The sequence below is a fragment of the Ascidiella aspersa genome, chromosome 5 (assembly GCF_963924565.1).
Source record: "Ascidiella aspersa chromosome 5, kaAscAspe10.2, whole genome shotgun sequence".
Taxonomy (NCBI): Eukaryota; Metazoa; Chordata; class Ascidiacea; order Phlebobranchia; family Ascidiidae; genus Ascidiella; species Ascidiella aspersa.
Window position 1 is genome coordinate 18,343,511 of NC_139451.1, and position 254,806 is coordinate 18,598,316.

The following is a 254,806-nucleotide window of genomic DNA, read 5'->3' on the forward strand; positions in this document are numbered from 1 at the left end:
TACATAATAACAATGGATTGTGATTGTCTAAATCTAAAAAGTACATTGTAGCCTATAGAAATGTGGTAGGTTGCTTTAGCAATCAAGTAAACTTTCGGCTTGACGTGAGGACTGGCTTTTTTGTGTCAGTACAGACAAAATGCTAAATCAGCCCGGAGGCTATGGAAAACACAATGTTACTACAAAAAAAATTGCTAGATGCATTACAGTAAATCATTCAATGAATAATTTTGTTACAAGCATAACTCCGCCAAGTGAACCAAACTTAACTACCAGGCACGGTCAGAATTATGCGTTTCATGCTGCCATGCATCACGATTCCTTTTAAACTTTAAAAGGTGTATAACTGGTGCGCTCTGACGCGAAAAAATTGACAAAGCTTGCATTAAATAAGGATGGTTAACTTGCCAATTTTGACCTAATAAACGCATATTTTTGCGCTTCGCGCGATTAAGCTACGTTTTGAGCATACAAAAATAGCTGTTTTTCAAGTTTTTATTTTATTTTATAACATTATTTCTGAAACCTTGGATTTCACCCCCTGGGTCCTGGATCTGTCCCTGATCTTTAATAGCGTGCTTATTTTTTGGTCTAAGCAGATGGTAACCCTGTCTATAGGCCCAATTAGAGTTTTAAAAACAACTCCACTTTTTTTCATTGAGTTGAAAATAAAAACTTTCATTGTGTCTATTTTATGTTTAACTATTATAGGTAAATCGATGGTAATTCCTAATTTTTTGCGACACAGTAAATAAAACAAATATTTGCATTAAACTTTTTACCAAAACAACAACTTACAACTTTGCCTGTAAAACATGACAAATTGACAATGCAGTAGGTTTATGTCTTAATAGTATTAGATTTTGTACCCGGTCCGTCAGAAATTAGTGCAGTTCAAAGTAAAAAGGTGTACGACAATTACGGCATCAAACCGTCGAAAAAGTCTGACATTTAGACCTTAAGGTTGTGACAGTTAACGTATTATGCAGACCTTTTTTTAAGAACTGCACATTTCTGGTGGGCTAGTTCACTTAAAAGTTTCTCGAGGCCCTTTACGTACTGTACCGCGACACACAGTTGAGAATCACTGATGTGAACTTGACATCATCTAAAACTAATAAATATGCTGGTTAGATCTTAAAAAATTGACTGAAAGTACGGAGATATCGTTTTGAAGACCGAAAACAAAAATACATAAAACAGTAGGCTAATAGATTAAACTTTTAGGACGCACCTTTATTTTGCCTTCTAAGTCAGCGGTCTGCAACAATCGGGGCGTATAGCCTCTCTTACGAACTGCAGGAGGCCATTCACCATATTTTTTTGGTTATTTCTATTACGCAAATGCGAAACATTTTTGAGCTTTCCGCAAATCTAGTTCCTACACCTAGAGTAGGTTTGCATTTTGAGAACATTTTTTCAGCCTAAAATGCGTCATGCCTACCCTGGATAGGAACTATCAACATTGGAAGTTTTCCAACACATATCTAGATGCGTTTTGATGCGCTTCACACGATTGTGTCTTTTTAATATGAGCATGACACCGAGGTTTAAATGCTCAATTAACTCAAATGGCAACATAAATTAGATTAACGCGTTTCTATAAAGTATTTTTACTTCGAGCAAAACGCTTTGCTACCTTCTTTCTGAATGAATTTAAACCTATTTTATCAATTGCGAAAACTTGAGAAAAAAAAATATATGTATGTATGTTTCTATCTTTTTAGTATAAATCTATCATTTTTTTTAATAATTTACACTAATTTATATTTTTTCTTTAATCTTTATGCGATAAATCATGAAGTAAAGTGGGTTTGCAGTGAATGCATGTAACGCAGCAGTACTTAAACTGTTATATAATTACCACTAATGGTTTGCCAAAAGATTTTAGGTGATATGCAGGCAAATTATAGGTAGTTAGTGAAGTTCAGGTAAATTTTCTTTAAATTTACTTATGATAAGACCTTTGATGATAAACTTTGGTTTGAAACAGGGTGGTAGCAACATAAATTAGATTAACGCGTTTCTATAAAGTATTTTTACTTCGAGCAAAACGCTTTGCTACCTTCTTCCTGAATGAATTTAAACCTATTTTATCAATTGCGAAAACTTGAGAAATCCCCTGATTAGCAGTCGCGTTACAGTTGTTTTAATGGAATGCTAAAATCTGCGCAATTTAACAACATATTTGTCAGTTAAAACTATAACGACCCGCAGAAACTATCTATTTTTTTCTGTTCACCAATGGTGAAAGAAGGTAGTTAAGGGTTGTGGCTCGGTTCTTCCCATTGGCCAATAAAAAGGCTGGGAATTTCTGAGCAAGTCAGTAACGGTCTGAGCCCAGTACTCGACAACCTGTCTCCACTAGGGAGGAGGTGCCACCACGGAGGTATAGGGCCCGAGATCTATCATGTGTCGGCCAGTCGTACGTACTTTTTCATAATTTTATTTAAAGTTTTTCTCTGACGTAACTATATGTTGTCTTGTAAGTATACGTACCTTTATGACTTGTAGCGGCAATACAAGCTTCATTTAGAATTGAACTTCTGATAAATTTTCTTTACTTGTTTTTGGAAGGTCGTTCCGTGATTAAATTTTAGTTCTAAACCTGTACGTAGAGCAAAAAGGTTGCCGATATGTTGTAGTGTTGAATATTAAACTTTGTGACTTGTGCCGCGTTGGCTGTATTGCTTAATTGCGACACTTAATCTAACGGTTTAAATTATTGCCCGATGAAAAAAAACGACAACGATATTATTTTTTTGATTGAGAGGCATAACAGGTCTGTGACACTTGACACATAATATAAAAGCAAATTGGCCCAGGATCAATGTAGGCCTACCGTACTATGTTTAACGAATTAAGTTTCTCTTTTGTATAGTACAGTTCGGCAAAATTATTGTATTTAGTCGTTGGTTTACTGAAAAGTATTATAGCTAGATAACTTACATGGCTGTGCTAACGTGAACGAAAAATTTGTTGATAATTGATTTCTATGACGTCATTTTATGCCTTTATCATGACGTCACATTAATCGAGATGTGTAGTAAATTACCGACATTTAGCTATAGGTCGCAGAAACTGGCGAATTTGTCTACTGATCATACTGTGTATGTATGGCGTCGGAATTGTTATCGAACAGATTTTAGTTGGCCAATATGAAGTATTTGTGTCTCTCATAGTTATGACGTCATTTTATGCCATTATCATGACGTCACACCAATCAAGTGATTTAGCAAATCTCCCACATTTGGATGACTGGTATACGTGCGTTCGCATAATGTCACATATACGGGCGAATTTATCTCACTATATATTATAAGAGATCAATGGTTTCAGATTGGCGCTGGCCTACATGTTAGTTGACCAATACATAGTATTTGTGTTGCCTGACAGTTTTAACGTCGTTATGATGTCTTCGTCCACTTATCCAAGAATAAATTATGGCAAATGTGGTATCGTTGGAAAGGTGCGATAAATGTCTTTACGATAAATAGGTCCCTACTGGGCTGCTGGTACATGGCATTTTCCATTATCGAATCATTCTGGCCGGAAGTTGCTGAAAAATCACGATATTACGCCTGTATGTACTTATGAATATGAGTTTTCAATTTTTTTTTCAAAATTTCTTTTTTTGTCAAGATAAACTAGACTAGACAAAAGCCTCGTGTAAAAATCTAGTACGATTCCAAACTGAGCCGTTCAAAAATTGCCGCGATTGGGATTAGGATCGGCTGTCTGGAGCAGTATCAAGATTGATTCGATTGGTTATGAATATTAATATAGGTTATTATCGACGCTTATAATCCCTTCACCCCGAATTTGTTTGTTAAAATCTTAGATCTAGCATTTTTTATTATTTTATTGCAAAACTTTGGATATTGTATTTTTTATATTTCTTAGTATTTTGGTATTTATATGTTTATTTTGTGCTAACATGTGCTGTGCAGCTTCTAGTTGTATATTGCTGGCAACTAAAAATATAAAGCAGTTTAGCTGTTTAACTTACTTGTTTTATTCCATTGGTTGTACATTTAATGGTGTTTTTTATACCTTTGAAATATGAAATTAGCCTGACTTGTTCTTTACTTTTTGTGTATGATGACCTGTCTCCACTAATTAAAGGTATTTCAAAAATACTTTAAAGTCCTGTAGCCAAGCAAAACTAAATAAAAACAATTATGTATGCCTGAATGCAAATATGTTGAACTGGACTTACACTAAAAACAGTTGTATATTCCAATTGTCAATTACTAAATGTATGTTCCTGTTGTTCAGATTAAATTGCTTACCTAATTATTAAAAAATGGCCAATACACCTGTTTTACAACGCGTACTTGCTGCTTCGGTCCAGATCGCCAACAAATCTGCTGAACTTGTGAGGCAAATTATGACTTCTGGTGATTTGGGTGTCATAGATAAGGTTTGTTTAAATTCTACTTAAAATAATATAACTATTCTATAAATATTTTTAATATCATTGCAAGCTTGTTGTCTGTTTAAAACAGTGGTACACAACCTTTATGGTTGACTACCAAAATCTTAATACACACAATTTTACATTTAATATAAATGCATATATCGCACACAAAACTGTAATTACAGGTTTCCACAAAATCAACATGATTATTATGTTGATTGAAACCTTCAGACTAACTGCGATATAGAACTACCTACCAATCTTTAAGCCTGTTGGATCTGTGTTTTTCTCCATTACTACAAGAGACTGTAATTACAGTAAATAACCTTTCGAATGCCACAAGGCTAAGTAAGAAATACAGGGAATATTTATTTTTGGTCATATCTAGTTTTAAAATTGGAGTCTGGTATTTTGTTAACTAGAAATCCTAATAGTTTGTAACATTTTCATTTATTTTAACAGGGTGGCCAAAAAAACCTACAAACTCGAGCTGACAGGAGTGTAGAAAAGCTGATTCGTGCATCACTTTTCTCTAAATTTCCTGATCTGAATGTAATAGGAGAAGAAGATGAAGGCCTTGATGAGAGCGCTGATGCAAAAGTTGAATTGGATCCAGAAGTGTTGAAAATGGAATGCCCGGCAGCTTACAAAAACATTACAGAAAAACAGGTATGTATGTGTATCAATGATTATTTTGTTGGAAATAATGTCTATTAACACACTTAATATAATTTAGCTTTAACATTTTATAACTTGCCCCACAATTCAAAAATATGTATGTATGTTTCTATCTTTTTAGTATAAATCTATCATTTTTTTAATAATTTACACTAATTTATATTTTTTCTTTAATCTTTATGCGATAAATCATGAAGTAAAGTGGGTTTGCAGTGAATGCATGTAACGCAGCAGTACTTAAGCTGTTATATATTTACCACTAATGGTTTGCCAAAAGATTTTAGGTGGTATGCAAGCAAATTATAGGTAGTTAGTGAAGTTCAGGTAAATTTTGAGTCTTTAAATTTACTTATGATATGACCTTTGATGATAAACTTTGGTTTGAAACAGGGTGGTAGCAACGTAGCAACAAATATTACTAGATGATACACAACCAGAAAAGGACCACAGAAGTAAAAAACGTCCCAGATCTATATTGATCAGAAATATTTTCTTATGATATACAGGAAAATATTGTCATCTACAAGTTAAACCTTTTAACTATACCAGATCTGCCCAAGAATAACAAGAATTTGTATATCCCATACCGGAGTGTTTAAAGCAGGGGTGGGCAATTACCGCAAACGCGGGATGTTTTTTTTTCACCTTTCGTTATTCGTTCAGGTTGGCTGATTAGCAAAAATGTATTCGACCATTGACCACTCTAAGTTAAGCCTTTTTTGCTTTTTTTCTCGCTAAAAACGTCGAGTTAGGGTACTGTTTCACACTATTCGCTGTCTGCGATAGTATCCGATGTTGGTATAATAACGGAATTTTTGTAACTAACGCAATTCCCTTGAAAAGGTGGTCTAACTGTGTCTGTTTAAGGTCGCCTTTTTTATGTAATGATAGTTGTCGCAAAATTATTTTCATATCCAAAGACCACGTGTTTGGTGTGCAATAGACACAACTTATTTTCTCTAAACCGCAGCTTGTATTTTAGCTAGCTTGACACACTGCTCGGCGCAGATGAAGCGAAAATCGTGGCATAATTCAACCCGGAAAAACAATATTCGTTTTGCAGGTGGCGAAAGACGTGCTTGTAATTTAGCGGGTCCCTTACATGAAACTTGGGAAACTGCACTGCTGAAAGTCGAACTATGATTCTTCCAAAATCAATCACACATATATTCACCGTCTTGGTTTAGTTTCTCGCTTGAAGTAAACGATTGCACACTGAGCGGTTTCAAAGCACGAGTTCGCTTTACGTCTTAAAGGTTCGCTTTTGCTGGACGTTTATTGGCTGTGTCTGGTTGTATTTTTTATAACGTCATTCTCTTTACTATTTTATAACGTCATACCCGTCACTATTTTATGACGTCAATGCTAATTAAGCAGACGAAAATTAGGGGAATTCCCTAAGTTGAAATTTTGCAACTCCCCTTTTCAAAGACTGTTTCAAAAAACGCCCTGGGATTTCGAAAGTTCGGCGCCTATGAATATATCTATATATATATATACTGACGGTCCGGATCCGGCCCGCGGGCCGTATGTTGCCCAGTTCTGGTTTAAAGTCATTGATCACTAGTTAACTTTTTCTAATTATAATGTATAGACCTGTCAATTTGGACTCGGTTTAAATTGTTTAGAAGCTATTTAATTCCATCTTACTTTATTTAGATTGTTGTTTGGGTTGATCCATTGGATGGAACTGCAGAATTCACAGAGGGTAAGCTTAGATAGATTAGTGCAGATTACCATGATGTAGAAAACTCTTTTATTATAGCTTTTAGTACATCAGTGGTGCAATGTCGCCTGCTGTGTTTGCAAAGCTCCAAAACTGTTTATTCTAGATCCCTTAAAATTTTACCAATAAGCCTTAATAATAAACACCATCATTATTTTTAACTTATGTGTTAAATATTCAATTTCTAAAATTGCATAATAAAATGCCAAAAAATGAATATGACTTATCATTAACACATTGTCGTTGTCCTGGTAGAATGGGGTATACTGACGTGTTAAAGTACATTGGCTATCCATAACATAAGCAAATTATATTATTTTATATTTTAAAGATTTTATTTTTTAACCTTTTTGTTATGGTAATTGGTATTGTTTGACATCCCTATTTTGTTTGTCTTTTATTGGTTTTTACTCTTGTGGTAGTAATCAGTTCTAAACGTGAAAATTTGTAAAAAAAAAACTTTCAGGGTTATTGGATCATGTTACCATTTTGATTGGGCTGGCTGTGGATGGAAAAGCAGTTGCTGGGGTTGTAAATCAGCCTTTCTACAACTATCAAGCTGGTTCGCAGGTAGTTGTTTCATACCAAGGACATTAGTTAAAAATTAACAGATTGCCGGAAAAGCAAACAAAAAGAGTCAGTTAAGTTAGCCACCTCTACATGATGTATGTCTCTCAATGATAATGTTTGCTATGACATAATGTTTCGGGGCACCTTTATTTTACTAATGATTTATCAACTTTCTAAAATTGCCTCTTCACCCAATCCTTATAGACAAAAAGTATGTTTCACCTTGAGTAACCGCTGCGCAAATTTCATTCCATGTTGAACCAATTTGATAAGGAATGAAAGACATCATGTAAGTAGGGCATGTCTGCACAATATAAGGGTTGTCAAGATCGCAACCAGGCGAGGATCTACAATTTTTTTTTGGGGGGTGAGGGGGGCCATGAAATTTTCAAAGATGATGTCACAAAGTTACATCATTACGGGACGTCATATTGAAGTAATCTTAAGAACACTAAACAGTTCATATTTTGTAAAGTTTTAGGTGGAAAGGTGTTACTTTCAATACAAACCCTATTTTACAAATAAGTTATCGATTCAAACAAAACAAAAAATCGCCTTTATATTGTTCAAAACTAAAATTACCACGAGCGATCAAAATGGCCGTTTGTCCAATAAAGGAAAAAGCAGAATAATTCAGCTGTATTTCATTCTGTAAATTTCTTTTAACTATTAAGAGACTTGAATCTTAGTATGTGTGAGATTAATACGTTGTAGGCTCGATTATTATATCATGTACTTGAATATAGTTCATATGCCATATCTGAAGGCGAATTTAATCGTGGAGGAATTAGAAGTTGATTTATGATAAAAAGTAACGTTGTTACGCAGTCTGGCTGTAAGGAAAAGGAAACTACAAAATTTTAGATTGCATTGGGCGCCAAATTTGTAAGCTTTAATGACTTCTTATTTCTATAAAGTGTACCCCACGGTAATAAAATTTAATTTTTATGTAAAAAAAAAGAACACCAGGTTGCATTGAGCAAAATTAACTTTGATAGATGAAGCATACCAAACGGTTTAAATAAGTGCCGCGCTTTCCGACTTCTGTTTGTAGTATGATAGAATTAGTAGTTCTCAGTTTATTGAAACATTAAATTTACCACATGTTTTTGTTCTCTAATTTTCGAGGCAGGATATTTCAAGTGGCCATTAAATCTAATAAACTTTTAGGAAAGGTATAAATGACATCCTGTACTTTATGCTACGAATGAATGTTGTAAACATTTATCAAATATCACGTCAATGCCTGTATTATAATTTCCAGTTCGATTATTATTTAATATAGGATTGTATGTAGCTCAAGCTTTTTGTGTAAATCTACAACTAGAGGCAATTTTTTTTTCAACTTTCCTGTGATACTTTTACTAAACTCGAACGAAAGCCCGCTCTCTTGAGGGAAATCTCTACCAAACAATCGTGTTTTGAGTACAAATATTTGAGTACAAATATTCTAGTATATAATCCCAAGATTACTTAACTTTAGGACAGTAATTAAGCCCTTGTGTTCTCATTATATTGGCTGAGGTAGCAGGCCATTATTTAAATAGTGAATTGGGAAAAAGCATTTTTTACGTTTCTAAAGACAGTACACAAGTAGGGTTTGGGGTTTGCAATGAAACATTCTTACAAAATTAATCCCTAAAATTATCGAAAAAAATCACCACTCCTGTGTTTAAGAATATGTTGGTCTGCTGCAGCTTGATTCAAAGCTACTTACCTGAATATCAAAAGTTAAACTCCGATTTTTAAACCAATGCTATGTTGTTATTTAGTTATCATATTATCAGCACAGTTAAACCGAGCAGACATTTCGTTGTATAGAAGCAATGTTTTTCGGTTTAGTTTAATTTACCGGCCAAATACAGTTTAAAATTGACTTTTCCAGCTCGGCTTTGCTTTTCACAAACGAATTGCATTTTTTTCTAGGCAACTTTGGGGCGATCATTGTGGGGCTTGGTTGGCCTGGGAGCATTTAACTGGACCCGAGTGGAACCCCCCGTCGGCCGAAGAATCCTCATTACAACAAGGTCTCATTCCAACAAGCTTGTGAACAGTTGTCTTGAGAGTATGGCGCCAACTGCAGTCGAACGGCAGGGCGGTGCTGGTAACAAGGTACTGTTTTTGGATATTTTGTTTAAGTAACAGTAACAGATGATCTAAGACTATTTATAAAAACAGGTGAAAACAAAAATCTTTCTTTTACATTTTATTGTCTGTGGGAGATTCCTTACTTCCTAAAGTGTTTCAGCAACAGTAACAGTGTATTTCTGAATTTTGTTTCATGTACAAAATTAGCCTTCTGCTTCACCCTTCTCATACCGTGCTACCCACAATATTACGCATTTGTTGTCGGCAAGAGTCTAAGTTCGGCGTCCCTCTGAATATGTTTATAGTTATTACGAGCCAGAACCTTTAAAACATAACCCTTGTTTGGTATAATCATAAATTTTGCTTGTTTATTCACAATACAGACGTTACTAAAAATCGGATTGGTCGACTGTAGTTTTTTGCATAAAATACCAGGTATCACACGAGTACAGGAGTGTCGAACATCCCTGTCATTATTTCGACCCAATTCTTACTGGATCGATCCAGCTCTGCGTGTTTAGAAATATTTTTGTATCAATATTGAGTTAAATAAATAAATAAAGTGTATGCTTGTAAACTTATTAAATAAATACTCTTCTTTGTAGGTTATTCGGGTTATTGAAGGCGAAGCAGACGCATATGTGTTTGCGTCTCCCGGTTGCAAGAAATGGGACACTTGCGCTCCTGAAGCTATTTTGTGCGCTCTCGACGGAGAACTTACTGACGTGCATGGTAAGGAGTTTTCTTCATAAATTCGTGCTTCTAATTTCAAAATTGTTTCAATGTTATTTTGGGCAAGTTATGCTTTAGGCCTTTCGCCTAATTCTGGGCGTAAATGATCATACCACATTGGATAACGGCATATTTTGTTCGTATCGCTAAACTTACCTAACTTGATGACGGTATTTTTTATCTCATATACCTAATTTATTAATGTAGTATTTTTAGCATTTTCTCAATCTAGAGTCTATCTAGAGCTTAGACTGTGCCGTATTCCTTTTCTATTCCACCAACTTAGCCATTAAAATACATAAGACCTTGCTTTTGTTTGAACAAAATGGTTCTCGCCACCTAAAATACGTCAACGTAAAAATTTTTACCGTTACACACGTCAACTGTACACGCATTTTTTTACATTTCGATTCAACAAACTATAGGTTGCAAAATCCAGTATCATAAAGACGTGAAATTTCCGAACACTGGTGGCGTAATCGCAACTTTTCGTGGGCATGACGACATCATCAAGATGGTTCCACAAGAAGTGAGGGATGCACTAAAGGCCTGACTATGACTTTCAGCTAATTTGGTTAAAGAATTTCTAGCCAACTGTATTACCTTACATCAAATAGGGTGTTCTTTGTGGCTGAAAGTTGCAGTAGTAAAAATGATCTATATATGTTTTAAAAGAGCGCCATGTTATCAATATTAATTTGACAATCGTGATTATTAGGTCATTTTAAAAAAATATTTTTTCGCTTTTTTTTTCGAAAAAAGGTATTATAATTGGGATTTATTTTTTCTTTATATTGTTACCGCAATAGTTGCAATAATTATTCGTTTTTTTGTCAAACTGTTAGCTGGTAAGAATTGGTACAAAACGTTAAACATAGTGCAGCCTTATTGTCACTAATTAAAGAGGCCTTTTCTGTTTTGTCACAAACACCAGATCTTTCTGGCGTCCAATCGACAGATTTTTAAAAACAATTTGAGAGCATTTGCGATAAAGTCTTTCTTCATTCATTTTTTCCGCCAAGCTATGAAAATGCCGAATTTGTAACGTTACAAAAGTATACTTCCTTGTTGGCTTTGTCATCTGCCTAACCTTCGTAAATTTATAAAGTGCGCTTTTCTTGGACGTATGCAAACTTGTATGAAAACAAATGATAAACAATTGTGCTGTGTTCTCCCTTGTTGCCTCAGTTTGCATTATGCCACGCCTAATTGTTGAGTGTTTACTTGTTTGTTAAACAACTCAGTCTATATTGTTATTAATTATTTGGTTTATGCAAAAATAATTGTTTGTCAGCTAATTTAGTTGTGTCCTAATTTGACTGCAAGTGTGTTTTTCATTTTTCATTTTTCATCAGGTAACTTGTTTCCATGTTTGCGCCAAATGTAGAACATTTACAAATAGTAGTCTGTACGTTTTATAATTTCGAATTTCTATTCAGTGTACCACTTTATAAACCTATACAATTTAAAACAAAATTAAAACCAAAACTACAATTGAAACGTTTGAACGCGACATCATTGTAACGTTGTCGGTTATTTCAATTTTTTGATTCGCTCGCTTGCAATAAAATAAGTTAATCAAGTGATCAATAGGGCGATTATTTTTTGACTTTGCAAAAACAATCAAAATTTTCATTTAGGTCACAGATTGTCAAGATTGGTTTAAGTCAAAATCGTTTACAATATTACAAAAAAAAACTGTGGTGAGCTTTTTTCAATTGTTTTTTACTTTATTTTATATAAAAATTTAGTTTTGAATTACATCAAACAACATTTTAACGGTATTTCTATTTGTTCAATTCGGCATTTTGTACCTTTTATTTCAACCAAAGTGTTTACTTGACAATTTTCTAAAATAACCAGCGTCTCTGTTTTTCGTTGGCATGCTTTGTTAACTTTAAACAAATGTTTGAAAAATAATCTTTCTGGTAGGCCTTCCCTGGAGTTGAATGATTATTACTTAGAGAGTGTACTGTACATTCTTAAAGAATTTTGGATTTTTCTTGCAGTTTCGAGTTAATTTGGAGTTGTTCGACAGTGGCCTACTAAGTTTTAAAAAATATGATCCCGGTAGTCAAATATTACAGCGTTAATATTGGTTTCCATAAAAAGATTGGTTTATGCGGTGTTTCTCAAACTTTTTTTAGTCGTACGTGTCCCACTTGTTTGTTTTTTAATATAACCTACGCTGCGTACGCCCTACAGCCTGGCTCATGAATGATTTATTTTACTTGAATGCACCGGGATTTATTAGTTACGGTATTAATTATTATTATTATTATTAACTTATTACCGTTATCAGTAGGCATAACACCAATAAATGAAAATAAAACACTATTTAATGTGATAAATGAAACTGTTTTTCTGCACAATTATTTTTTGACTATTAGCTTGTCTATCCGGGATACAACATTACGAACACCACATCGAAAATCATGTTCAGGCTCACTTAGACGATTACGGCGCTTTGACTTAATGGCAATCAAGGTCGACAACTCTTGCTCTCCAATATCGAGGGGAAACTAGTAAGCTAGCTGAGGAACAAAATTTTGAGACAATGTTGGGTAAGCTGAACAGATGGTTAGCCAAAAAATCTATGGAAGAGTACTCCTTTATGCTTTGCTTTGGTGTCTCGTCAATTTGAATATCAATATTCTCTTCTTGTTCTACGGTAGAATAACTGGATCGATGCACAAAGGTTTGACAGCGTAGGTACAGATCACGAAATCAGCAGTTTCTTACGATAATTTATTGCTGAGGTCCGCTGGAAGAGCGGTTTAGCAATTTCGTTTTGTTTGTTTTCCACGCATATAATCGAGATATTTAGTTTGCGAATCAATGCTTCCAGCTTTATATAAAACTGTGATTTTGCTGTTTTATTATCCTTTGAACGAAAGATTTAGGCTACAAAGTTTAGAGCCTGGAAAGTATCCGGCATGTAGGTCAGTCGTGAGATAAACTAATCATTCTCCAAATCATATCTTTTCGTGTTTTGCTTCTTGAAAAATGACAGTAATTCATGTCGAAGTACAAAGACCCTCATTTTCACTTTCCGCGGGAAAACCAGCAGACCTAAAAAACGCATCAAGACACTTATGATCAGAATAGACGTCTTCACACAGCCCTGCAAATAGCCGAGTATTCAGAGCTGATTTTTTATGAAATTGACAAATTTAATGATTTTGTTCAAGCATGATTATATCATAAGTAGGGCGAATATTTTTTGACCAACAAAATAGGAAATTTTGACCTGAAAAATTAAAATTTTGACCTGTTAAAAATACATTGATTTAAATAACCTAGGAGTCGTTAATCACGCGTTTTTTATACTGTATATTGCTCTAATAAAGATATAATATGGATAAAATGACTTTGAACTTATATCAAAACTATTTTTTTTTTTTGATCAAATGAAAGATAAATTTCAAAAATAACCGAACGACCAATTTCAAAAACCTGAATTTAGTTTTTTTTTTTAATTTTGTAAGCGATTTATGTGCAATTTTATTCGAATTCGACTTAAAAAAAATTTTGACTTAACGTGTAAATTTTGACTTTTTTCCAAGTCAAAAAATATTCTCCCTAATCATAAGGAAGCACTATTGGCGTTAAGTGAAATCTTTATTTTCGCCCGAGTATTGCTTAAGCACCTTCTGTCCCGCATCCAACTAAATTTTTCTAATGCACTTTATTCTTAGTATACCGAAAGCCATTGCAGACTCTTCATCGAATCTGTCGATCAATGATGCAAGCAGGGCAGACTAGAAAAACAACTAGCCTGCAGTGAGGTTCGACACACGTATGTGTGTTCAGGTTTAATTGCACTTTATTATTTTTAGGAAATTGGCCAAAACGTTGAACACATAATTCCCTTTCGTTTTAGTGGCCAGCTACTGACCCAACAATCTGACTCTGTTTTCACTGTGTCGTTTTGTATAAAGCGGACATAGACTTACTTGACATCTCGACTTGTGAAGTTGAATGACAAATCCATACATTAAATATTTGACTACAGCTATAACTTGTTCATAAATGTCAACAGACATATTTTTAATACGGCGTTTTACAGTGTCATTAAAAGGCCGGGGACACACTATTAAGTTCAGCCGTTTCCTCTTCTCCGGTCAGGGTCTTGACTAGTATTTTTGCTGCGGGCAAAACAAGGGACTCTGCATCCTATGAGCAGCTTTCATATTCTGAGCTACCAAAAGAAGGACTTCATAGGATGATTTTACTATCCCTCCTTTCTTTTGGTCTGTCTTTTATGTTTTCGCCATGTAGACCAAATAGAATTATAACCCGCCAAGCTCTTCGCGTAACACGAGTTGAGAACCACTGCTTACCGTACCGACCTTTGTCGTTGCAAACGCGAAACAAAGGATCAAGTTGAATATACAAATAAAATTTTGCCCCTCGTGGAAAAAACAGGTTGACATTCTCTTTACTTTTGTCATTGCGGCAAAGTCTATTTTTGCGTTTTTCAGGCCTTTTTTTTAAATACGTTTACCACAGAAATCACCATTTTTCTATTTTCTTATCCCTATTGTAGAATTAACTAAAAAATGAATGACATTATTTTCCAAAACATGTATTTTAAATAACCACCCGATCCGTTAAAAGAGTATGATTTATTATTAGGTGCACGTCTAGGGGGATGGACGCGCTTGCTGGTGTAATGTAAGTCAACCATTCGTGACTGTTTTAGAGTAGGAAATGTTTTACCGTTACGACTGGGCTTTGTGACATTTTTGTGGTCACTAAACAAAATTTAGGGGTCGCGTAAGATTGCGCTTTGTTGCGTCACTGTCACACCATTTTTTATACGTGCGTCGTTTTATAGACATTTTCGTCATCGCAAAGTTGCTATAACTCCTAGACCTATACAGTCGACAATAATCCTTTTAGAACATAGCTGTCCATCAAAGACATTAAAACAAAAATAGTTGCGGTATAGTATACAAACACAATACACGGGTTAAATTTTAATTTAAAATATTATAAGAGCTAAAGGTACCGTAAATGTTTTTATACCAAGTAAAGTATTTTTATACTTTTTAAAATAATGGTGATTGAGAGCAAACTGCAGCACGTATGATATTAAGGAGACAGCAGCAAATTGCTCATTGAATAGAAGTTTCCATTTCTTTTTTGCTTTTAAGTTGCATACTTTTTTCATATTTGCACTTTGAGTTGATTTTGATTTTTGAAGGTCCACCGGTCCGCAAAATTTGTTTTGAAATTTTACCGGTCCGTAAGATAAAAAGGTTGAGAACCACTGGGCTACACAACAAATAGGCCTACGCTCCACTGCTGATCTGCACTAAACTGTATTATTAAAGATAAACGTTTGTTACACTGTACCGACAATAAGGAGACAATATTGCAATAATGGTAGGCGTATTAGGTCGTGCAGATAAACTTAATTAGCTTACTGCGTTACTTCGCGTACCGGTATTTAGCGATTTAGCCTTTGACAAAGTTATGTGTTAGAAAAAGGTACGTATAGGTAGACAAAAGTCAACTATAGGTGCGGCTGCTAAGACTTGCAATTCTACAATTTTCAGCTAATTTTGCAACAGCCTACGAGTATTTTTGTACGCTGGCGTTATTTTCCAGTAAAGCCATTCTCGTCCTTAATTATTTTGTTTGCAAAACCGTGAATAGCTTGGAGTCTCTTTGGGTAGAGCAAAGTGATAGTTAGAGACCAAATTTATTTAGATGCTAGATATTTATATTTGCATTTATTTAGTTTTTTTAACAAAGGTGCTAGAAAGGAGATGTTTGTGGTAAACAGGTTAAAAAAATTCTCAAAACGCTATAAAATATTTCACCGAAATGATGACTGGTGTTGTTGCATTAGTTTTGCAATAGCACAGCTTTTAGTGCAGATGGGTTGGGAGATCTGTAGCCTTATTAGAAAATTTGCTAATATACGTGCAGTTTTGGTCTGTTAAAAGACTTTTGATATATTGTTACACAGTGACATTACCCTTCCCTAGAGCTACATCATAACAAACCAAACTAGCTGCCACTTGCCGGTGTATATTGTGTGACAGGTGCACACCCGAGGTTGTTTTAAAGCAATAAAGGTTGAATTGTAGGATTTCGGACCTCCTATTAACCTCAAAATTTGCTCTGCACCCCTGAGATTTCGGCATAGGGTTCTGTGAAATGCCACATTGGAAACTTTGAATATTGCGCAGGAGATCTGTTTATGCTGCTTAAATATGTGTGGCTGAAGTAAAAAAATTGCTAAAATTTGCAGGACTGGTATAACATTATTTTTAAAATTTGCACATCTGAAAATAAAGTATAAAAAAAAAAAAAAAAAAAAAAAAATAAAGTAAGCCTTTCTTAACCTGGGATAAATTTACCCCTTGGTGTAAATTTCCTCGTTTTAGGGGTTAAATTAGCTTTCAATCAAAATATCCATTTTACGCTGGCGGGATATAAAAATTGTGCCTGCTGTAGGTATTGGTAGCCTACTTTTCTAGTTCAGATTAACTGCTTATTTGAGCCGAGCCTAGTAACCTATTGATTGTATTATCGTCTAGTGTCGGTAATTTGCTTTGCTAGTTGATATTTTTTTTTTTTACTTTATTGACAACATCCTTATCTCTTAGCTACTTTATTGTTACTTCATTTTCTGCTTGAATTTATTAGCTTCTTCGGCAGTCACGGGCCACGGCATAGATTTAGGAACATGTCTGCGAGCAGACAGTGTGTTTTAAGTTTATTTTTTGTGTGAAATGCTTTAAGGTCACATGTAGGGTTCCTCTTTTTCCCGGATTTTTTCACTCCAGGGAAACGGGATTGAAAAATGAAACTTCCCGGGAATCCCAGGATCCCGACAAAAAAAGTATATATAAAATCACGTCATTTTGAGGTTGGATTGTTTTATTTTAGCTTCAAACATTTAATTAAGCTCATTTATGGGCGTTCTTTCACTTATGTACGTGGAAAGTTATACAAAAAAACGAAAGAAAGAAATTCTGCATATATTTAATTAGGTTTTTTCGCTGGTAAGCGCAAATAAAACAACTCCGGCAACGACGTTAACAAGATTGGTACTATTTTTTTTCTTTATATTAGTCAAAAACGGCAATATTTTTAAAGTTTTGCTAGGTTGCCGAATACCCGGGATTATAAAAAAAAATTCCTGGGATTCGGGATTGTTAATTCCCGGGAAATCCCGGGAATTTCCCTTCAAAACATTCCCGGAGAGGAACCCTAGTCACATGTCAGCCACCCTTTAAAAATGTAAACTACTAACCTGTATAATTAGTGCTTGTTTCATTTGTTTTATTATTCTAATAATTTGACTTTCAATAAAGAGACACCACTTTTTAACATTTGACATACAGTGTTGGCTCCTTATTCTGTATTATTAGACATCTTTAGTTTTGATTTATGTTGATATAAATTACCAAATAACATGTTTTCATTAGGCGTAGAATGTTAAAACAGTGATAAACAACCACATAATCTGCAAGCGCTTACTTAATATGGATGAGCCCTCTGGAAAAAGTTCACCTGGGACTTCAAAGTCTGTCAGTAATGGCCAAAACAGTGCTGCCAATGCTGTAAAAGTCATTAAAGCTCTTAATGTAAAGAATACTAAACTGCAAAGTGAAAATAAAAGTTTAAGAGAGAAACTATCTGCATTACAACAAAAGTAAGCAAGATTTTTTATACTATGAATACAAAAAAACTTAGTTAAAAAAGTATCATGTTAAAAACTATTTGAAAGCTATGATAAGATAACCTATATTGCTGCATACGTAAAACACCTAAAATATATAGTTGTTTAAATTTGAACAAAAGTGACCCAATTGTTTCGTGAAACTTACTTGTCACATGTAGTGAAGAAAAAAAAAACTTATTGTTTAAGCCAGGGGTCGGAAACAGTATCTGGCCCGCCGCCCTTTTGACAAACTATAGACACGAGTCCATTTCAAAGACTTCTCAACTATTTTAAATACGTGAGTGCAAAACATTTTCGCGCTTCGCGCGAATGATCTTTCTACTTTTGTATACGTTTTGATGCTGTGTTTTCACCTAGATCAGCGCTTGTTTACCTTTGCGCCGTAAAAGGCTGCCAAGTGCGTCGCGGACAAACAAAAACGTATTAAAAATATTAGACATATATTTTTTAACATATTTTTGTTTTAGGGAAAATAATATTTTACAATTTTAAAGAAATGCCTGTATACCAAAAAAATTCACGCTCGCTTCGCTCGCCAGGTGTGCCCTGACTTTAAAAGGTTAACAAAAAATGAACTAGATTAATCAAAGACACACATTTCATTGTGAAGTTGCTTGTACTAACAAAATGTAGCGAGCATTGGCGTATGGTTCTTTCTCGACTCGCTCCTCTTTGAGCCACAGCAGGCTAGTTTTTCAGGCCGGCCCTGTCTGTATCATTGATTGACAGATTCTGCGATGGCTTTTCGATGTACTGAACTAGATTAACTATTAAAGTTATCGCGTTTCTTTAAAGTAGTTTTATTACCGGTACACTTTTTATTTGTAGTATGGATGACGACGTGTGGACCCAAATTTTAAACCAAACAAACGCTGTTTTGCGCTTAAATGTAATTAAACACGTTTTTAAGTGCAAAAAATATCCGAGGCCCGCCTAATTCACAGTTGTTCTAACATTTTAATAACACAATTCTTAGTTAGCATTTTGTGCGGCCTGCAGAGACCTTTTTAAGTTTTATTTTGGCCCGTGACTAGAAAAATTTTGCCGACCCCTGGTTTAAGCTGTGTATGGCTATTGGCTATGTGTAAGATCTTGTTTTTTGGGTTATTTTTTAGCTCATGTAATATTAGTCACTGACTAAAGTTTGTATATGTATAGCTTGTAAACAAAAATATAAAATAAGTCTTACGTAAACAAAATAATAACTACATAAATATATATTTATAAATATATATTTGTGTTCATGGCGCCTAAACGTGGGTGGGCTAAGTGTTTTTAGTTGTTTTTGATTTCTGGCAGAATTTCTTTTCCTGTCTAAATGAAATTATCACAACGTGTATATTTCTGTGACATGCAACAACTTCTAGATTATATACATAAATATGTAACATTCATTACTGACTGCAGATGTAATTATATGGTGAATGGTGAATGTTCTACCTCATCAAATGGGCCAGTACCACCTCCAAACACAGTCAATCAGGAAATTGCTAGTCTGACTAATCAGAACAACTTTCTCAAAGAACAATTTGAAAAAAGCGGAAGAAGCAATGCAGATGATGTTCTGGTAAATATTTCAATTTCTACTTCTCTGGGGCTGTTTTTTTAACACGAATTTGACATATCTGGGTTGAGAGTCTAAATACTAATTATTTATTAGTTGTATTTTTCATAGAATAAAATAAATTTAAGGTTTTCTGTTTTTTAATCAGTTTTAATTAAAAGTATATCTAGATCAGGAAACACCAAACTTTTTGCACTAATGATCAGATAAGGACTGGCGACCACGTCCAACTAAAAAAATACCTTGTGTTATACATATTTGACTTCATTTTTCTAAAAAAACAAAGAAAAGACAAAAAAAATGCATTATTTTACTAAGCTTTTTATAATTGTTTTAAACTTTAAACCGAAGTTATCATATTTTTGCATCTAAAACTATTTTCCCCAATAAAGTATTGATTACTAACTGCATTTTAGGATAGTTTGGGAAGTATGCCTGGGGCTTGGAAGAATCAAACCGGATGTAGTTGGGTTACTGCTGATCTACATATAACAAATAAAAAGTTCTATCCCTACAAGATTGTAGGCACTTTATTTTTGCACAGTTGAAGTAATAAAACATGTTTTTTTAGGCTTAGAACAAAATTTCAGTTTTATAACAAAAAATACATCAATCCAGTGTTGCAATGCATAAGTAAATGACTTCATTTCACTCTATCATTCCTGGAAATATGTCTGGACTTCACTTCTGTTTTACACTGAAATTTAAGTTCTGCAATTAAATTCATTTATCTATAAAATAGGTAATTTACTTCAATTAATAAAATCTTAGCTTGCTACTTGTTACATTTTTATGTTTGCTAAGCAAAAAAAGAAAGTGTTATAATGACTTGACTTGGATTGATTGTTTTGGTTAAAGCTTGACTTCGGTAACTTATGACTCGGACGTAGACTTTACTTGCTATTTGTTGAAAATGAACTGACTTGGACATTTTTTAAATAAATTATGTCTAACATTTTAGGAAAAACAAGAGTTCGAAATTGTTGTGGCAGAATACCGTAAGTTGATGATTAAAAAAGATGAAGAAATTGCAGCATTGAGAGAAGGGGCAGAACATGGCAAACTGACAGAAAAGGTGGGTTACTAAAGTTAAATAAGGCAAACAACAGACCACCAAGCCTGTTTAGCCAAATCATAAAATCCTAATTTCAAAACAGGAAGTCTTTATTAAGTGGCCTTCAATCTTGTTCAGTTGAAGCCAGAAAATATTTATGGTTTACTTTATTGAATAAAACTGTTAGAATTTTATTTAAAATTATCATCTCTTAATCTGACAATTAAAAAAAATCATTTAACAGTGTAAATAAAAAAAAAAAAAAATTTAAATTTCTTAATTTTAGACTGCACATGAATAACAATGCTTGATTTTTTTTATGCTGTAACACAGTGGTCGGCAAATTGTGGGCAGCAGCCCAAATGTGGGCTGCGGAGCCATTTTTAGTGGGCCGTGAGCGTTTTTCTAATAGTTTAGTTTAATTATGTAATTGTGGACTGCAAGGTATTTTTTTAAAGTTTAGTTTAATCAGGTCATTATGGGCCGCGTGATTGTTTGAATTTCAAATGTTGGTGTGGTTAAAAGTTGTTAATTTGCATCATTGTTGCATCACAGTTTAATTGTAGTCTAACAATACTGGTATGCGAGGCAGGCTTATCTTCAATCATTCGTTTTCAAGCGAGGCTCTTTAGAGATTGAAAAAGGGTAACGTTGGTCACTGCAGTTTGGCAAAACGTTCTTTAGATTACTTCTAAAGACAAATCATGTCTGTTTCGGAAAAGAAAAGAAGTAAATCGAAAATGGAATAAAGAATGGGATAAGAAATACTTTTTCATTGATGGAAAAAGTAATGATTCTCAATGTGTTATTTGTTATCAGGTTGTATCAGAACAAAAAGAAGGAAAATTGGAGCACCATTTTTTTAGACAGCGCAAAAATTATAATGAAAAATATCCTGTAGGGTCACAGTCGCAGACTGAAAGGTTTAATTCTTTACAAAAAGATATGGCGCAACAGCAGGTAATGTTCAAAGTGCAAAAAAAGAAAGTAGAGTCCTTAACTGTAGCTTCAAATATTGTGTCATGGGAGATTGTTAGGCATATGAAGCCTTTCACCGATGGCGAATTTATTAAAGATTCTATGATTCAAACTGCCGCTGAGTTGTTTCCAGATAAGCCTGATATACAAAGGACTTTTAATGATATTAAACTTTCTACAAGGACAGTTGCACGACTAGTAGATATCCTGTCGGCAACGTTCAAAATCAGCTAGATAAGGACATAGCAATATCGCAGTTCGTAAGTTTGGCTTTGGAGGAATCTACTGATATTACAGGAAATGCGCAGCTGTGCATTTTTATTAGATACGTTTTTCAAAATTTGATAATGAAAGAAGAGTTGCTTGACTTGGTATGGCTACCGAATATGGCATTGGCCAGGATATTAGTGACACGTTGATGGAAGTGTTAAAGAAACACATGTGCCATTAAAAAAAAGATCCTCAATTGCTACAGATGGTGCACCTGCGATGGTTGGAAAATACAAAGGAGCAATTGCATTACTACGGAAAACCAGCCTATTGTCTGTTTTTAAAGCATACCACTGTTTAATACACCAACAACCTCTTTGCGCCAAACACATTACAGTATTATATATTCGTTCACAGCCACTGTAGTATATTCGTTCACAGCCACTTCACCGTCGTCAATTTCGTGTTTTGCTGGATGAATATAACAATAAGTATGGTATTCTTTTGTTTTATACTGAGGTTTGATGGTTATCCAGGTGGTATGTATTGAAAAGATCTAGTGAATGCCTCAAATAATCAACTTTCTGTCCGAAAAAAGTAAGAATTTTCTGCAATAAATAACTTGCTCATCTTTAAATACAGACTGGGCTACTTGACAGATATCACGTCAAAATTTAACAAATTTACTGTTAATTTGAAAGGTAAGGGTCTTTTGTTATGTGACATGATGCAGAATATTAATTTTATGAAAAGAAAGTTAATTCTCTTTAAACGACAGTTGCAAAACGGAGATCCTCCTCATTTTCCAAACTTGCATGCAACTGAGGAAAATGAACAATTTTGTAAAGAAGAATTGAAGGCATTTGCACAAAATATAAATCACGTTTATGAAGAAATGGAGAAAAGGTTTTCTGAATTTACCGACCTAGGTGTCTCTGAGAAATTAATTCGTAATCCGTTTGATAATGATGCTAGCGACTTCAGGTAAAATGAAGATCAAGTAAGGGCTAAATTTCAACTGGAGCTATTGCAACTTCAGTGTGACGAAAGTCTCAAGCGAAGTCCCTAAAAGCGATACCAATGGTAATTATAGTTCATCTGTCTTGAAGTTTTGGTAGGAGCTTCATCACGAGCAATTTCTACACTTGAAAAAAGAAGCGAACCAAATTATATTAATGTTCAGCACTATGTATATGTGCGAGCAATCTTTCTTAGCAATGAAACAAAAAAAATCAGCTCCCAGAAACCGCTTGCAGGATACAAGCCTGAAAAACTTGCTTGTTGCGACAACAAACTTCTTTCTAGATTTTGCTAAGCAAATACAAACAGTTTCACTTGCCGCATTGAATGGTTAAAAAATAAGAAAATACTGCTACTTTCTTAGCTAGCTCCGCTGAACCTGACAGATTAAAATGTTGTGTGCCAGTAATATTGGTATTTTGTCCATATAGTGTTAAATTTTACATATCGATTTTCTTTGACTTCCAACGGAGGAAACTGACATTACGATTTTGCTCTTTTGTTTTGCTATCGTTGTTTAGTTTTCTTGTGACTAGGGATGTTCAAAGTAGAATATTGAATCCTTGGATTCGAATCCAATTCTGCCGTTTATTCTGGGTAATTGGAACCGATGTAATTTAATGTTTTGTCGCCGATTGTTGCGCCTAATTGTAACGCTTGTGGTAAGTTGGCCTGTCGCTGCGGCGACCAATTTGTAGTGCTTACTTTAAATGTAACCTGGTAGTGCAGTGTCAGCGTTTTTTCGGGCGACCAATTACCCCGTCTCGCAATAACGTTGATCTAATAATTAAGTGTCAATCAAGCAATGTTGGGCGAGCGACTAACGTGTTATGCCAGATGCGGAGTTCGCAATTTCCCTTAATGCAGTAAGTTGCAAAAGTAATATTGCTGGCCGTCTACAAAATGTGCTATAGGGTTATTTAAGGTCAACTTTAGGCCAATATTCAGCGAGGTTATGCATTTTTGTACAGCGTAATTGTCAAGAATTCGTTACGTCAACAGTAACTTTGTATTCTTTGCAGTACATTATTTAACTGCATAACAGATCATGTTAGTAAAAAAAAGCACTAAAACCCAACAAGGCTTTAAAAAACAGGACCGAATTGCTTAAGACTTCTGTGTTCAGTGTTTCATTGTACTCACTATTTGGCAAAAAAAAAAGTTTTGGCAACAACCTGGACAGTTGACATATTACAGTTTACAGAACTGCTTCAAATGACAGTTGTTAAGAATGTGAGATTTTTTTATTATAATATACACATGTTAGCAAATTGGTTGGGCGATTTATTGCTGTGATTGTTGGCCCTGTGGGGTAGATTAAGATTAATCCCTTCCCCAAACAAAACCAAGATTAAATAATTTAATAAAAATATACTAGGATTCGCTATTCTGGATTCGTTATTCTAGATTCGTTATTCTAGATTCCAAACCTATTATTCTAGAATAACTTGGGTTCTACTTTAAACATCCCTACTTGTGACCTAAAATTCCTTTTAAAAACGCAATTTGTTGTTTTTGGTTGTCTGATAACTGAGAATGTACTAGTACCAATATGATTATCTAACAAGCTATTGCGTTGTACAAGCGATTAATCTTTGGGTTTAACATTTATTGGTTTTGTTGTAGTGGTTTGATTTAGTGGGCCTTCAACAGATTTTGAAAAAGAATATTGGGCCGCGACAAAAAAGTTTGCTGACCACTGCTGTAACACAACAAAGTTTTTGACTTTGTTTTATGTTCAGCAGTTATTCAGTTTGTGTGGCATATATAGTATGCCTAAAAAAATAAATACTTTAAGCTTTGCAACCTTGTGCTTCCATTAATCTTTCCTGACCTCTTTGTATTGTGAAAGCACCGTTGCCATAATCAAGGAATGGATATCCGGTTTTTAATCAGGGCTGCGGAGTGCGCACTTGGACTCGACGGAGTCGGTTTGTTTTGTCGGACTCGGGACTCGGTAAGACCATGTAAAACTACCCGAGTCCGACGTGCGCAGGGGCAGTATCAAATTTTAAAACTGTTAAGGCGGCAAAATGTAAGTTGTAAAACTGTAATAGCAAATTGTAAAATTGATTTTAAACCATGTAATGAGGGTGGATCAATTATGACATCAATATGAGTAGATTGCAAAAAATCCACCTTAATTTAGTTGCGTAAATGGGTAAAATACAGGCTGTAGAGTAGCTTCGAAATCAATACGTCCTTTTCTGAAACACGGATACTTCTGGCGTAGCTCATCAGTAAACAGTTTTCCTTTTCAGCATTATAATGTAGAGCTTATATTTTGCTTTATTGTTGTCTAAATTTAAAGAAAGCGTCTGCTGAGAACCACCTGATGCCATAGACAAGTGGTTCTTAATATTTTTCAGCCGTGTCCCCCTTGCTAATTTTCCCATACCTTGCCCCCCCCCCCCCCCCCCCCAGCCTTCTCTACGAAAAGCTCTCAAGCATTTAGCATTTTTAATTAAATATCACTGAGACAATTTGAAAATAGTGAAGTTTTTCGTTGGTTGTGCGAAGCGCGAAAAAAAATGGGTTTATTTGACTTTGCGCTGAAAAAGTTAACAAAAAGTAGAAAAGATTCGGGCGGAGCGCGAAAATGTTTTGCCGTTTTAATATTAAAGTTGGCAAAAACAGAGTTTGTACAGCGCTGTAGAAGTGGTGTACAACACAGCGAAACCATTGGAATCATTGCAAAAATTAAATATTAACTTAGAGCTAGCGCAAAAAAAAAGTATGAGCAACTAACTCGAAATGCGAAAAAAGTGAACATTTGGACATTTTTGAGCGTCCTCGGAGGACCATTCAGTTTTCTTGAGAAAAGAGGACATATGGTAGGCCTACTGTAGAGTCAGAGCTCGGGACTCGAAAAAATCTCACATTTGGCCGGAGTCGGACTCTGGTTTATTTTTTTAGCCGGAGTCGGACTTGTTTTTTCTAACCGACTCCGCAGCCCTGTTTTTAAGACACAGTATGCACAGTCCTATAAAATACCAAAACCATAATTTATGATAGGCTGCTGTAATGTACCCTTTCAACCCAACTAAAATTTAATAATTGACAGGTTACCAAACTTAATATGATGTTGGATAGAGCCAGGGCTGCAAATCGTGTTTTTTCTGAGGAAATCGAATTGCTACAGCAACAAATTAATGATTCATCAACACAGAATTCACCATCAGCTAACGGTAATATGGTAGATTTTGATGAATGTATCCAAGCAATCAATATGCTAAACAAAACTTTTAACTTAGTTCACATAGGTACGATAATCAATATAAATTTCCCCTGTGGTGTTGTTAGAATTCCTCAAACCCTTTGCTGGAGTTGTGGTAATATAATACCAATTAAACTCTCTTCAGCTGTGTTTTGTAATCCAATACAGTGTTTTACCTGGGTTAGTAAGTTTAACAAATATATACCAATAAAAATTCTTACTTTTATTGAAGCAAATTATGGCTCAACACCTGGGACTACAATGTCTTCTCATTTGCTTACTGAGAGAACCATGGCATTGAATTAACAATATTTAAGAAGTAAAAAATTAATAAAACCAATTCAAAAAACAATTTAACATTTGTTTTTTATTTACTCATTTTACAGTTCATGCCCCTTCTGATGATGTTCATGGGGCGTGCACTCCTGCCCTGAATCTGCAAGAGCTAACAGTAATACTTACTTAAAAATCAATTATAGTTATAATTGCCTTTATACCATGCAGTTTGTTACAAATTTACTGTTTGGTTCAATTACCTTTCATTTTTTTTTTTTTTTTAATAAAACTCAAAATGAATGTACTAATTTAAAAAGAAAACTGTTATTTAAACATTTAAATATTTTAAGAGTTTTCTTTTATAATAAACTCTATTAATATGTTATTTAGGCATGCCATGATCAGGTAGAGAGTTATAGAGCTCTTAATATCAAGATGCAGAGTGAGCTCAATGCTGCAGTCACTGAGCAAGAGGTAGGTTGGTTGTGATAGCAAGCTGCAAAACGGTAGAATTTTCCTAAACATTCCAAACTCTTTCTCAAGCCACTTTACCATGTAATAATATGAACTACAAAAATGTACAATATTTTAAAATCAATACTATTAAACTTATTTCCCTCTGTCTAAGTTTTGTGTTTTTTTTTCATTTTTTAATGATCAATATAACCTACGAAATTCTTGAAAACCAAATTCCAAATGCCTCAAATTTATTTAGCTTGATTTTTGGCAAATATTTACTTTTCTAGGTGTTTTTTGTGTTATGTCTAGGTTCTTCACTTGCAAACATAACCTCTTTGGTATTTTTATTTTGTCAGTTATTTTGCTGCACATATGCTTAATCATTTTGGTTGAAAATAAAATATCACTGTATAATCAGGTTTCATATATATATAGAGAGAGAGAGAACTTTTGTAATTTTTATATTTATACTAATCTTTTGTTTTTCTGCATTACATTTTGATAGTAATAAATACTAGGGTTTTGTTTAGCTTTAGTAAAACTTTATTTCAGGTTTGTAGGAACCAACATATATTATCTTTACAGAACTATGCTATCAAATTACAAGCAGCAGAAAAGCAAAATGGTGATCTACAAAGTAAACTCCAAGAGTTACAGGATGTAGTACAGTCACTTCAAGCACAGCCACAAAATCAAGAAGGTAGATTTTGAATTTTATATCTACTATAAGTTATGCCCAAAAGTTACATTTGAGAATGCCAAGTTATTGCTTTTTGTGCCAGCATTTGTCTAAAATATTTTGTTTTGGCATGCCGCACTTGTATTTCAAATCACATTTTAAAGTCCTTTAATATTTGATCTCGAAAAAACATAAGCACCATCAAAATGACACATTGGGCTGCTATATGATGTTCTTCAGCATTCAACAGCATTGTAAAAAGATTTTGGAATAAAATTGGAGAACATACAACAAGACTACAAAGCACCAATATTTATAATAAAACCCGAAATTTAAACTTTTTTTCCATTTTCCAGTGATAGAAATTTTCCCATTTTCCAGTGATGTTAATAAATAGTGACGTCATAATAATATAGTGTTTGTAATGACGTCATAGATAGGAAAAAATAAAGAGAAACAGCCAATTAACGTCCAACGAAAGCAAATTCGTGCGTCGTCAACACTCCTGCCAGGCGCCAGCTGCGAAACTTCTTAATGTACAATCGTTAACTTCAGGCGAAAAAAACTAAACCAAGACTGTAAAATATGTGTGATTGATTTGGGTAGAATCAGCAGCGCAGTTACCCAAGTTCCTGGTACTGTACTACGCTAAATTACAAACACGTATTATACCTTCTGCAATACTGAACGAAGATCGTTTTTTCCAGTTGTTATTATGCCACGACTAGCGCAGCATCTGCGCGGACTGTGTGCCAAGTCAGCTAAAATACAAGGTGTGGTTGAGGGAAAATAAGTTGCGTCAATTGCACACAAAACACTTGGTCTTGAATATGCATATCAAGAATAATTTTGCCTTAACTATTATTACATAAAAATGGCGACTTTAAAACGTACACGACAGTCACAATTAGACCACCTTTTTTTGAAATTTGCGCGGAAAAATATGACGACAGCGAACAGCGAGGAACATTAGCTGCGCCGAACTCGACGTTTTTAGCAAGAAAAAAAGGAAACTGGACAGGCGAAAGAGAAAAAACATCCTGCGTTTAGGTCGACACTTGTACAAATAAAACGAAAAACTGCGTTTTACCTTTGATTTTGGTTGCATTGGTTTAAGACAAATGAAATTTCATTAAAAACAAACCCTGACAAAACGAATGTCTAGGGTTCATACTAATATGCTTGTTTTTAATAAATGATTGAACTGTGAACAACATATTGAGAGGAATACTATTGCATAATAGGAATATTAATATTCATGGTCACTCTGGATCAGTGGTTCTTAACCGTTTTTCTACCGCGCCCCTTTGGTAATTGTCCTGTGTCCGCCATCAGATATCACAAAAGTATCATACTAAAATAAAGTCGGTATTTTTTTATTACAAATCAGTGCGACTACATAAAAATACCAAAGTTAACCCTCAATCAAAAAGTTGCGTTTATTTGGTTTGAAATAACCAAACTTTAATCTAGAAGACATGCTCGTGATCCTTATATTGGTTTTCATTGAGCTGATTTTAACAAACATGTTGTTAAGGTATTGACTGACTCCACAGTTGTAAGGCTGCACAGAAACAAAATGTCGCCCTAAGCGCAAAAACATTGTGTTAATCGTGTTTTAAAAGGTGTGATGACTGATGAGTGATGACACATAATGCAAAGGCTATAATATGGACCCTACTGCAAATAACATTAATTCGTGCAAAAAAAATCTGGGTTTCCTCCATTTTGTGATGTATGGAAGACAGCACGAAACGTAAAAAAAATTTGCCGTTTTGTTCTTAAAATTGGCAAAAACGCAGATTGTGGAGAGGTTGATATGGTGCCCAACCCCGTTTGCACAACTCAGTTCTCCGTCAACCATTTCATACTGTTCTGACCAAACACAACCCAAATCGCCTGTAATATGCAGCAAATATTGTTTAACAATGAGAAACTATTAACACATAGTAGCCGAAAAAATCGCAAAATCGCAAAATTATTTCTTCAGTTATATATCTACACATTTTTTCTTTAGTTACTTATCTACATGTGTAATTTTGATCTAAATTCTAAAGCACAGGACAGCATATAAGCAAAATTACCAACAAACGCAACATGAAACCAGTAAAATCAATATAAAAAGTTAACTATTGGAGTAGAGCTTCCGCTCCCCTAAAAATATGTTTGGCGCCCCTAGGGGGCACAACCCCCGGTTAAGAACTACTGGTCTAGATAGACCCTTGAATATGCATGTTGCCTGTGATTAAAAATTATTAGACAATTAAACTCACGTTAATAGCATTTTGCCTGATTTAAACAAATAAAAGTGAGACTGCAACTTTAGCCATCTAGCAAGACCCTTTCGCAAGTTACTAGGTGTGAGCATAATTCTCTCCATGCTTATTGACTTTTTGAGAACCACTTTAGTAGCAATACATTATGGCTGGAGTTTTTCCATGTCTGCACTAAGATCTATAAGATGTTAACAATAAAAAACGTCAAATTTAAAATTTCTAATTTGGCTAACCTTTTTTACTAAAATATATTCAAATCTGTGCGTTGACAGATAATCCACTAGTCCATTCTCAAATGAAGGCTTTTATGGAGGATTTCAATATGGAAAGACAGGAAAAACAAGCTCTTCTGGAGGAAAAGGGCAGAATTGCTGGAGAAAATAGCAAGTTAAAAAAACAATTAAGCCAGTAAGTTTAAATTTAAAACTGTCCATGTTTTAAGCAGATAGCATAATATAGGGGCGTATCCAGAAGGCTAAAAGGGATGGGTAATTTTCATGGGGTTTTTGATTTTCATGGGAGATGATTTCAGTCCCGAATTTTCTACTAAAGGAATTCCCCCATTTTCCGTCTGACGGTAATGATGAATGACGTCATAAAATAGGGATGGTAATGTCGGTGAGTTTAACCCTGTGAAAAACGACCCCCCTGGATACGCCACTGGCCCACCGGTATAATATCGTTAGTGTTTGGAGATAGTTTAACTGTAAAGAAATTACACACGCAAGATAAAACTGTTAAAAATTACGCAAAAATCCAAAGAGAATTAATAATTTAGCTAATCGATTACAACAATAATACAACAATTAATTTTTACTTTTTAGGTTGAACACCTTTTTAGCTTCCAACAACCCACCTGGTCACCAACAGCAGCCCCAGTATCCTAAAAGTTCTTACCCACCACAAACCCCAGTTTACCCAAATCATCAGGAACTGGAGGGTATCCAATCACAATATACGCCTAGTTCTTTTGGCGGTAAGTGTCACTCATGGGTATTTTTTCTTGCTTTTAGCTGTATATATCTATATTCTATATATTACCTGTGACATTACTTAGTAGCTTGGATTTGCAAACACCCCACTTTTAAATGTGTTGCATGAATAAAGGCAGTATACACGCAATTTCCTCCTACATGCAAAATGACGTCACATGATAGTAGAAATGTCTAGATCAGTGCTTTATCAATTTTTTTTAACTTGCAAACCTAGTGAGTTTATTGAAGTTTTAACAGTTACAAGTTTGAGTATAATAAAAATGTCAAGTCATCCGCTATGCGCACATTTGTCGAATATACGTGCAACTTAGCAGCCGACATTTGCATATCGAAAGTAAGTACAATATACATTATACGGGAAGACACAATAAGACCTAAAAAGCAACAATACCTAAAGCAGAAAAATCTGTAAAACCATAGTATTAAGACCAACGACATAATACAGCCAAATACGCAGTAATGTCCAGAACAGCATAAGATCAAAATCGTCTGAATAAGACCATTCGATTTAGACGGTACTAATACCTTTTGGTATTAGTCCTACTTTGGCCTTGTTTTGAATTGTGATTTATTCTGACGTTGGTGTTGTTCTTATCTCGGTCTTATGGCTGGAGTCCAATTATACATAGATCCAACAATTTTTTTCTTGTAATCAAAACCCTTAAAATTCTTTATAGCGTCCAACCCACATCTTGGTCCACGTCCGACCAGCCCCCCTGTATACAGCAGACAGCCCACATTTGGTCCAGTCACTCCTTCTGTTGTTGACCCTATTCCACAGCAACAACCAGTCCCGCAGCAACCACGGCGCATCGGTTTTACGAGGGTAGAAAGAGAAATAATCTTTTCAAAATGTTTTTACGATGTTTAACCTATAAGGCAGTTGTTCCAAACCTTGGGCTCGCGACCCTTAAGGGAGTCGCAAAAGGTTGTCTGGGCGGTAACCGTGTACAAGTTGTTAAACAATAAAAGCAACCAATATAAAAGCAAAAAGCAACCGCTGCGTTAAAACCAGGTCGTGCTTGTAATTGTTGTGACATAAAGAAACAACATTTTTTTTTAATAAGGGTTGTTATGACGCAAATAAACCCTAAACCAGGGGTTCCCCACCGGGGCTGAATTTGAACATCAATGGGTAAGAAGATCCTTGTCCTTGGGCCACAGAGCAGCTTTTCAAACATATTTCACAGTACAGTTATATTTTGGAATTGTAAATGATATTATGCCATTATAGTCTTTGCTTTAAAAAACAACAATCTACAAATATTGGTTGTTATTTAGTAAGAAACCTCCTTGTCTTATAACAATACGTTTTTTATCAATGAAGCAGCAACAAATACTCCTCTAAGTGGCAAAATAACTGACATTTAATTTCTTTCTGATTTTTGCATTTTTTAGTGAAATACCGGTCGAACTTTTAGTCGAGCTATAAAAGCAATATAACTTAGCAATATATATTTGAAAAATTCCATCAGATTTTTTTGGTGGGTACCAAGAACGTTTTTACCTGACAAAGGGGTACGAGCAGCAAAAAAGGTTGGGAACCCCTGCCCTAAACCGTAACTTTAGTTTGCATGCTTCTAGCGTAAGCTAAATCCGGACATTCTTGCCAAGTTTTTATCCAATTTGTCTAAAAATGTAAACATTCTGCCAAATTGTATGTGATTGTAATCTGATTTATGTGTAACTCACTGAAAGGGGGTCGCGACGACAAAAAGGTTACAAACCACTGCTATAAGGCCTTGGTTTTGTGTATGTTTCCAATGTTGATGTAACAATTTAAATTACATTCGATTAATATTTGGTCTCATAATGCTTTTATAGCTTAAAATAATTTATAAGCCAAAGCAAAAAAAGGATTTTTATATTTTAAGTGAAAAAGAAATATTTTAAGGTTTCAATGGCTAATACTAATACACAAATGATATAATTAATAATAAAAATACAGTTTATGTTCTCGAGTTTTTTATACCAGCTACTGACCTTTGTTTTTTCACCTAAGAAATATTTTCTTGTACTTTTTTATAAATGTTAAATTTAGACTCCTCGCAGCAAAGTGGACTATGATGTACTTTCCTCTTTTTAAGGATCAACGCCAGCCTCCGCCACAGCAGAGTATGAATTATCCACCTAATACCCCACCCGTGGCTGTTCAATATCACAACCCTAACACAGGACCTGATTTTGCCCCGAGGCCACGAAATGCAATTCAGATGCAACCCACTTACTCGGTAATAAAATAATAGCATTTGTCCTGTTTAATAGCTCCACAGGTTTTTATGTGGTAAAAGTTTACATCACATTTTGAATACATCTTAAAACTATCATCAGATAACAGCATAGTAAATAAGGTGATTAGAAGACTTTTTTATTATCGCAATAACTAAATTTTGAAAATGTCTTTGCCTTTGGTATATATTAGTAGGTCTACGTCCAGTACCAAATTATAAAACTGTGGTTTGCAGGTGAGTGGGATTCCTTCAGAGTTTCCGAACCAGGATGCCTACCATCACGATATTCAAGAACCGAGGTATGCGTAGCAATACTCCTAGCGGTTTGGGGTTTGGGGCTATTTATTATGACGTGTTTAGTTATTTAGTTTTCCTTATAGTTAATTTTTTCTTTATTTTTTAATTTCACGCATATTTTTGTTCTAAAAATAGCTTTGACGACTGTGTTGTACTATTAACAGTTTAAAACTTTACATTTGATGTTGAATCCTTTTTAACAGGGATACAATGAAACCTGAACAAAAATGACGTATGGATCAACCCACTATGACCAAGTTTGCCTCCACAATCTACAGGATTTTTGCCTGGCTAAAAAAAAACTAGTTTTCAAAATATAAATTTCTTACACATTACGTCGCATTCAAATGCAATTAGTCGCAGCTTTTTTATATTATTAACTCGTTTGTTTTGTTCTTGTTGTGCAACTATACTGGTCGATGAAAATTCGAACTCCACACTCTAAAAAGATGCCTTTTTATATAAATGTAGGTGGGAGGGAGTATATCATATTGACAGGATTCAACAAGGGCTTAAAACTCGCTTCATTTTGACATTTCCCAACAACCTTAACGCAAAAGCTGTAACGCCCGACACTGTACGTTTGTTTTCGTGTTAAGCGTCCATTAACTAGACCTCGCAGCCAATGTTGGAAAAACACGTTAAATTGACTTTTCTAGGTTATAGATAAGAGCATTTTTGCTGAAACCATGGTCTAAACTAGTAGGTTGGAATTTATTTGCCAGCAGTTTTTTTTTTGTTACGTGACCACCCTCTTAGAAAATTAATTGTAACTCGGGCATTAAACATCGTATTCGTGTTGCATGGCCGTTTTGTGCCTTCAGCCCCTTCAGATATTTTCGGAGACCACTTGTTTATTTGCGCTTTAATTTATAGTAATTTTAAATGTCTCGCACTTACAGCCAAATAAAGCAAGTTCCAGTTTTCCATTTTGTGTCACTTTTAATAGTTTTTGACGTGTATTGTAATTCCTATTAAAAGTCTTTTTAGATTGTTTTATCGTTTGCTTGAACTTAAAATTTACTTTCTGTTTTACAACTTGTTTTTGCTTGCCCCTAAAGGTAACATAACAAACACATCTGTAAAAGTTTGTAACATGGTTAAACTGTGTGTTTTATTAATGAACGCTACTAGAGAGGACATGAGAATGATTAATCTAGCAAATGACCGTGTATTCTTTACCAATGAGAAAACAATTGACATACAACAATTATTTCTACGTTTTGCAAAATAATCATTTGCAAAACAACGTTTATTATGACGTTTGCGCAGGTAAAGTAATAATCGTGCTTTTCAACATGGAACGGTAGCTAAACTACTTCTTCTTTTGTTTACAAGATTTCGTTCTCTTTAAAAAAAAATTGGGTCGCCGGGCCAATAAAATGTTGGGTGTCCTAGTTCATTATTCATATTTGTACGAAATCATGTTCTGACCTACCATTATGCAACATTCGAAAAAAAAAAAAACACGTTGTCGTGCTTGTGTACTGTTATTTATGTAAGTCTTTATGGATGCTGTTTTGTTTAGTGCGACTATCTGCCATTTTAAACCTTTGTTATTTTCTGTAAATGTTCCGCTTTTGTTTAACTTTTATTCTGTGTCCTGTCCACTGTTGGATATTTTGTTCACCCTGAGTTTGGTAAAATACAGCAATTGCGAAATACAGCAAAATAAAAAATTACTGTGTTTGGCAAGTGGCAAAAGGTTTTATAATGTGCATGCAAAAACTTTAAGTATTTGATATACACGATATTCAGATATCATAGAGACATCGCAAATTTTCCAAGAGGACAATCGTCCAAAAAAATTAACATGGATCTAATGCTTATTTTGTTTTTTTTTGACTGATTTTCACCGGTAAATAACGCCAGAATCCTGGTTAAGTATCTTGCTGGAGGTCAACCCTTAATTTATATATACTCTTTCCCCCTGGTAAAAAGAATTAACCAACCAAACAAAGAAAATGCATTGTTTTGTGCTTTTTATTTGCTTGAAAATAAATATTAATAATATATATATTATAATTAATATTAGCAATAAATAATGATTAGTGTTATCAGTAATTAGTGATAATAAACATGCCAGATTCGGGAATACAGTGTCCAAATCTGGCATGTTTATTATCATTAATTAGGTACTAATAACACTAAAACCATCAACATGGCGATAATAAGAATTTTGTTCCTTTACCCGGATAAAATAAAGAGTGTTTTAGCAAAGGCTAGAAATTAATATCAAAATTAATGCAGTTTTATGTTTCTCCGTTTATAGAATTCTTTTTCGAAAAATAAACTTTTTAAAAGATTGATGGTCATACTTCGTCAACTGCCAGAGAAATGCTCTCTGGATGTATGTGTTGTTCAGTATTACCAGGGATTGGCGAAGGTTTTAAAGAAGCAAGAAATTTCTGAAAAAGAAATTCTACGTTAGATTACAGGCCAGATAGGTTCGAAGGAGTAAGCTCTAATATTTAACACATATGTCTATATTATATTCATAGTAATATGTGCGCCTTGTAACCTTTTTTTAAAACAAATTATTGGAAATTTAGTCGCTGGTTATTATCAGAAACTAACTTACAAAAATTTTATACAGTAGGCCCTAAATTAATTTGTCAGGAATCATGCTACAGAGAAATGGTTCTTAACCTTTGGCGCTCCCTTGAGGGCGTTGTTTTAGAAGGGCAAAAATACTCAGGGGCGCTATATTCAGAAGGTGTAACAATATTTCTCACTGCAAACTTGTTGTAGTAGTTCTCTTAGATTAGGATCAATGTATATTCGTAGTCTGTGTAGGCCTAATACCCTATATCAGTACTTTTCAAACCTAAAAAGAACCGTTCGCACTTTTTTATTTCAGAAAATTTTCATTCGCTCGAAACAAGCACAGTAAGTTTGCAACCTTTAGTTTTTCCTATTTGTGAAATAACAATGGAAGGGTTTGTGTATTGAAACCATGCGCCTTAATCGATAAAAAATAGACAGCTTGAGCTGCAATGAACCACTGACAGACTATATTACTGTACCTGTAACGCATAAGTGGGGGCACCAGCCAGTGTTCCCTCGAAGAAAATTTTACTGGGCAAATTTTTTTTGTAGTGCGCAAGAATGTTTTAAGGCTGCGTTAGCAGAGGCCTGCGGCAGATCAATGTTTTTTGTATTGGGGCGAGGAGTGAAAATTTTAAGGATGACGTCACGTGCTGTGTTCGGCACTCTTCTAAACTCGATTTTTTTTTCTTGAAGCTTGATATTCCTGACATTTAATTCTACGTGAGATAAAAAAACCACACACCTTGGATGATAAAAATCGATTAGACAAAGTAATTTATTACGTCACAATCGTCAATGCGGATTTGATTTGTTTACTTGCTTTTAGCTACAAACATCAACAAAAAATGACCAATGATAAATTCTTAAACAGTTGTGACTAAAACTGAAGATATTTTAGTTTTAATTTGAGAATGATGTGCGCAAAAGCAAATTTTACTGCGCAATTTGTCTGGTGTGGCTGCGCAATTGCGCAGTTGCGCACCTTAGAGGGAACACTGGCACCAGCTAATTTAATTACTGTATTACACAAATGCATCATAATCACCCGCACAATGTTTGCAGTGGTGGGATTCAGCCGGTTCTATAAAATAGTCTCGCGGAATTTTATATGATCAGCGAACCGGTTGGCATTACTGGTTACTGTCAATGGATTTTTACATCTCATTCCTTACATTGATTTTTGAGATCGAAGTAGCTCACGTGTTTTTTTTTTTAAATGTACAATGGTTAAGGTCGCACGTAACAGTCATACATTGTGTAATTTTTTATAATTGTAGTAATTTTCCTTTTGTGACTGTTTGTCTGAAAATGTAATTGTTGCGTCATAAGTACAAGTCATGAGACCAAGGTTGCCAGTTTGGATTTTTTAAAGCCAAATTTGAAAATTTAGGCTTTTTTTGAACCTCTTGGGATTTTTTATTTTAAAAAAACAATCCAAATGAAATTTGTCTTTTTTAAGCTTTTTTTGTTTCATTCCAAAATTTCATGAGTTTTATGTTAAGAAGAGATCAAACTATCACAAAAAGAGAAAAATTGCCCCGAAAAATGTACTAAACGAGACAAAATACCAATAAAATTTTACAAAAAGCGACAAAAAATTGAGAAAAATTGCCACAAAAAGAGAAATTCAATGTACAAGCATGATCATTTATTACTTAGAGCTAGCCAACCTACAAAATTTCGCCCTATCTCATCCTACAATTTCAAAGGCAAAATAAACATATTTATTCAGCCTCTAGAAAAATTTTACAACCACACTAATACAGGTCTATATTTTAGGAATATCAAAAAAAAAAAAATAAATAAATAAAAAAAAAAAAAAAAAAAAAAAAAAAAATATTGAATATTAATATTCGCCGAATATTAAAATATAAAAACATTTGCCAACCGTTTAACCAACAAATTGGGGTAGACCTTGATCACACCTTTCCAACGATACTACACATGATGCCAAAGATATGGGGGATAAGGGTTTAAATCGACGATAACCGGTTACTTTGGAAAAACAACTAAAGACGAATAAAATGTCAAAGAAAGACCTTAACAGCGAAGTTCGATCGCTTAAGCATTTTTTTGCGCAAAATTCTCATGCATTTAATGAAAATCAAGGTGAGGAGAGTGTGACAGGTGTTGACTGTGCTGGTGACTATGTGTCGGGCGAGAAAAGTTGTGTTAGTAGTAGTAGCGGTGTTGAAATTAGTGAGGATGAGTGTTGTGCAGAGCCCATGTTGTGTGAGAGCAATTCGTCGTTTAGTAACACATCTGACCACGGGTCGTCATTTGTCGAATACGATACCGCCGTCGTTTAAAATAACAGCTGCGAGTTTTGGACACCTAATATAAAAATAGCAGAACAGCAAACATTTGAACTCACCGAATCCGAGTGGATTCCATTAAAATCATCCGTATTTGGCCGAAGTTTTACGAATAAAGATTGGTGTGATGTGTTTCATCAAGCACTTAAAAAACATAACCCTTTCTGTAGTTTTGGTTTTACAAGGCATTTTGGGAATTAAAAAAACGATAAAACCCGTTCTTTTAATTGTATAGGTATTGTACATTTGAATTTTGCACTTGTAAATTTAGTATCGACTTGCTAAATGAATATCGGTTATCGTCGATTTAAACCCTTATCCCCCATATCAGTGGCATCATGTGTAGTATCGTTGGAAAGGTGTGATCAAGGTCTACCCCAATTTGTTGGTTAAACGGTTGGCAAGTGAAAATGTCTCTTCATTTTGAGGGGATGCTACTGGGAGCAAAAATGGCGATTATATCGCATGGTTAATTATGAATATAAATATCGGTTATCGTCGATTTAAACCCTTATCCCCCATATCAGTGGCATCATGTGTGGTATTGTTGGAAAGGTGTGTTCAAGGTCGTCTACCGCAATTTTGGTTAAACGGTTGGCAAATGTTTTTACTTTTTAATATTCGGCGAATATTAATATTCAATATTAATATTTTTTTTAATTTTTAATTTTTTTTTTGATATTTCTAAAATATAGACCTGTATTAGTGTGGTTGTAAAATATTTTTTTTCTAGATGCTAAATAAATATGTTTATTTTGCCTTTGAAATTGTAGGATGAGATAGGGCGAGATTTTGTAGGTTGGCTAGCTCTTGGTTCATTTATTGTATTTTTATTAATTTAAGGAAAAACATAGGCTTGTTAGAGTTTGTAGTAGATTTGGCTTTTTTTGGCTTTTTTTTTAGGTGAGTTTGGCTTTTTTTATTTTTTCCATCTGGCAACCCTGCATGAAACGACTGCTGCTTTTTAGTTTAGATTGGCTGTTAGCAGTGATGTAATTCAGCCGGTTCGCAGTTCGCAACATTCGCTTGAACCTGGGTTTGGCGGGTTGCATCCTGTTCTTGTAACTACTTTAATTATTTCCCAGATAATATGACTTTTTGTAACAGAACCGGCTGAAATATATGACTTTTGTGATATAACCGGCTGACAGAAAATTTGAATCCCACCACTGGATGTTTGTCATCCGCATTTTAATTCTTTTCATCCGCACAAGTGTACTATCCAATGGGTTGAAACGCACTGCCTTTTAGTGACTGCATAGAGCTAGCTGGTAAATCTGGAACAGCGGTGTACAATTATATAACTTTATTGTCTCAGTCTCCAAATGTAACTGGTTGGAGAAACAAAAATAACAATGAACAGGTTTATAATACATTTAAAACCGGACAGATCTGCCAGGCCTGTTAAACGGGGACAATTTTATAACCCGATTTAAGAGAATAGGCTAACAAATTATTAATACAACGTTGCGAATTTGACTACCGACAACCCCAATCAGGAGTCGAAAATTACTTGTATTTGCAAAACTTTTTTAGAAGACCAATGAATGATAATATTATAACGACTTTTGCATTTGATTTGATTATAATTATCGCAATGTTAGCTATTTGTGCAAATCCATAACGTCTTTGCTACCAGGCCATTACATCACGAGTACCACCTATCCAAATTCTAAAACAAGGTAATCAATTGATTTATGAAAAACTTTTATGTGATTGCGGTGCACCCATTTAATTGTGCAGTCAATATAGTGTCAATCTTTTCCTGTGGCTAATGCGTCAAGTCTTAAGATTATTATATAACATTTGGGGTTTGGCCCACAGACATGTAGTTAAGAACTGAGAAAAATACACTGCTTTTATTCTTAAGGTAAAAATAAACGTGAAAGCACTTCTTTAAGTAAATTCACCACTTGTCAGAATTTAAGTTCAAATTTTCGAATTGCACAACACTACAAAGCAGAATCTGCTAGTTCATCCCATATTATGGTCGGCGCCATACTATGGAAGTCTTTGGAAACGGGCGCTGGGAAAAAAAGGTTTAAGAACCACTGTTATAGAGCATGTTATTAGGCCTAATCTTCATAAATACTCTTTTCCAAACTTTATTACCACGTTTGCGTAGATTTACTGTGAGTAGATTAATACGTTACACGCTACAACAGCCTACCTGAATGACCGAACCAGGATTTTTGCACATCTGCAGAATAAAAAATGTTGGCACACAAAGCATAGAACTAAGTGAAAGCAACATTCCAACGGCGTTTGCCCAGGGCGGGTATACATATGTGTCCAACACCAAGGGTCGATACTTTATACAGTAAAAGATGAAAATATACTAAAAACAAAAGAGAATATATGACTTTAGTAGTAAGTAGGGGTTTATTTACAGCCAATATTACAAAAGCTAACAACTTAGTAAAATGCAATGTCAACTTTTAGTTTTCCGTCCATGGTTAGGCTTTACAACTATATAATATAACAAATATCTACATAATAAAAGAGAAAGTTTGTGAGATGTGTGCGTGTGTGTGCGGCAACATGTTCGCCCAGTCATTTTACAATATATTTGTGTTACATCACACTTGAAATTTTACGTCACACTCAATGTGATTTACAACATGGTACAATGTAAAGCCCGATTCCCACTGGCGTCGTAAGCTCGTCGTTAGGGCCTTCTGATCCGACAACGACGAACGTTAACGACGGCCTATGCCCACTGCGTCAGAGCATACGCAGAGCGGCTGTTTTTAGCGATGCTTACGACGCGTTAAGACGAGCTAACGACGCTACGACAAAGTAGAAACTGTTTCTACTTTGTCGGGCCTACGTAAGGACGTCGGGAGTGAAGTAGGCTAGTCAAATCATGGTCTGACTTGTATTTAGTTTTAACCAAGCATAATAATAGCACAGGACAAACAAACAGGGTAAAAGTATTTACAACTTGTATTGTCAACAACTGATTAATAGTCATACATTTATAAAAAAGTAAACACACCTTTAGTTTGCATCATTTTACATAAAAAATGTCTTTATCCTATCAATGGCAAATGCAATTATTGCGTGAAAAAGTTGTGTTGGTTCAACTAGAAGCAGCTTGTTTGTATAGTCTCTTGAAAACAAACGAAGCCAGGTATGTTGAGTAAATAAAGTTTATCGTTTTTCACAAAAAAACAGTTTTTTTGTAAGCAGAGAATTCTGGGCCGATGAGATTTTCATGGAAAGAGATAGTCAATCAGAATTTCTTCTTGTGGACAAACTACTTGCAAAAAAAAATCCAGAAAAATTTAGGCAATATATGCGAATGAACCCTGATCAATTTAATTATATTTTGGAATTGCTATCGCCTCATATAGCAAAAATTACAACAAACTTTCGAAAACCAATAACTCCCAAACAGAGGCTTGTATTGACTATCAGGTATGACATCAATATATTAAGTATAACATAAAACAATTAAAAACTAAATAATATAAATTCATCAGGTATCTGGCAACGGGATCTTCCCAAAAGCAGTTGTCATACTCTTTTAGAGTAGGTCATTCAACTATTGGGAAAATCCTTAGAGAAACCCTTTTAGCAATTTGGAATGTCCTTGGCAGACAAGTTTTAAAACCACCAAACCAGGAAGAATGGATCAAAATTGCTTCTGAATTTGAAACTCTTTGGAACTTTCCAAATTGTATTGGTGCAATTGATGGAAAGCATATTCGAATAAAAAGTCCACCACATAGTGGATCAGAGTATTTTAATTATAAGGGTTATTTTTCAATTGTCTTGTTGGCTGTGTGTGATGCACACTACAGATTTATTTTGGTTGACATTGGGGACTCTGGTCGTCATAGCGATGGAGGTATTCTTTTCAATTCTGAAATAGGACGAAGACTTGAGAGCAATCTCCTGGGTATTCCAGCTCCATCCAAATTAAAGCAATCCAGTATAACAGTTCCATACATGCTAGTTGGTGATGATGCCTTTCCGTTAAAAAAGTATCTGATGAAGCCATATCCTGGAAGATTTCTAACAAAGGAAAAAAATATATTCAATTATAGACTAAGTAGGGCCCGCAGAGTAGTGGAAAATGCGTTTGGTATTTTAGCTGTAAGATGGCAGATTTTTTACAATTTAATAAATTGTAAACCTGAGCTTGCAGAAATGGCAGTCCAAGCAAGTATTGCACTTCATAATTATTTGCAGTCACCATCCAGTAATTTTGGTGACATCCCAGATGAGTCTGGAGAGTGCATTCCCGGATCCTGGAGAAGTTCGATTCCCACCTCAGTCAACCTTAGCAGGGTCACAAATATCGGATCGAACTTCTATGCTAGAGAAGCAAGATTTATTAGGGATGAACTGTGTCAGCACTTTAACACAGTTGGTGCTGTGCCATGGCAGTGGACCATAGGAGACCATAATTAGACCTTACACTTATAAAGGCAATGTTATAAATGAATAACCACCGAGACAGTGTACTTTTTTCAGTCTTTAACATTATTGCAGTTTCAGACAGTGTAATAATTGAAAACAGCAATGTTATAAAAGTGAACAGCAGATGTTTTATTTCTTTGTGGAGAATATTTACTATAAAACATATTTGACATATTGTAAAATTGTTTTTGGTTTTCACAGCATAATAATTAATTAAGTACTGTATAATGGAGGAAGAGACTTGGAATCGGAAGCTGATTGACATTGTGTCAAGCCTACCTATTATATACAATCAATTTCACCCTGACAAAAAAAATAAAAACAAAAATGAAAGTACCTGGAAAGAAGTCGCTGCCAAAATGAATTCATCTGGTACTTTTGTTTTCAAAACTTTTCATTTAATATTATATTACTGTTATACACTATCTACTGCTCAAATCAGTTTACTGATATTCTTAAGTTAAAGCAATGCTTACCACTATTTGTTTCACAATACGCAGTACAGTTCTGCCAGATGCGATGGGGAAATTTGAGAAGCACCTATGCACGAAAGCATAAAAAGGTATCTGGTGCTTTAAGTGGATCTGGTGTGCAGGCTCCGGAAGCCTGGCCATACTTTTCACAGCTCTCTTTCTTGGAAAGTTATATAAAACACAGAAGGTGTGACTTGTTTGTACTCCCAGAAAAACTTCAAGGAAGAGTTATTAGAATGCCTTTAAAATCAGTGTTAATAGCATGTTTCAAATACTATACAGATTTGTTGGAAATTCATGCATTGATATTCATACAGATTTTGTTCCTTAAAAAATTTCAAATTGTAAGTTCTATTCCAGCACCAAATTCAGCCATAAAAGATAGGTAGCAACATTAAACCATATAAATATGCAGAGCTTTAGACAGATTTTTTTTCATTGTTTTCATTTGACAAACAACAAATATTTCTGCATCATTTTTCTAGCACAAAGGACAACTTTTTCTCCCAAGAAGTCACAGAAACTGAGGAAATGGTTACAGTTTCTGAAAATTTTGGTAAAAACACTACTTTATTGAACCTCTATCACTTTATGACAATAGTATGTAATATGTATATATTCAGATGATGTATAAACATTTTATTTCTCGAGTCTGAGGAGTGAGAATCGGTAGTAATTTTCGGACAAAGGAGTAGCATTAAAATGAAAAAAGGAGTTCTAAGTTACACAAATATTTAAAGCACAAATAGTAAATGTATGACTATTTATCAGAGTTATAATTGAAGGTTTCAGGCACAAGGTTTTAAATCAACTCCACAGCTCTGGTTGTAATGTAAATAGTTTTCTTCCTTTATATTTCAATGAATTTGCTTTTATATACTGCAAGTACAATACAGATTGTAGTGCCTTTTCAAATGGAGAATTGGAGGGACAGTTAAACAACAGTGACACTCCAACATGCAGTGAGACAGTTTATGATGCAAACGGCAGCAAGAAGAGGAAGACAGTAAAAGAAAGTGATCAAAGAGAATTCCAGGTAAATACATTGTTACTAATTACCATGTAGTCTTTTTTGCAGTTTAGTATGTAAAGAAAATGTTAGGTGTTTGGTCTATTGCAATATTACCATGCTAGTATTTTTTTGCAGAGAAAAATGCTCAATGTTTTAGAAACGTCACACTCAAGGTTGGCAAGTTTAAGTGAGCCCAGGCAGAATGATAGGTTTGACAATTTTGGTGCTTTTATAGCATCAGAGTTGAGAGCCAAGTCCCCACAGCATGTAACTCTATACATGCAACACATGACGCAAGTACTTTATGCTGATATATCTTCTGATTTTTGATACCATTTTGTATTTTCCTTGATGATTGCTTTCTGTTGCTCCTCTTTTTCTTTTGTGTAAAAAAATCAAAATGAAAAATGAAACTGAGTCTTATTTTCTGAGGTATATGATTATATCCAAAGCGTGAAGTAAGCCACGTGCACTGAGAAACCCTGCTTGAATAAGATATAACAGCTCTTTTATTTTAGTTAGACCTTGTTTTTTTGCATAATACCCTTTTATGCTGATCCTACGATCATAGTATATTAAAATTAGGTATGGTGTTGTTTTAAAACATTTTTATAGATACAGCTTAACATACTATAGCACCGTTATAAGTATTGAAATAAATCATTTTTTACTTGGTTACAAGTCTTTGTCAAACTGAAAATTTATTTACATGTAGGGCTTGTAGGCGTACGATATATTAGAATAAGGTCGTTTCACAATCGTAGCAGTGGGCATCGACCGTACGTAACCAACATCGCTGTCGGATCAGTCGTGTTTTTCAAAATCGGAGGAAGCATGGGGATTCCCCGATCGTAGTCGTATCGTTAACCAGTGGGAATCCCGCTTAACCAAGATTGTGTTTAAGCATGTATCCCAAGCCCCAGCGTTAGTTAATTGAATATAGGTATATTTAGAAGTTTTTGTGGACCACCGGTTGAGAAACACTGTTATGAACTATGCTAACAAACGTGTGCAACGTTCCAAGTAAAGACTAAAGTTTAACAAGCCAAATTTAGGCAGAGTTCGCAAAATATCGCGTTTGTTGTCGCAGTAAGTAATAAAAGATAGTTCAAGTTTAATTTACCTGCCGGGAAATAAAAAAATAAAAATTTAGGCAGATTTCGCAAAACATCGCGTCTGTTGTCGCCGTAAGTAAAATATAGTCCAAGTTTAATTTACCTGTCGGGAAATAAAAAAATAAAACTAAGTACATTTCCTTCATAAAGTAAAATTTTAATGTTTCCAACTAAGACTATTATGTTTAGAAACTTATTGATGCCTGTTTACGCGTAAAATTTAGGTAGAGTTTGCAAATTTACGAAGAATTGAATTTTTATTTTTAAGCCGTTTGTTAGCGATAGTGATAGAGGCCAAAGCCTATAATGACTTCTTACAATGTGTTTACCCACGCAATACTTAGCAGAGTTCGCGAAATATTGCGTTTATTGCAGTAGTTAACAGTAAGCATTTGTTTTTTTAATGAGGATTTTTCTCACGTTTGACGCAGTTTAGCACCGGGATTACGTATTTGCTTAAACATGACGCTATCAATCAAGTCTAAGCAATTGGTGCTGCAACTTAAAGTTTTACGTTTGGGAGTTATTCTCAATTGACAAACGTCACGGATTTTCGTTACTTAAATGATGTATTGCAAGTTTAGCCAAGTGTTGTGCGCTATAGTTAACCGACTTCACATCACATGATTTGAAATTTCTATTTAGTGACACTTAGTTCAAACCTTTAGGCATAAGCAAATTTGTCATGACATTTAAAAAAATATGTTTGCATTATTTATGTCATTTACGAAGATCTTACGAATACACGTTAAATATTCTTTTTAACCTGGGCAACGCCGGGTGTTTCGTCTAATAGTCTATATATGTTGTTCAACCAACCCTCCCGCCATTCTTACCCCGGCAAATCCAGGCGTGAAATACTTGTAGCAGTACTTGAAGAAAGGGTTCGGGTAATATCCTATCATGGACTTGACGTTATCGTAAAGTCGATTCGAGTCGTACATCCAACCGATGGCCACCGCCTCAAAAAAGACGATGAATAAAAGCGAGATGCCACTTGCTGCGTACATGTTCAGCAGCTCAAAGAGGTACACGCCACCCTTCGAAAGAAATGTTTTAAAAAACAGTGTCCTAAAGTGCATAGAAAGCTAAGATGCTAATGGAAGGCATTACGTGTTACGACCCATTAAGCCAGTGGTCGGCAAACTCTTTTTATCGCGGCCCAAAGTACTCTTTTAAGAGCTATTGAAGGCCCACTGCGTAAACCAGCGTTTCTCAACCGGTGCGCCGCCGCGCACTGGTGCGCCATGGAAGGCTGCCAGGTGCGCCGCGAGCAAAATGAAAAAATAACGTAGGTCCTATTGTATAAAACATATATTTTTTACTTTCCTATTAGCTCATTGATTCCACAAGCCTTTCAAGTAGAAAACGCAATAAGACCTACAAAGCAACAATATCTAAATCAGATAATTAATCTATAATAGGCTACCATAGTAGGCCTATTAAGACCAGCGACATAATAACGCCAAATTCGCATCAATGACCACGACAGAATAATATTTAAAATAGTCTAGATAAGACCTAAACATGTCATAACAAGTCCAAAATTAATCGGCATAAGTCTTAAATAGACAAAATATAGTTTTTAGTCTTAAAGGCTGAAGTCCCTTTAAAAATATGCAACTATAAAACCCATCTATATAAAAAAAAATTGCAAGCCATTTAAGAGAAATACCGGTACACCTAAAAAATTTCGCTCTCGCTTCGCTCGCAAGGTGCGCCGCCATGTCTTTATACGTCTCTAGGTGCGCCCCCGAGTAAAAAAGGTTAAGAAACACTGGCGTAAACTAATACGAAAAGTGGCGGATTCAGGATATTTATTTTAAGGTGAAATATGACACGGCGCCTTGATGCCCAAACACTGCAATATCATAATGTAAAACATACTATAAAACGAAGAACATACGCGCGAAGCGCGCAAAATTTTTCCATTACCTTCAGTTTAAGTTAGCAAACAATATAGTTCGACAGGCTTCCAGGACATTTGGTACGTGGGCCTTTTAAAGCTAAAAATCCAATTTAAAAATTCTATGCCACCAACTTTAAAATAAAGTTGCAATGAATGTTCAACTATCACGCGGCCCACAACTACATGATAAAACTAAGCTATTCAAAAGTAACTCGCGGCCCACCAAAAATGGCTCTGCGGCCCACATTTGGGCCGCGGCCCACAGTTTGCCGACCACTGCATTAAGCGGTCCAATACAACCATTGTACCATAAACATTTTACTTAGAAATCTGTAAGCAATTTAAAAATAAAAATACTACAATGAGCTAAACTTAAATAATTGTGACCAGCAAACAGGATTATGGTTGTGCATACTATTGGCTTAAATCTAGAAATTTTAGCGAGATGAATAAGTAAACCTTCTCCAGTTTACATAAGATCCTAATTGACTCTGGTTTGTGCATCATACACCAAAATTGGGAGGGTTGTGTAAGTTTTTGTCTGAGATGTCGAGAACAAAAAGTTGGGAACCACTAAGGTCAAAAATTTGATATTTCGTTAAAATCCTAAAATACTTGTTATCGATTATTATTATTTTAATATATTTTTTTACATTCGTCAGAAGAGGTAATCCACAAATAAGAAGAACCAGAGAAACGATTCCAGTGAATACTTCCTTTTTGGGTATACATCTTTTCAATCGAGGGAAGGTGTCGGAAAGGGTCGTCACAGTAGCCTCGACGCTAGCAAACTGCAAACAAAAACAAATCACCTACTTCTAAAATTACTATTTTTTCTGTACTACTAGCCAGAGGGCTGTATTATTTGCCTATTTTAACCAAAGAAATGCAAAAAAAGATAAAACCTTAAATGTTCCTTGTTATTTTGCGTTAGATTGGTTATTGTTGCTTACTCACCTGTGTGTCGATTCCGACCAAAAATAGAGTGGCAAAGAATATGGCCGACCATACATGCGGGAACGGTAGGAGAGACAGGCCGACGGGGTAGACCATGAATACAAGACCAGGTCCTGCGGTTGTAGTTTTATTGGTGTTTAGTTTACATAACTTATACAAGGTAATGTTTGGTTTAATATATATTCTCTGTTGTAAACAAAGATACAACCTAATGCGCATGTGGATAAGTAAGTAGGTAGCTTCCATAAGGCATGCAAACTCAGTTACGACATGTTTTACCTGAAGTAGCAACGTCAGAGATGTTTTTCTCCTGAACAAAAGCCATATGTCCAAGTAGACCAAAAATCACAAGGGAGGCCAAAACTGACGTCAGACTACATGTGCAGGCCAACGCTAAGCATTGTCTAGAGCAGAAACAACACAGGTCACCAGAAAAAAAATTGGGTGTTTTAAAGTTTCTGACCAAGCTTAATATTACAGCTGACAAATCTACACATTTTATGAAGGTTTAGCGTTAATAAAACCAAAATTTGTTTTGTAACTTCAGGTTAGATTTTGGGCAGTTGGCTTATCTCGAGTGCTAATTTTGTGAATAATCCAGGAAAACATTAACTAAACGTTAAAAACAGAGTAGATTTGAAATTAATGAACAAAATAAAATTTTTATGTGTTACAAATAGTGTAGTTTAAGTAAACATATTTTTTTAGTAGGATTAGTTAAATGATGAATTTAAAAATAATAATCACTCTGAAAAAGTATCTTAATACTGCTTACTTGTAACAGTTATTATTAAATGTGTTAAAGCTACCGAATGTGATCAGGACGGTAAAACAAATTCCTAAGGAGAAAAATATCTGTCCTCCGGAGTCAATCCACACCTTCAAAAAAGTATCGTTACAACAAGAGTGAGATAGATTTGTCTCAGCCTTTTCTTTAACTGCCAAATTTTCCAATGTGTTATAGTTATAGGATATTTTTACTAATGTGTAGGACCTCTGTAATTAAGATATTTACATACTTAATAAAAATACGCCGTTGATTGTTACAAAAGAGTGTACGTTAATACAAAATTGAATTTTACCAACACAATACCCTACCATCTCAAATGATATAAAATCCTTGTTTTTTATTGAGAACATATTTTCGTATTTACTGGAGTCAGTTGCCCCGTGTGTAAGTGTAACCGAGCAAGTTAAAAGATAGTTGCGAACAAATCAAAAAAGTTAGATGAATGTCACATCTACTAAATATCATCTAAAAAGTTGTCAGGGAACCGACACGTGTTCTTTTTTTTAAATAGTTGAGAACCACTGTTGTAAATACATAACGACAGATTTAGAATATTATAACTTTTAATACTTGTTTTGTTTAACACTTGTCCTTAAGGAACTCTTACTTGGGGTTCGTACAGCTTTGTAAAGTTGGGCTTGAGAAGGTACTTGATACCTTCGCCAGCACCTTCTAATGTTACCCCTCTCATAAATAAAGCAAGCAGGAAAATATAAGGAAGAGTGACAGTAACGTATACCACCTGAAAATAGGGTTACCTATATAACTTCCATCGTATGTAATATTTAACTTCGGCAGTATGTTTTCAGCGACCAATCTTTCCTAAGCTTAAATATTAGAAATAAGATTTTAGTAATTGGCTTCTCCTGCTGTTTGAGTTGTATGGTCAACAAAGGGGGAATTTTGAACTTTTTTTAATATAGGACTAAATTACGTTTTTTTTCAAAAAAGACAAAAGTTACATTTTTTTTAACTTGTTCGTAATGTCCACCTATAAAAAGTGGCTAAACACAAAATAGCCTACGCCCTCCACGAAATACTTAAAGGAGCGCAACAAATAAGTAACACGTTCGGCTACATTTTTTCGGTTTACGTCCGCAAAAGTTAGATATGAATACTGTATCAAAGAGAACAGTAAATTATATACCGTAGGCCTATTGATATAGTTTTGTCTTCCTCTGTAAAAAAAACACCAAAAACAAACGGAATGCGTATGTGTTAAATTTACAGAGGTGCTGATTAATATTTCTTGATAAAAGCCAACATTTTAGTTACTAAAACCAATTTCAAGTATTGTCCACCTTCAAGCAAAATTTTACGAATTGATTTCATTCCATCACAATTAACATTCTTTCGGCTTGCTTAAAATAAGAATTGATCTGAATTTTCATAATGCACATCTTATCCAGCTTGGATGTTTAAAGTAAAATAGATTGACAAAAACTTTAGTTCATGTTAAGGTTAAGCAGACATAACTCAGGCTAACCTTTCCGCTCCAGCTCACGCCCTTAAAAATGCACAAATAAATAACCATCCAGGATACAAGAAAACACCCAACCAGAATCCAATTGGTAATTGTACCCATGTCGTCGAGGCCTGACGATTGTTGCAAGAGGTTGTGTCTTAAAATAAATTTTAACTGGCAAAGCACAAGATTGTATACAACTTAGTCATTTGCGACAAATATTAAGCCAAGTTCGTGACAAATTTATTATCATACCAAGTTAAGCCATTGGTATCAAAACTCAATATCAAAATATATATTGAAATATTAAAATGAAAAATAAAGCCCTTACTAAACGGTTTTGTGTGCGGATAGCCAAAATGTTTGACAAAGCTTTTTTAAGTTTAATTAGCACGAGTGTTCAAGTGGAGTATTTGTCTAAGTCAGTGTTTCCCAAACTGTGGTACGCGTACCACTAGTGGTACGCGAGAGCCTTCCAGGTGGTACGCGAGCTACTCACTGAAGTTGCAAAGAGTTAAGGCAATATAACGTATTTGTTGCGTGTATTAGCCTATACTTTCTTCATGGAGTCATACGTAAGCTATTCTAACGGGAATGTTACTAAGTTGTAATGTACAATACAACGCTAGTTGTTGCAGATTCGGGTTAAGCTACGTATTATGCATTATTATGTCATAATTGTTTTTATTTGGCTTTCACACGTCAGCAGAAACGCCAATTGTATGTTAGGCATATGAAGTAGGTAGGCATGTCAGCTGTAGCCTAGACCTTCTGCTGATAGTAGGTTTTGTAGCCTAACTATTTATCGATCTTCCATTTATGTTCAACTAATTTTTATATTGTTAGGAACTGTTGTAGTGTTACAGCTTAATTGTATTTAGTTTAATATTTACAAGCTTTTTCTAACATGTCGAAGCGAAAGTATAGTCCAACTTACATAAAGTATGGGTTGATAGCTATCGAACATAGGGGAGAGTCTCTGCCGCAATGTGTAGTTTGCATGAAGACCCTTGCTAATTCGGCTATGAAACCCAGTCTCCTCAAGCGTCACCTTGACACAAACCATTCTAACGAGAAAGACCGAGATGAGAGTTACTTTCAGCGACTTGGGGAGAACGCAAAGCGGCAGCGCCTGGACAAGGGTGGCACAATATATCAGAGAAAGAAGGCTGTTGTTAAAGCATCCTATGAAGTCGCTCTCCTGGTCGCTAAAAACATGAAGGCACATACCATTGGTGAGTCTCTCGTAATGCCAGCAGCAAAGATCTTGGTTAAACACGTGATTGGAGAGGAGGCGGCTGCAAAGCTAGAAAGTGTATCCCTTTCTAACAACACTGTCAAAAATCGAATAGAGGAGATGTCCATTGATATTGCCGACCAAGTTATTGTGGGTTTGAAAAACTCAAAGTTTGGGTTTTCAATTCAGCTGGACGAATCGACGGACATAACAAACAATGCTCAGTTACTTGTGTACGCTCGCTACACGCAAGACGATTCTGTGAAAACTGAGTTGCTGATGAGCAAGGAACTTTCCAGTACAACAAAAGGAAAAGATGTTTTTTGAAATGTTGGACAATTTTTTCAAACAGAATGAACTGGACTGGAAAAAGTTGATTGGCTGTACAACAGACGGGGCTCCCTCCATGCTGGGGCGTAAATCAGGCTTTGCGTCTCATCTGAAAGTTGTTTCACCAAACGCAACCATTGTTCATTGCTTCATACATAGATTTGCCCTCTGCGCAAAGGTGCTTCCTGAGAATATGTTACTCTGCCTGAACCGAGTTATCAAACTGGTAAATTTTGTTAAAACATCCGCCCTAAATACCCGATTGTTCAAGCGACTTTGTGAAGATTTTGGCTCCAACCACACCGGTCTTCTCTATTACACGGAAGTGCGCTGGCTCTCTCGCGGTAATGCGACAAGGAGACTGTTTGAACTGCGGGATGAGCTACTGCAATTTTTCAGGGAGAAAAATCACGCTTTTCAAACAGATCTAGAGAGTAAGGATTTTGTTACAAGATTGGCCTATTTATCCGACATCTTCGAAGTCCTAAACAACTTCAACCTGTCATTCCAAGGTCCCAACAGAAGTTTACCTGAGTTTATCTCGAAGCTGGAAGCGTTTGTACGTAAACTGGCCCTCTGGACAGAGAACGTGAAGAATAAAAGCTACGGAATGTTCAAATGCCTCACCTCTGTTGAGAACGAACCTAATCATGAACTTTCAAAAGAAATTGCCTGTCATCTTTCGCAACTAAAGACGGAGTTGATGCATTACTTTCCTGACGTTGCATCTTGTGCTTACTCCACCAACCCATTCTTCGTTGACCCGGCCGATCTACCTGTAGGGACTGGGGAACAAGAAGAACTAATCGACATTCAAACTGACATGACGGCAAAGATTAAGCATAAGGAAGGCTGTCCTATAAATTTTTGGTTGAGCATGGCGCCATCGTACCCAAACCTAGCCAATCACGCTGTTCCTCACTTGTTGATATTTCCATCTACGTGGGAGTGCGAGCAGGGGTTTTCGGCTTTGATGGCCATCAAATCGAAAAGCCGGAACCGTCTTGCTGCACCTGGGCATGATTTTCGCTGCGCTGTCAGCAATGCTATTCCTCGTATTGACCAGCTGGTCGAGAACAAACAATTACATCCATCTCATTAAACATATTTGTTGTGTTTTTGTTCATTTTTTAATTTGTCTTTCAAATCTGGGCTGATATTAGTTAGTACAAAAAATTGTTATTGTAGTTTTTGAGTTTTTCAAATTTTCTGGGTGTAGGTGGTACGCGAAGACAGTACGAAACCTCTGAATGGTACGCCAGTAGAATAAGTTTGGGAATCACTGGTCTAAGTTGACGCTGGTTAAAAGAAATGTCTTAGCCAAAGACTTTTGAGTCAAAACGCCTGTTAGACCTTATGATTTGGATTTATTTAGGTAAAATGAATGAATCGTTACAAACCTTAAACCTATTAAAATTTCGGACCAAAGAATTATATGTTATCTTCTGCTCGTTTCGATAAGTCTGGGCATGGTAGACACAGTCTGAAAGGGTTTTGGAAGCCCTGATCTATCCACTTACCAGACCTTATACGACAAATTTGTTTAGGATGAATTTCAATAAAAAAAAATATTTGTTATTGTATAAGAAAAAACGTAACTGATTCTTATAAAGAATGTTGTCCTTTTGAGTTTGTCGTATAAACGGTTTAAGTTTAGCACGTTTTCGTTTTTTTTTTTCAGCAACAACATTTAGGCCCACTTCAACAAATATCCAATCTAATGTAGAAATTCAGAACAAAGCCTTACCGCCAAAACTCTGTCTCTGAGGATATTCTAAGGGACTTTGTCGCATTGGCAAACGACAAGTTGGAATACATCACGTTTAAAGCGCTGGTGTTGGAAAGACTGTTATTGGAAATTCCTAAACCTTTTATTTCGGCCCAGGTGATGCAGTTTGGAGTATTCCACCAGTTATCTGCAAGATCACTTTTTACGAAAACAAGAAACAAGTGGATGCCTCTTTGTGACAAATATATCCATTACGCTGTTACATTCATAAGAGAAACCTATTTATTGCTCACCACAAGACGTCCAAGACAGAGAACCCGGCATCAAAGAGTAGACGAAATAATAAAGCGTCCAAGCCATGACCACCGTGTTGTATACACAGAATATGAAATTGACCCAAGCACAACCGAACCCAATGCCCTGTAAAGGTAAAAGATAATTATTCAGTTAAGGAAAACTAGTTTTTTAGTTTAAGCAGCACATTAATCCCGAATTTACATTGGACGGCCTGGTCCATGAAAATAATCACGTGTTGGGGTTCGATGACATATTACTTCAAAAGATAATAAGATGTAAAAGATTAAGTGTAATGATATGCGTTTAGTTAAAAAAAGATTTGTGAGTCAGGTGACGCGCAAAATACTCGATATGGTGACGGACTTAGTGGTGTGCATCCATGTGTATCGAAGCGTGCGTATAGTCTTTTTCGTTACTTGCCGTTTATTTTATTCGCGTTGTTTGTTTGGTGTTGCCCAAAACAAGAGTTTCTCAGCGCTGGCCTCGGCCACTGTCGGCGGAACTAAAACATGTTATTTTATTCGTAATCCAGTTGAACTGAAATTTTGTGGTTTTCATTATGACTTCAAAGACCTTTCTTGTAACGTTCCGTGACGCATTTTTGAAGCAAGGAATGGCACAATGTGTTATGAGGTTCTCGAAGGGTAGGGTAGTTTAAATTTTGAAAAAAAAATTGAAATGTATAATCCAAAATCATTACAAATTTATAGGCAATTCTCTCCTAACATCACTGGGCACTGTAATTTATCATTAAAGTGTTAAATTAAAATAGAATTAAAATTAATTTAATGTTTGGCTTTGTGTTTTGATGCCAGCCATTTAGTTTGAAGCCCTTAATACCCTGTGATCCTAATGTCCTCTTAACTTTATCATCTTTCACAAGCACGTTTTTCTAACTTTGCCAAACCTGTATAATATGTTTAATCGCCCGAAGTTTTAAAATAAATTTAGACAAACTCAACTTCAAGATGATATTTTTTTTTGACAAGCTGGTTAGAGTAGCAATACGTGAGCATACGATTTAGGTCAGTGTTTCCCAACCTTTTTCACACTAGTGCCCATTTAAGCTCAATATTATTTCATATCGCTCCCCTCATCTTGCTCTACAGCAAAGTATCATATTAATCGTTGTCTAACATCATATTGTCTTCACTTTCGTTTCGATAAACTGTCAATCATATTTTAGGTTGTCTAACATACATTAACTATGGGAATTTATAGATACATTATTTCACCAGGTTATATCATTACCAGGAAAATTTAAATCAGGGAGGGGTCGGCAACGTTTTCTAGTCGCCAACCAAACTCAGAAAGGTCTCCGTTGGCCGCATTTTTTCATCCATACTACTAATGAAAAGTGTAATAAAGCTACTTTTAGGAAACGCGTTAACCTTAATAGATAGTGCAGTGTTTGTTAATCTTTTTAAGTCCGGGCGCACCTGGCGAGAGAAGCGAGCGCGAATTTGGGAGGGTATACCGGCATTTCTCTTAAATTTCCTGCTAGTTTTTGTTATTACATTACCAAAAAAGTGTTAAAAATATATGTGTAATATTTTTTAATACGTTTTCCGTTTTTCCGTGACGCACTTGGTAGCCTTCCACGGCGCAACGGTAAAGAAGCGCTGATCTAGTCCAGAAACAGCTTCAAAATGTGTAAACAAACTGGACGTAGAAAGATCATTGAAAATTTTTCTACCGTACTAAAGGTAAAATAGTCAAAAAGTATTTGAAATGAATTCATGTCTAGTTGTCAAAGAGGCGCGGCTGGCCGAATCCGGCGGCGACCCCTGCTTTAAATATACAAACATTTTGCCGCGTATAAAACGGTGAAACGCAACAAACAACTAAACATAAGAAAGCCAATTATTACGTAACAATGGTCGGGAAACTACTACAAGTTCGCAGTACGGAAGTTGCCATAAGGCTAAAAGTTACCTACAATGCTGTTTGTTACAATTTTTATATGAACCTTTTACAAAATTTTGCCATCGGTACTTTCATGTAACGCCCCCTTATGTGCGTTCAGCGCCCCCCAAATTACAAAAAGACCCAAAACGCCCCCTTGTAAGTCGCCAACGCCCACAAGGGGGCGGTACCGCCCACGTTGGGAACCTCTGATCTAGGTTATTCAATAAAACATTATTATTTAAAACAAAAACAAACTATAAAGGCTTATTTTTGCCTAAAACAGTTTTATTGAAATGAGCCGCGCACCGGATTATCATGCTTAGCGATGTGGGCTACGGACAGTAGTTTGCCTAGGTCTGTTGTTTAGCTTTCCAAAGACTTATCCAGAAGACTAATCCATATGCCACAAAAAATAGTACAAATATAGGGGATTATTCTCTTCATCCCCCTTTCGCACTTAAATTATCGATTTTGTTGTTGTTTAGATAGACTTTAGAGCAGTTGTTCTTAACCTTTGGTAACCTGTCGAACCCCTATTCCTGTGTTATTCTGCAAGCGTTCGTCGAATCCCAAATTTTCGCCAGTATTCGTTTCTTCCTCCTAAGAGCTGAAACTGGGCATAATCAAATTATAAACTTGCATTTATATAGGTTAAATTGGCCAAACTTTCAATTTATAACGTTACATGACACCTTGGCACATAAAAGACGCCGAACCCCTGAAACAGCTGCGTCGAACTTCAAGAGTTCGATCGAACCCTGGTTAAGAATCACTGCTTTAGAGTATTATGGTCTCGAAAGACAAATTAATCATCTTGCTGTAAGTACAAAATTGTATTTTAGTATTGTTTTAGCATTATTTAAATGAAACCCTCAATGTCTAGTTTGACACATTTTTCTTGTAAATTTGTCGTCTGTTTTACTGTAGGTTTGTTCTTTTGTCAGCAGGGTACATCGAAGTAAAAACTGTTCTTATTTTGCGTTCGATTTGCAGCGAGACCTTATCATGACGCGTATTTTAAACGGGAGCAACCACTTTAACGTGATTGGTTTTATCAAGATTATTTCGGCAAATTAATTGTGGGGGCCATTGAAACCACAGTTGCACAGAAACTGCGTAAAAAGTTTGCGCGAAGCGCCAAACTCATATACCGTACAACGTGCGTTCATCATGTTTTTCGTTGGATACGTTTTACTTAAGTTACATAGCGTATTACAAAGAAGTTAAGGATTCACCAAGCGCAAAATCTCAATAGCTTAATTGCATTTTTGAGAGAGTTTGAGATATTTTTCCTCATCGCTTAACAAATTTAGTATTCAGTTAAATTTTTAAAGTCCACAGAAGCCTATACATACAGGTTTAAGCCATTCGCGGTGTAATTATAATTGCGTCATTTTGGTTCTGTCCATGTAAGCTTACCATCATTGAAGGAAGATTCTCCCAAACTTTGATAGCACTAAGCTTCGTGTATTGCCCCAACGCCACCTCCAGGAAAAGCATGGGAATACCACAGAAGAGAAACATCAGCGAGTAAGCCAAAAGAAAAGCACCTAAACGACATTAGTTATTAAATATTATCTCTTAAATTTTTGTTTATTGCTAAAACGAATCTATATAACACCTATATTGTTTATTTATTAAGGAAACTAGACTAAAATATATTATTGAACTGGACTAAAATATAATATTTATTAAAGCAAAATATTAGTTAGTAAAAAATACAAACTTGCCGTCGTTTACCGCATTGCTACATCTTTTTTAACGTTTTGTTGAAATTGTATTTGGTCGCTGTAGTTTGCTTCGTTTTTTTATCAATTAATTTTTTTATACAACCACAATCTCCGTGACACAGACTCGTAACATAATATCAAGTAGCTGTATTGTTTTCATTTATTTATTGAATATAAGTAGTGGGCATTCATTATTTAATATAATTCATTTTACATACCTAAAACATGTTATCATGCCCTGTATTATCAAGTTACAAACTATTATTGTAGGATTTTACTAACATGGCCACTTCTAACTGCCTACGATAAACTGCATTTTTACGTCATTCATAGCAGTAGGTTATTCATTAGGAACACTGTCACAAAATTTGTTATCGCATTCATTTTGCGACGAAAAAAGACAGCAAAAATGTTTTTACCTATTAGCAAGAGCGCTAGTAAAGCGAGAAAAACGTTCGCGTACGTAAAGCCTTCTGCGCACCGCTGCGAGGTTACAAAACTTTTGTTTTAAAATCTCCTGTTCTAGAGTTAGAAAATCAAGAGATGTCATCTGCATTTTAATAAAGGAAAAAAAGTCTCTTTGATTATAGTCAAATCATAATACCTGTGAAGCATTATAATGACAATGTACGATAGCCAAACTACTGCTAATAAGCATTAAAATACGATGGAAATATTTTGGTGAAAACATGAATAAATATTTTCTACGTTTTTTTAAGCATATAAAGCAAATTGGTAAATTAATTTGTCGTGTATTTAATATTTGCAGATTGTCATTTACGAACAACGATCGTATTATTTGTTTACTTTTAAAAATAATAAATGTTTAACCAATTATTTGTAGTAAGGTACTAATGTTAACATATATAACTTAATTGGTCCCTATTATTTGTGATTTACGTAACTGAATTTAAATCGTCTAAATAAACTTAATTACTAGCAAAGTATGCCATTATTTGCAGATAAGATGCAGCAGGAAGTTTAGTAGTATATTACCGTGTAAATATGCTGTTGCTACCAGGCATATAGTATAGGCATATAGTAACTGAAAATAAGTTTTTCTGGTATGACCTATCCAGGATGTCTTTATCAGGTAATGTAACAACACATAAAATGTTTGTCGTCTCTGGCCTGGATTATAATTATGGCCCCAATTTTTCTTGTTTATATGTGAAGTGGATTAGTTAGGCAATGGATCCCTTATTTTTCAGAGATTAATCCATTTAACATTTGTTAATTAATTACAAACCAGAAAAGTCTATCTGTATACGCTAGGCTGCGCTGTAAACAAGGTGACGTGGCAAGCTTTTGAAAACGAGAATTAAAAGTCTATTAATATAACGAAGGTGCAACCACGCCGTTTTAACTGCCTATGTAAGTAGTACATTAACAACTTTAATATATATCGTTCTCATCAGCGCACCATATGAATGGAATTTTAACATTTGGTAATATCCAGTAACTCACCTCCTCCATTGCGATAACAAAGATAAGGAAAACGCCACACATTTCCTAAACCCACCGAGTATCCCACCATAGCAAATATGAAATCAATTTGCTTGCTCCAGGTTTCTCTGTGAACAAAATTGTTAATTTCTTTCAATTTTTGTAACAAACCAAGCTGTTTCCTGTTGGCATTATGGAATGCGGCAATACCTGGAAAACTACAAGCAAGCCGGGAAAAAAGGAATGCATTTCATTTTTTTCTATTATTTTTAGCGTTTATCAGAATATTTTTCTGGTCTAAATGCTAAAACCCAGAAACAAATAACAAAGGTATGAGTATAGTCTTCACAACAACGAAAAAGACTATGGTTCGAGTATACGAATGTGGCGTGAGCGGTGGAAAAGTTTTATGATATATTTATTATAACACTACAAAATATACCTTACAACTTCTTTTTTCATATTTTTGCTTGGCCTTTTGTTGAGAATTGCATCTTTTGGCTCAGGGTTGTCCATAGTCAGTTTTCGTTAGCATTAACTGTCTAACAAAGCGAGCGATAGTATTAAACTTTGTATTTACCAGGGGTTGTATTGATCGTGTTATACAAGAGAGTGTCAATGAATGGTGCAACGGGACGTGCGGCCAACATGTTAAAGATGGCTCTCTGTACAAGTTCTGTTTTGCTTATAGATATAAATATAACAGAAATAGTGTCGAAATTACTTGATTTTATATTAAGGCTGTGAAAAAGAATACTTTTTTTTATAATAAACAAGACTTTGAAAAAAAGAGAAAAAAATACAAACGTTCTAATGTAATTAGAAAATAATAAGCGAGCCCAGCCCTCAATTCTCGTTTTCAAAAGGCACGTCGCCTTGTTCACATATAACTAGCCTACATAGGCAGGGTTGCCATACCGTCCTTATTTATAAGAAATGTCCTTATTTTCGACTTGCGTCCTTATTTTGTCTTATTTTCAACAACTAAAGAACTTCAATCGTTTCCTGTGGTAACCGGTTTGAATATTATTCTAAAATTATGCTTTTGCGCCGAGATTTTATGACATCACAAATAAAAAAGTACTTCTAAGTGGTGAGATAAGTAGGGCAGTGGTACAGTTTTGGTGCTCTACCAGGATACAGCAACCGACGACATGGGTGCAGTAAACAGCCGAACAAGGTTACTGCTGCGTAGGCTACAGCAGATTAGCGGCACGGGTAGCGTTTATTGCGAAGTGGTTGGCAATGGGGAAATGGGTGCATTGCAGTCAACACTTCGATTAAATTAGTAAAGCTATAAGCTGCGGTGACCAACACTTCAATCGCGATCCACTTTTTCATCGCCACATTTCGCCGCGTTATGTGTCGGACTTTTAAAATAGCGTTCTAGCAACATAAACAGGATTAGACGAAAAAACAAACCACAAACCTTGATAAACTGCTGGAGCAAATTGTTTCTGCCAAAAGTATGGAATGTGATACACGGCTCGTATAAATACAATGCATGTCCAAAAAAGTTAAAAGTTTTTAAATGCTAATCTAATTTTTCGGTTGTCCTTATTTTTGGGTCCATGTCGATGGCAACCCTGTATATAGGCAATATAAAGTGTTATATTTTTACGTAGGAAAGTGTAATAACATTTATATTTTACTTGCATATACAAAATGTCGTATTTTTTATGTTTTGTTAATAGGTTAGGAAGGAAGTTTCGATTTTTGCGAAATAGTCCAAACGAATATTATTGTTCTTTACGTACGAAAACATAAAGCAATTTATATTTTAGTTGCATATACATAATGTCGTATTTATTTTTCCATTAATATAGTTCACAAGGAATTTTCTTGAAAAGGACCAAGCGAATATATTCTTTTTAACACGAAAAAACATAAAGCAATTGATATTTTGTTGCGTGTTCAGTTGATATTGTATCAATTTGATTGATATTCAGGAATAAAGTATTACACGTTGCAAGAAAGTTCCTAAAAATTAGGTTATGTTTTATGCATAGAAAAAAAAAAACTTGAAACTTGAAACTTGAAACTTGAACTTGAAACTTGCATAGCTTTGTACACAACCTTTTAGCTATTAACGGACGCATAAACAGTCTGTATTTTTTTATGGGCTCCAGAAGAGATGCTCGACAATAGCAGATCTAAAGCGATACCCGAAGTGCACGTATCGGTATTGGTCCGATACTAGGGTAGTATCGGCGCCGATAAAAACAAAATTGATTCCTATGTAGTGATTTCTTCTTTAAAACGGTTATTCAACAAAAATCGCCTCATCCTGGTCAAGTTTGGTTAGTAAATTTAGTTACTCAAGTTACGAAACAATAAAGCGATTTTGGCATAGTAACCTATAGAAACTTACCTTTTGATCGTATAGTGCTGCGTATACTATCATAAAAGTTAACGAAAACAATTCCAAATTGTAAAGCAACAATCCCTCAAAAGGTATACTTGTAAGTCCACAAGGTATGCCAAACCTACATTTTTGATAAAAACTATTACGCCTTTAAAAACTTGCATACGTGCGCTCGGACTAACGATTCTGCCTAAATTGTTACGAAACTCGTCGTATAGCTATAAGGCCGGACATTATATCTTTATAAGCGCAATGGTTTTACAATACACATGGTCAACAAAACACTTAAACCATGGTTTGTAGGCCTAACTAAGACTACAAAAGTTGTCAAAAGGTATTACCCATATTTTAAAGACTCAAACATGCTTATGAAATGAAACGCACACGAATAACTCAAATACACACTCGATCATCGCAAAAATATGTTGGCCGAATCAAACCCGCCCATATTAACCCGGAAGCGTGCGAACAATTAGGAAATATCTCACGATTGGTACTAGCGTAACAGTTCGACAACCACTGGATAAAATAAACAACTTTTTTAAATAAAAAATATTGCCACTTACCCACCTGTACCTGACTAAACTATATGAAATAGTAATATCAAAGAGAGCTAGACTAAAACTAAAAAGTTTGAAGCATTTTTTTATAATTATCACCTATAATTATTTTTATAATTATTCATGAGAGTAATCAACCGTTGCTGACTGCAGAAAATGTACGGGTACCGTTTTAATCAAGCGAAACAGCGCATTTATTTCCCAAACCTAGCAATTGTATTATTATGTGTTAGTCGGCGTAGAACGACATGGTAGGGGCCTACTCACCGACACATTGTTTTTTAGAGGTAAGGTTGTCAGAATCCATTTGGCCAGCTCAAGTTACGACTAAATATGATCGCCCCGTCAAAGATCAGGTAACTGTTTGTAGCATACAGCCAATAGATTTTAGAAGCTTCGACAGTGGATTGCATTTATTGAACGATCTCCGGTGTCCACCATATTCGCTTTAATGTAACCTATACACAATATTTTAGTGTGTATTATTTTCAAATAAATCAAGCGGAAGTATAAGTAGGGGTTTTACATCGCCCGATACCTTATGTGGAACGCCGAGGCGAGTAACACCTCAATAGGCGGGGTTGCGGTCCTTGTATATTTTATCGAGGGGTATTTTTCAGGGCCTTATTTTTAATGGTGGTTTGTCAAAGTAGTTCGGTCATTTAAAATTGAGTTATTTACCAGGTTATTTCTCCTGGAATTATATATATTACACTTTGGTTTGTTGGTTTTTGGGTATATATTAAGTTGTACTTTACCTTGACCTGTTTGTGCAAACACAAATAGAAATGGGCCGAAAATGTCCTGGCCTTCACCTTTGACTTTACAGATGCAAAGGGGAAAGTTAGCTAAGAGATATATTTTCTGTTATGTTTTATTTTGTAAAGACTATGCAAAACTCATTCGTTTTAGTCTTACCAACCCGCCCTCTAAAAAGCTTCTTTTTTAAGTAATAGTTTCTGCGCTTATTGGAATACAGACCAACTTCACTACTACCAAATGCCAGAACAAGTCCTGTTTATTAAATATTGATAACTCTCGATAGGGGTATAGAGCTTAAAGCGCTTATACGTTGACACCAGACTTATTTACGATTTTTGTTCCCTAATTCAAGGTCCCTAAAGGGAACGAGAGGTATAGAGTATAAGCAGAGTTAGCGCAGAACAATTAGAGTTAAATGATGAAGAGTAAGAGGAAAACAGTAAAAATAAGATGCATCAAATTGTGCCCGCATTACCTATTTAAAAATGTGCGCACATTTTCATTTAAAAATGTGCGCACATTTATTTGCACATGTTCGCGTGCATATTTTAGCACAATTTGTACAAAAAACGTTTGCATCCCCGTCTCCTACATTAGGTATACTTTAAGCGAGTTTGCAGCAAATCGTAAATGCATTCCTGTCTTAGCTGAACTAAATTTTATTACAGAATCAACATACAGGCGGTTTAGGGCTGGCTAATATGGATCTTGTCTTCCACAGATAATTTCCTCATTTTCTTATTTTTTTCTGCCAGAGTCGAGCGAGAGGGAAATATATCACACAAGAACCTAATGTAGCGTCATCTAGAGCAGTGGTCGGCAACCGCCGGTCCGCGAGGATTTTTTACCGGTCCGTAGCAGGATTGCCAGGTTGAAATTTTGATTTTGACCCAGACTTTCATTTAAATATACTCCATGGTTGATTCAAACAACGTGTGCTGTGGCCACAAGTTATGTTCACTAAATCCAAAAATGCATATTTTAATTGGAAAAGCTACTTTTCACGTACAATATATCGAAAAAAAGGCTTAAATATCATGTGTTTTTTTATATTTAAGCACGATAGGTTTCGAAAAAAATATATAAAATTTATTAAGTTTTAGCAAGCCTCTATAAAAGTGTTTCTGACATTACCCGAAAAAAAATATTTTTTTCAATTTGGTGTCAAAAAATCTGGCAAAGCTTATATGAATGTCTATCTATTCTAGACTTTTCAGGTGTCAGTCTGTGTTTCATACTTTTGATATTGCCATTTTTTTAGCTTTTATATTACGTTAGCTTTTATATAGAAAGTGCCGTGTGTAGAGCCTAGTCAAAAAAGCGATCTGAAATATATTATTATACATAATACAAGGAATAGTTTAATTATTATCCTTGTATTGACAAGCTGGTAAGAGTACGGATAGGTGATAATGGTATAGCCTACAAGTGTATCTTGTTTATTAAAATCCAAGCAAAACCACAAATGTTATAAAAAGATCCAAAACAACTTTATCCAAGAAGAGCAGAATACGACATAGTTACGCAAAAAGCATCAGTTCTGCTAAGATTCTTAATTCGAATGAACTCAGATTAACAACTATAAATGTCAGAACAGTCTTAGATCCCGGAATAAACAAAAAACAAAACTTATTAAATAAATTAATTAATATAAAAAAATCCAAGAAAAACCGTAAAGGCCTAAAAAAGCGGCTTGAAATGAGCCGCGGACTGGGTTTAATTGCTTGGCTGTCCAGATGCCGCCCGTGGGCCGTGGGTTCCATTGAGTTCAATAATTCCTAGATGGGAACATCTTGTTGCGGCAAAACAAGCTTAAAGTTCGCATTGAAAAGGTAACTTTTCTTTACTGAACATTTGTATTTTTTTTTACAAAATCTAAGTTTAAATCGGTCCGCATTGCAAAAAAGGTTGCCGACCCCTGATCTGAATAACGTCAGACTGATTTAAGGTAACACATAAACCTCAACCGATTCAATCATTGCGTCTACTGAACAGGTTGGGTTGTGTTTGGCTGTCGCACAATAATCCGGGTAATGTTAACTATCGATTTGCGCACGAAATAACATTTGCATACCGTCTGCGAATTTTCGTAATACCAATTGTTTTTCGCCAATGATTAAACCTGCCTTTCTATTTCTTACCGTTTACATAGTTATTGTACGAAACTCATAACGTTCGAACTTAAAAGTTTGCAAATAAAGTTTTTTCTGTTTAAAAATAACTAGAAAATATTTCGTGCCAGTTAAATTAAAGAACAGAAATTGTTTCTGTTTAGAGTTTAGACAAACTTTGCAAATAAATAATAAAGAGAAACAAAACTCATTCTACAGCAAACTACATTCGGTATATTTAAACTGAGTTTTTAGCAAATCTTAAATATTTTTCCTGTCATACCTGAAAGTGCGAAACTCATTTAACGTATAATTAATAAACATACAGGCGAGTTATGGCTGACAAATATGAAGTTTGTCTTCCACAGAACAGTTTCTCATTTTATTCTCTGCAGGAGCGAACAAATCCGATCGTAGAGCGAGGGTAAAAGATGTTCGCCAAACAAAACCTCTTGGGGTTCTTTTTATCACAGTAAAGTTTACGTTCGGCTGTGCTTGGCTGCTACACACCAACTCAACCGCATTACACCATCAGGCGAACTCGTTGGCTTGTTAATAAAAAAAGTCTCAAAGTTTTTGAATGAATGCAACTCGCAAAACTGCTATAACTGCTGAAGTTTCTCTAGCAGTTTTAATAAGTTGAATAAATAATTTGTGACTAAAAAATACTTCTAATTAACATATTATTAATTTTTGTTTTGTGCGAAACTTTTATATAGAAAATACGTCGTAAAGTAAAATCTAAATAGATGCTTTCTTAAAAACTTCCCAAGATCACAACATCGTCTATCATTATTCACCGCATCGAGACTATCTTGAATGTGCACTACGGGCCGGCGAAACGCTGCAGCTTACGTAAAGCGAACTGGAATCGCTACAGCACCCTTACAATGAAGTTATTAAAGCACTACTGCCTCCCACCAGCTTGACATGGTCTACCAAGTTTTATGCAATGCCGTCATATCCTCAGCCAAACAAACCATTTCTTGCAGATGTCGAAATGGTTATACGTCGAAGGCAAGAGCGCTGGCCGACTTCGCAACTTTATCCCTCACGCTGTATCTCTCTCTTATATATATATATTGTTTTTAAGAGTTTGTCTTTTATTCTCTGAACAACATCATTTACGAAACAATGCGCGCAGAAAATAAGATGGCAAGAGCATCGGCGATGATTTCTACTTCTTTCCGGCCCCAACCTTTTGCCTCGGTACCACTAAGTTTTAGCTGCCTGATCTTTCTTTCAAGAATAAGCTTTGTAATGACTAACTAAATTTAAAATGACTTATTTTTTGTTTAAGTAAGTGCATTTATTCGTTAATTAATGACTGTATTGGTTATTAACGTGAAGAAGTAAAACACGCGAAAAGACGTTAAACACAACGCTAGGCTTTTTATAAGCAGGGGGGCCACAAGGGTCGAGAGCCTTTCAAAGGGGGCCACGAAGCATAGAAATTCGAAAACCACTGGGTTAGTAGGACTCTAATTTCTTCCATAATATGTGCAGGCTGTTTAAAATTTGTATACTCATGATCCTAACCTCTATAAGTTCATTTCGCTGCATAATATTTGTTGTTTATTTTTTCCGACCTTATGCAAAAATATGTAGTGCTTAAAAAGTCACGAGAAGTTACATTAATATTAACGTATTATTCTTGACTCGAATATGTATTATATTAATATTTAAGAATGCGGCTTATAATGAAACAAAACGCAGTGAAAGACACAGGCGAAATCAAAATTATGACAACTGCCACAATAATATGCTGACATTATATTAACGATAGAAAATGTACACAGAATATTGATGTACTGTGTATTATTTTTCAGGTTCACAAGTTGAAATATATACTTTATTGAAAAAATAAGGAAAAAAATCAGTCGATTTTGTAAACATTTTGAAAGTAAACAAATAAATTTCGCGAAAAAAATGTATTTTTTTTCTTTATTCTATACGGCTAGAGTATAGGCAAAACAAACTAAAGCAAAATTGCTATATAGTGCGAAAGCGATGGAAAAGAAAAAATCGCACGGTTTCCCCCTTCAATCAATTTTCGGTAAAACTTTCTTTTTCGAATGTCCTTCTGAAATAAAGAAAAGTCATAAATATTTGGTTTTAGCGAGAGAGCAGTTAAATACTAATAAAACATGTGTTAATTTTACGGCTTTCTAGTGAATAGAAAAAAAATAGTTTTGATGTTTTTAAAATCATACTTGAAATATTCAATATAAAATACAAAATTATCTTGACAAAATACAAAAACGCACAACTTGTTGATTTTACCAGTCCAAAAACCGTGAATTCAGAGATTTTGAAAAATATGCATTTAGGTAAAACATTAACTTATGCTTTGGAAGTTATTTTTTTCATTAGTGCGTAAAAATATTAACGTCCAATATCATGGATATAATAGGCATACAGTGCTACTTTTACTTGAGAAAAAATATTTGTTTTATAATTAACATAAAACTATTATAGGATCACGATTAAATAACTGAAAATATTTAACATTTCTTTTAAATACGATACATCCATCGAGATATTTTGAAACAAAATTGTTGTGTGCGATTTCGTTGTGCCTCCTTCTTTAGTAGAGTGTAATGGTGCGGTTAAATCACAACGATTGCTATCAGAGGAAAGATATAAGATTGGCATATTTCGTAAACGTATACATAAATATATTTGAAAATGTTGCCTTTATACAAAAATAAATTTAGAATGTTGCAAATGTAATTTGTTTTTCCTTTAAGTCTCATCTCCTAAACCATATATAACCCTAAATGGTTTAAAACTTCAAATCCGTAAAATCGAGTAATTTTGCAACCGTTACCATTTCTGTTTTGAAACCAGTCCATGCTGTCGACCACCAAGCATTTCGTCCACTCTTTTTCCGTAAGCTTTTTGTTTTTATCCGAATCGCATATTCTGCGACAAAACAGTAACTTGTTGGGACAATTCAGACCGAAAGCAAAAAAATTAAATTGAAGACAAAAATATAACATTCGACAAAAAAGATGCACCTATACGCTTTATGACAGTGATTCTCAAACGGCTTGCTGTGGCCCACCAATGTGCATCAAAATTTCTGAAGGACGCAACTTTATTTTTATTTTACTAAATGACATGTTTGTGTATACATTCAAACAAGGATTCAAGACGTGAATGCACACTATCAATGGGTAAATACAAGAACAAACCTGTGCACCGGTACAGTGGGATTCGAGGGTGGGGAAACCCAAATTGTTAGATTAATTGTTTATTAAATTTTAAAACATTATTTAATTTTAAAACCAAAGTAAGTTTATAATTATTGTTTTTGAAACCATACGTTTAAGTATTTTGTGCAGCATTTTCGTTTGCCATGCCATTTTTTTATCTTAGCCTACGAGTGCCACGGTTCAAACTCTTTTGTAGTTCTTTAGGTGCGGTAAATGTTTTGCCTATGCCTGTTACCGAAACAAGACAGGAATAGCCGTTTTGGCATTTTTCACTGAAATTATTTTGTAAGATAATTACTTCCTTTGTTTTCACAAGTAGAACAACAACTTTTTTCAGCCCTAAGTGTCCTGCTTTAACTATTACAATTATTTATACAAAGTGCTTTATAGTTAGCTTATGTCTTAAACTGGTAGTAAAAAAACATCAGTCAATACATATATTTACGAATATAGTCTGTTTTAACCAATCCACATACTTGAAAAACGCCTTTGCGCAATGCTCGAGGGGCATCAGAGCATACCGGAAACGCTTCAATTCTTTTTTGGAAAGTTTCTTATCGTGGTTTTTGTCGAGCTTGCCAAATTTCCACTAAAAATCAAACAAAACCATTTATTAGGAAAACAGTGCAGATCACTTTTTCATAAAACTTATCAATCATATAATGCCATACCCAGCGAATTTACTTACACCTGTAGAAAAAATTTGCTAATCAGTAATATAGAGTGTTCGTATTTTTGTTTATCGCAAACACTTACCAACTAAAACATAGATCTTTTGATTAAAACAGCTCTCTGGTAATTCTAATGAAATTACAATTACCAGAGGAGCTGTTTTGATTAATATTACCATGCCTGGTAGAAACAGTTTATATATTAAAATATAGAGATGATGCTTTGATATCTTGAAAACACTTGATGTCCTATTAGTTTCATTTAATATTATTGCGTAAAAATAGTCAATAAGAATAAACACACAATGTTAAATAAGTGTTAAAAACCCTTCCTCTTGCGTTCAATTTGAATGGTGCGAACAACACACATATACTTTGTGTTCAACCATTAAGCACAAACAGCCTAAACTGAAACGCGAGAAGACAGGATAAATCCATTAATGTTCATCAGATTAAAAATAAGACACATCCGAAACACGTAAACATTGTTGAACCAAGCCCAAAAAAGCATATCCCAAATAAGCCATTCTATTCTTAAGCCGCAGACAGGACAAAACCGCGAGTTCGCATTTCATCTCACCGATGCCTTGGAGGCACTTTTCGGCTTTTTTACAAAGTTACTATAAATAGTCATAAAGTTTTGTAGACAGTGTTTTAAATACGCCACTATCTTTGTTCAAGCACAGGTGCAATGTATCAACCCTTCTTTTTTACTATTTAATTTCTCGATTAAAAACATTTCTTCACATAATAAAATTTAAAACTATATTAGGAATCTTTCGTACTAGTGTCGAGGTACTGACAGATAAAATATAAAAACTTTTTGTTAGTCACATTCGGACAAGATCACTTAGCAAGTATATCGACATTGAATCATGTAAGTTTGCATTTATAACATAGAGTTTCCAGAGAAGCAAAATTGACGAGTTTCTGTATCGACTATATTATTAAAGTATCTACTTTAATAATTCTATACGGAAGCGTTTACTGCATGCAAGAGACACATTTTCTCGAGTTTCTATTTTAGCTCTTCCCACCTGTGCAACCGCCTCCCTCTCCTCGACGGTGATACTTGAAAAAGACTTGGACATGTCAACTCTCCCGAACTCGCTGGTGTCCCTCAGGTGAACGAACCAGTCCAGCAGTCGGAAAGGAAACTGACTCAGTTCTGCTTTCTTGCATTTTGATTGAGAAGCTGTCAAAGCGAGAGTTAAGTGTTTTAATCGTGTCTGTGAAAAAAATTGGAGGGTTTCACCAATCTATTAGGAGGGTTTCACCAATCTATTGGAGGTTTCACCAATCTATTATTTAGCGTTTGATTTGCCGCAGTTAAGTAAGGTGTTAGCTTTAGAACGAGATTCCTTGTATATATATAAGTCCAAAGGGTCAGGTAGCTAAAATTACCTGTCCTTATGTAGGAACTAAAGAATGATTTAAATAAATGTTTAACGTTTAAAAAATCGTTACGAAACAATGTTTTTGTTTGATCATATAGGAAAATCACAGTGAGAAGCCCAAACAATGGTATGTTTTAGATCAGTGCTCTTCAACCATTTTTAGTTTGGTGAACCTTTTAATTAAGCTTTGTGGCGAACTCGTGCACCCTGTTTACTTAAAAGGTAAACTGAGATAAAAAGCAATATGAAAAATCAATATGTATATATCAATATCATTGTGTCAATTAAACCAAGCGGATCTGCCGAACTTTTACACACTGTCGGTGAGAGTTCGATTATAACTGGGTGCGATTATAACTGGCGAGTACTATTGCATGTCATAAAACAGCATTCAGGAAAACTTGAGAAAATAGCAAAGAGACTATTTAATGACTGTTTTATCAATAAAAATGTGAGTATTAATGGTTCATTAAAAGTTTGTGATGCACCCTTGTATACCTTTTCGTACGGGTGCAACCCATGTATATTTTGGTGCACCCTAGGGTGCACCGTTAGGGATGTTCAGATTTAACTTTTTTTGGAAAATTTATGCTTCCTGCTTGATTTCCCATTATGTGTCACATAAAAATCAGTTTCACAAGTTTTCAAAACAATTGGACAACATTTAGGGGCTCCGCAGGCACCCCAAAGTTATCACACTAAAATTGCTAAAATCCGGGACTTCCCCTAACACGCTACTGTACATTTTTCTTTAAAAACAAAGAAAACCCCGTAATTTTTATATTAAACAATGGCAAGAAAGCATCACTAATCTATTTTCCAGTTTTATGTAACTTAAAATGTATTCTTAAAGCCCCCAAAGCCCTACTTTACCCCATTTTTAGAGTTGTCATTCGATTTATCACATATATTCAATAAAATGCATTTTATTGAATTATTTAAAACCTGTTTATGATCGTCTGTAATCTTCAATAGCCTGTAGCAACTTGCACGTTGCTGAGGATTGTCATTTAACATAGCAACATAATCAGTGATTAATATTTTTAACAAACACATGGTCAGCATGATCATGGAACTTGTCCATAATCGCAGCTTTGTTTTAAGACAAACAACGGCTCCATCAAAGCAGGTTATGACGCCTTAGAAACGGCATGCATCAGGGATCAGTTCTGGCTCCTTTGCTGTTTAATGTTTATTACAGTGATCTGCCCGCCACAGTCTCCAAGCATACGCTGATGACTTGGCGATCTTGCATGCTGAAGGGAATTGGCGCAGTGTTGAGAGGACTCTTAGTCCACCTCAATAACAAGGAAATTAAACGTGTGTTGTCCGTCAATACCAATGGAAGAACTTTGAATTTCTATGTCTACATACCTCGCATTGCATCTGGACAGGACACTCACATTCCTACCCTGGCAGGCATCTAGCCCGCTGAGCTTCGCCCCAGAGGAGCCACAATACCAAAGGCTACTATCCTCGAGACGCTCCTTTGTACCAGCTGCACTCAAATCACTGCAGAAATGTGAAAGCTCTGGTGTAGGTGAATGGATGGCCACCAACAAGGAGCAAGATTACCCCTCTCCACCACTATTGCCCCACCACCTCCAATAAGCCTTAGGGTTTTGGCCTGTCTATTCGAGCCTAGACTCGCCTTAACAGGCTGAGAACAGGGGTCGGACGTGCTAGGTCTTCCATTAATAAATGGGGCTTCTGTGACTGTGGTTTGGAGGAACAGACTGCAGATCACATAGTCTCACCGTGCCGATATATCGCCAACCAAGTGGGACAAATGGTCTGACACTCTTGGTCGATGAGACTATCCGCTAGTATCTCGACTTCTGCACGGACATTTGAACTGGAATAATAAGATCGTCCATACGAAAGAAGAAGACGATCAAGCAGGTGCAAAACACAGTACAAAGTGGATGGGACAAGTTTTCTATGGCCAAAAATGTTCATGTAGTCTGAACAGATGGGTAATGATGCTATTTTTCTAGACAAACTTGTCACATTTTCCTTGTTTAGTAATCACCCACAAATGACCAAGGACACAAAGGCAGCAATTGCCCGAAAACTTCTTGCAACTGCAAAACCTGAAGATTTTCACCAAAGCATTCAAGTTTTGCATCATAAAATCAAAAGTTATACCACTTTAGAGGATTTGATTGGCACAGATTCCTGGTTTATTTTACGCTACTCAATCAGATATGTGATTGGCCGACGCATTCTCCCGATTCATGGTGCTCATAATGGGTACACCGAGTTAAAGTCTTCATGTACTGTTAAAGTTGTGAATGATGCCGCAGAAAGAGGGGTTAAAAGTAAACACAGATTGTGCTGCTATATTAACGGACAATCCACAGCAACAAACAACTTGCTACAAGCTGTTGAAGATCACAGGCAATCATACCCAGATTTTCTAAAAAAAAACCTTGGCTAAAAAATAATAAAAGCTATTCATTGATGTTCCTTTTTACATTTTTTAACTATTACATTGGTATACTTTTGCTATATTCCTTCTTTATTCACTGTTGATTAAAATACTTTGCTTTTCATAATATACAATTTGTTAAAATATATTTTATTGTACATATGTGATAAATTAAATGACAGCTCCAAAAATGGGGTAAAGTGGGAATTTGGGGGCTTTAAGAATACATTTTCAGCTACGTAAAACTGGAAAATAGATTAGTGATGCTTTCTTGCCATTGTTTAATACAAAAATTACAAGGTTTCTGTGTTTTTTAAGAAAAACGTACAGTATCGTGTTAGGGGAAGTCCCAGATTTTAGCAATTTCAGTGTGATAACTTTGGGGTGTCTGCGGAGCCCCTAAATGTTGTCCAATTGTTTTGAAAACTTACGAAACTCATTTTTATGTGACACTTAATGGGAAATCAAGCAGGAAGCATAAATTTTCAAAAAAAAGTTAAATCTGAACAACCCTAGTGCACCGTGCACGCCGGTTTAAGAACACTGGTCCAGATAATACTTCAAGGCGGTACGATTCTTACCAATACAAGCGCCTTCATAAGCAATCTTGATGTGCTTTCTTTTCTTACAGGCTTCCACGTGCATCGCGCACTTGCTCCTGTATTGTCGTCCGAAAACGCTGCATACAGGAGAATCGTCCCTGCGAAAGGCCGCAGGTTATTTCACAAGATTCGCTGTCCGAAATACTTTTTTCATTTCGCTCCGAATATTTTTGGTTTATATTGGCAAGTGACTTCTAAATTATACCACTACGTTCGAAGCAAAAGGGTACCGTAACTGTTTTTATTAAAGGGCAGCTAAAATATTGAACTATTTTAACACTCCCGAAACGCATGCCCTGACGACATTTCGTTGATCTGAAGGATGTACATGTTCCGTTGTCAATTACTGAAACGCCAAAGTTGCTAAAAGTCTTTAAGGGATACGTTTCCCGTCAAACCAGTCTTTTAATTGTGAATGACCACAGCTTATTGTTTTAGCGTTGGTGAACAAGAATAAGCTAAATAAATTGTTAAAACGTTTGCTATAAGTTTTAACAACGGTGATCATCCAATAATTATAGCCTGTTGAGCAACGGAGAATTAACACTCAAAGCTTTATAACCTAGGCACCTAAGAATGTTTTTTTTTTATATATGGAGTGATACAATTTGTGTACACAGAGCGAATGTTTAATTTCAAATAAAGGTACCACAGCAAAGCACGTTCTAACCCAGGTAGGTCCAATCCAACCCGCGGCCCGCGCATTGTTGATGTTTACGTGCGGCCCATTATTCTCACTTTTAATAGCCTTTATTTGTTTTATTTTAATTGTTTCGGCTATTATCAAAACGTGTACAACGCGCAGTTTTTGATGTAGGCCTAATCTTATATTTTTTTTCTAAAACTATAATCGAGTCTAATATCGCATTTCAACATCCATCGAACACTTGTGCATTATCATTGTTAAGCAAAATTTGTGTTTTTTGCGTTTTATCATCCCAAAGGTATCGTACCATGGCTGATACAGCATTTATAAACTTACATTTTCGCGCTTCAAACGATAAGTCCGAGATTTATACTTGCATATTTGCACACAAGTTCAATCTCGAAGAGCGGATGTTTATAAGTTAAGTTGTTTTATGACGTCACGATATGACGTCACCCCAATAATTTAATAAGTTTTGCGGCCCATTAAAGTTTTTTGCGGCCCTTTTAGCTGAAAGTGGCAATGCGGCCTTTTAAGCGAAAAGGTTGGTCATCCCTGTCTAACCACTCACCGGGAATCACATGAGGTCGGACAAACGCAAGTTGGGGTCCTTCTTCCCGCATCGTTGACAACCACCTTGCACCAGGAACCTTTTGGTCTCTTGCCACATCGTTTTCTCAGACACAGTCCTGTGAAAACAAAATGCGAATTTATTCAGCAATTTTTTATTACATTCTGTAAGAGTGTACAAATATATGTTTAAACGCTTCGGTCCTTTTGGGGTTACGGTGGGTTTATGTGCGTATTCAAGAAGCTTGGTTATAAAAGTGTTCGTCAGCGGGTTAGATAGGGTTAGTTTGGTAAAACAAATTAACGAAAATCCCTCAAATTAATTTAAATATCACTAATTAAACCACATTTATCTTCTGCGCCATAGACCCTCATTTAAGCCCTCTTGAACATTTCAAAATTTTTTTAGGATTGGACATAATCACTTACTCCCTAAGCAGCAATACCAAAGGTCGCTTTTTCAGTGTTTTCTTTGAAACGTAGGCTTGATATTCACTACGTTACAAATAAATTCGCGGTGTTCTTGTACCAACAGTTTATTGGAACCCTTTATCTTTGGATTTAGAACACACATGACACAATCATTTAAAAATCATCATGGCTTATGTCTTGTTTTTACTAAAACTATATAGTCTATAATATCATACAAACCTCTCGACAATATGTAAGTTATAACGTAGAAAGGGGCGGACGATTCTAATTTTTTTTTTTTTTTTCTAATTTTTTGCGACTAAAACTCCAATCACGTGATAGTAGCCCCGGGTTACTAAGTTGATCGGATAGACACGCTTTTCCCCATCAATTATTTATAAGGCAAATATTTATTGTTCAACCATAACTGGTCAAACGACTACGTTCTCTAACGTTTCACAAAAATCGTTATCTGCTTCACGGAAAAGTCCAGCGGGTTTGCATGTGGGCTATCGTCTTTTTGGTGTTAAAAGTGATTTGATAATAAAAGGAATAAAACCTTTCCAATTAGATAGCCGCAATTAAGAGGCTTTCGCCTTTTCATGCGACCGACTTTAATCACAAAGACAAAAGTGCCTTAGTCGTGTTTTGGTTTCCGTTAATTCATCCTGCCGGTCAGATATTACGGGATTTGTTGACGCAATAAGATTGGAATATAATGGGAAGGGCGCAGATCAAATGGTCGGCCCGAAGTTTGTTTTTGTCCGAACGGAAAGCGTACCTTTGATGTAGGCGTGCTGGACTTTGTAATAGGAAACCTGCGTGGGAAAGGGACAGCATCTATCCTGCTGAGTATCACGGGTTATTCTCTGGGTCTATCTTTATACTTTTTTTATGAACCGATATTGTCTGTTCGGAAAAAATGCGACATCCCGTAATATGGCTGACAATGGTATGTGCGAAATCATAAAGAATATCTATTGCCTTAAATAACGATCTTTGTATGTCTGACACATTAAAATACAATATTCCGAGTTCATAACAAATCTGTTATGAACTGACAGCTCACTACATGGTTTTATTATTACCGGAACACCACCTTTTAAAAAATTCTTACTGTCTTATATCGTCAATTTGAAAAGTGTGACTGAGCACGTCAAACGCATTTTTGCGTTAGCTTGAGCTAAATGGTTGAATTGTGCCTTAAGTGAAAAACAAATATCCGCATTTCCAGGTCACAAAAAACCTAAATAAATATCCTTTTAAAGCCACTTAAGCTCGCGTGTGGTCTGAATAGTCCTGAATATACCCTTACCTAATGGTTATAATGGTTATAAGCGGTATCGCATTTTATCACGCTCGATGATGCAATCATCGTACAATAAAGCATTTAAACAACTTTTTCCCTAAAAATATACCTAAAATAATTTGAACTACTAAAGTTTGTTTAAGAAACTGTGATCCATGTGAATGAAACTTTAGCGGTAAACTTCCTTTTTCCGATTAAAAACATTGGGCAAGCCCAAAGAGACACAACGTGATGGTCTTTCATGGTTGGCGCACAAACAGCCTGCGAGCCGCGACCGCTGCCCATCAATTGTAAAATGTGATTTATCGTATATCTATACTCTTTTTTATTCGTCATATGTAAAACAATTAAATAAACACGACTTTTCAATTTACAGAACAAATTTCAGCTATGCTTTTTGAACATTTTTTTAATCTAAAAACACGAAATAAAAATATATTTTTTTGTAGAATATATCAAAAAACATACACAATAAATAATATATATACCATTTCGCTGAAAACGATATCATTTAATAAAATAATGTTTAAAAAAATATGTTAGCTTACATAGCAATTCCGACCCATCATCAATTACACTTAATACGAAGTTGGTGCGCTTTGTTGCAAATTATAGAGCACTTAAGGATAAAGCGTTCAATATCAATAGCTTAAACTTTAGATGTGAACGCTAATCTGTCGGAGACGTTTTTAAAGTGGTTTTCTTTTCGAGTTAAATAAGTGGTGGGCGGTCGATCGGCACCACATTTTAAAGAGAATGAGTGCATTAAAACATTAATAGTTTCAGATTTATGGATGTCTTCTTGGTATCGTCAATCATCTTTAATTTTGTTGTTGGCTTGTATGTAAAACTTTGCTACATAGTTTATGATATTTCTTTCAAAAAACACACCCATAAAATTCTTTGAGAAATCTATTAAATTTGGTTCATTTTTATTAAACCAAAAAGCTTTAAAAAGTTTGGGTTTACATTTAACCTGAAACTGGCTGTTAACCCGCTTTAGTATGAAAGGCAGACAAAGCAAGCTAAGCTATTTATACAGCTAACACGGGTGGCATGTATACTTTTTGCCAGCGTCTGTGATATGCCCTTGGTAGACGTACGTGACAACCAGTTTAAAAGTCAAAGCGAAGTGGACTCATGAATTATACACAAGCCATACAGTTGCTTTGCGTTTGCGATTGCCGTTAAGCACCCCCACCGGGAATCATTCAACCGTAAACGCAAAACTGAAGGCAACATACAAATGCCATGCCCATAGCGATAAGAAAGTATTGCAGTATAAGTAGATGTTAAGTCAGCCATATTATTCAGGCGCGCTCGACAAATTTTAACCAACGAGAGATTTTGCGATATAGTTATTTTATGTCTCGTTTTGGGTTTTCATTGATCAGAACAAACCAAATACATTGCGATTACAAACACAGCTAATCCTTAGCCCCCAGCTGTCCCCAAATACAGACAGGAGACGAGGCCCACACGCACACAGACGACTTGCCCACACCCACCTTGTATACAAACTTGTTAAGGCCGCTCACGGGTCATTTCTCAAAGTGTGACAGATCTGCCCGTAAATGGTAGTGACCTCGTGTTGCGCGTTACTATATACCAGACGCGCCAATATCAGATGGCTTTTGCTAGACTAGGACATTTTGGTGGCCTGCGATAGGTAGGAGCGACAATGTTGTATTACTATATTTCTAATAAAGGAGTTTGATCATTTGACAGCATTATGCGATAAAACACATTACAGTTGTATGGGCCCACTGCGCACAGCTGAACCTAGTAGAAAACTTGATAAGTGTCTTACCCAGAATATAGCAGCATTTCTAAAACCAATAAAAATATTGTTTTTATCACCCAAATGATCTAAGAACCAACTTTTATGGCATAATTGCGCTAAGACACTGTAAAGAATGTTTCGAAACCCTTTGGTTAAAGACGCCATTAAGTTGTTGGCAAGCAAATCATGTTTTAGTACTTTAAAAATTTCTAAGCGAGGCGGGTTTATGCGTTTTAAACCACTTTCTGAGAAATATGTTTTGCGAGGGAAACCAAAGTGAATATAAATTTTGATTCTCACGTCAAACATTTTTTTTTTAAAGGAACTGTTTGCTTTAGACTTTAGGGGATTCAAATACTACAAAGTCAAAGTTTTGCGTACTGAATTACTACGGGTCGGAATTGTGCTTGAGAATGACACGCAACAAATCTCAAATAAAGTTTCGTCGACTTACGTTCGTCCGACATCAAATCGAAATCCAGCTTGGTGTAGGATCGTTTTCGTTTACCCTGAAAATATCAACGAAGTTATAAACTTCCGCTTAAAACACGTGTGTAAAATCAATTATTATGGCTCAGTTAAAGTGGCTCTAAAACTATTTCAGTGGAATGTTGTGTTGTATACAATGCGTTACATAATATTACAACAGTCCGTTTTGTGGCCGCATTCGTTAAGGACAAAAGAGTAAAAATAGCGAATTAATATATATATAAAATGCGTTAAAAGCATGTATTTCGATTGACACCCTTATATTCTTACGGTTCGATGGCACATTGCAATATTTTCAGCGTTATAATCTTAGACAGTAGAGCTATTGTTTTCCGCTCAGTTTATCACCGCGTAAAAACGCGACGACCACAGCAGACATAACTCGTGCCTTGAAGCGGCCACGACCGCACTTTCATTCGTGCCTTTAAAATTTATATAGTATCACGTGCAGACAAGATGATTTACAGATTTAAATCCTGAAGAGTTCTTTGCCATTTTAAAGGTTGTTGTTAAAATACGTACGTCGGGTAACCCGATATAATAATGAATGTAAAAAAACAAGTTGTAAGGATGCAATACTGCATGCAAAATAACTAAGGAGATTTTCGCGCTTGAGGGTAAACACCAAAGAAAACAAATACAGTAAATAATAAAACAAGACAACATAAAATGCAAAAACTATCAGCGATCAAAGAATAAACTTATATATTCATGGCCGATTTTTTTGACAGTCGCGCCATGAGAGATGAATTGTGCTAATAGCCTAATACGTAATCAAACCAAATATAGCTATACTGTTTCCTGAGTGTACTAGCATCCGAGATTCGACCACCTTGCTAGTCTAATTGCCGGGCAGGACGACCGTATGACGTATGCGAAATCCCAACCAGAACAGGAAAGTACAAGGAAATGTAACCCAAAAACCTCACATCCTTTGCTAATTGGGCCTTGATTTGTGGCGTTATAATTACACAGGCCACAAGCCTGTCCACTTATGCTGAGCCCTGTAGTCTGACGCCGGAGTGGTAAAACCATTTCCATGTAAAGGGGCAATTAGATCAATAGGGCTTGTTCTGCGCTTTCTAGGACTTGACAAAGCTTTCTCAGGCCAAAATTTCCTCGAATGCCCAGTACGTTTTATATCAACCTACACCAATTAAGAGCGAGTCCAATTAACAAAATGAATGTCATAAACGTGTTAATAAACGCCACATGGATTCAAATAAATACACAGTTCATTAAATGTTATAAACCCTGAAGCAACGTTCTGTCACGTTGTAATATTCTGGTAAAAGAAGTGAACTACACAAAAGCTCACGAATCATAGTTTAAAGAGATAAGCTAAATGGTCATTTTTTTACTTTATTTCACCCACCTGAACTTGTTGCAGAAATCCTGCCAAAAAGCACACCAAGGCCAATCCATAGACAAATCTCATTTTGCCTTTTTACGCAACAAAGTTTCCCCCAAAAAAGTTTTAGCAATAGCAAATAACCTGTTAATAAATGTGTCCATGAAGAGCAAGGTTTAATACAGTCATTGCTAAAAGGATATACGCCAATAAAGCTTTAATAAAAAACAGCTATCTGTTGTAATCTGCTTTGCTATTTTGGTTCTTTATTCAATGTGATTAAATTTTTTGCCGCCTTTAAATGCGATGCCTATTTTAACTCAACACAATTATTTAAAAGTCACCATCCTTCTGTACTGTGGATTCAGCATTAAAAAAAACTAATGAATGACAAATAATATACGAATTCAACCTGTATAGACGGGTCTGCGTCCACATATATATTTGCTGACCTATAGTGTGCAACCATAGGCGCATAATTAAAACATATTGGATTAAACCACGCCATGGCACTTATCCGATTACTCGAAAAATAAATGAACTCTCATTAATGTCCTACATCTGTGGAAAACGGTAACTGGTGAAGACAAATGTTCTGTAGGGCAAATAGTTATCTTTTCTCCTCGTGGTTGCGGTGTAATGTACACTTTATCGATTAAATCAATCTGTACGAATGACCCGGCAAAATCTCATCAGTTCTGTGGTAAACAGCTAACGCCCATATCAATCGATGTATAGTAACATCTGTGCATTTACACCAGCTATAGGATGTGTTGAAAGGTGGACATACAAGTAACAAGCCTTCCGATGGGCCTTTCACGGGTAATATCTATCCAAAGTGAGATAAAACGCTATGTTCCGCGAAACACCACATACCGTTTTCTCCTATAGAGCGATATAGTCGACCAGCCGCTCACACGCATTGGTATTAACACATCTCGGTTAGGTCTTGGTATAATTTGAATCTTTCAATTCTAAATTTAAAGCATCTTCACTTGTAAAGTAATCGAACAAATACAATAACCAAACTCAAGCAAAGGTTTAAACAAAAAAGGGTCGTAGATACAATGAGACATCGGCAACCTGTGTCTCTTTCTAGTTTCGCCTTCAAACTACTTTCCGAAATTAAGCGCCCAATGTTTTTTGGTACGTAATATATCGCTGTCTAATAGGCTACTATGATGTCGTCAAACACACCAATATGTCAGTAATCCTCACCAGGGTTTCTCTTTATTACTAGGCCAAACCATAACACGTTCATAATGCTTCGCTCGCGATTCACAACTCAAACCTCAGACAACATTCTGGACTCTCATAAGCGCCTCACGCGCCCACACGTCTGCCTTCTTTCCTCGCTACGTATGTTGACTTAAAAAGGTTAGGTATGAGAGCCTTTCAGGTCGGCGACGTACAAGTCGTACAAGCTTGGTAAATTATTAACGCAATACTTTTCTGCTCGAAATCGTTGTCGTGTTTCAGGTAAAACAGATTTGGCACCTGGCTTCTGAAATGTGCTATACGTAATCTGACACACACGCATTTCTTGCTGGTATCTATAGGCCAACTTTTAAGCGGACCTGGCACAATCAGAGACTAAAAAGGGCCGAATTTAAGATTTAAATCAACTTAAAATCAAAAATTCCTATTTCTTGTTCACATTTGGTGACATAAGTGTTTGTGGAATATAAAATATAGAAAAAGTAAATGAGTTGTTAGGACACTAGAACAGTTTAAAAAGCAACTGCGATTTATAAGGACAATACACCATAACCCGCCTTAGGTTTATTATATGTTTTTACACTTTTCTTTTTGCTGATATATCTGCGTCTCATAGCTGAAAGAGGTAACCTAAAAATCAACCCACCAAACTAATCGTTATCGCTAAAAAAATAAACAAATTTATAACTAATTTTTAAATGGTAAAATTCGCTTTGTTAAATTTGTCTATTACCTACCATTTACAGTTTTACCTTAACCGAAGTACATGCAACACCGGGTTTCGTTTTTTGATATTCGATATTAAAAACCTTGATAAACATTTTGATTTACATTAATGAGTCTAACGGCAAAATCTTGCGATTTGACTTAAAAATAGTCCTCAACCCACAATACCGGGAACACACAATAAGACCTATGCGACAACAATATATAAAGTAGAATAATGTTTAATACCATAGTATTAGGACCAACGACATGATAAAGTCAAATAGTAATATCGAAAACAGAATAAGATGTAAATCTTGTGAAAAAGACCTAAACATGTTGGAATACGTCCAAATCCATCGTAATATAAATGCCTAAAAAGTCCTAAATGGACAAAATAACGCTGGGAATCTGCAAAACTTAACAGATGGATATAACGCAGGGGTCTGAACTAAAATTGCTCTGGGGGGCAAATGAAACCATGTAGATTAATACGCCGCAGATCAATTAATCAGGGTGGTCCAATATTGTTATCACCTTGGACCACATTATTATTATTTGCTTATATCAGTGGTTCCCAAACTTTTTCGGCTCGCGACACACTATAAAAAAGTATTGTTTCGCGGCACACTTTTAACAACAACAATGAAGTAATTTTACAATCGCCCTTAACACATGACAAACTATATGAAAATGTCTTAAAATTATTAATTTGTAATGAAAAGTGCTTATTTAAGTATGAAATGCTTGCGTGTAAGCCTATTAGTAATGGAAATCTCTCTTTTTCTTAATTACAAAAAGTTTCGCGGCACATTTGACAATCTCTCGAGTCACACAGTTTGGGAATCTCTGGCCTATATTCTTTGCAGAAGAAACTGAATAAGTTAATAATGGTTTATTTGTTACGTCATTACGCGATGTTATAAAACAACTGAAAATAAGTGGCCTTGTCGACAAATTGTATTTACTGTTGACGAGCTTTCGCACTGCGGTGTTTTATCAGGTCAGAGTAAGAAAAAAAAGTGAAACAGGGAACGTATGGCGTTGTTTTGCACAATGTGCGCAAAAATGTGCACGGAACGCGAAAATGTGCAAAAATTGTGCGCAAATTTAAAAATGCTTTAAATAATTTAAAATGATTTTTGGAGTTAGAGTTAGAGTTGTGCACGCATTACCTATCTCAAAATGTGATTGTGCACAAAAATTTTTGCATCCCCGCCTCGCGAGGAAGGCTATAAAAAAAACAAAAATCGCGATTGTGTCTTACGTCATTTGTTGCCGTTCATACGTTTTCTTATCCTTGTCCAGATTCACCAAAGTCTTTTGTATTGGGGCATTTGACACAGCTAAAGGAATACATACACTACGTTGGTTGTGTTGCAGTTGTCTTTATATGGGCCGAAAATTTATTTTCGGGGCATATCCAGTTTTTCCTCGTATTTATATGGGCTGAAAATTTATTTTCGGGACATATCTTGTTTTTGCCGTTAAATATTTCGTCCGAAGCTTTACAAAAAAAACTGTACATCGTAGAATTCTCTCATTTTCAGACAAGACGTAGAGTGTTATGTAGGTGTGCATAAGAGGTTTATGGGTCTGCAACCCCAGGGGCCTTTGTTTGGGGGACGAACAACCTAACGTCATCGTCTTAGTTCTCTGTAGCTATCGACTCCCATCTAGTGGTAGAAAAACGTCAGTAAAGAACCTGGTCATGTCGGCTTGTTTTGATCAGCTCACGAAGCGACTAGACGCCTGCTGCGCTTTAATGACCCGGGGTGCGCTTTTAATTTTGCGCAGTGGTTCGTCTTATTAATTTATTGGAAAAAGTATAGTATACCATAGGGCTAGACCAGGGGTGGGCAATTATTTTTTAACGCGGGCCGCAAGAGAAACTTAAAATGCTGGGGCGGGCCAGGTCAAAAATAAGATCCCAAATCCATGCAATATGACGTCATATACTCTGACGGGATAAAACAAATAAGCTAACGAATTTTTTATTATGTTTATAGTTGTGCTAAAATTTGCAATTTATGTCTAATTTAAAGAAGACGTCGCGCAAAGCGCGAAATAATTGCGACTATATTTGTTTTAAAATGCCAACTTTAATTTAGATTTATAGGGGTAGCCTACGTGACGCATTGAGTACAGATAAAAATATAGACCACATATCTTGTCGATATGTTGACATTTATCAAGATGTGGGGCGCATTTATTCATATTTTTTTTTGCCTTTTGAGGCTTTAAGTTTGCCAATGTGTTACTTGCGGTATAACGGCCGTATTGCAAAGACTGTATAAATCGGGTTCAATGTTGCACTGAATATGTGAATAATAGAAATCACCTTGACCCTTGCAAGATAAATGTCGACCTTAATTCCTGATCATTAACAGCAAAATAATCTAGCAAAGCTAGCAATTCAGGTCAGACACATTAACCAGATCTTAAAAAGATATATATATATTTCGCCAACTAAGGCATCGTCAGTATATCTTATTCAAATAGAATTATACTGACGATGCCTTAGTTGGCGAAATATATATATATCTTTTTAAGATCTGGTTAATGTGTCTGACCTGAATTGCTAGCTTTGCTAGATTATTTTGCTGTAAATCGGGTTCATTAACTAAATTAGGTTGACAACATGTAAATCGGTATTTTTCAGAGTTTAGAAAACCGCTGGTATTTAGTTCATAATTTAAAGACGGAATACATTCGACCGAAGCGCAAAAAATAAATTAATTAATATTAGGATAAGTTTGTTAAACTTTTGTTGGGGAGAGCACCATAATGCAGAGGACGCTTTTTTCTGTAAAGAGGCCAAAAAATCGCGTGGAATATATACGAGAAAGACAGAAGGGATGCGCGCGAAGCGCGAAAATAATTTCCCTTTTAGTAAATAAAATAGGCTAATGAGTTTTGCGGAAAAGAGTCTGCAAAGAGTGTTCAAGATACCGTACAACCAAACGTGTAGAAAATCGCCCTTGTTTTTTTCTTATATGCATATAGCAAAATTAGCCGCGGGCCGGATTACATCGCTTGGCGGGCCGGATCCGGCCCGCGGGCCGTATGTTGCCCAGGTCTGGGTTAGACGTTAAACCATCTTAAGAGAATGATTACATTTACTTTTTAAGCATGTTCACCTGGACCAAATTTAATAACATGGCCGTACAATACATACACATCTACAATTATATTAATTTATCTCATATCTTTTTCGATCATTTACCAAATACCTAGTTGTACTTGAATTTATTGAAGCGGTTATACATGAAAAGGCAAGGCCATGTAATGAAGTTTCACACTTTGTAGAACGCAGAAAAGCATTGCTAGAAGCTTTATTTGTATGAACTTCGTGAACTATGTCGTAAGATTGGACCATAATTCAAAAAAAGCTTGAAAGTTTTCTTGTAGGTAGAGTTTTTAGGCGTCAACTGCCAGTTTGTCATTGTCTCTGGAAATGTGATTTTTGTCGTGAAGCGGCAAAAATATATTTTTTGGTTGCTATGGTTTGCTTGGTATGTTTTAGACCGATTTTTGTCGTAAGCGTTATAGAAGAAGCAGACAACGTAGAACAAGGGTCTCAAACACGCGGCCCGCGAGAACATTTTGTGCGGCCCTCGTTGAAATATTGGATTTCCAAGTACTTGAGAATATTGAAGTGTCACATATCTTTTTTTCAAATTTGAGAAGGTAAAATTCACTCTAAAAACCTGAAACTACTCATCAAACTTCACTATCACATCTCCTTCAAACGCTACCATTTATGCGGTAAAATATCTACAAATACGCCACATTGCTTATTCACATCTGAACAGTTGTCACAATACCATTGTAAGTTGCGCCAGTCAGGTGTCAGTGGAATTGGTCATTGTTCAATTTGATTGTCCAGGTGTGGGCTAGCCTTGTATTGAATAAATTGCTATAGTTTCAAAAGCCAAATTAGACATGTCTTCTGCTTCGAAAAAGAGAAAAATTACAGACGAAAGGAGAGTTTTTCAAGATAAGTGGGAGGAGTTATATTTTGTCACCGCGGTCAGAGATATTTGTCATTGCCTTATTTGCCAGCAAAAGATAGCTGTTATGAAGGAGTATAATATGCGTCGGCACTTCGATACAATGCACCGCGATAAATATGCTGCTTACCAGGGAAAAGTAAAATAAGAAAAAGTAAAACATCTGAAGTCAGCATTTTGTAAAAAAAGAAGTTTCTTTGCAAATATTAATCAGTCCAACGAAGATTCTGTAAAAGCGAGTTTTGTTATCAGTGAAATGATAGCAAAGTCATCACGGCCCTTTGCGGAGGGTTTGTTCATAAAATAATGCCTTGTGAAAGCAAGTGACATTTTATGTCCAGGTAAAAAAACTGTTTGAATGTATAAGCTTATCCCCAAATACAGTTGCAAGTAGGGTCACAGATTTAGCTGCAAATGTGGAGAAACAGTTAGTTGCGACCGTAAAGGACTTCGAAGCATTTTCGATTGCCCTTGATGAGAGCACAGATGTGTCAGACACCGCACAATGTGCTGTGTTTATCTGGGGTATAGACTGCATTCTAAATCTGACGGAAGAGTTTCTGGAATTAATACCATTGAAGGGTACTGCAACTGGACGAGATATATTTCAAGCCTTAGAAAAGTGCTTCGAGAAACATGGCTTGCCATGGGATAGGCTTGTATGTTTGGCCACAGACGGTGCACCGGCAATGCGTTATAGCAATGTGGGTGTAGTTGGATTTGTGAAAAACAAACTAAACAGTCTTGAAACCGAAAGAATCAACTTAGCTAGTGTACACTGCATTTTACACCAAGAAGCCCTTTGTAGTAAAAGTCTACAAATGAAGGAGGTCATGGATGTTGTTGTTAAAACAGTCAACTTTATACGATCTCGGGGGTTGAACCACAGGCAGTTTAAATCATTTCTTGCAGATATGGACTCTGAGTACGGTGAACTACTTTATCATACTGAGGTCAGGTGGCTGAGTCGTGGAAATTTTTTGAAGCGTTTCTTTGCACTCAGAAATGAAATCGCTTCATTTATGAAAATGAAAAACAGGGCAGTTCCTTTGTTGGCTGATGCTACTTTTTAATGCAATCTTGCTTTTCTAACCGATATTACACATCATTTGAATGAACTAAACTTGAAGCTTCAAGGTAAAAAACAAATTATTGCACAGATGTATGACCATGTGGGATCGTTCAAAGTCAAACTACGTTTATGGTTGAAGCAGTTGGGTGAGGGGAATTTGGCTCATTTCTCAACTCTGAAGGAAAAGTTGAGGTTGAATTCATGAGAGAATATACAGATTTGTTGTCTTATTCAATTCAGCAATTTGACGTGCGCTTTGCAGAATTTGAAGTATTAGAGCCGCAGTTTCGACTTTTTTCAACGCCATTTGCTATAGAACTTGACAATGTAGCCGAGGAATTGCAAATGGAGTTGGTGGAACTTCAATGTGATACTATCCTGAAGCAAAAGTATGCAGAGGTAGAAATTCAAGAATTTTATAGATTTCTTTCACGAGAAAGGTTCCCGAAGTTACTCTCTGCTGCAGCAAGAATTATTGCAGTGTTTGGAAACACATATGTATGTGAGCAATTTTTTTCATCGATGAAGATCAACAAGACTGTGCTAAGGTCACGTATCACTCATGAACATCTGCAAGCAACTCTGCGATTGGTTTCTGCTCACAAGTTGAAGCCCAATATCAAGGTCCTTGTTCATGAAAAACGCTGCCAGTTAAATAGCCAGAACAAAAAACAACTATAGACTAACTCATCAACCTACTTATCTTTTATTGTGTTTTTATTTGTGTTATCGTTTTATTGTGACATTTCATCGTGAATTGCGGCCCTTGGGTATTTTACACGTTCCCATTTGGCCCTCAGAACATTTTGAGTTTGAGACCCTTGACGTAGAACTTCCAAATATTCAGACATTGCGTAGAATGGTATGTAGGTTTGTGTTTGAGGTTTAAGAGTGCGCACTCCAAGATGCATTTAATTGGGGCCAAAAATCAAAAGTGTAACGTCATCGTTTAAGTTCTTTTTAGCTATCTAGTCCTATCTAGCGGCAGAAAAATTTGAATACAGAATGCGTTCATTACGCTTGCTATATTCATCTCGCAAAGCGACAATAGCGGCTGCTGGCATCCTGCTGCGCTTTTAAAAAAAAGATTGATTGGGTTGTAATTTGCATGCGCCTACAAACAGATTGCCAAATGCAATTAGGAATGTACGATAATGCTGATTTCATTCCGCTACCTATAAATTTTGAGCATATAGTTTACTGGAAGACATGGCCCGGTGTCCAAACATGTGCAAAAATCTCTATCAACTGTATTACATTGTTTTGACTACAAAAACAACCCAAATCGGCTAAAAATATAAATAAAAGAGGACCAAAAATCCAGATACTATGAAAAGTAGAGTGTCAAAAAGAAGTGCGAATCGCAAAATAACGAATCAAATTTTCAGTTACTTAACTAACATGTGTAACATGATATAAAGAATATTCGACAGCATAAAATAATAGTTAGGCTACCGATAAGCGTGAGATAGATTCTTATTACCATCACTATATGAACAGTTAATTTTTTTTTTTTATTAATAAAATCAATAGCGAAAAAAACGAACAAGAAAAACAAATCCAAATAGTAAAGCTCTCAAGCAGCTAACGACCATTTACTTTTGTGTTTTTTATTACTTTTTATTTGTCATACTTCCTCTTTTTAAAGTCGAATATCGCTCGAAAGTTCCCCCAGAAGATAACATCATAAGAAAGCGTAACATAGTCGGGTCAGCTTCGGCATATTTACGTTGATAAATAACATATACATATCGCGCGCATAAAAGGACACAATTCATAAATGTTTTGCACGGTTCATTTTTGTGCAGTCCAAAGAGTAATTGCTCGCGGGAAAAAAACACACGGTATTCGTAGTTTAGTACTTAACCACGCACTCACGTTTTTCCAGTATAGACACGTAACAGGACACAAATAAAACAAGTGGTACAGGGTAAACAGTTAAATGTTGTAGTAGAGCCAGCCTAAAAATTGGTTGGCGCCTCCTAGCGGGGACTCTCTAAACCGTATAACAACCTCTGGTCCAAACAGTTCAGCGCGCCAAATTCCACTAGTTTGCACTTTAAAGGTCAACTGGTTTGTTTAGGTTGGCCACAGCTTTCAAATAAAATTCTTTTTTTTCGGGTAACACAAAGAGATAAAAACGGGTGACGAATTAGTTTAAAACCATGAAAAGTGTGCCGTGATTTTGCTGATTTTCTTTACTTTGCTTTCCGAAGGTACTTTCTATAATAGTCAGTAGGATTTCCACGAGAACAAGTCAAAGTCTTTGTTCTACCTTATTTCATTTTATCGGAAAACCTTATGAACTGTTATATTTATACATATTTAAAAAAAGAGTTAAACATTGAATTTAGTCAATTTGCTTTACAAGGAACACCATGTATTGTGTAGTGGAAAATTACGCTTTATTTCAATGAGTTCGGGTGTTTATTTTTATGGCTGTTAGCTACGGAACAGGCCGCACTAGATAAAAAGTAACCATAGTAATGACATAGCCTAATTGACACAGACCAATAAATATAATAATATTTTTTAAATATAATTTTATATTTTTATTGTCGGGCGGCATGGCATTTCTGCCTATTTATTTTGTTTTTCTTACGCTAATTACGGCGTCCGTTAGCATTACTTTTTCGCCTGGCAGGAATAGGAAGTGCTCTATAGATTCGGTAGATATGGAAAATAAATCGAACATGCTGGCCACGGCGGTTTGTCAATTGGCCTGTGTCAGTTTGCTCTTGGTGCACTGGGCAACCTTGGAGTCCTACTTTGCAGCAATTGCGTTTCAGTTCGTGCGTCCCGACTTGCTTAAGATCAGCATACCATCGCTAATGAACCTCGTGTTCGTGCCGCTGTTAACCTCCGTATTCCATTATCTGGTTGTCGGCATGATCTGGTGCGCGAGCGAAATGCGCAAAGCCGTGGGTGGATATCAGAGCCAACAGCAGCAGCAACAAGTAACTCCAACAAACTGTTGACGGACAATTGCAGCGCGATCGCCCGAAAGCTGTGCTTTGTGACCCTGAGCAGCTTGATCTTGCCGCTCTGCAACTTGCCCCATCTAGACGACCACGGAATGCTGCCTTGCCATCTACTCGATCGGAATTATTGTGGCGCCCATTCACATGCGCTACGCTTGCGAAAACGTAAGTTAGTTGATAACGTGCCTCTTGGTATGTTTGTAGTTTTAATCAGCTTTTAATCGGGCATTTGTATTCGGAAATACACATATTTCCATTCAAAAATGCGTCAAAAATCTTAAGGAATAACTTTATATGTTTATTATGACTGTATGAATACGTGTACAATGACTGATTGTTAGAAACTTTACGTCGATTTTTCTCATTCAAGACTTTTTATAGCATAACAAATTAATAAAGAGTAAGTTTTTTTGAAACAAGGTATAACTAAGTTCCTGGGTACCTCTGGTGCAATGTTCGCTTTCGGTTTGTACACTGCAGTAGTGCAGTCGTAATCCCAATTCGTGTTTGCTTGACACGTATGGTCTACTGCAGGGGTTCTTGAACTGAGGTCCATGGACCCCTTGAGGGTCTGTGAACTAGCTTAAGGGGTCATGAAGGCCTAATTGAAGTATTATTTTTTTGTATTATTTAAAAAAAGTACGAATTTTTCAAAGAACCGAATTTAATCTAAACAAAAAAGTTTTTTTGCACTGATTGTATTTAGATTCCATTTCAGTTATTTTAGTTTTATATTTTTGACCGGAAACAGCAGACTTCTGAAATGTCATTATATTATGCAAAAAAAATGTCATGCCGACCATGATTTACGTTGAGCAATTTTCTTTTAGGAGTCGGTGATAAAAAAGTTTAAATATTATAACAGTTCATTAAGTTTTCCAAAGATAATAAAATAAGGTAAAATAATAGCTTTGATTTGTTCTCTAGGTAAACCCACTGACTGTTATAGCAGTAAAGAATACAAAACATCATTTTTATCCACTTTATGTTGGTGACTAATTTAAAAAATATGACAATTTAGTTTGTTGTAAACAAACATAAAACTTTTTAAATCGTTCAAGGGGATGCTGGAAATACCTGAGACTGACGTGATACGGCGGTGCTGCTCAGGTGCACAGGCCCTGAATAGTAACTTTTTGACACACCATAAAACGTTGCAAAAATAGTTCTAGTGAACGTATTTTTTTCCAAGCGGTACGTTTTTGGTATTATTAGTACAAAAAAAATTGTTAGGTGGCACGCCTGGCAAGGTCTCGCGACACACCGGTTGCCAAGAACTGATTACAGGTTAACCACTTCGGGCCACCGACGATTCGTCACCGTCGTGTTATATATCTGTTTGGGTGGACAGATCTTCGGAAATTGCATCCGGCCGCAATGTTGGCAAGGTGCTGCAAAGTTGAGTTAACGTGCGCATGCTTATCAATGGAAATTAGGACTGCCTGATAACTTCAAAAACTCTAAACGTGTTTTATGCGATTCGTATTGTATCGTTCTAACCAGGCGGTTCGAGCGTGTTAAGTTTAGCTTCTGCACTATAACTGTTTGTTTTACGAATGACCCATGTGAGCAACGCAATATTTGTTTGATCGTTCGTTAGATGAGAGAAAGGTGCATTTTCAGTCAAAGTGGGAAAATTTAGTGCATTGAAACAAAAGGTTGGCGAACCCAGCTCTACACTATTTTAAACGTTCGGTTTTAAGCGATTTTATTTACTACTAGACGAAATACCAGGCGTTGCCCAGGTGAAGTAGAGTATTTAATTGCATGTAGAATATGAAGCTTTTTACAATAAACGCGATTAAGTACATTAGTACAATGCCCCGATTTTGCGTAGTAAAAAATGTATGAAGCCATCAAGCTGTTAATTGTTGATCACCACCGCATATTATGGCGTACCATCTCACTCCAAAATATTTATTATAAGAACATTCAAAGCGTAAAAAAGAATGTAGTCGCAAACTATATACGGATATTTTAAAGGTGTAATTTCCTTCGAAAGAAGGAATCTTTTCGAATTCGACTTGCCGAAATTTGACTTGCCTAATAATAGGTTTCTAAAGCGATCGTGCCTCATGTTTTTACAGAGTTTGTAAAACATTTGCTTAGACCGATTCAGCGAGAAATCATAACGATTTCGGAACAAACTTTGTTCCTGCGAAACAAAATCGGGAACAATAATGAGAACACAAAGCAAATTTTCATACGAGATCATATCCAAAGAATCTCCTGTAGGCTTTTGGTTGACAAATGTTTCGATAAGCCATCAACAGAATACAGTCGATTTGTTGTCCGCGTCCAATCAATGATTTAAATTGAAAACGTAAAGATTTTCATGTTAAGCGGAGAACAGGCAAGCTCAGATATGCCGGGAAACTTGAAACTGGAATAAACATTTAGATTTGTGTTCAAGGTCACGACACGGTTGCGTTTCACGTTGTATAAATTCTTCAAACGTTGACATGCATCTGCGAACGAAAAAGTTTAACGTGCTGGTTCAATATTAAAGGTGCAAACGGGATTTAGGCGTTTTTCAATTAAAATTTCCTAAACTAGGAAAAATATAAAATTATTAATTACAAACAGAAAAAAATTTGAACAGTGTTTTTGACAATGATCTTTAACCACAAAGAAAATCGACCAGTCAAATATCCCAAATATACTGTAATAGCGATCGCCAAAATTGAATTTTTTTCACCTATAGGCGTCTCGACTGAATCAGTTTGTGGTTCGGGTTAACCAACTTAGCTTTCAGCGTCGTCAGCGACTACCAATTTTTCTCGATACAGTTTTAGCAGATTGTAAGAAGGTAAACCCTTTCTGACTGCAAAAAACAAACAAACAAGCGCGTTAGCTCGACTGGTGGTGAAATGTTCTATGACAGGGATGACGAACCACTGACCCGCCATCACAGATTTTTTATGACCTACTTAAATGTTATCAATCATTTTAAGGAAAGACTAAATGTAAAAAAAAACAATTTTTCGAAAACCCTGGTTAAACCATGCCGAAAAGCTTTTTGCTGAATTCCTGTAATCCCATAAAAAATGCTGCATTATTTGTTAACTATCTAGGTTTTTGATATTCGTGGGAATTAGAATTTGGAAATTATCCAAAAATCTTGAATTACAAACCCAGACAATCACACTTAAAACGACGCAGCAGAAGAGTTTCGCATAAAATTAGCAGATATTTAAATATATATGACCCACTTGTGCATTTTGTAAGAATTAAGGTCGTATTTGTGACCAGCGCGATGAAAAAGTTCGCCATCCCTGTTCTATGAAAACATTACATTTTTCAGAAAATACTAAATCTAAAAAAATTATTTAAGGAAATCGTTTAACGGTTATCGTTTACAGAACAGTTACAACGCAAAGGGTTTTACAAGCTTTCCTAGGCCGTGGCGTATTTGTAGCCTATATGCTTACCCAAGTATGTATGATATTCAAGAAGCCACGAAAGGTAACCAATTACACCCAAGAGCGAAGCAATCTTGAATCCAAAAATAATCTGCACAGCGAGGCGGCCGCTAACCCTCCTACAGTAGAAATCTAAAAAAAGAATCTTTATAACGCTGTGAAATAAGCTATATTTATAACACTGTCTTTGTAAACGCGTTGCAAGAGCAAAATAACAAAGCTCTTGATTTTATTCAGAAATATTGATCCACTTTAATAAAGGTCATCTTTAATCAAGAAACACAGTTTTGCTCTATAGATTCTCACTCGATGCTAGTTTGTTGTCTTCTAGTTTTTACGTTGATCGTGCTGTCAAACAATTCTTTGATGTCGCCGTTTGTATTGAAGTGCGGACACAGTTCACATCGACTTTTTCCGAAAGTCAGTGTTCGAAACTTTAATCTTTCCTCGACATTACTGGTTGACATTACTGGATACCAAATAACAAAATGTTGCGCATAGCAAAGCAGCGGCGTCGATGAGAATCAGCGGTTATTGCTTTGGCTATAATATTGGCTGTAGGTCATCGACTTGCGATTCGGGTGTTGGAGCCGCGGATAAGTTAAAACGAGAGAGTTCCTCTTGCTGTCTTCCTTGAATGTAGGTGCAGGTCATTTTTGCTGCGGTTCTTTGCCTTTGTCATCTCGTTTTGTATCAAGTCTTTCGGTATTGCATTTCTTCAAAAGTCATGCAAGCTTCTTTAGTTGTGTTGTGTATGCTGTTGTCGCCAGAATTCGACCAAAATTAAACGTAGTGTAGTGTTTGACTGTAATATTGACTGGAAAATATGATGCGAAAACTATGTAGGTGTAAAGGGTTTCCACTGTCTGTTGGTTTGTGGTAAATCGTACTTTTAATGGATCCTCCCACCATGGACACGGCAGTTTCCAGGAAGTTGACTATGCTCGTAAGTACGGTAATCTATGTTCATTTGATATGTTGATTTGCCAAATTAAAGTCGGAAGAACAATTGCAGTTGTTGCGCCCCGTGCATTTGAAACTAGAAAAATGTCGCCAATGTATCGTAAATATAACCTTGGTTGTAGTTGTTGACTAACAAAGAAAGAGTCTTCCAGTTGAGCCATGGAAATATTGGCATACTGTGGGGGCATTCTAGTATCCAATGCCGTACCTTTCAATTGCAAAAAGTGCTGGTTGCCAAACATAAAATGGTTATGTTCCAAAATAAACTTTGCCAGTTTACCTATAGCGACGATGTGAGGTGAACCAGGTATAGTCGTTTAAAGATTGCGTCGATGCCGTCCAACGACTCAACGTCCATTGCTACCATATTTAGTCTATTGGAAAGTCATTTAAGTGTTTGATTTGACTGGTAAAGTCTGTTATGTCGAAGATAAAGCTGTTTTCCGATTGTGCATAAGGCTTTAGAATAGGTTCTAGATAACCTGGAACGTTTTCTACCAATGTCCCATTGCAGGAGACGTTCGGTCAGCCCGGATTTCCTGCTTTGTGTATTTTAGAAAGTAGGTTCCCTAGTCCTCATCCGCATCCGAAAGCAGCTAATATACACGTCTAGATTTTCGTTTCTGCTTTCTTGGATAGTTCAGTGGCTGCGATGTTTTGTTGTTATGGGAACGTATCTCTCACCCACGTGCTTTTGACCACAGACAATGGTGTTGCTGGTCACATGCGGCTGACGGGCCTGGGTTTGAACCAACCTGCACTAAGATTCTTAAACATTTTGGTCAATAAGCAAGTAAATCAAACACCTCAATACGACATATAGTTAAAGTTCACGAGTGTCGAGTAAGTTATCCTGCGAAATTTGAATATATATGATGATTTGGCTCATTAATTGTTCCAGTTAATTTTGCAAAAAACTGTTCACGTTGGATTACGTTGAGGATAAATGTTTTTGACTGGTTTCCGGTTAGCTATATGCCTGTTATTTTGTCAATAATAATTACTAATTCGTGTGTATCAATTAGCTGTTTTTTGATAGACGATTCGGTGCTCGTTTTAGTGAATAAAATTTAAAGTAACTTCATTACAGGAACAATAAAAAATATTTTAAGGCTACTGTTTTTGATTAGTCACGTTTTTTGTATAGCTAATTGTTGCATCATACACCCATAAATATGCAATTGGCAAACAGATGAAAATGATTGTTTTATTGGCAACAATGGAATCCTCCGGTAGGTGCTTGTTATTTTACAGATGTAGGCTAAAAGGCAAACAAGTTACGATGTATGTTTGTAGACCAAAAATGAAAATAATGTTGGGTTTAAAGTTTAAACCAAAACAATTATACCCATATCTTTTGCCAGTAAAAAACAGTGTAGGCCTACGTATAGATTTTTTTTTATTTCAAATGTGTGGCAGAGTTTTTGAATTGTTATTTCTGTATATATTTGTCATTTTTAGTTCGACGCCCAGAAATTTGCTAAGGCAGGCTGCATAATTAAACTGAACGTTAAAATAATTTTATTATATTGCACTTTTCTGTTTTCGTTGCATTTGATATTATTTAAAGTAAACAAAACCTCGTTAAAACTTTGGCAGCGCCATGGATTTTTCCACTTTCGGACACCAAAGGCCTTGTTGATTACCGAAAATCGTTTGACCACGTAATTCCAGGGGAAATAAATCAACCACCTTATTGCTCAATTGAGGAGGTAATACAATTCTACAAAACAGATTTTTATTAATTATTTGAGTACAAAATGGTTCAAAAATTGTTTAAAAAATGCTCGTATGTGTTTGAAATAAATGGCATAACTATAGGCTTCATGACTGTCTCCAGTTGTGAAGTACTGTAGCAATACTAGATTAGTACCGGTACATATTGGATAATTTTTTTTAAATAGGATAGTTTAGTGTGTCACAAAAGTCAGCATACAAATCGAGGTTTTCCTGGTCACATCTGTAGGAACCAACAGTATTGCATTTTTAAGTGTTGCATGCAGTACACTTCGTAGTCCAAACCTAATTAATTGATTAGTGATTATAGACTTAACGACCCTTGTTGGCATTACTGCATGCAATGCAGGGCTTCATAACTCGTTTTCGTCTTGAAACATCATCCATGTGTCCACATTAAAAAGAACTTGTTTTCGACATAAGGCTTAAAATCATTCAACGTAAAACTCTTTGTATTGTATTTTTTGTCACACTTTTTTTTTCGGCAAAATTATCACATTTCTGGGTGATGAAATTATAGTAGGCTATTTGGATCATGTCTATTTGGAAAAGTATGTGGACCCCATAATAGTACAAAAAGCTAGTAGATAATTACTTTTGGGCTAAGAGCAAAAAGGATATCTAACACTCACTTGCAAACGGAAGCAGCCGTGAAAGAACGTCGCAAAGTTTAAAAAATAAGTAGCCTAAGGTAATTGGTCGATGTAATGCACACATAATTTAACCTAAAATTCCCAAAAACGTCGATTTAAAGGGTTGTAGCATATGATGAAGACCTTTATTCGCGACCTCTTGCTAGAGTTTGAATAACTCTGACCTATAAATGAACCAATAGCATATTTTGTCAAACGAGTAGCCTATATTTTACTAAGTTGATTTAAATTGGCTGGTTTATTGCCAGTTTTGCACTTCATATGTATTAAATATGTTATATGGCCTACATCTTTCAATTCTGTATGAAGCTATTTATGACAAAACACGAGTTTATTACTTAACACTGCTATGTACACTTCAGGTAAAAGAGCGTGTCACAAAGCTTCATTTAAGGATGGAAAAGAATCTTGTCGAGCAAAAGAAATCCAAGAACTACGTTTATGGCGTATTAGGCCGTGTGATGAAAATGGGTAGTAAATATTCCCTCTTGGAGGTAAAAACAAAAAGTACTTCTGATACAAAACATCCAGAAAACACGACTAATATAACACTATAATTTATTTTCTAATTTTTTTTAATTTAACAAGGAAACTCGTAGAGTGATTGTCGACAACTTGCAATACAAAATCGAAGAACAACCGTTTCTCCCAAATAACGATGTTTATGATGATGTATCCGCTGTATTACAGCACTCGGTTGACTGTGTTTGTTCAACAACTGAAAAAACGTCCACCAACAAAGAAAATTTAGATTCCGGAGACTATAAAACCGCTGAAAAACCTCTTCCTGGTTGACATACCGCTTACATCAAGATGTTTAAGTTATAATATGCTTAAACCAATATAATACAATTTCTTCCTAATCACGTGTCTAGTAAAAAGATGAACAGCAAACTTTAATTAACCCAGAGAAATAATATAATTTTATTTAATGCATTGTTAACGTTATGAAAAATAACGACAAATGCAAAGAAACTGTGGTAAGGAGTATTAAAACAAAAAACAAATTAAAAAAAGATACGTCGATCATGCAACTAAATATTGACCAGTCGGCATGAAAGCTTTGCAAAGGTTTCAAATATCTAACAAGACATGTAAAGCAATAATCGCAGTAGTTCACAGCCGATATTAAAATTTCCAATTTAGAAGGCAAAAAGCAAACACCTTTACAATGCAATAGTTTCGAAGCTGCTACTTCTATCAAACAACGAATTTGGAATCATTTGATGATTTACACAGTTGTTAGGCAAGTAGGTTTTCCTACATGGACCACAAATAATTACAACGACAGTATTCAGTTAGTGTTTCACAATTAACAATATTGTATTGCACGATTCTATCTCGCAACAGCAAAAATAGAATGGAGTCGGCCAAGTTATTGAAACTTGGGAAATTATTACACCGTGCGATAATACCGTGACATATTCTTAACCGGTCAAGGTAAAAATAATGACGCCACGTGGACGCCACTCAGCAATTACTAAAACATGTTAAAAGCGAGGGCTAAATGACACGAGAGAACCGATTGGATCTTCATTTGTTTCCGTACAATGAGAAAATAAATGGTAATGAATCGGTGAAATGCGGAACTAGATCCTTGGCGCAATCGACATAACAATGATTAAACACGTGATTGAAACTGTTGACAGTAAATATAAGTAAAAAGAAAAAAATACGTAAAATGTGCTCACAATGTTTGACAAGTGGAAAGGAGTTTGAAACTACAGTATAATAAAAGCAGTTAACTCAAAAAGGGAAAGTGGTTTCTATATTGTTTTCTCATAAAACTAACATCAATGATCAACAACGCATCATGAAAGTGTTTGCAATATTAAGCAGAGTTGAGGCGAATCACAAGCTTCAGAAAACATAGGTGGGCATACGATGATTACGGCAATAAAATTATTACAAACTTAACGTCAGTACATTCAACGTTATGATTGAGATTATTAAAATGTAAAAAAAGTTAATTATACGTAACACACTGGATCAGTTTAATTAGTCTATTGGGTATACACCTGGAGTATACATACAAAAATCACTTTTAACAAACAACAAATATGGGTCGTAACAATGCCTGCACATGACTGGCAAAATCTCCGAACGAACTCATAGGGTTCAAATAGTAAGTTTCTGAGCGTGGCGCTTGGGTCGAAAATTAGACAACTGCAAGCGCCGCGCTTTGGTTAAGCCTGTTCTGTTCCAATGGTTAAGAAAATGGCAATTATTAGGTAAAATGACCTTACCAAACACAAATATGAGGAAATTGGCTGGAGACAAAACGAAACTTTCATTAGTATGACCTTGTCGGAAAACGCTTGCGTTTGGCCGCCTCTACTGCTAAACGGACACTGGGAGAAACAGTTACGTGATTATCGTCTTGGTCCTCCTCACGTGACGCGATCACGCCCACTTTAATAAGCTTGTCCATGATTTCCGGCTGCAACGAGGCAAGATAGACGCGCAGGTTGTTGGCCTTGAAGTCCTTGCAGATCTGAAACATGGGAATTGTGGATGCCAATGCGAAGTATTTATTTAGAACTGTTGCGCAATTGGATGTTTACCTACTATACAGAATATACTCAGATTTTCACATTTTTATAACAAGCCTTAATCTTAATACTCAGAAAATCCACATACTGTTTAAACAATGTTTAAATGATAACACTGAACGAATTGTACTACTCTTGTGGCATTGAATTCCTATTCGTCATTTTCATGGCAAACCACAACAGACAGGGTGACGCAACTACTAGCAAATCGACCCGTTAAAATATTTTCCCAATATTTGGGTGTTACGTATCATCGGAGATGAGTACTGATGACATATATAAGCGACATGCAGCAAAGTAACGCTACATCGGCAAAGTAACGTTATATGTTAATAAACGTAATTTAGGCGTATTCTTTACATTGTAGTGCGGTACGTGCAGTCGTGCAGCAATATATATCACGGCAAAATACGCAGCAGTTTACTTTTCTACAAAACACGGGTCCAACTCTCACCTGACTGACTGTTTCCATTCCCATTAAGTCGATGAAAGTCCACCCTGAGCAATCGAAGATTATCGTGTGGAAGTAATGCTTCGGGTTGAAACTCAAACGCTCCGGGCTGCCGCGCTTCAGCAAGCTTTTCCCGGCGCTGTTCGTGCCGCTGAAGTGTACGTCACGCGTCTGCATGTCCATCACGATCGCCGAATCGTTCTCGCCGTCACGTGAGCATCCGGGAGCGGTCGTGAGTGAGTTCGTGGTGTCGCTTTCGTGATCTTTCGCGGATTCGTCAGCAATGACGGCGACTGGCGTGTTTGCCTCGTCATCGTGACGAAAGGAGCTTGACGACGGGACGCTTTCCTCTTTGGTGTCGTCACTTGCCGATTCCGTGACGTCAGGTCTGAGGTGGGGCTTTCTCTTGATGACGTCAACAGTCAGTAAACCATCGTCTTGGTCAGACGGCTCGGTCATCGAATCATCGTCATCGCGGTCGGTGTGATGTAACAAAGACAGAAGATGTTCCTCTAGAAAATCAAAATCAAAATCAAACTTAAAACCTTTTTTTTCATTTTTGGAATTAAGTAAGAAAATTTTGATTGGGTGACGTACAGCCAGTATTTTTAATGTAAAAAAAATTAATTGTAGAATTTAAAAGCCTGGTAAAATAGATTAAAAACATTCAATGATTTTAAGGCTATACAGAACGACCCTCCAACGAGATAACAGGCATTCAATTTAGTGACTACACATATAAGATAACTACCAGAATTCTGATGTGACTCGCAAGTTTTCTTCACAAACATAGCTTCATTGCTAAGGGCTTGCAAGGCGTTGACGTTTCCGAAGAAAGGAGATTGTGGAAAACGGACAATCTTTATTCCAGGTACTTCTTGGGCCTAGCGACAAGAAAACAGGGGAGGTTACAAAATCATAAAGGGATTATCAATATCAATGTATTAAAATGACTAAACTGCCGGTAAAGTACAATAGAAAACAATACAAAAAAACAACAACAAAAAACAGGAAAAGGAGGTAATGTTACAGGCAGTTAGGACTTGGTGAATAAACATGTCACAGTGAATAGGTTATATCAATTAGCTCTGATTAAAAATGTTATTTTTACGCTTCGGTTGTTGACCTATATCTAAAACATACAGTACACCTGTAGTCCGGTAGGTATATGTGCTCCAAGAACTTGAAATTTAACTTAAAAGTCAACGTGATATAGGCGGAATATTTATGATTTCCAAAATATTATTTTTTTACTGACACAAACAGAAAAGAGAATAAAAGGATTAGTGAACACTGTCAGAAGCGTTAATAGGAAGTTTCACAGAAGGCCGGTTCCTGCCACGCGACGAACAAACGACGAAACGTAATGAAGCAACTAACCTTGCCGAACTTCTCGATGTCTCTGTAGATTTCAGTTTTGCCTAGGCCCCCTCGAACAGTGATTTTTGGCTTGTAGACGCTCAACACGACGGTGACGAGCAGCCCCAGGACACCCACAGCCAGTCCCAGGTCAACACCCAGCAGGGTGACCGCGGTAAAGGTGACCAGCCACACAACCTAATGCAAGAAATATCAAGGGTGTAAAGACTAGGATTTATATAAAATTTTATATATTATGGCTCAATTGGAAGTGATTAATATGTTTTGTATGCAATAAAAAAACAGTCGGTATATTTAGGAAACGTTTAACATATTGAGGTTACGTTTAGGCGTCCATCTTGTTCGGGGCCTTGCCATTTTCGCCTTTTGTCAATAATAATAAAAAAGCAAGGATATTTTGTAAAATAAACAGTGAGTGTGTCCTGGGCTCCTGGTACATGTTTACCCTATTAAACAAAAAACATGTAGAGAACAGGGGTAAGAAGTGATAATTTCTTTTGCTTACGTTTTGTAGACTTTTTCAACTTTCAACGTTGAAATTTGTACAAAATTGCAAATAATCATGATAAGTCAGCAAAACAGATTTGGCCAGTGCAAAAAAATTGTCACGTCTTAACAAAGTTGCAAGTGTAGTAAGAGTCGCGTCTATACGAAGGAAGTAGTAAGTTATTTATCTGAGTAGTTCGAATGACATTCACTTCCATCCGTATCAAATTATACTTCCATCCGCATAAAATATCCATATTAATTACACGAAACACTATGACTAAAGATTTATGTGATACAAAGGCGATTGCAACAACAAGTTTTATAAATATTAAACGCATTTAAAAATCCGACCATAATAAAAATAACTATCGATTTTTATTGAACAGCTGCTCGAAAATTTAGAACCAAATTACGAAAAATATTTGCAAAAATAAAAATTAAAAATACAGGAATGCTCATTAACCTGATGTAAGTTTCACCACAGTACGAACAACATCGCTTGGCAAAACGGAGTGACTTCCGTTTACCACGTTATTCGACACGTGTAGAATAAGTAAGGAAGTTGTTTAAGGTTTACTGCGTTGGGACCGGGAAAAATGGCACAATCTCTTAGTCCATAAAATCACAATAACGACACCATAAAAAAGTGGAAGCCTGTAACTTTCTGTACAAATTTTAGACAATGGTCATTTAAATGTCATTAAAAAACCTTAAATTGGGACAAAGCTGCTTTACAAAACCGTTAATGATAAGAATATTATTCGCCTTTGCGATTGCACAACGTCGATAAAAAAGCAAAATTAATATACAAATCAGCTAATGATAAATCATTAGATTACATTTATTAAACTTGTTTATTGCGCAGCCATTTTAAAAGGCTACATAGCTTATTGTGTACATTCGAAACACATTTATACTCACAAAATCGGGTTTGGACAACGACCAAAGACGCGGAAGCAACAAAAATTGCTTCATAAGACTCCTGATGTTGATTGCGATGATAGCCGAGAGGCAAGCCTTGGGCAGCGCGTACAGATATTGACCAATCAGGAGCAGTACCAACAGGATGACGATGGACGATACCACGTCAGAAAACTGCGCCAAAACACGTTGCGTATTACAAATGCTATTTCGATGACGTATTTCATTTAATAGGTTGTTCAGTTTAAACAAACATATTCGAGCCGGCGCAATACTGCATCTCTCAACCTATTTAGGGCCGAGTAACGAGCAACTTTGTCTAGCCAAGTGGTTCCTAAACTTTTTAAATAAGCATTGCGGCCCCTTGTTAATTGTTCAGTGATTCATGGGATTATAAAGTTATCATCCCTATTATAAAAAAATGAAATAGAAATAGGAATAAAGAGTAAACATTACTACAAAAATAATCAGGTTGAATTAATAAAAAAAAACGTTGTATAAAACCTTCTACAGGCTCGCTCACTTGCTTTGGCTCAATCAAGTATCTGTTTTGGGTTAAGTTTTAAGGCAATGAACTTTTTTTTGTCGGGCTTACTAAAACTACTTTACGGATCTTTTATGAAAAAAAGACAACATTTTTAAAAGTAGGTCCTAAACTATATCGTGGCGCCTAAACTCACACACATTTTTGTCATTATTGTCGTAAACTTCCAGTAAGAGGCATACAATATTGCAATTTAAACAGTGGAATAATCTTGTCCGAAAAATGATCACGAGTTCACCACAATACATATAATACGGAATTTACATTGTGTTATCAATAGGTTTGATTCGTGTTGAAAGACAGAGCACAGTTAAAGTACTTACAATATGATATTAGTCTAACAGTAAAACAACACAAATGGTGACGTCACGATGTACTATACATCACATGCATCATGTCTACCATTTGTTTATCGTCACTATGTAAAAACGTGCCTTAATTTCCGTCATTTAACTCGCAATAGAACAGGCACATGCGTGAAATAAAAAGAGAATAGTAAGCAAAAGTTTCATTAATCAACACTTAAGTTTGCAGTATAATATGGTATAGATGCAATAAGCCATTATAATTTAAACGATATTGAATCGTAAATAGTTTGCACAACAAAAGATTGCATCTTATTAAAAACAAACTGATAGGACATTCTAAAATTAATTTGAAGGGCACCAACCGCTAAATACCACATGCAAATTCGACGAAAGCATGATACGGCTATTTATTATAGTCGATTCGCCATTGTTGTATATTTAAATGTTGCGACAAAGCTTAGGTAAACTTATAAACTTAGCAAAACGAACCAAACTACCAACCTGAGTTTTCGTCCCGCTGCTCTCTTTAACAGTGCTGCGCGCAAGTGCAGCTGAACAGGCGTGGCCTTGGAACATCCCACAGGTCAGCTGCGATACCCCAAGTGCAAATAGCTCCTGCAAAAAACGGAAAACTTACAAAATGTTGTGGTTCTGTATACATCGGGGTCATCTTAGAGCCGCGCGCTAACGCAAAGTAACAACCGTGCTTAGTGGATCGTTGTCTATACACAGATATTATTTACATTACAGCACTACTGACAGCAAAAGCACAGTCTAGTTTCTATTTGAAACTAAATGATTAAAAAAACGCTTCCATGACACTATTTAACTGGTAAACACTCGTAGAAAAGTTGTTACTGTATTTCATTGGAACTTTTAAAATGTTACATAAATACATCTTGACATTCATTCCAATGCAGTTTTAGACGAATTAAAAAAAAGAAAGGAGTCAAATCGAATAGCAGTTTATAACACCGTGACACTGCTAAGCTGGACGGACGTCTTTCGATACGTAACGACAGTTTATAAACAAAAAAAAGCGGATAGCATGGGCGATTAGACTCTTACAGAGATTAATCATAAAATAAATGAGTTGATAAGATCGCGATCGGACTCTTGTGAACTTATTACTTCGCCTTAAGTTGCAAGTAGCTAGATTCGCGCTAGCTGATGCGCCCGACGGCTGTTATTTTACCTGATTGGGCTTGACCTTGTAACCGTGCTTTTTGGCGAAAAGCTTTCCGATTGACACCGAAATGGCGAATGACACGATGGCGATTGAAAAGGCGTCAGTGACCAAGTCGCCCCACAGCGAAGGGTTCGGTATCATCGGAGCGGGAAGGCTAAAAATATCATAAGAATTATTCGGTCTGAGATAAATATTTTTAAAATAATACATGGTCATATGTCAATTAGAGGTTACAAAATGCCCGTTAAAAAAACAATATATGTTTTTTAAATTATTATGCAGGGCTAGTTCCTAATCATGTATGCAACATATCAATGCAAGCGGTATTCGCGACTTACCCAGAAGGAATAGTTCCGACTATATCAATCCCGTACTTGCCATTAAGGTCCACGGATGCCGACACAGCCGTTCCAATCACAACCACCACGAGTTCGATGGGAATCGGGATGCTGTGCAGTTTCTCCTTGTATATTCTGGAGAAAAATGTGCAAAAATATTGAATTTTGCTCGGTCGATTAATTTGCAGAAACACCTACTTTAATAATAACGGTCTAGTCCGATCGCGAATAAATTTAAGCAACATGCTTTTGCATTCAGTGCCAATGTTTTTAGTGACAAATAACAAGAAAATGCCAAGTAAAAAAAATACTTAACAGCGGTATATTCAAAAGTTATACTGTTACAAGGTAGACTGAAGGTTTATGACAGAGTACACCTGCCGTTCTTTTTGCGCGGGTTAATCCGGGCTCAATGCTAAGATTGGAGGTTACTCAAGTTCACAAAAAAATAACAATTTTCGTATCAATCAAACGGAATGACGCATTCGGTCAAGAGGACAAAAATCACGCTGTGTTTTGAGGACAAACATTATGAAAACGAACCTCCATCAACCTAAAGTTGTCCCCTGGCGTTTTAAGAGGCGGTGAATTAAAAAGAATACAATATTGCCATTTTCAGAAACCTTTTACTTAGTAGCTTAGAAGGCATCAAAGTTAAATTTTGATCAACTGGCATTCATATTGAAATATAAGGACATTACATATAGTTTGTCTTTGTATTTTTGACTATGCGGTCACCACTGAGGTTTTATGCAACAAGTAAAAGATCTGGATGATATTCACACTTCTATTACGATGCGTTTTAGCAAATACATAAGCCATATTAAGTAAAATAAAGCTTGGTGTTGTTTTTAACCAGATTAGATATTCGTTGACTTTACTATATATAAATTGAAATTATCTATATGTTTTTAAAAATTTAATTTGAAATACGTTTTTCAACAGAATGAATTATAATGATCATTAAAAAACAAGCTATTGTTGTTTATTATAACTCTAAATTAAATAGGGGAATTGAGTCATTATAAGTTTTTCACATAAAAAAATTCAGTTTGTTAAAAAAGACAGTATTATTGTCAAAAAAGAGCTTTGGATTCTATAATGGGCAACAAGAAAATAATTTTGTGAACTATAAAGTTAAAAAGTTAAATAAAAGTCTTACTCATTGATCAATTTAACAGGATAAAGTATGACAAGACTAATAACAGACAAAACCACTTCAGCTACATTTGTTTCTTCTATTCGCTTGAACAGTTCAATGTATGTCTGTAAAAAAACAATTTTTTTAGAGCTGTTTATTTAAATCAATTAATACCAAGACAATAAACAGAAAGAGTAAATCAAATGTGGTGTGATTTTAAAAGTTTTAAGCGAAAATTACATTGCACACTCGAATGAAATAAAATGCTAGCATTACTACAAATAAAAATATACCTTGAAAAGTGCAAATGGTGCTGCTTGTCTTGGTAATTGAATGCCAAAAAAATACTTGACCTGTGCTGTAAGCACAAACAGAGCTGCACCAGTTGTGAAGCCTGATATAAGGGGTTCGGACAGAAAAACAGTGACGAAACCAAGTTTACAAATACCCATGCCAATCTAGAAAAATAAAAACAATATGGTGTTTTAATATAAAACTACAAATGATTTTATTTAAACCTGGAGTGGTAAAAAAGAAAGCAAAAGGTCGCACATAAAAAATAATTAACAACAGAAAACATTACCGTGTAAAACCAAAACATATAAAAAAGATTTATTTATCAAATGTTAATTAGATTTCTTAAATAAAAAAATAAATAAATATAGATATACATGTATGAATATGTAAACTATGACATAATAACAACGAAAATATTTTAAGTTAAACCTACTTTAGCAATTTAGACAATGTTAATCATGATCTTGTGACAAGAATAACAAGAAATATTAAAAATATATGGTTCAACATGTTTAAAACACAATCCAATTATATAAATATTTTAATTTGTTTATACAAGAATAGTAAAACAACACTCCTATAATGCCACCAGTTTTTATTGAAATTCTATTATTAATAAAACAATATTATCATATCTAATGTGGAGAAAATATTCACGCCTGACGCACTCCTATTGCAATTGTTGGTTTACATCAACCGCAGAATTACAAGGTATGGTCCTTGACAGCAAAATGCCAACAGCAAGTATGTTGGGACATCCCCTTAGCAACAGCTATGAGGATTTCGTAATTGGGATAACAACTCTATCAAGAGCAGTCCTAAATAATGTTGAGGACACATTTGAAAGGTGAGCACAATGACATTTGAAAGGTGAGTACAATGTTGCATGTTAGAACAGGGCAAAAACAGCCATATGACACTGGCTTTTAAACAGAAATAAAAATATACATGTGATATAAAATTGTGCAGTAGTTTGTTGATTTAAAAAATACAATATTAAAATTATGTATTTGAGTACCAAAAAAATTATAATTAATCTGTATCTGGCAAATAGTTTAAAATCCACCAACAAAGTGTAGTGGGCAGCAAATAGATAAATATAGCCTGCATTTGACACTGGTATGTAAATTGACAGTTGGCTATATACAGAAAACTTAAAACATTGACATCATGTTGTGAAACCATCATAGGTCAGACGGACATGTAGATGGCATGTATTGTTATTTAGGCTGTGCTATTAGGTTGTATAGAAGACAAATAGGTCTGAAGTGGGTAACAGTAAAAAGGAAGAGTTTCTGCAATTTAGGCAGTAACAGATGTATTTTGTTTTCTATTGGGAATTCAATAATAGGAGTTGTAAAATCTAAAACTAATTATAATTTAATAAACAAGTTTTGTAAAACAGTTATACAGGATAGTAAAAGATATGCCAAAACAAACCAGTCCAAGTCATTTTGAATGTATGATAATACAAATAGCTTCTTTTTAATTCAATAAAGTTAGAAATGTAGTTTATGTAAGGCAATAATTGGTTTTGTTTAAAAAAGTATGTTCCTGTTGAGAGATCAGACAAAATGCAATATACCACCAACTGATTTGTCCAAGATTAGCCCAATCTTGAAAAGGATTGTCATTATGGGCTTTGTCTTAGAAGGCTACTGACAACAGCATGGATAAATTACAAAAGAGAACAGATAAACTAGAAGGCTATATATTGGGGAATGGTGATGTATTGCCTTTCACAAAGCACCAGCGCACGGGGAGTTAAGTTGTGAGTTATTTACAGTTTGTTAAACCAGGAGTTGACTGTATTCATAACTGTAGGAATGGCAATTATCAGAAATGTATTTTATAGAAGAATATCATATCATTTGAAAGATTGGTGTGCCACAAGTACATAAGCTTTTAGTCCAGAGTATCACAAGAACTGATATAATGGTGCTTGATAAAGAATTGCAAAGCCAAAAAGGTTGAGTAGTCACATCAACTGAACATGATACAAGTTTGAATTAAAATGTCTTAATCAAGATAATGTGAATCTACTTGACCTTTTCAGCTTTCCAATTCTTTATCAAGCTACATTGCAGATATATATTTGTTATAAAATGTCAGTATTAAGATTTTCTATAATGTACTGTGTTAATAAATGGTGCAAGGTAATCTTACTTCCACTTAAATTAAAAGGTTACTTGATGGTAACAGTTAAACATTTTTTTGAAAAGAATATGCTTTTTTTAACTGATTTAAGTACAATTGAATATTGAAAAACAAACTATAGTAGTCCAATTACAAGTATGTTACATATAAAATAGTAATCAACCATAAGGAAATCATGAAAATCGATATTTGAATAAAACAGGCAACTGTGCGATTAGCAAATCAGCAGCCTCATGCAATTACACTCCCACAATGATATGACATCATAGAACACTGAAATCATATGATGCATTGAAGCCTATTGTGACATAACAGTTCTTAGTGTGGACAGGCTTATTTAAAAAATACATTTATACTTACTTGTAGTATACCAATAAGAAGAGTGAGTGATACAACTATTGATAAGTTGTAGGAAATTTCTGATAAACCGTTGGCATCTGTGGATACTGAGTATAAAGAAGAAATTGTTAAAGAAGGAAACATTTTGATAAATTCCAGGTAAACTATAATATAAATTTAGTGCTATTTAAATATAGTACAGGCTTTATTAGTCATTCTTTGTAATGCAGGTCAAATGTATTATTGTTTCATTAAAGTTGTATGATTTTACGACCTGTTAGCTAATAGGATATTTTCTTTATGATTTATATCCTTGCAACATTTTATTTTTTAACTCAATTAACTGAGAACAATTTACTAATATATTATATTTGTTTAAATTACAAGTTGAAAAATTTAAAAATTGTGTGAAAAAAATGTTCTTGAATATAATATTTACCTGTAGAAAGGCTATCACTTGTAGTGATGCTAACAGCGGTGGACATAGGAGGCATTGTTTGAGATGAGTTGGTTGCCAAGGCAGTAAAGGGGTGGGTTCCTAGGTATTTCTCAAGGGCTGAACCCAACATTAGACTAATGACTGCGAATGTTCCTATAGTATAACATAAAATTTGCTGCTATTGCACTGCTTGCCTTTAGCTGCTAATAAACATCATGAAATTTTAAATAGAATGAGACCAATATTAAATTTTTAACTGATTACTATATTGTACAATACACAATTATTAAATAAAAGCCAACCAATGCAAAGTTATAAATTTTTAACAAACCACAAGTACAATATGTATACATTACAACTATATTTCAAATTGTTATCAAATTTTCAAAAATTCTATAAAATGAACAACATGGGTGATTAATGTGAGTTTATTTAGAAATAAATAGGGAAACAAGTAATATTACATGGTGCGGGGAGTTGAAGTAGATGAAAAAAGCAACAACAGTGGGTAGTTGTAGGCCACTTTAGATAATGACAAAAAGTTTTTTTATCATTAATCAAAATATTTCTTTTTGTCAGAGTGTATGTCGGCAACTGTGGACCACAGTCCAAATGTGGGCCTTTGAGTCATTTTTAGTAGGCCATGGGCTATTTTTTAATATTTCAGTTTTGTCATGCAGTTCCGGGCCGTGTGATAGCCGTACCATACGTTCACTGTACTGTATTTTTTACATTGGGTGGCTAAGAATTTTTTTTTTTGCTCACTGTTACATCATGCGTGACCAGCTATGCCCCCCCAAATAAAACTATAGTTTTATCTAAGTAACTATGTAAATAAATTTTTTTTATGCTCCATGGAAACTTAGTCAGTTTTTAATAATTTATTTCAGTCCAAGTCTTCCAAACAAAAAAATCCTGAATCCGCCCCTGAAACTTAGTGGGCCTTTCAATAGCTATTGAAAGAGCATTTTTGGCTGCAATGAAAAAAGTTTGCAGACCCCTACCCTATAGTGTTGTTTTTGCGTATCATTTCTTCCTAATGAGATAACATAAAAAAGCTATGATTTTATTTTATTTGTAGAGGGCAGCAGTAGCAAAAGTATGCAGAAATGCAAAGATATTTTAAATTCAACCCAATGTGCCCTTAAATATCACATAATTCCTTGACTTTCATCTATTCTAAAGAGACTGAACGGTTGTCAATGTAGTTTATGTATAACTCACACTAACCAACAGATACATGTCGACTTGTGCCAAGAAATGTGTAAGTGATAGGAGCAAAAAATGCAACATACATTCCATTAATTGGCTGCAATCCAGCAAGCTGCCCATAAGCCAGACCTAAAAATAAAAACAAAAAAATTATTTACAAATAATATATAAGCCTATTATTCTAAACTGTCCAAATCTCAGAGGTCACATGGAAGTAAGTTTAAAATTTTGTTTATCTTGTATTTTATTCATATTGGTGAAAACCTTTACACAAATAGATCTGCAGTATCAGTTCTCAAAAATAGCAAAACCTTTCATTAAACACTTTTATATATTTTTATTTTTAACTTGGTTGTTACATCAGGAAAAAGTTAAGACTTACTTTGTGGTATTCTTACAATGGCTGTTGTAATTCCTCCAATTAAATCACCTGGTAGGTATTGTTTTATCTTGTAATTAGGCAACCAGGTTAAAATTGGAAAGAATGACAGCAGAAAATTGCCACAGCATTTTTTATTGCATTTTATTCCGTCTTTAATTCTGGTGCTGTAGAAAAAGCATGTATATAAGATTGTGAAAATAAATATGTGAAAAGAATACAATTGTATAAATTTGCAAAACGTTTGCATCTAATAAGATTTGAATAACTTTTTAAGCATACTGACTATTAATAGGCTATATAGCCTTATTGGTATAAGATAAAGGTAAATGTTTACACTTGTAACACATGAAACCAAAAAAACAAAATACCACATGTTAGGGTAAAAGTTATAAATAACTTGATAAACAATTTTTACAAACCTATATATTTCCTATGTAAACAGTACCTTAACTTTGTTTTTGGTGCTCGGTGATAATCATATACCCGTCGAAAATCAAACTCAGTGAGTGTGTCGTCATAACTCATTGGTGAAATTAATGTTTTCATAACAGAATAAAACAGCTAAAAGCTAAATACTAAAAACATATTGAATAAAATGTATTAAAGGTTATTTTATTTCTGCAATGCAAATTATTACACTTCATAATGTATATAAAAACAACAAAATTTGTACCAAAGCTATCACTTCTGCCAGGTAAAGACTTTGAGAACGACTGACTTCGACTAATACACAAAAACTAAGGTGATTAGATTAGAAAATTTAACTTGAGCACCCAAATTGTACATACTTTGCATCAAACCTTCTAACACAACCTAATCTAACTATTCTGAAGGCAAATTCTTTTTATACAGATCTTTCCAAATCATGGTAAACATACAATAATTTTAATAGACTGTTGCTGTCAGCCATTTGTTTACACCTGAAAATATTTTTATTATATATATATTCAGAGTAATCTATGTAAAAGCATCAGATTTGCAACTTGGAAAAAATATTAATATACAGCCAGCAAACAATAAAAAATAAAACACAGGTGCAAAACACGGTGATAAACATGGTCAAGCCCCATGACAACAAACATTTTTTATTGTTTGGCTGCATAAATATATATTGTTAAGTTGCAAATTCAATGCCCTGACAAAGAATACCTGAATAGGTCATCAAAACATTCCAGTCTGCATTGTCTGAGACTTTACACAGACATCTGGGGTGTGAAGCGCCAAATTATCAGTGTGCAAATAAAGTTTTGTGCACACCTGAAGTTTGGGAATATAGCACAACTCAACTTTTTTTCAAGATTTAGGTGTGCAAGTTACTAATGCGAGTATGTACATCAATTCCTATCAAACAAATTTCGGGTGTGCTTGCCACAGAATGCAGACCAGGAAACATATAAAAAAATATTAGTTGGACAAACGATTTTATAATTGAAACAACTTGCTGTGTAATCACCTTAAAGATTAAAACAATCCCAAGTAAAACCAATGGGCGCTCTTTCACTATTGTACGTAAAAATTAATAAAAATTTATTTTTCTTTAAATGCCGCTTACCACAACGCATATTGTTTGGGTTTGGGTGTGGGTTAGCGTTTGGTTGAGGGTGGGTCAAGTTATTATTATTAATAAACATAATATTACTTGACCCACCCTCAACCAAACGCTAACCCGCACCCTAACCCAAACAATATGCGTTGTGGTAAGCGGTATTATTATTTTTTTTTTTTTGCATAACTTTTCACGTACAATAGTGAAAGAGCGCCAACCAATGCAATACACTACATTACTAATGCTTAAATTAAAATCTGGCATTACACAAAACAGGAATCTTTAATGTATAGCTGCTATTGCCAATCAACTCTGCGATAAAAAGTTGAAAAATAAACACACCGGTGTATAACAAAACTTGTGTTTAGGGAGACACAACAAACGAACCAAAATATTAAGTTTGCAAGTGAAATATTGTAGTTCATGTTAAACTGTTCTTTAGTAGCTTTTTATAATATATGAAACATTGCCATACTTATGCAAGCCGGTGTTGCTTTTTCGTCATATTTGTTTCACATTACTATACCACAAATCGTTTTCTGAAGATCCTGCTCTGTATAACCTTGACAATCTTCAGCTAAACGCTTATTAAAATCCTATGTCAAAATTCACGCTTATATCTAGAACCGGCATGTTTAAATTTTCAAACGATAAACAACCACAAAGCCCATGGCGATTCATCATCGTTGTTATGCAAAACGTCACAGTTGCGTCATTTGCCTTCGGCGTTGCATCACAAAGATCGGAAACAACTAGCTCGCGCGTCGGACAAGCTTGGTTGATAACAGCTGGCTTCACATCCGTGACACAAACGACTTTGAGTTGTTGACACATGCTGACGCAGCTGTTTTTTTGTCTTTTTTAGTTTTTATTAGCAACCGCATACCACAAATTTAAGCGTTTTGTCCAAACCTTTTACGACATAATATAATGGTTTTAAAAAAAGTGCGTATAACAAACTTCTTAAAAGGTCTCAGAAATAATTTTTACCGATCTTTGTTGTCCTCCATGGATCCTGTACAGTAGTGAAGTGGTCAGAATTTGTAGAAAGTTATACGTTTAAACCAGGGAGTCGAACCGGAACCGAACCGGAACTTTATGAACCGGTTTTGGGTCAATTTTTCCCGAACCGTAACCGAACCTGAACCGTTTTTTGCAAGGTTTTAAGGAGCCGAACCGGAACTGAACCGAATAATTTGAAAGAACCTGAACCATAACCGAACCCGAACCTGTAAACAAAAGCGGTTCACTCCAGCATGACGTCACAACTTTATGTTACGCCATGTTCGATATTTTATGGGAAAGTTTTTATGCCATGTTCGAAATTTTGTGAAAAAAATATTAATATTAATAAATAAAACGTGGATTTTTTATTTTTCAGATATTTGAATAATGAGTGGCTGTCTTTTTAAAACGTCACGTAACTTAGATTAAATGACTTATAATTCAAATATTTACACATTTTTAGATTTAACGCAACTTATATTGTATCCGAACCGGAACAGTATAAACCGGTTTTGAAATAACAATGGTCGAACCGGAACTTTTAAATTGCTCGAAACCTAAACCGGAACTGAACCGGATTCCGTAAAAATCCTTAAACCCGAACCGAACCTGAACCGGAAAAGTCAAACGGTTCGACTCCCTGGTTTAAACTCATATGTGTAGTGTCTATCCCAGTAGTTCTCATTTTTTTTTACATTCCTCCCTTACAAGCCCAAACACTTGTCAATACCTCCCTAGAAAAAACACGAAGTATTCTAACTTTTATTATTTAGTATTTCGATTTACCTTGCTGACAGAAAATCAAATCTACAGAAAAGAATCGACAAAATTAAAAAAAATATATACATAAAATGCAATAGATACATCTGCGTCAAAAGCCAAGGCTAATTGTTACAAAATTTGGATGTGCTAATCGTCTAAAATTTGAATTTGTTTAAACGTATGACGTAACTAAAATGGCCTGTATGGATGTAGCCTATATTATGGCTGTACATGCGAAGAAAGAATAGACTAATCACTAATATATAACTGAAAAAAACAATATACTTAGAATAGGACCTAATGGACTTTTTAAAATGTTAATCATAAAAGTAAAAAACTTTTCATTACATATAACCAATTAAATAACTTCCTTTTTATCCATTTTTCCTCCCAATTCCTCCCTGGAACAAATTTCCTCCCCTAATTCAAAAATTTCCCCTAAGGGAGCCAAGTGACGCCTTTTGATAACTACTGGTCTATCCAATCTCGCTGAAAAATATATTTTCGTTTTTCAACAAAATGTTTTTCTCGTTTCGTCTATGGGTCCACATTGTTATCTTAATTGTCAATGTGGTCAACGGTAAAATAAGCAACGCCTTATCTGAAATAGATGAACCGGCTATATTTTGAACGAACAACGGGACGCAGATCTGTTTGCTTTTCACAGCAAAATTGGGTTTTATAAAGACACAATATACAGCCCCACGCAAAATCCCACTAGAGGCAATTCATTGAAGCAGTGATAAGCAAACTTTTCTGTCGAGGCAATAAATACTTTTAAAAATGTTATTAAAGGCCCAGTACGTGAAATCACTACGACAACAGGGCGGATCTAGGACGAAAACTGAAAACAATATTAAATTGCTTGCGGCCCAATAAAAATTGTTAAAAGCTCTTACCCGATCCATTAGAAATTAGTGCAGTTCTAAGCAAGGAGGTTCAAGCAAAACCACAAAGGTTTTTGCTTGAATCTTACGATATGGAGAAGAGATCAACAACTAGCAATGTTGGAGCAGGCTTAGATCCCAAAATTAACAAAAATAGTAATAATATTATTATTATTTCATCAATTAAGCAAGGAGGTCTACGACATTCAATGCATCCAAAGGAACAAAATGTCTGACTTTTAGTCTTGAGGTCTTCTTGGACAATGTACTAATTTGACTTAACAAATCTGCACAAGAAGAATAAATTTAATATTACTTGACCCACTCGAACCCAAACGCTAACCAGCACCCTTACTCAATACATAAATGACAAGATAAATAGCGCTTTAGGAGATCCCGAAACATCAATGTGTGACGTAACAATCCTATGTACCCTGGACGACAAAAAAGCCTACCTGAGTTTGGGCTTTTTCCCCAGTGTTCAAATAAATATTTAATTACCTCACATTATTTAGCTTAGGGTTCGGGTTCAGGTAGGTCGAGTATTAGTAATTCTATTTCATTTTTTTATCTTTAGTGGATTTTCAGCGAATATTTTTAATTTCTCCATGCCAGGAGTTTACCTAAAGGTCCAAATTAGTGCTTTGCCACGACCTCAAGGTCTAAAAGTCAGACTTTTCTGCCATTGGATGACCTAATTGTCGTAGTCCTTTTTGCTTAGAACTGCACTACCTTCTAACGGATCGGGTGTCCGTGAAACAAACGACTTTTAGTTGTTGAATCTGCTGACGCAGATGTTCATTTGTCTTTTTTATTTTTATTAGCATCCGCATACTACAAATTTAGGCGTTTATCAAACCGCACAAACTTTTTACGACATAATATATTGGTTTTAAAATAAGCGTGCAGTATACCAAACTTCGGTCTCAAAAATAATTTCTACCGATCTCTATAGTCCTTAACTGGGCCTCCATGGACCCCGTACAGTAATGTTTATCAAAGTGGTCAGAATTTTGTTTCAAGTTATACGTCCTAGGCCAGCGGTTCTTAACCAATGGGTAATTTTACCCACGTGTGGGTAATTTCAGGATAGCAGGTGGGTAATCAGCTGAACCAAAGTATTTAAAATTGGTTGTAACAAACAATGTCACAGCTGTAAGTGGTAAGTTGCTTTGTTACTTAAACTTTTTTTTTAAATTGTGAGTCCTTTTAAAACAGTGCTTCTCAACCTATGGGTCGCGACCCAAAATTGGGTCGCTGTTTGATTTGGTTGGGTCGCCGACCGCAGTAGCTCCCATGTTTATATCAATTGAGATTGGTTCTGAGCAAAATTTCTCAATTAAGAAATTTAAGGAAGCAATACAAATAATGTCTTATAATAATAATTACTACAATTCGAAATTTTTTACGCTAATGCCTATTTTTTATTCGCTAACAAGAAGCTAGTTTTTATTTCGCTTACAAGAAAAAAAAAATGGGTCGCCAAAGCTTAGTTGTCAGACTTACGCTTAATATTTGGGTCGCCGCGAAAAAAGGTTGAGAAGCACTGTTTTAAAACAACCAAACAAGCACAAGGATTGTTTATCAATTTTACAATTGTTGCGTCATAGTGATCATTTTTTCCGGTTTTACCTATTTTATTTTTATGTGACGTAATAATAACATTTTTCTTATATCCGCTAAGGTCTAGCCTAGCTATTTTTTCATATTCAGTTTGCTGTTAGTGTTTATTTTTGAAGGTATTTTTGGTGGAGTTGTTTGGAGTAGTATACAGTAGCTATATAAGTGTGCATTTAGAGTTAGTGTTGAGACGAGTGAGCTATAATTTGTTGAATAACGCTGTTTTATATTTTTAGTATGGCAAAAAATAAAATTAGAATTTGGGTATTGGGACTTTGATCTGGACAGAAATGGGTAATAAGGGAAAAAAGGTTAAGAACCCCTGTCCTAGGCTACTCTTAGGAAGCCCAACTCTACCACAAGTTATTTCGAGTAAATACCTTTAAATTCAAGCAATTACAGAGATTTTACTCAGATAAGATTTTCAGGGTCTGGCTTGTAGATGGATTTTCCTTCGTTTTTTAAGGTTTAATCAAAAAAGCTAAAATACTGTAATTACCTGACGTTGACTTTCGCGAAGGGCAGGTCTCTTACGTTGATTTGTTTTAGGCGTCCGACGCGTCATTTTTTACATCATAACATCTTCCCGTGCCAGAGTTTCACGTATTTCTTTCTCATATTAAAACTTAAAACCGCTTTTTTACAAAAATAAATACGTTATTTGCACATAAAAAACATTTGTTTATTTAATCAATCAAACCATTCATCATAATTGAAAAATGTATCTTTACAATCGTTTGTTTTTAGCCAAACTCTAAATCTAAAGATTGGCCTTAAGCTGTGTAGTAGGAATGCGCATTACTGCATCTAGGTGTCCGTTGGTGAGCTACTTTTGCTTCATGTTTTTTCACACCAAGCTATACGTTAATGCTAGCCTCCTACAACGAATAATGTTATAATATCAGAAGTAATTGTTAGTTATCGTGATGTAAAAAAATTAGTGTTTTATGATCGTCATATAAAAAAATTAGTGTTTTATGACAATTGGCTGAATAACAATTTAAGTATTTTGGGGGGCTTGCGTGCCATTTTTTATTAGGTCGCGTGCCACATTTGTGCCGTGTGTTGGACACTCCTGGTTTAAACCATTTATCTTGTAAAAATGCACGACAAGCACAACCGCTTCGTTAAACAATTAGATTATGCAGATGAGCGACAAGTTCACGTTTTAATCATCGAGAAGCAGGTATACCGTATGCCTCATTGTGTAGTTTAAACAAACGGACAAGTACGGCGCGCATATAAGTAAGCCTTGTTCAGGTTTTCAATTATAGATATATACCTAACAAATACAATCAACTTGTTGTCTAAATTGGCCACATTGGTGGATTCAACTATCTGCAAAGCAAACTTTTATTTACTTTATCAATCAGTTGGTTTTTAATATGTTGTCCAATTTCTATGAAGCGTCTACGAATGTTGTCAGCCGAGTCTGGTATTCCTTTTAATTCATCAGCTGTGCATAATCTATAGCTAATAGCAATAGCACAGGTTTTACGAATTTGTCGTCAATGATGTGCGGATTTTTATTTTTGGGTCTAAATGTGCCACTTTAAAGGATATGTTTTTTAAGATTTTTCTGAAGTTGGGAAGAACGTTTATGATTTTCATTTCACACGACCATTCGTTTTCTAGGCGACGAAAAAAAAGCATCGGTGTGTCTAAATATTAAAGACGCCGTTCTTTAAAACAGTGGTTCTCAACCTGAGGCTGGGGTCCGCTCCCCTTTAGATACTCGCAAGGCAGTTTGTAGGGACCTCGAAGGAAATTCTGTGTCTATGATGCTGTTAATCGGAAAGTACGCTCTTCTCAACGTATATATGCATTGTTATGCACAGTTAACGATTTGCCTTTAATTGTATGGGAATAAATTATTGTTGTAAAATCACCTTTTTGTTCTGCTGATTGTCCTTCATTTTTTATTGCACCGTGAATCATCTTAAAAGTTACCAGGGGACCGCCACGTATTTTTTGGATAAAGATTTGGAACCACGGCTCTTGTTTGCAAGAACTTCAGTGGAATTAAAACATCGATGGCACATCGTTAATAAAAATACACGTGAAACTAAATTTGATGAATTCATTACATCTTTCTTAATTTTATTGACCGCTAATTTTAAGTTTTCTTCAGCTTTTTAGCTTTTCATCGGCTTCTTAACATGTTTTCTAAATAGAATAAAAGTCCTTCCTTTAGTTCGATAAAATACTTCTTTTTTTAATTAGCTATTTGTTTTGCAAACCTGGGTAAAGTTAGCTTAGTGTGCAACTGTGCTGTCACAAACAAACATTAATAATGTGCCTAAAATTATATTAATGCGACAAATATCAGGTTTATTCTAACTTAGATCACAAAACAGCGAAAAAAGTGTCGTTCTATAAACACATTTCAATTTTTGCGACCCATAAAGAAATGTTTTGCGGCCCAAATGTTTGAGTGTTAAGTTTTAAAAGGTTGGGAACTATTGTATATGGATTTTTTAATATATTCAGCACGTGTCTCCAACCATTTCTTCTTCCAAAAAAGCTTGGTGACGGACTTCCATTCCTTATGTCCCTGTTGAATGGTTCACCTTGAATATTTTTGACGAATTTGCCTATATCTATATAATATAGAAAAAATGCAAACGCAAATGCAAATATCTCAAAAATCGGATTTGAAATAAAATAAGCAGTATTAGAAATTAGCGTCATGGTATTTTAATACCAACTGCATTGTTAAAATTCGTTTCTTCTATTGTCCTTAAATCACAAAATTTGTATTCACAAAATTTGTATTGTATTCCTGGAAGCGCGTTAACACAACTCCAGAGTAAAATCCTATTTCCCATAAAGTCATAATATTTTAATGTGGTACGCGGATAACACCAAATAACACACAAAAATAAGGTAGACAAAAGGAAATGCCGGCGTTTACCACTGGTTGGTTTTCACAGACAGTTTCATATACACACAAGGATAAAGGGAGACAGTTAATTACTGTATTATGATCTTAGTGATGTTTTTTTTATAGAAGAGCTACAACCCTTACAAAATGTCACCCGTAGCTGTAAGTTTATAGTTTGGGAACACTGTCAATTCGATAAACCTGATGAATCTAAATAACAGTAAGCCAAAAACCCTGCAAAGCGCAAAATATCGCGTACTTTTTTAATCAAAGTACACCGAAAAAATCAATCATGGATTAGTTTATAATTTTTTCAACAGATCTCCCACGCTGGTGCTATCATGATCTCGCAGACATAGTTTACCCATTTTATTCATGGGTGACCGACGTCCAGTGCGACAAAATGTCATGTTGTCTGAAGCGACTATAGTATGACGCTGAGCGTAAGATTCGTGCATGTACAACGGCTTGTAGCTACGAGTTATTTGCAACAAACTTTAGTCAAGTAAACTACAATTAAACTAAACTTTAGTCAGGTGATTACACCAGTCTGAAATAAGACAGAACTAGGTGAAAAACTGTTGTACATTCGAGAGTAACTGGTTCAGGGTTTTTCAATGTCAGGTAAAACATTTTATGGCGGGTTGCTTTGACTTAGCACTACGTTATAAAACATGTTAAATAAATTACCACCAAAAACGATATGTCTTAAATGTTTTCTTTTTTTAACGTACTTCCAACAAAGTTTGTTGTCGTTAAAACTCCATAAGCAACTTATCTTAGCGCTACCACGGTCAGTTACTGTAAACGATAAAACGTTTATCACAAAGCGTGACGGTAACAAAATAGAGGTAACCTGATCTAAAAAATTTTGCGAAGCATTGCGTAAGACGGTAAAAGCAAGTTTGCGCGATCAGCTTTGGGTTTTGCGTTCGTAAACGCTACGAGGTAAGGTAACAAGTATATGATATTTGTATAAATGTATCTACAATTCCTTTACGTTATCAAATATCGATGTTTGCCAAATAAGTTTGACAGGGAGTTGGGCGACAATGTGACAACACAGCAATTATAATATTTTCGGGATAAATTCGACTCACTTTACTAGTGTGGGCAACCTTTCGGCATGCACAAACTGGAAATAGCTGAGAGTTTGAAAGGCAGTTAAATTTGTTTATTTTGGTGTTTAAAACATTGGTATAGAATGTAACTTTCGCAGCGCAACCAATTGCTGAGGGGCTCCAAAATTTAGTTATTTTAGGTTGAGAAGTAAATTTAACGGTTTACTTATTTACTAAAAGAAATGTGACTTCCAACTGAAACCTAATAATTGTGAAAGGCTTGTTTTACTATATTATGCTAGACAAGTCGTAATTATACAGAAAATGCGTGGTTGCATATCTTTTTTATATCTTTTGAAAGAGCAATCAGCCTTAATTACACCATTGAAATCGCAATGTTAATAGAGTACAATTATGTTGCACTGTATACTTTCTAACGGTCGACTAGGTTCATTTGATTGGTACAGGTTTCAAAACATGACAGAACAAATTGTGAGATATAAAGCGACCGAATTTGTTTTTTTGTACAAGGTTGACGTATTTTTTAACGACGGACATATTTTGAAACAACATCTTCGCCTCAACTTAGACCAGGGGTCGGGAACCTTTTTAGCTAAGGAAGCCATATAAGCCAAATATTTTTGGTTGTATTTCCATGAGAGCCATATATTACTTTTTGAACATCTAGTTATAGCTTGGCAAAAAAAGTATAAAATGAGCTGTGCCGTTTATTTTGTTCTCATTTAAAGGACAGAACATGCTGTGCACCAAAAATAAATTAGCGAGGTTTGCGCAACTTTGATTACGGAGTTCCGTTGAAAGAATAGGGCCTTTTGGATATTAAAAGATTTCTTTAAACGGGACAACAGTCTCGAAAAACAAATGGGATCCACGCGAAGCGCCGAAAATTTGCTATTATGTGAGTTAAAAACGAAAAACTACAGTAAAGTCCGGAAAGCGGTTGTGGCCGCGTGCAGTTTTATTTGAGATCATGCTGAGAAATGATAGCTTACATTTTTTTTTCATAGGTTCCCGACCCCTGACTTAAAAAGTGTCATGTTTGTGGCCAATTAATAGAACAGGGGGTCCAAGCTCAGACCATCAACAGAACATTGTTTAATTTAACCAGTACCAATAGAGGGTTTACTCAAAGATAACTGATCATAACTGCCATCGAGTTTAAATTTATTTGGTTGTGAATATAATTGTTTTCTCACAAAATATTAAATAAGTCACTTAACTGGTGCGGAATGAGGGATTTGGCAAGAAATACATCCTACTTTTAAGTATCTTTTAACCCGTTTCGCGGTAAGGAACGGTGCGTTCCATGGCAAATTATAAATTGATTACGTTTTGTGATTTTGCCATTGTATGACAGATAGACAAGATAAAGGTAATGTTTGCTATTTTGCCTGCAATTTTATCACTTGTTTTTGTGCATACTTACTTCTGTGGGTTCATGGGCCCTCACAAGTTTTTGCCGAATACACGTTGATAAATATGTTTGCATCGACCAATGTGAGAAACGTAACCAACGATATCAAACACGAATTAATATAATGTGTTGGTCAGTTTCTTTGTTGCCGAATTATAGTATTTGATATTTTTATGCTTTGCAGGAGTCCATGACAGAACGTAATTTGAGAGCGACTTCTAGAAATGTCATCGGAAAGTAGCCTCAGTGAGATTGTAATACGAGGCGATGAGGTGGATGAAATCTACACGGAAGATCAATTAACCGCCCGATATGGGATTAAAAAGAAACATAAAACCACTGGAGAAAAAGTCAAGGCGCAAATAAAGAAGTTGTGCCCATGTTCAAGTGAGATATATTTTGCATATAAGTGTTATACCTTGGTAATAAGGCCGATGACGGATTTCTCGAAAAATAAAGTAGTACATAAATTAAAAATTAAAACGACTCTTTTAAAGATGGTGATTATGTAATTGTTACCGATAAACACAATCGGAAAACAAGAATCCTGGTTTAAGAGGTAGTTATCTTTTACGAAAACAAATATTTTCCATTAATTATTAGGCGGTATTTAGAAATCTTTGTAATTATACCACAACAAAGAAATCTTAAAACAAATACTTGCATTCAATTAGCGTCAAAAGTACTCGAAGGCGTTCAATCTACTTTGCCAATAACAAAATGGATACACAAGTACAAGATCAAGCAATATCTGATAGGCGACATAGTAGCTGGCATTACAGTCGGAGTGGTACATTTGCCGCAAGGTAAGTTTTAAAAGGCATAAACTGCGAAATAATTTATATCTTAAACGAGCAAAAATAAAAAAAGAGTTTCTCCTATATCTTAAAAATAAGAAAAGAGTTTCTTCTCTTTCATATTGCTATGAGCTCGACATAACCCATACGAAGCGGTATTGCACATAAACTTGTTTTTAAGGGTATTTTTTAACGAAAAAATGTAAAAATCGCTCTTGTGTACATTGTCCGTTTACTCATTTTTAACCGAGTTTAACCACGGCGTGCCATTCATACCAGCACCTGCTACTCTGGGTTGCAATCTTACGAAAACATTGGCAACAAAAAAGCTAAACAAGTCTTAAAATTAATGTCTCCTGTATGTAGTACCTCCATAGGAAAACTGGAAAGCATTGCAACAAACTTTTCTTGTGAATATTTCTTGTAAAAATGTGATACAGGAAAAACATCTGTGTTTTATTTCTTAAAGGTTTTAGCATAAGTCTCAACTACGCGGCTATGTAACAAACATAAATTACATTTTTAACCGCATTTTTTTGCAGGTCTTGCCTATAGTCTACTAGCGTCCCTACCGCCCGTCACTGGACTCTACGTTTCATTTTTCCCGGTTCTTGCTTACATCATATTCGGTACGTCACGTCATATCTCCATAGGAACATTTGCGGTGATCAGTCTGATGATTGGAGCAATCCTGGACGAGGTCTGTAAAAATATTTATTTTCAGCAACAGCAAATGTTCAAATATTTAGCAAAAAAATATGCAGGAAATATTTATGAAGTCATTGTCGTCATTTACAAGGACGAGGAGATATTTTTATATTATTATACATTCACCATTTTCAGCAGGAGTTTTGAATACTGTAACTAAAATGGTATAATATATATTTTTATACTGTTGGAATATCATTAAAAAAACAAGCAATGTTATTACAATTTTCACTAAACGTAATGTAACAGTAAAGCGAATACGCTTGCTACACGCACAGCCAAAGTTTCGTTTTTCCTTGGCTCAGCGGCCTTCGAACGAAACCTTAGATCGCCCTAAATACCATGTTTGCGTCCTTCGATATTTAGCTTGTTTCACCATCGTACTGCGGGGACAACATCGTACAAACCACAACATTTACTGTTGACAACGTTACATCTTCTAGCAGCGGCGTCAACTGTGAGGACATCTACAACCAAAGAAAAATCCAGTTCGCTGTTGCGCTTTCTGCCGCTGTTGCAATTATTTATGTGAGAAATTTGTATGATGCACGTTCGTAAAAAGGGGCTAGTCAGGGTAATTATATGTTAAAGCTATCGTTGTTTATAGGTTGTAACAGTAACTGTTTTACGTATAATAAATTAGGGTTTAAAGTTTAAACCAATATTTCATCAATAAAAACTTATAAGTGGTTCACACCAACGTAATTTTTTTTTATCATGAACCAATAGATAGGGGACTTCGGGGTGAATGAATGGAATACGTATTTTGTTGTTTGTACACATAGCAAACACAAAAAAATATACCAGAAACACAATCAATTGTTAATACAAAGCTTTCCACCATCTTTGCTGTATATATGAAGTAGTTCGTATGGCAATACATAGCCAAAGTATATATTGTATAACTTTATTCGATAAGTGCCGTTTAAAAACAGATTAACATTTCAGGCATGTTTCGCAAAGATATTTAATAAAGCTAACCATTTTTATTTTAACAGTTCATCATGTACATACTACGACTTGGCATTGTTACGGTCTATATGTCAAGCCACATGATATCAGCATTCACGTGCGGTGCCGCCTTTCATGTTATGACGTCACAAGTGCCAAAACTTTTTGGTCTGGACATACCGCGAAAGTCAGGGCCACTTGCATTTATATACGTAAGAAAATAAACGATACATATAGTAAACCATATTGTGACATTTACCGTACGTGTGCCGTCTTTTTAGCTTGATTTGGTATAGATATGACCTATATCTTTATCTTGTTTTCCCTAAAAAACGTGGCCATAAATCAGTGATTCTCGTACTATTTGCTGCATGACACACCCGGAACATTAGATAACTATATTAAGGTATTTACTTGACCTGGTCGAGAAGTAAGTTATAATTGAATTTGATTGGTATGTAAAAGTGTATATTCAAATAACACGTTTACGTTTGATTGTGAGTTATTGAATTGCTTTGTTTAGTGATTCTCGAATTGTGTGTCTCGGAACCTTTTTGCAGTATGGAAAATTACTTATTTGTATTACAAATAGGCATGAAGACAAGCATACGAGGCTTGTCGTGTTATAGCCTTATAGTTGAATTGTTGAGTATCCTTGTGTGGTTATGTAAAAAATGTGTGTCGCAAATTTATTGTTATTATTTTAGTGTGCCACTGACTGAAGGAGTTTTACAACCACTGCCTTAAACGTATGATCCAACAAAAATGTACTGTTAAATTTATTTAGACTTACATCGAAATATTCTCCGAGTTGTACACGATTAACTGGGCAACGTTCATCGTTTCTGTATGCTGCATTGTGGTTCTCATGATCGGAAAGGTAAGACCAGTACTTAAAAACTAAGAAAGGAATGATTTATTAACTTTAGTAAACACACAAACAAACAAAAAATCAAACAATATGACCATCAAGCAAACAAAGCATTATGTCCGGTAACAGATTACTCAATGTTAAAAGTCACGTAGACAGGCGTTGCGTCACACTACGCGTTTGGAAAGTCAGCATGACAGAGCGAAAGGTAAGACCAGAATTAAAAAAAATAATAAATCTTAAGAGATTAATCATTTACTTTAGTAAACACACAAACAAACAAAACAAACAAACAATATGACCACCGAGCAAACAAAGCATTATATTCTGTAACACATTCCTCAGTGCTAAAAGTCACGTAGACAGGCGTCGCGTCACACTACGCGTTTGAAAAGTCAGAATGACAGAGCGAATTTAAGCCAAATCTAAATCAAGCGAAAAGTCGTGGACAAAAGCTAACGGAGTCGACACGACTTAAAAATGCCAAATTACGGAGTTCCTAATTTTGCTACGGCATTATTGACTCTTTATACTATTGTTACGACTTTACTAGTAATTCTAGAAAATTACCTAGGCCTCCTGTAAAGTCGCTGTGAGTCCTTAATTTTCGGGCAATAAATAACCTACCAAAGAGAACTTATATTAAAGACCACAACAAGAAAACCCAATGTACAGATGTATTGGTTGCAAGAGTAGAATATTACCACACCACAAACAATAATGACACTTAGACACACACAATTACTTACAAAGGCGACAGACAGAGCATAATGAAACTTAAAGTTTTACTCGCTAATTTCACAAGGCTTCACCCAGGCGTCTATCTTCGCTGTAGGCGGTGAGCCGCTCGTAATATACGCTAAAACAAAACTCCTTTTCACGGGAACCGACGCGCTCCCGAAAACCCCAGGCCTGCCTTACAGGGCGGCCGTTTAGTGGAAAGATAACATTGGGCGGACCTTTTAGTGAGAAGTTAAACCGCGCCGGAAAACAAGCGATCAATGATTGTGAGATTTGCAGAAATGTTTGAAGACAGGAAAAAACATGTCTAAAGTCCAATTAACGGCGAACACCACAGCGCACAAGAATATTACATTAATATACAATTATATGTCTCGAAATGCAAAAACCTAATTCCTAGCCCTACATTTAAAAACAAAGGCGCTAAATTAATAATGAATGTTAGAATTTACAGTCGGCGTAATTAGCAACCGCTGATAATTTTGTAGTGCTAATTAAGCACGTAACACTATGCAGGGGTTGTGAGTAGTCCTGTAGATTGCTTTGTCTCAAATTAAACTATACAAGATGAAACGTATTGTTCTATCAATGTTTTTTAGGTAATTAATGAAAAGTTAAAGGCAAAGCTTCCGTTCCCGGTTCCGTGGGAACTGGCGATCGTGATTTTCAGCAACATCGCATCTTACTTTGGATACCTCAATCTCAATTATGGCGTCTCAGTTGTTGGAACGATACCGCGTGGGTAAGAAAAAAACATTTATAAAATCGGAGTCAATAATTAAAATAATGTTCAGATTTAAGCGCATTTGTCCAATTATATTATAAATGTTAATTTCGAAAGGTATTTGAAGCATATTTAACCTTTTCCCTTAGGATTCAGACAACAGTTCCCCAAGCGACCGATCTGGGTCAGGTTTTTGTCGGAGCTATTCCGATTGCAATTGTCGCCTACACCGTGGGGGTTTCCCTTTCTGGAATGTTTGCCAACAAGCACGCCTACAAAATCAACCCTAACCAGGTAAACCTCGTTAGGGTATCACCTGACAAGCAGTAAACATAAAGAGGACATTTAGCTATATCATAGGATTTAAAAATATATATGCGGTCAATACTTGTCGTAAACCGGCCTTAATATGGCTAAATAACACCCTATAGTTTTTTTTAAATAAGGCTAATAAATTTTGTCCCCTATTTATCTTTTATGGCTTTTTTATGACATGGCATTTGTGTTATGCCTCGGTAAATTCTGTTCTCTTTTAAAAAATTAAGAAACATTGTTGGTAATTAACAAGATATGTGGAACAGCAAGGCTTTATTTATAACTGGGTCAAGTTAAGTAAAAATCCAAAAATATTAAAACGGTTAAACAATGTTATGATGTAACGCTTAAAAATGGACACAAGGTTCGAAAGTAATTTATGCAGCAAAGCTTTCACCATTATACGCTACAAGTTATATCAAACCTATTTTTGTGTGCCTTGGCTTGCCAACTATGCACAATAACATTGTAAAACATATAGGATACGTTGGTTGTTTTGCTGTGAGAAATATGTTTAACGCGTGTTATATCTGTTAACATCCAAACAGCCTGATGGTTAACCTAGAAACGGACGTACTTGTGTGCCTAAACATGCAGGTACATATGTATGCCTTATCTGTTACAAAGAACAGGTATTCTTGTCGCCAAGACACATCTATAAATACGAATCGTTTGGTATGCAATCCCAAAACACCAGGAAACTAAAATATAACCGGAAAACACTGTAATTTCATTAATTATTGTTTGTGGGAAATTGGAAAGGATGCTTTGATTTAAAAATATTACTTGGGAACGTTACTTGCTTGTCAAAGTGGTTTCCTCTATACAATAAGAAATTAAAACATATGAATCGACTTTGCCGTGAGGTTTTTTAACCACAATTTTAGACGTGTTATCCGGTACAATTTTGTTCAGGAGTTGTTGGCTTACGGAATGTGCAATCTAGTCGGATGTTTCTTTTCATGCTTTCCCTGCGCAGCGTCTCTTTCAAGATCAGTCATCTGGGACGAAACAGGAGGAAAAACTCAGGTTGATATACAAGTTGTAAAACATCGCCAAACCATCCTGTTGCACTAACTAACTGCCGACTCACCTATATACAAGAGCATACCTGGGCAAAATACGGTCCGTGAAGCAGTTGAATTCGGCAAGGGTTATATTTCCTTAAAACATTTTTTTTTCGGTTTTAATTTGACAAACACACCTGTAACTTTATTCTAGCATGTTTTTTTAAGAAGACGAATATTTAGTACAAAGTGTGCAAGACACATAAAACAAATTTTATAGCAACATTTTATTTGGTTGGTTCTAATATTTATATAACTTATACTCTTACGAATGGCTGATCCAGGCATGCCGCTTCAAACACTGTTTTTTGCCTTTGGCCGGTTTGTTCTATAATACATTCGAAACTGCACCCTAACTAAATCTCAACAGTAAGATTAAATTGTTACGAACACCTGCAAAGTTTTCTTACTTTGCGTACAGAAATAGCTGTTAATACAATACCTCTTTTTGAAAACAGCATGTATTTGTTTTTGGAGACCAGTGTAAATTTAAAAAGCGCATGCTGTTGTTGGACGAACTGGTTTGCAATAATGCAAAAAAGAAAAACTTTCGTTTATTTGGTTTCATTACGAAAAGCGTGTTTAGAAGAATTCGCACGAAATGCAAAAAATAATAATATTAAAAGTTGTGCGTTGCCGTTCATATTGTTTAAATAGCCTTCACGATTAAGTAGCCCTTTTGCAGCGACGTTTAAGACTTTAATTTGGAACATAAAGAGATTTGCGTTGTGACCAGCAACTGGTGACTGATGTCTGCCTGGCCTATGACATAAAAACTTATAGACAGGTTTCGGATGTCAAATGTCTGCTTAAAATAGGCAAAATTTTGTATCACCGTACGGCAGCAAACACTTGTGTTTTTTAAGCTTTAAAACGGTAGTATAAGTTACTGTCAACGGCCGCAAGTGGTGCACCCCTGACCTAAACGTACAGAATGAGATCCTAACCATCATTGAACTTTATTTTAAACACTCGCCCAATGTTTTAAGATTCGACGCCCGAATGAACACCTATTTCCCGAAGAACAATATTCCACAGGGCTTATGATATTTTCTATTAATTAAAAGCCCAAAACACATTACGATACTGTTATCATGTTTGCATTGTGGAAACCAAACAAACTATAGATTCGGATTTGATGCAAATTTTCAGCCTAGTTGGAAGCTAAATTTGATATTTTTGGTGGCTGTTAAAGTTTGCTTTTTTTGTTTATCATTGTTACCAAGTAAGACCAACAATTCTTTTTCAGGTTACAGGGGCCGTGTCTTCAGTAGTTGTGCTTGTAATTCTGATGTGGATTGGGCCTTTGTTCGAATCCCTGCCCGAGGCCGCTCTTGCATCAATCATAGTCGTCAATCTCAAACGAATGCTGTTACAATTTCAACAGGTACAGTATAGCCTAATATAACGGCACGGTATTCAATTCTACTAACTGTTTTAAATGAAAATTTTAGTTTCCATGTCGTCGTACAATATACAAAATAAATAAATAAATAAAATACTGGCACCTGTACGCCTAGTCCACAAAAATAGACCAGCTTTAAATGAATAAATAATTTGATTATTATTTATCAATGAAAAAAACACAAAAATCTGTTCGTTATAGAAATTGAATTCCTTTTGCAACTGTATAAATGCAATCACAATCTTTCTTGGCCGTTATGCAGCGTCTAATTTTTGTTGTTGTTTTGCTAACCTGCAGCTCCCCACTTTATGGAAGATAAGCAGGCTAGACGCCATAGTTTGGATGGTCACGTGGATCGCTGTAATTTTACTCGGAGTAGATTTGGGGCTCCTGATTGGAATCGGCTTTTCGCTTATCACCGTAATTCTAAGGACACAATTGTGAGTTCATATGTGTTTTCATGTGACACTATATCAGTTTATTTTAGATCAATTTTAGTATGGTGAACTATTGTTATATAGATATTTTTGTAAAAAAAAATGAAAAATCCTAGTTAAAATCAACTCCGGTCATTAGTTTGTTTTGGTTTAATATCATTTCCTTTCAGAAATATAATAAAAGCAATTACTAAAGGTTAAATAAAAGTTATCAAATTAGTCAGATAATAATATATTACGCCACAGCAAGGCTAAATTTTTGCATGGGCATAAATTATAAAACAGCGGAACGGACCGTATCATAAACTGTAATATATACTTTTTTCAACTATAGACGGTTTGGTAAGTATATTAAGTTAAGATTGATTTGGTTTGCAAAATGGTAGGCTAAAAATAACAAGTTAGTCGGCAACTCCTTTAATCCACTTTGAAATATCCTTCATAAACCAGGGTGGTTCAAACTTGACAGCATCTGGGTCCGCAATGTTAGTAGCGTAATATGCAAAGGCCATACCTAAAACTGGCTATAAACTTGAGGCAAATATTTCTATATATATTCGTTTAATTTGTTTGCTATATTTAAATTTTATAGAGTAAAAGGCGAAGTGATATCTTCAGTGGGAGAAACTGATGAATATCGGAACACAAAGAAGTATCATTCCGATGATCAAACGACTGAAACAAGCATACTGATTTTTAATTTCCAATCGCCGCTGTATTTTGCAAATTGTGAGCTGTAAGTTGACACGTAACAATTTTTTGGGCTAAACCCAATTTCAACCACAACTGTATAAAGTAGTTGTCATTTGTTTCACTGCAGTATTCAAATATCAAAATGATTTATGTTTTTTTTTTCGATTTTTCTACCAAACTTTAGATTTATTCTTTAAAAAAATAACATCTCTCTATATATATATTTATCACGTTTTTGTCCGATATTTACTTTAATGCATGAAATATACCGCTTTTATGGTATAGGGCCACCCCACATATTTGTATTTCTGCAAATATGCCGAACGTTGCATCTTATAACAAAGTATACGTTATAATTTTTTTTATTGAAAACTTTTTTTCGGAAAGCAATGTTGTTTCAAATCCTTTTATTAGGTTTGTCAAGCAGCTCTATAAGGATCTCGGGTTTCAACCAGCGCTCGAAATCGCGAAGCGCAAAAAGAAGCAAAAAAGACTTTCCAGCGTAGCCGTAAACAACGCTTTTGTCATCGACAACGAAGACGTTACTAACGTTAAGTCGTCGGACAACGGCGCAAAAATAAAAAAACAGACAAATGGCATAAGCACTGTTTCGTTAAATTGCCCCACTACAGAAATCAAATGTGACAGAACAAAATCCAGCGAAGAGTTACTTTTCGTCATTCTAGAGATGAAGGGTTGTTCTTTTATTGATAACGACGGGATGAAGTGCATTAAAACTTTGCACAGTCAACTGAAAGAGCTACAGATTCGTCTGCTACTAGCCCAGTGTTCAGGTTATTAAAATATATTAGGAAAATTGTTAATTTCCCGTTCATCCAACTAGAAGAGTACTTTAAGAGCAACTCAATAAATAAATAAAAGCGTATATAGTATATCACAGCATTGCCTTTTAAAAAAAATCGTCGCGGTAATCAACTATATCACAGGTTATTTCTTTTTCTTTCAGAAAGTGCAAGACGTTGTCTTAAGGCCGGGAATTTTCCGCCAAAAGCAGATGAGGACCAGCCAGCAGACGTCGTATTTTTTATTTCCATCTCCAAAGCAGTTTCTTACGCAAGGCGATTTATCCACAACAACGGTAATGATTCGGGTAACGGTGAAGTCTTGCACTCAGTGGACCAAACTTGCGAGGTCACCAGGTTTTGAGCAATACGCAGCAGATGCTTGTATAATCTCTATACATGAAAGCCTCCATTTTGTCAAGAAGAATTAAACAAATTTTTTCTAAACAATTCAAACTGTTTTGTAATGTTTCCCCAATTCGCCACTTTACAATCGACACCAAGGACCTACTCAAATACTTTTGGCGTTAAGCCAATAACTTTGTGTCAGTAACCTATTTTAATTTGCTTATACGGACGAATTTTTAATGATGTCAGTGAATTAGATCGCTCAATAATTAAGCACGTAATATATTGTGTTGCTTTAAATGTACACTGGGAAATAGCAATTTGTATTTTGTAACTTAGCATCGGTATATATTTGCTAATTTGTAGTTACAGCTTTAATGTCTATGGCTATGTACATCTCGCAGGCGAAAGTGCATACCCTTACGTTTTGTTTGTAATTTTTGTTTTCGGCCAAAAATGTAAACTATCAACCTATAAGATAGATCAAACGGTGCTATGTTTTTGTCGTAGCATAAAGTATTTTAGTATAGCAACGCGCAACGTATTTGTTGTTACTCGCTTATGGTAAGCCACAAACATTTAGGTATACAGTCAATAACGATGTCCAACAGCCGCCATTTAATATTCCTATTCTGTTTAGTAATAATAACAACATGTTGCCAGTAAATTACTTGACAAATTCGTTTTCTAAACGTCGTGAGTTACTAAAAGGCTATAACCAGAACAAAATTATTTATTAAAATGTTAAACGCTATTAATCACCTGTTGATATAGGGAAACGGACGATGGCAAAGGGCCAAAGGGTATACGACTGACAGGAAGTAATCTTTACTGTCAATTAAGTGGTAAAGCGTGTAGGGTTGTAGGCCTACGGACATCTTGTAAATATGAAGTTGTGCAACGTTTTATTTATTGCACTTGTTGCATTTGGTTTATTCTAAAATGTACGAGTTAAGTTTTTCGCTTTCGCTAATTCTTTTAATTTTTATGCAACATTTGACATTTCAATTCCTCTTTTTTTCATTTGAGTGCTATATTAATGAATCGAACGATGTGTGTTTGTTGTTTTGCAAAAATATACTGAAGATACTATCGTGTACACCGGAATTATTTTTCATGGGACGTCTTAAGAAAAGTCTATTGGACTTGCGACGTAGCCTACTCAGCAATAAGAAATTTTCATTTAAATTTGTACACGAAAGTCAATTTATTTATTTGGAGGTTAAAGAAAACCATGAACCAGTTAATCAGCTTGCTCGTAATATTAAGTTCAAATACACCTGTGGGGGTAATATTATACATTTTATACAAGTGGGACCCTGCGTTTAAAGCAGCTATCGATCCAAAGAGGACGCTAGGACAAAAATGGTTGGGAAACACTGCTTAAACAGATGATGATTGATGATACAAGTGGGGAATAAACGTATTTTTCAAGATAATGTTGATTTACTTCACCTATTTGGCTCTGCCATTTATTTTCAAACTGCATTTATTGTTTTTTTTTCAGTTTTTTTATTAAATTATTATGAAAATAATTTAATACCAAATAGATGTTTAAATATCTTTGTTTGGTTTCGATAAGCGAATAAAAAGCTTAGGATTATTAATAGGTTATAGTGTGGGGCACGAGTTTAATTGTTGAACTCCTAACTTCAGTTTTAAGTTGACTTGAAGGTTGTGTGCGTATAACTCGTTAGCCAACCACAATGCTTCTAGTGATTAATATGTGTTTTATTTGATAAGCGAACACCCAGTTTAAACTATAGTCAGTGGACAAGTTAGCATATAGGAAATGCTACTTGCAAATGTCAAAGTTGCGAACAGCAAGACGTTAACAAAGAAGAATTGTTTACAAGCAGATAGCGGGCTTAAATACACAAAACCCTGTGTTGACCACATGAGAAAATGCAAGCCAGTGAGCACATTACACTTTGGTGCGAGTAGACAATAAATCATATGCACATTTTTAATATTCATAGCTTAACGCTTAGCCTATTAACCGTGTTTCACAATATAAATGAACAGATCTTTCGATCGGCGGTAAACTTAGATTTTGAATATATTTTTTTGTAATATAGATCGACATTCACCTTGTTTGCTTAGCAGTTTAAGCAAATTTTAAAGACATCCAGCGGCGAATTGCGATTTGCATCGCTGCGGTGCCATTTCCTCCAATGTTGATTGGCGGCGCTTGTTCTCTTGTGAACATTTAGTTGTGCGCTCGTTGCAATTTGTTCGACACATAATGAGGAAAGTTCGTTGCTCGTAGACTGCCTTCGTCTTCTGGTTGTTGGTTATATTCGAATGAACATTGCGGCTGAGTTATGAAGTTGAAAGGTTCGAACGATTTGCCTGATCCAACGATGAAAGATTTTCTTCTTGAAAACTTGTTGCTTCAGATGTAACGCTTTATGGCGGCGCTTAATTCCAGATGCTGATTAACGTTCCTTGAAGCGGTGGTCACCATTTGCAGGGCTAAAACTGATTTAGTTTGAAGCTGATGCTGTTTTTGCTATGATTGAATCCGGCTCCGTTTGTTAAGGTTGATCGAAGGTTGCGTGAAAGGTTGCGTGTTCTAACAGTTTAGCGACATCAAGGTATTAAACGGATCTGAGTTTATTGAGAACATCAGAACGGCAATCAACTTACAGGAATAGCTTAAAGTCCATAGTACAATACTAACACAGTCCAGCATAATAAAATCTGTCCGTTACATTATTTCAGTTGGTTAAATTGTCCAAATCAGTTCCAGTTACGATTTACTGATTAAGTTAAGATCCCGTCTCGTTAGGCTTTAGTACACATCGCCTGGCCATCAAGGCATTTAGCAGAGGCGCGTTAACGGGTAACGTCTCCGACTCTCCGTGTTACTTGTTTATAGATACGGTCAAATGTTTATCTGCGTTCGCGTCACGTCATAAAGTTGTTTGTGAGAACAAATAACAAGATTACCCCTACAATAGTACTTTACCAACTTCGTATATTGACCAACTTACAGGTGCTGTTTTTATAGAGCGGATTTGAGTTTTAAATAGCAGTTAAAGGTCCTCACAGGACCTAGGGTTGAGAAACAATGCATTGAGTAAACTTTGTCCTTCAGTAAAAATTATTTAATATATCGGGTTTAGGGGAATTCCGCAAATACAAACTGCTAAAATCTATCAAGAAATGGAAAATACTTTGACAAAACAAATGTTACAGCCTCGAGCTGTTCAAGGTATGACATAATGCTTAATGCAGCTACTCGCAACAATAAAAAATAAAATAAATAATACTATGTATATTCTTTTCATCTATTGACCAAGGTCCTGTGCGATAAATATAACTATACTTGACCCTGCCAAACCCAAATAAATAGCTACAGTAAGCAGCATTACGTCATACCTTATTCTGCCTTACATTTGTTCAAGTATTTTCCCAAGAAAAACACAAGTGGAGTATTGCCGATACCATACTTACGCATTGCATTAGTAATCGGAATATCTCAAGTGTAAACCTGAAGACATTTTAGCATGCTGTAGTATCTATATCATGTATTTGGTCAATCAAACGAAAAATAACTATTTAGCTTATAAGCACAAAGGGAAAAAGTTCATAATGGTTTCACCATGTGCAAAGTTTTTAAAGTTTATCCTAAGATGTGGTTCTAAAATAGAAATTAAATACAGTAATAAAAATAACTTGCATGTTTATTTATATAGGATTCATTTTGATTGCTGACCTCTAGTACAAACTACACTGTTGTAGTAGTCAGCTATGCATTTCGCACTTGAGTCCTGTTTTGCTACATATACTTGATGGGCAATGCATACCTATCATGTCAACTTGAGTTTAGCAAGTGAATATACTGTCAATGACTTTATTTGTACTATTAATCCTAACAATTTTCCTATTTCTCAGATTTCCTTTATCACAATCCAAACACCTGTTACTATGGAAATTGTGGAACAACTTCCTTGTGAGATAAAATATGTGTGCCATGCACACATCTCAGAGAATGAGTTTACACTGATTGCTTGCAGTGAGGCAAACATTCATTTGTATGACGAAAAGCAAGATGGTAAACTCCTACCCTTTTCTCGAAAGCTTAGCTGCATCCCTTTGGACTTAATAAAAGCTAATGGTCTTGGTAGTTTTAAAGAGCTGGAAAACATTGCTAAAAAATTTGAACTTTTAGATGGATTATGTTGTGTTGGAGATTTCTTTGTTGGCTGGTGTTCGCAAGCTATTATACTGTTTAAAAGTGAACTAAAAAACAATCAATTCAGCTTTCAAAGTGACTTGTTAACATATGCCTTGAAAAAAATTGAAGCGTCAAATACCATTTTATGTCAAATACAATTTGTTAAACTTGTTTCAACAGCTCCCGGGTCGAGCCATGTGCAAGTGTCTAAGGAGACTTTTATCTCCTTGTTTGGTCTAAATACATTTAATTGCGGTCTTAAAATAATTTTGATTTTTTTAAAAAATGGACAGATTTGGTATGAGTCAATTGAGAGTTTTACTAAAGTGCACTTTCTTTATTCGGTTGGTGAAGAATGTATTGATGCATCGAGCAACAGGATCAACAAACTTTTAAACGTTACCACAAAGAGCGGAAAAACGTTGGAATTTTATCCAAAATTGGAGAGTTTTGACGTCAGAACTACCTTTTGGGCAAAAAAATCAGTTGTAAACATTTGTTTAAATGGATTGGAGAACTGCACGGGTAACTTGTGTGCATTTAGAAGTCATGTTTGTTTAAATAAAGTACACCGTTGCCAGGATAAAACTGAATCGGACCTACAACATATTCTAAAATGTATTGAAGAATGTGAATTAAGAAGAAATGTTTTAAAAGAAATAAATCAGCAAAAAGATGCACTGTTGCAAAATATTAGCACATTGGCTAAGATTTCTGTAGAGGGTTCAAAGTGTTTCTCAATGGAGTTTTCTAGTGGTTTATTGCATTTAAAACTGCAAGAATTAATTCCCTTTAGCTCCTTTACTGCTATTTGTAAAAGCAGTAAGTCTTCTAAGACCTACACCACAACTGACAGAGAAATACACATCGATTTTTTAGATCTCATAAATGCAAGTTCTGTGTTTTGTGTTATAAAGTACGGAGATCTAATAGTGAATCTTGGAGAACATTCATTTTGTATTTTAGACATGTTTCGGCCTGCTGAAACACCCATGTCTACAAACTGGTGTGCCAGTTTCCAGCTAAACTTTCATGCGTCCTTCGTCACTATTCATGGTGATATCATAGAATACTTATTTAGTAATGAAATTTCCTTGCTTAAAAAGCCTATTGTGCTTGGTGTGGTAGAAGAAAGGGTTTCCATTGAACTTGTTGAAAAGAATGACTTAATTGTTTTGCAATTAAAATCTACTAGCAAAAAGATATCCATGATGGTTCATTCTAGCATTTTGGCTAAACTCATTAAATCTGTCACTGAAAATCATGTTTCACAATATCCACACAAGAACAAGATTGTTTTTTGCTGATTTTTTTTATTTTAGTATAAAAAAAGAAAAAAAAAACTGGCATGATATTTCACAACCATTAGACACTTTGCAGTCTAATTAAACATAAAACATTCAACATTTATAATGCTCAAATACTACATTTTGAAATTCTTTAAAAGGTAAAAAAATATTTTGCCTTAAAATTTATAATGAATAGATAACAAACTTTTTTACAGAGCTGTTACAAACATTTTCGTTGTATAATGTACCCCAGGAAATTGGAGAAGTGCGGTTGGAAATTTACTTCTTTGCAACTGTCATGTGTAATTTTCTTATGATTTAGGTAAAATATTTAGGTTTTTTCTTTTTGTTTGAAATAGTGAACTCTTTCATGGTATGATAACTTTTTCAAATTCATTGTGTGTTCAATGATTTCTTTTCGAATCTGAAAAAGAAAATATAGGTTTGATACATCCTCGTGCAAATCTGGCATACATCTTGACAGAGTTAAATGAAGTATTTTTTTGCATTTTGCATAGTTTTTGTGTTGTTGATTGTTACCTAAATGGTGCTCGAGATGAAAAAAGTTGTGAGTTTGATAAAGTTCAAAATAATTATAATGACTTCGGCTTAAATGCTCGTGTACAAACTGAATTTTAAGTCAATCGTTCTTAAACAACAAAGGCATATCCAAAAAATTATGATACATAATATTAAATTACAAAACACTGAGTATACCACCATAAATATCTTGGTAAATGAGGTATAGATATTTACTTACTTTCTGTTTTTGTAAATTGTTTGGTGAAATAGCTTCCTCAAATAGCTTATCGTGATTCTTTGAATTTCTTAGAAGTTGTTCGCTTAACACCTCTATTTTTGACATGCGCTTTTTTTTCTGGACGAAAACTCCTTCTTCATGCATTGAATGGTCCTTCTGAACTGTAATATAAACAAGATATTTAGAAAAAAAAATAACCACCAAACCCTTAATAGTGGAATCACAATAAAAATGGTCAATGCAACAAATTCCGAACTTTGCAGCCACTCATATTTTGAAATTAAACTTCTAATGTGTTTCTCTTTTAATTGTTTTTTGTTTTCGATATGGTATGATAAGCAATAGGCAATTTTAATCAGTGTCAAGTTACTTTTTTGTCATGGCCGAAATACTTTTTTCCAGAGAGGACCCAGGATTTTGGCTTGAATTCAGGACATTGATATTTTTTTAAAGTAGTTATGTTATCATAGAACTAATCATAAAAACACTTATTGTTCTTGAGTGAACTAGTACGCAATATGTTGGTAAAACCCAGTTTTTTTTGCACTTCGCATGAATCAAGGTTTTGCAACCGGTAAGTAACGTTTTTAGGATTTTTTCACCCAAACTAAACATTTTAATGCCTCCTTTATGCTCGCCTGGTCTTCAGTTATGCTAGAAGTTAGCAAGTATAACTTAAACGCATTTATCATTGAGTGTTGCGAATAAAATTGTGTATCGCAAAAGTGTAAAACTGTTTACTTTTTTCAGTGATTTCTTTAATACACCCTGATTTTACAAAGCCCAATAACTCAAAGTTTTTCTGTCAAACAAATAACTGTTTTTTTTTCACTGCGACTTCCTTCCTTTAAATAATCACTTGTTTATGCAAGATGGTCACAACACAGGATTTAATTTTAAAAATATATTGTTAGATTAATGTTATATTGTCATTTACTTACGTGGAGTACAACTCTCCTTCTCTTCCTTTTCTTGATTTACCTTTTTTCTAAAAAAAACTCAATATATTAGCTAGTTATAAATTCCAATTACGCATGTACAAAAGCCACAATATAGCTAGCTTTATTGTTTAACTTTCGCTAAATATTGTTTTGTGACCTCATTTAAAAATAATTGAAATATTCAATAAAAAAAAATTATACCTTCTTTCCTCAAACCAGTTTAAGATTGACTTCTCGCTGCAATCTATATCATTTGCTAATTCCTCGACAATTATTCTACAAAACATATGTTGCAGTTGACTAATAATTACAAAAGATTATAAAAATTTTGGAGTGAAAAAGATTGACAAAAAGTTTCAAGGGTATACATAAAACTGAGATTTAACAGTATTCTTAATAATTAATTTATGCAGTACTGCTTTATCTTTGCACTTACTTACTAGGATTCTTGTTTATCGTATATATATCATGCAGCTTTCTTAATTGTCGAACGTTAAAACATCTTGGGGTTTTTTTCTTTTTTCTTTTGCTTTTTTCACCTTTGCAACTCTACAAAACATTATTTCGACAAATGCATAATAAAACATTTAGTAAATTAAAAAAATTGTAGCTAATACAATATTTTAATTGGATTTTATTAAATAAACTCTTTATTTATATGTAGTTAAAAAACATCACAAAATTTCTTTAAAAAATGAATTAGTACTTGGCATGTAATTCACATATACATCTCTTTATCAAACTAACCTTATTATCACCAAGTTCTGCTTCTTGAATCCACTTTTTTAAAATAGGATACATTTTTTTAGCTTGTTCTATTGGTAGTTCAAGGTTTTCAAATCTAAATAAATTAGCCAAAACTGTTATAACAACATATATTGCAAATTGAAGTGTTAATCAAATTTTAGTTCAAAAACGTTTCTTGTGTAGACTTAATGAGTGTATAAAGCAATTTTATTAAGTGTGTCTAGGTATAATTGCGATAAACTACAATTCAGTTTTACTTACTTTGATAAAGTCCATGGACTAATTACCACTGTGTTTAAATGAGAGTGAACGTTAGCTATGTGATCTTGTGTTGCACCAATGACCTTTCTCCGAGTTTTAAAACTTGCAGCAAATTGAGTAATATGGTGAACACTGGGAGGCTTGATGTCATCTTTTAGATCGCCTACAACAAAATAAACCAACAAATAGTTTATGGATTAACTGATTTTTAAATGCATTCTTATATATACACAATACATACATAGTTATTACCACAAAAAGAATAGTTTATAGAAAAATTAAGTTATATATATAATATACATACTGATATAAAATACTTGCAGGAGAGTTTTAACTTTAATTTAGTAATACAACCAAAACATTTTATTGTATATAGAAATACTTTTTAACAAATTAACAATTATTTAATTAAATATATTCGCTACTTTAAAGAAAATAATCTGGATGCTTACACTCAGTTTTGATCATACATGCACGTTTGATACTTGAGAGTTTTGTTCGAGTTAATAGAACCACAGGTAAACCATCTTGCCGATTTAAAATACGTTGAATGAGTACGTTTTCCATGTTATGGTTTTCTTGATTAAAAACACTGTTTGTCACAGCTTGGCCGTTCATGTTGACATTCTGCAGTAGGTAATGTTGATAAGGCTATCAGAAATTCCAAGTTTTCATCAAATTCAGCTTTAAATTGATGTTCCACAAGCTAACAGTGAAAAGCACAGCACATATTACTCTGAAAAATTATAATTCAAAGAATTATCCCAGATCTTAATTATAATAAACACCGTGGACTCACAGGTTATTCTAAACCAATTACATTTTGTGAGCTTAAAGCAGGGCTGTGGAAAGTTTATCAACACACAGAATCAGGTTTTTGACGGATCAGACTTGGAACATAAGATCGACCCACATTCCTTCTTTTTGAATAATGATTTATGTTTTTGCCTACCAAAACAATATACTTGGGATGTGGTCTGCATTTAGATCTTGGGTATACAGCTCCAAATTTTTGAAGCGCGCAAACAACTTTTTGCACCACTGAGCTTTATTTAGGTGTGCAATTTTGTAATTCATGAGCGACTGTTTTTATAGTTATGTGCATAATTTATTATCTCTGTTGTAGAATTGCCCAGAATACAGACTAGCCCAGTACATCCTAATATATACCATTAATTGAAACTAATGCACATAACTGTTGAGTTATTTATTACCTATACAAATTAGCACATTAATATACAGGACAGGCTTCAATTTCTTGAGTATGAGCGGAATATCGGTTTTCTTTACCTGAATGTGGACAGCTCGAGTCCGACACATGCTCATGGTACCCGTTAAGGCAGCACACTGTAAATCGTTAAAGTGGATAGAATTATACAGTTTCCACCATTCGTGGATTAATATCTATACACACTATTTCGGTTATGTCATGGGAGCAGGGTTATGTTGTCAAAGACGGGACTCAATGTGGAGTCAGTTAACTAGGCTGGAGTCGGACGTTGGTTGTTTTATTCATACTCCACAGAGGTGGCTTGAACTGTGATGCTTTTCTTAATTTTACTTGTCCACTTTTTGACATCAAACATATTAAAAAAAATGCAAGACCTCTGAAATTGGCATCAACAAAACCAATTAACAAGAAAGACTATAGAAAATCATTATACAACATTGGCTGATTAAGTATCAGTAACACGGAGGCAATTTTGAAACGATTGATATTTTATAGAACAGGGTTTCCCAACCTTTTTTTACGGTGACCCAAAACTTGCAATATATCAAACTGGATAAATCGAGAGACTCAAGCGTCTTTTGGTGAGAAGCAGATCATTTGTTTTAGGGTTTAAACATTTTATAGAGATTATGCTTAGAGGGTATGGCCTTGTGCCCCCCTGGTACAAGCAATTTAGTGAAATGTTATGTAAATTAACTCTAATGTATGCTTTGTGACCCCACATTACGGAACGCGGTATAATACTAAGTTGCACGAATCACTATTTTAGACCAATTACAAAACGCAAGATAATGGAAACGGTTCAATGAAATAATACAGCCACCCCATCCGTCAGAAATCAGTGCAGTTCTAAGCAAAAAGGTCTACGACAATCAGTGCATTAGAAGGATCAAAAAGTCCGACTTTTATACTTTGAGGTCTTGGACAATGCACTAATTTGCATTAACAAATGTGCATAAGAAGATTAAGTTTAACAATACTTGACCCAACCAAACGCTAACCAACGCCCTAACCCAAATAATGTGCGATAATTTAATAATTATAACGCTTCTGGTCCCAATATATACCTCAATTTGTGACGTAATAATCTTAAATACAATGGACGAGAAACCATCCGAGTTGGGCTTTTTTCCCTAGCATTTAAAGAATTATTAAAATAACGCACATTATTTGGGTTAGGATTCGGGTTAGCGTTAGGGTTTAGGTGGGTCAAGTGTTATTAATCCTGTCTCATATTTTTTGTTATCTTTTCTGAACTTTTAATGAATATTTTTAATTTATCTTCGCCGGGAGTTTACCTAAAGGTCCAAATCAGTGCATTGCCAGGATCTCAAGATCTAAAAGTCTAGACTTTTCTGCCATTGGATGCCCTGATTGTCGTAGACCTTTTTGCTTAGAAATGCACTGATTTCTAACGGATCGGGTGATACAGCACACAAAAGCTGTCCACTTTAATTGCCCCGTTGATACAAAGACTAGGCTTCATTTGTTTAGGTGACTCTCAGGTAGCCCTATAGCCGTTACAAAAAGCAAAAGCGCGCACGGAGGTAAAAGTTCGACCTAAATGCCAATGAAATAAGTTGACGTACGATCTAGGCATCTAGCCACATTTAGTTCGTTTTTACTAGATGCACAAGCATGACAAACTAAATTTCTATTATTAGTCAGGATATTATAGGATTATAGGCAGGGAGTCGAACCGCTTGACTTTTCCGGTTCAGGTTCGGTTCGGTTCGGTTCGGGTTCAAGGAATTTTTTCGGAATCCGGTTCAGTTCCGGTTTCGGTTCGGAGTAATTTAAAAGTTCCGGTTCAGCTCCGGTTCGACCATCGTTATTTCAAAACCGGTTCATAAAATTCCGGTTCAGATACAATATAATTTGCGTTAAATCTCAAAATGTGGGTCGATAAATGTAGAGAATAATCTTTGAATTGTAAGTCATTTAATCTAAGTTCCGTGACTTTTAAAAATATTAAAATAACAGCAACTCAATATTGAAGTATCTAAAAAATAAAAAATGAACGGTTTTTTTTATTTAATATTCATATTTTTTTCATAAAATTTCGAACATGGCGTAACTTGACTCTGTAAAATACAAGTTGTGACGTCATGCTGGAGCGAACCGCTTTTGTTTACAGGTTCGGGTTCGGTTAAGGTTCATGCAGGTAGGCCTACTTTCAAATTATTCGGTTCAGTTCCGGTTCGGCTCCTTAAAATCTTATAAAAACCGGTTCAGGTTCGGTTACGGTTCGGAAAAAAATGACCCAAAACCGGTTCATAAAGTTCCGGTTCGGTTCCGGTTCGACTCCCTGATTATAGGTGATCGTATTAAACCAGGGAGTCGAACCGTTTGAATTTTCCGGTTCAGGTTCGGTTCGGGTTCAAGGATTTTTTCAGAATCCGGTTCAGTTCCGGTTTCGGTTTCGAGCATTTCAAAAATGTTCCGGTTCGGATGTGAGGGGATGTGGGTCCGGATTAATGAGTCTTCATTTATATAATTGCCAAGATGAATCGACCACACTCCTACAAGATTTGAGATGGCCTGTCTTCGTGAGGCCATTCAGGTCCAATTCTTTCCTTTAGTTCAGATACATGAACAGTCAATTTTGCTGTCTTAGTAAAAGCTGTAAAAGCCTCTCTGCACTAGGCAGTACTGGGTGATACTGGTTGATACTGGTTGATACTGATTGATACTGGTTCAGTCACAAAAGCACTCAAGTTTGCTGTCTGAGTAGAAGCTATATAAGCCTCTATCTCTCTCTCTCTCTCTTTATATTGATTGAACACGCTATTTATAGACGAGAATCAGTTAAGAAAATTTCTGCGATAAAGAAAGATTTACGTCATTAATTCTTATAATACTTAACAAAATATCACGTGATAACAAGGCGTGGTCTAAACCTTTTTCTCTCGACTCTTATAGACGGAAATAATATTTTTGTCCAAATATGGCTTGAACAAAAGCGCTTCGATCTACATTGCGACGTAACTGGCGTTCGATTCTAAAAATAATGGATTGTTGACAATAAGGCGAATTTCAAAACAAAGCGCTCACATTAAACGGATATACGTAACATCACATACAGCTCTGACGCATAAAAATTGGTGTAACAAGGCATTCGTTGCAAACTCTAGCAAGAGATATCGGCAATCGAATTTAAACAAAAACTTTCCGTGACGTAACATTAAGGCGATAAAACAAAGAATTAACTTGATGTGCTGACGTGTTGCGACAAATACTCCCTTTGCAAAGGTTTTGCAGTCATTTCGAATATATAGGAATGACATTATTTTCCAATTGTTTTCGTGTGTTGTGTTTCAGCTGTTGTGAAATGCTTATGGAGCATTGGACGCGAAATTGTCCGATCATTCAACGCATTTGCGCAATTGTTTTTGGTTCGATTCCTGATTCCTCGAGAAAATTTTCGTTTGTGCCTGAACTGGCAAGGAGGATTTTGATGTCAGCGTTCGCTGGTTGCTTGAAATGTGTTTCATCGACACGCCAGAGCAGTTTGCTGTGGCTTTTTGCTTTTCAGGAAATCTGTGCGGCTTGCAGGAGAAAATCCCTGCACGGTGCGTTGCAATTCTGACGTCACCAGGAAGCCGTTGTTTTTGCGCGTTGCATCTCGATCTATCGCTTTGTCCAACGCTTGTTGTGTTTGTTTTCTGAAATTTCAAAATATTTTTCCGGCAGATGTGTGTTCGAAATTATCTGTAGCAACACTCAGTATTCAAGTTATTTAAATTTTGGTTATAGACACACATATTTTCTATACTTATATATATATATATAGGCGCGACAGGTTACATTTAAAGTTTGAGACAATTAATTACTGGAATATATATTTACTCACGTTACACATCTTTTGCAATTCAATACAATTTTAAATTTTATTGATTTTTAACATTGAGCAACATTTCCTTAAAAATTTTGCATTTTTTAGTTTGCACAATTTGTTCAATGTAAGTTTTAAAATAACGACGCATCACAAGAAAATACGCTTTGAAATTGCTGCTTTTTCACTATTAATTTTAACAAAGGCAGGTAATGGGCTTATCCCTAATTCGTGTTTATAGACTTACACGATTTTGAAGCATATATTTCGCGTGTGGAAAAATCATTATGCTTTTCTTCGAGGTATTTAGACTCGTGTTTGTTTTTTAACTACCTAACTAAACGCGGCTGCGTATGACGAGAGTTCCCTAAACTAAAACCCAAAACCGTACCAAATATTTAAAAGAATTCGGAAATTTAACACAAAATTATTTCGTGCACAACAAAATTAAATCATGATTCACAAGTTTAACGCGTTGATTTCAAACTATTGAGCTCCAAGCACAAAAATTAAGCTCTTTTAACATTTATCAAAATATCGTGCGATCGATGTTTAAGCTTAGACTTCATAGATATAGACTATACATAATTTGCGAAATGCGATACATAATGGTTTAATAAAAAGTCGCATTAAAGCAATTTACAGACCTTTCAGTCGATATTTTTACTTATTATATATATAATTTTGTTTTTATTTTAAAAGTATAATAGATTTTTCACCTGATAAACTAGGCAGAATCAGTTATTGTGAAATCCATAATTCCGTTTCGTTTTCCATGATTCCAAACGGTGGTGATGTCTTTATCGGCAACGCTTGTTTGTATTTCGTGTTTCGAATTCCAAGCAAATGCTTTGCTGACGCTATGGAGCGTCTCTTCACGTATCTTTCGATGAGATTAATTTCTTCTAAAGCTGGCTTCTTGCAAGTTCCAAACATGACAGTTTTTAGGCGGCCGTTTGTAGGTGGTCCATACAGATTAAGGCACATATTTTTTCTTTGAGCTTCGTTTCTTCAGTCTTCTTGGGAAAGTAGTTTGCAGGTGGTTCGTTCCTCACTCGCGGGCATCAATTTATAGGGGTGTGGGTCCGGATTAATGAGTCTTCATTTATATAATTGCCAAGATGAATCGACCACACTCCTACAAGATTTGAGATGGCCTGTCTTCGTGAGGCCATTCAGGTCCAATTCTTTCCTTTAGTTCAGATACATGAACAGTCAATTTTGCTGTCTTAGTAAAAGCTGTAAAAGCCTCTCTGCACTAGGCAGTACTGGGTGATACTGGTTGATACTGGTTGATACTGATTGATACTGGTTCAGTCACAAAAGCACTCAAGTTTGCTGTCTGAGTAGAAGCTATATAAGCCTCTATCTCTCTCTCTCTCTCTTTATATTGATTGAACACGCTATTTATAGACGAGAATCAGTTAAGAAAATTTCTGCGATAAAGAAAGATTTACGTCATTAATTCTTATAATACTTAACAAAATATCACGTGATAACAAGGCGTGGTCTAAACCTTTTTCTCTCGACTCTTATAGACGGAAATAATATTTTTGTCCAAATATGGCTTGAACAAAAGCGCTTCGATCTACATTGCGACGTAACTGGCGTTCGATTCTAAAAATAATGGATTGTTGACAATAAGGCGAATTTCAAAACAAAGCGCTCACATTAAACGGATATACGTAACATCACATACAGCTCTGACGCATAAAAATTGGTGTAACAAGGCATTCGTTGCAAACTCTAGCAAGAGATATCGGCAATCGAATTTAAACAAAAACTTTCCGTGACGTAACATTAAGGCGATAAAACAAAGAATTAACTTGATGTGCTGACGTGTTGCGACAGATGCAATATGAGATAAAAATGTGGGTCAATAAATGTAGAGCTACGCGGCGTAAAAAAGCTGCTTATTGAAATATCTGAAAAATAAAAAACTAACGTTTTATGTAATCACTATTCATTATTTTTCATAAAATTTTGAACATGGCATAGATTAACTCTGTAAAATAGAAGTTGTGACGTCATGCTGGAGTGAACCGCTTTTATTGACAGGTTTAAAACCGGTTCAGGTTCGGTTGCGATTCGGGAAAAATTGGACCAAAACCGGTTCATAAAGTTCTGGTTCGATTACGGTTCGACTCCCTGTATTAAACACATTTTTTATGGTAGGAAAGCTTAATCAAAACACATTTTTTGGGGTACGACCTGTAGTAACCTAATATACTACTCATATATAAATCAAAAATAGATCCTCTGGTAATTGTAATTGTTAACCAACGTTTCGGCAACCTATACAAGCCAGTAAAATCACGCAATCTATTCTTAACGTAGCACACGTGTGTTCATGAGATTTTCTGGAATAATTCTTTGTAGAACAAACTGTCACTATGAGGCAGGTAAAGCGTGACGCTATAATTTATACAGTCTGCCTTTAGATGCCCTAATTTTTGTAGACCTTTTTGCTTAGAAATGCACTAATTTTTAACGGATCGAGTGCTTTTTTGTAATCCGAGAGAATAATTTTCAGGCGACAAACACTGTTATAGAAAATCTATAGGTACTTGCAATATAGATCATATGAGCAAAAAAATTTGTTTTAAGAATGATACATCCATGTTGAAACTTAAACAACTTATTAGAAAACTAGTTCATTTTAAATAGATCTAAAATAAAAAATGTGGAAAGGCTACATGTGACGCTGTGAGGTTGCTGGGCAAAACCGCGCGAGCGGCCGCAAAGTATGAGGGTTTTTTTAACTGACGATTTGGTTGATACGTCACAAACAGGGACAGGTGTCACAAAAAATCACAAAATGAACACCAGCGAGTCCAACGGACTAACTTATAAAGTAATGTTCGAGTTCAGTATAAGCAGTATTGAAAGTATAAGCAGTTATTATGTATTTTTTCTCATGTGATTATACGAAAAAATATATTTAGTTTTTAGGGAAGGCAAGGACTTGGGTACCCCAGAGTATTCCCTGATGTTTTATGATATTTGTGTTTTATACAAAATATACTTAAGCCATATATGTACTACGATAAAAAAAAAACTTAACCATCCGTTATATTTTTATAACAACAAAGTTAAACACATTATTTAGAATAAGTGCAAATAGAAATTTCAAGCTTGACGCAGCAACAAGCAACATAATATAAAGTAACAGTTAACATATTCATTTGCGAGCATTCTATTTTTGCACAGTTTAGATACGAAACGGTATAATTGTGCGACCCCGTCAGAACATTAAAACATTTCATTCACCCAGGGTGGAACCATTCACCACTTTAAGAACCACTGAGACATAGCCTATATTACGTTTTTTGATTTTTCAAATATCTGGTTAGGTTGAAATTTGAATTGAATCTTTTTATACTGAAAAATGACAGTCCGACTAATCTTACTAGTGAGATAAAACGAACCCAAAGCGGCTTTAATGATTGGATAGACCAGGCAACAACCTTTTAGTAGGCATAACAAATATAGTTGATTAAGATTTTAAATACCGGTAGCCTAAGTGAGGACTTGCTTATGTCTTGCATGACTTTATCAATAAGAAGTTTGTACTGCACTTGTGTGCGTTTATTCGAATGCCATTTTATTTGTTTTTGCGTGTTGATATATCTTATTCGACCATTATATTAGTAATCACGACCCTCGTAAAACACCTTTCTTTCGACTCTTGTACCCTTTTAAATCTCACAGGCCTGAATTAGACACAATAATAAGGTGCTGTAAAGAAAAAGAGTTATTCAATCCCCGGCAAAGCAAGTTTGTTTGTAATTAGGGCTACAACATTAAAACTGTTTCTACATATTTAATAATGTGTTTCCGCACAAAGCCTAAAGCCCTAAATTTTTGTTGCATTGTGGGCAAGTCTGCCGCCAACTGTTTTCAGAAACAAAAATCGCAATTTGTACTCGACATTCAACAGAAATAGGAAAACAACTTTTAAACAGTTACGGTCGTGTACGCGGCCAGACTCTAGACCAGGGTCTCAAACACGCAGCCCGCGGGCCGCATGCGGCCCGCGTTAAAATGTTGGATTTCCAAGTACTTGACAATATTAAGTGTCACATATGTTTTTTTCAAATTTGAGAAGTTAAAATTCACTCTAAAATTGCTCTGAAAACCTGAAACTACTCATCGAACTTCACTATCACATCTCCTTCAAACGCTACCATTTATGCGGTAAAATATCTACTATTACGTCACATTGCCTATTCACATCTGAACAGTTGTCACAATACCATTGTAAATTGCGCCAGTCAGGCGTTAGTGGACTTGGTCATTGTTCAATTTGATTGTCGAGGTGCAGGCTAGTCTTGTTTGAATAAATTGCTATGGTTTCAAAAGCCAAATTAGACATGTCTTCTGCTTCGAAAGAGAGAAAAATCACAGACGAAAGGAGAGTTTTTCAAAATAAGTGGGAGGAGTTATATTTTGTCACCGCGGTCAGAGGTATTTGTCATTGCCTTATTTGCCAGCAAAAGATAGCTGTTATGAAGGAGTATAATATGCGTCGGCACTTCGATACAATGCACCGCGATAAATATGATGGTTTGTTTTTTGTTTTGTTTTTTCTCTGAAGATTCTGTAAAAGCGAGTTTTGTTATCAATGAAATGATAGCAAAGTCATCACGGCCCGTTACCGAGGGTTTGTTCATAAAAGAATGTCTTGTAAAAGCAAGTGACATTTTATGTCCATGTAAAAAAAACTGTTTGAAGGTTTAAGCTTATCCCCAAATACAGTTGCAAGTAGGGTCACAGATTTAGCTACAAATGTGGAGAAACAATTAGTTGCGACCGTAAAGGACATCCGGCAATGCGTTCCCACCGGCAATGCGTTCCCAGCAATGTGCCACATTTCTCAACTCTGAAGTCTTTAGGAAAAGTTGAGGCTGAATGCATGAGAGAATATACAGATTTGTTGTCTAATTTAATTTAGCAATTTGACGTGCGCTTTGCAGAATTTGAAATATTAGAGCCGAAGTTTCGACTTTTTTCAACGCCATTTGCTATATAAATTGACAATGTAGCCGAGGAATTGCAAATGGAGTTGGTGGAACTTCAATATGATACTATTCTGAAGCAAAAGTATGCAGAGATGGAAATTCAAGAATTTTATAGATTTCTTTCACGAGAAAGAAGAGAAAGGTTTCCGAAGTTACTCTCTGCTGCAGCAAGAATTATTGCTATGTTTGGAAGCACGTATGTGAGCAATTTTTTTCATCGATGAAGATCAACAAGACTGTGCTAAGGTCACGTATGACTGATGAACATCTACAAGGAACTCTGCGATTGGTTTCTGCTGACAAGTTGAAGCCCAATATCGAGGTCCTTGTTCATGAAAAACGCTGCCAGTTAAGTGGCCAGAACAAAAAACAACTAGCCTAACTCATCAACCTACTTGTGTTGATCTTTTATTATGTTTTTGTTTGTGTTATCGTTTGATTGTGACATTTCATCGTGAATTGCAGCCCTTGGGTGTTTTACACGTTCCCATTTGACCTTCAGAGCATTTTGAGTTTGAGACCCTTGCTCTAGACTTAAGTCACCAGAGAGTTAAAAAGAATACTATACGAAATATCCAGCGTTTTCCAGATAAAATAGTGTATTTACCAGTTTAATTATACCTGTTAAAGACATTACCGCTGCAATAAGTTTCAAAAATAAACCAGAGGTTTCGAAATAAACCAGAGGTTCTACGTCCATGCTGTGTGGACTCTTTATCACTATGGCATGATAACATGCCGTGTAAATTTTTAAGCCCCGTGTTAAAGTTGATAATCATAAAAAATAAATGTGCATTAAGAGCTCAGTAAGTACGAAATCAAGAGAAGCAGGGGATGAAACGCTCCTTCTCAAGCAAGACGCGTCGCCATACTCTTAAAAAGAAAGTCATTTTTTCCAGACGGAAAAATTATTCGCTGAAAAATACGGAGCAAGGAGCGCGCGCCGCGCGTCATCATAATACGTATTCTTGCCAACTTCAATTTTAACGATCACGCGTTTAAACTTAACTGCATCTTACAGTGTGTTTAACCACGCAAAGACAGGTAGAGTGCGCAAAACATCTCGTTAAATACTTTGGATTTACCAGAAAGCAATTTTCACTTTTTCTACGGACGGCGTTTCTACGTGTTTGCTCGAATATTACGCAAGTCGAACAATTTGCTGTTGCATAAAATATGTGTGACACGCTTAGCCAAGTGTTGTGTGCTATAGTCGAGTATTTAGTCTTTCCATTGAAGAAACAACACACAACACTGCAATATGGTTGCATGTTAAATGGAAACAATATTTTTACATCAGCGGCTATATAATGCGTTTCAGCCAAACTACACAACATTTAGAAAGATTTCGCAAATTATCGCGCTTATTGCATTTATAATTGATTAACATCGCAAGTTTACTGCCGAACACACTTTTTGGGCGTTTGTAATAAAAAAATAGATAAAAAAAATTGATTCATTTAATTTAGAGTTTGGCAATATTTATAGTCGTATAACATGGAATCCACGATTTTTGTTTGGGGGGAAAATATTATTTTAGATAAGTACAACATACAAACAAATTAAAGCCAGTTTTATTCATTCAAAAATAAAACAATACTTCGCGATGGTGAAAATTTAACTTCGTGATAATTACGCAACGACAAGGTTAAACGTAATATTATAAAGAGTCCAGCATTAAAGTGAAGAATTCCGTAAACAGTACAGAATAACTGAAAAAGTATGGAGTTCTATACTGAGCAGTGAGCATAGTCAATATTCATTTAATCTCGGGCATACACAAGAAGCTATTGGGCAACAAAAGGTAAATTTTAGAAGAAAACATCAGCGACATAAAATATAAAATTAGACGCCAATATTAAACGAGTGAATCCTCTGTCACAGTTTTGAGAATCTATGCATTACAATTTTATGAAGTAACTAATTAAATGTATAATGTATTTGCTGGAATATGACAAAATGATAATTACTTAACAAATGAACCGAATCAACCAAATCAATTTATAAGACTATGGGCAAATTTCATAAATCTATAACTTTCTCACGCACCCGTGTCTAGGAAAAAATATTCTGCCTTTCGGGCACAACGAAATGAAAATACTGTGAGTAACGAACGTGGGATGACAGCACGAGTAAAAATACGAAGGACTATTGCTAATTAGTTTAGCAGTAGGATGCACACGTTGCAGCGGTTAATTTCATCTTTATGTTCTCATTTTTCTTCCCGACCCTTGGTCCGTTACCTGACATTTATCAAACGGATGATAAACCAATCAAAATTGCAGATTAAAAACCAATACCGAGAGATACTCTAGTTCGCACGAGCCAAAGGCTATTTGCGTTAAAATAAACGAGAGGCAAATTTTCGTTGCAAAAACACAGGGGCGCGGTAAAAGCAGCCATGCGAGTCTAGAGGGTTCTTCTGAGCTTATCAATGTGAGCGCAGAGCTTTAGGGCCGGTCCGAGAGGGAGGTTCATGGACCCGACAAGGTGATCCTCGTGCAAAAGAAGGAGGGCCGAACCGTCAATCTCTTGGCTGCGAAAGTCTTCCGCGTGCTGCGAGGAGTCTGAATGCGACAAGGCGGGTTAACGCAAGACGCCGCATTAATAGCGTTGAAACCAGTAGCTCAGTTTGAGATAAACGTTTTATGTTGTTGTATGTTACTATTGCGCAAAGCAAAGGCGAATTAAGGGTTTCATTAGTTTTATAATTCATTTTTCTTTAATTTCATAACGTTGAAAGAACAAACATTTTTCAAATAACGGGCAATTTAGTGTAATAACTCGGGTGTCTTTGGAAAGGCTATTACCGATATTAGTTGGCCAAATCACGATTGTCATGCAAACCAGACAAGTGTAGAAAACTCTAGTCTGATGTGGTAAGGTTCAAACCACCGACCTCGACCAAACCGGAACACCGACTAAGTTACGCTGGTTTATAGTGGGATCCGGTAAAAAAGACTGTAGAACCGTTGCCTACTGTATCCTTTCGAACATACAACTTTGTGACAATTAATAGGGTATTAACAGCCCGGATTCAAAGAAACTAAGACATGGAATTCACACGAGGTTGTAAATGCGCACCCGTCACGGGCTTAATTTTTCTAGCGTAACCTTGTTTGCACATTACAATCATCATTAGGACAACTGATTTCAGTAAAAACCGTTTTGAAGGCACCAGGTAAATTAATTGTTATGAATATCCGTAATCGTTGGTCGGAACTACTTCAGCAGGACTAGATTACAGTATATACCCATATTGAATCAATGGGTTAGTTGTCTGGTATTCCTTTTATTGAAGTTAAAAATATAACCCTACATATCAAAATACTTGGGGAGTTGATAAAACCTCAGAAGATATTACAAAGTTATTTTAGACTGCAGTTAAAACCAAAACGTGGTTCTTTCTGTACGACCTGGCAAAGAGCGAATGTAGTTCCACACGTCGTCCACCGACCACATGAGGGGAGTAACCAGGTCTACTCCAGAATGGGGAATCACCGGTTCCGGAGAGGGACTGCAGCTGAACACGGACCGCGTCGACTCCTCGCTTTCTGAGAAACTATTGCTGTCGGAAAGACTGTGAGAAGGAGACGGTGATACTAGCAGCCGGCCCTGGAAAAAAGTTTTTAAAAAAAAAAAATAGTTAGAAAATTCACAAAATATAGGTTGTTTAGTAAATCGTTAAATAAGCGACGATTTTCAATTAAAACTAAGGTCATTTTAAAATTATTTTAATCCCACAGCAGTCACTGATTATCTTATTTATCTAAAAAGAAAACGTTGAACAGTTAATGTGCACAAAAAACGCATTATTAACCATTCTCAAACATGTCCGGTGCCTAGAAATCACAGTAATTTGTTGATCGTTTCTAAATAATTGCAAATTTGAGACAGCCCTAACTGACATGGGAAAAACACAAAAGAAAAAATAAGTAAAACTTTTATAATTAATAAAATTAGAATGGTCAACTACGACTGATAGCCACAGTTAAACCTTTTAAATTATTGCAAAGAAAACGCCGCGTTATAGATTAGAGAATGACTAAAAAAAAAGAAAAATGAAAGATGGGCTCTGAGCCAGGTGGACCAGTAACAATAATTTAAGTTTCAAACAAAACAACGCTTCGTGCTGCGTAAGGTAGCACAGCAACACTATACACTCGCAACAAGAGCCAATAAAGTTTCACCCAAACCGCAAGTTGAAAGTCAACGTGCCACCTCAGCAAAGTGCAGACAAGCGGCAAAAGCTATTATCCGTGAAATGAACTCACAGTGTTTACTGACTTCCTTCTACCCCTGCCTTGAGCGCCTGCCCGCCTCCCTCTGCCCATCATTTTGACCCGAAGCGTACCGCGGGCGCGACCTCGACGTGCGGCGCTGGCGGCCTGCCTCAGCTTGTTTGCGGCCATGGCGCGGCTCGCACAGCCAGAGCTGTACTTGCGCGCGCAGCAGAGGGAGCAGAAGCGATGGTGTGGATGTGTAAAGCGGCAGCGCGGCCCCGAAAATCCGCACTGCTCGCATGTTGCGGTGGCCGCCTCCTGGGCGTCGGTGTGCTCACGGTCGGCGCTCCAGCGGCTTAACGGGTCGTCCAACGGGTTTTCTGTATTTTATGTATGTCACGGATAAGTGAGCGCGGTTTAGTAACGCATAAACGAGCGTCCGGTTGAAAAGCTAAAGTCATGTGGCTGCAAAATCAGGGCTCATTTAGAAAGTTAAGGGCATAAAGACCATTTTTTTGAATTTATTTTACAATATATATGACAAGTTTAATTTCTGAAATTCGTGCCTTATGCTGCAATTATTCTGCTATGCAAGTTAAGAGGGCACAAATAGTAATGCTTTATTATGCCAAGTAATGCTTTATTATGCCAAGGTAGTTAAAAAAATATCTTGCAACAATTTTTGTGCTTTCACCATAATTTTTAAACAACCTCAACATATATATTCAAATAAGAGGTTATTATTTTATAAAATGTTGGAAAATGACTGCATGAGAATATAAAAAATGTTCTTCTTTCTGCACAAACTATTTTATGCCATGATTTTCGACGATAGGCGTCTATAAATACATCAAAATATATACCTTTTTCACGGCTCATAATTTCCATTTGTCTTTTTCTGATCATATGGAGCTGACGAGCTGTCAGCATACAGGATACTTGAGGCTAAGTAGTACAAGTAAAACAATACCAGTTTGGTAATACATACATGTATATGTTGCTAGAAAATCAAGCATCCAAATTTATTTTTGTTATTGCTGTAGATATTCCATTTTTCTTATTTCAATTAATGTATATGCAAACTTTAGGACATCCCAAACAAAGCTTAGTTTGGGTACACTATATATAAAAATATTCACTTGTTTATAAGAAACTGTAAATTGTGAGCAGCAACACATCTCAAGGACTAAATGATACTATATATTCCTGTTGATCAGAATTTAAATACAAAAATAAAACCAAAAAATAAAATGTGAGTTCACCAAGAAATCCAAAACTGTGCAGATTTTAAACTTCAAATAATTTGACACGACTATGTTTATGGATTTGTATACTTATAAATTTTTTCTGAATTTTCATATTTTTGAAGAACTGTGCACAACAAATACAAACAGAGGAAATACTTTGCTTTTATAGAAAAAAAACAATTATTTCACCGGAAATGGTCTGATGGATTCCTCAATAACAAAGCCATCTATTACATGACGGAGAATTGTTGTTTTAGATGGGACATTGTCTTTCAGGTTATCACCAGGACAAATCTGAAAAATTAAGGCCTTCTTTATGTATCATAATCCAGCAGAATTCTCATTAGTAGCTTACCACCATACATACTTTAGTATTATTATCACATAAACACAATCTACAAGAGATAACAAAAGTTTAATTTAATGACATTATTAGACGGTCTTTGTTGATAGCGTATCGACAAAGTGTCGCTAAATGTACAAATCTTGAAATTTATACTAACTCCAAGAGATTCATCTTGTTCAATACTGGTTTCCAGGTTGTCTTCAAAGCTGCAATCCATATTGGAAATATCTTCGTGACAGTATGCAGTCTACTACTAATTTTAATGATTATAGAAAAATCCTTCAAGTATTAAATGATATTCTTTAATGATTATAGAAAAATCCTTTAAGTATTAAATGATATCCTGGGAGCAACAGATGTTTTTAAAATCTTGTTTAAAGATAGTGGCATTTTTCATTTGTAACTAGAAACAACCAGAAACTGAAATGACTTGGGAAAAATGAGTGTCAAACCAAAATAAGAAAGTCACACAATAAAATACTAAAACTCAAATATAACATTGTAAAATTTTTACTATTCTTAGGGATTGAAAGCCATACAATTATTACAGAAAACACAGTACAACTTTAATTACTTGAAAATGTGTTTGAAACACCATTTGAACAAATAATGGCAAGATGAACCAATACAGGGATATTTTTAGCCGTGTAGCTCTTAATTTTTTAGCAGTGATTGTCAACCTTTTTAGGCCATATACCACCTAGAGGAGTAGTTCCCACCAGGGGTGTACGGACCCCCCAAAGTGTCTGTAAAAGTTGTACAGGGTCATTAAAGTACATTTCAAGTTATTGCTTACAAGTGTAAAGCAACAGTATCTGGCTGTTTTACGTTTGCTTATCTATATTCAAATATATTATTGCAATGATAGTTTTTTTTTTTCATAAATAGTTTTGCATAATTGATAAAAGTTAGAAGTCATGTTCTTGGTAAAAGGTTTAAAAAGGGTCCTTCACTAAAAAAGGTTATGAACAACTCACCTAGTGGCTATACTTCCTCGAGCGACCTGGTTTTCCAAACATTTGCCCAAATTGACATATTCATTAAAGACAAAAATACACTTTAAAATAGGGTTCCTCTTTTTTCCGGATTTTTGCACTCCCAGAAAACGGGATTAAAAAATGAAAATTTCCAGGAATCCCAACGAAATTATTCTTGCCTAATACGTCAATTAAGATGCTTAGCTCCAAACATTTAACGAGGCTAAGTCATGTTCTGTAGTATTGCTTACTGCAATCTTACAAGACCTTCTCATACTAAAGGCTGCACCCCTATTTATTTTTATTTAGAAAACAAGCACACCTAGGGCACATCTTTATTGGTAAAATAATTTAATTAAGTTTTTCCGCAGGTAAGCCAAATAAACTCAGGCATCGACTTTAATAGCTTGGGTAATATTTCTTTACTTTATATCAGTCAAAATCGACAATTTTTTTAAATTTTTGCTATGTTGTCGAATAACCAAGATTATAAAAAAAATTCCGAGATTGGGATTTCACAGGAAATCCCGAGAATTTTATGTCGAAACATTCCTGTAGAGGAACCCTACTTTAAAACACTTAGTTCCGATGCCAATTGTAGACTTTAGATTATAGGTTAATTTAATTTGACAGAGTTAGAATATAACTAAAAGCAGCCACAATAATCTAAAACTTGTGTTAAAAAGAATCAGTGCTTAAAAGAATCACACAGCTTAAAATTGTGCCTGTGTCCTTGGTCATCAATTTTTCAAAATACATAATGTTTGTCAAATACATAATGTTTGCAATGTGTTGTTATATTAAACATTGTGTCATAGAAGAGATTTAAAGTCAAAAATAGTCTCATACTTATTCAGATCAGCAATAGGCTTGTTGCCAGGGCGCACAACTAGACAAGCATTCATGTTCACGCTTTTCGCAGCATCAGCTTCTTCCCTTATGTCCGTCAAAAACAAAATTCTGTCTGTTTTGCAGTCAATTGCTTTGGCGATTTTTATGTAACTTTTACTTTCACGTTTTGATCCAATTTCTGTGTCAAAATGTCCGTCAAGCAGTGGTAACATATCGCCTTCTTCACTAAAACCAAAAAGCAGCTTTTGAGCAGATACACTACCTGATGAATAGATATAGATAAACTTTCCCAAATCTTTAAACTTTTCCAAAACAGGTTTTACATCCTCAAACACTTTACCTTTAAGTGTGCCAGATAAATAACCCTTCCTCCATATTAGACCTTGCAGTTGTTTAAGAGGAGTGGTTTTCTTATCATGTAACATCTGCCAAATTACATATTCTGCAACCCACTTTAAAACGCGTTGTTCTTTAGATCGGGTTGAACGCCGGAATTTAGGTTGTGGAACTTCATCTCCATGCGCCTGTTTGTCAAGTATCGCTTGCTCCTCTAGAGATGCAATCACTTGACTTACTTCTGGAGTATGCCAGTTGTCTTTCAAAAATGCATCCAGATGTTCTTTGACATAAGGAAATAAAACATCAACAACAAACGTTATTGGGGTAGTGGTGCCCTCAATGTCGAGTAATAAGGCATCAAATGAGTTTAACGCCAGCATCTCCAAAAACTAACTTTTTTATTTCTTTTAGATTGGTAAATCGCCGATCGGCGTTTGGTGGTTTACCATTGTCATTTCGGCGAAATATAATTTTATTCTTTTTAACATTTTTCCATGCCGATTACCATAAATTCGTTGTTTTTCGCCACAGTGGTCGGTAAACTTTTTTGTCGCTGCCCACAGTGCTTTTTTCGGAGCTATTGAAGGCCCACTACGTAAAATCACTACGAAAACAGTATCAGGATATTTGTTTTAAGTTGGAGGCATTAGAATGACGCCACAAAGTAAGTTGTTTTCCTCGAACAAACTTTTGCGCAAATATGAAGCTAAAATCCAGTTTAATGGCGCGTAGAAAAAAAAAATATTATATAACAAAATTGGATTGATTAGTTTTAAATTGGCAAATCTTTAATAAGAAGGATACGTGGCTCATATTTCACCTAAAAGGATTCGAACATTGCTCGAAACAACGGCATTTATAGTATAATTTAACAGAAATTCGACTGTGCAGTTATGAGTCCCATCACAACGCAAGAAATTATTGAATATCGCCTTTGGCCTAAATAGATTTAGGCATAAGTATAAAACTTACACAAAAATCCTAAGTACACAAAATCCTATATTTGACTTCACAAGTAACGTCGTAGTTCAAGTAATTTAAGAAACGTGTTGTTCCCGACCGGTTGTGCGATTAAAGCATGTTTATCGCGCAAAACGCAAAAAATGCGTCTACTTGGTCTTAGTTTGCGAATCGCTTACATCAGGCGTGTACCAAAAGATTAACACTAAATCATCTCCACAGCTGAATGACAGCACCCGCAATCACGTAATATGTTCGCACGAAACACATAAAAGAAATCCATCACGTTAATCCTGTTTTAAAATTTCGATGTTATGATACAATTTATATCCATATTGCAAAGTTAAAATATATTTTAGTACGGTAGTAATTGCATTTTGCAGGGAGTCTTAGTTCGCACAATAAAAGGTGGATTATTACACTGCGCCTTGATGGCGAAAACACTACCATGCCATAATGTAAAAAATACTATAAAACAAAGAATAAACGTGGGAAGCGCAAAAAATTTGTCTTTGCTTATATATTTAAAAACTGTTGGCAAAAATATAGTTTGACAGGCACTTTCACGGCAACATTTGGCAAGCGGGCTTAAACCACGTTGAGACGATATAAAAATTATTAGCCACACCAACTTTAAAAAACAGTGAATGTACATTGTACGGCTATCACGCGGGTACAACTACATAATAACACTAAGCTATCCAAAAGTAACTCACGGCCCAATAAAAACGGTTTTGCTGCGCAAAGTATAAAGACATATAAATCTGAATTACAAACGATTATTTCTCATGTCGATTATTTCTGTTGTCGATACATTCAGATTGTCAAGAAAACACTATTTTTAATTTAAGTGTTTAATTTTTGCCAATATAGTTTAGCGAATGAGGGGGTACAGTTACGGATAAAAAGGCGCTGGTTCTTGAGACGAGAGACGAAAGGTCGCTGGTCTAGCATCCTAGCACAATTATTAAATCAACGCACTGTAGTGACACTACGGCGACCCGGATTTATCTAAGCGTTATGTTTGCCTTTTTCTTATTTTTCTCGTGTCTTTTTTTTCGCCGGTTCTAGTTTGTGCTTTTTGATTCGGCGCACCTGGAATAAAGACTTTCCATCGCCTTAGCACAACATTTGGGTTAGGGTGCGAGTTAGCGTTTGGGTGTGAGTGGGTCAAGTATTATTATATTTATTATTTAATAATAATACTTGACCCACCCTAACCAAAACGCTAACCCTTGTGGTAACGGTTGTGGTACGTTTGTAGACCACCGCCGCCGATGGCTACTTAAATCACTTTCACGTTCCTTGTATCTGACTCCAATGGAGCAAGCCGCTAAAATACCTGTGAACTTCTTGAACTCTAGACAAAGTCACTTTACTCAGTTGATATTGCTTGTTGAGTATATATTCACAAATCTCAGTACACACTATAACGTAACGCGGGGATTTAAGCCACTGGTTAATAAACCGTATATGGTAGAATAGTATAAAATAGAATCAATTGCGAAAAGCCGAAAACACTCAAATCGCCAAATTAGGCAATACAGAGTAGTGAATGCTACATAATCTCCACTCCAATAAACAAGCCAGACGTAGGATGGGTTGATAATTTATGATAAAAGAGATCTGTAAGATCAATATCAGGTCTTGGCTTAGGGGCGTTTTGAAAAAAAACTATGTCACAACGAGAAATAGCAGACAAAAATCAGCGAGCGATACAAATATGTGGCGTAATAAGAAAATAATTTATTTACAACTCAACGGAGCAACGTTTCATGAGTCTTTTTTTATAATTTTTTGGGGGCGCAATTTTCAAAAGTTTTTTCTCTGCGATTAATGTGTACACAAACGATTTAAAAAATACAATACAGGATACAATAAATGGTCGGATGAGCTCTCTATGGTCATAACAACTCCTATGGACAGCCAGTCTGCCTGTTTTATAAACAATAATTATTTTGCGGGTTGAACGAACCCTTCACGACACGAATAAATTTGAGATATACATTGATAAAATGTTATACATCGATAAGTACATACATAGCGATAAATTTCATACACGATTCGGTAATCCTAGTATTTGGCTGTAAGGGTATCTATCGAATTACGAACGCCAAACAGCTACGAAAGCCGGATTCTAACTACAAAACCGTGACAATTAGCACCCTGTGCCCATCATAGGATCCTTTAATGCAATAGCGATAAAAAGTGGGAAATTAGGAATTTAAATCTCCTTGATTAACACGCTATCAAAGCGCTGAATATCTCTCTGGACGAGTTTCTCTATAAAGACAAAGTGAATTATTGAATATTTCCGTTAACAAAGTTTCTCGCGACGTACGTTCGAAACCGGATCTTCATTTCCAGGAAGCTGCCCGGAAGGAAAGTGCCGAGGACATAGATACCATATGTGCAATTGAGACACTCAGTTTACAAGTATAGCTGTATGCATCGGCGATAATGCAAAAGAAACTGAGCATGATCCAGTTCTGGACCAAAAATTAGGTATTGCAGTTTACTCGCGAACGCTTGCCAGCTGAAAAAAAGTCAATTTCGACGATCCAGCCGAAAAGTTTCGGAAAGTTAAAAAATCCCTAAGCATATGTCTACTATTCGGCTAACGATTAGTGGTGCCATAAGTCTTCCACAAATGTCGTGGCCTTACTACATGAAGGTCGTTTCGGAATTTAGCGAATGAAGCAGTTAGCCCGAACAACCGTCAATTGGGCAAGCATGGAGCGAAATAGTCGACTTGTGCAGGAAATAGCACACCTGTGACGAGCACTAACGCACCTTCGAAGGTGGCTGTCCAATGTGCATCCACGGATAGTGCCCGAGAAACCACGGATCGGATGTTCACCATGTAATCAATTTCATTGGGTACAATTGGCTATTTATGATTGATGCTTATACTTCCAAATACCCTTACATTTTACACAGTCGGTTTCAGCGAAGACCAATATGAATCTCCTGGAAAAAGCTATCCTCACACCAGTGTTGGACAATTCACTAATATTTAGCTCTGAACAATTCCAGAACTACGAATGTCGCGCGGTATAGTTCACCTGACAGAAGCCCATATCATCCTGCAACGAGTGGATCTGCTAAGCGCCTGGTACGAACCTTAAAACAGGCTTTGAGCAAGTCGTCCATGCCTCCAAAAACGTTTCTCATGCAGCTCGAGTTTCTCATGCAGTACTGGTGGACACCAATGTAAAGCGGATACTCTCCTAGTGAACTCAATAGGCGGATACGCACGAAAATAGACACCTTACTCTTACTTACTTCTCCAGCTCACGTGGCACAGGACAAGCAAGCCAGAGGGGCTAACAAATCGCAAGCATGGAAAAATACATAAAGTTACACCCACTTACCAGGTGGGTAATCCTTGTTGCTCTATACTTTGGGTCCAAGGCGGAACCAACAACCTAGATGGGTTCCGGCCACTGTTATTAAGAGGCACGGCGGTTTCTAATTCCCTGTCTTCGTCGACTGTTGATGTAGTCCCTGAAAACATCGGTTGCGTACCGACCAGAGATACACCCGCGGTCACACCCCGATTCGAACCCGAGCGAGCGGTCTTCAACGAGTTCGAGTACGATCCCACGAACCCGAGACGATCTCGTAAACTCTTTGGTTGCTAACCCTTTAACCAAAACATTTGTTTTTTAGGTTTAGTGGGGAGATGTCATGGAGTTCAACCATTGTACCAATTTTGTACCCTGTGTTTTGTTGTCGCTCTCTATGAGTTTACTGCCCTGCAGCATGCATGTACGCGTTGGTATGATATTAGCGTCACTGAAGGCGCAGTGATGATTGGTTTGGTATATAATACTGCGTGCTTTTTCGTTTCTTTGTACAACTTTACTTAGACGCCCATGAAGAATAAACCTTCTTAGCAAACTCCTAGTAACCCTGTTAGAAACCCTTACCCTTAACTTTGACTCTGAATCCACACAATATTTGATTTAATGTCCGTAAGCCTAAAGAATATTTGCTTCAATTTTAAGTCATTATTGTCGTTAACCTGAAAGGGCGAGAATATTTCTGGTCTTACATATTAAAGTTGCCAAATGCCCATTTCGCATGTTTGATAAATGATTCAATTTCGCCGTATAATAAAGCCCAAACTGTTTAGAAATAAAAATTACGGAAGTGAATTTAATAACTCGCGGAAGTAGGGGTAAACCATTAATCAACAATAATGAATAAACCATTAATCAGCGATAATGAAAATCTACTCAGCCCTAAAATGTATATCTACCAATTCTTAACAAATAATGAAACATGAATATATAAAGTGTTCAGCATTTCACGTTAACGCTCAGCACACATGAAAACACATAAAAAATTAACGTTAAAAACTAACGATTTTGGTAGTGTATACTTTGCTTGATTTTGTTACAAACAGTGAGTGGATTACGGATTTTGTGTTGAGTATTTCAACATGACCTTAAAAAATATGTGCCATTTCTTCAGAAACAAACATGTAACGAAACTTCAGCAAGTCCTCTATTTCAAGTCAACCCCGCGCGCAAATGTGAATTTATAATCATGACTCAATACATCCAAGTGGTTTGAAAAAAATATACTTTCTGAATTAAGAAGATTTTTGCACAAGAAGCGAGAAAATTTGATTTTACGACGCATTGGTCACCTAAACTTACGCCCCCGGTGACGAAAGTAAAAAAATAACAGGGACGCAGAATAAGATTGACGTGTGATTTATCCATACATCAAGCCTAATCTAGTGACATTTGTTTTTAGGTAATTTTTATTATAAAGGTACCGCGAATTATTTAAAAATAACGAGGGGTCCGGAAATTTAATAACCACTGTACTAGCACAACACATTGGGAAGTAAACAAGAGGAGAAATATACAAGAGTAGCCTAGTCCGTATTAATCGCTTTGCCGTTGGGAGTGGCCTTCACTATCCTGCTTTTCGTAATCGAAGCGTTTCCACTCTGTCTCGCGAACCAACAGAAGTTTCTGCAAGAAAGGTGTCATTTCTTTGACGCCACGGCAACGCAGTGCCTTGCAAATAAACACGTAGTAGGCGAGGGCCGCCACTAAATAGAATCCAATTGCTCCGAAATAGAGAAAGGTGGGTTCCTGTATAAGCGAGAAGATGACAAATCCGAATGATACCACAGCCACTAGTATCGGAATCACAATTGGCACCTGTAATAATAATAATTGTTGAACCACAGATTTTTTGCAATATAAGTATAACCTCCTCTTTTTGGCATTTTGAATGTTTGGCTTTTAGTTACCTTGACAATTAAACAGCTGTTCTATTGGATTTTCGTAAACCTAGCAGCATAACTATAGAATAAAATCTATGGCTTCCAACCTATATTTATTAATTAGGGTTTAGAAGTTACTCCTATAGGTAGATAAAGAAAACTATGCTCGTTAGGCCACTCAACTACTTATTTTAAGTATTTAGAAAACCACACAGAATAATCCAAATTCGTTTTTATGTTGTAAAAACTAGGCGTTGAGCTATTACAAATATAAATTTTACCCATAATTTGCCCATCTTAAAATTTAAGATAATAAACTTTGTATCCTTAGGCTATAATATAATGCAAATCGTGAGAGATTAAAGTAGCAAGGTACAGTGCTACCCATAAAGTGAAACTTACAATCAAGATATTTCTTTAAAATCGTTCTTACAGGACTTTAAAAATCTTGTAATACCAAACTATTAAATGTATTGTTTGTTGACTTATATCCAGTTTTCCTAACTAACCTTAAATGGCCTGTTAAGTGTTGGCATCTTCCACCTTAAAATCACCAAACTAGTGGCACTGAGGCCGTACATCGTCCAGGAAATAAAACCGAACGCGTCCACTAAGGCTTGATAGTCACCCAAGAATATATAGAAAAGCATGGCAGAGCAAAGACCAATGATCGTCGGTGTTGGTGTCATATTTTCGACGTGTAACATGGAAAGAATCTAAACACACGTGACGCTTTAATAGTTTTAGTTTTGAATAGAAAATCTGATACTTTATGTCAAAACGTTTACTAACATAGCAATTTGCGAAACAGGCATAATTGCTTGGTACTGACTATCAACAACACATGAAAAGATAGCATAGTATGTACAATTAAATAGGAAAAACAATCTTAAAATTGTTTTTAACCAAAACAAACGTTTGCTTTGAAATGTTGACCATCGTATTTTCAAGTGTGCAAACCACAGTTAAACTGCGCAACTATATTACAATTACCTTTGGCATGTAACCATCCCTAGCACCTACAAAAGGCAACCGCGATTGTGAATAAAATCCTCCGTTCAAATTTCCCAGCGCAGAAAGGCAAACCGCAAAGGGAATAAACCAAGCGAAAGATCCCAGTATTTTGTTCGCAAACGCTGACCCTACCGTTGGACTTGATAGCATTTCTTCCGTTGTTAATACTGCATCAAGGTTTGTTAAAATGTAAGTTTAGTTATGAACCAAGCTCAGTATGCTAAATATAATTTGCTTATTTAAGAATTTAAAAATAGATATTGTATACAATTAAATATAGCTTAGGCCGTTTAAAACGCCTAATTTTCATTTAATGTTGAAAAGCATAATATCAACATATTTTACCTTACCAAAATTTGTTTAAACTTTGTTTCATTTTAAGAACAAAATAGCTTAAACAGTTTAAAATATTTTCTTTTAATTAAATACATTTTATTTCTGGAGAATAATCTTACCCGAAAAAAATCCAATATTGACAAAGAGGTAAATGACTATCACGGAGAGCAACGAAAATATCATTGCCTTTGGAAAATCTCGCTTAACATCTTTCATTTCCTCAGTTACGCAATTTAAAACGTTCCAGCCGGTATATGGAAAAGTGCCTTGGTAAGATGCTTTTACCAGGGCCACAAGAGAAATTTGTGATATTTGTTCTGAATTGAAAGCTTCTTTAAAGTTCATAAATCCTATCGGGTTTCCTTGGATTAAATTAACAATTCCTCCAATTCCAATAACTAACAATGCCACGAACTTCGATCCTGATAGTATGATCTCGAATATGACAGATTTTCTTGCGCTTTTGCAGTTTGCGAAGGCCAATATGCATAAAAGCAAAATAGAAATCAGCCTAACGGATAACGTTGGCGGATGACAGTCATAAACTAAGGCTAAAAAGTGCCGCGAAAAGGTTTCCAAAGTAGCCGCGGTAAAGGGATGGATGAGAAATGCTTTCCAAAGATAAATAAACGCTACGACCGGTCCGAAAGTAAGTTTATAGTTGTTGTAATCATCACCCGAAGCCCGGAACGTTGTACCAAGTTCACAGTAGCAAAGTGAAGACAGAAGACAAAACAGGCCGCTAAGGAGCCAAATGATTAGGCTAATTCCTACGTTTCCTTCTACGATCCGTAAAACAGCTACGGGAGACATAAAAATGCCAGTCCCCACGATTGCACCAATTGATAGCGACATGGCGCCCCAAAATCCAATTTGTTTCTTCATTTCAAACTTCGGCCCCTTTCTACGTTTTACCGAGTTGTTCATATTGGAGAATAGGCTACAGAAATTCTCAAGTTATCTTATTCAATTATATGTTATTTACCTGTACATGAAAGATGCGTCACTATAAACGAAAACGCCATACAGTAATTAAACTACGTGTTAGCTGCACTATGCTAAATCCTTTTTAGCGAACTTTTTATGGCTATAGGAACAGGTGTGGGCACTGAAACATGGAGCATTAAAGCAAAACAACATTGATAGCATATGAAAGATTTCTAATTGTCTATCTATCTAATTCTGTCTTTAATTACTAAAAGCATGTTTTATTGCAACATTCCCTTTAAAACACTGCTTTGTTTAGGCTTCGTCTTGCTACAAATTCATGAAGAAATAACTCGGCATTTCTGTATGCCGCATAAGTATATTTGTTCTCACAACATACCAAAACGTTATCCGGAACCGTTCGCGGAAATATAACAAGCAAGCCATGTCGTTCTTGGTATACAGCCAGACGTCAACCGAAAATGTTTTTTTAATTAGGTTTATTATTTATCTTAAATTACGGTTGAACTAAACTTACTGAATTGGTAAAACAAGTCAAAAAACACACAGAAAACAAGGGATTCGTTTACGCCAGATTATCGTGTTTTTACGGTTTTTCGTTTTTTAAGTTAAGTTTTTTTTTGTTAGTTTAGGAATGTCCGATACTTAACATTTTATTCCTATATCGATTACCGATAACCGATATTTTGGACAAAAAGTAGCGCGATTCAAACCGACACCAAATGACGTCATTTATGCTCAAACAAGCAAAATGAATAACATTGAAATGTTCAACGGTGTATTTTTTAGATTATTAAGGCAAAGTTTGCTTTAGGGCTAGAAAGTGGAGTTGCCTTCAGTTGTTAACCTCTTGTTTATTTAACAAATTTAGCTTTCAAGGTAGAATAGCTGCTGTTGTATGGCTGAAATTCCTATATTAATATGGTACCGGATCGGCACCAATTCTAGTATCAAACAATAAAATTTAAAGTTAAAAACCCGAGTAAAACCTGGATCAGACATTTTTTTGAGGAATTATACTTTCGCCTACAGATTAGGTAAAACGTGAAAACATAACAAGCTGTCAGAAAAAAAACTGTTGCTTTCTGAAAGTTGATGAATGCCAAGCAGCGCCGCGCGAACCATACGTGACGCTCAAAAGCAACGAGTCGAGATAGAAAGGAAAAAAAGGGCATTGCATTAAATCACCTTTCAGAAGGCCAGAGTTTTCTTCTCACAGCCTGTTTTGTTTTTAAACGTTTTACCTATTCTCTACTGCCTTATATGTTTTTGGCTTTTTTAAAATTTTATTATAACTTTGCATATATGTACTTTACTTTACCGTTAGAAACCAACGATGCTGCAGTATAGGCGAAATATATATTACTTTAAAAAACGTCTGATCTTGGGTTTACTCGGGTTTTTAAACTTTGACTTTTATTGTTAATATTTTTGTCAGCGAAACATTAATCGACAGGCAGAAACTGCTGCCGATGGATTTCATAAAGATACGCCCTTTTATAGTATCAAGCGAGTTCCCATACTACCATATTGAGGTATCGGCTCCGATCCGATATTATCAGACATCTTTATTTATAATAGCATCATATATCAACTTTTTTTTTTCTTTGTTCATCAATTTTGGATAATAAAATATTGGTATAACGCCTTTTAATACAAATACCACCTGACATCATGGGCACCCCCACGAGGGGGCAAGGGGGGGGATCTTCCCCCGCCCTGGAATTTTAAAATGCGATTATTAGTATTATTCGTAAGTGTAATATGTATTACTAATGAAAGTTAAAAATATTTGCCCCCAGTGGCGTATCCAGGGGTTGGGGCGTTCTTACCCCCCCCCCCTCCCTTTTTGCAAGTGATATTATCGTTTTTTATCTGTTTTTGTCACGGTTTAACAAACTGTTCGAAGCGGCCTGCTTTTTAAGTAGTAGGGTCACGCGTCTTAATCTAATGCGAAACCAAAATCAAGCGCTAAACGCCGTTTTTCGTTTTGTTTGGTCGACCGTAAACCCCGGATAGTTTTGCTCGTTCGTTATTCGTTTAGGTTGACTGATTAGCAAGTGTGTATTCGACAATTGACAACGCTAAGTCAAACCTTTTTCTTTTTTCTCGCTAAAACATTCGAGTTTGGCGCAATTAATGTTCCTCGCTGTTCGCCCTCTGCGCTAATATCCGTTGTTAGTGTAACATCGGTATTTGTTTAAAGCAGATAAAAAAAAAACAGATTCTCAGAAGGAGATATAATGGTGACTGCCGTGCTCGTTTCAAAGTCTCCATTTTTATGCATAGATACTATTAGATAGTCAACGCAAAATTATGCTTTTTAAGCATATTCTAAGACCACGTGTTAAGTGTGCAATTGACCCAACTTATTTTTCCTCAACCGCAGCTTGTAATTTATCCGACTTGGCATACAGCTCGGCGCAGAAAAACGATCTTTGTTTAGTATTGCAGGTGACGAAAGACGTGCTTTTAATTTAGCGCTAGTCCCGTTTATAGAACTTAAGAAACTACGCTGCTGATAACCGAATTATGATTCTCCCACAATTATTCACACATATTTCACGGTCTTGGTTTATTTCTTCGCCTGAAAGTAACAATTGCACACGAAGTTGTTTTGCATTTGGCGTCTGGCAGTAAGGTCGACGACGCGCGTGTTCGCTTTGCGTCTAAAAGTTTGCTTTTGCTTGGACGGTAATTGGCTGTTTCTGATTAGTTTTTTAATAACGTCTTGCAATCACCATTTTATGACGTCATACGTTCACTATTTTATGACGTCTTTATTCATTAACGTTAGACGGAAAATAGGGGAATTCCCTAAGTTGCAAATGCAGAATCCCACTTATTGATTTTTTAGATACGCCCCTGATTGTCTTCCCTGGAAAATTTTCTGCGGGCGCCCCTGCCTGACATGTTAGTGAAAGATGACTGATCCACATTCTTTTACACGACTAACTATTTGTACTAATGTTTTTAGGCTACTAATGTTTTATTTTACAATAGGATTACTTTTATTAATGTTATTTTAATAATAATCTGAGGTTATTCATTTATTTTTTATGTGATCCCTTGTCGCTTTACAAAGGTATTTGAACATAGCCTGGGGCCCTACTCAATATCATGCAAGCTTGTACGTTTGGCAGAAAAATCAGGCGTTTCGTCGAAGACCATTTTAGCTACGGAACTGAAATCTTCCATCTTGACAAAGAATCCTATATTTTGTGGAACAACTCCAGGACAACAAAATAAGTTTATTGGTTTTCAAAAGCTAAAATCGTGAAGTACGTTCAATACATTTCAGTCTTCGAAAATCGACGAAATGGAATACGACGCAAATTGCAAACATATTTCTTGAAAAAACAAGAATCACATACTTGTCATTGCGATAACATTGAAAAAATGTTATGCGAGTGCAGTGGCGTATCCAGGGGTGGGGGAATTTGGGGGTTCGGAACTCCCTCCCTTTTCGTAATTGATATTATCGTTTTTGTTCGTTTTTGTCTGGGTTTAACTTACTGTCCGAAGCGGCAATGTTTTCAATGTAATTGGGTAACGCGTCTTAAGCTAATTCGAAACGAAAATCAAACGCAAAACGCCATTTTTTGTCTTTTGTTTGATCGACCGTAAACGCAGGATATTTTTTTCCTTTCGTTATTCGTTCAGGTTGGCTGATTAGCAAGAGTGTTTTCACAAATGACAACGCTAAGTCAAGCCTTCTTTTTTTTCTTACTACAAACGTCGAGTTAGGCCAAGTTCACGCTGTTCGCTGTCTGCGAAAGCATCCGAAGTTGTTGCAAGGGATTTTTTATAACTTTTTGAAGAATGGTTTAACTGTGACAGTTTAAAGTCGCCTTTTTATGTAATGACAGTTGCCGAAAAATTATTCTCTATAAGCATATCTTAAGACCACATTTAGTGTGTAATTAACAGAACTTATTTTCTCTCCACCGCATCTTGTATTTTAGCTTACTTGGCACACTGCTCGGGAAGATGTTGCGCTAATCGTGGCATATAATAACACCCGGGATAAACGATCTTCGTTTAGTATTGCAGTTGGCGAAAGGCGTGATTGTAATTTAGCGTAGTTCCGTTCATGGAACTTATGAAACTGCGCTGCTGATTGTTTAAAATTGATTCTACCAAAAACAATTACACATATTTCACCGTCTTGGTTTAGTTTTTAGCCGAAACATTGCACACTAAGCAGTTTCAACGCACATATTCGCTTTGCGTCTTGAAGGTTTGCTTTTGCTGGACTTTAATTGGCTGTGTCAAAATAGTTTTTTATGTATTCATTAAAATCACTATTTTATGACGTCATACCCGTCACTAGTTTTTGGCGTCATTATTAATTAGCGGCAGACGTAAAATAGGGTAATTCCCAAAGGTAAAAATTTGGGACACCTTTTTGATTTTCTGGATACGCCCCTGCAAGTGGCTATGACATTAAGCTTTAAAAGATTTACACTGATCAAATATCTCTAACGGCTTTACATGTGCTACACTTAGCACGTGCTTTGAGTCGGTCCGCACTCTCCTTAGTGACAAAAACCATCCTATTGGGAAGATCTAACGCTTGAAGTGTTTGTGTAAGAAATTTCAAAAGTGCATCAAACAAGTTCGTCTAATTCTATACCAATTGTTTTTTATCCCAAATTTACATAACATGCTGCATATAAAAGATATTGTAAATTCTTAAAACTCTACATCTTATACATAAAATATATTATTTAGGTATACTGCATTGTTATCAACATGCATTCATTTACAATTTAGACATTTCATTTTTTTCCTTGTTTTAGGTTTATTTTATTTTGTAAATCACAACACCACGCCCTTTAAATATTTGAAATAAAATTGCACATCTTTGTTACACTTAAAATCATCTCTTAAAGTTAAATTGTGGTAAAGATTTACTATTTTTTTACTTAATAAACAATTATTTTATATAAAATTGAGTAAAAAAATAGTAAATCACTCACCAGGCTAGCAGTTTTGTCCAATAAATTTGTTTGGGGCAAATTTATTTTACCTATATAGTTTATTAATTATTATCTATGTGACCAGGTTATGTACAAACTTTAAATAATTTTTGTATAGTTTTCACTTTTTACTACCAGGTGAAATAAAGATTGATCATTAACATACAACATCTGGTTGGCGAATATATAAATAGGGAATTGTGGGAAAATACAGTAATCACCTAAAAAGCAACATACCTAAAGCGAAAAAACTATAATACCATAGTATTATGACCAATAACTTAATAAAGCCAAAAAAGCAAACTTATTTGTTTAAATATGACATAAATATGTTGTAATAAGTCTTAAATTCGTTGGAATAAGGCCTAATTAACGTCTGAAAGTGTAGGGAGAGGGTATGGGACAATTGGGGGCCATCAATCTGGCATCGGCTGTTTTGGTGTCAACATTTAAATGGGTCCCTTGTTTTGTCACTGGATATTTTAACCCTTTTGGGTATTATTGGTGGTTAATGGATGGGAGGGGTGGGGTTTGTTGGTTAGGTAAAATGTTATATAGGCCTGATAAGGGCCATTTAGGTGTCATTTGACTGGTTTAGGATTTATTTCTATTTATATGTTACGGTATTAAGACCATTAGTTATTAGTTGTATTTTGGTGTTTTTAATTTGACGTTTATGTTATTCTTATTTCAGTCTTATGGCTGGAGTCCGGTTGTATACTTACTTGAATAGATTTTACATGAAAAGTGTTTGTGTTTATATCCTATGAATGAATTGATCATATGATACATTTGTTGTTAAAAAAAATTCATTCACCATTTCAATCACACCTGAAAGATTTTCACCATGTTCTAATTAGAGCATTAGTTTTTATATACTAGTGTTAGTTTTACTTTTTTGATAATTTTAGGTTAAAATTAAGCCTTCTAAAAGCAGGCATTTAATAAGCTTTCAAATTATTTTTTGTTTGCTTTGTGTTTTTTTTTTTCAGTTTTTAGCTGAAATATTTGTCTTCACTTGCTGCAAAAAAAATAATTTTAAAATGCCCTGAAATGCCATACAGGAAACATAATGGATATTGTTTTTATTTCTGTATATTTATTATTTGCCCACCAAAATTTGTTTTGTTGGAAGGTTAAGTTTTACACAGAACTTTCTAAACAAAGACTGTTTTGTGTGCATAAATTTCACAGTATACATACAGGGCTTTTAAGATTTTTTTTCTTGTATTTTTGCAATAGGTTTGTTTTCTAAAATGTAAGGTTACTTCTCTGTGCGATGATAATTTCGTAAAACGGAATTAAAATGCTCCAATGGATGTATAATTTGTTTAAATACTTCAACAGGTCAATGTGTTTCTAAAATTTATCCACAATTTAGTGAATGTTTTTAAATTAAATTTGTTCAAACACTGCAAAATAAATAATGTAATTTAATTACATTCCATGGTCATGCATGTATTTGTTTATCTGCTAATGTTATTAATGGTGTCTAATTAATTTAAAGTTGTTGTGTCATGGTTTAGTTATATTTTTTGATTTTGGAACCCACTAATGATTAGTGACTAATCTGATTTTATCATTGTATTTTTATTTGTGCAACTTTACAATGGAATCAATCAAATGATCATATTTATGTCTGAAGAATTGTATGTTGTTAATGATTGCGCTGTTCTGGTTATGCATGCTCAATTGCTGTGTAAAATGAATATTTGTTGAAAAGGCAAAAGTCGTCGAATCACACTCCCGAGAATCCAACTTTTTTTAAATCGTGTCAAACGCTAAAGAACGTTTTTAGTTTCAAGGGCGTTTCCCTCACGTATATAACGTTTGGAAGCGTTTGCGACGATAAAGTAAAGACAACCCAATCCGCATATAGTCTGTGTTTTAAAACATTTTGTTTCCGGAATTTGAAGTTGGCAATAAAATTATAGAAGTTAATTAAACCAATTTCTTTCGTAGAAAGAATATTACACGTTGCTGTAAACGTTGAAAAGTCAATAAATTGTGTTCAATATTTAAAGTGTTCAGTAAAAAAAAGTGTCCAGTAGGGTAGTTTGGCAGATGATGTAATAACCACGATAAAACGCCTCGTTATATGCATTTTTTGCTCATGGCCACCGTTGGAATTCGTGTTAAAATATAGTGGCCTAACAAAACCTGAATCTATCGATTCTGATAAATGGCAAAAAATATCGTGTCGTTGAGGTAAAGCTCGCTTTGCAGGTTTGTAGTGGCCTTGTTTTGTTAAGTTTTTTTTTAAGTGCTAAAAACGCATAGTTGATACCATGGATAAAGACTAAAGGTAAATATAGGTTTTTACCGAAATGCTTGATTTTTTAAGAGGTGGCGTTACAGAGGTACGTCATAATGAGACGTTCAAAGCAAGTACCGTAGTCCGTAGCCTTTAGGAAACCTGCGGTTATCGATTGATGTCGATGTCGTACACTAGTGTGCAGCAGACTAATTTTATGCCTAAGTCGTATTTAATGTTAATGCAATAAGATGACAGGATTGCTGGTAAAAAAGTGACATGGCCACGGACCATCAGCAGACCGACATATCTAAAAAAAATATTTTCCGTTCCGGTTTACTTCCACCACTGGTTTATAGAGTAGGTCGAAATAAGGTCGCTTTTGCCAAATGTTGGAGAAGCGCGCGTGTATTGTTAGTGAAAATCTAAGTTATATTAAATAAATATGATTTGTGTCTTAGCATGTGGCCCTCTGTTTATACTTGCTGTGGTTACTGGTTACCATGACAATGTCATTTTGAAATTTGAACCGATCATATATTACAGTTCGACGCATTGCGTACACAGTGTTACAAATTGGGTATTGCAACAGCATCCGAAAACGAATGTCAAACGCTACTGGGTGTATTCACGACACTTGAGTTTTGTCGCCTTGGATCAGTGGTTGCCAACCATGATTTATACATATACCCCTGTCAATTAGAATTGTTTAAAATTCGGCTAAATCGGATGGGCACCGACCCCTACCTAGTGACGAACGAGACCGATACTACCACTTGGTATCGGGTATCGGCTCCGATGCGATATTATCGGACATCCCTAGCAGTGGCGTATCCAAAGGGTTGGGGGCTCGGACCCCCCTTTTGATATTATTGCTAGTTTTTGTCGGGGTATAACTCACTGTCGGAAGCGGGAATGTTTTCGATGGAATTGAGTCACGCGTCTTAAGCTAATTCGAAACCAAAAAACCCGCAAAACTCCGATTTTTGTCTGCACAAGGGTCGACCGTAAAGATATTCTGGTCTCTGTCTATTTGGTACGTAGAAAGTAACGCAAAAAAAAACGGTCTACAAATACCGTATACCACAACGCACATTATTTGGGTAAGGGTGTCTGTTAGCGTTTTAGGTGTGGGTGGGTCAAGTAATTATTAAAAATAATAATGCCTGACCCACCCAAATAATGTGCGTTGCGGCATGCGGTATTTGTAGACCGTTTTTTTGTCTTACTTTTACGTACCAAATTCAAGCAGCGCCGATATTCTTTCGTTTTTCGTTCAGGTTGGCTGATTAGCAAGTGTCGACGAAGGCAACGCAGTCAAGCCATCTTACTTTTTTTCTCGCTAAAAACGTCGAGTTAGGCGCAGCTACTGTTCGTCATTTTTTTAACTGAAGCAGAATCTTAAAATATAAGAGTGACTGTCGTGCGGGTTATAAATTCGCCATTTTTAGTTATGATTATTAAATTTAATCTTGATAAGCATATTCAAGACCACGTGTTTAGTGTGCAATTGGCAGTACTTATGCTATGCTGACTTGGCAAACAGCTCTTGTAATTTACCGCTTGTCCCGTACATGCAATTTAGGAAACTGCGCTGCTGATGGTTAAACTATGATTCTAACAAAAGCACATATATTTCACCGTCTTGTTTTAGTTTTTCGTTTGAAGTTAACGATTCGCACTAAGCAGTTTCGCAGCTGCATTGTGTAGGGCGCTCTCGTTCGCTTTGCGTATAATGCAGGGGTGTCCAACTCAAACATGCCGGCGTGCCAATTTTTATCTTATAACTTTTTGCCGTGCCAAAGTTTCGTAACCAAACCAATTCTTTTTAATCATGAAATCGCTTTTTTACCAAAATCAAAAACGTTTATTTAAACTTGAAACACTGTCTAGTACAAATGCGCATTACTGCATTTAAGTGTCCGTCGGTAAGCTAACTATTGTAACTTCACACCAAGCTATATAATTATGTTAATGCTAGCCTCCAGCCCTTCACCACAGTGCAATGGTATATTATCAGATGTAATTGTTAGATGTCGTGATTGCCGCGATTGTTTTATATTGTGAACAAACGATGGCAATTGGCTGTATAACAAATTTATTATTTTTTGACAATTGACTGAATAACAATTTTAGTGTTTTGGAGGGGCTTGCGTGCCATTTTTTTATTAGGTCGCGTGCCACATTTGGCACGCGTGCCGCTTGTTGGACACCCCTGGTCTAATGGTTCGTCACCATTTTGTGACGTCATTATTCATTAACGTCAGACGGAAAATGGAGTAATTCATTAAGTTGAAAAATCAGGACCCCACTTTTTTGATTTTCTGAAGACGCCCCAGATCCCTAGTTATTATCTGTGTTGGTTATACGCTGTTGAAGTTTCGACCGGCAGTCGATTTCTCCAGTGCCGTGATTTTAATTTGTCTATTCTACAGAGGAAAATATTTCATACTTGTGTAGTTTATACTTAGCTTTTAAAATCATGAAAGTCATCTTAGTTGGAATGTCAAAAACTGGAACGAAGAGCATGAGCGAAGCATTAAGTCTGCTTGGCTACAAAACGTACGATTGGATGGAGCACTTTTGGTATTTTGGTGATGATTGGGTGAGGATTATGCGGGAAGGAGGAACGAAGGAAGATTTCAGAAAGATGTACGAGAATGTTGATGCATGCACCGATGCCCCATGCAACTATTACTGGGAGGAGATGATCGAAGCATTTCCAGACGCAAAGGTATGAAAGCAAATATTTGTCAGCGCTATAAACAGGCGCTACACGATGTAAAACCTTGTAGAACAGTGGTTCTTAACCTTTTTTGTTACCGCGCCCCCTTTGATAATTGTCCAGTGCCTTCATACTAAAAGCAATTCGGTATTTTTTCCATTACGTATCAGTAAGACAACATAAAAATACAAAAGTTGACTCTTAATTGAACAAAATTATTTTTATTTGGTTTGAATTAAGTAAACTTTAATATAGGAGACCTGACGCTTTGGGCACACAAAAATTGCTCGTGCGCGATATAATAATTTTCATCTAGCTGATTTTGACAATAATGTTGTGAGGGCATTGACTTCAAGTAGCCTATGGCGTTTACTCACGTGCTTTTGCTCGAATTGTGATTGCAGGTGATTCTTACAATTCGCGACGAGGACACCTGGGTGCCTAGCCGCCGCAGCCAATTTGAAAGCTACGACAACGATATCCTTTTTCGGATGATGTTATGTCTGACTTATTCTGGGTGGAAATTTGCGACGTTCATGTTTTACGAATGTAAGTTTAGTTGGCTTTTATTGTTTTTACGCTTCGTATTTTGCGAACATCGAATTTCGCATTTTTGAAGTGATAGGCGAATTTATTTTGTAATCAGTTTTTGATTTTGTGACTTTTAACAAATAAAGGCTACCTAAATTGATTTTTTACTTACAGTCAAACATCTTGGTAACCAGAGATCAAATTGGCCGTGGTCGAACTTCACTCAATATAGTGATGACACCTTAAGACAAATTTATAGAAAGCACAATACAAACATAATCCAGGTATAAGCATTTTAACTTTTACAGGCAATAACTCTCTGAAGTAATACAAGTTTACTTTTTGTCATTCATGTTAATTTATAAATTTAACGTTTCACCTTAAAATTAAATGTTTGACAAACTCCCCATATAGTTTCACAAAGGTCAAACAAACAGTTGCATAAGTCATGCGTTTTTACTTATTACAGAAATGTCCCAAAAAGAATCTGCTAGTTTGCAGCGTTAAGGAAGGCTGGAAACCTCTTTGTGAGTTTCTCGAAGTCGAAGCACCCCTAAAAGAATTTCCGCGAAGAAACAAAGGAGCAAGTTTACTTGCCGACTTTCGCCAGGAAAACAAGATTATGCGACGAATGCAAAAAGAACTTTACTTTTCTCTTGCTTGTATTTTAGGCTTGGCATCTTTTGCCCTGTACAAGTTTCAGATTTGGGTTTGTTGATCGTAAATATTATCATCATGCTAAGGTACGCTACTATAAAGACTATTGATTTTTGAAAGAACATGCACTTAAACAAGTAAAACCCTCCAATGGTTTAAAAAAGTATAGATTGGCCGTGATAAAATTGTACGAAGTTCTGTGGCTCTAGGCCAGTGGTTCCCAAACTGTGGTACGCGAGAGTCTTTCAGATGGTACGCCACTAACTTCAGCATACGTATAAATTTCGAAAACGTTCAACTTTTTAAACTTTCAGATTGGGTAATTTGCCGTGCTGCGTTTTAGTTACTTTTAACTTGAGGTTTCGCACGTTTATGACGTAACACTTATCTTGTTCAAGATAATAAAACGCTAATTGTTAGCGGGTTTAATATATATGTAGTAATAAACTAATAGTGAGCGGTGTAGTATTGTCGTATGTATCGACCAGCTGGTGAAGAAAAAACAACTATCGCATTGAATTGGGTTTTGTTTAATTTATGGCTTCTTTGTCTTCCTGGTATGGCGTTTGGTAAAGTTTAATTCTGCTTACATGCTCATTTTATTTTGTATAATATGCTAAAATAGTTAAAGCAGCGGTTCTTAACCGGGGGGGCGCGCCCCCCTAGGGGTGCGCCAAGGAATTCTAAGGGGGGCGCGAGCTCGACTTTATATATTTTAACTTTTTGCAGTGATTTTAAGGGTTTCGTTTGGGTCAGGCATAATTCCTACATACAAACTCTGTTTTTTGCCAACTTTAACATTAAAACTGCAAAAATTTTCGCGCTGCGCGCGAATCTTATAGTTCCCTTTTAGAAAATTCATGGTATCACCGTCCTATTAAATTAACTTATAGATAAACGATAAAAGCTATCGCCCTTTCGGACTATTTTTCATCCATATTTTATATATGCTAACAGGCTATAGCAACAGGGGGAGTCGAACTTTTTTTGCGCAAAACTATTGTTTTTGCAATATTGCCGTTGTATTGTGTGTCGTTACATCTTTTGAAACACGATAACGCAATGTTTAATATTTGCGCTTGACATTTTTTGCGCTCGACATAATAACTCTTACAACTGTGGAGTAAATGCCCTCGCAACACGTTTGTCAAAATCAGCTCGATAAAATCAATGTGTCGAGCTCGCGCAATTTGTTGCGTGCCCAATGCGAAACGCCTCTTCGGTTGCAGTTTAGCCAATTCGACCAACTAAAACTCAAAATTTTTCGAGCTTCGCGCGACCAACAATCCCTTCCTTCACTATTTTCCTGTTTTCTCAGTGATATTTAATTGCAAAATGTCGAAATATTAAGGGGGCGCAAGGCATGAGAAAATTACCAAAGGGGGGCGCGGCTGAAAAAAGGTTAAGAACCACTGAGTTAAAGTTTGAGATATTCTGGTAAGGTGTAACTTAGGTGGTACATCAACACTGTACAAAAGCTCAAAATGGTTCGCGAGAAAAAAAGTTTGGGAATCACTGCTCTAGGCGATAAAAAAGTTTTGAACGATTTACATTTTGTTTAATTTCTGAAATGAGACTAATAAAAAGCTTTATACGTACGAAACATTGACAAGTCGCAGCCTATTCGTTTTGCCGATCTAACAAGATTTTAGCGTTCATAAAGCTTCATGGCAGTTGTAATATCAAAAACAATAGTAATAATGTTTGTCAAAGCAAAACTAGCAGATTTTTTTCGTCAACGCTGTCAATTTCCGAGAATCTTAACGAAACATTTTACAAAATTCGCATCGCTTCTTGTTAGTGCGATTTGTTGGACTTAAGTGCAACTATGTCGATATTTGACTTAGGTTGTTAAAATGAGTGTTTTCATGAAATATTTTAACATAAAATTGGGATTTTTGTCTCAAATCATTAGAGCGAATGTCATAAAACAAGTTGATCTATATACTAATTTTAGTCCCTAAAACGCGAAAGTAAAATAGAATATAAGAAGGTGCCAAAGCGTTTTTGTAATTAAACTCTTGTGTGTTTAAAAATTATTTTCATGTTTTAAGTAATTCACTAATGTTTAAATTAGTTGCTCTAAAACTAGTGCAACAAGGAAAAAGGTTAAGAACCACTGCCCTCATGGACACACGGACCCCAGTTTAAGCACTACCGGTATAATGTGACATTGGACCTCTCTTGCTTTCGTTTTATCTAACGCAGTGGTTCTTAATCTTTGACACTGCCGTAAAACTATAAGCATCCTGCTATGGACCGGCAACCATGATTTCCAAGAAAAGATTCTTGTACTGCACTGACATCGCCACAGGTCTGGTTACCGATAAACAATACTTTATAAAAAATATTATAGCATTTTACAGGGTTGCTATTATTAGCCTGGAGATGTTCTTCTAAGAGTTCAGTTCTAAATGTTAAAGTTTTAGGCCTAACAAATCACAACGACAAAGTGAAATGATTTATAACAATGTCTGACAGGACAGATTCAAGAAGGCAAAGGGCCGGATTTGGCCTGCGAGTCGTAGTTTTGCCATGTTTGATTAAACTATAGATGGTCTTGAAAATATTCGCCCAAATGCCTGTTTCACCACTGCATTTGAAAGTTAAAAATTACCCGAAAAGCACTGTCCTCCTATTTGCAAGCAATATATTTTACGATAGGAGCACGCAGACAAGGTATAGTAGGAGACAAAATAGAAATAAATTACTTTAAAGACTTGGCAAACAAATTATCGGAAAAAAGAAAAAGGTGCGCAACAAAACAAGAAAGTGTCAGCTTGAGAGCAAGATTTCGAATGGCGTAAATTAGAGCTTCCTAAACAGGGTGTTGCGCAATATTTAAGGGTTAGCGAATAGGGCTGTATCATTTTTGCACAAAGGTTAATCTGTTTGAAAGTTTACCCCTCAGGGTTACCAGAAATCTCTTGTAAACCCTAAAGAAGTTGTTAACCCACCCCTAAAAAGTTACCATATTGAATAGCATATGGAGCATTAAACGGCGGGTGAAAGAAACTCTAACATGCCAAAAGACATTTCTGATACAACTATATCGCCACGACGTATTATGTACAGACCTAGAAAACTCGTCGTAACTAATAGGGGACAGTGAACGCAGTACAGTATAAAATCATTACCAAACAGGGGCAATGGGCGATCAATAATGAAGACTAACCATCGGTACAATTGCAGTTAAATGCAAAAAAACATACCGCAGAAGGTTTGGAGTTTAAAAGCCAAATACACGGAAAACGCAAGAACTTTCCTAACGCGAAATTGAAAGTAATTTTAAAGTGCAAGAAAACTACTAGTTCAATAGGCAAATAAACTTAAATCAAACATTTTAACAAACTAACCAATATAAAAATACAGAAAAAATCATTTCAACTTATAATTTGTTTTATAAAGTGGTTGGGTCTTCTTTCAAAATAGATGAAACGTTATCGTGCCGTACTTATTAAACGCTCCTGCAATATGTTCGCAAAGAGTAACGCAAGCCAAGTTATACTGGCAAGATATTATTTCAAAAAACAACACGATTTGCAAGCCGTTCACACATATCACACACGCATGTGGCTAAACAGACACGTGCATAGGTTGCGACGACACGGCTGGTTTTGGCAATTCGCAAGGCACGAGTTAGCTCGAAAGATCCAATCCTGAGATTTTGGCCAAACTGGAATTAATCGAAACTTTGCCAATGCATCTTAAGCACCTTTGTTTGAATCGAACGCCAGCTTCGCTGCGTCCAAACAAATGTAACGATAAGGGAAAAACGCCAAAGACAACGACGAAACCAAGCCTGTCCGTCACCTTGGACACCAAACGAATCGAAGTAACGCCATTCGACGGAGTCGAAGATAAACACTCGAACGGCGGAGAAAGAGAATAGTGAACAAAAACACCAGGGTCAGTCGGAATTCTCCGTTACTGCTTTGCTGTCGCTGCTGGCGACAGGCTTCCAGTAACAGGCTCGAATTTCGGCAGTGCCAGTCCAAACTTGCGCTCGATGCCAGCAAAGGTGGCGGCCGCAAGTCTAAAGCCACCGATGTGGTCCGGACTGATCGGCGGTAGATCGGAAACGTGGACGTGTTTTGGCTTGTGGGTCGAACCTGGTGATGTAAGAAGGACGGTTTAGTAGAACTTTCATTTGTTTATTAGTTCAAATCAAAGTAGAAGGTGATTTATTTCGGCAAAGGTATTTCTAGAGGTTAGAACATATTCAGTTATTCCCTATATACGAACACATGAAAACAGCTTTTGATTCAGTATGTCTACAATAATAGTGCAACTTGAACGTAGAACTTAATGCACCCATTACCTGATACAGTAATTTTTAATTTGTAAATGAGAACCAAACCGTCGATATTTTAATTAAGGTGTGACAAAATAAATGCAAATTAGTTTAACTTGCCTTTAAACAAATTTTGCAATCCCTAAAATTAAAAAAAATGGTAAAAATAGTGAGAACAGCGAACAAAGCGAGTTTTTTTCGCTTGACAGTAACAAGCAACATAGTTTAATGTTTTTAGCAAAACCCCAGTTAAAGAGTATATACAATACATAGTAAAATTACTCGCCAAGTAATCAGGTTACTGTAACTGCTTAGGCTTAGGTGATTCTTATAGGTTTTGCTTCCTGACATTGAGTACAAACTACAAATCGTTTGTGCAAAAAACGCCGGTTTAATCAAAATTGTACTTTTTCGTTGCAAATTGTTTGCATTTAAAGGGCTTAAAAAGTAACCACTGCTTAATGATCTTTTTCACCTTCCAAACTACTTTTTTACCCTTTTTTACCTTGATGCTAACTGTTAATGCAATTTCCGAGGGCCAAGGATGAGGTGTGATAGCAAAACAGAAAAACTTGGTACACCTGCAATTCGTGTTTTCTAAATCAAAAGATCTATCACTTAAAGTTCTTCTAGCACTAAACACATTTCTGACATGTCAAGGCAGCAAAAAAAAAAAAAGACTCTTAAAAAAAAATCACATAAAAAGTGCATTGTTTTATCGGTCCCCACGAGGACAATTCGAAAAGTACGAAAACATACAGAAAAGCAACGATTCGCTTACCGATCGGTTTGCTGCCACCGAAGTCGATGTCGAAAAATCTCTGAAGGAGCTCGTACGTCAGGAGTGTGATACCGAATTGGGGCGAGGAGCGGAACACGCGGGCGGGCGCACCCTTCCAGAACGCCTTGAAGCCCTCCTCCTTGTAGACCTGTGGTTATTGGAAGGCGGTGCCTTGGTTAGCTCAAGTATGTGCTGGGTTTCAGATGAGCATATACTTGGAAAAGATTAGGTTTAATATAGCGGAGTACACAACCTGCTGTGGCCGTTGACAGTGACTTATGCGGCTGTGCACATGTTTGAGAAAACGCATGTGTTGGCGGCCGTACGTTGATACAAAGTTTTAGTCCACTTCATGTAAACATTTGAAACTATACTAATATTTAATTATTTATACTGTAAAGCTGCGGCCACTAACTACGGCACCGGAGCACTTGTTCCCGACCTTTATAAAAGTTGTATAAAATGTTTCTTCGTTTACTCGTAATATATTTTCTCAGACCTTATACTTATCTGGCCCACAATCACCTTTCGCTACAATTATCCATTTACGAAAAAATAGTAAGTATACTGCTGTCGTGTATGCAATTCTTGTAAAACAGAAATCCGCAGATGTCTTAGCTTATTTATAAAGATTTCTATTAATGTTATTTTAAAACTGAGTTTGACTCCTTGGTGTGTCAACCATATACCAACCTTTTTGGCGCAGTCAATAACGCCTTTATAAACAGTTTGACCTTCGCGTGATTTGACCTGCAGCCTTGTCTTGATGACATCAGCAGGGGTGGTAAGTGACGCGGCAGGAGCGCCTGAGAAATTAAGTTATATTTTTATTTTATTATGAAAGTGGTGAATTGTATATCAAACTCGTGCGTTGGCAAATAGGCAGACAACGAATAAAAGTTAGTTTTATTGTTTATTCTGAAAACACGAAATAAATAGATAACTAGTGTACAGTAATTAGGCGACACAAACAGTTTTTGAAGTAGAATTTTTGGATGATGCTTTAAAATATTTTAGTAGTTACCGCGTGACGGTTTGCAAATTAAAACAAATTTAACATCTTCGACAATTAACCACGACTATTTAAAACAGAAAGTTAAAAAAAAAACTAAAACTTTTGTAAAAGTAAAAATAGTTTAATTATCCCACTTGCTGAAAGTCGAGATTTCTGTAGTCGTGATAACAAAGCACGACAACACATTTATCGTTTAAATTGTTTAAAATTCAAACTCGTTTTATGTTGTGCAATTTATTTTTGTGTATTTAATAGGGGCTTAGCATAAAGCTTGCTTCACTAGAATTAAGGTTTACAGAACTATGTGCTACCTGCAATGGTTCCGGCCAAAAGCAGATTATGAGCCTTGACATGGCCGTCTTCGCTGGCGAGGAACGTCTTGGTGTGCGCGTAGACCGGAAAATAGATTGCCGAAAAGGGGATGTCCCGAAGCAAGCAGGCACGAGCACCCTGGAAGCAAACGTTGGCAACGAGGGTAAAATCCAATAAGGCTTGTACACTTATCAATATATTGTCGAATAACAACAAAATTGGTCTAAGCACACAAAGGTTTAATTTTCGGCGAAATATTTTCCATATTTTCATCAACCATAGACTCAAATTTACGACCGATTTAGTGTTCCAAACTCATAATACATGTGCGCTCTGGTTTAATCGTATTTGTACAATACATGGTCGTTTGTCGAACTAGAAAGAAATTCTTATGAATCAGTAAAAAGTAGAAAATATGCGGAGCATTACCATAACTAAACACATAACAGTTATACATTATGTATGCACGTTGGGGAGAAACTTGATTTTATGTGCGAATGTTACTCGCATGCCATTCGGTAAACAACTATATGAAACATCATTGAAAATAAATAAAGATGTATATAAAACGTTCAAAATACTACCTACTTCTATATGGGCTTTGATATTCTTACTACGTTAAACTACAACCTTCAACTAATATGCTCCAAAAAAATAATGATTTTAATAACCGATATTTTTTTAATTGCAAAAGTAGATTGGTCAGAACTTGGCAAGGAAGGTTCCGCCAGTGTTATAAACAAGTCATTTTGAAATGACGTAAGTCCCAGTCAAGTCATTCGTAAAATAACTTAATTTCAAGTACAAGTCAACGGTTGCCAATGTCAAGTCCCAGTCAAGTTAAACTAACAAGTCAACTTCAAGTCAAGCCCTTATTACAACAATAAAACTTTAAATTATGAAAACTGGCAAACTCCTCCGATTTTGAGCAATAACTCAAGTTAAAAAAATAACACAAACGTAACATATAGAAAGCAAATTGTTTTATGTGTAAAGATTAAGTAACGCAATTTTGGAAATAATTGCTTAATGAAAAAAAATTATTTAACCAAAGTCATTTGTCCAAATGACTTGAGTCAAGTCCAGTCATTTGAAAACAGTGACTTAGGACACTTGAGTTAAGTCATTGAAGTCATTATAACACTTCGCCCTTAAATCCACTCGTGTCACCTTGTATAGGCCTCCCAGTCCGAGTTCCTTTACGACAACCAGGGCCGACACTTTAGGTGCTCCAACGATCTCACCGGACACCTGAAGCCGGATCTTCACGATCTCAAGAGGATTGGTGAAGAGGACCTGCGAACCTCCGGCCTGCAAAAGATCGTAAAAGGACACTTTAGAAAAAACACACAATCACGCACAATTTTTTTCCTTGGCGTACGTTTTAACTTTTCTTTAAAATATATAAGTTATTCGCCTGAACTGATTAGTACCATTCATTCATGCATTGTTAAATTCATGAAAACCAAACATTAAGGATCGTTTGTAAAACTTTATTTTCTGTTGTCCATGTAACATTGATTGCGTTTTGTCTTTTCTTGTCTTGTCTTCATTATTTTTGTATCCTAGTTGGTATAATGTGTGTACGTTATGTTGTCCATATCAGATTAATGTTTATAAATTTCAATACGAAGAGTCACATGAGCATGGGGACAGCTGACTATGTACTACCTAACGGTCTTTCGCTGCCCCTGGAAACTTAGAACCCTATTTGTCTAAACAAGTTGCTTTGGTTTTTATTTTGTTGGTGTTAAAAAAAAACAATAAAACTACTTTAACTTTGTAAAAAAGGGGACCTATATAAATGTACAACATTTTGTATTAAAACAAAAAAGTAGTGTAGAAAATACCTATCAATCTATTTTGGGAGAATTTCACTGGTCTTTTTTTTTTAAGCATGTTTGTTGATGAGCATCGCATATCGCAGTGCCAACTTTCCATAACATGGTATAAAACTAAATGAGAAACACTGTTGTAATCACTCACACATCCGCCTGCCAGCATCTCGCCCCACAGCGAGATTTTCCCGTCTTGGCGAACCTGGTCCCGAACGAAATCGTTCATCTATAAAATAAAACAACGTAGTTGACGGTTAAAAGTTTTTTGTTATTGGACAACATTTATTACTAGGTCATTGATTTCTTTGCAGATTTTAAGGGAGGCAATCGGTATGCCATAAAACCAAGCAAACTTTTTTTTTTCAAACCTTCTGTACTGTATCACATTCCTAGCTTGTGATTATACCCACTTTTGTCTAAATTTAAGCAGACAATAAGATGGATGTTCGTCTCCGTGCTACTTACAGTGAGCTTAATAGCTTTTTCCGGTCCCACCCCGACCAGTTGGGGAACTAGGCCTCTGTAAAGTCCAAAGAATCCTTCGTGACGCAAAACCTGAAAAAAGAGGTATACACCTTTGTTGTTTGTTTTCGTAACAACAAGGAATTGTGAGATAGTCTTTATTTTTTTGAAAGCCATAAGAAACTTAAAGTTAGATATCTAAGTAACGCTGCATTTCCCAAGCTTGCAATTAGTTGCATTCACTTGTTATAATCAACAGCATGGGCTCGCACCACCTTTTGACTTTTTCGTTACGAACACTTTCGTTAGGGACGTGGTTATACGTAACTTATATTAAATATTTACGGATATATTGTTGTTGCCATTCTAGATAGTTACTTCTACGGTTTGACCAAACAGAGAAAAAACGCTTAAACGTTATGTCGCTATGAATTGTTGGAATCAAAATAATTTTAGACCTATATCCTTTGTTTCCCAGATATCCCTATTAAAACATTACAATTGCATAATACCAATTTTAAAATGGTCCGTTATCAATTTGAAAATCAACAAAACGTCGTTTCTAGATGTGTCATGATGTGGTAAAATTCTATAATAACAAGCGGGGTGTGATTTGCGATTTGACATATCTCCAATATTATAAATAAAGACGAAGACAGTTTTATATTAGACCAACAAGACAACAACAAAATACGTATGGTCTGAGGAATAGTTTTACAAAATTCGATTTTACAGACATTTATATAGACAAATTAAAAGAACCTTTAGAAAGCAGTCGAAGCTGTTCCGGTACATGAGTTCACCAACAAACGAGCCCGTAGACCTCTGGTTCTGCATTCGGGTTTTTACAAGGTCGATAGGGTAGACGGCGGTTGCCCCGGTCGCTGCAATCCAATAAAAAGAGGATTTAGAGCGGGTTTCCATTAATATGTTAAAGCAGTGGTTCTTAACCAGGGTTCCATTGAACCCTTGGGGTTCGACGCAGCTGTTTCAAGGGTTCGGCGAGAATGACCTCAGAAACATAAATGCTGTTATTTCAAGCTAAATTCGAATCTCTTTTATGTGCCAAGGTGTTACGTAACGTTATAAATTCAAAGTTTAATCAATTTAACCTATATAAATGCAATTTTGTAATTTGAATATGCCCTGTTTCAGCTGCTAGGAGAAAGAAACGAATACTGAGCGAAAATTTGGGGTTCGACGAACGCTTGCAGAATGGGGTTCGACAGGTTACCAAAGGTTACACTGTGTTAAAGGGTTACCAGGTGATAAGAGCATGTGTGCCAGATACTTTCAATAAAAAAACGGCCATTCTAACGGATGGGGTAGACAAGCAAATATGCATTCTACGTTTTAACTTAAAACCATCATCTTATTCATTGGTATAACTTAGGCCAGCTTTATACTCAAGGAACCAACGTGTATTTAGGTTTTTACGAAGCAAACCAATAGCTTGCGGGTGGCATTATTATAGTCAGACAATAGATACCAAGACCAAACGCGCAACAAATTATGGTGAATATTATTTACTAAAACGTATAGATTAGATAATGTATAAATCATTTTTTATTTATAAAGCAAATGACTGTTGGCAATGTCACTGTATACTATTTAAGCATAAGAACAAATTCAAAAGTCTTTCCAAGTCAGCGTTTCTTAACCTGGTGAATTGAACAGATCAGGGTGAATAAAGCATAAATCAGTATCAGTGTTTCTAAAACTGGTGAATGGTTCATCCCAGGGTGAATAAACTTGTTGCAAGGGTAAACAACCAACAGATAGGGGTAAATAAGGAGTGCATAATTTATATTAAATTGCTGTTTGTAGGTATTGTTAAGCCTCCCCTATCTAATAAAATGCGACAAACGTCATCATCAATGAATAGTTGGCTAATTGCAGTGATCTCAATCTTTCAACAAAACTTGTCTTGCAACTGGTGATCATGCATGGTATGTCAGGATTTATTAATTCAGAAAACTCCCGATTAAGCAGAAACGCAAAAAAAGAAATCACTGAAATCTGTTGACTCTTTGATGGGAGTGGAATAGAGAAACTACTTTACTGAGGCTTAGGAGCACCCTTCAATTGTCGTGAACTGTTTTCTGCAGTAATTATTTTCACTTTCATTTTGTGATTTGCTTGTTGTTATGCCAGGTTTGTGACTGCGAATTCGATTGACTATAAATATTCTGTTAAACGTTATCGTTTTAAAATAGATGGATGATTACGGATATACATTTGGGTGAATGGAATACGCCATTCCGTAAAAAGGTGGCCAAAACTAAAAATACTTGATTCGTTGGCCTAGATCAGAGGTTCCCAACGTGGGCGGTACCGCCCCCTTGTGGGCGTTGGCGAGTTACAAGGGGGCGTTTTGGGTCCGTTTCTAATTTGGGGGGCGCTGAATGCACTTAAGGGGGCGTTACATAAAACCACTTATAGGCTAAATTTTATAAAAAATTTACATAAAAATAGTAACAAACAGGACTGTAGGTAACTTTTAACCTTAAATGCAGTTTTCCGACCATTGTTACGTAATAAATGTAAAGTTGTTGGTTGTTGTTGCGTTTCACAGTTTTATACGCGGCAAAATCTTTGTATATTTAAAAGCAGGGGTCGCCAACTTACGGCCCGCCAACTCTTTGACGACTATAGACACGAGTCCAATGTTAAATACTTTGGGGCAAAAATTTTTCGCGCTTTGCGCGAATGGTCTTTCCACGTCCAGTTGTTTACGTTTTCATGCTGTTTTTGGAATAGATTAGCGCTTTTTTACCGTTGCGGACAAACGGAAAACGTATTCAAAAATATTAGACATATATTATTTAACATTTTTTGATTTTTTTCGGCAATGTAATGAATACTAGCACGAAATTTAAAAGAAATGTTGGTATACCCCCCAAAAATTGCGCTCGCAAGCTGCGCCAGGACTTAAAGACCTTAACAAACACTGAATGACACTATCTATAAACACTAAGGTTATCGCATTTCCTCAAACTAGCTTTATTACACATTTAATTAGTAGTATGGATGAAAAAAATCCGAGGTCCGCCTGATAAACAGTTATTCTAACGTTCCAATAACACAATTTTTAGCGGCCCACAGAGACCTTTCTGAGTCTGATTGGTGCCCCTGACAAAAAGTGGTTGCCGACCCCTGATTTAAAGTATTGGTGCAGAAAGTTGAATTTTTCCTGGTAATGACATAACCTGGTGAATTAATGTATCCATAAATTCCTATAGTGAACTATTATTGAGCCCAAGGGGGCACTAGTGTCAAAAAGGTTGGGAAACACTGGCTTAGATAAAGCTTTTTGTATACAATCCACTATTTAAGGATTTCGACCACCCTGATGGTATATTCTGGTACTATGTGTTACATAGTTACAATCGTAAGCGAAATGTGACACGACTATTTAAAAAGCCAGCATCACTTCAGAAAAAGTATGACAACGCTGTTTTGCTCACCACCGGCCAACACGCCAAGCCCAAATCGGTAGCTGTTTTCCAACAATGCCAGCCACATCGGCCTTGAAGAGTCCATAGTCTGTACAATAAATAAATATGCATCTTGAGTTACAAGGTGGATGTACTATTTTCGCAATTGTTTACAACAAATTTAGACAACCTTTTCTCAGGTATAGCTAAAATATATACAAGAACACAAAATTATACTATTTATTTGGGAATGCTATTCCGAACATTTACGCTAACACATTTTATTTCGTCAGCATCAGGAATTCACAAAAAATCCTTATTATGTATGTTGTATGTTTAAAAACATAAATAAATTGATGACTTTTAATATATTATCAATATCGACCGGAGATTAAATTACAGTTACGTTAAATAAACATGTGAAAAAATAAATATGTTTTTCCAAACAAAACAACTTAAAGTTTAAGAAACCCGTCACTTGCGGTAAGGTAAAGGTATGAAACTTTATATAACGGGATATCTTTACCTTCTGTTGTGTGGCGATGTTGTATGGCATCGTTCCTTCCTCTAGCGGAGTTACCAAGTCCAGGGTGTCCATCGTAATTCGACCTTTGCCCCCGCAAAGGTCACTCAGCTGGAAGAGAAGGTCAACTTCGAGGGGGGTCATCCGCGATATACGCTGAGCTCCGAGGAGAAATTCCTCTGAAGTTAAATACGTTCTATGTGGATAGATAGAAATCGCTTTTCTGGTGTAAACGAAGTATTAACCGACGTTTCGGCAGCATATACCTGCTGACCTCATCACAGTTAATAATTGTATCTGCTGCCGAAACTTCGGCTTATACTTCGTTTACACCAGAGTGATTTCTATATATTAATATGTTGCCTGGTGGAGCTAGGTCGATGTTATATGTGATCAGTTTTACGTTGCTTAACGTCAAAAATCATATTTTTAAGTTTTTTGTTGAAATGTTTCGAAAAGCATGTTTGGCACAAAACGTATTTACCCCAATTATTTACCCCAATTATTTACCTCCCTTAACTGATTCTAGCTTATAAATTGCAAATCAAATAAAATAGTATAATCACCTAATCCGCAAAAAGACGCCATATTGCTGCAAATCGTTTGCACTTATGGAGTCGTTAACGTACATATGCCCGGTTAAATTACAAAAGGCATCGATCACGAAAATTGATAAGATAATTGAAAATGAAAAAGTGGCCTTGGTCGTGTACAAAAAGGTTCCATTAGTCCTACTAAGCAGTTATAAAAATAGAAACACAGTTGGAACAGTCTAATACCCTTTGTTACGGCGGTCGAGGGGTTCTTTCCAGCGACACTGACATATATCTTCTTAACGAGCTCCATGTTTTTCAGTAGGGAGTTAAAGGCTTGGAAGTAGGTGAAACTAACCGATTGCTGACCGCAACCAGCCATAACCTGAAGCCAAAGCAAACATTGTTTTACTTAACTGCCCGCAACCATTATTGTAGAGACGTTAACTTTTTTTACTAGCGAAACGCTAGGTTGGCGACGCACAAAAATTGGCGACACACCTATTTTAATGTGTTGCGCACAACAAATATTTAATAAGGTTGCATACAATGATGTATACTGTATAGGTTATATCAAGTCACACTTGTACACATGTGCGAAGCATGGGTAAATTAATCCATTAGATTTTAACTCTAGAGTCTAGACCAGCGTTTCTCAACCGGTGCGCCGCGAGGAAAGGAAAAACCATGTCGAAATAAGTCAAATTTTCAAACTTTATCGGAATAAGACTTTAATGGACAAAATAACGTTTTTAGTCTCAACGACTTGAAGTCCCTTTAAAGATATTCAACTCTAAAACCCATATAATAAGAAAACGCAGGCAATTTAAGAGAAATATCGGTACACTTCAAAAATTTCGCGCTCGCTTCGCTCGTAAGGTGTGCCGCCACGTTTTTATATACGTCTCTAGGTGCGCCCCCAAGTAAAAAAGGTTAAGAAACACTGGTCTAGACCTATGAAGGACCGATTTAATAAATTTTTACATATATCACGTCTCTAACACTGCCTAAGAGGCGAAAATCTTTACTGCGCAGGCGAAATCTTCACTACGCACAGTTTGGAAGTTTGACATGTTAATACCTTGGTACTATTTTCTTTTAAAGCCATTTAGGCCGTCAAACAGATAAATCGAAAAAGTTTTATTATTTTTATATCTGTACAATACATTTTGTTGTACAGTTTGTATACTCTTATGATTTTTAAGAGCGATTTTGTAGGCATTTATTTCAATTATGTTTGAACACAGCCATTGTTGTACATTTGTCCTATAATAGTACAGCTGTTTTTGTGTGATATATAGTACTTAGGTAAACTTTGCTGTATAAACAAGAACAAAAATATTTCAAATAATGTTAAGTGACAATGTTTAATGACTTCACTATTCAACCATCTTAAAACTATTCCGGTTTATGTTTTTGATAAGTTTGTCTATTTTTACACTGTATTACTTCTGAAATATATATTTGTATAGCATATAAATCAAATAAGTTTACTAGTTTGAACACATGTGTTGCTCTGGCTAACAACCTTATGAGGTTCAGCACTAATTGCATTGCTCCCAAGGGAACAAGGATGTCAATGGTATTGAACCTTGCACACTCTTGTATAGTATATACTGGTATTAGGATAAGTATAAATATGAAAACAAACGCTATTATATTTTAATATTTAGAACACAAATATTTTCAAAATTAAGAAAACTACTCATATGATAACAATGTTCAACACTTACAGCAACCAACTTTTCTCTGACAAAGTCTGTAAGCAAATGTGGCCGTATAGTTTCCATGATTTCTTTAAAGGCCAGTGACGTAATGATTCCGTTGCCATGTGTATCAAAACGCCTAAATGCCTGCAAAGTGTGCTCAATGTGCAGATCCTACCAATCCAAAAGTAAGCCTAATTAGGCATACACAATACACACTACTTTTATAAGTTCAACACAATTGTCGTTTTATTATAAAGCAACAATTATTACAAACTTATGATTACAAGAACTTTTGGAGATGTTTTTGCATGCTTGAATGTTGTAATTTATATGACGCATTTATCAGTGGTTTCTTTTTATTGTTATCACAAACAAAACTATTTACTTGTATAAAAAGTTTTAAATTTGACCCAAAAGACCTTTAATGTATTCATGAACCACTATTTTCTTAAATATTTAGTATGTGTAAAGTTGCTTAAATATATAAGTGTCAACAAGTGGTATGTCATGAACCCAGCAACGCATTTGTTTATTAGGAACATTACGACAAAAAGGTCAGAAAATATTTAAAAGAGTCCAAATTCATGATTTCACTTTGGCAAAAATTCAATGTAACATGTTACACAGATTTTAAAAGAAAACTACCTATTGGTCATAAAAAGTGAAACAGCATCAAATCTACTTATAATTAATCATGTTACAAATAGCAATCAATATAACATTTTGGCTGGTATTAAAATGTTTCACATCTCTTTTGAACCAACTGTTATTGTGACTTGGTTAGTTAGTTAATACCTACAACACAATAATATGTTTAAACCAGGTAAAACTTGCCTAGGTAAATACATATTTATATATTCATATAAATTTGCTTTTGAACCAACCTGCAAGAACTGTGTAAACTCAAAATAGTTGAGCGTATTGTCAAGCTTTGTGCCAAAGTGAAGTTTAATGAAACTACACTCCCAGTTGAAAGGTATTTGTTGGTGGCATACAGTCTTGCTAAAAATACTTTTGACCTCATCTGCAAGGACAAAAAACATAAAAAGTTTGATTAAAACTAAGGCAATACCAAGTGCATCTATAATTATTATACCAATAAATTTCTCTTAACTAGTGAAAACAGCATTTAACTTAATTGAAAGCCACTACAATGGATGACATTTAAAAAATAATTAACATCTTGTACCCACAAAATGAAAAAAAAAAGAAGTGCATAGAACCCACACCATATAACAAAAAGTATAAAGACCTACTTCTTTGAATTAACAAAATACAAAATTTGTACTAAATCTCCCTGGTAATTTCAAATCCAGAACACCCCTTAAAAACTAGAGTGGAAGAAGTAATGTTTATAAGATTTAAATACAGTTTCCATTCCCTGTTGCTTTTTAACGTATTAAAGAAATATGATCCCTGTTGTGATGATAAAGCATTTTCTATTACCTGCTTTAAACAAATAGTAAGTCGGTCTGGGTAATTCCTGCGTTTAAAGGTGACAAACAATGGTATGAAACTAAAAATATTTTGTCGGCTGAAAGCATCGTTTCACTATGTTGTTTTCCATTTTTATCAAATACATAACAATTTTGTTAAAGTGTAAGTAGTGTAACTGTGTAATATTTGTCAAAACATTCTATTTTGCACTTACACAACATATATAACTGACATCCATAGATAAACACTTCACAACAAACTATTTAATTAAACTTTAGCTAAAAAAACATTACAATCTACTATGTTTTAAATTTTATCTTAAACAGTGATTTCTCAGAACATTATGCTTTTTGAGATCACAGTTCAGCTGGCACACAGACTTCTGTACCCCAAAGTACTAGTGAAAGGAGTAAGATCTACATCTATGGGATTTTAAGACAGTTTCCATTCTATTGATTCTTCACACATATTGAAGAAATATGATATATGTTGTGATGTTAAGAGTACTTTCCGTTACCTGCTTCAAACAAGCAATTGTGGGTAATCCCTGTTTTCACAGGTGACAAACAATGAGTATGAAACTAGAAATATTTCTCAACTTAAATGCAACATTGCACAACAATTTAGTTTTTTTTTTGAAAGCCTGTCATGTCGTTTTACATATATTAAAATACATAAATTTGTAACATCATACTATTACTTAATGTAAAGCAATATTAAAAAAACAAATAAATGTCTCAAATGCAATACAATTTAACTTAATAGGCGGGAGATCAAAAAAATAGTCAGTGCCAATTTTAAGTATTTGCTTACATTTAAAGATCATTGCTTTTAACCTATTTAATGGTGCCTTTAATTGATACACACTTTTTTATTAATTGTATATTAACCTCGTCATGAAAAGCTGCCAAACCGATACATATTTTTGAAATTTAGGATGGTAATTTGTTAGTGAACTCAATGGAATTACATGTATTAAGAGAGGATTACAAAAGCTTTCTTCTAATCTGGTATTATAAGACAAACTCAAGAAATACCTTTCATTTTGTTTGTGCCATTTCAATCAACAACATTTTTAGTTGGCTGTACTTGATTTAGCTACAGTATATCTTAACTGGGTTTCTTAAAAAATAAAACTGTCAAACACTTACCAAAATTAATCTTTCCATTGCAGTTCATATCAAACAACTGAAAAGCGACATGATAAAGAGAGTCAGGCAAATTTAACACAGCCTCAAATGCTTGAAATTCTGGCCAAGATATCAGTCTGAAAATACAAGCATCTACTTTCATGATTTGTTGAAAGTTTCAATTAAAACACCATGGCCCTATCTGAGTAAACTATATAATTATTTAAACAATTTTGTTTGTTAAAAAAATATGTTTATCTGTGTAAAAATAGGTGAATAAAAAGCAATAGATTGTGGTAATTTATATATTGTATTTTCAAACTTATAAAACCTTTACTTTTTTTACAACAACCTACTGTAACGTGTTACAAAACACAGTTTATTAGTTGTTTGCCATTAAGTCAAATCTTAAGAGTTGCAAGTATATTATTAGGGTTAACTAATAGCTTTTAATAATAAGCCACGGTGAGGTTGTAACACCAACAATTTGTTGGTTTTTCTGCCCAATAAAAAATATATTTTATATTATTGTTTAAAAGAAAGGCGCTGGTCTAGAATTCTACCAAGTTTTTTTTACAGTAGCAAAACGAGTTTTCAAAATTGAATTTGCAAGGAAGAAATAAATACGGAAGAATAAATATAACAATTATAACATTTGAACCACCCAAACAAAAGCGCTAACTCACATCCTAACCAAAATAATGTGCGCAATATGAAGGGCAGACAAAAATGTGAAAGGATTTTAGACCAGCACCAAAAGAAATATTCTTGTAATAATTATGAATTTTTGTAATGGTTCATTAAAATGTGAAAACTATAATGACCCATCTCCTGTGTAATCAACCACAGCAGCCAAGTTGTCCACTGTGTTTATGTTGTAGTTTTCTTGTGGAAACATTAGTAAGTAGGTCCGAATAAAATCAGCTGAACTCATAAACCTTTCATCACCCTTCTTCACAGATGCATACTGTAAATATTGAAATTAATGGAAATGTATTGTATTTAATATGTTGATAAAACACATAATGTAAAATTTGCCTCAGTAAAACTCTTACCTTAAAAAAAACTTGCTTCAACTTTGAGGCATCCGCGATGTCTGACATCTTGAAAAGTAGTAGTAAATATTCCGTTGAAACAAGACCAACTAAAACCTGTAAGACCAGCCCCACTAATACTTTAAGACAATAAGACACTGATAATATTAAAACCACAAAATGTTTTGCATTTTTGTAAAGCGTTAGCAGCGAGGTATTTGTCAAAACATCCTATTTTACAGTTATACAACATAACTATTGCTCGTAGATAAACAAATAGTAAAATCCAATTGGGATAAAAAAAATCACATTCTACTAAATATTGCATTTCACATTTTGCTTTTTGCTCGCCTGGGAAACACATTTTAGGCGGCATTCAGACTTCTGCGTGGTTGTGCGGACATCTGAGCTCGCTTCCTCTTGCTTACTGGATTCTAACGTTAATTATTGCTGTGTAGCTTAAAAGTGTATATTTTTCTGCCCCTGTGAGAAACTGTAGGATAAGTATTTCACTTTCTAATTTCGCATATTAACCGACGTCAACGTTTTCCAAATTTAGATTTACGGCAGTAGCCGAGCGCCAATTAACGTGGTTTACCGCCCAACAGTCATGTCAAACTCGTGTCAAATGCCGAACTAGTTTATGTAAACAAATCGCTTCGTTCGAATCGTGCGTCGGATGCAACGACATGCGGTGTTTTTAGACAACATGCGGTTTAATTTTCATACATTTGCCTGTTGTGCGTTCTGCTACTTGCTGGTAAAGATGCAATACATTACTGTCTTGAAGTTTGTAGGTTTCGAAACACCAAAGCTACACCGTTGGAAAAACTCGACCGAAAGTAACCTTACCAACACGTTGATGATCACGCGCCGACAGGCTTTCGATTGGAGCGTTTGTGCAAAACGTGAAAACTAACGCGTGATCACACCGTGATCCAGGGTACGGCGCAACTTCGATGGATGTTAAATGAAGTCCGTTAATTCGAAAGGGTATCGTGTTACAGTTGTAGGTCAAACAGCTTGTTTAAACAAACCGCAGTTCCTTTTTAGACACGAAACCATATAAACTAACACGTGTGTTTTATCAGAAATGCGTGACTACAACAAAACAATGCTTTTACGCAAAGGGGATTTCCCTTTGCTTCAGACAATAAAAAATACTCTTTCGTTCAATACAGTTGCGTAACTTTAAAATGCCGAGAATGGAAGAGCGCCTTTATTACAACGATACTGAAAAGTAGACTAGTATGGAATTTACAACAGTTAAATATAGTTCCAATCGCTACACATCTCCTTTGACAGATTTTTTTCCATTATGTTTCTCTTCTCTTGTAGACTTATCTTCACTTTGGTCAGGGCGGACTCAAAAGAAAATGAAAAAAATATTATGAAATATAGAGTTCAAAAATTTGGTATTACTTTTGCTACTGTTACTATTTAAGTCATGTGCACAAATAACTTTTAACTAGAAAAAAGTTAGATAATATCGGTTTGAAACTTCTACCTGATGCAAAGGTCATAAAATTTACTGTAGGATAATTCTAACCCAACTAAAAATGTCTGATTTTAAATTTTTATCGACAGATAACGATAAGAAATTTAGTATGACGCATGGGCTTACACTTACACAAACTTATTGGTATGACGGGTCGCTATGTCGAGTGGTAGTATTTCAACCATGCTTTGAATGCTCATTTTGTTAGGCAAGATGATCTCACTATCTAATTATATATTTCTCGTCATTTTGGAAGATAACGAAAATTCCAGATAAATGTGTGTCGACGGTATTTTGCGAGCTTTTTCGGCCGATTAACTTGTTTGTATAATTTTGTGATTGAGATGCAACAATGGCCTTCATTTTAATCGACATAATCTTCGATTTATACCGAAGTAAAAGTGTGCAATTTAATTGTTATTTCCTACATTTGTGCGACGACCTTGGTAAATTGAAACAACGCATATTTTGATAGCCTTTGCTTTATTGTGGTAATAATAAGGATGGAAAAATAACAAGCTTCGTGAATTTTTCTAAAGGTAGTTTAATTCCACAATTTACACTTTACAGCAGGGGTGGCTAATTTATAGCGCTTAGCAGGGTTACAAGTGGGGCGCTATTCCCATAAGATAATACAAGAAAAATACAATTAGGCTACAACCGATTTCTAAAAAAAACATTACCCAGCTAACAATTTGACGTCGCAGCGACGTAGATTTTTGGTTTAAGTTTGGTCGATAAGACGTTGCAACCAACGTTATTTCTACGTAAAAGCGTCGACACTTTACGACCTAGATGCGACGTTGTGCAACTACGTTATTTATGCGTTTATCATAAACGTTATTTTTACGTAGAAGTGTCTACTCCAGACGACGTAGATTAGACGTTGCAAATTACGATGTTCAGCGACGTTATTTATACGTTTATCCTGAACGATATTTTCACGTAAAAGCGTCGACACCAAACGATGTAGATGCGACGTTGTGCAACTACGTTATTTAGACGTTTATCATTAACGTTATTTTCACGTAAAAGCGTCGACACTTTACGACCTTGATGCGACGTTGTGCAACTACGTTATTTATACGTTTATCATGAACGTTGTTTTTACGTAGAAGTGTCCATTCCAGACGACGTAGATTAGACGTTGCAAATTACGATGTTCAGCGACGTTATTTATAAGTTTATCACAGACGTTATTTTCACGTAAAAATGTGTGATCCGGACAAAGTTCATGCGACGTTGGAAACTACGTTGTAAAACAAGGTTATTGAAAGCGTTCACATTGTTATGTTTGCGTAATAGTTTGGACTCCATGCCCTACAAATTACGTTTGCAATGAAGTTACAAATTACGTTCGCAACTACGGTATAATGCGCAAAAAAGAAACATAATAACGATGTTTTTGAATTTTTAAAACTCTTATACTTGTTGTGACATATCTGACTGTAATTATTTACACTTGCAAATTCTTACTAAATCTTCTAAACAATTACCATCCAGGAAAATATAGAAATAATATAGTATTGAAGTAAAACAAACACGGCAGTATAAAAATGTTGACAATAAAGAACTGTAAAAAAGACAAGAAAACTGAGAAAATTGGTCTGTGGACCTGCAAAACACACAAATTTTATAGTGTTACTTAAATTACTCTATTACACTAACACAGTCTAAAAGACAAAATTGAAAAAGTTTTGCATTTCACAGACTATGTGTAAAACAATGCACATTAAACAGGAAAGTAACGTTAACAACAACAACGTATTGAAAAAATAAGAACAATACAAATCCAGCGGTGTAAAACGAAAATCCAGCAGTTTAATCCGAATCTGAATGCATGTGTGATACATCGAGAGAGCTGTGGGCAAATAATATAAAAATTAGGGAATAGGGAAGTGACTGCTAGGGCTATAGGGTCGAACAGGGGAATATATACCTTATAAAAATGGCTCATGTGTTTGTCAAGCTAAGGAAAACCCCATCCTTTCATCTGTTTAAGCTGCATTAACTGGGAAATGTGATTAATAACTACAAACATAACTTTTAACTTCATTTACCTTATGTAACCAATTCGAAATGAGCAAAGCCAAAAAACTAATTGCAATGATGCACGTGCTTCTACATGGTTCAATAAATGCCCAATTGGTTGCCTTAAACAAAAAATTTAAAACAACCTGACAGTTATTTCATGTTTTTGATTTTTTTAGTATGTCAGCAAAGTGTGTTATGAATGTGATTAATTGTTCTCACTATTGGTAATATTATGATCCAGACGTTTGGAATCCTAACACAATTCAACCATAGTTTCAAAATTTAGATGTGCCATTTACCAATTTAGCCAAGCACACAAATTTTATATCACTGTTAATGTATTTTCTTGTGCAACCTGAATTTGTTTGGTAAAATTTAGTATCAAGAATTTTTATCTCATTTTTTTGCCAATAATAACATTTAATAATGAATATTAGTATTTTTTACATTTTTTAAACTTTGTTTTTATATTAAAAAAATATAGACCATTCTTAGTACTAGTCTATGGTATAATTTTTTCCCAATAATTCTGTCATATTATGTTTATTTTGCCTTTACTTATTGTGTGATAGCGTTTTGTGCTGTGTAGCTTCTGGTCCACAGAATGCAGACTGGTCAGAAATATATAAAATTAAAATTCTGGTGACATTGTATAACTATCACTGGTAGGTTTTGAAAAAAATTGCTGCCCAAATAAAGAAATTTAAACGCAGCCAGGATACATTTTAAAGTCTTTGTTGTTAGCATCTAGGGCAATTGCAAGCATAAAACAAAACAGTATGAGTCAAATAAATATAATAATTAACAAAAATCTTGAAAATATTAATCACTAATTTACCTGTAAATATTGATGAGCAGCAAAGTTCATGAGGAATATCTTTAACGTGTACCCTTCTTCAAATCCCACCTTGAACTTTTAATCAAGCCTTTAGTCGAGATCTTCAGTAATGAATTTTCAAGTGTTCATTTGGGGTTTTATGCACACCCAAGGTATTTACGCTGGCATGATACAAAGATCAAGATTTGCATTAAAATTGTCTAAAAAGTTTGGGTGTTCACTCGCCGTAGAATGCAATTGGGCGCTGGTTTAGAATCCTACCACAATGATTAAATCAACGCACAATATTTGGGTTAGGGTGCGAGTTAGCGTTTGGGTGAGGGTGGGCCAAATCTATTATTTAATACTTGACCCACCCTAATCCAAAATGCTAACCCGCACCCTAACCCAAATATTGTGCACTGTGGTAGGATTCTAGACCAGTGCCTGCAATTGCCCACAGAGGTAATAGAGCTTGTTTTTCTATGTTAGATGAAAATTAGTGGAGGCTTTAAAGTCATTTATTCAGTAAATCATTTTTTTTCCTACTTAAAAAAGTTATAAATAAAACTACAAATACAGCTTAGACTATTTAACCTGAAAATATATTTGATAACAAAGCCTAATCTTTTTATGTAACCCTAATCTTCATGGTTTAAGGAAAACAACCTAAATATCTAACAAGCACTCTAGCGCTGAGCTGCCAAAACTTATTTTGAATTCCAATGTCCTGACAGCAAATGTTCAAACTGGACTGTGATGTCATCCGCATATTGGCCAATCACGAGTTTACGCGCCGTTCGAAAACCGCGAAAAAAAAGCAGCAGGGAGCGACATTCTTGTCTATCCAGGAAACTGCGTCTATAGCGGTCGCTGCGCTAAGTACTTTTTTATGCGATTTGTTTCATGTAAAGACAATGTTACCCTTACTAAAATGCTATCTTAAATTAAGTCACATCTCTATTTTATGTAAGCATAACTAAGTATACTTCTTTACATTTTCTAAAATAGTTAATCAAAACACATTACAGAAAAAAACAAATATTTTGTAAATAGGCTACATAATCCCGACGCATTCCTTAAAAGAAAGCATTTCTATTTAACGAAAATTAAAACTTGGAAAGTTAGTTTTGACGTCGGTAAACAACGTTTTTTATACGACACGTATGACATTTTGATTCGATTGTACTTCAGCTCAGTCGAAAAAACTGTGTATGACACGCAAATTCGTCTAAAATCAGTTACCTTCAACGTAAGTAGGCTAATTGATGTTGTTTCTACCTCACGTTTAACGTTTTAATAGGGTTTCTTTGACGTTTGTATCAACGCTAAACAATATTAATGAAATGTTTTAATTTATGTATAAAATAGTCTAAAACAAGTTGACCTCGATGTCAGGTATATACCTTGTTGTATACGTCACGTTTAACGTTTTAATCCGGTTGCATTGTGGTTTGCCGTAACCTTTGAAATGACTACGATCATTTAAGATGATGTAAAATTGGTCGCGTTTTAGTTTTTCGTAATGTCAAGAAATAAAGTTATTGGAACTTTTGAAAATAGCATTTAAAATGGTTTCAAATAAGTTATCTTCAGCGACAGTTATCATTGCTTTTTGCATATACGCCACGTATGATGTTTTGAATTGGTTATATTGAAGATTGTAATAAAGTTGAAAAATAACGTTATATTAACGTTAAAAATGACGTATAAAATAGTCTAATTCTAAACACAACTAAGCTTCGATGTCAGTATATACCGTAGTTTTTACGTCACGTGAAGTTCTAATTAGATTGCTTTGTTGTTAGTTACAAACCAAAAATTAACGTTGTTAAAAAGCTTAAAATCACGTCCAAAATGCTGTCAAAGAAGTTAGCTTTGACCTTAGAATTCAACATCATTTATACCTCACGCGTGACGTTGTCAGTTAGTTGGATCTTAGTTTGTCGCAACGTTAAGAAATAACGTTATTAAAACGTTTAAAATTACATCCAAAACGGTCTTAAATAAGTTAGCTTTGACGTCAGAAATCACCGTTGATTGTACGTCACGTATGATTTCCTAAATTGGGTCCATTGTGGTTTCTCACGACAACGTATGAAATGAAATCAAGTTTACTTTGACGTGAGTAATTAACGTTGCATGTACGTCACCTATGACGTTCTAAATTGGTTACATTAAGGTTTGTAATAAGGTTAAGAAATGACGTTATTAAAACGTTAGAAATGATGTATAAAATAGTCATAAAAAAATTATCCTTGTTACAAAAGGTAATGTTGTTGTTACGTCACGTTTCACGTTTTAATTATATAACATTGTAGTTAGTCAAAACGGTAAAATGACGTTATTATAACGCTTAAAATGGCGTCCTGGTCTCCAAGAAATTAGCTTTGATGTCAAAATTTAATGTTGATTGTACGTCACGTATCACGTTGTAAATTAGTAACATCAATGGTGGTCACAAAGTTTAAAAATAATGTTAGCAAAATGTTCGCTCTGACGTACAAAATAGCCTAAAACAAGTTATTAGCCTCAAAGTAATTAATTAACCTTGTTCGTACGTCACATTTGACGTTATAATCAGGTTACTTTGTGGTGCGCCACAATTTTTTTAAAGAATACCATTAAATTGAAAAAACGTTTAAACGACGTCAAAAGTGGCTGAAAAGACGTTAGTTTTGACGTCAGTAAACAACGTTTTTTGTACGTGATTTATGACGTTTTAAAATAAGTTGCATTTGGTTTGTTTCAACGTTACGAAAGAACGTTAAACAAACGTTTGAAGTTACGTTAAAATTTGTCTATAACAAGTTAATTGTGACGTCAGAAATGAACGTGAATTCTACGTCACGTATGACGTTCTAAGCTGGTTGCGTTATAGTTTTACGGAACGCTAAATATACAGCGTTAATTAAGCATGTAAAAGACGTCTGAACCGGTCTAAAAATGTTAGATTTTACGTCAGTAATAAACGTTATTTGCATGTCACCTATGACGTTGTAAATTTGTTTCATTGTGGTTCGTCTCAACGTTAAAAAATAACGTTCAACAAACGTTCGAAGTGACGTCCAAAATGATGTAAAACATGTTAAGATCGACGTCTGTAATCAACGTTGTTTGTACGTTACAAATGACGTTGAAATTTGGTCGCATTGCGGTTTTTCTTAACGTTAATTTTGACGTTAATGCAACGTTTTACATTACGTTTTGATAACACGGCCTCGACGTATTTTCTTAACGTTCGTTTGGACACATTCCCACAACGTTTACTTAGTTTAACAAAAAAATCCGAACGTCGAAAATACGTTGTGTGTTAGCTGGGTACTTTTAAAATTGAAGGTGAACTACCTGAAGTGAGTTTAACTGAGATTAATTCTAATCTAAAACTTATACATAGCTATAATTTTCATTGAATATTATCTCCCGTGTGAATCTATCATCGTGATCTCACGTCATCGCGCCATAGCTATATACAGGGTTACCATCTGCTAGGACCAAAAACTAAGCACGCTGCTCCCAAAAACAAGCACGGTTTTAAAACTCGAGGCGGATCCAGGATTTTGTTGGGGGGAGGCATCCAAATACGATACCCCAAAAAGCACTCATGCCAAATGAACCTAAAGGCGAGACGGGCTCAAACCCAAAATGTGCACATGTGCGCACAATGTGCACTTGTCATATGTGCACGAACCAAAACGTGCACAATGTGCACTTGCGATATTTGCACCAAATGTGCACTAAATCTCCTTACGTAAACTTGATGTGCTCTTAATGTGCATGTACGCCGAAAGTGGCTAAAAAGGTGCACACTTTGTTTTACGTGATCACTTTTTCCACCGAGTGTGATGGTAAGGCGCTATTTGTCCGGCAGCCGTTTATTTTTATCGAACTTAAAACAGACAGACAGACAGGCTGATGTAGGATTCGTACTTGCTAAATTCTTACCAGAAGATATACAGATAAAAGAAAAACGGTCTCCGTGGAGAAGGACCGCGCAGTTCTCGCCAGATTTTTTGTTACCGGTACTTAAAATTGTATGACGAATTCTGCAATATATATTTACAAACACGAAAGGCGATATTTTAATGTGAAATCACGTAATGCTATGGCATGCCACGTCAGATAATGTCCCCTGCAGGCAGGGAGTCGAACCGTTTGACTTTTGCGGTTCAAGTTCGGTTCGGATTCAAGGATTATTTCGGAATCCTGTTCAGTTCCGGTTTCGGTTTTGAGCAATTTAAAAGTTCCGGTTCATCCGGTTCTCCGGTTTGACCTTTGTTATTTCAAAACTGGTTTATAAAGTTCCGGTTCGGATACAATATAATTGCGTTAAATCTAAAAATATGGGCTAATAAATGTATAGAAAATAATTTTTGAATTGTAAGTCATTTAAGCTAAGTGACGTGACGTATTAAAAAAACGGCAACTCATTATTATTAATATGTCTAAAAAATGAAACAATTAACGTTTTATTTAATCAATATTCATATTTTTGTCATAAAATTTCGAACATGGCGTTAACTTAACTCTGTAAAATACAAGTTGTGACGTCATGTTGGAGTGAACCGTTTTTATTTACAGGTTGGGGTTCGGTTAAGGTTCATGTTCTTTCAAATTATTCGGTTCAGTTCCGGTTCGGGTCCTTAAAATCCTACAAAAAACGGTTCAGGTTCGGTAACGGTTTGGCAAAAATTGACCTAAAACCGGTTCATAAAGTTCCGGCTCGGTTCCGGTTCGACTACCTGCCTGCATGGCTGTTAAACAAGCATTGATTGCTTGAAGTCTTTGGCGAAAAGGAAAAGGAATACAGGTGCAAGACTAAAAAATTAAGTGTGCAGTTTTGAAGTAAAGGTTTGTATGCTAACGTGGCTAAAAATAGGTTTGCAATTTGCAATTAATTAATGTGGAAAAATTTGCAAAGAAAGCTGGAAACGTTGTCCAGTTTGTGTTTGATTCTTTAAATTTTGGGATGTTGCAAATGTAGGCCTATGCCTTTACTTTTTATTCTCAGTAATTATTTTTTCTCGGCAATCTAACAGTATATATATTTTATGTTTCTGTAGCATTTTTCTACGTTCGTCTTTAACTTCCCTTCAGTGTAGGCTGATTGATTTTTAATTTTTTTATTTCGATAGCCTTTCATTTTTTGTTTATTTTTAATTTAATTTTTTGATAATTCGATTTTTCTCTGTCATTTGAGGTTAGATTTAATTTTTTTCTGTCGCATTGTCATGTTACCTCTATCGATAGTATTTCGTTTATAATCTTGATCAAAGTATTGCGCAAATATTGCTACTGCAGTTTAGGTTGCGCTTTCCGTTTAAAATTTATCTATTCAACCATTTTTATCTTACGACTTTATTCTTAAAAAATTTTAATCTTACGACTGGTATTTCGCCCCGTAGTGAGTATTTTTTTGTTCCCTTGATTGTTTTTGTGCTATATGCGTGCCGTGACGCCTACAATTTTCTGGTTTTGTAAAATAAACTTTTGTGTTGAAGTTTTTTTAATTTACGCAATTATGGCCTGACTTAACGTTGTACAATCACTCATTTTAAATGTATTTCATAATAAAAATGCTTGTATTGTTTAAAATGCAGTTAATCAGAAAGGTCGATCGAGTCACTAATTACGAAAGTTATTTTTAAGATTCATTGATCATTTGAAAACAACAACAAACAATCTAAGCAGACGTATCGCTATTCAATGTTCAACTAATTCTAACAATTTTTTTTCTAAGTTAACAAAATTAAACTTAAAAATAGTCAAACATAGATCTGTAAATACAAGAAGTGTTGCCTTACGTTTAAAAGGTCCTATTAACATGTAATTGGGTAGGGGTGCCTAAAACGAGACATTTTATTTCGATTACCAATATCGTGGACAAAATGTATCGCAATCCGATACCCAATGACGTCCTAACCATGCCCACATAAGCAGAGTAGATAAAAATTATGAACGTTTAAAAATACTTTTTTACAGGCTAGTGCACAATGTGCACTTAATCGTCATATATCACAAGTGCACAATGTGGGCACAATGAGCACGTTTCGGTTCGCATACGTATCGTAAGTGCACAATGTGCGCACAACGTGCACGTTTTGGTTTTGAGTCCCGTTGCTAAATACAGCTTAATCGTGCAAAGCTTAAAAAAATAGTTTATTTGGTTAAATTGGAGAAACTTTTGTGACGTGTTTGGTCAGGGTTCACCAAACTTGTACAGTGGACAGTATATTGAGACTTAATATATTCTGAAATAAGACAAACTAAGCACACAACTCAAAAATAAGCACGGTTTTTAGAAATAAGCACATTGCTATTTTCTAAGGCACTGCAATCAGAAATAAGCACTAATCTTAGAAATAAGCACGGTATGGTAACCCTGGCTATATAAGGCCTATATTTACAGTTCACACATTGGTATAATTGAACCTTAAAAGTGCTATTCTGAGCTTCGTGCGAACTTCTTGTCTGATTTCGGTGCAGTCGTTTAGAGTGAATGACCATCATATATATCGGACAAAAATGCTATTGTTGTATACCCCAACAAAGTCTCCTTGTAAGGTACACAAAATTAAACCAAATAAATACAAAAAAATTACCTTGAACAACTTTAATTTCATTGTCGCACACCAGTTAGTGCGAGAACAACAGACTTTTTAACATTACTGTACTTGGTATTACTTCACAATATGAAGTAACTTGCGACATCTTATCCAAGACAATCCTCTCCTCCAAATAAGAATAAAAACCACGGATTCGCCCCTGTTCTTTTCCTCCTTGTATTTTGATATTTGTTAGGCGTCCATGGCTGCCTAGAAGTTAATACACTTTGGTGCCTATAATGTGTTTAAAATAATCAAAATATTCATTTTTTCTAACTTTACAATTAACGTTGAAAAGTCCAACGCTGTTTGTAAACTATCGCAATCTTTTTTGCTCGGCTGTAATTCGACTGATTAAACATTACATGCACATTATTTCAAGAAATGTCTAAGCTTGCGAACGCAAAACAATCACAAACATTTTTTGCATTGTAATATGTAGGCCTATATATATGCTGTATTTATGGTTGATAAAAAATAGTTTATGACAGACAAACAAATAACTGCGAGTTCATGTTGGAGTATGTAATATGTTTTCCCTATCGTAAGCGGTTATTAACCCCAATAAATACGTGGAATGTTAAAAGTTCAGGAAACTTAAGTGGGCATGGTATAGGGATAGACTTCTTACAGCTAATATGCAGTAGTGATTATAAAGGGCCCACAGCTTGATGGATTGCAGATTTTGCAAAGCATCGCGCTTTTCGCGGCGGTAATTACTTCTATTCGCCAGGACAAAGCAACCCCAGCAATTATTTTATCATACAAAGTTTAAGGCGACTTTAGACCAGTAAATATTGTATTTAACCACCTGGGCCACGTACTCGGGTATTTTGTCTAGTAATTAAAAAAAGGTTATATTGCGTTTTGTATGTTCACTCTATTTTTCACCGTGACGACATAGGTCAAATTACATTGGAGTCATTTAATAAAACATTAGTTATGAATTAAGCCATTTTAGAGCGTTACGCAGTATATGCAATGTGCATGCGATTGTAATGAAATAAACACTACTATTAATTATTATTAGTCACATAGGCCAGGGATGAACATTTTAAACTATGAGTGATTAAAGAGAGTCAACCAGTGCTATACATTAGGTTGTCACAGTCATATTTAATCGCTTTTGCTTCCTGATTATTGTAACAACCATATATACGAAAAAAGAATACTTGCCAACTAAAGGTCGCTAGAAATATTACCATACAATGCAACGATTCACAAGCCGATAATGATGCTGGAGAACAGCAGTTAACATAAAGTAGAATAAATTATAATTTGTTGATTTCTATTTATTTATAGCTACTTTATAATACGTGACTCAAGTTAAAATAAAGTGTCTTGTAAAATACTTTGTTGAGGCTTTCATAGTTAATTTTATTAGGTTCGGGCGAGCTGATGTAATCAGTTTTGTTGCAGACTGGCAAGTACCTGTAATCTAAACAAAATAAAGCAATAGATTACACCTAATAATTGCAATACATTTTTGATGAACTCATATTCAGACTAAGAATGGAACAAATAATATTTGCTCTGATGTACTTCCTCCTTGCAGTTGATGGCAGTTTTCAAAACCGTTAGTAAAGTAAAACCTATAAATTTTTATCAATAGACAGGATCATACATATCAAGTGTTACCGTGTATCCGCAGTCGATACAGTTTAACGGCTTTCAAAGGGGTTTTGACGTAAAATGAAAAAAAAAAACTTAAAACATAACAACCACGGCAAACTAATCATCGTTAAAGTAGTTGCTGGTGACCGGTAAAAATAGATTCCAATTATTTTCTGCAGTTAGATGCGCGACAACGTTCTCGGATATCCTAGATGTTTTATCTCTTGTCTCCTGTCCAACGGGATGCAAAAGTGAAAGGGGCCAATTATGTGGCTACCAAGTCTACGATGAAAGAAGCAACGTTTGCCTCGCTGCAATTCACGCGGGATATATAAGAGGTAAGTTTTGCTTTCATAAGTTAGTTAAAAGGTCCCTCAAATTCACTCGAAGCTATAAAAAAGTTGTTCTGTGTGCACCGGATTTATAAAACAATATTTAGGCAAAATGCTTTCTCTATACGGCGATTTCATATTAGTTAAAAATTATTTTTCCAAGAAATTCGCGTTTTTGTTTTGTATTTTTGTTTATGTGCAAAAAAATGTTTTTTGAAGCGAACAAACTGCGCTATACATTTTCTTAGAATGAAACACAACTCAAAAATAAAGCCCTACTAGGTAATTTACAGAAACAATCTTTAATTGTGGCATATTCTGCTTTTCCAGTTCCGCAGCTATCGCCGACCCTTATTATGTTCATGTGTATAAGTTTTACCTGGCTTTTTGTTCGTTTTTTACTATAGTTCTATAGTGATCGTGACATCTGGTGGGTATGGGGCCTTAAAAAAAATAGCCTACTGTTTTAAGATGCCGGGGGAGACTTGGCTGTGCTAAGAGAGGCTATCGCAAGGACAACAACCTACCCCGGATATAATGTTAATGGTGTGCAGACGACGGAATGCAACATAAGCGAAACATATTACTCGTTTCTACGTAAGTTTTTTTGTGAACAGTTTAGCTGTGTTTAATTTAAATATTCCACATTGCAAAATAGAAATGGTTGTACCTGTCATTTATAGTTTAATGTGAACGTTATGTTGTTGATGCCTTTTACATTTGCAGGGCACAATATATTTCTTTATTTGGCCTGTATTTTATCATACATCACAGGATGCTGCAATTAATATTGCTCAACCAACAACCAACTGCGTTGCGAAGAGCGAGTAACATCTTATCATTAGTTTTTAAAAGCGTGACTTTCTGTTTTTTAAATATGACTTGAATCGATATTGAATGGGACTCTTGTTATACCTAAAATATGTTGAGCCTTAGCCTAGATGGCACTCTCTGTAAACCCGATTTCAGCGTTATTTAAACTAATCTTTACTATGTTCTTAACCTGTGACACACGTGTCAATAGTGCTATTCAATTTTATGTGAAATGCAAAACTTTTTAATACTATTGTGGAATTCGTAGGTTGTACTCTTTGTTATCACATTGAATCGATTTACAGTTTAAAATTTGCGACAAGCGGCAAAAGTTTTTTCCATTTATTTTTAGGTTTTAAACAGGAGTAAATTCGTGGAAAGCTGTTTCTTTCAGACCACGCAAAACAAAAAGGTCAATAGATGGTATGCGACTAGAAAATTACAAAATCACCATACTAGACAAACGGCACAGTTTAGCCCGCTTTTTAGATGTATAGTTACTACAACTTGTGAGCGTAAGCCAGAGGTCGGCAACCTACGGCCCGCGGGCCGGTGAAATCCATACAAATCAGACACGAGTCTATTTCACATACTTTTTGATTAATTTAACTACGTAACTGGAAAAAATTTTCGCGCTTTGCGCGAATGTTCTTAATGCGTTTGGTTTGTATACGTATTGATGCTGCCTTTTTAACTAGATCAGCGATTCTTTACCGTTGCGCCGTAAAATGCTGCCAAGTGCGTCGCGGACAAACGGAAAACGTATTCAAAATTATTGACATATACTTTTTAACATTTTTTTTATTTTCGGCAATGTAATAAAAACTTGCAAAAAATTTAAAAGAAATATCTGTATACCCGGTACGCATTTTGAATTGCAAGAAATACAGCAAGTGTGCACAGTACAATAGAATAGTTTGGTTTGAAAGTGCACCATTAGTGACAAGGAAAACAATAAAGGATACAAACATGATGCAGATTTACATTTTATTGTTTAATTTTCTTCATATAGAAGCGAGTTCTAATGTTAAAACTGACTTTTACTGGAAGTTAATTTAGTATAATATATACTGGAAGTAAATTAGCATAATTTAGAAGAGACGCCTGACTGAAATATACGACTTTGAATGGTTGTGTGGCACAGAGCCTGGATCTAGTGGTTTAATTATACTTCTTTCAAATAAGCTAAAATAAGTTAAAAACAAAATAAGAATTTTTTTTATATATAGTTAGTGTTATTATGTACTGAATGCATGATAAACGAATTGTAAACTAACATTTTTTTAGAAATACGCGGAAAACAAGACCATTGAGATAAAAAAAATATACACCCGGTACCCCCCAAAAAATCGCGCTCGCTTCGCTCGCCTGGTGCACCTTGACTTAAAACGGTTAACAAACACTCAGCTAGATTAACTTTAAATGTTATCACTTCCCTTAAAGTAATTTTATTACACTTTCCATTAGTAGTACGGATGACGACGTGTGAACTTGAATTTGCAACCAAACGAACGCTTTTTTTTCGCGCTTTGCGACAGCACTTTGCTGCCTCTGTAAATGTAGTTAAAACGTTTTTAAGTGCAAAAATATCCGAGGCCCGCCTGATTGACAGTTGCTCTAACATTTTAATAACACAATCCTTAGTTAACATTTGTGCGGCCCGCAGAGACCTTTCTAAGTTTGGTTTTGGCCCGCGACTAAAAAAAGGTTGCCGACCCCTGGCGTAAGCTATAGCGCCGCATTGATTCAGAATCTTCCATGATATAGTTTTAGCCAACAAGTGGTAATGTAAAAAACATTCTTTCGTGTTTTGTGCAATATAAACCCAGTGTATATGCTTGATTGCAATCAAATTGGCTCCATTGTCCTATACTACATCTTTCTAATGTAAAATAAATCTTTGAGTCTAACAATGTGTCCCCTTCAAGTTAAATTGTTGAAGTCGCTTAACCAGTTTGGGTTTAATGGACTTCGTATTTATAATAGTTATTTGTAAGTAACAGAGGTTCTCAAACTTTTTAAAGCTGCGTAGCGTACTCTTTCGATTTATTTGGTGTTGCGTACCGATACTCTTAAAAAAGGTGTAGTGTACCCTTAAAAATAATCTTAGTAAAAATAATAAATTGAAAACACAAAACAGTTGAAGCCTATTAGCGGATATAGTGCCGAATTTTTTAAAGCCCTGGCTTACACTATGTATCACCAGCACGCGATAGTAAAGTACTGAAGAGTAGACTAAAACTCACTGCAGATCAGTTGGAATGACTTAAGTCAATGACTTGACTTAAGTACACTTAAGCCACTCTTTTTAAGTGACTTTACTTGACTTAAGTTATTTCGGAAAAATGACTTTACCTGACTTAAGTCTTTCGGGCAAATGACTTGACTTGACTTAATTCTTTTGGACAAATGATTTGGGTTGAAATGGAGGTTTTTCTTGTATTTTTTTATTAAATATAGCTATTTATCCAAATTTTTGCACATAAAACAATTTCCTTCCTGTATGTTGCGTTTTCTTTTTGTTTAGTTCGGTTATTTCTTATAATCGTAAGAGTTTAAAAATCCTAATAGTTTTACTTTTTATATCTATGACAACTACGTCACTTGAACTTGACTTTCTTTAATTATGACTTGACTGGAACTTGACTTGCGTAACTGATGACTTGCACTGGGACTTTAATTATTTTACAAACGACTTGACTGGGACTTAAGTTATTTTTTAAAAGACTTGTTCACAACACTGCTGCAGATACTGTAGTTGTGGCAAGAAACTAAACTAAACAATGTAAAAGCTTACTTACGGGCAGTGATTCACAAACTGTTTGCCGCGGCACACTAGTGTGCCTCGAGAGATTGTCAAGAGTGCCGCCAAACTTGTAATTCCCGGAAAAGAGAGTATTGTGTATTGCCAAAATGCATACACGCAAGCATTTTAGACTTAAATACGCGCTATTCATCACAAATTAATAATTTTGATATATTTACATATAGTTTGTCGTGTGTTAAGAACGATTATAAAAACACTGTCTTGTTGTTCTGGTAAAAGTGTGCCGCGAAATAGTTAAGATTTGTTAGTGTGCCGCGAGCCAAAAGAGTTTGGGAACCACTGCTGAAGGGTGATAATTTAGTGTCAAACGACGTTTTTGGTTAAAAAATTTAAAGGTTTGCTGCACATATACATTCGAATAACAGTGATTTATTGATGGCTAGTTAAAAAGATGTGCAGCATGCTGGTTTTAAACATTGCCTTACGCTTAAAGTTGTATCTTACTCGTCACATAAAGCTAAGAAACATTTTTGCTAAATAACTTCGCCGGAACATCAGTTTCAATAAAATAAACTAGCTCGCATAATCCCGAAACATTTCTCGCGTACCTTTGGGGGCTCACCTACCCCTGTGTAAGAAGCCTGGTGTATATAATATACCTGCTTTAATGTTTTGCATAATTACCTGGATAAATGACATTATAATGTTCTAATATTTTCCATACCAATTAAGTTACGACTTAAAACTTTTTACTTCAATTATTTGACGCCAACTTCCTAAACGTTCTTCATACTCGATTCCACTAACACATTTGTGGGCGATTTCCGCCATTCACCGAATGATTGTAAAGTTAGTATTGTACTTTCAAATAATTTCACGACGTCATCCTTTTGAATTCACATTGGTGCTTCCGCATATTACCTTGAGTCGAACCCTATTTGCTATTTGACCGAAAACTTGTATGTTTCAGAATTCACAGAAGCTTCCGAAACCTTCACGACCAACTCAATCTTAACTCAATGCCGTAAGTAAAAGCAAAATCATAACTAGATTAGGGCAAATATACAACCAAGTTAATGCCAAACGTAATTGCACTAAAGTCACGATTTTTAAATGAGTATTTTTGACTTAAGTTGTTTTGGTAGAATGACCGACTAGGACTTAAGTCATTGAATCAAGTGGCTCGATTGAACTTAAGTTTTTTCATTTTACATTTTTTTTTGTTATAAAGTTAAGTTATATATCTCAAGTTTTGCACGCTAAACTATTAGATTGCTGCAGTTGATTTTTTTTTTATTTTTTAGTTGGACTAGTTGTTATAGTTAGAGCGATTATTTATTGACTTGGCAAACAAAATTAAAATTTTGTTTAAAATTTACAATCAGTATCAGGTCAAAATTTGTCAAAATTAAGTCAAAATTGTTTACAAAATGCATAAATTTAACATAAAACTGCGGTGGGCTTTTTGATATTGTCATTAGGTTCAGAATTTGATCAAAATTCTATTTGGAATTTCTTCCAACGACATTTTAACTGTAGCCTATGTCTTAATTGGAGCATAAAGACAACAGAGTTAACCACACTGGTTTATCGCATTAGGTTCAGCTGGAATTTCGATTTAGCTTAATTTGTGTGATTCGAAGTTTTTCTGCGTTTTTTTTCATTGGAGATCCATTGATTGGCAACAATCCTATTTTCCATTTCAATAATATTCTAGTTGTTTGTTAGTTTTAGAATTATTTTTTTTTAAACTTCAACTAGGATAAACTGTTTACACAAAAATTTTAAAAATAATTATGAGTCTTGCTTTCCATGAACGTTTTTATAACTGTATGTCTTTTTGATACACGGGACACGTGGTCATGCCCCGTTTTGACGTAATTTTGTGACGTCATCTAAGAATTTTTTTATCAAAAATGTTGGATCCGTGTCAAACGATATAAAAGAGATGGCGATATCAGTAAAATTGATTGGGTGCAGAACTCAACACAAATCACTTAGAAAAGTGGAATTTTATTTTTTATTTTTTTTTACATTTATTTATACCGTCAGCTTAAAGGAAAAAAGTTGACTCCAGGTTACGGCACAATTATTAAATTTGTTGAAACAGTTCCCGCTGACATTTACAAAAAGGGACGACATTTAGATGAATTCGAACCACCAGAACAATATTTTACATTTTAGTATAATTCTAAAATGCCAGAAACCTTTAAAACCATGTGATCAAGAGTGTAAAATCTATAGGTTGTTATGCTGGAATCAAAGATGGCCAGGTGAAAGACTTCCAAATGACAGCATCAAGCAGTTTCTTGAACCGTGTTCCGAGCAAGGCCCGACTCGACGGTGACCTTTTCTGGGTTACCATGTGTGGGTGATTCTTTTTAGTTCTAAAACAGTTTTTCTAAACTTTTTCCAGCTTTACGTGGGAGTCCCCTGACCGCTTTTAAATTATTCACGGCCCAGTATGAATAAAATACAGAATTAAATAAACTCACCTTTATGTTTTGTTTATTGATCTAATTTTTCCTTAATAAAAATACTAATAACGAATATATGAGCGACTGTAACAGAACAATGGATTTATGGTGTGTCCGTAAGCCATGTCACAACTATTTGTTTTTCTTAATAATATTCGACATTCCTTTTAAGCTCGAAGCTGTGTGGAAGATCACACTATCCTTACTTTATCTTTGTTGCCCGTCTAGGTTCACAAACGATACATCTAGGATCGTGTTTTCCATTTATTTTTAGCATCGATGAAGCTCGAGAACCATTATACTAAACTAACGTTACCCGATAATATAGTAAAACAACTTCTTTTCAGTCAATGATTCAGAAAAGTGGCTCCAGGTGGATTTTTTGAAAAGCACAACGATCTACGGGGTTATAACGCAGGTATATGACGTGTTTGTATGGCCTAAATAGATTTTAGTTTTTTATCGTTGTATAGTATTTTTAGATCAACGCTTGTACGCAATGAAATGAATTTGAAATTGAATCAAAGTTAAAAATAAAGTTTAATACTTCATTTAATCAATAAACACGAGTGAATTGTAGCAATGATATTACCTTTACAGTTCCTCCTAATATTGTTTAACTATCGAATATTTTGCAAAAAAAACATTTTTAATAACTTGGCGTTATAGTGCAATGACCCTCAAACAACTCATCCTAAATCTAAATTCATCAACACTCGGTTTGTGAACACCACAATACTGGCTTATATGCATTTAACATTTAAACCAATAATCTCAACAGGGTGGAACTTTGTCTTCCACTATTGCATGGGTAAAGAACTTTGAAATGTCGTCCAGCAACGATGGAGGAAATTTTAAATTCATTGAAAAAGATTCTGACATAAAGGTCATTAATACATAGTATTTTTCACAAAAGGCCGTTTGGTATTACTATAGACCAGTGCTCTTCAACCGGTGTGCACGGTGCACCCTAGGGTTCACCAAAACATGCTTGGGGTTTAACAGTACAAAAAGGTATACAAGGGTAAATCACAAACTTTTAATGAACCATTAATGTATTTGCCAGTCATTACCGATTTCTATGAGACAATGGTGCTGTAATCGTTATGAACTAACTTCCTGAGACAAGTGGTCTTTTTTTGCCTGACTGTCGTTGTGCAAGTTGTATTTCTGTTTTTGTGTAAAGTTTGAATGTCGTTTTATGACTGCAATAGTACTCGCAAGTATAGCCTGCAGCCATAATCGAACTCTCATCGACAGTGTGTGAAAGGGTTCAATTGACATGATGATATTAATATGTATAATGATTTTTTATATCGCTTTTTACCTCAGTTTACCTTTTAGGTAAACAGGGTGCATGATTTCGTCACAACAACTTTAAGGGTTCGCCAAACCAAAAGAGGTTGAAGAGCACTGCTATAGACATTCATTAAAGGTCTTAAACTATACTCGACTCAAACTACGAAACAATGTTTAGCTCAAATTGCGCATTTTCTAGTTTTAAATTAATACTTATATACCTTGTTTGAATAAATCGATCTGATCACAAATGTTTTTTAATAAACCAAAAAACAACTTTTTTACTTTTTCACTTTGTACAAATCGACGTTTTCTAGGAGTATACGCAAAATAAAATGGTCCATACATTTGCAAAACCATAAAATATGCGTTTACGGCTTTTCCTGCTACACTCCACAAGTTTAAGAACACGTTAAATTAGAACCCTAACACTCGGTGACAAACAGCCTTTCGAATCTATATCCACCGTAATCTAATGTATACCTGTTTATGATTACAGTTATTCGAGGGTAATTCGGACGCGACCGGACACAAGGTTAATCGATTCAACCCACCAGTAACCGCCCGATACTTTCGACTGCATGTGAAAGACTATGCCGTCTATCCCCGCCTTAGGTTGGAATATCTTACCTGCTAAACAGCCGGAACAAAGTTAGAGTGAAACTTTGGGTAATAGTCACTCTAAACACGGTAGCTTCGTGTTATACTTGTAGTATTAGTTTGATGTTTTGTTAGTCGTACATGTTTTTTCCAACTAAAAATGGAAATTTATGTCGCAGAATTTGGTATTTTATAAGAGGCGTGGAAAAACAGCGTTGCGCGAGCCCCATGCAGTTTTTGTCGCTCGCCTATTTAAAGAGTAATAACTAAAAATTGTTAATGAGGTATACCATATCATAATGTATGTATGCCATACCTCAATTTTGGTTTTCGTTTATCTACGTTTCGTTTTTTATAGTAATTACATTTTGACAAAACAGTCATTGTACACTAAAACGAAGCTCTTCGGGCATTTTATTATTTATTTTCTCCAACGTTCGGCTATCTACACAGGATGCCTTTATCAGAGACGGTATAATTCAGGGGTGGCCAATTCATTGTACATAAAAGCCCAAATACTGTGCATAAAATCCTGAGCAACTTTACGTGTTTATGCCTGAATAACTACAAAGTATTTTACACCTAAGGAATGCATGAATTACTCTTTCATCTGTTAATTGGAATCACATGTTTGTGACGTGTGTTCGCATTTACTTTAACGTGATTCGCGACAACAAATGTGGACCTTGTGAATGACCTCCCTTTCGCTTTTGGTGTCAAGTGACACGAACCTTTTATTTGATTGATCAAAACGTTTTGAGAGCAATTAAATCAATTGGAATTTATGAAACAATAATAATATCAATTTAGAACTTCTTGGAGAATAAGTTGGCCTACTCGTTGTAAATAAATTTTCATTGTGTTTTGTTACCTGTATGTTCTTAAAAAATTCGTTTGGTATCATTTGAATACGATCACTTTTCTATCATTGTTTAAGACTTCCAAGAAGAAGTATGACGTTCAAAGCGACGTGCGCCTTGCCTACCAATTAAAGTGCCCATCCACTTGCCCACTTCTATAACTGTTAAGGCGTCGCCTGAATTAGGGGGAACCAGGGGGTGAAATTGCGTGTGGCTAACAGATTATAATAAAATTGACAAGGGTAAAATTTAACCTGGATCTTCGAGGCAGCGAAAAAAGCTAGTCATACTGTTACAGGGTTATATGGGAAACGTCAATTACAAAATAGATTAAAAATGAAAAAATAAAAACAATTTTTTCAGCTCGATTTTGGCTGAAGATTATAAGCTCCTTTTGAATTAGGAAATTAGTTTCCAGGAACCTGTTAGGGCGCCTTTTAATAATCATTCCTTTATTGCGGCGGGCTGGGAGTGGGATGATACGTCACACATGGACCGATTTGTTGGATAGCATAACACCGGGGCTACCATCGTCATGGTGGAAGCAATGTCCATTTTAATGTGGGCTGACAACGCACGAAAATTTCGTTTCGGTAAAACTCTCCTTGTTACGTTCCTCGCAGTACTTTTTAGTCAAAAATCCTGTAATGTCCGAATCATTTTAGGTGATGGATGTCGGACTGGTTATTTTAATTGTTGTACATTCACTGTTTTTGATGCATTTTGGAAGTTGCATTTTCTATGCGACTCTGGTGAACTTCGGACATTTGAGTCTCTTTTATTTTGTACACACTGGACTGGTTCCTATTCCGTTGGCGATTTTTGTCTCAATTTATGCAATAAAACTCTTCGATTAAAGTTTTGTGTGATCCTTACAACTCTATATCAGACAACTGATGTGCCGCGAGACCAAGCCGCAGGTGTGCCGCGGTATAAAAATGTTTTTTATTTATAATATATTTTTTAATTTGTTTTAGTGGCACGGTCCAAAATTCAGCACTAAAAATACAAAAACAAAGAGTATAGGCAGGAATTTTGATTGCATGCAATAATTCTGATAAAATTGCTTTCCTTATTTAAAAGTTTTTAAAAACCTTTTTTACCATTTATCGAAAAAAGTTGAAATTTGGAAATAATTTTGAAACAAACTCAACTATACCGGGTCATTTGCGTTAAGGTTCCAATCTTCCAAACAAGATGGACTAATAGCGCCATCTTTAATTTTAATTTCGTTGGATCGACAACACTATATTGACTTAAAAAGTTTTTATTTTTTTCGAAATAGGACTAAAATAGGTATTTTTTGTTTTACACTTAACTGGCATTGCTGACAAAAGGTAAGTCTGCTGAATCAGGAAAACTTTTAGACGTAAAATATTCTAAAACCGTTTCTAAGCGTAACTTGAGTTATGTAAGTAATACAATTTTTAAATTAGAATTTGAAATAAAAAATATTGAAAAAACGTACAGTACAAGGTCTATTATTTTTTTTTTCAAAATTTTGTCAAAATCGATTAAAAATGCACATAAATCGTTTAAAAATTAAAAAAATTTGATCATCTTTTTTAAATTGTCGTTCAGTTGAAATTTTGTTCTACACATTTAGTTTTCAATTATATTCAACGATGTTATAATTGAATTATATCGTCATTAGAGCAATATACGGTAAACGACTAAAGAGAACCAAGCTGTTCATTTCATTGTAATAAATCCCAAAGTAAACAAGTTACCGATCAGAAATTTTCGCAAATTACCGGTACTCAAAACAACCTATCTTAGCCAGCAATCTTTTATCAAAAATAATAATAATATATTAATATTCATATTTATGAGCCGGCAGAATTACCCACCCAGGCCTAGTTTATCGAATTAGGTTCAGTTCGAACTTCCTTTTTGTAGAAATGTATAACTTGCTGTGTTTTTTCGCTTGTGATTAGCAAAAATCTGATCTTCTATTTCGATAATATGCTCGGTCTTCCTGTATAGATAGGCCTAATATGCTCGTTCTCCTTGTATTTTAACGGTTTACATAACATTTTTCATTTTAATAGTGGTTTGTCTTTTGAAATGACGTAAAAATCAACTAAGCATTTTCATTGGTTTTGCACAAACCCGAAAAAATATTTGATTTGTGTTCGACCTATAGTCAGTAAAACATCAAAATCGTGTGGCTGACGACGCCAAAATACTAACGCAGTACTCTAATATTGTGTTTAAACAACAATTTTGTGTTTAATTTAATGTATTCCTAATAGGTCAAAATTTTGTCCGAAAAACATATTTTTGGGTCAAAATTTCTCAATTTCAAGTCAAAAAATAATAATATAATATGTTAGGTGAAATCCCTATTTAAGTAATACCTTCATAGAATACTCAATCAGTACTAGTTTTGAATTTTGGGTTTTACTTTTTTTTTAGATCCGTGCTGATATTAAAACATTATTGAAGATTATCCTATGGCAATCAGAAAGATTATCCTATGGAAATAAGCACAAAACTGTAAGCAAAAAAAAAATAATAATGAACCTTCTTGCCGAATATTCGTCCAGTTCAGAAGATGAAACAGCAGGTAACTCGAATCGCCAAGTTATTAAGTGTTAATTTTATTTTCATATCAGTTCATTAATATTTCATATAATAACCGAGAAATCAGATGTACAAAACATTATATTAGTAATTCTACTACCATCGTTAATTATAATGCTATGTAGGTATTCCATGCGAATGCTACACATGTGAAACTTGTTTAACCAAGTTTCTCTTTTAAACATACATTTACCCAATCTCAAGTGATTAATTTTTTTAGTCATAGAAAAACCGAAGATAGTACTTCCTTCTGCTAAAGAAGTTCTGAAAAAGTCTAAGCAAAGATCTGTTTTAGAGACCACATATGACAGGTAATATGTTACTATAATAGTTTATTCAGACTGTTTTTAAACACTAACTAATAGTCAATAACAGACCCTTTGGCTCCAAGATAGTACTCTCATGAGGGCAGTACTGGTAAACTGTGCAGTGACAACTTTAGTAAACCATGTTTAATTATATTTTATCCAGACAAGTTAAACACACCAACAAAATTCTGGAACAACATGTGAAGATGGTGGATTGTACGCCACCAATTAATTCTAATCAAAAAGTATGTAAATGTGTTGTAGTTGTTGTACATGATTTTTACCATTAGAAAAAGGCATTGATTGCTTATTTGGTAACAAAACTAATTTGAAATAATCTAAAATTGAGTGATATGCAATTACTACATCTCAAGGAAGTAAGGTGATTTGATAAAACATACAATCATTTGATATGGCCATATTGTAATATAATAGAATGACTAAATGTTTCCCTTAAAAGGACTAAAGAAATTCCTTTATAAACGGATTTGCTTAGAAAGACTGAATAACAGTTTTTATGAAAAATGAAGGCTGAAAACTAGCAAATCATTCCCAAGGGTTACTTTATTATGTAGACCGGTTACTTGTTTCTTTCAAACAAATGTATGGACATTGGACAAGCTTGGTTCTGGTGGTGTTATTACACTATTTTCAAAGTTTTATGTACTTAAAAATGTTCTAAATTAGTATGATGCCTAATAAAACCTATGCACAGTATGTAATTAACATTTGTTCATTAATATTATTAGAGCTGCCCCACTATTATAAAACTATGTTTCTTTTCTATTTAGTCTTTTAGACTGTATTTTCTAGATTTTGTTTTGATTATAGATTTGCTGGATGTTTAAAAAAGGTAAATGTCGGTACGGAAGCAAATGTAAGCATCGACATGATACTTTGACATCAACTCTAGCACAAGGTTAGTTACTATTCATTTCAAATGTCTTTAAAATAACCACTATAATATCATGTCCTTTTTAATTTGGTTTCTTTCTGATTTATAGAAAAGAAGACGATCAATAATGTTGAAGAAACAAAAGACAGTGACACTGTTTTAAAAAACAAAAAACGATATGGTGTCACAGATACCCTTGTGCCTCCAAAAAAGGCGCTAAAGCACATACATTCTCTGCAAAAACCGCAAACCTAGCAACTTATTGTTTCTTAGCAATATTTTTTTACCACTGGTAACATTTGCCAAAATTGTTGCAAACAGACTCTCTTTTTATTATTTAAAAATTGATTTTTCAAACTAAATTGCTTTTATCTATTAATATTTTATACTTTGAAATTCCACTTCGATAAATATTTTTCTTTTAAAATGTTAATTTTTGTTATACACTTCCAAAGAATTATTTTGCTTTGGAAACTATACTTGAACTTTGCTTATTTGCTGTGTTCTGTGGTTTGTCACTCTATTTTTTGTTCTGTTTTAGTGTAAATTTTAAGGTTATAAAAAAATGTCAACGGTTAGCATACATGTTGGTCAATGCGGCATTCAGTTAGGCGAGGACATCTGGATCAAAAAGTTGTCACAAAAGAAGTCAAGTGGGAATCACCATGTCCACTTTGCAAGGGATGGACAACCTCATGCTCTTTTCGTTGATGCAGAAAAGAAGGTTCTAAAGCATTTTTCTAGAAGAATTCGACAACTAAAGGTAATGTGTAAATTTACCTTAAGGTTGTAATAAAAAAAACTGGCTATATAAATTTATTAAACGCTCCTAAGAAAACCAAGTCAATATCAATTGTCAAGCAACATTATTAACTTTATTTGTTCCTTAAATAAACTACCTTGAACTCTCAATAAAAGTTAAAATGAGCTTAATTTGCCATTTTACAAAACACCAAATCTTGCAGTACATACAAATCCTAATTGGTAGTTGACTATCACCTATTAATGCTGAAGTGCATTTCTTAACTTATAAATAGGTATATTTTCCATAATTAAAGATAACGCAAAACAAATATACGAATCTAAAGAGGTAGCTTGATATATTTACCCTAAATTTCAGATTAAAATACGCCATTGCTATTAATGACAGAAAACGCTGCGCTGATTAGTTTACGAGTCCAAATTGCTAATAATAGTTTGGTTTCTACCAGGGAGTCGAACAGAACCGGAACTTTATGAACCGGTTTTGGGTCAATTTTGTCCAAACCGTAACCGAACCTGAACCGGATTTTGTAAGATTTTAAGGAGCCGAACCGGAACTGAACCCAAAATTTTGAAAATACCTGAACCAAACCCGAACCTTTAAATATAAGCGATTCGCTCCATCATGACGTCACAACTCTTACGCCATGTTCGAAATTTTATGAAAAATATATGAATATTGAATAAATAAAACGTTGATTTTTTGATTTTTTAGATATTTTAATAATGAGTTGCAATTTTTTTCATACGTCACGTAACTTAGATTAAATGACTTACAATTCAAAGATTATTCTATACATTTATCGACCCACATTTTGAGATTTAACGCAACTTGTATTGTATACGAACCAGAACTTTATGGGAGCTGAACCGGAACTTTTAAATTGCTTAAAACCAAAACCGGAACTGAACCGGATTCCGAGAAAATCTTTGAACCTGAACCGAACCTGAACCGGAAAAGTCAAACGGTTCGACTCCCTGGTTTCTACCGATGCACAAGTTGTTTTTTGGTTGGATGCATATCCCTATATCCAAGCAGAAGTTCTCGTCTATTCGAGGTTTTTAAAGTCGTTAAGAATGTTTACCTTTACCCGTATTCACAGTCACTGAACAGTATGTAATTCCAATTATTTAATAATTATTTTTTGAATCAAAACTTTTAGTTGGAAAGCAAGTTCGACGTTCATGAAAGCAGCGTGCAAACCAGACAAGGATGCGGTTCCAACTGGGCGGTCGGCTATCACGCCCTTCCCCGAATGAAGATCGGTCAAGACGTACCGAAACTTAAGCTGCAATTCGGCCAGACAGGTGCCGATCGGGATTCCAACATCTTGGAAACCTGCTTGGACAGCGTGCGCATCAAAATCGAAGCCTGCGAGAGTTTTTCGGGATTTCTCGGATTCCAAAGCCTGGCCGGCGGCACGGGTTCGGGATTTGGGTCGAAACTTTGCGAAGAACTGAGAGACTCGTATCCGACAGCTTATAGGTATTTAACTGTCGTTTTTTAATTGAAATCTGGTCCATCAACTTTGTGCAGTTTTACAAGTAAAAAGCAAACTGTCCACGAGGAACTTGTTGTACTGTCTACGAATTTCAATTTAAAAAAAAAATTTAATTAAACTAGAAATTATAATTGTATGAACTAAATATACTGCAGTTTGATATTTTTCGATAAATCTAACGCGGCCGAGTAAAACTATAATCCTGATAGATTCGAGTGCAAGATTTGTTCATCGCTGACCGTAAGCCATCAAAATAAACATTTAAAAAAAGAAAAACGCATTTGCCAACAACTTAAGGGTTCCGAATTGGCAACACTCGAACCTTATTACTTCGACAGGTTGTGGAACGTTGTGTTGCCCTTTTCAATCGGAGAAGCACCAACGCAGAGCTACAACCAACTGCTAAGCCTGGCCTCTCTCTATCAAAACGCCGACGCAATCATGCTAATCGAGAACGACGCCGTTCTAAACCTCCTGGCCAAAACACCCGACCAGGCTGTTTCGCTACGTCATATGAACGAGCATATCTGCGACGCTCTCATGGGATTGTACATGCCAACCACGTCTCTTACGCCACCAGGTGGTGGGGTGTCGATCGGACTGGAACCTTGGGAGCTGATACGATCTGTGGCTCCTATGCCATCTCTGAAACTGTTAAGATGCAGGTCAGTTGGGTCTTCTATAATGTTTGTGAAGTAGTACTACCCCTATTTAATTTTCATTCTATTTGAATAAGGAAACTGGCACCTGTGGATGTATTTTACTGAGTTTGAGTAGACTCCAACTTTTGGAGTGAGCAGCATAACTAAGACAAATAATAATAATAAAATGTACCTACCTTAAACCAATATATATATTTATTAGTCTCAACCAACACCACAAACCAAAAAGGTTTGGTTGAGTCTACGAATGCAGTAGTTCACATGGTTTGACATACTAGGATTGGTTCTGAGCAAGATTTCCCTAAAGTTATAGAAAATCCAGGAAGCAATAAGAAACCATGGGATGGGCCATCGCTCATGTTACCCAAATTCGAATTGATTAAAGCCCCTTCTTTTGTTGTGTTTTTATTTTAAGCTTACAAAACTTTTAATAAATAAAATTGGATCGCCGAAGCATCACTGTTGTACTTACGCTTAGTATTTGATTCGTCGCGGAAGAAGGTTGAGAAGCACGGACTTACGTGTTGTGGGGCCTACAGCGAATAGCATTACGAAGATAACAATTCAAATACCGCGAAATTATGGGGCAAGCTTTTGGTCAATTTTCTTTGTTTACAGCCACGCTAAAGACGCGAACTCGACGACACAGTACGGAGTGTGGGACAAATTGAGAAGGTCTGTGTTGAGCCAAATCAAATCGGGGTCGAGTAGCGGTCGTTGTATCTCTTCCCTGTTTGTGGCTCGCGGTCCAGACCCAGAAAATATGCAGCTCTCTCACAAACATCTCCAGGTACTGTTGTCAACCCAATATTAGACTATTAAAAACCTTAGACTAGTGGATCCCAGCAAAGGGTTGTCTTGGGGTCACTGTATGTACTATAAGATTAGGCAAAATAACAACTAAAAACAAAATAAACAAAAAATTGGCAGCGAGACTGAAAGTTTGCTCCAGTATACCAAAGATCTCCTATGCGTTTAATAGTCTTTTTGAGAGAAATGGAAATCATGGCAAGTTTAAAACCATTGCGAATATTTCCCGCCTAATTTATGAAAAAAAATATTACTGACTTTAAATATATCCTTCAGATTTATTTAGTTTTAGATTTATGGAGTAGCCGAACTTTTACAAATGTAGCGTCATAAGCGAACAGTTTAGTCCGAACATCCTTTTAGAAAGGTCGCGCACGTTTCTGAAAACTGGAGGACATTGGTCACTTCGATCGTTTATTATTACGATTAAAAGGATTGGCATAGATTTTCGATTAAAATAAAATAAACAACAACAGGCAACAAAGTAAATACATGTTTACACACGCGTCAACAGACTCATCTGAAATTTGTATCATGGAATCCTTATCCGGTCGATGTGTGGAATGAGAAAGCGCAAATCCATCGGTAAGTAATTCAAGAATAACAAAAGATTTAGAGTTTTTGACACCTCGATTAAAAAGTACGCGCTAGTAGTGTTTTTAATCTCATTTAGGTAAATTACACCACAAACGTACAAAAATATTAATGTAACACTGCATTATTAGTAATTTAATTCGTGGTTTGACAACGGCGTTCATTTGAAATAAGGTTGATTTGTTCAGATCAATCACGGCTTGCACGAACCCGACATCTAGTGGTAGCGAATACTGCGCAGCGTTGCTCGCCAGAGGGCGCCTGATGTTCGACAACCGCGCCTACCTTCACTGGTACGAACGGTATGGTGTCGAGGCCGAACGGTTCGCCGACGCATTTCGCATAACGGAGCATATAATAGACGATTACAAAGGTGCGGAATAGCTGAAGCAGCAATCGACATGAAGATTCAACATCGTCGCCGCGAAGCGTAACGCCGCAAAATATTTAAGATGAAGCGCGCCACGAATGGCCAGACGATAAAAAAGAACGCGGTTCTGGGATGGATGTCGGTGAACGGCCACCAGGCCGGTACCGCGTCGGACCTCTTCCCGTCGTTGCCCTGGAGGCAACGTGTGTCCTTTGAAATAGAATTTGGCGTTTGTGCTTTGTTTTTTAGGATTAAAAAACTAGGATTAAAAAACTGCATTTCACTTAAAAATCGTTGCAATATTCCTATCATTGAGATGGTCGTGTCTTTAACTAACTAAGAAAATACTTCCGATTTGTATTCCTGTTACACCCAGTCCTGATAGCATCACGCCAGAAAATTATTTTGAAATGATTACCTGCTGCCTTGCTATGATAATGGTCTCGAGGGTCGTCAGTCTGTTCAGCACGCTGTGCATATCGCGCTGCAGCTGAAGAAGAACGACAGCTATTCGTTCCTCGATCTAACAGAAATAAAAGATTGAATTAACCGCAAGTTGCTGCAAGAAAAATAGGATAAGTTTTAAATTCATTGGGGTCGTCGGTCTGGCACCGTCCGTTCCGGTTCAAACTTTTGCGCCTTATGCGCATATAACCACAATCTATTTGCCCTAAGCTAGCTTGGATACTACAACTAGGGATGTTCAAAGTAGAATCCCAAGGTATTCTAGAATAATAGGTTTCGAATCTAGAATAACGAATCCAGAATAGCGAATCCTAGTATATTTTTATTAAATTATCTAATTGGTTTTGTTTGGGGAAGGATTCATCTTAATCTACCCCATAGGGCCTACAATCACAGCAATAAATCGCCCAAACAATTTGCTAAACATGTGTACATTATAATAAAAAAATTTCCCATATGTTTAACATTCTTAACAACTGTCATTTGAAGCCGTTCTGTAAACTGCATTATGTCAACTGTCCAGGTTGTTGCCCAAACTTATATTTTTGCCAATAGTGAGAAAATGCAACATTGCACACAGAAGTCTTAAGCAATTCGGTCCTGTTTTTAAAGCATTGTTGGGTTTTAGTGCTTCTTTTTTGACTAACATGATCTGTTATGCAGTCAAATAATGTACTGCAAAGAATACAAAGTTACTATTGACATAACGAATTCTTGACAATTAGGCTGTGCATAACTGCATAACCTCGCTGAATATTGGCCTAAAGTTTACCTTAAGTAACCCTATAGCGCATTTTGCAGACGGCCAGCACGTTTTACAACGTAATATTACTTTTGCAACGCATTTAGGACATTTGCAAACTCCACACCAGACATTACACGTTAGTCGCTCGCCCAATAATGCTTGATTGACACTTAATTATTAGACGAACGTTATCGCCACGCGGTGATTGGTCACCCGAAAAAACGCTGACACTGCACTACCAGGTTACATTTAAAGCAAGCACTATAAATTGGTCGCCGCAGTGAGAGGCCAACTTACCACACGCGTTTGTACAATTAGGCGCAACAATCGGCGGTAAAACATCAAATTATATCGGTTCCAATTACCCGAAATAAACGGCAGAATAGATTCGATATTCTACTTTGAACATCCCTAACTACAACACGTGTCTTCTGTCATTTCAGGTGCATTTTTATAGGTGAACCTTGTTGGTGTGCCGCAAGTGACAAAAGGTTGCAGAGCAGAGAACTGTTATAGATTCGTGCAAACGCGTAAGGTTGCATATATAGATTTATCTTTGCAGAAAACGTATTTTAAAGATAGACACACCGCACACACGGCGCTAGCCTCTGGTGACACAGAAAAGGCGTAGGAAATTTATGTTTTTCCATGAAGTTGGCAAACAAACATGTCCTGACATGCGCGGCGCTTTTTGGACTGAAATCATTTGCAAAAACAAGAAGTGCAAAAGATAGTAAAGTTGGTAAAAATATAATTTAAAGGGGGCGAAAGCTGGTTCCTTACACTATAGACGACTAGCTATTTTTTACACGTCAAAATGCAATAAAACACCTTAATATTAGGTTTAAATAATTTCTAAATATTCTTTAGCCCAAATATATAAGAGTCACTATAAAGATATAGTTAATTATTTTATTGTCAAAGTACGCCGCGGGCCGCATAAAAGCTTCCCCATACAGTAGCAACACTGCAAAATATTGAAATCAAACATCGTCTTACTGACCTCGGCGTGCTTGTCAGTCTGACTTCGCCACGGTTCACCGCTTCCACCAGCTCCACCGCCGTGAACCTGCCGATCCGGAACGCGGTGCCGTCGGCGCCGGGGGGTTCCCGAGTCCGGGCTCTGGTGGCCTTTCAAACAAATTATAGCCAACTGAGATAAAATTTTAGTACTCATAAGTCATAAACCACGTTAACATAATAATTAATTTTACGTGTTTGTAAAAAAATTAAGTAAAAATCCGATGGAAGTTACTAACTTGATTAATGTTTACCTACTAGACCGAAAACAGTCTATATCAAATAACATATCGACATTTGTCACTTTCTTTGCAACAGTGGACTTGCACAAGTTTAATTCTGGCGACCCAGGTCTTTAACGCGGCAAAATTGCTTTTATCCCCGTTACATTAACCACTCAGACCGAACGAAGATATATATTAAAGTACAGTTTACCTGTTTTTCTTACGACAGCGTCTTCTCCCCTCGTCCCCTTTTCTCCTCCGTCTACAAGTGGTTTACTGTGACACAAAACGTAAATATATCTACTGTACGTAAAAGTCACTCTCCCTGGATAATAGAACCAAGGCAATTTCGTCATTACGAAAAATAGTATGCCTGTAGTAATCCTTCTCATTAAACCTGGTTAACATCCTACTAAACCGCACGTGTTCTTATATTAAAATAGATAAATCTGGTCGAACGTTTTTACATATATAAAAAATAAAACGTAAAAAAGGCTATGTTTCACAAGTTTACTTTAATTGTGTAGCATAGTGTATCCTCTATTATTCTATTGAAGTGAAAATACCTACCTTTGTTCGATGCCAAGCAGTTCCTCCACTGCAGAAACGTTGCCTGAAAAGTAAAGCATATCATTTTGTACAAGGGATATTTTTCCCGGTTGGTGGAAGTAGTCAGATAAAAACAAATAGTTCTATTTTGTTATGAATGTAGGTCGACCCGACCATATGAAAAAGAAGACAAACGCTGCGTGATCTTTTCCGAAAAAGCATTTATTTATCATATAACAGATAGAACACGGACACTATATATATATATAGAGAGAGAGAGAGAGAGAGAGAGAGAGAGAGAGAGAGAGAGAGAGAGAGAGAGTGGGCCAATAAAAAGTGGGGTTTGGGTCTAAAAGTAAATTTATTGTTTTGGGGTTCTTCTCATATGATACACCTTCTTTACAACACCCCCCCAAAAAGAAAGCCATTGGTCTCAGGTCAGGTGAGCATTGTGCCCATCCAATGCTAGCTCTTTTTCCAAGCCAATACTGTGGAATAACTGTAAGCCTACTTTTGGCCCACTCAAACGCCCAAACAACTTGAATTTGCTACTTTTAAAGTTAGTCTGCAAAATCGCACTTTTGGTGGGCGTCTCGGTGATGCTGTCACTCAGCGACGAGGTGTCGGATTGGCTCATCGAGTCGTTTTTTGGCTCCAGAAGATCGGCGGAGGGATCGCAAAATTCTTCCTCACTCTCGCTTCGGATTTCTAGGTCACCGCGATCCTCTATTACGTCATTATGGCCGTTTCCAGTCTCTGGTGGTGTCTCTGTGACGACTTCCACAACGAGTTCAGGATGTTGTCGGTCGACTCCATTCAGAGGCTTGGTGTTTGGAGTTGAGTGACCTACAAGCAAAATACGGAGACTGGCGTATTGTTCGCTATCATCTCTGTTGTTTTTCGACCCATAATGTCGATTTAATACAGCCAATCTTCTTATTGGTTTTATTTAACTTGTAATCGCTTGGTTAAACTTAGATGCCTAAATTATGCGTGACGTTTGCCCGACTGGCAGCTTTTTGTGGTAATACCACTACGTCAGTGGGAAACAACGTCACCGGCGTTTTCGGAAAGCGTTGTCTGCCAAAACATTTCGTGAAAAGATAAAAAATACTCCACTTATTACTAAAAATTATGATTTTTTTAAAATAAAAACAAAAAAAAATAATGCAAATAATGGTTCATCTTTTTTTTATAAATTAACTAAACGCAGTTAGACGCTAGGCGCTGCTTCAACAAACGTTGCGACAAAAGCGAATATCTTTGAACAGTTGGGTCCTGTTAAATGTCGCATTTATTGCGATTTCAATATAATTGAAAACGAACAAGGCGTGTTTTATCTTGCGATTGCCAACAAAGCTGTTGCCTTTTCATTTAACAAATGTGGTACTGTTGCAAACGCTTTTGTTGTTAAAGATCGAACATGATTGTAACTCCTTGGAACAATTACCACTTATTGCTGGTTGATTTAAAGCTCCATAAGGCTTAGTAGGTACCAATGCAATTTGCAGAGGTACACAACTTTGTTTGACATACTGTTAATAATTGACTAACAAAGGGGTGTGATGGTATTTGCAAAGTGTTTTACATGCGAATATCATAGTAAATAGGGGACATTGCCACGTTTTTAAATTTATGACAAGTTAATGCATTTCAAAAACCAAAAGACAAGAGCAAGTTTTGAGTTTTATTAAACACATTTAAAAAGTTACCTTCGATCGGGCATTTTATTTGTTTTTCACTTATTGTCGTGATGAAGCGACTCACTAAAAAACGTCTGTCGGAAAATTAGCATAGTTTCCGTGCAATTAACGAACATTCCAACGGAACTGAATAAATTGTTCTTAAAGGTTTTATCGTTGCTTATCCTCATGTTTTAAACAACAATACAAGGGTCGGCAAATCATTTACATTGATTGCTGGCATGTGGTTTATTATGTGGGATTTTTTTTTGCTTGTTTATGCGCTCAGCTGTGATAGCACGCAAATCATTGGACATGCAATTAAAAATATCTTTGATTTTTTTCGCTAACTGTCGTGCTCATACACATAGTTTTGCAAACTCAATTGTCAAAACAATTTTGCAAACTTTCGCCAGCCGCCCAAAGACCGTTGGTTAGTCACACTTTCAACAAACTAGTGGGTTTGTACTACCCTACAAGGCTTACAAGGCTACATTTATAGCAAGCACTGTGTAGACCCAGCGAAAGGCCTTAATCTAAACGCAACTCGCGCATGTACAATTAGGCGCAACCATCGGCGGTAAAACATTAAATTATGTCGGCTCCAATTACCCGAAATAAGCGGTAGAATTGGATACGAATTCGAGGATTAGAAATTCTACTTTTGACATCCCTTTTCAAACTTTCAACAAGCCTGTCTTAGACGGTAAAACTATTCACTTAAATGACCGAACAAATTGCCAATACAATTCTAATATTTTGCGCTTTAAATTTGTTTTTTTATGATTGAGACTAGGTAAATCAAAATATTTTATAAAGGAAACATTAATGCAATAAAACAGTATTTATAACACAAAGAGTACTGTAAAAAATAAATCACCTTATGGCCGTTTAAATAAAAAACCGAAAAACTATTTCCTGTTAAAAAAGCTAGTAGATTTCGCCATGCTGCCACTTACCGTGTTATAAATTAAAAAGTCAAACTAAAGAATTTTATGCAAAAATATGAGTAATTACCATTCGATTGAACATGGTTTCCATTGACAGGAACATCCCCATTGCTTCCACCTAAAAAAGTAATATTTTACACTGTATTGTTTGGCATTTTGCAAATGCGTTTTTTTTTTTTGGTAATTGTGCATTGTAGTTCACACAACTTTAAAGTAGCAGTTATAGAAAGTTAACCATTGTAAGATTAGTTTTTTGCAATATAAATATGTTAGCAAACTGTTTTACGAATCTTAACTGCTATCATAATATAGGGTATATAATGAATAATCCCACAAAATGAATATTTATTAAAAATACTAGGATTCCATATTTTTCATGAATCGTTATTCCACATTTGAAACCTAATATTCTATAAGTCCCTAGAATTTACTTTAAACATTTCTAGTAGCAAGAAAAACAATTGAGAACCACTGGTACATAAAAGGCAACACTGTAACCTCTACAGCACCACTTAGCTTAGGAAATTTTGTAAGCAGATTTGACAATAAAATTACAAGTTAATTTATTGTCATTGTAACACTTTAAAGAACTTTTTTATAATGTTTATGTAACAAATGCATAAAATTTAAGAATACTATGTGCAGCGTTTAGCTAAAACCACCATGCTCAGCATGCTTGTAACTTGCTGCTAAACATTCACAAATCGCTGAAATGTAAACCAATAAATCTTTCCACCGTGACCAAACTTGTTTTGCCTTGAGAGTATTTTTTTCCAGGGAGTCATCAATTATTGTTTATTTTGCAATACTATTTGAGCTTTTACATTAAGACCTTAATGGCCGCTACTTTAGTCAATTTAGGTTTGCTACTGTCATGTAAGCCAAAATTATTTTGGAAAATATGCACCAATGGGTACAGATTTTATTTGTTTATATACTTATGGCAAAGAGACTAAATGTATGGTTTCCGACCCAAAAACAATTGCTTTGTGTTTTCAAATCATCATTTTTAAAGGTTGTACCACACATACAGATACAAGGGTTCAAAGCTAAAATACTTTCAGCACCTCTGAACTAAAGCAAAGAGCTCATTAGGAATTTGAATAAAAATATTTAAAAAAATAAATAAATTGATAAACTATTTACGTTATTTGTAACAAAAACATTTATTAAGTTGGTTTTCATTAGAACAACTTTAGGTTCCAGTGCCACTGTCACCATGACATTCAGGGCTTACAATAAGAAGCAAAATGTTTTTTTGTTTTGTTTTTACATTGGCAAACTTATAGGTTTGGAGGTAAGCATTTAGGCAACACCTTTGAGTTAGCAAAATAAAAAAGTTAGAAAGAAATATAGGACTAAAAAGCCCTTACACCTACATGACAATGGTTAAAGAGGTTATAACACAGGATGTCTGAATAGAAAACATAAATGTTGACTTGATAAGTGGGTTATTAATTCAGAAATACAGGAATGTTAAATAGTTGATAATACCAGTCATTTGTCTCAGTTTTTCCATCCCAGGATTTTTCACATTAACAAGCTCATAAAAGTTTCCAAGTGTTTGTACAAAGTGGTTTGATTCGTCACTTGCTGGCAATACCTCGATAATCTGTATAGATAAGACAAATTAAGTAAATCACGAAAGTGAAAAATTTTGTAGATATTTTTAGCATTTATCATGTTATGTAAATTAATTGGAACAAATCCAGCTTATGTGTGGGTTTTCATTGGCAAACAATTGAGTGTGTAACATAAGACTAAGTATTAGTTTACTAATTAAAAATAGTTTCTTCAAGCAAATTAAAGTCTCAAAGTCATAATATTCGATAAAATTGACATTTTGCAAACTAAAAAATTAAAGTCTGTTTTAATAAATGTTATTTAATGACTTTGCCCATACAAGTTTTAATGTATTTTCTATTTAATAAAAAAAAACATGTAATAAGTACATTGATATAAAAATAATTTAAACCTTTTCAGGAGCAGCAACACTTTATATTCAAAGTGTATGTGCACATGAAATATTTATTGAAACATATAATTTACAGAAATTCATATTCTTTACTATTTTTTTGAAATGCAGTACTCCTAATCAATAATTTTTTAACTAAAAAACAATTAGTTAAATACAAATGATATTTCATTGATGAAGAAAATCAATTTGGCACAGTACTTGTAGGCTTTATCATGGGACAGATGTCGCAGATTATCATGGATTAATAAAGAAAGCAGATTGCTTATAGATTGTTGGTACTAAAGGCAAATTGCAAAATCAAGGATAGATGTCCAAAAAATATTTTCACACATAGCAAAAATTCAAATTCCAAGATAGGTAAACTGACTTGATCATCTGGTAATTGTGGGGTGTCTTGCATCACCTAAAGCCAAGCAGTTTATATAGCGGAGATTAACTGTTAGTGTAACAACATAAATCGCCATATGAACTATTTCTCTAAGAAATATGGAAACTGTTCCCCTTAAAAACTTTTGATCTTAAGTCACACCAAAATTTGAGCCTGAGCAACAATGGTATATAGATATTGATTTTATTATTTTTTTGGCTTTTTTCGAATATCCTTTAAATTTTAAAAGTGTTTAGATCAGTTTTCAAAAATTACCTTTGTGAGTTCTTGCACATATTTGTCCATGGCATCCTCCTTAGCCATGCTGCCCAGTTTGTTCCATGCATCCCATTTTGCTTTGTTGATGACATCAAATGACCATGGTTTGGCCTTAGTGCAAGGCCCCTCTGTCGCTTGCTTGTAGTAAGCATAGAACATTAATAACATTGCAGGTGCTGGACGATAAGGACCTAGAAGCAAACAACAAACAAAGCAATGTAATAAGTTTGAAAATATCCACATGTGAGCAGGGTTTTTTTAAGGTTTGGTTTGGGTGACCACTAAGTAGTTTTAACCGCAAGTGTTTCATTTAAATACCAAAAAATAGCCATATTTGCTTAAACGAATTATTTATTAGGCTACTGGCAGTGCACAATCACAGAACATTTTTTTTTTCGTTATTTCAGATTTCAAAGGTTACTTTAGGACAAACATTAATCTCTAAAGATGCATTACAAACCTAGGCATTTAAACTACATACAATCAACGCAACATAAAATTAATTATTCGACAAGGCACAGCTTAAATGATTGTGACAGCGACCAAATAGCCTGCCCAACACGGCCGCCAAACAAGTTTGCTGCACAATCAAACAAAGTGTGCTTGTTGGCTTCTGCTTGTTATGTTTCCACCTGTAAAAACTGATCATTATGCGCCATAAATCAGAAATAAACATTGACGAGTATCGAAGGTGCACTTCTTTTGTGAATAACTCTTTGATTCAGCTGTTAGCTGTACCTCCACTTATTATTTTTTCCGGAAGTGAACTATTGATTGTAGGCTATATTTGTATTATCGACAAGACATAGCGAGAAACAACCATTACTTTTCTACTGTAGTTGCAAGTCCAAATTTTGGGAAAGGCACCGTTTCGGTCCCCCAAAACACCTTAAAAAAACACTGCATGTGAGATAGGTTGAGACTTTGAGTGATGAGTTGGTTGAACTATATATCAGGGTTGATATCAAACAAAAAAATTTTGCCTACAAATTATAAGTACTCACTTGGGAAAAATGACACATCATAAATATCAGCAAGCAACATGAAATTTACACGCTACCAAAATGCTTTTACCCACTGATGTAACCTGACTTTATATTTGGGTAATTTTACATGTTCTGTAAGGTGTGCCACAATTGTTTACCGTATTATTGAATGTGTAGAACTTTTTACCATATGTGACGCTTTTGTTTAAAACATTTTCGTCGTCGCACAGCTGTGAATTGTCTAACAATTTATGCAATCAATGGCTTTTAGTTTTGACAGTTAAAAAAATTGTATAGGTCAAATAACAACAACCACTTCAGGCAATGGTTCTCAACGGTGGTCCTAAAATGTTGGGGACGCAAAAACTTTTAAATAATACTTTTAAATTAATTAATACTGGGAAACATGCTTAATCACAATCTTGGTAAGTGATAAAATCACATTGTAACATGTTGTAAACCGCATTGAATGTGACACATCACAAACAGATAGTAAAAGTAAAAGGAGTATGTTTTACAACAGTTCACATGTATTTGATTTCAGTTTATGCTATCGTTCGCAAAGATAACATGTGTCTAGCAAATATCAAAAACACAACCACGCATTTCAAGACTTGCTTCGGAGATGCAGCAGCAGAAATTACATTAAAATAAACATGTCATAAATAGGGATGCTCAAAGTAGAATCCCAAGGTATTCTAGAATAATAGGTTTAGAATCTAGAATAACGAATCCAGAATAGCGAATCCTAGATTTTTTTATTAAATTATTTAACCTTGATTTTGTTTGGGGAAGGTATTAATCTTAATCTACCCCACAGGGCCCACAATCACAGCAATAAATCACCCAAACAATTTGCTAACATGTGTATATTATAATAAATAAAAATTTCCCATATGTCCAGACATTACACGTTAGTCGCTCGCCCAATAACGCTTGATTGACACTTAATTATTAGTCGAATGTTATCGCGAGACGCGGTAATTGGAAAAAAGTTGAGAACCACGGACTTAGGGCACTCGCCAGTAGAGAAAGTTGCTGTCAATTGGCACATTTTTCTTTATCTAGGCAAATAAATACAGGCAGCCATTTGCATGCTTACACACAAATATTTTTCCAGCAGATAAATTCAATTGAAAAGTTGGATGATGGTCTAGAATCCTACCACATTTTCGTCCAGGGGTATATTGCTAACATTATTTGGGTTAGGGACCAAGTTAGTGTTTGGGTTTTGGTAAATCAAGTTGTTATATAGAGCCAAAGTTACTATTACTGAATATATCATGAGTAGGGCGATTAGTTTTTAACATTGCCAAAAAAGTAAACATTTGTCAAAAATATGTCAAGTTGAAATCGTTAACAACATGCAGAAATATTGTTTATATATAATTAACTCAAACTGTATTAGGCTATTTAAAATTGTTGTTTAGGGTAATATTTTATTAAAAGTTGGTTTTGAATTACATCCAACAACATTTTAACTGTATTAAATCTTTATTAAGAGCAACATACGGTAAAAACAAACCAGCAGAATAACAAATCAGACCTGGTTCATGGCATTAGGATTAGTTCGAACTTCGACTTTTCTTCATATAGTTGTGTATCACTAATTTCTAATGCAGTAGTACTGAAAAGTTTTCGTTGTGTCTATCCTGGGTGGTGATTTGAATTTATACAATTTCCTGTTTCGTTAATATGCTGTGGTAATTTTTTTGCATTTCGCGTATTTTGGGGGGGGCATTTCTATAGTTGTTTGTCTTTAAAATGGGTTTAAATTTCTCGTTAAGTTAAAAAATAATCGCCTTGTAGTCATATGTAAACCACGTAAAGATCAGAAACAATAAGCTACAAGTTTACCATCTTTTGGAAGGCTTTGTATGACATCGAGAGCAGCTTGAAATCTTGTTTGCACGTCAGCCATGTTTCTTTACAAGACGGTAAGCGAATTGAGCGTTGGTTTTTGATGACCTGATATCTATCTTTTTGTATAACACTTCACGATTTTTGTGTTTTTTTGTCAAATGTTACAAGATAAGTCCACTCTTATTAAAAACTGCAAAACCAAAGTCTCTATAGGTGCAAAACAAAGTCTTATAGAAATAATTTCAATGGACATTGGTGCAAAACAGTCAACATACTGTACAGAGTTACGTCAAGCGTTTGTGGAGGTTGATATGGACAACAACTTTTACGTTTTACAAAATTGATTAACAATACTTCACTACTTTAAGTTGCCTGAAATTTAAAAGTAAAACTGTTATTAACAAGCAAAGTCCATCAACAACCTTGTACTCTCATTGGCTTCTATATGTTTTTTTTGGTAAGGTCGCAAAAATTTACACGACGACTAATCGACTTTCCCATATCACATGACATGGCGCGAATCAATGAGTTTCCGAAGCTTTGCGTTATTGTAGCTTTTTTTATTTCTTTGACACACTCAAGTGTGTATACTTCAACAGGGGGGCAAGACAACCGTGCTATCTGAATTCAACTAGAATTACTAGATCGAAAATAATCATGTCCCGGTACTGCCATTGTACTTCAAAGTACTGTACGTATTGTCAGGTCGCTTATAAATTTATTGTAAAATAGAAAAATTTAGCATAGCATGCTTTTAAAATAATATCTTACAGCGCAGTAAAAACACGTGTAGAGGTCCCACCGTCTGTATTTGTTATTTACTGTGTTTGTTGTGCGTGTGCTAAATGCCTGTTTAAGTCGTTCTGGTATATTTCCTTTCCCTGCATCCTGCTCGTTAACTGGCCAGTTTTAATCCTCAACGCATTCGCTTTTACTGCAACGTTAGTCGTGTCCTTTCTACTGCCAAACAGTCAACAATGCATGCATTATTGGCAACACGTGTTTTTACTGCGCTGTAAGCCATTTTATTGAAAGCGAGCTATACTAAATTATGTGAATGTACAATAAATCTATAAGCGACCTGACAGTATGCTCCTTAAATTACAATGGCAGTTTGTTTTAGTTTCGATTTAGTGGAGTCAGATAGCACGGTGGTCATGTCTCCCCTGTTGAAATATACACACGTCTCGCCGATAAGGCGTGCATTTCGTTGAGACTGGTTTGGAGTAGAATTCAAATCAAACCAATGTCCAGAAAAAACGAATGCTTTAGGTAGGAACTGATGGCCAGTTAACGACCTTGGTAGGCAGGATCCAAACGGGAAAAGGAAATAACCAAAACGATTTTAAACAGACTTTCCGAATGCCCACCAAAAACAAACACGTTAAAAACAAACACAGATACTCGCTATTTACAGGTGAATAAACTGTATGTTGCCCAATACTATTTGAATAACAGTTAAATTAACTGAGTTAATGCAATCGTTGGACGCCGTTAATTTTGGTTTTTGAAGCGGCTACCAGAGGCGTAGCGAGGGTATTTTGCGCCCGGGGGCAAACTATAAATTTGGCGCCCCCTCCTCCATGTTTAATCACATTTTTTATTGAATTAACATAATATACCGTACTTTATACGGAAAACAGTTAAAAAGCGTTTTGGTTATACAAACTACACGTATGACTCACTTAGTCACTGTCAAACATGAATGATTAACAACTATAGATTATTTTTCTTGATTTTACCGTCGCAAACTGGTTAATCACGTCATCGAAATCTGTTGTTTCCAATGTTTCTCTTTCAACTCTAAGAATAGCAAAATCTTTCAGACGATCCTGTCCCATTGATGCACGACGTTGCACGCAGATACGACAAAATAAGTTTTCATTTGCTGAACGACCGCTCACAACTTGCAATTGAAACTGCTATTGTTAACCACAATAAAACCAACAAACTTTAAAGGAGTTTCTGGTAGAGCTTCAGTTCGGTTACTGAGCAGCATTCGGCAATCACCAATTTCAATGAAAAGATCGTTGCCATTGATGTCCATGTCGTAGAAATTCGCAAATACTGCACAATTTCGACGAGTTGCATCCTCATCTGTGTCAGATAGAAGAGTCTTTAACGTCCAGCAAATATCCAAATTTATTGTTCAGGTCTTTTAGTCGTGAAAAAACGTGTTGACATCTCATATTGAAGCCGATCAAATACATTCTTCATAACGCGCACAATTTCTTCTTCTGATGAAAATCCTGCATCTCTTGCCAGTTGTCTAGGCATTCTCTTACGTCACCTGATTCTTTTGTCCAGCTCAATCCCCAGATCGAGTATTTTGTTTTGGCCTGTTTTACAGCAGCTTGGCTTAAACCATCATGAAATGAGTCTTGGCTTTTATAGTGATTTTAAAGGTTTAGTTTGGTATTCATTCTATTTTTTATGATGTCCTATACTTTATATTAAAACTACACGTTTAGGTGACTGAAGACATAGTTCATGGATTTGCGATTTGCGAGCTTTGCTACTAATTTTTAATAGTTTTTTAGTTACTGGACTGTAATTGCTACTTTTACGACCGATTAGGGCTATGTTTAGTCGGAACAATTATACGGTATATTTGTGCAATTGGGTTGGGCACCACTATTACGCCTGTACAAACTCCGGTTTTTTGCCCAAGTTACGATTGAAACTTCTAAAAAGTTCACGTTTATTTTCTTGTTTTTTTTCCTGTTTTGTTGACGGTTATATTTAGCACAAAGTCTCTGTGAGTACCATTGCATGTTTTTCGAAGAAAAACGGTCCTATGTAAATTATAGTTTGGCTAACTTATAGATAAACAATAAAAGTTATTCCTTTTCCAACTATTTTATACATGCTATCAGACTAAAAACACCGAAAAACCATCGCAGACTCGCCGAATCTGTCGATCTATGATGCAAGCAGAGCAAGCCAGAAAAACAACTGGCCTGCAGTGAGGTTCGAACTCACGACCTCCGGTCAAGCCGGGACCGTCGCTCTACCAACTGAGCTATGCAGGCTCAAAGAGGAGCGAGTCGAGAAACAACCATGCGCCAATACTTGCACATTTTGTTAGTACAAGCAACTTCGCACTGGGGGATCATCAGTCCGTATCAATCAATGAAAGACACACACAAACATATGTGTTTAATAACATCTGTGATCTAGCCCCTCGGAAGTTGCTTTATGACCAACGATTACGGCTTCCGTATCAATAGTACACCGAAAAGCCATCGCAGACTCGCCGAATCTGTCGATCTATGATGCAAGCAGAGCAAGCCAGAAAAACAACCGGCCTGCAGTGAGGTTCGAACTCACGACCTCCGGTCAAGCCGGGACCGTCGCTCTACCAACTGAGCTATGCAGGCTCAGAGAGGAGCGAGTCGAGAAACAACCATGCGCCAATACTTGCACATTTTTTTAGTACAAGCAACTTCACACTGGGGTATCATCAGTCCGTATCAATCAATGAAAGACACACACAAACATATGTGCATAGCTCAGTTGGTAGAGCGACGGTCCCGGCTTGACCGGAGGTCGTGAGTTCGAACCTCACTGCAGGCCATTTGTTTTTCTGGCTTGCTCTGCTTGCATCATAGATCGACAGATTCGGCGAGTCTGCGATGGCTTTTCGGTGTACTATTGATACGGAAGCCGTAATCGTTGGTCATAAAGCAACTTCCGAGGGGCTAGATCACAGATGTTATTAAACACATATATTTGTGTGTGTATTTCATCAGACTAAAAACACGGAGACACGAACCTTTTACCTAATTTAACCAAATAAACAGAACTTTTTCGCGCTACGTGCGACCAACGATACACTTTACTCTTTTTTATGTTGTCGAACTAATATGTAATTCCAAAATACCGAATTGCTTTTCGTAGGGTGGCGCGGTTTAATAAAGGTTAAGAACACTAAGCTAGACGAAACCAGCTGCACGCAGAATCAGTATCTTGGCTGCTGTGATGGCTGGTAACAGCATCAGTCTGGGTGTGGGTTGCGTATCAGATCCAGATGACGTCTGCCACAGCCGCTGGTGCGATCTTGCTTGTGTTCGTTTTTTGCCATTGTTGTGAAAAATTTGTAAACCTTATTTTGGCGCCCCTCTACCTTGGCGCCCGGGGACATATGTACCCCCCGCACCCCCCTAGCTACGCCTCTGGCGGTTACTAGAGAAAATTCATGAAATTGAACACACTGGAAAGGGTATAGCATTTACCGCAGTACAAAATTATATCTTGTAAAAAAACTAATATTGGGAAGGTTGCCTTAGATGGGACGTTGCCTGAGTCGGGACATCGCGATTACGTCGACGTGCAATTATGTAGCGCCAATTCTTAACTATTATTTGAAGCACCATCATTTTCGGGTATTCTACCTTCTCAAAAGGGTGACATACAACACATCCATCTATAATACGTGGTTGGAAATTATGCCATCATATGCTATTCCACCATTACAATTTACAGTTTGCGACCGTTTCAAATTTCGGGTCGCGACCCATCCGTTAAAAAACACTGGCACAGCAAATTAATCAATGTTAAACTGTTAAAATTCATTCTGAGAAATATTTCGTAAATCAAATGTTAAAAACTAAACAAAAAACAGTAAACGGGTGTGCAAGTAAAGGAAAATCTGCCGCTTTATTGAAATTTTAGAAACCTAATGACTAAAGTCAAAACGTTTGTCCAAAATATCTGAGTCAAGTTGACCAAACGACCAGCCGTAGTCACACCAAGAGTGACCGAAATAAATATTTTTTAAACCTAAGAAAACTTTATATTAATAAAGTAAACTTTCTGCGTTAAAGAAAATTACATACAACTAGTTTATTGCCTTAACTTTTTTATCAAAATTAAATTTTTTTGTTATCAATTTTAAATCAGGGAGTCGAACCGCTTGACTTTTCCTGTTCAGGTTCGGTTCGGGTTCAAGGATTTTTTCGGAATCCGGTTCAGTACTGGTTTCGGTTCGGATTAATTTAAAAGTTCCGGTTCAGCTCCGGTTCGAACATCGTTATTTCAAAACCGGTTCATAAAGTTCCGGTTCAGATACAATATAATTGGCGTTAAATCTCAAAATGTGGGTCGATAAATGTAGAGAATAATCTTTTGAATTCTAAGTCATTTAAACTCAATATTGAAATATCTAAAAAATAAAAAATGAACGATTTTTTTATTTAATATTCATATTTTTTTCATAAATTTTCGAACATGGCGTAACTTGACTCTGTAAAATAGAAGTTGTGACGTCATGCTGGAGCGAACCGCTTTTGTTTACAGGTTCGGGTTCGGTTAAGGTTCAGGTACTTTCAAATTATTCGGTTCAGTTCCGGTTCGGCTCCTTAAAATCGTATAAAAACCGGTTCAGGTTCGGTTACGTTTCGGAAAAAATTGACCCAAAACCGGTTCATAAAGTTCCGGTTCGGTTCCGGTTCGACTCCCTGTTTTAAATACTTATATAATTATCTTGAATAACTAATATCATATTATTAGTTTCAGTATAACATTATAAGGTATTTTTCACGACGTTTTTAGAATATTTTTTTTTTCTAGTAACAAACAAAGTAGGATTTTGCAGATGAGCAAAATTTTAAACAAAAACTGAAAGGCCTTGAAGGTTTTTAATGAGCTATAATAGCTATAGTTTATTCGAATTAATTAAGCGCCCTAGAACAAATTTTAAAACAATGGCATTCCGCAAAGTTATTGTTTTGTATAGTACATTTTGCCCTATACTACAAACTTAATTTATGCTACATATCAGCATAGTACTTACTTCCTGTGTTACGTCACAAAAGACACTAAACAATGGGATTTTGGCAAGTGAACATTTTCGGAAAATTTTGATATTGCTTTAATGCTTCTTGCTATGCACGTTATAGTTATAGAGAATTTATAACAGCGAAAGGATGAGATTTTATTTTACGCTTGGTGACAGTTTGTTCGCCTGGTTTAAGGTTTTCGGTTTACAGGGTCCACCTGAACCCGAAGTCGAAAATAAGTTTGTTGAGTTAAAAAAGTGTCTCGTTGGCACAGTTCCGTTATCGGTGGAAGAATTCTTGGCCGATTTATCATTCAACGTAACGATGATGGTATTCGTCGTGATAATGCTAGTCGCCCTTTGCATAAATGGGCGCACATTGGTAAACAGGTAAGCAAAACATTTGATTATTTGGTTCGTGTAGTTTTTTTGAATAAACTAATTTTAAAAGAAATATATAATTTCGGTTTATGCATATTTCTCAGAAATATTTTCTGTCTTTTTAGTGTGTTATTGCTTCTTCGATGGACATCTAATGTTTTTAGAGTGGGCAGCAAATTGAGCGTTTAGGTAAAACATTTTAACGTTTATTTTTTGTAATTATAAGGTAATTATAAGAAACGGTTTGACAACAAATGTTTGTAATAATTTGCTTATAATTGCTACCATTTGTTTGCAGTTTAATTCGTGCAACTCCAGAAGCATTTCTCAGAATAAATGCTTTAAATTTAAAGAAATGAAAGAAAGCAGCAAGTTGGTTCAAGATGTGATTACTGCATACAGAGGTATTATAACCTGAAGTATTTTAAAATGATTTACATGCAATATAGTCATACATTCATAACTTGTTTGACTTATTTAAAGGCATATCAGATCAAGTTGGCCGAATACAGGAAATCACATCCAAAATTGCCAAAAAGCGACCAGCGTTGGAAAAATCGTCAGTTTTAATAACGAGCTATCCAGGAGCTGAAGAACTGAGAGGGAAGCTGGCTCCCGAGCATGAGTATTATTTGGATTTGTGGTCGAAACAGAAGCACCCATTCGTGAAGATTCCCAAAGCTAACTGGAATGAAGTGACAGAACTCATAAACAAATTGCCGAGCGAAGAATTGTCCAGACAATCACCATCAGAGGAAGATTGGCTTCGTTATAACGAAGAGGAAATGGCGGAGCAAGCAAAACTGAAATCTGATCCGACAAACATGAGAAAGAAGATCAACCGCGGTGTGCATTTCACGTCAGCAATTGAGAAAGTTCTGGGACCAATGAATGTTGTACCATTCGTTTCTGGTGCTACTCTGGAAGCTGACAAAATTATGGTGAGAGTTTGTTTTAAAGTTGCTTGCTATTTTGCTATTTATTTGTTATTCTTACAACTTTTTATCATTCAGACCGTGGCTGTATGTGACAGTTCCAATTTGAACCCGGACGTTGTGGATTTTGTTGATGATTTTCCCGACAATCTACCGTTGATAACAAGTGAAGACATCGCGGATTTGTATCGCCGAACCCCACTCATGGCTCCTTTGACGCCAAACGAATCAACCGCAGTAGAAATGTGGCTGCGCAGCTTTCGATCGCCATACTATTTTAGATCAAAATACCCAAACTTGTGGTATTGAGACAATGCGAATAAAAAGATTCGTAACAATAGCGCCGTTAAAATGACGCTCGAAAAACTTTACTTTATACTTTTTGTGTTTTTTAAAAAAAAAATACTTATAATGGATGCATTGTGGTTTGTCTGAAAATTAAACGGAAATATTAATAAATAAAATCTGTCTTACAAGAATTGCAAACATTTTAATTGGTTGTGCGACAAAAACAATCGATGATCCATTTTAAGAAGAACTATTCCGCTAAACATTCATCAAAAATAGTGGTTCTTAAACCATGGGTGGCGACCCAAGCATACGTCACGGATTCTTCAAAAATAGGAGGCGACCGGATCCTGGCTACGCCGATAAAATTCGATATTTTTATATTTGTTCTCTAAGATAAAACACGCAACCCAATAAAACTATAACAGCAAACAATATTTTTTTAAGGTTGGGAAACTTCGTAATACTTTTAACTGGTAATTTAGGATTTTCTAAATTATATGTTACTCACCCGCCAAGTTTAGCTTGCTTAAAATTTGCTAATTATCTGACAACAATAACGCCTATTACGTCACACGGTGTTGTTTACTGCTGCTAATGCTACAGTTAGTATTTTTTATTTGTGAACTACTTGTGTTGCTGGCTGGTTGGTAATTGTAACTCGTTTATTTAAATAAAACTGTTGAAAATGTTAACGCCGATAATTAAGCGACTATTCCTATAATAGTTCGGTAAGTTAATTGTTAGATTGTTGACCGTGGCGTACTGTCTTATTGGTTACTGATTTCGTTTGCATTTAGAAACCGCATTTGTTGGACGAATTAAAGAACGACGATTGGCTTCTTGTCTCAAAGGCTAGTTTTACTACTTAGGGCAGTAAACAGGCTACTACGTATTACGGACTCGGCGCCTTAACTTTTTATTTTTTCGATAATTTTAGACAATCCTATTTCCTATATTGCGAGTGTAACATACGCTAAATGTAGATTCTTTAGTGCAACAACGATGTGCACAAAAACAAGAAATTTTCGTTAAATAAAACACGGTATGACATTAAAGCGGTTTGAAAAAAGCTAAGCCAGGAAGTATTTCAAATACTGGAATAATTGTTTTAAAAGTAAAAACTTTAGTGTTTCTAGTTGTAATTGAAGATATAATTTTGATGCATATTAAACGCAATATTGCACGCAGAACTTGATATTTCGTTTTTTATGCATGTCATGTGTAATCATAACATATTGTTAGACAAGCTTTTCTTCCTACCTATAAACAATGAACTTGTGAAGTAAACCATTATGGCTTTAGTTTAATTAAAGCAACGCTTCAAAACCAGTGCGAAGTTCTTTTTGGTGGGTAGTAAACTTTTTAGCATGCTATTTCAATTTGGATTAGGGCAAATAAAAAGCTACAATCTGTTGGACTAAGCAAGTGTTTGCCAACATTTCATCACAGTGACCGAAATACTAGGCGTAAGAATAAGGCGAAGCTTTGCCGATCCAATTCTCTTTATAGAACTTTTGCAATTTATTTTTAAATAAACACAAATAAGACAATAGCATTAATAAGAAAATTGGGCTTCGAAGAGGTTGAAACCAACTTAGTTTAAATTAAAGCCAAGTCGGAATCCCGATTACCAAGTCTGACTCCAGCCGAATATGTCGAGTCCGTCTGTCCCGAGTCCGGCGTCGACTCTATAGCCTGTATTCCACCCAATTTCCCGGTATTCCACCCTCTCACAGGAGTGACATACAACACATCCATCTATAATACGTGGTTGGACATTATGCCAGAATATGCTATTCCGCCATTACAATTTACAGTTTGCGACCTTTTCGGTATTGAATTTACTACTGCGCATGTGCACGTCGGACCCGAGTCTCGGGTAATCTTACGTATAGTCTTACTCGAGTCCCGAATCTCTACTACAGTCGGCGACTCAACAAAATCAAGCAGCAACTAATTTCGGGACACGACCCATCGGTTGAGAAACACTGGCATAGCAAGTCAATTCAATTGCTTTGCAAAATTTTTGTTAAACTGGCAAAAGAATAGTCAACTCACTTGATTGCAAGAAATATTTCGTATATCCAATGTCAAAAACTAAACATAAAACGGAGAACGGTTCTGCAATTAAAGAGAAATCTGCCGTTTTATTGAATTGTTAAAAACCGAAATGACTAAATCGTTTCCAATCGTTTAACCAAATGACCTGATTCAAGTTATCCAAACGACCAGACGTAGTCGCACCAAGAGCGGCCAAAATAGATATATTTTTTAATTCTAAGAAAACTTTAAATTAAAAAAATAACTTTCTGCGTTGCAAGAAAGGGCATACGATTAGTTATGTACACTTTAAGTCATTTAAAAATTTAAAATATTGGCGATTATTCTCAAAAACGTATATAAATATCCTAAACAATGATCAACCTTAGTTATAGTATGACATTAAAGTGTTTTTACACGGCGTTATTCTGTCAGAGTCATTGACATAGAGCTATTTAAAAACATTTTTAGACACAAATTAGGATTTGGCACTTACGTTTTAGAATTTGCAATAAAAGAAGCATGTCCCAAAGGTTTTTTAATCAGCTGTAATGACTATAGTTTCTTTCAATTAAGCGCCCTTATATCACAATTTTTAAATTAATACCATAATTTTTTTAATTTAGGGTACCGGTATTTATAACTTTTACAGTAGATTTTGCTTAATCTTAATTTAATACAAACTTAATTTGTACTACATATCCTCATATTACTAACTTCCTGTGTTACGTCACAAAAAACACTAAACAATGGGAGTTAGGCAAGTGAACATTTTCGGAAAATTTTGATATTGCTTTAAAATTTAAATGCTTCTTTCTATACACGTTATAGTTAAGAGAATTTATAGCAGCGAAATATAAATTTTTTTCGGTTTACAGGGTTCACCTGAACCCAAAATCGAAAATAAGTTTGTTGAGTTAAAAAAGTGTCTTGTTGGCACCGCTCCGTTATCAGTGGAAGATTTCTTGGCTGATTTATCATTCAACGTAACGATGATGGTATTCGTCGTGATAATGCTAGTCGCCCTTTGCATAACTGGGCGAACATTGGTGAACCGGTAAGCAAACTATTTTATTATTGGGTTTATGCATTTTTTCGAATAAACTGATTTTAAAAGAAATATATAATTTCTGTTTATGCATATTTCTCAGAAATATTTTCTGTCTTTTTTGTGTTATTACTTCTTCAATGGACATCTAATGTTTTTAGAGTGGGCAGCAAATTGAGCGTTAAGGTAAAACATTTTAACATTTTTTTTGTAATTATAAGAAACGGTCTGACAAGAAATATTTTTAGTAATTTGTTTATAATTGCTACCATTTGTTTGCAGTTTAGTGCGAGCTACTCCAGAAGCATTTCTCAGAATAAATGCTTTAAATTTAAAGAAATAAAAGAAAGCAGCAAGTTGGTTCAAGATGTGATTACTGCATACAAAGGTATTATAAATAACATTATAGAGTTTAAAATCATGTACATAGATAATAATCATCTTTTCTGAAACATATTTGACTTATTTGAAGGGATATTAGATCAAGTCGGCCGAATAGAGGAAATCACATCCAAAGTTGCCAAAAAGCGACCAGCGTTGGAAAAATCGTCAGTTATAATAACGAGCTATCCAGGAGCTGAAGAACTGGGGGGGAAGCTGGCTCCCGAGTATGAGTATTATTTGGATTTGTGGTCGAAACAGAAGCAACCATTCGTGAAGATTCCCAAAGCTAACTGGAATGAAAGACAGACCTCATAAACAAATTGCCGAGCGAAGAATTTGTCAGACAATCACCATCAGAGGAAGATTGGCTTCGTTATTACGAAGAGGAAATGGCGGAGCAAGCAAAACTGAAATCTGATCCGACAAACATGAGTAAGAAGATCAACCGCGGTGTGCATTTCACGTCAGCAATTGAGGAAGTTTTAGAACCAATGAATGTTGTACCATTCCGATCGTCTATGGTGCTACTCTGGAAGCTGACAAAATTACGGTAAGAGTTTGTTTTAAAGTTGCTTGCTATTTTGCTATTTATTTCTTATTCTTACAATTTTTTATCTTTCAGACCGTGGCTGGATGTGACAGTTCCAATTTGAACCTGGACGTTCTGGATTTTGTTGATGATTTTCCCGTCGATCTACCATTGATAACAAGTGAAGACATCACGAATTTGTATCGCCGAACCCCACTCATGGCTCCTTTGACGCCAAACGAATCAACAGCCGTAGAAATGTGGATGCGCAGCTTTCGATCACCATACTCTTTTAGAGTAAAATACCCAAACTTGTGGTATTGAGACAAAACGAATAAAAAATTCGCAACAATAGCGCCGTTAAAATGACGCTCGAAAAACTTTTTTTATACTTTTTAATAAAAAAATACTTATAATGGATGCATTGTGGTTTGTCTAAAAGTTGAACGGAAATATTAATAAATAAAATCTGTCTTACAAGAATTGCAAACATTTTAATTGGTTGTGCGACAAAAACAACCGATGATCCATTTTAAAAAGAATTATTCCGATAAACATTGATCAAAAATAGTGGTTCTAAAACCATGGGTGGCGACCCAAGCATACGTCACGGATCCTTCAAAAATAGGAGGCGACCGGGTCCTGGCTACGACAATAAAATTCGATATTTTTATATTTGTTCTCTAAGATAAAACGCAACCCAATAAAACTATAACAGCAAATAACATTTTTTTAAGTTCGGGAATCTTCGTAATACTTCTAACTGGTAATTTAGGTTTTTCTAAAAAAATATACTTTTTCAATAATTTTAGACCAGAGGTCGGCAACCTTTTTCTAGTCGCGGGCCAAAACCAAACTCCGAAAGGTCTCCGCGGGCCGCACAAAATGGTAACTGAGAATTGTGTTATTAAAGTGTTACAAGAACTGCGAATCAGGATCTCTTTTGAAGTTAAAACGTGTTTAATTACATTTAAGGCGGCAGTAAAGTATTGGCGCAAAGCGCGAATAACATGCGTTTGTTTTTTTAAACAGTTCATTTCATTTCGACAGTCCATTCTGTTCATACAGCTTCGTTCATTTCATTTCGACAGTCCATTCTGTTCATACAGCTTCGTTCATTTCATTCCGACAGTTCATTCTGTTCATACAGCTTCGTTCATTTCATTCCGACAGTTCATTCTGTTCATACAGCTTCGTTCATTTCATTCCGACAGTTCATTCTGTCCATACAGCTTCGTTCATTTCATTTCGACAGTCCATTCTGTTCATACAGCTTCGTTCATTTCATTTCGACAGTCCATTCTGTTCATACAGCTTCGTTCATTTCATTCCGACAGTTCATTCTGTTCATACAGCTTCGTTCATTTCATTCCGACAGTTCATTCTGTTCATACAGCTTCGTTCATTTCATTCCGACAGTTCATTCTGTTCATACAGCTTCGTTCATTTCATTCCGATAGTTAATTCTGTTCATACAGCTTCGTTCATTTCATTTCGACAGTCCATTCTGTTCATACAGCTTCGTTCATTTCATTTCGACAGTCCATTCTGTTCATACAGCTTCGTTCATTTTATTCCGACAGTTCATTCTGTTCATACAGCTTCGTTCATTTCAATCCGATAGTTAATTCTGTTCATACAGCTTCGTTCATTTCATTTCGACAGTCCATTCTGTTCATACAGCTTCGTTCATTTCATTTCGACAGTCCATTCTGTTCATACAGCTTCGTTCATTTTATTCCGACAGTTCATTCTGTTCATACAGCTTCGTTCATTTCATTCCGATAGTTAATTCTGTTCATACGGCTTCGTTCATTTCATTTCGACAGTCCATTCTCTTCATACAGTTTCGTTCATTTCATTCCGACAGTTCATTCTGTTCATACAGCTTCGTTCATTTCATTCCGACAGTTCATTCTGCTCATACAGCTTCGTTCATTTCATTCCGACAGTCCATTCTGTTCATACAGCTTCGTTCATTTTATTCCGACAGTTCATTTTGTTCATACAGCTTCGTTCATTTCATTCCGATAGTTAATTCTGTTCATACAGCTTCGTTCATTTCATTTCGACAGTCCATTCTGTTCATACAGCTTCGTTCATTTCATTTCGACAGTCCATTCTGTTCATACAGCTTCGTTCATTTCATTCCGACAGTTCATTCTATTCCGACAGTTCATTGTGTTCCTACAGCTTCGTTCATTTCATTCCGACAGTTCATTCTGCTCATACAGCTTAGTTCATTTCATTCCGACAGTTCATTCTGTTCATACAGCTTCGTTCATTTCATTCCGACAGTCCATTCTGTTCATACAGCTTCGTTCATTTTATTCCGACAGTTCATTCTGTTCATACAGCTTCGTTCATTTCATTCCGATAGTTAATTCTGTTCATACAGCTTCGTTCATTTCATTTCGACAGTCCATTCTGTTCATACAGCTTCGTTCATTTCATTTCGACAGTCCATTCTGTTCATACAGCTTCGTTCATTTCATTCCGACAATTCATTCTGTTCATACAGCTTCGTTCATTTCATTCCGACAGTTCATTCTGTTCATACAGCTTCGTTCATTTCATTCCGACAGTTCATTCTGTTCATACAGCTTCGTTCATTTCATTCCGACAGTTCATTCTGCTCCTACAGCGTCATTTATTCCATTCCGACAGTTCATTCCGTTCCGACCATTCATCAAATTAGTTTCATATGCCTTACAATCTTCCATGACACAATATTTGAAGCTACAGTTAGGGATTCTGCTTTATTTTATTGTACTTTCAACATTAACTGCTGTTGCGCCATATATTTTTGTAAAGAATTAAACTTTTTCGTCCGCGACTGTGACCCTACAGAATATTTTTCATCATAATTCTTGTGTTGACTAAAAAAATGGCGCTCCAATTTTCCTTCTTTTCTGTACCGACATTTATTTTAAATTTCCTGCTAGTTTTTATTATATGCCGAAAAAAAAATAAAAATGTTAAAAAATATATGTCTAATATTTTTTAATACGTGTTCTGTTTGTCCGCGACGCATTTAGGCAACCTTCCACGGTACAACGGTAAATAAGTGCTGAGTTGAAAGACAAGCATCAAAACGTAAACAAACTGGACGCCAAAAAAACATTAGCGCGAAGCGCGAAAAATTTTTGCCTGTACTAATTTAAAATAGTCAAAAAGTATTTGAAATGGACTCGTGTCTAGTTGTCAGTCAAAGAATCGGCGGGCTGAATCCCGTGAGCCGTAGGTTGGCGACCCCTGCTTTAAATCTACAAACATTTTGTCGCGTATAAAACGGTGAAACGCAACAGCAACCAACAACTTTACATAAGAAAGCCAATTGTTACGTAACAATCGTGGGGAAACTATTACAAGTTCGCATTACGGTATGTTCGTAGTATGCCATTTAAGGTTAATGTTACCTACAGTAGTGGTGTTGTTACTAATTTTATGTGAACTTTTTATAAAATTTTACCATAAGGACTTTCATGTAACGCCCCTTATGTGCGTTCAGCGCCCCCCAAATGAGAAAAAGAAAAAGACACAGAACGCCCCCTTCTAACTCGCCAACGCCCACAAGGAGGCGGTACCGCCCACGTTGGGAACCTCTGGTCTACAGAAGTAATCTAAAACCATAATATTTAGTTTATTTATACTTAACTCAAGGGCCAGGATAACCGGTTAGCCAGTGTGTTTACTCCTAGAATACCGTTTTGCCAAACTGCAGTGACCAACCTTACCCTTTTTCAATCTCTAAAGAGCCTCGCCTTGAAAACCAATATTTAAAGATAATTACGCCTTAAAAGTCTCGCATACCAGCATTGTTAGACTTAACAATGCAACTGTTATGTAACAATGATGCAAATTAACAACTTTTAGCCACACCAACATTTCAAATTCAGACGAACACTCGGCCCATAATGACCTTATTAAACTAAACTTTTAAAAAATGCCTTGGGGCCCACAATTACATGATTAAACTAAACTATTTAAAAACAACTCGCGGCCCACTAAAAATGGCTCCGCGGCCCACATTTGGGTGGCGGCCCACAGTTTGCCGACCACTGATCTATGGTTTCGGTGACATCAAACATATTTTTTTAATTGATTGTAGGTTTTTTATTAATAGGGAGAAATAAATTTTTTTTTTTGGTTTGAGGGGAAGGGGGCGAGGGGTTTAAAACAATAGGCGTTTTTTGTGAAGAAATATTTGCATCTACATCAGAAGTGAAGGCTGGAAATTTTCGGCCCATTTCTGTTTTTGCTTGCAGAAACAAGTCAAGTAAAAGTTTTGGGATGTGTATATGTCTTTTAAAAGTTTATTTGCATTGGTAAAGTCATAGGTGAAGGTAAGAAATTTTTCGGCCCACATCTGTTTTTGCTTGCAAAAGTCAAGAGAAAGTACAACTTAATATAAACCGTTACTGGATTAAACCAAAGTGTAATATATAATATCATAAAAATTAATGTGGTAAATAACTCTATTTATAATAACCCAATTGTTGTACCACCCATGAAAATAAAGCCCTGAACCAGGGGTTGGAAACCTTTTTGGCACTGCGGACCGGTTTAAAACTAAAATTTTGTCGCGGACCGGCCTTAAAAAACAACAAATGTTTAGGAAAGGAAATTTGTTACAACTTTCAATGCGAACTTTATGCTTGTTTTGCCGCAAAGAGATGCTCCCACTTAGGAATTAATAAACTGACGGAAACCCGCGGGCGGCATCCGGCCTGCCAAGCAATTTAATTTAACCCAGCCCGCTGCTCATTTCAATAAAACTTTTAGGCCTTAACGCTTTTTCTTAAACTACACTTGGACACCATTATTACCAATTGCTCAGCTTGTCAAACTAAGGATATTTAACGCATTCTTTGAAAAGAAGTCACACTTTTGTAACACATGATAAGGTAGGTATGATTGTATTTCCAGGCCCTACAGGACACTTTCAATAGTTAGCCTACGTAATAGAAACACGAAAAAATGGCACTTTAACAAAGTACGAACCACAGACCGACACCTGAAAAGTATAGGATAGACATACGTCATACGTACATGGCTTGCCAGAATCATTTTTTGACGTGGTTGATGTCAGAAAAATCGTTAGGCTTTTTGGCTTTTTTGTCATTTTTATAGTCTAAAACTAATTAATACACATACGTTTTTTTCGAAACCTTTCCTGCCTAAATATCAAAATAATAAATTATTTCATTATGGGACATAGTTTATAAACATTGTTTGCATGAAATTCTATTGCATTTTAAGGTGAGCATGCTTAAAATTAAAACACGTGATATTTTAGCCCATTTTTCGATATATTGTAAGTACTAGAAGTTATATTTTGTAATAAAAATATGCAATGTGGATGTTGTGAACGTGCTACGTAACTCAATGGCCACAACACACTAGTTGTTTTGAACCTCACGAGAGATTGATACTATAATTAAGATTTTTGATCATACCAATCAACCATGGAGTAGTAGGCTATATTAAAACGAAGGTAAATGTGTTTTAAATATAAAAATACATTTAATTAGTGTTGACTTTTTATCAGATTTTTACCTACAGTTCGTGTTTAAACAAAATTTTAATCTAACAACACTGCTATAACGGACCGGTAACTAACTCCTCGCGGACCGGTACCGGTATATAGACCCGACGATGTTTCCCTTATGCGGAAATATGCCGAACTAAGGAAATATATGCCAGAGGAACCTATTTTAAATATCTCCGTCTTCTGTCTACGTTTGACACACTTGTACATGTAACTTGGTGTGGTTTTAGAAAAAGTGCGACATTTGCTGCGCTAAATCAAAAAACACAAATTTTGTCAAATGTACGTTAATTGATATAGCTGCTCTTTAAGAACTAAAAACAGCAATTTTATGTAGAAGATGCACTCAGTCACGTTTATTAGTGGGACCTCCTTGTAAAGAAAACTAAATACATAAATCGTACTAAAACATTGCGAATATGGTGAGTTATGGCGAACCACAAACATTTTAGGCGACCTTACTTGGGGTCGCGACCCACAGGTTGGAGACCACTGCCTTAATCCATGCCGTGACTGCCGAAGAACCTGATTTATTCAAACAGTAAATGACGTATTAATGAAGTAACTGAAAGATAAGGATATTGTGAAGAAACGAAAAAAATGATCAGTTAGCTAAGCATAACGTTATCGATACAAGG

The 254,806-nt window shown here is 35.5% G+C and overlaps 18 protein-coding genes and 1 long non-coding RNA gene across 26 annotated transcripts; 9 read left to right on the top strand and 10 right to left on the bottom strand.

Moving 5' to 3' along the window:
- Positions 1-4,284: 4,284 nt before the first annotated feature.
- LOC146145182 (3'(2'),5'-bisphosphate nucleotidase 1-like) lies at positions 4,285-12,418 on the top strand. Of its 2 annotated transcripts, none has more exons than XM_083389662.1 (7): positions 4,285-4,423; positions 4,883-5,089; positions 6,758-6,806; positions 7,291-7,394; positions 9,321-9,506; positions 10,088-10,214; positions 10,640-12,418. In XM_083389662.1, exons 1-7 carry the CDS (start codon positions 4,307-4,309, stop codon positions 10,765-10,767), a joined length of 918 nt encoding a protein of 305 aa, XP_083245788.1. In that variant the 5' UTR covers positions 4,285-4,306; the 3' UTR covers positions 10,768-12,418. The 2 variants fall into 2 exon arrangements, with proteins under 2 accessions (XP_083245788.1, XP_083245789.1); XM_083389663.1 differs by having other exon boundaries at positions 4,883-4,985; positions 6,756-6,806.
- A 5,257-nt stretch (positions 12,419-17,675) lies between these two features.
- On the top strand, positions 17,676-34,953 carry LOC146145183 (uncharacterized). Its single transcript, XM_083389821.1, has 13 exons — positions 17,676-17,889; positions 19,327-19,486; positions 20,445-20,558; positions 25,810-25,933; positions 26,349-26,413; positions 26,629-26,712; positions 27,283-27,397; positions 29,925-30,060; positions 30,477-30,628; positions 31,325-31,473; positions 32,735-32,878; positions 33,113-33,177; positions 33,379-34,953. The coding sequence occupies exons 1-13, from the start codon at positions 17,720-17,722 to the stop codon at positions 33,404-33,406; spliced, it is 1,506 nt and encodes a 501-aa protein (XP_083245947.1). The 5' UTR covers positions 17,676-17,719; the 3' UTR covers positions 33,407-34,953.
- A 328-nt stretch (positions 34,954-35,281) lies between these two features.
- Positions 35,282-61,306, bottom strand: LOC146145184 (sodium- and chloride-dependent GABA transporter 1-like). Of its 4 annotated transcripts, none has more exons than XM_083390294.1 (15): positions 61,238-61,306; positions 59,309-59,408; positions 58,888-58,994; positions 57,110-57,240; positions 53,779-53,905; positions 53,504-53,672; positions 50,211-50,346; positions 49,332-49,466; positions 48,710-48,813; positions 48,214-48,338; positions 47,935-48,047; positions 47,631-47,768; positions 45,905-46,108; positions 40,211-40,378; positions 35,282-35,583 (listed from the first exon to the last, which is right to left on the bottom strand). In XM_083390294.1, exons 2-15 carry the CDS (start codon positions 59,380-59,382, stop codon positions 35,488-35,490), a joined length of 1,827 nt encoding a protein of 608 aa, XP_083246420.1. In that variant the 5' UTR covers positions 59,383-59,408; positions 61,238-61,306; the 3' UTR covers positions 35,282-35,487. The 4 variants fall into 4 exon arrangements, with proteins under 4 accessions (XP_083246420.1, XP_083246421.1, XP_083246419.1 ...); XM_083390295.1 differs by lacking the exon at positions 61,238-61,306 and adding an exon at positions 60,296-60,398; XM_083390293.1 differs by lacking the exon at positions 61,238-61,306 and having other exon boundaries at positions 59,309-59,614.
- LOC146145185 (uncharacterized) lies at positions 40,399-45,898 on the bottom strand. Its single transcript, XR_014498733.1, has 3 exons — positions 42,945-45,898; positions 42,182-42,364; positions 40,399-42,060 (listed from the first exon to the last, which is right to left on the bottom strand). It is a non-coding gene; the product is annotated as an uncharacterized LOC146145185 (long non-coding RNA).
- LOC146145186 (zinc finger BED domain-containing protein 5-like) lies at positions 51,097-51,753 on the top strand. Its single transcript, XM_083390059.1, has one exon. The coding sequence runs from the start codon at positions 51,097-51,099 to the stop codon at positions 51,751-51,753; it is 657 nt and encodes a 218-aa protein (XP_083246185.1).
- On the top strand, positions 52,367-52,962 carry LOC146145187 (protein FAM200A-like). The gene has a single exon (XM_083390297.1). It carries the CDS (start codon positions 52,367-52,369, stop codon positions 52,856-52,858), a length of 492 nt encoding a protein of 163 aa, XP_083246423.1. The 3' UTR covers positions 52,859-52,962.
- A 4,665-nt stretch (positions 61,307-65,971) lies between the features above and the next one.
- Positions 65,972-79,688, bottom strand: LOC146145188 (SPARC-like protein 1). Its single transcript, XM_083389945.1, has 8 exons — positions 79,567-79,688; positions 78,157-78,211; positions 74,201-74,318; positions 72,963-73,081; positions 69,591-69,748; positions 68,359-68,471; positions 67,495-67,589; positions 65,972-66,747 (listed from the first exon to the last, which is right to left on the bottom strand). Exons 1-8 carry the CDS (start codon positions 79,627-79,629, stop codon positions 66,707-66,709), a joined length of 762 nt encoding a protein of 253 aa, XP_083246071.1. The 5' UTR covers positions 79,630-79,688; the 3' UTR covers positions 65,972-66,706.
- Positions 79,689-97,207: 17,519 nt separating this feature from the next.
- LOC146145189 (prestin-like) lies at positions 97,208-111,019 on the bottom strand. Of its 2 annotated transcripts, XM_083390404.1 has the most exons (15): positions 110,891-111,019; positions 110,446-110,609; positions 110,082-110,192; positions 108,852-109,004; positions 108,434-108,519; positions 105,913-106,077; positions 105,641-105,744; positions 104,479-104,613; positions 104,147-104,294; positions 103,453-103,566; positions 102,100-102,273; positions 100,690-100,866; positions 100,061-100,193; positions 99,313-99,821; positions 97,208-98,800 (listed from the first exon to the last, which is right to left on the bottom strand). In XM_083390404.1, the coding sequence occupies exons 1-15, from the start codon at positions 110,989-110,991 to the stop codon at positions 98,600-98,602; spliced, it is 2,475 nt and encodes an 824-aa protein (XP_083246530.1). In that variant the 5' UTR covers positions 110,992-111,019; the 3' UTR covers positions 97,208-98,599. The 2 variants fall into 2 exon arrangements, with proteins under 2 accessions (XP_083246530.1, XP_083246532.1); XM_083390406.1 differs by lacking the exons at positions 110,446-110,609; positions 110,891-111,019 and having other exon boundaries at positions 110,076-110,181.
- On the top strand, positions 108,466-132,604 carry LOC146145190 (prestin-like). 2 transcript variants are annotated; one of them, XM_083390408.1, is made up of 15 exons: positions 108,466-108,571; positions 121,830-122,032; positions 122,320-122,451; positions 122,985-123,142; positions 123,517-123,678; positions 124,149-124,313; positions 124,889-124,981; positions 126,313-126,455; positions 126,587-126,731; positions 127,668-127,781; positions 129,069-129,206; positions 129,522-129,664; positions 130,254-130,397; positions 130,769-131,148; positions 131,322-132,604. In XM_083390408.1, the coding sequence occupies exons 2-15, from the start codon at positions 121,870-121,872 to the stop codon at positions 131,519-131,521; spliced, it is 2,280 nt and encodes a 759-aa protein (XP_083246534.1). In that variant the 5' UTR covers positions 108,466-108,571; positions 121,830-121,869; the 3' UTR covers positions 131,522-132,604. The 2 variants fall into 2 exon arrangements, with proteins under 2 accessions (XP_083246534.1, XP_083246533.1); XM_083390407.1 differs by lacking the exon at positions 108,466-108,571 and adding an exon at positions 119,251-120,097.
- A 4,400-nt stretch (positions 132,605-137,004) lies between these two features.
- Positions 137,005-140,417, bottom strand: LOC146145191 (pituitary-specific positive transcription factor 1-like). The gene is made up of 8 exons (XM_083389847.1): positions 140,139-140,417; positions 139,687-139,849; positions 139,426-139,519; positions 139,115-139,227; positions 138,880-138,954; positions 138,679-138,725; positions 137,738-137,898; positions 137,005-137,401 (listed from the first exon to the last, which is right to left on the bottom strand). The coding sequence occupies exons 1-8, from the start codon at positions 140,302-140,304 to the stop codon at positions 137,309-137,311; spliced, it is 912 nt and encodes a 303-aa protein (XP_083245973.1). The 5' UTR covers positions 140,305-140,417; the 3' UTR covers positions 137,005-137,308.
- A 10,914-nt stretch (positions 140,418-151,331) lies between these two features.
- LOC146145192 (polyhomeotic-like protein 2) lies at positions 151,332-157,072 on the bottom strand. The gene is made up of 6 exons (XM_083389485.1): positions 155,747-157,072; positions 155,433-155,537; positions 154,860-154,941; positions 154,048-154,376; positions 153,190-153,388; positions 151,332-152,340 (listed from the first exon to the last, which is right to left on the bottom strand). Exons 1-6 carry the CDS (start codon positions 155,804-155,806, stop codon positions 152,183-152,185), a joined length of 933 nt encoding a protein of 310 aa, XP_083245611.1. The 5' UTR covers positions 155,807-157,072; the 3' UTR covers positions 151,332-152,182.
- On the bottom strand, positions 157,064-158,377 carry LOC146145193 (enolase-phosphatase E1-like). The gene has a single exon (XM_083389486.1). It carries the CDS (start codon positions 158,135-158,137, stop codon positions 157,379-157,381), a length of 759 nt encoding a protein of 252 aa, XP_083245612.1. The 5' UTR covers positions 158,138-158,377; the 3' UTR covers positions 157,064-157,378.
- A 5,241-nt stretch (positions 158,378-163,618) lies between these two features.
- On the bottom strand, positions 163,619-166,242 carry LOC146145194 (asc-type amino acid transporter 1-like). The gene is made up of 5 exons (XM_083390501.1): positions 165,993-166,242; positions 165,435-165,632; positions 164,959-165,146; positions 164,475-164,681; positions 163,619-163,900 (listed from the first exon to the last, which is right to left on the bottom strand). The coding sequence occupies exons 1-5, from the start codon at positions 166,240-166,242 to the stop codon at positions 163,619-163,621; spliced, it is 1,125 nt and encodes a 374-aa protein (XP_083246627.1).
- A 9,699-nt stretch (positions 166,243-175,941) lies between these two features.
- Positions 175,942-177,843, top strand: LOC146145195 (uncharacterized). Its single transcript, XM_083389940.1, has 4 exons — positions 175,942-176,233; positions 176,629-176,773; positions 176,930-177,039; positions 177,225-177,843. Exons 1-4 carry the CDS (start codon positions 175,982-175,984, stop codon positions 177,471-177,473), a joined length of 756 nt encoding a protein of 251 aa, XP_083246066.1. The 5' UTR covers positions 175,942-175,981; the 3' UTR covers positions 177,474-177,843.
- A 2,204-nt stretch (positions 177,844-180,047) lies between these two features.
- Positions 180,048-196,054, bottom strand: LOC146145196 (electrogenic aspartate/glutamate antiporter SLC25A12, mitochondrial-like). The gene is made up of 16 exons (XM_083390403.1): positions 195,939-196,054; positions 195,708-195,850; positions 194,905-195,020; positions 193,201-193,340; positions 192,341-192,487; positions 190,854-190,992; positions 190,078-190,253; positions 189,582-189,660; positions 186,877-186,998; positions 186,118-186,207; positions 185,801-185,878; positions 184,985-185,125; positions 183,814-183,952; positions 183,181-183,293; positions 182,488-182,635; positions 180,048-181,524 (listed from the first exon to the last, which is right to left on the bottom strand). The coding sequence occupies exons 1-16, from the start codon at positions 195,984-195,986 to the stop codon at positions 181,340-181,342; spliced, it is 2,004 nt and encodes a 667-aa protein (XP_083246529.1). The 5' UTR covers positions 195,987-196,054; the 3' UTR covers positions 180,048-181,339.
- Positions 196,055-208,383: 12,329 nt separating this feature from the next.
- Positions 208,384-216,810, top strand: LOC146145197 (EGF-like repeat and discoidin I-like domain-containing protein 3). Its single transcript, XM_083390502.1, has 7 exons — positions 208,384-208,447; positions 208,665-208,823; positions 213,368-213,421; positions 214,642-214,764; positions 215,222-215,292; positions 215,656-215,760; positions 216,673-216,810. The coding sequence occupies exons 1-7, from the start codon at positions 208,384-208,386 to the stop codon at positions 216,808-216,810; spliced, it is 714 nt and encodes a 237-aa protein (XP_083246628.1).
- Positions 216,811-220,039: 3,229 nt separating this feature from the next.
- Positions 220,040-221,801, top strand: LOC146145198 (uncharacterized). The gene is made up of 5 exons (XM_083389555.1): positions 220,040-220,202; positions 220,440-220,530; positions 220,691-220,772; positions 221,359-221,446; positions 221,532-221,801. Exons 1-5 carry the CDS (start codon positions 220,154-220,156, stop codon positions 221,675-221,677), a joined length of 456 nt encoding a protein of 151 aa, XP_083245681.1. The 5' UTR covers positions 220,040-220,153; the 3' UTR covers positions 221,678-221,801.
- Positions 221,802-221,807: 6 nt separating this feature from the next.
- LOC146145199 (tubulin delta chain-like) lies at positions 221,808-226,634 on the top strand. Its single transcript, XM_083389551.1, has 6 exons — positions 221,808-222,185; positions 223,348-223,670; positions 224,025-224,351; positions 224,967-225,138; positions 225,673-225,743; positions 225,941-226,634. The coding sequence occupies exons 1-6, from the start codon at positions 221,988-221,990 to the stop codon at positions 226,134-226,136; spliced, it is 1,287 nt and encodes a 428-aa protein (XP_083245677.1). The 5' UTR covers positions 221,808-221,987; the 3' UTR covers positions 226,137-226,634.
- Positions 225,556-237,427, bottom strand: LOC146145200 (acyl-CoA-binding domain-containing protein 5-like). 2 transcript variants are annotated; one of them, XM_083389552.1, is made up of 11 exons: positions 237,225-237,427; positions 234,379-234,572; positions 234,103-234,138; positions 233,252-233,369; positions 231,825-231,875; positions 229,705-229,971; positions 229,147-229,189; positions 228,788-228,852; positions 228,336-228,463; positions 226,541-226,645; positions 225,556-226,332 (listed from the first exon to the last, which is right to left on the bottom strand). In XM_083389552.1, the coding sequence occupies exons 1-11, from the start codon at positions 237,286-237,288 to the stop codon at positions 226,162-226,164; spliced, it is 1,242 nt and encodes a 413-aa protein (XP_083245678.1). In that variant the 5' UTR covers positions 237,289-237,427; the 3' UTR covers positions 225,556-226,161. The 2 variants fall into 2 exon arrangements, with proteins under 2 accessions (XP_083245678.1, XP_083245679.1); XM_083389553.1 differs by lacking the exon at positions 234,103-234,138.
- Between the last annotated feature and the right edge of the window lie 17,379 nt (positions 237,428-254,806).

Bases quoted from the DNA above. Each gene is read 5' to 3' on its own strand.
- LOC146145186 (XM_083390059.1), top strand. From the start codon at position 51,097: ATGTCGAAGCGAAAGTATAGTCCAACTTACATAAAGTATGGGTTGATA.
- LOC146145200 (XM_083389552.1), bottom strand. From the start codon at position 237,288: ATGGCTGACGTGCAAACAAGATTTCAAGCTGCTCTCGATGTCATACAA. The intron at 233,370-234,102 runs GTCAGTTTACCT...TTATCTATACAG, and splicing joins CACAATTACCAGATGATCAA to ATTATCGAGGTATTGCCAGC. The intron at 229,972-231,824 runs GTAATTACTCAT...TTTTGCTTGTAG, and splicing joins AAACCATGTTCAATCGAATG to GTCACTCAACTCCAAACACC.
- LOC146145196 (XM_083390403.1), bottom strand. From the start codon at position 195,986: ATGTCAGACATCGCGGATGCCTCAAAGTTGAAGCAAGTTTTTTTTAAG. The intron at 190,993-192,340 runs GTAAGTGTTGAA...CTTTGGCTTCAG, and splicing joins TCAGAGAAAAGTTGGTTGCT to GTTATGGCTGGTTGCGGTCA. The intron at 186,999-189,581 runs GTGAGCAAAACA...ATTGGATTGCAG, and splicing joins GCTTGGCGTGTTGGCCGGTG to CGACCGGGGCAACCGCCGTC.
- LOC146145183 (XM_083389821.1), top strand. From the start codon at position 17,720: ATGGATGAGCCCTCTGGAAAAAGTTCACCTGGGACTTCAAAGTCTGTC. The intron at 26,414-26,628 runs GTAATACTTACT...TATGTTATTTAG, and splicing joins TGAATCTGCAAGAGCTAACA to GCATGCCATGATCAGGTAGA. The intron at 33,178-33,378 runs GTATGCGTAGCA...CCTTTTTAACAG, and splicing joins CACGATATTCAAGAACCGAG to GGATACAATGAAACCTGAAC.
- LOC146145193 (XM_083389486.1), bottom strand. From the start codon at position 158,137: ATGCTGGCGTTAAACTCATTTGATGCCTTATTACTCGACATTGAGGGC.
- LOC146145191 (XM_083389847.1), bottom strand. From the start codon at position 140,304: ATGAACGGCCAAGCTGTGACAAACAGTGTTTTTAATCAAGAAAACCAT. The intron at 139,228-139,425 runs GTTAGTTTGATA...AATGTTTTGTAG, and splicing joins CAGAACTTGGTGATAATAAG to AGTTGCAAAGGTGAAAAAAG. The intron at 137,899-138,678 runs GTAAGTAAATGA...TTTATATTACAG, and splicing joins GAAGGAGAGTTGTACTCCAC to TTCAGAAGGACCATTCAATG.
- LOC146145189 (XM_083390404.1), bottom strand. From the start codon at position 110,991: ATGAAAACATTAATTTCACCAATGAGTTATGACGACACACTCACTGAG. The intron at 110,610-110,890 runs GTACTGTTTACA...CTTTTTCTACAG, and splicing joins GCACCAAAAACAAAGTTAAG to CACCAGAATTAAAGACGGAA. The intron at 98,801-99,312 runs GTGAGAGTTGGA...CCCATGTTTCAG, and splicing joins GAATGGAAACAGTCAGTCAG to ATCTGCAAGGACTTCAAGGC.
- LOC146145194 (XM_083390501.1), bottom strand. From the start codon at position 166,242: ATGAACAACTCGGTAAAACGTAGAAAGGGGCCGAAGTTTGAAATGAAG. The intron at 165,633-165,992 runs GTGATGATTACA...CTTTCAATTCAG, and splicing joins TACAACGTTCCGGGCTTCGG to AACAAATATCACAAATTTCT. The intron at 164,682-164,958 runs GTAATTGTAATA...ACGTGTGTTTAG, and splicing joins GGGATGGTTACATGCCAAAG to ATTCTTTCCATGTTACACGT.
- LOC146145192 (XM_083389485.1), bottom strand. From the start codon at position 155,806: ATGGATTGCAGCTTTGAAGACAACCTGGAAACCAGTATTGAACAAGAT. The intron at 154,942-155,432 runs GTGAAATAATTG...TGTACTACTTAG, and splicing joins AATCCATCAGACCATTTCCG to CCTCAAGTATCCTGTATGCT. The intron at 154,377-154,859 runs GTATATATTTTG...CATAAAATACAG, and splicing joins AATTATGAGCCGTGAAAAAG to AAAACCCGTTGGACGACCCG.
- LOC146145187 (XM_083390297.1), top strand. From the start codon at position 52,367: ATGTTCAAATGCCTCACCTCTGTTGAGAACGAACCTAATCATGAACTT.
- LOC146145195 (XM_083389940.1), top strand. From the start codon at position 175,982: ATGAAAGTCATCTTAGTTGGAATGTCAAAAACTGGAACGAAGAGCATG. The intron at 176,234-176,628 runs GTATGAAAGCAA...TTGTGATTGCAG, and splicing joins AAGCATTTCCAGACGCAAAG to GTGATTCTTACAATTCGCGA. The intron at 176,774-176,929 runs GTAAGTTTAGTT...TTTTACTTACAG, and splicing joins GACGTTCATGTTTTACGAAT to TCAAACATCTTGGTAACCAG.
- LOC146145197 (XM_083390502.1), top strand. From the start codon at position 208,384: ATGGAACAAATAATATTTGCTCTGATGTACTTCCTCCTTGCAGTTGAT. The intron at 214,765-215,221 runs GTGGGTGATTCT...ACTTCTTTTCAG, and splicing joins CCTTTTCTGGGTTACCATGT to TCAATGATTCAGAAAAGTGG. The intron at 215,761-216,672 runs GTCATTAATACA...TTATGATTACAG, and splicing joins AAAAAGATTCTGACATAAAG to TTATTCGAGGGTAATTCGGA.
- LOC146145190 (XM_083390408.1), top strand. From the start codon at position 121,870: ATGTCATCGGAAAGTAGCCTCAGTGAGATTGTAATACGAGGCGATGAG. The intron at 124,314-124,888 runs GTAAGAAAATAA...AAATTTATTTAG, and splicing joins GGCCACTTGCATTTATATAC to ACTTACATCGAAATATTCTC. The intron at 126,456-126,586 runs GTAAGAAAAAAA...CTTTTCCCTTAG, and splicing joins GTTGGAACGATACCGCGTGG to GATTCAGACAACAGTTCCCC.
- LOC146145198 (XM_083389555.1), top strand. From the start codon at position 220,154: ATGAACCTTCTTGCCGAATATTCGTCCAGTTCAGAAGATGAAACAGCA. The intron at 220,773-221,358 runs GTATGTAAATGT...TTTTGATTATAG, and splicing joins CAATTAATTCTAATCAAAAA to ATTTGCTGGATGTTTAAAAA. The intron at 221,447-221,531 runs GTTAGTTACTAT...TCTGATTTATAG, and splicing joins GACATCAACTCTAGCACAAG to AAAAGAAGACGATCAATAAT.
- LOC146145182 (XM_083389662.1), top strand. From the start codon at position 4,307: ATGGCCAATACACCTGTTTTACAACGCGTACTTGCTGCTTCGGTCCAG. The intron at 6,807-7,290 runs GTAAGCTTAGAT...AAAAACTTTCAG, and splicing joins AACTGCAGAATTCACAGAGG to GGTTATTGGATCATGTTACC. The intron at 9,507-10,087 runs GTACTGTTTTTG...TCTTCTTTGTAG, and splicing joins AGGGCGGTGCTGGTAACAAG to GTTATTCGGGTTATTGAAGG.
- LOC146145199 (XM_083389551.1), top strand. From the start codon at position 221,988: ATGTCAACGGTTAGCATACATGTTGGTCAATGCGGCATTCAGTTAGGC. The intron at 222,186-223,347 runs GTAATGTGTAAA...CAAAACTTTTAG, and splicing joins GAAGAATTCGACAACTAAAG to TTGGAAAGCAAGTTCGACGT. The intron at 224,352-224,966 runs GTCAGTTGGGTC...CTTTGTTTACAG, and splicing joins CTGAAACTGTTAAGATGCAG to CCACGCTAAAGACGCGAACT.
- LOC146145184 (XM_083390294.1), bottom strand. From the start codon at position 59,382: ATGGACAACCCTGAGCCAAAAGATGCAATTCTCAACAAAAGGCCAAGC. The intron at 49,467-50,210 runs GTTAGCCTGAGT...CCCTATTTTCAG, and splicing joins GCGTGAGCTGGAGCGGAAAG to GTGGTATACGTTACTGTCAC. The intron at 48,048-48,213 runs GTAAAACATGTC...CTACAACCGCAG, and splicing joins CTCTGACGTTGCTACTTCAG to GACCTGGTCTTGTATTCATG.
- LOC146145188 (XM_083389945.1), bottom strand. From the start codon at position 79,629: ATGAGATTTGTCTATGGATTGGCCTTGGTGTGCTTTTTGGCAGGATTT. The intron at 78,212-79,566 runs GTGGGTGAAATA...TGATATTTTCAG, and splicing joins GATTTCTGCAACAAGTTCAG to GGTAAACGAAAACGATCCTA. The intron at 68,472-69,590 runs GTGGGAAGAGCT...TTTGATTTTTAG, and splicing joins AGAGGGAGGCGGTTGCACAG to TGGAAATTTGGCAAGCTCGA.